Consider the following 288,358-nt stretch of genomic DNA (forward strand, 5'->3'; position numbering starts at 1 on the left):
CGCTCAAAGTCAGGGCTTTCTTGTCACAAACCACAGATTGGGGGTGAGGGGGTGGTGTCAAGAAAGAAGACAGGGAGAGAGAGGAGATTAGAAGAGAGAAGAGAAAACAAGTGATTGCCTGGGGGCTGCAGCAGAAGGAGGCCAGGGAACACACTGCAGCTCGCCCAGTAACCCACTGGCTGACCTTCAGGAGTCCTTTCTCCTCATAGTCTGGAACAGGACTAAACCCAGTAACCTCTAAGATTCCTTCAAGGACAGACCTCCAGGGATTTTATGACTTTGAAAAGGCTCATGCTGTAATGGCTTGGCTCAAACCCCTCCAATGGCCTTGTTTATTTGAGAAATCCTGACTTCTTTAGTTTGCATTCAAGGTTCCAGCCTCACCTCCTGCACATACCTTCTGCTCCAGGCACAATTCCCTCCATGTTCCCTCCCTGAACATGCCCTAACTTCAGCATGTCCTTACCCTTCCTAGTGCTTCCTCTCTAGTTGCATGCATGCATTCTCTCCTATCTAGCTGAGTCCCCCATTGGCCACGGTCCAGCCTGAGTCTTTCACAGAAAGTAATGCCTGCTGCCTTCTCCTAGTCTCTGAGCCTCTATTGGCCCATCACTGTATACCCAGCACTATGCTAAGAATTTTAATTATCTCACTTATACTTCAGCACAACCAGGTCATATAGAGTAGAATAGTGTGATTATAAGTGTGGACTCTAGTTTTAAAGCCTGCCACTTGCTAGCTATGTGACCTTAGACAAATTACTTAGCCTTTCTGTGCCTGAGCTTCTCATCTGTAAAATTGAGATAATAATGCCTTCTGTCACATGATTATTGTGAATTAAAACGACTTGCTACATGGAAAGGTCTTAGAACAGCCTGACACATAACAAATACATGATACATGTTGGCTATTATTATTAATAGATAAGAAAACACGCTCAGAGAGGTTAAGAATCTTGTCCAATGTCACACAGCAAGACAGTTGTAGAGCCATATATGTTTTTTTTTTAAATATATTTTATTGGTATTTTACAGAGAGGAAGGGAGAGGGATAGAGAGCTAGAAACATCGATGAGAGAGAAACATCGATCAGTTGCCTCCTGCACACCTCCCACTGGGGATGTGCCCGCAACCAAGGTACATGCCCTTGACCGGAATCGAACCCGGGACCCTTCAGTCCGCAGGCTGACGCTCTATCCACTGAGCCAAACCGGTTTCGGCGAGCCATATATGTTTGATTGCAGGGCCCATGCTCTTCGGCATAATACCTAAGCACGTCTAGTTCAATGTACCCTCTTGGCAGCTTAGGAAATTAAGACCCAGGGAGGATGAGTGAATTCCTCAGCATTACACAGCCAACCATGACAAAGCTAGATCCAAGTCCTCTGTCTCCCAGTTCACGGCTCCCCCGCTGTACCATTCTGTTCCATCTGCATTTTCTACGGCACCTAAATTGCTCTTTACAGTTTATAAATCACATTCACATCCACGATCCAGCACAGGTTGCACAATGAGGTGGGGCAGAGGCTGGATGTGACAGGATGCATCCTCGGCCCGTATTCCTCCCCTGTGTCATCTCGTCTCTTTTCTGCTTCACTGATCCAAGTGCCAACTGCAGGCACTGTGGAAGCTGGGAGCCTAGTGAAGGCTGGTGGTAAACACAGACTTTCCCGGAAAATAGTCTCTGGGAATTCACCAGGGTGGATGACTCTTGTCACTCATTTCACTTGGGGAACGCTCCAGGAGATAGTAAGCTTCCCATCCCTGGAGGCGATTAAACAAGCATCCCATGATCTGGTGGAGACCAGGAGGCAAATATCACGGCTGTTTCCATTACCCAAATGAAGCTCAGAAGGTGAACATCATGCCAAGCATTTCTGTCGGGAAAGGTGATCTTTTTAAAGTTCCCCCCAAGCAGGGCCTCTCGCACTGTCCCCTCCTCAGACCCAAGCTCCCTGGAGAGCTTATACCCTCCCCTGACTCAGGGAGGCCACCCTCCCTTCCCTCCTTGAGAGGTGTCACTTGAGCACCACGGCTCTGTCAGTGGTAACAGCCGTAAGATTTGTCCTTTTAATCCAGAATCAATAGCAAATTTCATTTAAAAATAAATTAAACCAGGCATTGGAAATCATTCACCGTGTGGGCCAGCACCCTATATAGTGCCGTCTAAATGGCTTCCTTTTGCTCATCTATCAATGCCAAGATGGGGGAAATACCTAAGCTGCCTGATTCATGGAGAAACTACTTAAATGTATCAGCCCCTAACAATGAGGAATGTGAGCCCAGAGTTGCACCTTTTAACACACCAATAACATGTGGAGCACGGCTTCATAGGAGCTTATCAGAGACCCCTCGGTCACTGGCTTCGAGGAAACCCATTTATAAGGGGGAACAATGGCTTCAGTATGTAGCTGCCTAATTTCCAGAATGTATTACTGAGCTCAGAGGAGCAATGGAATCCTATTAAACTCTTATCTGCCATGGGAGGGCTGAAACCGGCAGGGGAAGCCAGACTTGGTATAGACATGCCCAGAAAACACCAGGGCTGACCCTGGGAGGTGAGGGAACAAGCCCAGAGGGGGTAGGTAAGGCGGGGCCCCAGATGTGTGAAAATATGTGCATTAATAGAGCTCCAGTTTCCAGCGATTACGTTTACATCAGTGAATAAAACTTGGCAATAAAACATCGGAGCTGTGTCTCAGACAGCATTCCCTTTTACAGCCTGGTGTATTTCACTCATTATAACAGGAGGCAAGGAGCTTGAGGTGTCCCCATTTCTCCCCCTTTAATTAAATTTCCTAAATTACTGCCCAAGATTTGGATAAAGGGAGAGACTTACGGCTCTGCTAATCGCCATCGCAGCTCCCGCCCCATCACTGTGGTGGCCCTGACTGTACCAGTTCCAATATTATTAAAGTTAAATACTGTGGGCATTGTCTGCCGGGGCTCTGGTTTGTAAAAGGAGATGCAACCTCAGGGGAGAAATTGGCTCAGGTTCAGGAAAGAGGCTTGGGTTCTAAAATTGGCTTTGCCATCATCTTGCTGTGTGTCCTTGGGCAAGTTACTTTTCCTCTCTGAGCCACACAAGCTTCCCTATTCCCCCAAATATCCACCTTGAGGCTGTTGGAATTTATTTGGGGCTGGGACAGCCCTTGAATGCACACTGAAGTGACTAGGGGAGTGTTGAAAGAATATTAATGCTCAGGCCACACCCCAGAAATTCTGACACAATCTGTGTGGCTGAGGCCTAGGTTTTTAAAAATTTCCCCAAGTGATCCCAGTGCACAGCTGGGGTTGAACACCACTAGTCTAGGCTCAGAATTTTGAGATGTTAGTGGACGTTAGAAGCTCTAGGAGGCCAGTGGTGCCTGCAGAGGCCAGGCCCCACCCTGGGTTATCTTTCAGCCTGGCTGGGGGAATATCTGGGAGTCTGACGGCCCTGCATGTACCCACAGTACCCAGGTGCACCTCACGCAGGCATTCACGATGGGCCACAGTGCGGACTCCAACAGGGGGCGAGGACAGGGGCTCCTTCTCTTGTGTTCCTGGAATTGGGCCAGCCACCTACCCCCGTCTCAGGAATCTCAGGAAACCGAGGGCAGCTCAGGAATCTGACCTGTGACCTCCCACCGGGTTTGGGACACTCCTCTCCTCTCATAACTGATTTCTTTATCCACATCCCCAAGCTGGGCAGGAGCCTGAGAGGCCTCTTCAGTCAGGCCCTATCCCCATCATATGAGCCTCCAGGTTCTGGCCCTTTTGCCCATGTGGCCCCCCTTCATGCAGACCCAGGTCCTCCATCTGCATGGATTCTGAGCCTTCATCTGCCCTCTGCCTCCTCAGAACTCATGGGCCAATGAGGAAGCCTCTGTCGAGGCTGAGGGCTGCGCCTGGGCCAGAGGCCAGGGGGAGGAGGGTGTCATTTCAGTCTGGCCCCTGCCCCTGCCCCTGCCAGGCTTCATAGCCCCATCAAGACCCCTGGGGTCACTCTAAGGTTTTTCTTCTGCTTTCTAGCCTGGGTGTGTCACATAAAGTGAAGATTTTGTCTAAAACCTAGGATTTAAAGTATCTGTTTTTTAACAGAGAAGGATCATCACCACTGCCCCTGTTGTACAGAGAGAGGAAGTGAGGCCCAGAGAGGAACGATGACAAGCCTAGGATCTCACAGGGAGGAAATGGCTGAGCCAGGCTCAGGACGAGGGCTCCTGACCCCACGTGAGGTCTTCACGCGTCACTGTCTGGAGAGGGCAGACAGGATCCATTGTCACCTCTGCTGTCAAGCAGCTCTTTCAGAGACACCCCAATTCTGTGGCCTCTCAAAGGGGGCACCTCTCCAAGGTCCAAAGAATCCCTCTAGGCCTTAACTCTCAAATTTGAACGTGAGCCCGTAAATTGTGTTCTATCAAGCCTGGTGACGTGTCCACGTGGCATGTATCCGTGTTGTCCCAGCAAGGAGCCTAATGATAATTCCCATCAAAGGCAATTAATTGCATCAGAGAGACGAGGTTCCTAGGGCCCTTCACCCTGCAAACCGGGTGCTTATTAAACACGACGGGACAGCACGGTCTCTGCCAATTTCAAGGCTCTGCTTGTGAGAGTGTTTTTAAAATCCTGAAATGACTTTAATGGCGTGGTTAATGCCAGTCTAAATATTCTACGACTGTGAGTAATTAGCCAGACCAGCGCTGTCCAATAGAAATCAAATGCAAGCCGATGTGTAAGTTTAAAATTTTCTTTTTTGTTGGAGAAAAAGCAACAAGTGAAATTAATTTATTAACATATTTCATGTAACCCGATGTACCAAGAACATTGTCATTTCAATGCGAAGTCAATATAAAACGTTATTCATGAGATATTTTACATTCCTTTATGTGCCAGGTTGTCAGAATCCGGTGTGTGTTCCACACTGGTGGCACATCGCGATTCAGACTGGGCACATTTCCAGTGTTCCATAGTCACACCGCTCACGACTACCCTGTGGGCAGTGCCGAGGTGGACCCTCCCGGTGAGGCCTGGGGCTGGTATCGCCATAGGTCCCACCCAGGAAGAGGGAACGGGCATCTTCTGAACACTCACTGTGTGCTGGGCTCTGGGATTGGTCTCAATCCCCACAACAGGCCTGGGAGGGAGGGGGTATTCAACCCATCTCACAGCTGAGACAACTGAGGCTCAGAGAGGTGAAGTGACTGGGCTGAAGTCACACAGTGGCTAGAACCAGGGTCTGCTGCTGCAGGCCTCTGCTGTCGGAGCCCTCAGGTGGAGGCGCAGGCCCGAGAGGAACAAAGAGGGGGCAGCCGGGGCTGGGCCTGTCTGCAGAGACCACTCCCTCGGGAGTTATTTCCTTCCACTTCTCCCTCTAAGTCGCAACATCTTTTTGAGATTTCCTGCTGCAGAGCTCAGTTAGCACCCAGAAGGGTTTGCCCAGTCTCACCCTGAGGTATGCTGAAGGTGACACAGCAGGTGGCCACCAGGTGGCCGTCTGTAGGGCCTCAGCATTGAACCACAAGGAGGTTCCTTTGGCTCTAAAGGTGTTGTTTGGGGCCCAGACCTCAGCTGGGTGAAGGGGAGAGGGTCAGCCCAGCCAACTCCTTAGGGTTTGGTTTCCCTCCCCCCGTCAGCTGGACCTGGGAAACAGGCACACCTGGCCCTCCCCAGGCCCTCTACCTGAGTTCCAGGCCACGTCCGGCTGCCATCCCCTCCGACCGCAGCTTTTCCCATCTCTAAGTGGGAGTGTGCAACTTGACCATCACTGCAGAACCCTCCAGTTCAATGCTCTAGAAGGAAAAGAGGGACAGTGACTTGACCAAAGTACGCAGTTCCCAACAAAGAGCTTCAGAGACCCAGGCTTTGAAACCAGAGCCGGAGCATTAAACCCAAGGAATGACGTTCTAATGGTGAGATTTCAGGCATGGATGGGGGCGGGGAAAAGGCTTGGCCAAACGGACCCAGGCTGCTGGGCCCGGATCTTGGCAGAGAGGTTCTCCCAGGGGTTCCTGCTAGAGTGGCAGCATCATTGGGTGTCCGGGCCTCTCATATTAATCATGGATTGGCAGAATATGGGTGGAGGTGCCAAGTAATTATATTTAAATGGCTGAAACCTGCTCCATTCTTTCATGGCGCCCCCCCAGGGCCTGTAAATCATGCCGCAACAGCTTAGGAGGGGGTAAGTTCCCCTCTGATCCGAGACATCTCCAGAATGCAGCACAGCATCCACGGCATTCAGAGCCTCCCCACCCCTGGGGAAAGCAGCTTGTGGGAGCGAAAGTGGGTGTGGGGTGCAGGAGGCTGAGCAGAAGCCATGACCCTGGACCAGAAGCCTTCCCACCCCATGAGAAACCAGGTTAAGAGCAACAAGGCAGCTTCAGAGGGTTTGTTCCCAGGTTTGTGCACGTTTTCATTTTCCCATTTATCCACCCATCCTTCCCTCCATGCAATATTGATCATCTGTCCAATATTTGCTCTTGGTTGGTCTGGTGCAGTGGTGAGACCACACCCCCCTGTGTGACCTTGGACAAGTCTCTTCGCCTCTCTGGGCCTCCGTTTCCTCACCTGAGAGATGTGCACCTCTCCTCCGTCTAGCCCCAGGGCTGTTGCAAGAGCAGAGGAGATAGAAGCTTGGCACCCATTTAATAAAGAGACACGGTGCCTGTGGCTTTAAATCTATATCTCATTTAAACTGCCCTTGGAGAGGGGCTATGATTATCCCCATTTTATGATGGAGAAACAGAGTGGAGGGGGTGAGGAAACTTGGCTAGAGTCACACATTTGCTTATTCTTGCTAACATCTACCCACATGCCTTGTACTTTTCTTCTCATATTCTGGTCCCTGCCTTTCCCCCAAACCCCACCTGCTCGAACAGCTTGCGGGGTGTGGTTCTCCCTGAGCACACATGCGCACTGGGTGGGTGGGTGAGCTGTGTGCGGCAGGCGTACACTGGCCTCGTTTGAAGCCAGTCAGGGGTGGGTTTGAATCCAGCCTCATCCCACTCCAGCTGTGTGATCCTTGGAAAGCTACTCAGCCCTTCTGAGCCTTGGTTTCCTCATCTCTAAAGTGGAGATTATAATCCCGATCTTCCTGGGTTTTGTGAAAATCGAGACACGCAGGAAAAAGCCTTCTTCAGCACCTGGCACACAGTAGAGTCCATAAATGTTAGCCATTGATTTGTCTTCACTCTCTCTACGATCATCCATAGCTGCCAGGGACTCTTGACCCCACCTTATTGCACTACCTCATTGTACCAGTGGGGAAACTGAGGCCAAGGAAGGGACTTCTGAGGCCACGCCTCCCGTGGACAGGCAGAGACAGGCCCAGACCTCGGGCTGCACCTCCCTCCGTCACCGCCCTCCAGCCTGTGCCCTCCTGGCCGCTCTCAGCCAGAGGAACCAGAAGCCCCAGCACTGACCAGGGAGGAGGCTTGAAGGCCCATGTCCCCAAAGAGGCCACCTCTGCCCAAAGGCCAGGAGTGTTACCCATGAGCCCCAGTTCAGCCGGAGCCTCAGCACTTCCTGCATCCAATTGCTGTTTCTGCTTCCCGGGACCCTGGAGTCTGAACGCAGGAATCAGCCAGGTAGTTCCTAAGGTTGGCATTCCTTCCTCCGTGCTCCTGTCCCTTCAGCTGGTGAGGTGTGGAAGGCTCCAGTGCCCTCTGAACAGGGGCTCTCCCACACACCACCCCAACTCGAAGAGGCTGGGGCGGTCCAGCTGATTGCTCGGGAGGCAGCCCTGAGTGCATGCTGTGGTCTGGGTTTGGATCCTGACTCTGTCTCTTCCGGGCTGTGCGGCCTTGGACCCTTTCCCTCACTGAGCCTCATTTCCTCATCTGTAAAACGGGAACAAAAGCATAGCTTATCACAAAGGATTGATGTACGAGTTAAACATCCACCACTCACTAAAGCTCCTGTGAGCGGCAAGCGCGGGCCCCTCAGCAGTGGGACCAGTGAATCACTGGCCACCCGCTAGCCAAGGCCCCGCAGGGCTGCCTTCCTGTTCCACTGGTCTGGTTCTGTGGCCGTTCTCCAGGTGCTCCGCCCGGGCCTGGAGAAGCCTGAGGAGGAAGAGAAGCTGAGAGTCAGGTGAGGCCCAGAGCCCTCAGGAGGCTTCCAGCCCCACGGACCTCAATGCGGGGAGGGGTGGTCGGCTCTGCTCTGTCCAGCCTTGGTCTCCGCCTCCCCTGACACTGACTTGCTGACAGGGACGGGCATCAGGAAGGGGTTTGGAGCACGCATTTTCAGCTGGGTGAGTTTGTCAGCAGCTGGGAGCACCCCCGAGCCTGGCTCTGGCTCTCAGCAGCCGTGACCCAGGCCTCACTGCCTATAGACAGCTCCTCCTGAACTGCTCCTGCAGCCCAGCACGCCCCCAACAAAGTCCTATCTTCCCCTCAAGTCTTGCCCTCCTCCAGGCTTCCCCATCTCAGAGCAGTCCCCATGCATCCACCTACCCTGCACCCCGGGGTCTAATCCCCGTCCTAAGCCCTGCCCTGCCCTCTCCCCTTGCAGGCCTGGTCTGCAGGCCCCTCTCTCACCAGCTGCAGGATCCTCCTGTTCCCCTCTGCCCCGCCCCCGCCCCATCCCCACAAGAGCCAGAGGGTGCGCTTTTACCAATGCAAATCCGATCATCCTCTTCTGCTTAAAACTCTAAATGGTTTCTGCTGCTTAGAATAAAATCCAAACAGCTTTCTTCTGTGACCTCACCTCCTATGAGCTCCCCCTCACTTTCACTTCCAGCCACTTTGCCTTCTGGCGCTTTCTGGAATGTACCACGCTCCCTCCCACCATAGCTCCCTTTGCCTGGAGTACCCTCCCACCAGACCCGGCTCCAGCGCCACTTCTCAGAGGGGCCGGCCCTCCCGGCCACAAGGCGCTCACCCCTCACCCCTCTCCTTCGCAGCCCTCATGCCCCTGACTGGGCTGTGAGCACCTCAAGGGGGTCTGATCTCCCCCACTCTTTTGTTCTCTGAGCCCAGCACATGGGGGCCTCGTGCATGTCTTTGATGGAGGCGGGAGAGAAGTGATGGAAGAATGACAGAGTTGTACCTCAGCCTGGGGAAGGAGATGGGGGCAGAGCCTGATGGCTGTGCTGCAGCCACAGGGGATCCGGGCCCTGCAGTGACACCAGCTCCCTGTGTCTCTCTGGTGTTTCGGTCCCTCTCTGGGCCTCCATTTCCCCAGGAGAATGAGTGAGGTGGGTGAGACCTCTAAGGTCCCTCCCAGCCTGGAGGTCTCTGCTCTGGGATGTGAAAGAGGTGGGCGAGTGGCACAGCCCGGCCCTGAAGGTGGGGCTGGAGGGCGTTAGGCAAGGTCTGCACAGGACACACATCCCAGAGTCAGAGCTGTCCTGCCGCTGGGCGGGCTGCCAGGGGCAAGCGGGGAGGAGGGGTGAGCTCACCATGGCTGGAGGAATGCAAGCAGGGGTGCTGTAGGAAAGGACCCCCGCAGGACCGGGAATTCGGAAGGCACAGGCTAGAGGCCAGTCGCAGCTCCGTCTTCAGCTGTGTGACCTTGGGCCAGTTGGTTCGGCTCTCTCAGTCTCCCCAGCACCTAATCTAGAAAACAGAGGTACAGCGCCGACCTTGCAAGGTTTTGAAAAGATGCACAGGGCCTGGAGCGGTGTGTTTGATAAGCGTCAGCATCTTCCCCAGCCCAGTCTGCACACCCAGGAGAAAAATTCTGTCCAGACACAGGCCAGATTGGCTGTTTCACACCCCCACTGCCCAAGTCCAGCAAGGGCCTGGCCCCCAGCTACAGGGTCTTTTGGGGTGCTCTCCTGGGCCCTTGTTCCCGGGAACTCTGGTCTTGACCCTGGAGCCTAGGAGAAGGGGCAGGCTTGAGTGGCCCCTTCCCATGCTTTGTGCCCCCTCCAGATCCAGGGGCCTGTGGATTTTCTCTCCTGCTCCCCTCCCTCCTTCTCCTCCTTGCGGGGCGCCCCATCCTTTCCACGCCTCCCAATCACTGCAAACTACCTCATCAATCATGTTCTCTCTAATTAACTTCTAATTTACCTCTTTAGTCAAATCTGTTTACAATCAGAGACAAGAAAACACGAAGCAGCTCGAGGTGCAGATATGGAGACTGGCCCCGGGGATCGTGGGGGATCAATCAACCTTGACCTGGGCTCCCCTCCCCCAGTGAGGACTGAGGGCTCTAAAGGGCAGGGGCAGAGAGACCACTTGGCCCAGTCAGTGCTCTGGTGCCCAGCAGCCTGGCATCCAGCATCCCTTCCCCCCAAGCGCTTTCCTGCCAGGCCACCCGCCACCCGCCACCCGCCCTGGCCTCCTGCAGATTCCCTCTCTCTGGCCTTCCCTCCTCGCTGGGTGGGCAGCTCTTCACGGGCAGACATCCTGTGCTCTCTGGCTGCGTGGCCTCAGAAAATGACTGGACACCTTCTCTTCCCCTTTTGCAAAGTGAGGGGTCAAATGACGGTGCCCACCTTGCAGGTGTCAGTATGAACGGCTTCCCCAGCAGCAGCCGGCCCAGCCGTGCCGGCCTGGACTCAGCTCAGCCTCAGCTCAGCCTTGTTTGTTTGGTTTCTGTTTCTGTATTTTGGATGTTTTAAATTTTTAAATGTTGAACATACAGAAAAGTTGCAATCACAGTACATGATACGCCACTACCTCCAAATGGTTTAGTGTGCATTTTCTAAAACAAAGACACATTCTTACATAACCACATTACAGCCACCCGAATTGGAAAATTTGTGTTGAAACATCACTACTGTCTAATCCCAGCCAGGCCTGCGCTTTAATCCCACTGCACCACTCACTGGCCAGGCGGCCTTGGCCGAGGAATGCGGCCCCTCCTAGGTCTACGTCAGATCCGGAAAGGGGTGCTGCGGTAATGATCCTGTCTTGCAGGGCTGTATGTGACATCAGAGAGCCGATGCCTGGGAAGCACCGTGGTGGAGGGAGTAGGGGGCGGGGAGTACTGTCACTGTTGGTGTTAGCAGCGGAAAGCGGGCCTCAGGGGGCCCAGTAACTTGTTCCAGGTCACACGGCATAAAGGCCGGAGTCAGATCCTTGGAGGCAGAACCTCAGGTCATGGGTGGGTCCCACACTCTCCATTCAGCGACTTTTCCCTTAGGCCCCTTGCCCTGGACAAGCCAGGGGTGGGAGTGAAAAGCACGGAGGAAGGGGAGGGGTAATGATTATTAATGGCACACCAATAATACTATCAATAAGCAATGAGCAAACTCACCTTACAGAGGCCAGTTGGGGTGGCCTGGAGGAGCTGTGGGAAGGGGAGGGTGGAGGGAGGAGCCGCAGGGCCGAGGGAGGGTCCCTGGGCTCTTGGAGGGGCCTGTGAGCCAAGGGGACACGGACCCCTCAGCGGAGAGCTCCGGGCACCTGCTCGGCCCGCTGCCGGCCTGTCTTGCCCCAGCAGACCCTCCTCTGCACATTTCTCGGGGCTACTCACTCGCTTAGGCATCTTCCCTCCGTTTGCACGGCTCCCCCTGCTGGGACGTTCCTCCAGCTCCACCTTTGGCTGGTCCTGCTCGTTCAGGTCTCAGCTCAGACTTCTCCTCAGAGAGGCTTCTAGAACCACCTTATCTCAAGTAGACAGCCCCCCACTCTCCCGGCACGCACTCTACTTTGCTCTTTATCTGTCACTTGTTTATTTCCTCCATCTCACTTGTTCTGTCTGGGATGATGTCACTTGCTTCTCCTCCTTCAGCTGGGTGAGCTGGCTGGGTCTGTCTCCCCCTCAAGAGCGCTCTGTTCCCTCCTGTCTCCCCGGAGCCCAGCAGTGATGCTCAGGATGAATTTTGAATTCAACCGTTTATAGTGTCTGCCTTGGTGCCTGTCTGTGTGGGGGACACGGAAATGGAAGCAGACAGGGCCCTGCCCTCACCTGCTCACAATCCTGCCCAATATCTAATTGCACAATCTCTCGTGGGGTCAGCATGGCCCAGCCCTCTGCACCTGGCACTACCAATGAGACAAATCCTCCAGGACGACCCTCGGGTGGGGCTGCCAGAGGAGGGGTCGTCTCCAAGGCCTGGCCAGCATGGGCTCCAGGCAGCTGGAGACCTGGAATGACACCTGTTTGCCAGGCTGGAGAAGGCTCGGCCACGGCTCACTGCTCCCCTCCAGGCACTGGCGTGTCTTGGAGCTGCAGGCGGGATGTGTGTGTGAGGCTCACAGGGCTCAGCACAGCTGGCGAGTCCCTTCCCGGAGCAGGGATCCTGTTCACGGACCGGGGGATGCGTCCCGTCCTGAGGCCTCGGGGGACGTGACAGCTTCTGGCGAAGGGGAGGCTGGGCTGGGCGTCTCTGCTGTCTGCTGCACTGTTTGTTCATATTTCTATTTCCCTGCCTGTGTTGCTCATTCCAGACTGTGTAATTAGGTGTCCAGGGGTGTCTCCGATTCTGTTCCGATAGAATTTGCCTTGTTTAATGGTAACAGGATGGCTGCCTCTGACAGCTGTTTTTCCTAGAAAAAAACAACACAGAAAAGGCTGTTTGGGATGGGGTGAGCTGGAGATGCTGGGAACTGGGCTTCTGGGCTTGAATTTGCCTTCACCCCAGGGCCTGTCCCCTTCCTGGACCTTAGTTTGCCCATTTTGTAAAAACACTTTTAATAAATTGATTTGAGAGAGAGAGGGAAGGAGAGGGGGGGAGAGAGAGAGAGAGGGAGAGGGAGAGAGAGAGGGAGAGGGAGAGGGAGAGGGAGAGGGAGAGGGAGAGAGAGAGAGAGAGAGAGAGAGAGAGAGAGGGAGAGGGAGAGGGAGAGGGAGAGGGAGAGGGAGAGGGAGAGGGAGAGAGAGAGGGAGAGGGAGAGGGAGAGAGAGAGGGAGAGAGAGAGGGAGAGGGGGAGAGAGAGAGAGAGAGAAAGAGAGACTTATTTATGCACTCATTGGTTGACTCTTATATGTGCCCTGACTGGGGATTGAGCCCACAACCGTGGCATATCAGGATGATGCTCTAACCAACTGAGTTACTGGCCAGGGCTTGCCATTTTTAAAACGAGGAGAGTTGGACTTTGTGATCCCAGCTGTGACTCTGAAACACAGGGGTTGGCTGTATACCTACTGCGTGCACAGTGCCGCAGTGAGGGCTGGCCTGGACTCATGGAAAATCACTCCTTGAGGATGCTGAGAAGACTCATTTAAACCCAAGGTGGCATTTTAATCATTGTGTTCTTAATTGTAATTGCCATTTAATTATGTTAACGATAATTAATAACACTAATAATGTACTGTCCTTTGTCTCGGATGATGACATTGCATACCCACCAAGCCGATGGGGAGCTGGGCTGAGCCCCCTCCCTCTTCTCATCTCCCCGCACCCCTGTCTCCCAACTCTGTCCCCCTTACCCCATGTGCTTGGCACCCTGGGTTGTGATGGCATCTGTCACAATAACCCCATTAGACCATGACGTGTTCCAGAGAGTGAGGGACCAGTCTAGGCACCCCCATAGCCTCCCCTCACAAACAGAGAGGGGCTGGCACAAAGAGGGGACTGATCCCTGCTGGACGGGAGGGAGGAGGAGTGGGTGGGTGGATGGGTGGGTGGATGGGTAGAAGGTGACCGAGGTAATGGACCCTCTAGGACAGTGGTTGGCAAACTCATAGGTCAACAGAGCCAAATATCAACAGTGCAACGATTGAAATTTCTTTTGAGAGCCAAATTTTTAAAACTTAAACTTCTTCTAACACCACTTCTTCAAAATAGACTCGCCCAGGCCGTGGTATTTTGTGGAAGAGCCACACTCAAGGGGCCAAAGAGCCGCATGTGGCTCGCGAGCCTCAGTTTGCCGACCACTGCTCTAGGGCCTCCAACTTCTGCATTCAGACTCCCCATCATCATTTCTCTCTTCTGTTTAAATCCCTCTAATGGCTTCCCATTGCCTGTGGAAGAAAATCCAAGCTTCTTACTGTGGCTAACAAGCCTCCATGTGGGCTGGTTCCTGCCCACCTCTGTGGACTCATCCATTCATTCATATGGCACATCTGGCTGTTCCTCAAATATGTGAATCACATTCCTGCCCCAGGGCCTTTGCACTTGCTGTTTCCTCTGCCTAGAATATGTTCCCAGCTTTCCCTGGCAGTTGCTTCTCTCATCAATCCTGCTCAACTCCAACATTACCTCCTCAGAAAGGCCTTCCCTGACCATCCAGACCAGAGTAGCCACCCTTTCTTCCATCCACTCCTTTTAGATATTTTATAGCTCTTGGCACCATCTCAAGCTGCCTTTCTAGATTATCTCTTGCTTGTCTACTTCTGTCTCCCCCTGCGTGGAAGGAGCAGGGCAAGGAGCCTGCCTACCTTCTTTGCTGCTCAATCCCCACAGCCCAGCACAGGGCCTGGAAAATAGTAGGTGCTCAGAAAACATTTGCGGAAGAACTGTTGCAGAGCACCTACGGGGTGGCATGCCCCGTGCTGAGAACTGATGGAAGGCCGCCCCCTTCCCTCCCACCCTTGGGCAGCTCACAGGGCCGTGGGAGAAGCAGCCTCCCCAGAAGACTCGCTGGAGGCCTGGGGAATGCAGGGGCTGGGGCAAAAGAGGATCTGGGGGCCTCAGGGCTGAGGGCAGAGTGTGGGGGCTTCTTGGGGACCTGTGCTTATCATGCTTCAGCTGGTGGAGGTTGTATCTGCCACTGTTTACCCCAAGAGGCTGGGCACCCCCGGGGGGCGGGGGGGGGGGGGCGGGACTTCACTCCTGCTTCCCAGAGAGGGTGGGATCTGGCCCTGAGCAAGTCTAAAGCAGTGAGTAGACTCAGCAAGGGAAGGAATGGCAAGTGGGGCAGGTCAGAGAGGAGGACGGCATGGACAGAGGCACTGGGGAGGAAGCATCGGCAAGGGCTGGAAGCAGGGGCTGGACAGTTGCTCAGGCCCCCAGGGCACTGTGGTGCAATCCCAACCCTTAAAGAGCACTTACTATGCCCAGGCACACTGCCCACTCCTTGTTCCTAAAGAGCCGTGGTTTGGGTGTTTGCTGTCGGTGGACTGACGCGCATGGGTTTGTTCATTCATCCCGGGAGGCATAAGTAAAGGCGAATCAGCTCGCAGTCTAGTGGAGAAAGTGACTAAGGAAACGGCAAGGTGAGGCTCTCGGTAGCAATGATGTGACTGCTGCAGTTGGTCAAGCACTGTCTGTGCATCAGCCTGCTGCAGGTCTGGGCAGTGACTGGTACTGTATAGCACGGTCTCCCCATTTTACAGACGAGAAAACCAAGGCTCAGAGAGGTGAAAGCCTCACCCGGGGTCACTCAGCCAGGGCGTAGCAGGGCCAGATTTGAACCCAGGCAGCTTGTCTCAGGGTCCCTGTGCTCAACGTCCACATGGGCCCCTGGGGCCAGCCCGGTGAAGCTTGGCTTGTGTATCTTTTAATCTTCCCCAATTACAGAGAGGCGTTGGCACATGGCTGCTGAAAGCAGGAGCCTGTCCTCCGGCGCTGCTCCCAAGAGAGCTGGAGTGAGGTGGGAGGGAAGGCCGCTGGTCTGGCCGTGTCCTGTCGTGGCCCACTTAATGAGCTTAACTGATAACCAGGGGCTCTGGCAGGCTGCCAGCGGGGGCCTGTCCACTTGGCCGGCCTGTTTTCCCGTCCTGACACCCACTGGCTGAGGGAGGGTGGCAGTGAGGCTGAGGGAGGAGCCTGAGGATCCCCAGTTGTCTGCAGTGCGAGCAGCCAGGCCAGCAGCAGCGACACAGCTGTGTGACCTTGATCTCACTAAGCTTCCTTTTCTTACTTGTAAATGGAGGTGAGCAAGCATGGCAACCTTGCAAGATGCTACAGGGATGCAGCAAGGTGCTGGGGACAGCGGCCTTTAGTTCAGAGACTCCCTCACACATAGTAGTTCCTCACAACTTCCCATCCCAGTCTTTCAAAGGACTCATGCTGATAATTTATAGGCTCAAAAAAACAACCCCAGCCTCACCCTTCTTGCAAAGACCAGAAGAAGGCTGCTGTGACAGGCCGGAGACCTGGCTGTCACCAGCTGGTGGGGTAACTGGGATCCTAGTTCCCTCTGGGCCTCAGCGCTCTCATCTGCACGGTGGGATGGAAATAGCCTCCACGTGCCAGAAACGTGGGAGGTTTAATGAGATGGTGCCTGTCAAGTGCTTAGGACAGAGCCAGAGCCAGGCATTTAGTTGGTGCTAAATAATGTAGCCAACACTGGTAATTTCTGAGGGCTGGGTCTGCTGAACTGTCTTATCTTAGGACAGCACCTACTTTCACGAGGCCTCTGTTTCCTCATTTGTAAAACTGGGCGACTCCAAGGCGTGCTCCCCCCAGCTCTGTTGTTCCGGGATCGCAGGGTGTTGATCACTGCTTCCTCTGAAACCCATCTAATCTGCATTGGTGGGGAGGCGGTAGAAGTGGAGGCGGGAATTACTGTGCCCACTTCCCAGCTACGGAGACTGAGAGCCTGGCCAGTCACACCCACGCTGCCTCTTGTCTGTCCAACTTGTGAGGCTGGGCCAGGAAGGCCCAGACTTCCCGGGGCCCCAGGAAGGCTGCGGGAGAAGGGCCTGGGTCTGGGTCTCCAGGGAATGGAGCTGAGTCTGCCGGGAGAGGAGGCAGGGCCTGAGGGTGGGTGGGCAGATTTATTGCAGCCATTCCTCTCCCCCTGCAGCGCCTGCTTCTAATGAAATTTTACAGCAGGTGGAAATGATACGACTCCGCCAGCCCTAAAAGCACTTCTATTTATTCATTAAAGATATTTATATACTGAGCAGCTCTCTCTGCAGGTCCCACCCGACTCCTGCTGGGCCGGGGATATTGCTCCCAGCCCTTAGTGGAGCTGGGGGTCAGGGGCCCCTCCCTGCACCAGGACCCATTGGCTGCCTCAACACATCCCGAATTCCCTTGTCTGTTTGGAACCTGCTATCTGCTCCTGGTTCAAGGCATCAGTATCTCCTCCCTGGATGAGTGCACCAGCCACTTCTTGGGTCTCCCGCTTCCACACTGCCCTTCTAGTGTTGCCCTCCATCGAACCATTAAGGGGAACTTTTCAAAATCAGATCACCTTTCTTCCATGCCCCAAACTCTTCCGTGGCCCTCAAGACCCTGCAAGACCTAGCCCCTGTCCCTCTCCAGCTTTACCACCCCCCGCCCCCATTCCTGCCTCCCTCTTGGGTCCAGCCAGTGGCTCCTTTTGCCTTTTTGCAGGAGAATGATGGTGCTCTCTCTCTGCCTCAGGACCTTTGCACCTGTGCCTCTGCTTAGAACCTCTTCTCCCAGCTCTTGGGCTGCTCTGCTGCTTGACATCATTCAGAGCTCAGCTCAAAGCCACCTCATCAGAGAACTTACCAGACTGCCCAACCTCACTGTGCCCTGTCACCTCGTCTTCACCACTTTGCACATTGTTTGCTCCTTTATAACATGCAGCAATCCTTCTGTGTGTGTTTACAAACTCATTGTCTTTTAGTCTGTCCCACAGGGATCGACCCCACACAGTTATGGTGGGTGCTCAACAAATGATGGGGTGGGGCGGACCAATTACTGAGGTACCATGAGCTGGTCCCAGGTACCAGTCTGTGTGGGAGGTCCAGGCTGGCTCCTCAGAGATCCCCTCCTTCAGACCCTAATTGAAGAACAAGGATGGAGAGGGTGAGGCTGGCCGGTCCCCTCCCTTCTGCTCCTGGGTGGCCTGGCTCACTGAGGCCTGGGAGCTGGAGCCGGGCTGGAGCCTTTCACCCACCTCTGGCTGCCCTAAGACGGTGGCCATGGTCCTCGCTCAGCTATTCTCAGTCTATCTGGGGTCTGGGCACTTCCTGGATGACTCTGCAAGGCCAGATCTTGATGCAGCTTTATCATCCAGCAGTGAAAACTGTTCCCCTATGCCCTGCTCACCTCAGATGCAGTGAGGTAACTGATCAGACCCAGGTCCTCAAAGGCCCCGTGCTTTCCCAGGGCCCACCCCTCTGCCTCGAATGACTTCCCACCTCTCGTTTTTGCCATGCATCCTAAGGTACCTGTGAAAGTCACTCAAGATACAGTTAGCCCCAGCTGGTTTGGCTCAGTGGCTAGAGCATTGGACTGTGGACAGGAAGGTCCCAGGTTCGATTCTGGTCAAGGGCACATGCATGGGTTGCAGGCTCGATCCCCAGTAGGGGCCGTGCAGGAGGCAGCTGATCAATGATACTCTCTCATCATTGATGTTTCTATCTCTCTCCCTCTCCCTTCCTCTCTAAAATCTATAAAAATATATATATTTTAAAAAAAGATAGAGTTAGGGCCCTGGCTAGTGTTGCTCAGTGGTTAGAGTGCCATCCCGTGCACTGCGGGGGCGGGGGGGGGGGGCGGTCTCGAGTTTGATTCCCAGTCAAGGGCATGTACCTGGGTTGAGGGTTGGATCCCCAGTCAGGACACGTGCGGGAGGCAACTGGTCGTTGTTTCTTTCTCACATTGGTGTTTCTCTCTTTCCTTCCCTCCCTCTCTCTAGAACCAATGTAAAACATGTCCTTGGGTGAGGATTGGAAAAAGAAAGATACAGCTAGGTTGCAGGGTCCTGTCTCTCCCGATCCGCCCTGTGAGGGCCTCCTGTGTCACACGGCTTCTGCTCACTGCTCCTGTGAGGCCCCGTTTGGCTGCAGTGGGGAGTTCAAACTGCATCTCAGTCAGGGTGCATGTGCCCAGTTCCTAGCATGAGGCCCGGCACAGAACAGGTGCTCTGCCAAGGTTTCCTGGGAGGAGGCAGTGCTGTCTAACGTGAGATGAGGGGTGCAGACGGGGAGGTGCTGGGTGAGCACAGGCGGGGCGGGGGGGGGGGGGGAGGAGGGGTCGAGGGAGGAGGTAGGCAAGGACCCTCACTGCAAAGATGTGTGAAGTGGCCCCTCCTCCTTGTTGCAGAGGGAACAACAGATGTTTCTCGGACTCCCTTCTTCTCACAGGAGAGCAGCCAGGCCACAGCCACGTGACTGCCCACTCGCAGCCAGGAACCCCCAGGGTCCCACGCGGGTGCGTAGAGCCCAGTGCCCAGACGGCAGGGAGCAGGGCCCCCAGAGCCACGGTGGCTTTAGTCACGAGGCTGACAAAGGGCTGCTTCTCTGGGGCTTCCTGCACAACTCCGCTGACAGCGTCTGTGTGGACACGTTCTGTGCCCCAACCCCTGCAGCCTCCCCGAGCCCCTCTCCCAGTAGTTCAGTGACTCAGGTCAGGGTGGGCTCTGGACCTAGTCTCCTCCTCTTCCACCCCCAGCCCTGCCACTTGGTAAGCCTCTGACCCTCTCCATCTGTGTCCGTATCTGTGAAATGGGTTGATGATAAAAGGAGCTGCACCTCAGAAATGAGGGTTAAATGAGCTAATTTGAGTGACGTACTTAGCTCATAGGAAGAGCTCAGTATTAGCTCATATGGCACCCACTCAGTAAATTCATGCCTAGATGACTTCCCTCATAAGAGAAGTGCAAATTTAGATGACAAACAGGATACACGGCTCCAGATGAGAGGCAGAGAGGAAGGTGGCGAACACCCCGTGCTGGGAGGGGTGACTGGGAAGGAGGGTGAGGTGACAATATTCATGACAATGGCACACTCTCTGACTTAGCAATTCTGCTTGGGAATTTAAACTCACACATGTGTGAAATGACGTTCTATACAAGGATGCTACTGCAGCAGTGTAATAGCCGAAGACTGGAGACAACTAAATGTCCATTAATGCGATTAACTAAATTATGGCACAGCTCGGCCAACGAGCCCAGCTATTAAAGGAGCGGGGGTCCTTGTGCTTGGTAGATGTAGTGAGGGCAGCAAGGTGCAGAAGAGAACATGGTAGGCCACCATTTGTGTTAAATATATTCTCTTGAAAGCAGGTAGGACTATGTGAAAGGATGTTGTAGTCATTGCAAGGGTTGTTTCTGAAGGAGGGGCCCTGGGTGGCCAGGGGACACGACTGGCAGAGACTTCCACACTGGCCTCCCTTCTGTACCTTCCGAAGTTTCTGCCAAGGGCATGTGCTACCTAATGAAGAGAAAGGTGACTGGAGGGAAGCTCACCATTTCCAGGCACAGATAGCGAAGGCCCACCGCTGCGATACCAACCACTTCCCCTGTGTACCAAGGAGCAAGACAGATTGAAAAATGTGGCTCCGATTTTACCTCTACTGTAGGGTAAGCAAATCTACTCAAGGGGTGTTTGCCTTTAGGAAAGCGAGGTTTGTCTCCCTGTTGACACTAAATTGATGCAGTTGGTCATGGCAGAAGGTGCCACCTGGGTGCTGTGCTGCTGTGGGGGTGACTGAAGGATGCCTCCGAGCTTCCTTGACAATGCACTTTGCTCAGATAAAGAAGGATGCAGCCTGCATGCAAATCTCTCTAAATTAGACATGCCCATCTTGTCCTCGATGAATTCAGGCGTGCGGACCAGCACAAATGGGGTAGCAAGCGGCCAAGGAAGAGGAAAACGCAATCCTCATTTACCCCGGGAAGAATTCTGGATGCAATGCCCGGCACCACTCGGCTATGGACACAAGGATGGACATGAAGTGGGGAGCTTGGGAACCCCAAGAATGGCCGACACAGAAGCCAAGTTCAGAACCACAAGGTGAGGGCAGCCTTGACTGGAGGCAGACAGTGTCTTGGTGGGCCGCAAGGGGTGGGGCTACACCCTGGAGCCCGTAGGTTAGCAATGAGTATCTTTACCTTGGTCGTAAAGGCTCCTCTTTGCTGTGTGTGGGGTTATTAAAGTTAGAAAGCAGAGGTTTAAGACTTCCCTATATCCTTTCTCCTTGGTCCCCCTGGAACTGTAATCTCTTCTGAATCCTAAGGGATTATACCTTAGGTTCCCCCCAAACCCTCTTGCCACAAAACCAGTGGAAAGGGGGACCACTTCCTCATTTGCAAAGTGAGGTGTGGGTTCCAACTTGCTCTCCGCAGAGGGACTTTTAGGAGGCACCCAATATACGAAGCAGGGCAAGGTGGAGCCACTGCAGGCAGCATGGCCCAGAGCACCTGCCTCGCGTCTCGGCGGCTCTGATGCACTAGGGAGCCGGAGTGCCGGCGGACCAGCTGGACAGCTGCTGGACACAACTCTGGACGGACAATCAGGTGCCAGCAGTTGCCTCCAGGAACAGGGAGGCCTTAGGGGGTGGGGCTTGAGGGGAAACTCCTCACTGTGTAACTTTCTGTTAAGTTTTGAACTTCAGTACCAGGTAGAAGGATTACCTGGTTAAAAACAAATAAAATTTTAAAAGAAAATAAAGCTCAAGGACTGATGATTTCTAAAGTACCAACATTAGTTCAAAAAGTCCACGATTCTATAGGTTACCTCTAGCCATGCTTTATTCTGTGTGAATTCATTAGCCACTATCCACAGCGAACAGACTGAGGCTCACGGCAGCCAGTGCCCCATGACCGCCTTCCCGACAGGGCAGCTGGGGTGGGGGAGGGCTGTGGAGTCAGAGACTCGCTCGCTCTGCACGTCGACTCTGCCTTTATCAGCACAGGGCCTTGCGCAAGTCCTTACCCTCTGAGACCTCAGGAAATTGGGGATAATAGTGCCAGCAGGCTGTTATGCAGGTTAGAAAGAATAGATGGAAAGCAAGTAGCACATAGCAGGTGTTCAATACATAGTAGCTATTATAGTTACAGGAAAGTGAAATAAAAAAAAGCCAACTAAATCCCAAATGTGACTGTGTGGCAATTCTGATTCTGTAATGGGCCTGGAATGCACTCCTGTCACCTCCTGCTGGAACGCATACCTTGTGGCTCTGATGGGCGCACTGTCCATCTTCCCGCCAGGCTCAACACGGGCACCAGGAGGGCAGGGTCTGTCAGACTCACTGTTCCATGACCAGCCCCATGCTGGGCATGACACAGGTGCCACCTCATTCAGAGTGCTCTCGGGTAGCTGCCTAGGGCCCTGTCCCTGGGGTTCACTGAGAAGCAAGAGCTGTGGTATCAGCCATGGCACAGCGCAGGGTGGGTGGCGTCCCTTACAGCCTATTTGCTGACCCTGGGCCAAATATTTCATTTTAATGAAATGCAGCTTTTCTTCCACCTCCTCAGGATTAAAGCATCCTAAAGGACTGTGGACTTGTGTGAAGAAGACCAACTCCCTCATAACCCATGTCAAAAGGGTGAAATCCCAATTCTTTTGAAGCCACAGGTGTGAAAGGGAAGGAGAAAGGAATCACCATTTATAATGTACCTACTGTGTGCTCATCAATGCCTGGCATGCTTAGAGGAGGATGCCACTCTCACAAGCATCAAGTGGGTATTACTGCCCCCACTCTGCAGAGGCAGGAAGTGGACTCAGGAAGGTAACGTCACAAATGGCTGCTGTCGGTAAGTGGCACAGCTGGGGTTTGGACCCATGGCCTGTCTACTCTAAATCGTGGCTCTTATCCTGATGCAGGGAGCCACCCAGGAGCTTAACACAATACTAGCGCCTGGACCACCCTGAGATTCTGATTTCATCATTTGGGGTGGGACCCAGCACTGATGTAGTTTTTAGTCCCCCGCCTCCCAGAGTGATGCTGATGAGCGGTGGTGTTCGGGCCCAGAGGCTGTGCTGCGGGCTGTACTCTCTGTGGCTGGCCTCACATGCCACAAAAGCCTCCCCAGGGCGCTTCCGCATGAGACCTGGTCCTCATGTGACACATCCAGACTGTCTGCAGGGCAAAGCCCCAGAGAGGTCACTCGTCCATGCCTCCCTTTTCCTCCCCTTCCCAGTTACAGCCTCACCAGAGACAACCACCAGAGTAGCCACCATGATCTGAGCCTCAGTGGCCTCCCTGGCAGAGTGAGGCCAACCACCGACCTCCTCCGCCGTGTCCGTGACGGCCGCTGTGCAAGTGTGGGTGAACGTTAGAGGGTACTGCTTTGCTACAAAGAATGCCAGCCCGGGAATAAAAAAACACTAATTTAATTTGTCGGAAAGTCACATTGAGCCGAGTAAAAACTGGGAGGAAGACCCAGGGAGTGTCCCTGCCGCCCAGGGCGGGCTCTAGAAGTTGTCCAGCAGGCCCAGGATGCGCTTCTGCTCACTCTCCCGGAACTCCGGGCTCCGGCCGTCCCCGATGTTCTCCGCGTACTCTGGAGAGACAAGCACAGATGCAGGTTAGGGGTGAATTTGTGGTGTGGGGTCCATCCTGCTGGGTCACTCCACTCCTTTCCCTGAGTCCCAGCTCCCATGGAGGTGCACGCTGTTCTGATGCCTCCAACAGCCCCAAGGTGGCAGCTGTGCCAAATGCCTTGGTCTGGCATCCTCGGAGAAAAGGGCCAACCCACCTTTCCATGCTCCCATTGCTCTCCCACCACACCCTTTACTCTCAGCACACAAGCAGTGGGTGCCTGCTGTGGCAGGCACTGTTCAGGCCAGTGATTCTCAGAGGGGGACCCTGACTGGTAGCATCAGCATCACACAGGAACTTGTCAGAAATGCAATTTGGGGCCCAACCTAGACCTCCTTATTAGGAAATTCGGAGGATGGCCAGTAGTCTGTCTGAATGAGGCTTTGGGAAATGCTGGGGCAGCTCAAGTCTGAGGATGGCTGTCAGAGGCCTCGCAGAGGTGGGGAGTAGGCCCGAAGGCACTGCGTGTGGGGACATCTGGGAGCGAGTAGCTGAGGGACAGCCAGTGCAGGGGCTCTGACGGGAGCATGCTTGGTCTGTCTGATGAGGGTGAGCGAGGAGGTCAGGGGAGGGGCCGGACACAGATCCTGTGGGGACTGTGGCCACTGTAAGGGCTTCTCTACAGGCCTGCCTTCTGGGTCACCCTCTCCTGTCTTCTCTCCCACTAGGCTGGCGCTTCCCAAAGCTGGGGGCTCTGCTCCCTTTTAGCTGAATTCCCAGCAGAGCCTGGCTGAGAGCCAACGATGGGCCTGGTGTGGTGAGGAAGCGGAGCAGCTGATTAGGAGGACTGCTTTCATAGCTGCCCCTGCTCCCCCTTCCAGCAGCCTCAGCTAGAACAATAGAGCCTGCTCTTTAAGAGGCTTTTGCATAATAAAACATCTGCAGATCCCAATCAGACAAAGACCTGGGAGAGCTGAGAGAGCGTGCACCCCTCCCCCTCCCCTGGGCTGGGGAAATAATCTTGCTCCTGCCACCTCTCCATTTTCCCTCCTTCCTCTTTATTACTTTGGACATATGCTGGAAAACGGGGTTTGGGATTCAGGCATGTGCCAGCTGTGTGTCTCCCCCCGGAAATCATTCTCTTCTGTTGGGCCCATCCATCACCTCTAACAGCAAATGGTTGTGATGCCTTGTATTCGGGCCCCTTAAGGAGGGCGGGTGATGGGGAACAGGAACTGGGCTGCAGGAGAAGGCTACAGGGCTGTGTGAGTGGTATCTCTTACTCACATGTGAGTGATCTGGCTGCTGCCCCAGGAGAAAGAGAAATGACCATTACAGCATTTAATGCCCCCAGAGGCATGATCTGGAAGCAAGAGGCTTAATGGACTGAGCTAACACTTTGCTCTCCTAATGTACTCACAGACCCGGAGGGAGCAAAGCGGAGAAACAGTCTTATCCTTTGGGGCAGTGATCTTCCAAGTGAAGCAAGCTTCCCTGGAGGGGCCCAATCTCTCTCCAGGGGTGCACACAGTAGAGGCAGCCAAAGTGTGCAGCAACCCCTTGCGGAACCACCTCTGCTGAGCTTTGGGAAAGCACAAGCTGCTTTGGCACACAGAGTGCCTCCCCAAACCCCCTGGGGGTAAGTCTCCCACAGCTCCACCTGCCCTGGGAGGGAGGAAACCAGAGTCAGACCACCTGTCCTGTGGAAGTGGCTGTGGAGAGAGGCAGTGCGGTGAGGAAGGGGGGCTGTGGAGAGAGGCAGTGTGGTGAGGAAGGGGGGCTGTGGAGAGAGGCAGTGCGGTGAGGAAGGGGCTGTGGAGGGAGGCAGTGAGGTGAGGAAGGGGTCTGTGGAGGGAGGCAGTGCGGTGAGGCAGGGGGGCTGTGGAGGGAGGCAGTGCGGTGAGGCGGGGGGCTGTGGAGGGAGGCAGTGCGGTGAGGCAGGGGGGCTGTGGAGGGAGGCAGTGCGGTGAGGAAGGGGCTGTGGAGGGAGGCAGTGCAGTGAGGAAGGTGAGCTGTGGAGGGAGGCAGTGCAGTGAGGAAGGGGGCTGTGGAGGGAGGCAGTGCGGTGAGGAAGGGGGGCTGTGGAGGGAGGCAGTGAGGTGAGGAAGGGGGGCTGTGGAGGGAGGCAGTGCGGTGAGGAAGGTGAGCTGTGGAGGGAGGCAGTGCAGTGAGGCAGGGGGGCTGTGGAGGGAGGCAGTGCGGTGAGGAAGGGGGGCTGTGGAGGGAGGCAGTGAGGTGAGGAAGGGGGGCTGTGGAGGGAGGCAGTGCGGTGAGGAAGGTGAGCTGTGGAGGGAGGCAGTGCAGTGAGGAAGGGGGGCTGTGGAGGGAGGCAGTGCGGTGAGGAAGGGGGGCTGTGGAGGGAGGCAGTGCGGTGAGGAAGGGGGGCTGTGGAGGGAGGCAGTGAGGTGAGGAAGGGGGGCTGTGGAGGGAGGCAGTGCGGTGAGGAAGGGGGGCTGTGGAGGGAGGCAGTGCGGTGAGGAAGGGGGGCTGTGGAGGGAGGCAGTGAGGTGAGGAAGGGGGGCTGTGGAGGGAGGCAGTGCGGTGAGGAAGGTGAGCTGTGGAGGGAGGCAGTGCAGTGAGGAAGGGGGGCTGTGGAGGGAGGCAGTGCGGTGAGGAAGGTGCTGTGGAGGGAGGCAGTGCGGTGAGGAAGGGGTTGTGGAGGGAGGCATTGAACACTGTTCTGTGCCAGGCATTTGTAGATGCTATCTCAGTTAATCTTTGTAGTAATCCCACAAGGCAAAAATGCCATCTCTGTTTACCGATGAGGAAACTGAGACTTACTGGAGCTAAAGCAATTTGCTCACGTCTAGAATGGTAGAGGAGCTGAAATGTAAACCCTAGAACATGTGTGATAGTAAAGAGGCACGTGAAAGCCATCAGGGGTGGAGCTGGTCCCCCCACCACCCCCGCACGACTCTCAGAAATGTATGGCACACCCTCCCCCCATGTTCCTCCAATGCCCCTGGCAGCTGGCATCAACTGTGCACCTCACCAGCCCCTCACCCTCCACTCCTTACCCCTCCTCATTCTTTGTTTCCAGAGGAGAATCCTATTTGGAGCAAATTTTGGTGGTACCAGCTATCTCTGGTTATTATAGCTGCTGCAGCAGTTTATAAATATTTAACAAATTCCTCCCAGAGGTCTTACAAAAGAGTTCTCTTTGGTGTGTGTATGTGAGTGTGAGTGTGAGTGTGAGTGTTTAAAAGAGGAAGAGAGAGCGCAGGAAAAAAAGAGATAGAAGGGAGAACCACGGGGTGTGGGGGTGGGGGAAGAGTGAGAGGGGACTGGGGAGAGTAGGGAGAGGCAGGAAGAGGATGAGTCGAGGACACATCAACTTCCTCCTGTTTCCCCAGCATTTTCCAATAATAACGGCTTTGATGAAGCTGAAAAGCAGGAAGCCGTGCTGAACGCATAAATATGAGAGCAAACTTTAGACAGCGGGTTTACTATTCAGACATGGAATATAAGCTGCTCTGTTTATGTTAAGAGGGAGATGGAGGGGCGCCACGGCTGGTGGGTGGGGAAGAACTGTCTTCCAGGGCACAGACTGGGACCTGTGGTCAGGAGCCTGGTTCAGATCCCTGTCCTTAAACTGAAATGCTCACCCTTTAAAAAAATGCAGGAGGAAAGGAGGGGGGGGGGTGCCAATATTTTCACACTGACAGGCCTTGAAGACATAGAAATAATAACAAAATAGAAACTGGGGAGGGAAAGTCCTTCAGGTCCAACAGATTCCTAAGGACGATGATGAACTGGGAAAGTCTAACGCACACCACTAGCGTACTCCACGTTACAGAGCGCATCTCAGGTCTACTTATCACTGGGCTACTCGGATGCTAACCACAGGAAAGGCAACTGATGTCATCAAGCACTTCCTCTGTGCCAGCCATCACAAGCACTTCACACACAGTGAGTACCCCATCTAAATTCTCACAGCAACCTCTCGGGCAAGTACCCCCATATTATAGGCGAGGGACCGTGGCTTAGAGAGGGTAACACACAGGCCATGGCAGTCATAATCTGCACAAATCACAGGCATATCAACATATGCCACCAAAAGATAAATTCTATCAGCTTCTGCAACTTTGAGATCACAGAGAAAAAGCTCAGGTTACCAACAGCCCCAAATCAATATGGAAATACTTGTTTATGAGCTTCTAAGAGATTTCAAGCCATAAGGAACACAAGCAAATCAAAGGGCCAGCAGCCAATTTCTGAAAGCATTTTGAAGTCTTCGGTTCAGTCTTTCCGTCACCAGTGGAAGAGTCTGGAGCCAGTAATCCTCCAAGCTTTCCTCTGCACAAAAGCCCAGCACCCACACATTCTTTCCACAACTTTCACCCGTGACTAAACACATTTAAGAGGTGGTAGGTAACTCTTGGCACAAGTATTTATACTAACAAGTATGCCCAGGTCACAGGCCCTACTCCATGTCCAAGGAGATGACCACTCATTTTCCGCATCTGCTGTGAGCGGCCCCACCTGACTTAGTCCTCAGCTTCACCGAGACAGAGCGCACAGGGTGGTTGCGAATATAAGGGAGGAAGGACTAGGGAGTGAGTGTTTAACGGGCACAGATGAAAATGAGTCCTGGGGATAGGTGGCGGTGATGGCTGCAATGGTTAAAATGGTAAGTCTTGTGTATATTTTGCCACAATTTAAAAAAGAAAAGGAGAGTGCCTCCTCTGTGTAGCATGCCAGCTCCTTTTCCTCTCCTGCAGAATTAACTGCCTCCTGATTCCACTCCATACAGCAGCACTGGCTTCATTCTGCTTCGTGTTGTGATGATTTCACTCTGATGGGACTGGATCCCCCTGGGACAGGGCCTCCCAAGTCTCATTCATGTGTTAGGTGCCCAGCTGGCAGCCTGGGATGCCAACTGGGTGCTCTGTGAAGGTAAACACCCTGACTTTTTGTTCTCAAAGGCTGTAGGAGTTTACCAGCCAGTCGACAGAGCGTTCCTTCCTGCCAGATGGAATAGCGACTGCGTACAGCTCTGCGTCTGGATCCTGTTATAACGTGAAGAGTGACTTGGGTAATGTCCTGCCTTCCTTGGCCTCTGCAAGTCTCGGTTTCCTTCTCTGCACATGGAGAGTGTAACCTGCTTCTTAGGGTTGTTGTGAGAACCAGAGAATGTGCCACATGAAGAGCCGGCACAGAGGGTGTGCTCGGGAGTGACCCCTCTACCGGCTGTGGTCTGACTTCTGGAACAAGCACAAGAGCCTGGAGCACCGTGATCACGCACCCTGTAAGCATGCACTGGGTCCCTTCTCCATGCCAGCTGCAGGCCAGGCACCAGGAGACAAAAGGTACCTCCTATGGAGCCCTCAGTCTGATCCGCCTCCTCTAGCGAACACACCCTCGTCCCTACACGGGCACCACAGGTCCTCAGGCCCAGAGTGGCTACCAGTCCCAGGGAGGCCAGGCTCAGGAAGCACCGAGTAAGCAGTCGGCATAAACAGGGACTTGACTGAGCCATCAATTATTCCCGGTTCCCTTAGCGCCCCCAACAGATTAGGATGGAGGGAATCCTGAAAAAGGGGACCCAAATATATATAACAGCAAAAGGCCCTGCTGGGCTTGCCTCATCAGCGTTTTCCTGAGATCTCAAGGGATACATCAGCTGTCATCCTGCCAGCAAAACTTAGGAAATATGTAGGCCATAAAATCAAAGAAAGAAGCTTGCATCTAATTAGTATGTTAAAAAAAAAAGAAAAAAAGAAGCAACCCAAACTGAAAAACAAAATTAAAATCAAAGAGGACAGACTGATGAGCTGGTTTTCTTTATGAGGCTTTGTGCTTTTTGATGGAATGAAGGGTGGAGGAAGGAGGGGGAGGGAGTGAAAGCTTTTTAAGAGGGGGTTTGAGCGCAGCCCTGCGCCAGCCCCAGGCAGCCTCACCCCTTCTCCCACCTCCTCACTGCCCAGGGTGCTCGCTGTTCAGAGGCTGCACAGATCCACCACAAAGCACTGCAGAAGGCCTTCCCTGAGGCCGGGGTGAGCCAGGGCAGGGGCATGCCAGCAGAAGGGAGGTTGCGAACTCTTGCCTTAACCTTCCATCTGGAGAGAACTTTTTCTTTAGTGGTCACTGTCCTGGGAGGGCCTCTTTGCCTGGGTAATGGCATCCAATTCCCTGGCTTTACATATCATCTCCACACTAATGACTTCAAATTGCCCAAACTAGCATCTGTCTTGAGCCCCAATGAGAATGTGTACTGTCTGCTGCAGTCATTACCTGTACCCCCCAAATCACCATGGACCCAACAGAACTCAAGAGCCTTGCCCAGCAACACTCCCAACCCCACCTAATGCTGCAGCCCTTGCTGGTATGGCTAGAGTCCTTGAAGACCACTGATGTCCTGTCCTGCCTCGAGGAACCTTTACCTCGAGATTCATGGCCTGGCCTGTGCCTCCATTACCGCCCCTTCCCACTCACACGCCCCGCCCAACCTCCCGCCGCGCACACTGTTCCAGACTTCCACACAGCACTTATCACGTCACAATTAGAGAATCTTTCCCCACTAGACTGTGAACACCTCAAGGATAGGGTTCTTGCTCATCCTTCTTTGTATCTATAGGACTGGATATAGAGCTGGGCACCCAGCAATGATAGCTGATCAGTTGTGGGAACGTGTATGTCATTCAGCTTGAGTTACGGTTGGTCACTTCTACATCTAGGTCCCCCAGGAGACAATGAACTCCGTGAGGGCAGGTGCTGAGCGATACCTTAGTACCCAGTCTGTAGCACTGCTCGCCCTGAGAAGTCTCAGTCAACATTTGCCAATTTAAATTCACAAAAGGTAGGGTTTATTCAACGATATTTGAAATATTCGCTGGGTTCCCATTATGTGCCTGGCATTGCCCTGGGTGCTGAGGAGACGTGAACAAGCCAACGCCCTGACATCATGTAGCGACATTTTAAATGTATGACACACAAAATGAGTAAACAAAGACATAAATAAAAACAATCACAACTGTGATAAGGGCTAGGAAGGAAGCAAACTGGGTGCTATGATGGGAAATAGCATATGGAGAGAAGTGGATGGATTCAAGATTGAGTTTGGAGGCAGAACAGGCAGCGTGACGGTGGGTTGGCTGTGAAGGGTGATGGAGAGAAAACTGAGCGTCTGGACAGAGGAGGGGAAAGAGGTAACAGGAGAGAGGAACAGGAGTGGGGGGAACAAACACGGCTTCTGTACAGGCCGCTCTTCTGGTCACTTGCCCAGACCCTCTGTCAACAAATATCTATTCAGCCTCCAGTATGTGCCGGCCCTTTAAAAGGCACTGGGGGAATAAACCATGACCGGAACGAGACAAAGGCTGGCTCACAACTGAAAATTCTGGGTAACCTGAGGTATACTGTTATATGTGTTAGGATTTCAGAGAGAAAAACATCCACCCACTATGAGTCAGCACCCATTAAAGACCCATTCTTGCTCAGATCATTGTTGTGATTACAGGGATGGAGGTGTAGGGAGAAGCCTAAACGGGAGAGAGTAGAGCTGCGAGTAATAAAAAGTTCTAATTGAACATGTGGGCGTAAAAAGTAAATGGCATTTAAAGGCTGGAGTTGCAAATCACTGCAGCTACACCCCAGGGAGGAGGCGGCATGCCTCTCTGAGCAGTTAATTCATGCGAATGTGACACTGAGAATGAGAAGGGGACACCCAGACAGCCTCCATGGAAGGCAAGATACCGGGCCAGGTTCATGAAGGGGTTCCGCCTTTCCTCTTTCTCTGTGGGAGAAAACAATAGACTCCAATGCCTCATATTCTCCATCTGCAAAATGGACACAATCCATTCACCATTCCCACCTGCGTGGGATGGCTGCACAGAGCATGTGATTTCCAATCCCCATGCCTCCACTCACACTGTTCCTACCTTCCAGGACTTGCCCCAGCCTCTAGGACCCAGCTCAATGCTACTACTCTCACAAGCTTCCCATGGGGTTTTAGCCATGCCTCACTTATAATAATGATGATGATAATAGCACAATATTTCATATTACTCATTATAGCTAATGTTTACTGAGAACTTATTAAGGGTCAGACGTTTTCCATATATCATCTCACTTAATCCTCTCACCCATTTTATGAGGTCACAGAGCAACTGGGTAAGTTGCTTGAGGCAACACAGTAAATAGCAGAGCCAGCATTCTGTTCTAGGAGCCAGATCCCATGGTTCCTAACTTCTCTTCACTTTTCATCTCCCACCTGTAATGGGAATTATAAGCCACTTACAGGCAAAACCTTTGAGTACATCTAGCCTAATCCCTCATCTCAGAAATGGGCAGAACAAGGGCCAGAGAGAGAGAAAATGATTTGCCTACTATTACTCAATCCATCATGACACTCTGAACTCTTGTGTTATCAGTACTATAAAGTCCAATTCGGCCTCCACCGCCATGTGTATTAGTCTGTGCTAAGTGGCTGACGGTGGGATACATCCCAGAGCTCAGTTCAGGCGTCCTGTCTTGTGACTGAGCCAGCTAAGTCAGGTCCAGCCAAAGATGCAACAGTGTTTGAGGGCCTCCCTGGGGTAAGTGGAGAAGAAGTAAAACTCGCCCCACGGAGCCCTTTATTGTGTGCCGGGCACTAGACTGGACGCTGTCATGTAGTATCTTCTGCACCTTTGCAAAATTTATTCTGGACCACGCTCTCTGCTGGGGACGACACAGCTCAGACTGGAAGGTAGGCGTACCACCTCAAATTCTCTTCCTTCTGTCCTGTATAATTCCAAGCATTTCTTGTTACTTTCTTGTGTCATTCCCCCTGCCCCGAGAAAGCAATTTCCTTCTACTACATGCAGTTTGGAACGAAATTTTTTCTTTCTTACAAAACAAACAAGCAAATATTTCCAATCTCTAGTGCTTCTTGTTTGCTACGTGTTTTTTAACAGAGGCAGAGAGTAACTAGGTTAGTCCATGGTATTCTGACAACGCTGACCTGGACACACAGTGAACTGGACAACACACTAAGGTTGCAGGGCAGAGAATGTTGTGCACCAAATCTCAGGGATATTGACACAGACTCAGAAAGGAAGCACAAAATTCCCCGGAGCCCCAGACACAGCAATGGCCAACTCACCCTTGATGATGTGCCTGACAATTTTGATGGAGCTTCCTCTCATGTTTAAGATCTGATGAACCCTCTGCCGAATCTAATAAGGAAGGGGAAGAGTGGGAGAGAAAGAAAAAGTATTATTTGTCCTAGAAGACACCAGAATACACCATATTGAGAGTATTCACCTCACCCCCATCCCTGAAAAGAGTGAAAGCCCACACAGAGTGAAAGAATTCAAGGAGAGTGTGATCCCTTCTAGCTAGGCAGCTGCTTGAGGAAGGTGGCAGCGATGGACAGGCCCATCCAGGGGAGCCCCTCCTACCTGGGGGACGTTGGCATTGCAGATCTCCGCCATGATGTAGCAGATGTGCTGGAGGACAAAGAGCCCTGCGTCCAAGCGCCGGAGATAGAACTCATCTTCAGAGTCGTTGTCTATGATTTCCCCTCGCCGAACCATGTCCTGAAAATGAATGAACATTGGAAACTGAAGCTGGATGGTGAGCAGCGTGGGGAAGAATAGGGTTCTAGTCTACCCGTAATACACAAAAGAATAGCAACTACAACAGCAACAAAAGAAAAACACTCCACCTTGACTTACCTCCTATTATTCTAACATCTTTCTAACGCTCATTGTTAATGGACTAGAGGCCCAGGGAGAAAGGATTAAAGCCCATTTTTTTTCTATATGATGAGTCAAGGACAAAATATCATCCACATACTTAACCTAAAAAAAAAAAAAGCTGACAGGGACACAAATCTAAGCTACTTCTCTGTTTCCACTCATTCTTTACTCTTTGGTTCTGGCCTCCATTAATAACCTCTCTATTAGATATACTTAACTCTTTCTCTTCCAAATCAAGTTAAACATAGAGAAGAGAGGTCCCTCTTCTCCACAACTCTGCCTTGGGACCCTGGTGAAATCAACGGCACAGGCACCCAACTTTCGTATATGTGTTACTTTGGGCTGACATTTTGTCAGATGCAAATTCTGCCAACCTGTCCATTTCATTTCATAGTCTAACACTCGTCTAGGCCAGAGCCCCTTTCCTAAACCTTTGTTACCCCAGACCTATTAGACTTGCTGTCCCCAAATTGATTCCCCTCTAGATTAAAAAACAAAAAAACAACTTCGAGAAATAATTCATATACCATATGATTCACCCACTGAAAGTGTACCATTTAATGGCTACGAGTATATTCAGAGTTGTGCAACCATCATCACAGTCATCATCGGACATTTCATCACCCCCTCCTTCCCGTTAGAGCCCCTTATGTAGGGGAGTATGACCACCTCTGCCGAGAGAGCTCTTCTCCCCATCTCAGGGCCTTTACTGCCTTCCAGGGATTCTGGGCTCTCTCTCAAGCCAACACTGTTTTTAAACAACCTCTATCTCAAAGCCTTTCCTGATTATTTAGGGCTAACAACTCCTCCTCCCTGTAATTCCTGAGAGCACCCTCGACAAGCCACTTCACGACCTGACCTTTTCTTGTGCATCATATTCACACTGGTTTCAGCATAACCCACTCCCCGCTTCTATAACTCCCTTTAGTAAGGTAGACTGTGAGCTCTGTGAAAGGAGGGACTGAATTTTGTCTTTGTATCCCAGCTCAGTAAACACCCACGCCGTGAATGAAAGGAAAGACATCCCCGTCTGGGCTGTCAGATTTCAGAAGGAAGAGCTGGGTGAGGGACTCCTGTACGACTCGCAGACTGTCCCAAGACGACAGGTGCTTGATTCAAGCTCCTGATGACATCTCTCCATTTCTTAATTCTGTCAGGAGTTTTATGGCCATGGTTCCCTTTGTCAATTCAGGCTCCTGTCACTGACAGAAGCCCTTGGGACTCTGCTTTCCACTCTCCCAAACTCGAAGGACTTACCACGGTGATCATCAATCTCCAACAAGAATCCTTCTAGACTATTTAGACGCAGACAATGCACTTTCTTATTTGCCCAGGGGACCAGCCTGTAGCAACACAAGGCTACTTTTCATCCTGCTCCTAAAGGCCTCTATGAGGCAAAAGAGGGTGGAGGACTGGCCAGGCTCTGCACCTGCCAGGTCACCACCATGAATTCCGAGCTTCGTTTAGGAGCAAATTCCTTGGTCATCTGGTAATAGTGTTAATGTTCACGGAGTGGTCATGACTGCGTCCATGAGCTAGCACTGGACCAGTGTCCAAGGAGTTTAAAAATAGGAGAGCCTCTTTAGTTTCTCATTTACTCATAATCATAATGTCCTGTTCAAGAACTCCTACGTGGTCAGCGGCTGGGGGCACAGGAAGGAAAATTACTCCTGACTTCCACTCATGCAAAAAGCTTTTGGTGCTAACAATTTACATTTCTATAATGCTGTAGAGTTTAAGTGCTATTATATACATGGTCCTCACTACCAAATTTAAAAAGAGCAGGGAAGGGATTATTAATCCCGTTGTACAAATCAGAAGACACACAGAGGGCAAGTTGCTCGTAAGTACAAAATTAATTACCAGATACCAGAATATGAACTCCCTGGGGACAGGAATCCTGTCTGGTTCATCTCTGAGGAAGACATAGATAACATGAAGCAAGTATTCCGATCCCAGTCTTGCTTAGTGCCTGGTGGGCAAGGACACCTTTCTAAGCATTGAGATAAGGCAGAAAAAGAAGAAAAATGGAGGTAAGGAGATGTCCTGGTCTTAATCACCAAGGAGCTGAATGTCTGTCTGGGGAGGGACACAGGAAATGACCAAAAAGTAAAGGGATACATACAGTGCACCCACAAGTTACAAATAATTATAAGTGGTGGGTGCTGATCAGGGCTGGTTAAGAGGTCAAGGCATCTGGGAAGAAGTAACCTGTGGGTAAGGTTTCAAGGCTCCTGATGGGCAGAGAGCCACATGAATGCCTTAAGAATGAAGGCCTCCCCCTGAGGCCTTGTGCCAAATGCCTTTTGCTGTTCATAATTTCTGCCCACTAGTCCCCCACCCATACACACAGCACACACAGGCCTGCCCTCCGTTTTCTGGCCTCCTCGCCTTTGTCTGTAATGTTGGTGTTCTCCCCCCAATCTCTATCATAATATAAAGCCCAAAATTTGATATTCCTTATAAAACTTTTCCTGAGATCTTTGAAATATTTTCAAAGAGTTTCAACTAAATGTGATTTCCATTCCTTAAAACTCCCAAGCCTGGGATTGGTACCTCTGTTATGGCACCTCCCAGGGACTGCCTTTTGACAGCTATTCACATGTGTGCCTCTTTCCTGTGCTGGCTCCTTGGAAACACGAGTTGTGTTTCAGTCACACCTGTGCTCTAGAAAGCACCTTTCATGGCACTTTTTACACAGTGGCCTCTTGGAAATACTCTGCTAAGCAGGGCTGACAGCAGAAGCTCAGCGCTATTTAATGAGTTGTACTGCTGACTCGTGTGGATGGGGAGAAGGGGAAGCGTCAGGAAACTGTGAGGGACATGGCTTTGAGGGCTCGCTGGTGGGTGGATGAAATGCTGGCCAGAGAAGTGAGACATGATGGGAGCAGACTACACGTGTAGGAGAAATGTCATGAACAAGAACATGCAAACACCTGTATGATGGACACATGGTGTAAAGCATTGAGAGGCAGGCAGGGGCCACAACAGCAGTCTATGTGAGAAGTAGATCAGATGGGAAAAAGGAGAGGAGAAGGGAGGGGAAGTGAGAGGAGGGGAGGGGAATGAAGGGGAGAAAAAAGAAGGGGAGGCAGCAAAGATAAATAAAATAGTTCACCTAATCAAGGAGGTTATAGTCTAATGAGATTAACAAATACGAACAAATGTTTTGTGTGGTTTTTTTTTTTAAAAAGAAATAATGGCTATTACAAAGATCTTCTCAAACTGAGTGCAATGGGAACCCCCTGAGTCTGTCTGGGGAAGTCAGGAGAGTTCAAGGGAAATGTAACATGTGAGCTGCATTCTAAAGGAGTTTAAAAGGTGGAGAGAACATTCCAAGCAGAGGGAATAATAGCAGGGATAAAGGCAAAGAAAAGTCAAGTTGGCCAGGGTAGGGGAGAACAACAATGGAATATCACTATGTTTAAAAGAGAGAAAGAACAGAATAAAGTATATATATTTTGCTTATCAGGTCCTAGCTATCAACAGATCATATTATTTTCCATTGATTACTGCACACTGGGCATTGTATGAGGCAGCCTGAATAATAACCATTGCTCCCACTGCCTATCTACCAGGAGGAGCAGCTCGTGTTTACTGAGGGCTTATCAAGTGTCAGGCTAGTGCTCAGTGCTTCTCATATATTTACTCCTTTTCTTCTCACAAGTATTGGGAGGTAAGGATTATTATCCTCATTTTAGATGAGGAAACTGACTCAAGCAGAGCAACCCCTCAAGGCTAATGGGTGGTAGACCTGGGATTCCAACCTGAGTCTGTGCTCTTTTCACACTACCATGTTTATGCTGGTACAGACTTCAGAGGTGTCTAGAGAACAAAGGAAGATGCTAAATAAGAGTGGTAGAAAGGCTTAAGAATGGAGCTCAGTGAAATTAAGTTTTTCCAATTAGGTCAGAAATGCCCCTGGTGAGTTTTCCTTTTTTACACTCTTCCCCACAATCTGATCTCCTTTTAACCAGGTGGGTACATACTGTACTTTCCAGTTTCTCTAAATACCGTCACCTAGACAGGATGGGCTCAAGAGAGCAATGCCAAACCCCATTTTTCCTTTCTTCAGAACTTCAACTCTGACAACGTTCAAGTCGACATTCTACTTTTAGACACAGGGCCACATGATTTGAAAGTGAAATTTTAAAATGTAGATCTGAGATACAACTATAGCTCATCCCAAGAAAGGCATCACTGCTGTGCTGAACTCGCACAAGATGAAACAGAGATTGGTTTCTAAGACGAAGTTTCTGCCCTGACAGTTTTAGAAGCATCATAGAAACCAACAGACAGAGAAGGTGGCTGCTGTCAGGATAGCACCTTATCTATCCTGTTACAACTCCGTGCTATGGCATATTTACTGTTGGGTGCAAGTGTGCACTCTGTGTTTAAAGGGAAATAGCCAAAGAAGCAGGATTATTATGTGTCATTCTGATGGAAAATAAGAAAGTTTGGGTACAGCCTTTTTTTCTTTTTAGATTTTAACTAACTTTTAGGGAGAGAGGAAGGGAGAGGGAGAGAGAGAAACATCGATGTGAGAAACATCCATTGGCTGCCTCTTGCATGGCCCCTACCTGGGAAAGAGCCTGAAACCTGGGAACCTGCCCTGACTGGGACTCGAACCAGCAACCTTTCAGTGCGTGGGATGACACCCAGCCAACTGAGCCACACCAGTCAGGGCTCGGTACAGTTCTTTTAGGAACATCTTCTCAAGTTCTGGTTGTTTTAAAAAGGAGTGAGATGGCATGTCACCTTTATTATCCACTCCTGTCTTATTATGTGTGGATAAAGTCAACTTATAACTTGGTTAATAAATTTTTGGGCCCTTTTCTGGGTTTCTAATACACTAGATAACAAACTGATTTTGGGATAAGGGCTTGACATGGCTTGCTGGATCTCTGGGTATGAGAAAGTGGAACTAGACACCTGAAAAAACTCCTCAGGATATCTGAGACTCCAAAATGGCTGTCAGTACAGATCAAATCATGACCATCTAGCTAGGACTGTCTTTGGAGAAATAGTATTAAAGTAATATAAAAAGTTCTAGGAACTAAAAAATAAATCATCACAAACTTCTCTACACCCCATTACTTCCCTTATGAAAGGTTCCAGAAGAACTAAAGGAATCTGCTCCAGAAAACTCTGATGGTTATGCACTAGTAATGTACAAGTGGCCTTGCTTCACTGGTGGCAGGGAGGAACTCCCCCATAGTGCCGGAATTATTGGGATAAACGCTCACAAATGATTCAACCCTGTTTCTGCTCAATTGGTTGAAGCACTGACAGGCAGCCCGGACCCATTAGTTGTCTGGTTCCATGTCCACTGAATATAACATGGAAACAGTGGCAACTATCCAAGTGGAAGGCTTTGCTGGTTACAGATTACTGCAATAATGTAATTTGAACTGAATGCATAGAAAATTATCAATTTGTCCTGCAGGCTCTTCTAAACAGGAGTATTTTTTTGTGTTGAATATAGCTAGTTATGCCAGACTCTATATAGTGAAATATTTTTGATTATGAGGCTAATCACAGAGAAAACAAAAATTAGGGTTAAAAACAGGAGTTAAAGAATAATATAGAAAACCCAGGACCCTCTATCTTTCTTAATACCCACAGGTAGAACGGAGCATCAAGCAAATGGGATCAGATCCCAGCTCTAATACTAACTTACTAGTGTCCATAGTCAAGTCATTCAACTTTTCTTGGCCTCAGCTTCTTTGTTTGGAAATAAGAAGCCTGATCTGAATCAGGACAGAGAAATAGGGTTCACTCTGAAGGTCAACTCTAATCTACTGTAATGGTTGTAGAGTACTACACTGGAAAAGGGCGGGAAAGCTGAGCTGGAGTCAGTGGGGAGGAGTGATGAAATCGATTAGCAATGTCTGCACTGACCGCAGGATGGGAAGTGGTAGTTAGCTTCACCTTTGTCTTTCCTAATATGGTGCTCTTGAAAGTTCCTTTAGCTTTGATAACCTGTGACAAATCCAGGACTGAAGCACTTCCATAACCAAATGAAATGGATTTCTGCCTATATACATGTATATAGATAGACTGAAGCTGTTGATTGACAGGGCTTCCAGATCTTTGGAAGTACAGCTATGGGAAATGCCTTGAGTAGGAGACAAGAACTGTCACCTCAATAGGACATGATGGTCAGCACAATTAGCTCATCTTTTTGTCAATAAATTAAACTTCCCTGCAAGAAAGAGACAACCTCTGGATCTGCTGTTACATCACAAAGGCGATTTAAAAACAATGTGGGCATGTAAATCAGGTGTCCTTAAAATGCAAATATGATTAATGGAGAGTAAAGAGAAATTCCAAAATTCCAGTACCTCCTTAAGTATTGTAAACATGTCTTACTTTAAAATATCAGAGTGAAAATTTATATATATGCTGAATTGTATATGAAATAATACAGAAGAGTTAAGATTTAAAGGAAGTCTTCCACAAATGAATTCACTCAACTCTCACCTTTGAGAAGAGTGAAGGTGACTGTCTTTGTGAAGCAATGACAACTCAACATGCACGTACAGCACTCTCTACTTTCCAAAGCAGCGTATCTGCATTAACCTTACTTGCCGTGTATGCCCTGTGTTGGGTATGTACAGCAAATATCATTTTCAGATTTCACAGAAGGAAAAATTGAGACAGATGTTAAATGACTGTCACTGAGTTTTGGTTAGAGATTTGAGTGGAACACGATTTCTAGTCCAAGACCTTTTTTCTATTAGTCCTTTCACTCTAGCAAGAGATGGGCAGCAAAAATGGAATAATACCAATAGCAAAATTTCCTGAATCTTTACTGTGTGCCCGGCACTGTGCTAAGCACTTCCATGGACCTCTCATTTTTCCTTAAACCCTAAAAGGTAAGAACTATGACTATTTCTACTTTTCAAACAGGAAACTGAGGCTTTATTAAAGACAGGCAATTTCAGGGGAGGCAAGATGGCGACCGGCAGGAAGGTAGGGAGGAAGAGTGTGTGAGAGAGTGAGGGAGCGATAGTGGTGTGTGTGGATATGTGTGGGTGTGTGTGTGAGTGAAATAGGGTCAGACTCTGCAGTTCTTCCAGGGGGCTGCCAATCTGGTCAGTCTTAGACAGCAAAACCCTGTGGCCGCTGCAAACACTCCGGGGAGGACACCGGCAGCACAGAGACCATGCCATCTTGAAGAACAGAACTGCTTGAGACTAGGATCCTAGCCTCGCCACCACCCAGTCTGGTCTCGGAAGCAAACCAGGACCCTACAGCCGCTCTGGTAGAAGACCTGCCACCAGAGCTGCAGACCCAGGGACACCAGGATTCCAGGCACTTGGCCGCAGATTTCTGTGAGTCACAAAGCCAATCCCCCTCCCCCACCACCCCCACGGCAGCGACATAGAAACTACCAGACCCCAGCCGCACAATAAGGCTTTCTGCACACACAAAGCAGTGGCGACTCTGCCGGACTTTGAGCCTTGGTGTCAGACACGGGAAGTTTGTTTCCCACAACTCATCTCTGCGCCCAGGCAGGGAGACTGAGCGGAATTCAAGCCTAGCCGCTCACCCCGAGGGAGGTGGTCTTCTGCGACCAGATCCCGCGCCCACGCAGGGCAGGGAGACAGCGCTGAACTTGACCCCAGACTTGCGAACTTGGGGAATTTGTTTCCCGCGACTCATCTCCTCGCCCAGGCAGGAAGGCAGTCCTGAATTTGAGCATAGGTGCATGACCTTGGGGAGATTGTCTTCTGCGACCAGATCCTACGCCCACACAGGGAGACAGCACTGAATTTGAGCCTGGGGGTGCAAACCTGGGAGTTTGTTTCCCATGACCAGACCCTGCACCTTAGCAGAGAGGCTGTGGTGAATCTGAACCTGGATGTGCGGTCTCAGGGAGTCTGTTCCCCACGACCAGACCCTGTGCCCACATAGGAAGGCAGCGCTGAATTTGAGCCTGGACACATAAACACAGGGAGTTTGTTTTCCACAGTGCACACCCACGTGACCAGACCCCACACCCACACTAAGGGGCAGAGCCACCTGACTTTGATTCAGGGCAAGCGCATACAGAAGGCTGTTTACCACAGGGGAGAAGTGGACCTCCTGCCAACACAGTGCGACTGAGCAACCCGGTCTCCCGGGCAGATCGGGGATCCTGAATCTCCACACAAGAGGCAGCATTGACCACCAGTGACTAGACTCCGTTGCTCATTACATGCACCTGAGATCCCTGATTCCCAGTACATTCACACTAAGAGCCAGTGACTCCAATTTTGGCGCATGTGCACACAGGGACCTGATTCTCAGTGTGAGGTAGCACCAAGAAACAGAGACTCTGATACTCGATTCTCGGCATGGACACAGGGAGCCTCTGACTCCTGACACGCAATAGGGGACTTTAATTTTTGGCACATGCCAGTGGGTTCTCTGTTTCAACATGGCGCAGGCAGAGTCCCTGATTCTAGGTGCACACACAAGGCCACACTAAGCACCTGTGACTCTGACCCAAGGTGAGCATGGTTCCCACCAACGCATAGCAACCACACGTCTTGGTATCAGAGCTCTTCAGTGACACTTGAAGGGTGCAAAACTCCCACTGCACACAGTCCAGGCTCCCGCAACTCGACATCTGAACCTTCTGGTGATAGTCAGAATGGGGAGACAACGAAGCAATCCCCAGAGGAAAGAAAAGGAGGAATCGCCAAGTAAGGAAATAAGTGAAACGGAAGCATGCAACATGACAGAAAAAGAATTTAGAGTAATGGTCATACAGCTCATACACCAGATGGATGAGAAAATCAACAACCTATGCAAAAATCAGGAAGAAATGAAAAATGATATAGCTACAATCAAAAACACCACGGAAGGCTTCACCAGTAGACTAGAAGAAGCAGAGGACCGAATCAGCAAGTTAGAAGATCAGGTACAGAAACAAGCCCAATCTGAACAGCATCTAGAGAAAAAAAATTAAAAAGCAGGAGGAGAGCCTAAGGGAGCTTTGGGACAATGCAAAACGAAATAACATACGTATAATAGGGCTGCCAGAAGGACAAGAAGAGCAGCAAGGATTAGAAAATTTATTTGAAGAAATAATGACAGAAAACTTCCCTGATATAGGGAAGAAAAAAGTTACTCAAGTACAAAGAGTCCAAAGCAAGATGAATCCCAAAAGACCCACACCAAGACACGCCATAATTACAATGGCAAATGTTATCGACAAAGAGAGAATCTTAAAGGCTGCAAGAGAGAGACAGAGTTACCTACAAAGGATCCCCCATCAGATTATCAAATGATTTCTCAACAGAAACACATCAAGCTAGAAGGGAATGGAAGGAGATATACAAAGTGATGCAAAGCAAGGGACTCAATCCAAAAATACTCTATCCAGCAAGACTATCAATCAAAATTGAAGGGGAAATCAGGAGCTTCACAGACAAAAAAAGGCTAAGGGAGTTTATCACTACCAAACCAGTAATGCAAGAAATGCTAAAGGGCATGCTGTGAAAAGAAGAAACAAAAAGGTAAGAAGAAACACAGCCTCAAAAAATAAAAATGGCTTCAAACAAGTACCTTTCAATAACAACTTTAAACGTAAACGGACTAAATGCTCCAATCAAAAGACATTGAGTGGCTGAATGGATAAAAAAACATGACCCATATATATGCTGTCTACAAGAGACCCACCTCAGAACAAGGGACTCACACAGACTGAAAGTGAAGGGATGGAAAAATATCTTTCAGGCAAATGGAAATGAAAAAAAAAGCTGGGGTAGCAATACTTATATCTGACAAAATAGACCTCAAAGTGAAGGCCATAACAAGAGATAAGGAAGGCCACTTCATAATACTAAAGGGATCAATACAACAAGAGGATATAACCCTGGTAAACATATATGCACCAAATGCAGGATCACCCAAATACATAAAAAATCTCCTGGAAGATATCAAGAGAGAGATAGACAACAACACAATCATAGTAGGGGGCTTTAATACACCACTGACATCATTCAATAAATCCTCTAGTCAAAAAATCAGCAAAGAAACAACAATCCTAAATGAATCACTAGATCAGATGGACTTAATTGACATCTTCAAAACATTTCACCCCAAAGCTGTGGAATATATGTTCTTCTCAAGTGCACATGGGACATTTTCAAAAATAGACCACATACTGGGTCACAAGCAAAGTCTCCCCAAATTCAAGAAGACTGAAATCATACCAAGCATCTTTTCAGACCACAATGGCATAATATTAGAAATAAACTACAATAAAAACAATCCAAAACACTCAAACACCTGGAAGCTGAATAGCATGTTATTAAATATTGATTGGGTTACCAATGAGATCAAAGAAATTAAAAACATTCTGGAAACTAATGACAATAAAAACACAACAATCCAAAACCTATGGGACACAATGAAAGCAGTCCTGAGAGGGAAGTTTATAGCTCTACAGGGCTACCTAAAAAAAAAAAAAAAAAAAACAAGAAAAAATGGTAGTAAATAATCTAATGCTACAACTCAAAGAATTAGAAAGAGAGCAACAAGAAAAGCCCACAGTGAGCAGAAGGAAGGAGATAATAAAGATTAGAGCAGAAATAAATGACATAGAGACCAAAAAAACAATACAAAAAATCAATGAAACCAAGAGCTGGTTCTTTGAAAGGATAAACAAGATTGAACCTCTAGCCAGGCTCACCAAGAAGCAAAGAGAGAGGACTCAAATAAACAAAATCAGAAATGATAGAGGCAAAATAACAACAGACCCCACAGAAATAGAAAGGATTGTTAAAAAATATTATGAACAACTCTATTCCAACAAACTATACAACCTGGAGGAAATGGACATATTCCTAGAAAAATACAACCTTCCAAAACTCAATCAGGAAGATTCTAAAAATCTCAATAGGCCAATAACTATGGAAGAAATTGAAGCAGTCATTAAAAAGCTTCCAGCAAACAAAAGCCCAGGGCCAGACGGCTTCACAGGAGAGTTATACCAAACATTCAAGGAAGAATTAAAACCTATCCTCCTCAGACTATTCCAAAAAATTCAAGAGGAAGGGACACTTCCAAACTCATTCTATGAAGTCAGCATCACCCTAATACCAAAACCAGATAAAGACAACACAATGAAAGAGAATTACAGGCCAATATCCCTCATGAACATAGATGTCAAAATCCTCAACAAAATCCTAGCAAATCGGATCCAGCACTACATCAGAAAGATCATACACCATGACCAAGCAGGATTTATACCAGGGATGCAAGGATGGTACAATATCCGCAAATCAATAAACGTGACACATCACATAAACAAATTGAGGGGGAAAAAATCACATAGTCCTATCAATTGATGCAGAAAAAGCATTTGACAAAATCCAACACCCTTTCTTGATAAAAACTCTCAGCAAGGTGGGAATAGAAGGATCATACCTCAACATCATAAAAGCCATATATGATAAACCCACAGCCAGCATCACACTCAATGGCAAAAACTAAAACCATTTCCCCTAAGAACAGGTACAAGACAGGGATGCCCGCTTTTATCAGTCCTGTTTGACATAGTACTGGAAGTACTAGCCATTGCTATCAGACAAGAAGAAGGAATAAAAGGCATCCAAATTGGAAAAGAAGAAGTAAAACTGTCTTATTTGCAGACGACATGATACTGTACATAGAAAACCCGAAAGACTCCATCAAAAAATTATTAGACTTAATAAATGAATTCGGCACGGTAGCAGGATACAAAATTAATGCCAAGAAACCTATGGCATTTCTATACACCAATAGTGAACTTACAGAAAGAGAGACTAAAAAAGCAACCCCATTTACCATGGTTCCAAAAAAATTAAGATACCTAGGAATAAACTTAACTAAAGAGGTAAAAGACCTATATGCAAAAAACTACAGGACACTGAAAAAAGAGATAGAGGAAGATATAAACAGATGGAAGAACATACCGTGTTCATGGATTGGTAGAATCAACATCATCAAAATGTCCATTCTATCCAAAGCAATCTATAGATTCAATGCAATCCTCATTAAAATACCAACGGCATATTTCACAGACCTAGAACGAACTCTCCAAAAATTCATCTGGAATAAAAAAAGACCCCGAATAGCTGCAGCAATCCTGAGAAAGAAGAACAAAATAGGTGGGATCTCAATACCAGATATCAAGCTGTATTACAAAGCCACTGTTCTCAAAACAGCCTGGTACTGGCACAAGAACAGACATATAGATCTATGGAATAGAATAGAGAACCCAGAAATCGACCCAAACCAGTATGCCCAATTAATATTCGACAAAGGAGGCATGAACATAAAATGGAGTCAAGACAGTCTCTTCAATAAATGGTGTTGGGAAAATTGGACAGATACATGCAAAAAAATGAAACTAGACCACCAACTTACACCGTACACAAAAATAAACTCAAAATGGATCAAGGACTTAAACATAAGACAGGAAACCATAAAAATACTAGAGGAATCCACAGGCAGCAAAATCTCAGACATATGCCAAAGGAACTTCTTCACTGATACTGCTCCTAGGGCAATGGAAAATAAAGAGAAAATAAACAAATGGGACTACATAAAAATAAAAAGCTTTTGCACAGCAAAAGAAACCATCAACAAAACAACAAGAAAGACCACTACATGGGAGAACATATTTGCTAATGTTATCACTGATAAGGGTTTAATCTCCAACATTTACAGGGAACTCATTCAACTCAACAAAAGGAAGATAAACAATCCAATCAAGAAATGGGCAACGGAACTAAATAGAAACTTTTTGAAAGAAGACAGAAGGAAGGCCAAGAGATATATGAAAACATGCTCAAGGTCATTAATTATCCAAGAGATGCAAATCAAAACGACAATGTGGTACCATCTCACACCTGTCAGATGGCTATCATCAACAAATCAATAAATGACAAATGTTGGTGAGGATGAGGAGAAAAAGGAACCCTGGTTCACTGCTGGTGGGAATGCAGATTGGTGCAGCCACTGTGGAGAACAGTATGGAGTTTCCTCAAAAAACTAAAAATGGAACTCCCATTTGACTCAGTAATACCACTTCTAGGAATATATCCTAAGAAGCTAGAAACATCAATCAGAAAGGATATATGCACCCCTATGTTCATAGCAGCACAATTTACCAGAGCTAAGATTTGGAAACAGCCTAAGTGCCCATCAGCAGATGAGTGGATTAAAAAGCTGTGGTACATCTACACAATGGAATACTACACTGCGCTAAAAAAGAAGGAATTCCTACCATTTGCAACAACATGGATGGAACTGTAGAGCATTATGCTAAGTGAAATAAGCCAGTCAGAGAAAGATAAGTATCACATGATCTCACTCATTTGTGGAATATAATGAACAACATAAACTAATGAACAAAAACGGTTCCAGAGACAGAGAAACATCGATCAGACCATCAAACTTCGGAGGGAAGGTAGGGGAGGGTGGGGGCAAGGGGGAGAGATCAACCAAAGGACTTGTATGCATGCATATGGGCCTAACCAATGGACACAGACAACAAGGGGGTGAGGGCATGACTGGGGGGAAATGAAAGGGTCATGGGGGAAGGACACATATGTAACACCTTAATCAATAAAAAAATTAAAAAAAAAATAAATAAAAAGGAAAAAAAAATAAAGACAGGAAATTTCACAAAGCTCATGGTTTGAGTAAGTGTTGGGAGATGAGATAAAAACCCACACAACTTTGGCTCTAAGCTTGTGATCCTATCCACAGTTCAAAGAAGGAAAAAGCCTTTGTTTTATAGACCTTCTTCAGTATTATCTTACCAGCAAATGGATGGGATTTTTTTCTTTATGCCACATCTGGGGACTACTCAAATGAACAGCATTAAATGTAAGGTCATCTACCTTCTTAGCCTGTCTTTTCCTTATTAAAGCTAAGAAACTTTTTAAAAAAGGGAGGGGAGGGGGAAATCTGTAGCTACACCAGCAAATTCCACGTGCAATTTGGAAGAGTTTTTTTTTAAAAAAGAGATACTCTGAAAGGTTTTGTTTTGTTCATGCCATAAGAGAAGAGTAGAATAAAAACTTAGATGGTAATTCAGTGAATGGCACATTAAGTAGAACAGATTGCAATTCGCAGTAGCATAAGCCTGTTTGGGGGCTGCTAAAATAAACAGATTCATCTCCAAAGATACACAAGGAGGTGGTATGTGTGGCAACAAGGTGCCATTACTACAGGGTTGTGTGTGCATTCCCCTCCCCCAGCTACACCCTCACTTTAAATGTTAATCTATCTTCGGGAGCAGTATCAAATCCCCACCTTTCCACGGCTTCTCTCTCTCAGCAGGCAAGTCACAGGCCTCCGAATGAGCATGTGGATGCCATTTCTAATCTGCCCCTGTCAGGCGGCAGAGCTGCCCCTGGCTGATGGAAGGAGACAGTCATAAAAGCAGCTGCTGTGAAGCCAATAGGAATCCCTTTCACCTTAATAAGAGGGGACATGACTCAGAGCCCCAACAGGGGTCACAGTTACTGTCTGCAGTCATGAGCAGGAATTGCCCCACCATTTAGAAAAGGCCAATTTCTTTTTTTCTTCCAAAGCAAGAGGAAATTTAAACCATAGAAGAGACATGTAAGAGATGAGGGAGGCACAAATACCAGCAAAACAAAATCTCCTTCCAAGAGCTTCTAAAATAGGGCAGACAGTTAGAGAGAAAGACCCCAGAGACTGCAGGTCATTTTCCACCGGGGCAATCAAGGCTGGAGAAAGAGTAAAAGGGATTTATTTATTGACTTTTTTTGGGAGAACACCAAGCTAACTGACAGCAGCTCTCATAAGAAGCTGAGGATCTCAGGCCAGAGCTTTGTCGCTAAAGGAGAGACTGACTACATGTTAGGCTGGCCTCAACACATGACCATGCGCCGGGTTTTTACAAACACCTGCGTTAATCTTCAAAATAACCCTCTCAAATAAAGTTATCATGAAAACTAGAGCACACAGGATGATACATTTCCAGAAAGAACAGAGTTCGTGTGTGGCAGAACTGGGATTTAACCCAGGGCTCATGTCCCTTCCATGTTATCATAATGCCTCCATCACAGGTGTGTCTTCAATTTTTAAATTTACTAAAAAGCAAATGAAGAAACAACTACCCAGATTTCTCGTACATATAAACCAGCCTTGAAAGAACCAGGGCTTCCATGAGTCTGTAGGGGAGAGACTAGGAACCCCACTGAAGAGGACAGAAAGGATGCAAACAGCAAAACAGTGCTGAGACCACAGTACAAGGTAACTGGCAAAGGCGTCCCAACCTCCCAACTATAAAAAGGATGACTGTGATGGAGAAGGGGAGAAACAGGGGCAGGGAGGCAGAGGAGAGAGGGCAAATGGACCTGTGGCAGAATCTGTGGGTGTCTGGAGAGGGAAGCAGGAGAGGAAAAGCACCGTGTCACCCCTCTCCCACCGTGTCACCCCTCCCCCACCGTTCCTGGCCTCTTCTAGCTGTAAGCTGTGTTTTGGCAAATTCATGGCCTGAGAAGTCTGGGAACCACTGGTTTTAAGAACAGCTGAGAGGAACTCTTAGCAGGATTCTCTTTTTGTAAGCTTGCCCCAGAGCTTCCAGAGTGGTTAGCAGAAGAATCAATGGCAGCCTCACACTTCCATTGTCGGCATACTCACCACCTAGTGCTTCAGGATCACCTACCCCACACTTTCATTCCTGCGAGTTCCCTGTTTTTTGTACAAATCTCTGAGTTTTAAATGCTAAGGAAATAGTCAAAGTTTGTTTCAGACATTAAGTCCTGTGGATACTATTTCATTATATGGAATCCATCTTTCTCTTTCCAAGATGAAGCCTGGAATAATTTAACTGTGGCAAAATTAGCATGCAATTTGTAAGTCATTATGGTGCAAAGTATGTGGTAAGAACACTTTATTGAATAAACCTGCTGAGAATACTTTTCCCAGGAACTAAAAAAGGGAACACCCTCTCTCCAAGGCTCTGTTGCCTCTTTTAAAATGCCTGCCTATATAATTATGTCTTTCTCTTGATAACCAGAAGCCAGGCATCTCTGAACATTTAACCAACAGAAGCCAGAAGGAACCAAGGAGTTAGGATATCGTCCTTGGTATTTCCTGTTGTATGGGGATTCTGGTGAAATCTGCTGAGACAAGCATCTTAGATATTTACAGATCACAGACAACTGCTGCTCACTCATGCCTTTTAAAAGTTCAAGTCATCAATTAAAAAAAAATTCTTAAAAAAATAAAAAGCCCTGGCGAGTGTGGCTCAGGTGGTTGGGCATAATTCCATGTGCCAAAAGGTTGCCGGCTCAATTCCCAGCCAGGGCACATGCTTGGGGTTGCGGCTCGCTCCCATTAGGGGATGTGCAAGGAGGCAGGTGATGTTTCTCTCTCACATCAATGATTCTCCCTCTCTCTCCATCTCCCTTCCTCCCTCTAAAAATGAATTTAAAAAAATCTTTAAAAGTTCAGGTCAAATATTGTTAACCAGGAACCCCAAGAGTATGTCTGTTAGGGGCAGAAAAATAATATTGGGGACTAGCTATTAATTATAAGAAATGTTAATCATACTCTGATAACGGTGATTGTTTTGTTCGGATTAAAGAAAGCACATTTAAACCTGGCTGGAAGTTGTAAGCCCAGGACCTGGGGACAGGGGTGCTACTTTCTTGTGGAGTCATGGAAAACTTCTCTGAGGAGGTGACAGTTAGGTTGAGAATTGATGGCTGGAGGAAGCACCAGCAGGAGCAGAGCCAGGGTTAGAAGGGAGAGCAAATTCAAAGGCTATAAGGCAGGAATGCAGTGCACGGTGGCAGGAGAAGGAAGTAGGGAGAGTTCAGATCAAGCAAAATCTCGCAGTACTCGGGAAGAAAATGTGTGTGTATGTGGAGGGGTGGTGGTGCAAATAGTCCTTATCGAGAAAATGAAAGGTTCTCTGGCCACCCCTCCATGCCAGGCCCTTTCACGTGTGTTATATCTATGCCACTAATCCCTACATATGTAATTCCTTAAAGCACACAGGTTGGGACATATGCCTTAAAATCAAAACACAAGTACAGAAGAAAAGAAGGCTGGGGCAGTTAGGCTATTTGTCCACAGCCGGAGAACCAGACTGAGCCTGGCTCTAAAGGCTAGCCAGATTCCCCTTTGACACCTTCTGTTTCTGGAATTTAACTTAGCTCTTGCCCCCAAACTTAACTTGCCTTCCCAGTGCCCCTCCTTTGCTCCTGTTTTCTCTAGATTGGAAATGCCCTAATGTCTCTACCTTTTAAGGTTCAGCTCAAATCTTGCCTCCTCCACAAACTGCTAAGGGTGACTCGATGTGCAGGCGACTTCTCCCTGCTCCCTGGGTACCTCTAGCCCTCAGCACCACTCCTGGGGTCCATTTTTTTATTGGCACTTTCATCTTCCTCCCCCCGCCGCCAGTGCCAAGCCCAGGGCCTTGCACAAAGCAGTTGCTTAAGAAACATCTGCCAAATGACTGGATTCTCTCCAGTGAATCCTGGCCAACAGCAAACCATGAACACTTGCCCTGTACCCATGGAAGTCTGAAGTTTACATGGAACAGGATGGCTCTGAGACACTAAAAATGTCCATACCTGATTCCCATTATCTAAGATTGGTTGTTGTTGTTGACTTGTCAAAGTATGTGAGATATTTATTACTGATCTGTCAATATCATCAAGTGCCTGAGAAATAAGCATTCAATATAAGTCAACAAATATTTGCCCAGTTCCCAATAGGTGTAAGACACCCAAGTTTAATGAAGGTGGGATGGAGTGAGGCGATCCATTGTTTATGATTTAAGAGAGAAGAGTGCATGAAGGAGAGGTGAAAATGAGGTCATTTTGTTCTAAGTCACTTTACACTGTGAGGCGGCTTCATCTGCCAGGATGGAGCCCGAGTGCTGGCAGAAAGCAGTGCTCTCAAATGCATCCCTCGCCCCCACCCGCCCGTCTCTCTGAGCAACACGGAGGTTGCTGAGTGCTAATGGCCTTGGAATGTTTGCCTTGCCCAGCAAAACGGCCTTGGCATCCAGGAGACAGATGTTTGTCAGGGAATGGCAGGGGCCTGGTGCCTGTGGCACACACAAGCTCCGTGAGTGCTGGGGAGAGTGGCTGCAGAGATTACTCTCCGTCAGTGCGCATCAATTTCACACCCTCTTCAATGCTGATAATAGATAATCTTGTGGGAAGCAGGCCAAGTTTTCTAACAGCTACAGGCAAGTTGCAACCTGACGGTCAAAAGCTTACCTGGTCCCCTCAAAAAAAAAAAAAAAAAAAAAAAAAAAAGCAAAAGCCTATTTCAGTTTCTTTTCAAACAAAGCATCTGATGTTACCAACACTCTGGTCTGCTAGAGCGACTCCTCTGGGAACCTGGCAAGGAGGATGCTCTTAGGAAAGGACTGCCTGGCTTACTTAAAGTGACACAAGAATTCTAAAGGAAGCTGGGAAAATCTAGCAACAGCAGCAGCTCTCAGTTACTGAGCAAGGTACTTTATATACCATACTTAGTCTTCATAACAATACTAAAAGGGAGATGTTATTTCCATTTTACAGATGAGAAAACCAAAGCTCAGAGAGGTCAACACATTTGTCCAGGGTCTGAGCTAGGAAGTGGCAGAGCAGAAATTCACATCTACTCGGCTGCTGCTCCTCTCCGTAGAAGGCTGCTTAAGTCACCAATCAACCTCCCATAGTGCTCTTTATCCATTCCATTTTTAAAAAATAGCAGTTACCAAAGGATGTTCACCTGAACCTGAGGGAAAACATTAAGCTGGAGGGATCTTAGAAATTGCCTTTGCTCATACCGTGTTATGGCTAAGAAACCGGGGCTACATGAGGCTCAGTAACAAGGCATGGCTAGGCAGTGGTTTAGAGGTGTGGTGCCTGCACTAAATGTCTAGGTCTCCTGGATCCCAGGTGCTCCTCTGCCACCCCTGAAAAATCTCCGTCAGCAGATAACATGGGGGAGTCCTCCAGTCCTGTTGTTCCAGTTATTTCCTAACAAAAGTATAGGGAAATTTCAATTCGTTTCTAATTATCATTCAGACAAAGAGAAAGAATGTATTACTCCATCACTTTAATGATCACTAAGTGTCCATCATGTACAAGTTACTGCAAAGGGAATAAATGATGGAAAAGGAGAACTTAATCAAAGAACAAAGAGGGGGTGGGCGTGTGGAATGAAAGGACTGTGTGTGGGACATGCTAGAGCCTGAAGTCCAGCCTCAGAATTTAGAGCCTTTGCCTTTTCTCTTATAGTAGCATCACTGCATAAAAGAATAAAGTCCCAGCTAATCAATCCAAACGTCTGAGGACTCACTAGGCCTAGGGAGCATGGGGAAATCACAAGAACGATACACAGTTGCCTGTCTACTGGTATTCATACATGAAGGTGTTTTTCGTGAAAGGGGAGGCAAAGAGAAAAAGGCACAGACAATATTTGCCATCCCTGGTCTCTCACCCTGGCCCGCAGCACAGCTGAACTGCCCAGCATAGACTAAAGGCGGGCGCTGAAACGGCTCCTCCACCAGGGAGGTTCAAACGCCAAGTGGATCTTTAAGGCAAGAAGTAAAAAGAGAATGGAGCGATATAGCAAATCAAGAGCACAAGGAAGATGAGGTCTACTTCAGACTTTGAAAAAAAGCAAGAAAAGGATCATCATGCAATGTGACCAAAGACTAAGGAATGTCTTATAGGAGAGAAAATATGAATTGAACATTAAAACAGATATGAAAACCTGCCCTCATTAAGGAGCCAGATGAGAAAACTACAGAGGCCAGAGGTAGCAGAGAACAAAATGGAAGCAGGTAAGTAACACAGGAGGTAGGATAACACCATAGTAAGCAAAGCCCCACAGGGAAAAAGACTAGCAGGTTTCATTTCCCTCAGCAACCATCAGCGTAAGAAAATTAGGGTCAGTTGTGTAGAACCTGTGTGGGTTTTGCTGAAACACACCTGAGCTTCCCTTTTCTAGTCTCCAGCTTTTCATCTCTGGACCCAACAACCTTGCAGTCTCCTTTCAGCGCTTACATTACACCCTGTGATCAGCCTTCCTTCAATGCTTCCCTATGACTACAGACACCAGAAAGTGTGTGCATCAGCACACGCTGCCAATGTGGTGCAAGTCCCAGCAGTGTACTTGGGTTGACTTTCTAAGAGAAGCTCTTGTCAAGGGTATTAGAACGATCCCCCAGACTCGGGCCAGACCTGGCTCAATCCCACACAGCCTTCCTCCTGAAGGACTTTCACTCCTTTCAGAGGAGCTCCACTCTTGCAAGATGTTAGATGACATATGAAGGCAGACAGCACCTTAGCCCTTCCTGTCCTGCGGGTAAATATAAGGTGCGCAGGGAACCCAAAGGGAGTGCAAGCCAGCAGCTGGCGAAAGACAGGCAGGGATACGTACATGCTTTTCCCCTTCAATCTTCTTGTCGGCCACCTGCATTGCATCCAGATATTTAAAATGCAACTCCATCAGTCTGTCAACCTGAAAGAGAGATATTCCACAGGCATGAGTGATAAGGAAAGAGAATGCCAAAACACAAGGAAGGAGGAGCTCTGATTCATCTCTGTCACTCCTTATAAAGGGAGATCCCCTCTACCACTCCTACATGGGAGATCAGCTTTGCTTATGGACACATCAGGAATGGATTAAAGAGCTGCAACGAACAAAGCAACACAGTTCCATTCCCCAAAGAACTTGATGCATCCCCAGCCTTTCAAGGACTCCAATGAATTAAGTTGTTAAAAACAAATAAATAAATAAAACTTCAAACCCCTTCGTGCAAAGGGAAGGAGCTTGAAGTTACATACTTGATATTCACTTAGAACTTTACAGAAAAATTTTTTCCCCGAACTGAAACCTTTCATGTTCAGATTCTGCCCCAGAGCTGATCTTTTTTTAAAAAGGTCTGAGTAAAATTTCTTTAGTTGCTTTTGAGTCAGAAGAGAGTGCAAGAAAAACCTCCTTCAGCAACTTAAAAAGAGCCTGACTTTTGCTCAGCAACAATTCAAAAATCAGTTTTAAACTTAACAAAAGTCATGCTTCAAACATGCCCTGAGGAACACTCAGTAGGTCTGAAAAAGTTTCCTTTTTCCCTAAGACTTCTGAAAGATTGAAGGAATACCATGAAGCCAGCCTAGATTTCTAACCCATCTTTTACTAGGTTGGCAACCCTGGTGTTTACCCAGGAGCTGTTAATGGTTAATAGCCGAAGTTGCTTCAACATGGCATCAGAGAGTCCAGGAAGACTGTGCCCAAACCCTCTCTGGAAAACAATGATGGATCTAAGATCTTACATATATTTTTATGTCTATTATTTCCTTAGGCCTTACAAAAACCTGACAAGGTAGGCAGAGAAGATAGATTACAACCCTAATTTCAAAGGTGAGGAAACTGAAGCACAGACATTAAATGTTAGCAAGGTGACATGATTGCTAAGATGTTCTGTGTCCTGACCTGATGGCCTTTTCACCATGCTACACTGCTAGTGAGAGAAGAAAAAATGGTTAGAGGTAGGCTCAAAGAGACAGTCTTAAAATCTCTCCAAAGTGGGGGGAAAATGTATTACCTTGGACATAGGAAAGAAAATTATTGTAAGTTAAAAAGGGGTCTTTGCCCAGCTGGTGTGGCTCAGAGTTTGAGCATCGACCCAGGAACCAGGAGAGCACAGTTCGATTCCCCATCAGGGCACATGTCTGGGTTGCAGGTTCGATCCTAGTAGGGGGTGTGCAGGAGGCAGTCAATCAATGATTCTCATCATTGATGTTTCTATCTTTCTCGGCCTCTCCCTTGCTCTCTCTGAAATCCATTAAAAAAAAAACAAACATTAAAAAAGAAAAAAAGGGGAGGCTTTGGTCCTTAATTTTTACTCATCTGGAATTACCTACTTATGTCTAGTATGATATAAGAGAGGCAGCCTGAAATCAAATCTCAGTTCTGCTTTTTAAGTGGGTGATCTTGGGTAAGTCACGGAATGTCTCTAAGTGTCAACTTCCTTATCTGCAAATGTGAATAACAATGTATTATCCAATCCTAGTAGTCACCCACTAAATGATAGTTCTTATTACTCTTAAAACACGTATGGTTTGACATGCTAGATAACTATAAAATATTTATCTAATCTCATTTACACGGTCAGTCCCCTATTCCATAGCCCATCTAGAATAGGCTCTACCATTTCTTTTAGCATCATCTTCATTTTCATTACACCACCTACTAAGACTTCATTTGATCTTCATCTCATTGACTCTTCAAGATGGGTATCAATGTTTTCATTTTAAAGCCAAGGAAAATGAGGCTCAGAGTAGCACATGTCTCAAAAGTGGCAAAACCAGGCTCAAATCCATACATCTGAATCCAAAGTGCATGCTCTCAGTCACTCTGCTGTGATGTCTCTCCCCACCCTCCCCACCCCCAATCCTATTGTAATCTACTCTCGTGGGGTCTAAAAACCCCCTTAAAGTGCTGATACTACCCTATGGTGTTACTATTCCCAGGGGAATGCATTTGGAGATGAAAGGCAGAATAATCAGACAAACCTTTCTCATCCAAAGCAATGGGGCCCAGATGCTGGAGAAGATATTTTAGGGCAGGAACAATCAACCCAGCACCCTTCAGACCGCATCAGGTAAGAGCCCTTCTGTCACCAGTGGTCTGGGCCCATTCTTGCAGTCTAATAAGCACCCACCTTCTCACTGTCATTTTCAGTGAATTTATTCAGCAGCCGGGTTCGCTGTTGCCCTCTCAGGTTCCGTAGGAGGGAAGCCAGTATCGAACAGACATGCTCTGGGTTGGGAAGGAGAAAAGAAAACATACTGTGATCAGAGCAGTAATTATTACCTCTTCAAGCTTGGTCTGGTTCTATTGAAGGGAATAAGTAGGCCTTCCCTGACTGTTGCTATTGATTAATAAAACAAGAACCTAAATTGTGTCATTGGAAACTGAATTGATCTTCACGTACTGCACAGAAATGTATTCAAAAGGGATGATACCTTCAAGGCCAACTTGAACAAATGAATCAAAACTAAGTTAGAATCTCTATTCGGCCTGGAATTAGTTGATTTTTATTGTCCACAACAGAACTTCAAACTAATCCCCCCTTTACAGAAATAACCTGTAGACAGAGTATGAATATTGGCCATGAGATGAGCATATAATGAATAAATAAGACATGTTTATCATATTCTCAAATTACTTATCACTTTCTCAAGTAAATAAATATCCCAGAATTAAATAAGAAATATGATAGGGCCCCAGTGCAACCACTTACATTCTGGTGCAGCTAAAACCCCCACTTTAGGTTTAAAGCAGCTGGACAGCAAGTACTTCAAAAACAGTAATAACGCTTTTTGAGTTCACATAACCCATGGGCTTTATTATGAGACTAGGGGCCCGGTGCATGAAATTTGTGCACGGGGGAGGGGTCCCTCAGCCCAGCCTATCCCCTCTCACATACTGGGAGCCCTCAGGGGATGTCCTACTGATGTCTTAGGTCCGCTCCCTGTTGGAGCAGTATGTCCTCCCTTTGCGGGAGGCGACCGGGCTGATCAGGGGAAGGCGCCAGCCCCATCACCCCGCTACTGCAGCCACTGCCAATCACCAAGATATTTTCATCAACATGGACTCCAGTCCCTTCACCATGAAAAAATGACAACTTTCTTTAGGCATTTTCAAGATGTGCCTTTCATAAGATATGACATTTCTTTCTTTATTTTTCTTTTTATCCTCACCTGAGGATATGTTTCCATTGATTTTTTTTCCCCTTCCCTCCGATTCCAGGGCCTCCGGCCCAGGCTATATAGGCTTGGGAAGCGGGCACCCCCGCCCCTCCGATCTGCGGCTTGGCCCGCTTCCAAGGCTACAGCCTCCGCCCAGGCTATAGGCTTGGGAAGCGGGCACCCTCCGCCCCTCCGATCACAGGCTGGGCCCCTTCCCAAGCCTACAGCCTCCGCCCCAGGCTGTAAGCTTGGGAAGCGGGCATGCCCTGCCACTCCGATGGCAGGCTCGGCCCCTTCCCAAGCCTTCAGCCTCCGCCCCAGGCTGTAGGCTTGGGAAGTGGGCACCCTCCGCCCCTCCGATGGCAGGCTCCGCCCCAGGCTGTAGGCTTGGGAAGCAGGTAACCCTGTCCCCCAAGCTTAAAGCCTCCTTGGGATGGCGGCTGAGAGTGACCCAGGTATGTATGCAAATTAACCGCCATCTTTATTGGGTTATTTTGCATACTCACTCTGATTGGCTGTGGGCGTAGTGGAGGTATGGTCAATTTACATGTTTCTCTATTATTAGGAAAGATACTATTCTTCTACCCCTGGGAAGAAGAGGGTAATTGAAGGGTATACTAAGGCTTCAGCTGTAAAGAGATTCTTTTCTTTAAAAAGAATTTTTAAAAATCAAGAATAATGACCTTGGAAAGGAAGTGGCAAAAGTCTACTCATGGAAAAATGGCCAAGTTTATTTTGAAATAAAATGCACATGGTGTGGACAATACTATAAATATTCTATTTGATAAGTGACTGAAGGGCATCCTCAAATGCCTAAGTTACCTTGAGTTTTCTCAAAAATCACTTGACTATTAACTAAAGTCACAAGTAAGCATTCTTACTGTAGCATAGATAACATTTTGTATTTGTTTTATTTCCTCATTTGTATCAGAAGCGTTCCCCACCTCTTCATTTCCCTATTGTCTTAATGCTGGAGTTATTTAGTCCTTAGACTATTTTCTACCCATATTCACTTCCATGGGGATCTCATTTAGTTCCATGGCTCTAAAAACCATTTACATGCTGACAACTCCCAAATTTGTTTCTATAATTAGTCCTATTCTCTGGATGCAGACTCATACATTCAACTGCCTGCCTGCTCTATCTATTTGGTTGTCCAAGAACCTTTAAACTTAACATGTCCCAAACCAAGCTTTCGATCTTCCTCCTCAAACTTGTTCCCGTGGTCTTTTTCATCTAGTTAATGGCAGCCAGGTTCTCCAGTTTCTCAAGCCAGAAACAGTAAAGATACTCTTAATTCTCTTTTGAATTAAGTAACCATAGGAAACTTTGTCAGCTTTACCTTCAAATTATATCCAGAATCCCATCTCTTCTTACTAAGGCCCCACAGTCACTACTCTGGTCCACTCCACCATCATCTCTTGCTTGGAATATTCAATAGCCTATTTGTGGGTCTCTCTCTGTTTCCACTCTTGCCCCCTTTGGCCTAATCTCCATAGAGGAGTCAGAATGATCCTTGTTTAACCTAAAGTTGAATCCCATCATTCTTCTGCTTAAATACCTTCCAACGGCTCCTCCACTCGCTCAGCCTAAATGCTGTTTCTAATGCCAGGCATGATCCCCGAGCCTCTGCACTTGCTATTTCCTCTGCCTGAAATGCTCCTCACCAGATTATCTGCATGGCCTAATCTTTAAGTCTATTTTTACTCAACTGTCATCTCCTCAACGAGGCTTTCCTTTGACTACCCTATTTAAAAATGCAATGCCCAACATAATCTACTCCCAAGTCTTCTCTCTTCTCTTTTTCTTTAGCATGCATTATCCTCTAAAATACTATATTTACTTATTTATTTTGTTCACTGCCTCCCTTCAATTAGAATATAAGCTCCACAAAGGCAGGGATTTTAGTCTGTTTCGGTTATTGCTATATCCAAGGTCCTAAAACAATGCCTGGCACATAGTAGGTACTTTGAAAAATACTTGCTGCGTGAATGGGAAGAAAGAAGGCTCTTGATACAAGTTTTTGGTGGTGGTAGTAGAGGGTGGGGGCGGAACGGAACAAACCAACCAACCATTCTTGAATTCTGGATACCTGTCAAATGCCTTCAAAGAGTTTTCACCCTTTTGTATATTTTTTGCATTTGAGATTAGTGGAGCTACCATTTTCAATAAAACGAGAGGCCCGGTGCAAGAAATTCGTGCATGGGTGCGGTCCCTAGGCCTGGCTGGCAATCAAAGCACAAGCATCTGGTATGGAAGGGCAGGTCCCAGCTGACCTCTGGGCCCTGGGCAGCACCTGGGCCCCTGGATGCCCCCCTCCACCTGAGTCACGGTGCCTGAGTCCCTAAACGGAGATGCAGTGAACGCGGCCAGATGCCCCAGGCCGGGGCACAGCATGGGCCTCTGAGCCACCCAACGGTGCTGCACGGAAGCTGGGCGGGCAGCAAGCTCTCCTGTAGTCTCGGAGGCTGCAGCCTGGCTCACCTGGAAGACACTGTGTGGGTGCGGGGTGGGCTCTTTGCGGGCACCTGAGGGCGGGGGGGGGGGGGGGCTTCCCTGGCACGTGAGTCCTGGTGTCCTGAGGAAGGGTAGCAGGGGGAGAGCGAGCTTGGTGGACACCCCACATTCTCACCACACCTCCATCCCCATCATCCCCAGGTAGCCGGCGAGAGGTCGCAGCACGTCACCAATGCCCGCCATGTTCTGTGCCACCCCTTGGTGATCAGCGCACGTCATAGCCAGTGGTCGAATGACCACCCGAGGGGACAATTTGCATATTAGGCTTTTATTGGATAGCTCTAATCCAGTGGTTGGCAAACTGTGGCTCGCGAGCCACATGCGGCTCTTTGGCCCCGTGAGTGTGGCTCTTCCACAAAATACCACGGCCTGGGCAAGTCTATTTTGAAGAAGTAGCGTTAGAAGAAGTTTAAGTTTAAAAAATTTGGTTCTCAAAAGAAAATTCAATCGTTGTACTGTTGATATTTGGCTCTGTTGACTAACGAGTTTGCCGACCACTGCTCTAATCAGTACATTCAATTTTTTAAGTATAAAGTTTTTCTTAAAATATATCTCCGTGCCCTAACTGGTTTGGCTCAGTGGATAGAGCGTCGGTCTGCGGACTGAAGGGTCCCAGGTTCCATTCCAGTCAGGGGCATGTACCTTGGTTGCGGGCACATCCCCAGTAGGAGGTGTGCAAGAGGCAGCTGATCGATGTTTCTCTCCCATCGATGTTTCTAGCTCTCTATCCTTCTTCCTTCCTCTCTGTAACAAATCAATAAAATATATTTAAAAAAAAATATCTTCGTAAGACCCAATATCTTTCAACTTTTGTGTAAAGCTGGGATTGAGGTGGTGTAATCTCCATCTTGAACAGAAGGAAGGGAGCAGGGAATAGGCAGTAGGGTGGGGTGAGGGTAGAAGGTGGAGTGAACAGAATAGGCCCTGTTTTCACAGGAAGGTAAACAACATCATGAACCCAGGGTAAGATCAGTGAACCAAGACAGCTCAGCACAGGGTGAGAAAGTAAGATAAGAAAGGGAGGCCTTTGAGGTACATGTCAGGGAAAGTCCTCTGACCTCTGTATGCCAAGGAGAGAAGACTAGAGGAAGAAGGAGTGGGGGATACATCAGTTCTGCAATTTGGGGCCAAGCCAAGTTAGATATGGCTCTGATCTCTTGAGCTGGTGAACAGATGCAGGACAGGCCATAATAAATGCAGTGAATTCTAACAAGCTCACTTCTGAAACTTTGAAATTAGCATGACAACTGGTAACAATTTCCATGAATATACAGCACAATCTGACAAACATAGAGGAAACAAGTTCTCATGGATTATCTGGGCCAAGTCTCTCATTGTATAGGTAAAAATATTGAGGCCCACAGAGAAGTGACTTGTCTGTACAGCTAACTGGTGAAAGAGGTAGAACTAAAACTTCAGATTACTCAGTCAATCATTTACTAACCACTTTTTTTCTGTGCCAGGCAAGCACTCAGTGCTCAGGGCCCCGGAACAAACAACACAGTATCCTTAACCTTAAGGTACTCTTCTTTATTTAGTGGGGTAAACAAAATAATACCTGGTAATTACAGTGCAGTGTGACAAGTTCCTTCCGTGAGGCTTGAGGAGCACAGAATAGGGATACCTGACCTAGATGGATTCCCACTGGAGGTGCCAAACAAGCAAAACCCAGCCATGGCCAACAGGCAAAGAGGAGAGAGCATTCCAGGCAGAAGGAACAATACATGCAAAGGCCAGTGTGGATGGAGTGTCACATACAAGGGGTTGAGTGGGGAGGAGAGGGAAGGGCAGTAAGATGGGCAAAGGCCAAATCATGAAGAAAAGTGACAAGAATCCACCGACAAATTTTAAGCTGTAGAGAGACAAGATTCTGAGTTTACACAAATCCTGGCAACTATACTAGTATTCCTTTTAGAGATCAGGATCAGGAAAATGTTTTCTTCCTGATGATTTTTTGTGTGCTTCTTGTCAGGGTTCCCTTTTTGCCTTGGCTATTAGAAAACTCAACCACAGGAAGCAATTTCTTATTGATGTCCTCTATCCTCTACCAATACATTTTAAAATAAAAGCAATGGTAAAATCAAACTATACAAAAAGGTATAAAATAGACTCAACAAATACTTACTGAGCATCTACTAATATATTGCTTTTCCCATACTCCTCTCACTACCTCATTCCTCTCTCCTAAGAAAAATAACCTACAAAAGTATACTGTGCACATTTTCAGAGAAGAAAGTTATAATATATATATTTTCCATATATTCTGTACTATATCTTTTCAAATCAGTACATGCTTTTTTTTTTTTAAGCTATCTTTATCCACTGAATCTTGTCATAATTTAACTTAAGTCTCAATCTTGGGCATTTTAGGTGGTTTCCAGTTTTTGGTTGTATTGTTTTTGCTATTAGAAACAATGCTGCAATAAATATTCAAGTACACAATTTTGGCAGATTTTGCATGTATATTCTTAGGGTAAATCCCTAGCAGTGGAATTGGTGAGTCAAAAGGTACTGATATACAGAATGTTAAAAGACACTAATACTTCCACTCTCTCTGTCTTCACAAAAGGCTGTACCAATGATGTTTCCACTCCACACAAGAATAGAAGTATGGAAGTGTGTTCGTATGTGTGTGTGTATCTGTTTTCCCATATCATCACTCAGATTGAACATTATTCAACTTAGAAATTAAGACAACCTGATGGGTAAAAAACAGGATCTTCTTTTGATTAGCATGTTTTTGTTCTTGTTATGAATAAGGTTAAGCACCTTTTCTGATGTTTACTGACCATTTGTATTGCTTTCTGTGTGAATTGCCTGGCCTTATCTTTTGCCAATTTATATTTCTATGAGCCCCTTATAAATTAAGAATATTACCCTTTTGTCCTATATATTGCAAATATTTTCTCGTTAGACATTTGTCTTTTGACAAATTCTTATTCAAAGCTAAGATTTAGTACCACCATATTGTTTTGCTGTAAGCTGCTTCAAATTCTTATTTGAAAGTAAGTAGGGCACAGTAATAACTGTCACCATTTTTATTGTGTATCTATGACAGTAGGCTTATTTGAGTCTGTATACATTTTTCCCATTGTTTCCCAATCCTCACTACTAAGCTATGAGAAAGGTACTATTCTCATCTCTATTCTATAAATGTAGAATCCAAAGCTGAGAGAAGATTTTAAGTTATATAAGTCATGTCCTTGAGTAAGTGGTATGAGCCTAGACTTGAAACCAAGTTGTCTGACTCTGAACTGTAAGCTTTTCATACTACATTACATGCTTCATACATATAAAAGGTAATCATCAAAGCTTTTAAAGGAAAAGAGACCAGAAACTAAACCATGCGAAGTCTGAAAACCTGCTTCATGCGGGGCTCACTGTGTCCAAAAGATAGGCACTATGTAAATTTTAAAAATATTAAACAGTTTAATGAGAGGAAAATGAAGCAAAAGGCCATATGGAGTAGGATGTCAATAACAACCTCCCTCTCTCTTTTACTGAATTACTCTTTCCAGAAGCAATGTCTACCAGAGTCCAAATAAAGAAGAGACTTTGGGTTTTAGGCAGTTCCACAAATACTGAACTTCTCAATCATTTTCTCTTTTAATCTTGCTGATTAAGAAGGATGAAAAAGAGCTGGAAAGAGAATGTTTTTTATATACCTCAACAAGTCAGGGGGTGGGGCACAGAGCGGGGATCGGAGCTGTAATTCTCAAAAGGAAAATGTAATATACAGAAGAATCCGTTTTAGATCATATTAGCATGTATTTCCATAACTTATCCCAGCCTGGAGCAGGAGATACCTTAATCAATTGCAGTGGTATTCTAAGAGCAAAGGTCATTTACCTATTTGTTTGGGATTTTAAGTAAAGTACAGCTTGTCAATTTCAGGAGCCCTGAAGCTGCCTATGTTCCTTCCATCTGTCTCTCTGGGTGTTAGGGGTGGCCATCCATCACCAGTGCCTGCCAGATAAAAAAACACTTCAGCCACCCAAGTTTTACACACACACACACACACACACACACACACACACACACACACTTTCATTAGCCACTAATAAATGTAGCTTCCCTAGGAACAGATTTCAGCCCAAGGTGGTGTCAATTTTTCAAGCACCAAAAAGATGGGGAGAGCTGCTGGCATAGAGAGCAGGAGAGATAACAGGTTTATCTGCTGGCCAACACTGCTCAGCTACTCTGTCATTTCGACAGGATAAAATGGAGGTGAAGGATAGCTAGGGAGTAGTCAACACAGACCAGGTAAACGTAGTGGCTCCACTGCAGAGAACAACCTCTCTGGCAGGGCCCAGGAAGAGCAGAACACGAACACACATCACCACCACCACCACCACCACCACCACTCCACACCCCCTTCAGAGAGGGAAGGCCAAGAAAATCTACATTTTCAAGTCACTAGGTAGGGAGGTAGAGGCCTTGGTAGAGTATTAGAGAGGAAGTCCTGAAATTGTGCCAGTGTGAACCCCTGCCTGCTGGGTGCCCTGCTCAGTAGTCAAACAACTAGCTGCCTCAGACACTAATTAGTGAAACTGCCTAAGTGGGTGGCTCTGGTCCACTTCCCCCAACTCAAATCTCTTCAGGGCCTCTTAAGGGTAATTAGCAATGGGTTAGACCCCTGGTTATATGCTAAAAGGTTGATTCTCTAGGGTCAGTTAAGAGTTCTGTAATTTCAGAGCAGGGAGGAGAACTAGAAATCTTAGAATTCAACTCCGCTGGCGTTCTGAGTATAGAAACAATAGCCCTGATAAAGGATGTCATTTTCTCTGGGTCAAAAGTAACTTTGTGGGCCACTAGAATCTAGATCTACTGACAGACACTTTTGAGAATCTGCTGGACCCTTACGCGTGCTATCTCTTCCAAAATATATATGCTAATGTAACATTTCCATGAAGTTTCAAAGTGTTCCATCTGGGGGGAGGCTCCTTGGTTAAGAACCCATGACCTGTATACCCAGATCGGAGGTCTTTCCAGAGTAGCACAACTAGATTGGCAGTCACTCCAACGAGTCTCTGTGTACCTTTTTTGTCAAGAATAGGATGGGTTAGAATTTCCCACCCCATTCTTTAAAAAAGTATGGTCCAACCCATATATTTGCAGTCTATAAGAGACCCACCTCAGAACAAAGGACTCACACAAACTGATAGTGAAGGGATGGGAAAAAAATTTTCAGGCAAATGGAAATGAAAAACAAAACAAAACACCAAAAAAACCCCAACAAGATAGCAATACTGACAATAAAGACCTGAAAGTGAAGGCCATAATAAGCGATAAGGAGGGCTACTTCCAAATACTAAAGGGAGCAATTCAACAAGAGGATATAACTCTGTTAAACATCTATGCAACCAATACAGAAGCACCCAAACACATAAAAAAACTTCTGGAAGATATCAAGGGAGAGATTGAGAGCAACACAATCATAGTAGGGGACTTTAATACCCCATTGACACCACTGGACATATCCTCTAAACAAAAAATCAGCTAAAAGAAACAGCAATCCTAAATGACTCACTAGATCAGATGGAATTAATTGACATCTTCAGAACATTTCACCCCAAAGCTAAAGAATATACATTCTTCTCAGGTGCACAGGGACATTTTCAAAGATAGACCACATATTGGGACACAGGCAAAGACTCTTCAAATTCAAGAAGATAGAAATCATATCAAGCATCTTCTCAGATCACAATGGCATACAATTAGAAATCAACTACAATAAAAACAATGAAAAAAAATTAAACACTTGGAGGCTAAATAGCATGTTATTAAACAACTAGAGGCCCAGTGCACGAAATTCGTGCACTGGGGAGGGGTCCCTCAGCCCAGCCTGCCCCCTCTCACATACTGGGAGCCCTCAGGGGATTTCTACTGATGGCTTAGGCCTGCTCCCTGTTGGGAGCGGACCTAAGCCGCAGTCTGGCCTCTCTTTGTGGGAGGCGACCGGGCTGATCAGGGGAAGGCGCCAGCCCCATCACCCCGCTGCTGCAGCCTCCAAGGTGTTTTCAACAACACGGACTCCAGTCCCTTCACCATGAAAAAATGACAACTTTCTTTAGGCATTTTCAAGATGTGTCTTTCATAGGATATGACATTTCTTTCTTTATTTTTCTTTTCATCCTCACCTGAGGATATGTTTCCATTGATTTTTTCCCCTTCCCTCCGATCCCAGGCTCGGCCCCTGCCCACGCCTAAAGCCTCCGCCCCAGGCTTTAGGCTTGGGAAGGGCCCCCCTGCCCCTCCGATGGCCGGCTTGGAGTGACCTGGGTACTGAGGAGGTTCCCGGGACCCAGGTATGTATGCAAATTAACTTCCATCTTTGTTGGGTTAATTTGCATACTCGCTCTGATTGGCTGTGGGCATAGCGGAGATATGGTCAATTTACATGTTCCTCTATTATTAGGTAAGATGATTGGATTACCAAAAAAATCAAAGAAGAATTAAAAAGCATCCTGGAAACAAATAACAATGAAAACACAACAATCCAAAATCTATGGGACACAGTGAAAGCAGTCCTGAGAGGGAAGTTCATAGCTCTACAGGCCTACCTAAAATAACAAAACATAACAAAAAAAAAAACACAACAAAAAATGGTAATAAATTATCTAACCCTAAAACTTAAAGAATTAGAAAGAGAGCAACAGGAAAAGCCCAGAGGAAGCAGAAGGAAGAAAATAATAAAGATCAGAGCGGAAATAAATGACAGAGACCAAAATAATGATACAAAAGATCAATAAAACCAAGATCTGGTTCTTTGAAAGGATAAACCAGGCTCACCAAGAAACAAAGAGAGAGGACCCAAATAAACAAAATCAGAAATGAAAGAGGTGAAGTTACAACTGACGCCACAGACATACAAAGGATTGTAAAAAAATACTACAAACAACTCTACTCCAACAAACCAGACAACCTAGAATGGACATATTCATAGAAAAATACAAGCTTCCAAAACTCAATCAGGAAGAATAAAAAAACCTGAATAGACCAATCACTACCGATGAAGTTGAAGTAGTAATAAAAAAACTTTCAGCAAACAAAAGCCCTGGTCTGGATGGCTTCACAGGGGAGTCTTACCAAACATTCAAATAAGAATTAAAACCTATCCTCCTCAGACTATTCCAAAAAATTCAAGAGGAAGGAACACTTCCAAGCTCTTTCTATGAAGCCAGCATCACCCTAATACCAAAACCAGATAAAGATATGACAAAGAAAGATAATTACAGGCCAATATCCCTGATGAATATAGATGCTAAAATCCTCAACAAAATTCTAGCAAATCGGATCCAGCATTACATTAGAAAGATCATACATCATGACCAAGTGGGATTTATACCGGGGATGCAAGGCTGGTATAATATCCGAAAATCAGTAAATGTGATATATCACATAAACAAACTGAGAGACAAAAATCACATAATCTATCAATTGATGCAGAAAAAGCATTTGACGAAATCCAACACCCTTTCTTGATAAAAACTCTCAGCAAGTGGGAATAAAGGGATCATACCTCAACATAATAAAAGCCTTATATGACAAACCTACAGCCAACATCATACTCAACGGGCCAAAACTAAAACCATTTCCCCTAAGAACAAGAACAAGACAGGGATGTCCACTCTCACCACTCCTGTTCAACATAGTACTGGAAGTGCTAGCCATAGCACTCAGACAAGAAGAAGAAATAAAAGGCATCCAAATTAGAAAAGAAGAAGTAAAACTGTCATTATTTGCAGATGACATGATATTGTACATAGAAAACCTTAAAGACTCCATCAAGAAACTACTAGACTTAGTAAATGACTTTGGCAATGTAGCAGGATACAAAATTAACACTCAAAAATCTATGGCTTTTTTATACACCAACTAGAGGCCCAGTGCACAAATTTGTGCATGGGTGGGGTCTGGTGGGGGGGCGGTGGGAAAAGGGGGAAGGGACATGGGAGGTTGGCCGGCTGGCCCCCGCCCCTGATCGGGGTGGGGGTTGGAGGCCAGTCAGGGTTGGGGCTGGCCGGGTGGCGGAGTTGCGGGCAGTTGGCCGGCCAACCCTGCTCCTGGCTGTCCCCACCCCTGATGCAGGGGAGGGAGGAAGCCGGCTGCGGGGAGGGGCCATGGGCGGTTGACTGGCTGGCCCTGCCCCCTGGTCAAACCCTTGGTTGAGGGCACAATTTGCATATTAGCCTTTTATTATATAGGATAATGAACTCACAGAGAGAGAAACTGAAAAAACAATTCCACTGACCACTGCAACAAAAAAACCCACTAAGATACCTAGGAATAAATTTACCTAAGGAGGTAAAAGACCTGTACTTGGAAAACTACAGGACATTGAAAAAAGAGATAGAGGAAGACATAAACAAATGGAAGAATATACCATGTTCGTGGATTGATAGAATCAACATCATTAAAATGTCCATACTACCCAAAGCAATCTATAGAGTCAATGCAATCTTCATTAAAATACCAACAGCATATTTCACAGACTTAGAACAAATTTTCCAAAAATTCATATGGAATGAAAAAAGACCCTGAATAGCTGCAGCAATCCTGAGAAAAAGGAACAAAGCTGGAGGGATCACAATACTAAATACTAAGCTATATTACAAAGCCACTATTCTCAAAACTGCCTGGTACTGGCACAAAAACAGACATATAGACCAATGGAACAGAACAGAGAACCCAGAAATTGATGCTCAGTTAATATTTGAGAGGGAAGTTCATAGCTCTACAGGCCTACCTAAAAAGAACAAAATAAAACAGTCAAGACAGTCTCTTCAATAAATGGTGTTGGAAAAATTGGATACATACAAAAAAATGAAACTAGACTACCAACTTACACCATACACAAAAAATAAACTCAAAATGGATAAAGGACTTAAACCTAAGACGGGAAACCATAAAAATCTTAGAAGAATCCATAGGCAGAAAAATATCAGACATATGTTGTAGCAATATCTTTACCAATACAGCTCCTAAGACAGTGGAAACTAAGGACAAAATAAACAAATGGAACTACATCAAAATAAAAAGTGTCTGCACAGCAAAAGAAACCATCAACAAAATAAGAAAGCCCACTGCATAGGAGAACATATTTGCCAATGTTATATCCAACAAGCGTTTAATTTCCAAAATTTATAGGGAACTCATACAACTTAACTAAAGGAAGATAAACAATCCAGTCAAAAAATGGGCAAAGGACCTAAATAGACACTTTTCGAAAGAGGACATACAGAAGGCCAAGAGACATATGAAAACATGCTCAAAGTCACTAATCATCTGAGAAATGCAAATCAAAACGACAATGAGGTACCACCTCACACCTGTCAGGATGGCTATCATCAACAAATCAACAAATGACAAGTGCTGGCGAGGATGTGGAGAAAAAAGAACCCTCATGCATTGCTGGTGGGAATGCAGACTGGTGCAGCCACTGTGGAAAACAGTAGGGAGTTTCCAAAAAAAATTAAAAATGAAACTCATTTGACCCAGTAATCCCACTTCTAGGAATATATCCCAAGAAATCAGAAACACCAATCAAAAAGGATATATGCACCTCTATGTTCATGGCAGTACAATTTACAATAGCTAAGATTTGGAAACAGCCTAAGTGCCCATCAGCAAATGAGTGGATTAAAAAACAAGGAACTGCTGTTAAAAAGAAGGAACTCTTATCATTTGCAACAGGACGGATGGACCTAGAGAGCATTATGCTAAGCGAAATAAGCCAGTTGGAGAAAGATAAATATCACATGATCTCACTCATTTGTGGAATCTAATGAACAACATAAACTGATGATCCAGAGACATAGAAGCATCGAACAGACCGTCCAACCTCAGAGGGCAAGCAGGGGAGGAAGGGAGTTGGGTGGGGGGGTAAAAGAGCAACCAAAGGACTTGTATGCATGCACATAAGCATAACCCACGGACACAGACAGTAGGGGAGTGAGGGCAAGTGCTGGGGGGTGGGAGTGGTCAAATGGGGGGAAAAGGAGATATATGTATTATTTTAAACAATAAAGAATTAAAAAAAGAAAAATATGGTCCAAGTTCCAATAGGTTAATACTGCCTCTCTCTGTGAGGAGAGCTATTTATGCATAAACAGGCTTGTTTACAACTCAGCCTGTCAGTGTTCCATTGCTGAGAAAGACCTGGGGATACACTGAGAGGATTAACTCCTGAATCACCTACTAGTGAATTAATTAACCTTATGCAGAGCTTTAGAATCAGACAGACTTGGAGTCAAATCTTGCTTCTGGCACTTAGTAGCTGATTAGACTAACCATGATTAATCTCTGAGTCTCAGTTTTCTTATTTATAAAAGGGGCTATCTGTTCCATCTGGTCCACTATATCATATGAGATATGTGCACAGTAGACACTCAACAGATATAAGTTTGAGATCTGCTATGCTAAAAGAGTATCGAAAGAGTCTCTCACCTATGTACCTATCATAGATCACCACCTAACTCCTTCCATATTGCACTCTGATCACATGTCCACCAATGAACATGTTCAGTCTGCCTGGGTCATCTTAACTAGCTCCTACTGAGAAACATAGGAATTTAGCCCTGGCAAGTAGCTCAGTTGGTTAGAGCATCGTCCCTATATGCTAAGGTTGCAGGTTTGATCCCTGGTCAAGGCACATAGAAGAATCAACCAATAAATGTATCAATAAGTGGAAAAACAAATCGATGCTTCTCTCTCTCCCTCTTCCTCTCTCATATAAAAAAATTTAATTAAAAAAAGAAATATAGGAATTTAGATTGCTTTACTTTCTTAGCTGATAAAGCTATTTTCTATAATCCTAAAATGGGACAAGACCAACTTCCCTCAGACTTCTTCCTCTCACAGTAAATTAAAATAATGTGCTTATGTGTGGTTGCTTATAAAACCAAATAATACAAGATTCTGGAAGACCTGCAGATAGCACTGAGGTGGGTAGTGGCTATTTACTAGTAGGCTAAAGGACACAGCACAGCTAAGCAAAGATGATCTTACCTTTTATTACAAATAAATGTACTTGGCCATGGTAATCATTTGCCTTTTGATCTTGCTGCAAGAACTAAAAACATAGCACATGTTCTGTAAAGGAATTGAAAAATACCTTCTCCTTTATGAGTTTTATAACCACAGGACAATTAATTACAGAGTATGAGATGGTACATATAGCAACCACTCCTTTACTTAACTTCTGAGTACCTCTTATGTACAAAGTACCAAGGACTGCAGAAATGAGAGAAGACAGTCCACTTTAGAGAAGCTTGTTGTCTTATGAGTAGGGCTAAGAAATACACAGCTACAATAAAGTACATAATTAACTGGCATATGGAATATGCATAGCACATATGTGAAGGGCCTCTAATTGGCTGGGGATTGAGTAGGAAAAAGGAGGGGATGGCTAGGGGTGGCTATACAGATTAAAAATTAGAAAGTCAAAGCTGGATTTGTTACATGGACAGGTGAGTGGCCGTGAGCTCTCAGCTCTAAGTTTTTGGTAGTAAAGTTGGTAGACATATAGAAGCCAGGATGTTGGGTTCTCTGGGCACATTTAATTCTGAAGCATAGACCTGGATCATATATTCCTGAAGTCTGGGATAAATGGAATACTACTACATTAACAAGTCTCCCAAGGTGGGTAGTGGGATAGGAGGTGAGGAACAGAGGAACAAGGGTGACAAGGTGCACAGTAATAATCCCTAAATGTGACGTCCTCATCCTTCTGTGCCAAGTGAAGTGGCTCCAGATTCCAGAGACAGCCTGCTTGCATCTCTGTAGAAGTGCTGGTCCCATAAGATAGGGGAAGATTACATTTACCACAAAGCAAGAGGAGGCCCTAGCAAGCTGAGCTGGACTACAGGATAAAGCCTCTAGGGATCTTTGGCAGAGGAACTGACACTGAATCATCCATCTATACTAATAATAGCCTAGGGCTGTCACGACCGGATGGACGACCGAACACCTGGGTCCCGGTGGTGGCGGTGGCAGAAGTCAGGCCTGGGTCCCAGTGGTGGCGGCGGCGGAAGTCAGGCCTGGGTCCATCACGCCTGGGTCCATCACCAGTTAGAAGGCATCTCAGGGTGAGGACCATCACCTCAGCCAGAACTCAAGATGGTCACCTGGCCTGGCCTGGCCCCTTCTCAGAGGCAGCCCCTTTCCTCCATGTATACTGCAGAGGACAGACAGGGATGCCTAAGAGGCTGGGGCCATGGTCCCCATCCCTACCCTACTCTCCTGGCCTCCTTCACCTGTGGCCCCCATAGAAGGTATGAGAGCCCTTCCCCTGCTACCTCTCACCACTGTCTCCGGCCATCCCTCAGCCCACAGGCATATCGGCTTTCAAACTTGCCCTACTCACTTCCTCTCACCCCCTTCAAGGGCCTCTGCTCTGGATGGGGTCTTTGGAATCTAGGGCTCTGGGGTTTTACAACAGAGCTGGGGTGGGAAAGGATAAACAGCACCAAAGGTGGCTGATATGGCCACCCACCTCTGCCTCAGCTTGACCAATTAGTCAAGCAACTACTTCCCCAGCAATGGCTCTAGGGCCTCGGCCCCAGTACCAACCTCCTCTCCCCCTTGGCCCTTCCCACAGCTGGTGCTTGCTGCAGCTCCGTGTACCTTACTTCCTTCCCTGTTCCTACAAAGGAGGCTGCATCTTTGTATGTTATATTCATATAAACTTTGTAACCTTTTTTGTTGTTGTTGTTTAATTTCTTTATTGATTAAGGTATCACATATTTGTCCTCATCCCCCCATTCCCATCCCAAACCCCTCCCCACGCATGCCCCCACCCCCCTGTTGTCCGTGACCACTGGTTAGGCTTATATGCATGCATACAAGTCCTTTGGTTGATCTCTCCCCCTTTCCCCTACCCTCCCCTACCTTCCCTTTGAGGTTTGACAGTCTGATCGATGCTTCCCTGTCTCCGGGTCTGTTTTTGTTCATCAGTTTATGTTGTTCATTATTTCCCCTAGATGAGTGAGATCATGTGATACTAGAAATACACTTATAAGAACCGAAAATGAGACTAGCAATAATGGTTATGCTGAGAGGTGAATGAATCAGTCTGTAGTGAGTTTCTTTCTGGGCTAATAGTTCTTTTGAGTCTCAATTTCAATGTCAAACAGTTCCTTATGTGTATATATGAGCAATGATATTTCAGTTCTGGATGGTGGACAAATGGTGGTAATGCAGGTCAGACCCTCTCTGGTTTGGTCCTGGGCAACCTGCAGCGACGCACAGCTGCTGACTGAAAACTTTGTAACATTTTGGGGAAAAAAAACAACTAAAAACTAAACGATGACCAAGAGAATGCCTCAGTCAACTTCCAGAGTCCAGCTCAGGAGAATGGAATTCCATAAGTTGGCCAATGTGAAGATATTTCTGAGTGACTGCCTGGTGTGTGATAGTTGTGTGACTGCAGAGGAAGGAGTTCAAGTTTCTCAGCAGAACACCAAGGACTTCTTCAGTGTTCTGAACCTTTGCTTTGGTTTTCAGAATTCCCTGCTCCCCATCTGTTGACTCCCTCCCTCTGAGGGGCACTGTCATCGTCACATGGGTGCAACTGGAATATTGTATCCCGAGATGACTGCCCCAATGTACGTATCCTTTTATCCGACAATGAAAAAATCCCAAAGAATAAGAATGGAAACAGACTACTGTCCTTTAGGCTTAAAAAAACCCCAGAAGTGTCCTGCGAAGAGCTGAGACTTGGTTCTGTCCAAGCACCTCAGAGAGATTGGATGAGGAAATGGCCCAGTTTAGCCCTGACTTTACCCACTTATGTTACTCTTGAAGATATCTTTGCCACAATGTGAATAAACTGCCACTTTTTGGAATAGGGGCTCATACGAAAGTCTGCATTCCCAACTTTTCTTGAAACAGATCTATGTTCTGCAGCGGTGGCCACCATCCTGAGACCAGGTCCTGTCGCTGGGAATCAGGGGGCACTGGAGTGGAGCCCACCCTCCTTCCCCATGCCCTTTTACATTCAGGGATTGAGCTGAACTCACTTTGGGGGAGGCCTGGCAAGGGTGACAGGTGTCACAGATAGAAGGATGGAGAATGGAGAGGCAGACAACCTGCTCAGTCCCTCCCTGGGTGGGATCAGGCAGATGAAGGCCGGCCAGCCCACCCCACAATTGGGTGTGATAGCATCCTCTGTGTCCACCTCTCACCCCGTGGGCCCGACCACTCCCATCAGTTCAGGGCAGCCCTCTGTGTTCCATGACAGCATGCTCTGCCCTTACATACTGCTCGCCCTAAATGAGAAGGAAAAGAGCAGTTGGCCCACAGACAACTACACAGAAAGATAGGGCTCACAGCTGGTGAGCGCAGTGGCAGTGGTGGGAGCCTTTCCTGCCTCCGTGGCAGCACTAAGGAGCAGCGAGCCGAGTGGTAAGGAGCAGTGAGCAGGCGGGCTGTAAGGAGCAAGGGGTCCTGGACTGTGAGAGAGATTTCCAACAGGCGGACATCCCCTGAGGGGTCCCGGACTACGAGAGGGTGCAGGGCAGACTGAGGGACACCCCCCCAGTGCACAAATTTCGTGCACCAGTCCTCTAGTTTATTCATAAGACAGAATCCTACAAGGTATAAGATAACAGTGTTTGGGGACAGAAACAATCAGACACTGATCCTGCCCCCCTCAGGTGCTTGAGGTCTATTCCATCTAAAATTAAGTGACAGAAGGGGATAGTGAAAGGGAAAGGCAGACACTACTGATAGAGAAATACTCTCCCAGGCAGAGGGTCTGGGAAGTCTGGTAGGCAGGGTGGTACTTGAATTGACCCTTGAAGAAGATAAAAGGCATGAGGAGAGCCTTGAAGAGAGAAAGGGCCATGGAAATAGGGATATTCCAAGTAAATGGACAAACTTGAAGCAAAGGCATTAACCTGGAATACATAAGGAATGAACCAAGAAATGAAAAAGGGAAGTGTGAAGGGAGGGAAGGGAGGATAAAGGTAATGAAACTGGAAAGGTGGAGGAAGGGTACAGATATAATATAAATGCTGGACTATGGGAAGTGGACCCTAACCAAATCCTGATGGCCTGGCATTTAGACACTGGCCCAGCCTGGCTGGTTGGGAAATGAATTCAGGGCGGTTCTGCCCACCCAACTTCAGAGACCTCCAGCAGCCCAAATGGTGTGTGTGTGTGTGTGTATAGAACTCAGCCTGAGTTCTATTCTTAGTAAAGAAATGGTCCCTGCACTTCAGGCCCATATCTTGGCAAGATTTTGCAGGGCTACTTGAATTCAAGGTCACGCTGCAGAGCTACTTTTGTTTCCACGGAACATCTAAGGCTATCAGCTCTTTTGTTTTAAGGAAATCACACAGCAGTGTTCTCTCATTTCTAAAATTAAACTATCTCTTTTATTGCTGCCTACCCCGCCCTTCCCCACCTCCACCCCTGCCCTGAGCACCCTAGATAGACAGACATCCTGCTTTCTGGTAAGACTCTAGATGTGAACAGGATGTTTAAAATACCCTAATTATATCGATCTTGACTTCAGCAGTGGTGTGTTAGAATTCAGAATAATGTGTTCCATGCCTGGCACTGGCAACTGAAGGAGCAGGAGGTCCTGTCAAATCAAGCCTTAACATCACACTCCTCTGCCTTTATTATTATTTTTCCCTTTTTACATTTCATTATAATGGACATCTGCCTGGCAGGAAATGTGGTAACCCAAAAAGAGTCACGCGTGTGTGCTCAGCCACTCCAGCTGAATATTGATGCAAGTCAAATCAAATGCTCTTCTCAAGACAGATGGATCTGTGTATCTATAAATAGCCCCTTTAACACATACACAAAATACATATATTCCTATTCTTACCAACATTTACCGAATCCTGAGCATGCAGCAAGCCCTGGGGACTTAAAGAGGCTGGGGACTTAAATAGGCAACAGTTACTGTAAACCTACTATGTGCCTATGTATGCTTTACACATGTTGCATAATTTAATTCTCACAACAATCCTATGAACATGTTCTATTATTCTCCTTATTTTACAGATAAAAAACTAGGGATTTAGCTGAGAGAATAAATTTGCCTCCCAGGTTTCACAGTTAAAAAGCGACTATTAGTTGTACTAAAACTTGATTATTTTCCTCAAGTGTTAAAAACACCCAAAAAGCATATGAAAAAAAAAAAGCATTCAACCTCACTAGTACTGCAAATAAAATCATGAAATAGTTTCATTTGATGAGGTTTTCAAAATAACGAATGCCTGAGGACTGTGGGGCGGTAAGCTCTCCCATGCTGCTGCACACAAAGGCACATAGTAAGTTTGCAGTCCTGAAACCACTCTGCTACATGGCTCTCCCCAGCAGACGGTAAGCTCCTCAAAGGCAGGGCCCACATCTTATTCATCTCTACATCTTCAATATCTCATTCTGTGCCAGGAGTTCAACCACTACTAAATCTGACATCCTAAAAACACTGTGGTAAGAGTTAGCTGTGGGAGGTTTGTATGAACCCCGAGAGAGGGCCTGGAAGAGTCAAATTCTGAATAATGAGAAGGAATTTATCGGAAAGTCAAAGTGGGAATGGCATTCCAGACAAAAAACAAGTGGTTTAAAGGTTTGGAGACATGAAGAAGCACAACATAGGAAAGGCTGCAGGGTTTGCGAGGGAATGGAAGAGGTGGGATGGAAATAAGAACCTTGCTCATTCAACTGAAGAGTCTGGACTTTATATGTACAGGAATGTGTACTGAAGAAGCAGAGTCAGATCTAGATGGTAACAGAAGCATATGCACATACACAATATACTGCATCTGGGTATATGTAACAGTGAATTAATTCTCCCTAAGCAAAAACTGAAACAGTTAATGATCTTTCAGAAAGAAGCTAGTTTCCTTGCCCCCTTCTCAAGGGAAAAAGGGAAGTATGACATAAAGAACATTAGAGTAGAGTTAAACTTTGAGAAAAATCTTTTATGTGACTCTGAATTGGTCTCTTCTCCACCCACTCTCTGGGCCTCAAAATCCTTGTTTCTGAAAAAAGAGAAGTGGCCTGGATGATTTATAAGATCCTCTCTGAATTCAATGATAAGATTCTAGTTATCAAAAAAAAGATGTGAACAATTATGTAATGACCTAGCAATTCCACTCCTAGGTATTTACTTTAGAGATAATGAAAACATATGACTACAACTTGTACAACAATGTACATTGCAGCTCTGTTCATATGGCCAAAAACTTAAAAATATTTGGTCAATAGGAAAAATATATCCACTCAATGGACTACTACTTGGCAAGGAAAAAGAATAAACTACTGATGCATACAACACAGATGAATCTCAAAAACAGAAAGCTTTTCCCCAAAAGAATAAACACCGTATGAGTCCACTCGTGAGGTTCTAGACGAGGTTAACCTAATCTATGGTGAAAGACTCAGAAGAATGGCTACCTTTGTGAGGTGGAGGATGAACTGACTTGGGAAGGGCATGAGGAAAACTTCTGGGTGGGATAGTGTTCTATACCCTGGGTGGGATAGAGCATGTATTTGTCCAAACTCATCAAATAGTGCACTCAAGATCTGCACATTTCACTCAATGCAATTTTATTTTAAGAACTGAACTCTAGGTTAATGATATTCATGTTTAAGGGTGAAGTGTTCTGATGTCTGCAACTTCACGCATTAAAAAATAAAATGGACGGATGAGAGAGTGACAAAGCAAATATGATAAAATGTTAACTGCAGAATCTAGGTGGTGGATACATAAGCATTTGTTATATAGTTCTTTCAACTTTTCTGTTTGTTTGAAAATTTTCGTAAAAAAATGTTGGAAGGAAGAAGGCTAAAAAGAAAAAAAAAAAGAATGAGAGATGTGAGCTTGGAATACAAATGATGAGATTCCTGAAGGCTATTTTTTCAAAGGTAGTTTTTAATATGTCTGTTGTTTAAAATTTTGAATGTATTTTCCACTGAAATAGGCACACTGAAACTTATTTAACCTAAAATATAGCCAAAATTAATTCAGTATTCTCAATTTTCAGTTGCAATGAGATCCACAAACACTGTTTAAACACCTACTGGATGTAAAGCAATATGATAGGTGTTGCTTTTGGTTGAGTTATTTCACAGTTTCCATGGGATTTCCCCCCTCCTTTCAGAGTTCCGGCAGCACTATGGATTTAAGAAAGTGTTTACATGCTATCTTAACAAACTCACAGCCCTGTATGGTGGGAAAACGTGCCCTGCAGCAAGAAAGGGATATATATGCTCAAGAAAAACTTCTTTCTGCTACAAAGTTATTCTCCAAGGGTGCAGAGAGAAAAGAACAGAATGATTGATGTGGCATCTAACATTCCTTCTCAGGGCTTGAGCTAAAAGCATGAAGTTCCTTAGGTCAAGTGTTCATATATCAAGGAAAGCCCATATCTCAGAAGGGTTGAAAGAGAGATCCATGAAGCTTTAAGTACCTGCCATGTGCGTAAACAACCATCTCCAGTAGAAAGTGATTCCGATCTAGTTTTTTCTGGCTCCTACAATGTGAACCAACTCTATCACTCCAGTGTGAACTGGGAACGGTGCTGGTTCTGGGGAGCGCCATGAAGAATGAGCTAGCACCAGGGACTTCAGGAACTTTGAGAAGGCCTGGCCAAACTCTGCCTAAGACAGATGTATACCAAGTGGCAGCATTCTGACTAGATGAGACTGCCAGCTTCCTATCCAATTTCTCCTCTTATTTATTACTAATAGAATTCATATTTATTTGGTAATATGTCCAGCTTAAAAAGAAAAGGAAAAACAAAACTGTAAGCTTCCCTTATCATATGACCTATATGTAGGTATGACTGTGTGACCAACCCCGGGTCAGAGATTTAACATGAACTGGTATTTGGTACTTATAGGAGGGGACATGTCCCCTTCTGCCCTACCCCTTCCTCTTTTTGTTTTCCTGTTGTTGGAATATAGACATAATAACTGGGACTCTAGTAGCCATCTGAAATCATGAGGCAATCTTGAAAACTGAAGCTAGTTACTTTAGTAGGTGCTTGGAGTACATGAGATGCAAACATCCCTGACCCTGTGATAAGGGGCGTAGAATAGAATGACAGAAGGAACCCAGGCTCCTGATGACAAGGTGAAGCTGCCAGTCTAGTCCTGCTGACCTCTGGGCTTATTTTACATGCAAGAGAAATAAACCTCTATGCGCTCTATTTTGTTTAAGACACGATTGTTTCCAGTCTCTATTACAAGCAGTCAAATGAAATTCCTAACTGATACACTCATCCAGTAAATTCTTTTCTAGGAAATCCAAAGAGAAACTCTGCATCCTGAGAGTTCAGGTATTTACCCCAAGAATGCTGTGTACAATCTCACTTGTCTTTGGACCAGCCACACATCCCAGGAGAAAGTCTTAGAAACAGGAATAATTGCTGGTGAAAGGCACATTCCTTTCTTTTTACCCAACTGTGTCAAAGGGCTTCCTTCCAACACTTTTCCATTATATTCTGGAGAACCTGACTGGAATGACAGCATTTTTTATTAACCCCCACCCCGTTGTGATGGCGGAAATAACTGCCTGGAGTTTCAGCACCTGTTTTACCTCTGCATCCCCACCAATACTCACATTCCCAGCACCCACACCCTGAGAAACTGCTCTGAGAAACTGGTATGAGACAACTCGGGGTTTCTGGCCACCTGACTGAGTCCTTTAGTGAGTCCCTTTGATGAAGTCAGCTGTACATCAGGTGGGGCTGGTCAGTTTACTTTCCTATAGCATATCACTTTTAGGAGTATTTCATTTAAGCTGATTTAAAAAGACTCTGTGGCCTAGAAGCTCTTTCTCAGAGATTGAAAGCGTATTATATACTCTCCTCTCACCACCCATGCCCAACAACAACAACAAAACATAAAAAAGTATTTAGATCCTAAAATGAGACAATAACCCTGAATATTTATACTGTGATTTTATTTTTTCAAAGCATTCTTTTCAATTAGCTTACTGTATTCTCAAATAGTCCTAAAATGTTTCAAAAGCAATGACACAGTACTACCTAGATTTGGATACACTTTAGGTTAATGACAAATGCCAGAATTCTTGCACACTCTCAGTGATTTCGCTGCTATTCCAATTTCCCACTTTCCAAGTATCAACCTGTCTTGATGCAGGAGAGCTGATCATTACAGACCCAAAGCAAGGGAGGTGTTTTCACACTCCTCTGAAAGCCATCCCTGGATGTCTGTTTTAGATTAGAAATTCAGTTCAGAAAAGAAAGAAAGAAAGAAAGAAAGAAAGAAAAGCCTATTTCCAGGATGTTCGGGGAATGATCTAAACCTATCTGTTCACTACTTTCATCTTACCCACCAGTCCTGCCTTTGCACTCTTCAAACAGCCACGGTGTCCTCCTCCTCCTATTCTTCCTACATTTAGCAGCAAAGCCTCCTTTAAAGTGCCACAGCCTCACCAACTGTTGAGTTCCACACACTTCCTCCAGACTCCAGGGTTTCAGCTGATTTCTACATAAACCAGCAAAACCTTCTTGAAGACCCAAAGGAGCCTTATGTTCATTTTCTTGAAGCCTGACTTCTTACCCCTTCTTCCCTCAGCGACACAGTGAAAGGACAAAAGGAATTTCCATATTGCACTAACATAGCTCTTTCATTTCTCGTTTCAGACTAATGAATTAAGTAAGCCATTATATAATCTTGTGCACACAAAAACTACTAGAAACACATGCAGTCAGCCCCGTGAAAATGCTTCAGGATCATATTCTAACAGGATCAGACTCGTAATCAGGAGAGAAAAGAATCTGGTTAATCCTAAAAAACACACTGCATTTGTGAAGAACGTTTCCATGTTCTGTTTTACTAACAGGATATAATTACCAATTAGCAAATATGTGAAGTACTTTGCCATCATCCTTGTCTCACAAGCTAACCTTTCCAATACACCCAGCACAACCATTTTACAGCTGTACAAATAAAGAACTAAGAGCCTGAGAAATCTACCTGCCTTTACCAATGGAACTTTATTAAGAGGGAAAAAAACATCTATTGGTGTTACATGTCAGATTACTGTGCTTCACATACAAATTCTCAATATTCATGACCACCTTTGGAGTAGATTATACAGTTTACAGATGAGAAAAGATAAGGCCCAGAAGGTTATGTGTTTTACCCAAGTTCTCAGAGCTAGTAAGAGCCAGAGACTGATCCAACTCCCAGGCCAGCTTCCTTTCCACGGCCCAAGCCGGCCTTTCTAGTGGTGAACTCAATTTACTAGCACCCAAGTTTCCAGGGTTGTGAGAAATAAGCATAGAGCCATTTTGAGAAAAGCTATAAACTGAAACGCCTAAGTCCCTTCGCTTTATACAAAACAGATGGTTTCTAGCAAAAACTGACTTCAAAGTAGTTTCTGTGAAACAAATCCTACTTGTCTACCATTATGGAATTCAAAATGCATTCCCAAAGAAAGAATTCCCCTGCCTGCTTTATCATAAATATTTCGTAAAGGGGAATGGCGAGCAGCCTTGGCAGATGCTGGGCGTGGCTCAAGTCAGCAGCAGCATGTTCTTGCTGGGGGTGGTGATCCAGAAATCCCCTCAGCCTGGCCACAGGCTCCTCCCTTCTCAGAGAGAGACCCCCACCAGGACCACAGGAATTCCTCCTGTGCCTGGGAGGCCCTGGGAGGCCTCTAACACCACGTGGTAGCTCCTAGATTCTATGTGTAGTAGAGTGGGATGCACATAGGCACAGGGATCAAAAAATAGAGATTTTATTCTCCAGAATGATACTAATAAGCACAGCAATAATCAGAAAGGTAGTCTTCTTTTCTTGGACTCAGTTTTCCTAACTGTCTATCAAAGAGTCCTCTCAGCTCTCAACATCTATAAAACGCTTCCATTTATGTCAGTGGTTGTCAATGTGGGGGAGGGAGAGGAAGACTCCTTTCTTGTTCACTTGGAATAGTCTTACTCACTTTCAATTTTCTAGTCTTCCTAATCTCCTCAGGGAAGATTTCCAAGGCTCTCCCAAGTAGATTGGAAGCCTACTTATTCCTTCATGACTCCCAATTGCAACTTGTACCTACCTCCTTTATCACCTTTGTATTGTAATCATTATTTGCATGCTGTCTCCCCACTTTAGGGTGGGACCTGAGGTGGCCCATGGGTACCTCCCCGATCTAACACCTTGCTTGGCATCATTAGGTGTTTAATAAATACTGGCTGAAGACTGAAGAGTGGATGGACTCATGGCAGAGGTCAGCTGAGCTTTCCTTCAGGCCACCTTACAGACAAGAGTTTCACAAAGACTTTCTAACGACAACTAGTTCTGGGTAAACTCTTCAAGATGAGCCTCTTATGTCATCAGGATGTGTTCAGATATGGGCACCTCTCATTGTAAAGCTTAATCCTGAGCTCATTACTTGTGAAATGCCTTCTGTAGCCTAGGACTTTGACAGAGATAAGACATGCTGGGAATACAAGAGCTACCTCTTAAATAAAGTCCATCCTCCCCCAAGTGTGTTAGAAAGAGAGGGGAAGAGGGCTAACAGTTGTTACGCAAGTACTATATGCTACAATAAATCAGAGAGGCAGACATCAATATCCTATTTTATAAATCCCTTCTACTCAAAGTGTGGTCAGAGGACCAGCAGTGGCAGTCTGGTCCTATACCTCATAACCTGGGAGCATGTTAGAAATGCACAATTTCAGCCCCCACCCCAGACTTAGTGAAGCAGAATCTGCATTGTAATCGATCCCCAGTTGATTTGTCTGCAATATAAACACGGAGAAACACTGTTATAGATGAGGGATCTGGGGTCCATGATCTAATGAAGCTAATGAAGGGGCCTAATTTAGGTTACCCAGCAAAGGTATAAATGAGGATTTGAACTCAAGGCATGTTCTGAAAGGCTGTGCTTGTCCCACTACACTGCTTTTTAAGAACCATGACAACCTTAAAGCTTAGAAAAATACATCTACCTTATTATAAAATATACAGTTGACCCTTGAACAACACAGGGATTAGGGACTTGACCCCCTCCCGCAGTCTAAAATCCATGTATAACTGTTGACTCTCCCCAAATTTAACTAATAGCCTACTGCTGATTGAAGCCTTACTGATAATATAAACAGTTGATTAACACATATTTACAGATACTATATACTGTATCTTACAATAAAATAAGCCAGAGAAAAAATGTTAAGAAAATCGTAAGAGAAAATATATTTACAGTATTTATTGAAAAAAAAATCCATGTATAAGTGGCCCTTCACAATTCAAACCTGTGTTATTCAAGGGTTAACTGTACAGAAAATTATTCTAATTAAGTTCAGTATTTCAAAAAGTTAGATTGAAGTCATATATTTAAAAAAAATTCTCACATGCCACATTAAGAAATACCTAAAAACTTGGTTTTGAGCTTTCCTGTCCTGCCATGCTAGTATTATAAATTTTCCTATTTTATTTCAAGAAAAAAACTAACATTACCAGATTATTGCTTTGGTGATTAAAAGCTATTTAACTTTTTGGTTTTCAGATGTCTCCTTGAGAGACTGAAGCACAGTATCAAGAACTTGGGCTTAGGTTCTAGCAGACATTAAACTGTGTGCACAATTTGAAAAAGTACTTAACTTCTTTGGGGCTGTTTCCTTAGTAATAAAACAGGCTAATAATACCCCACACTAGGCTGATGTTTTAAATAATGACATCATGTATATAATGGAACACAGCAAATCTTCTATATTAATAAAAGCGTAATATGCTAATTAGACCAGAAGTCCTTCCAAATGAAGCCGGGGCTGCAAGGGAAGCCTGGGTCCGGGTGCCTGCTGGTGGCCAGAGGGAAGCCCAGGTCTCCGGGGCCGGAGGGAAGCCAGTGCTGGCAGCCGGGGGAAGGAAGGCCTACTCTTGCATGAATTTCGTGCATTGGGCCTCTAGTACTAAATAAATATGAGACACCATCACTGCCATCAACATCAACAGAAACCTTGACTGGCTGACACAACATCAGGAAAATTAGCCTGGCAACGAGGCTAGCAAACATTGTTATTCTACAAGTTTGCCAGCCAGCAGGGATACTTAACAGAAACATGATTATTAGTAATCAATAACATTTAAGAAAGTTGTAGGCATATTTTTCAGTGATTATCAAAATGATACGCTTAATTTATTTTATGGTAACCCTGCAGCAAAGAGGGAATAAATTAACAATAATTTTCTTTCTACTTTGGAGCCAGGGCATGGAAGAAAAATATTATAAGGAAAAAAATGCAAGAAATGTATACGAGACGGGAAAAATCAAAATGTGATACATACCACCACCATATTTGTACACGTGCATAATTTTATAGTATACAAAGCACTTTCCCCATACATTACCTTATCCAATTCTCATACACTGTGAAATATTATTGTCTCTGTCTTAAAGGTGGGGAAACTGAGTTTCAGAGAGAGTAAATGACTTGTTCAGTCACAGACTTTGAGCATAAATTATGGCAGAAACACAGACCCAAATCTTCTGAAAGAATACACTAGACTGCTTGTGGAACTGGGTTTCCTTTCCACTAGACTGCTTGTGGAACTTAGTTACTGTACTATCTCGCAACAAAGGTGCTCAGCTGCAGAAAACCACACCCATGACAGTTCACAACAAGGTCCTGCAGCCCCATCCCCAGTGGTGACTGTCCCTGCCCAACACACACATCTTTTAATGGGCTGGCATCTAAAAGAGAAAAGAGCTACTTCTCTTGAACCTGCTACCTGAGAATAATTTCTGTTTGGGGACCCGTTGTTTGGCTACCAGAAAAGAATGTTTAACATCTTTCCAGCCTCCTTCTTATGCTAATTACAGCTCATCGGCATCTGGACACCCACAAGCAAAATCAATCTGACTATAGAAGCAAGCCAAAGACATTTTCTTGCCATAAAAAACAAACAAACAAGTATGACTGCGACATGATTAAATACACAGAACATTTCCCCAGCAACCTGCAGGCTGCTGCATATAAAAATCACAGCCAATATCACAAGAGTCCAGGAAGGTAGACTAACAATCTCACACATGTAATTGTATTCTTTATGAGCAGTGAAATGTATACAAGTTTATACCCTTCCACATTATATCTACTGTTAGACGCCAACATTCAAGTGCTCACTTAAAAGAAATACCATCGAAAGGCATCTTCTCTTCCCCTTTACTACAACCAAATGAACTTAGCTTTCAGTTCATACCTCATTTCCTTGTCATCCTCAAGTTCTAGCACATTCACAATACTTTGAAGAGCCAACATCACTATCCAAGCACAGCTCACCTTTTCAAACTATCACCTCTGCAACCTGATCATTTAACCTGAAATCTATACTGCCTTCTAACAACAGAGTCTAACTTCTTAACTGTATTAAAAGACTCACCACCGCTGACAAATGTGTCCAAGACAGTGTGAGTAAAAACAGGCTACAAAATAGTGTATTCCAGTTATAAAAAATTACATGCACACATGTACAACTCCCACCCCTAACACAGACGTTTGAATGGATGGTGTCCACGATGTTTTCTGTAATTAATTCTGGGAGGTGAGACTGGGGGTGACTTTTACTGTCCCACCATCCTTGTCCACATGCTTAAATTTTCTACATTAGTTTATTATAAAAAGCAATAATGCTATTTTTAACAAGCCTCCCCCAAAGAGCCACCATGTCAAGATCTTCCCTTGGCTCAGAGAGAAAGTAATAAGGATGCCTACCAAGATTTGTGCTCTGAACATTCTGACCAGTGGCCTCAACACTAGCTGAGCAACAGGATCTGGAGCTTTTTAAAAATATAAATGCTCGGAGTCCCCAGGCCTCAGAATTTCTGGAGGTGGGGCCTAGGTATTTGTATTTTGTCAAAGCTCTTCAAGTGATATTTATCAGTAAGGGTTGAAAACTACAGATTTATGCCTCATTCTCAAGAGAGGACTAACAGAAGGAGAAAATAGGCGAGTGCTGAGTGAAGTGTTTAACTAAAGGCAAGCAACTGCACCCTAGCCGGGTAGCTCAGTTGGTTAGAGCGTCGTCCTGATACATCAAGGTTTCGGGTTTGATTCCCCATCAGGGCACAGATAAGAAGCAACCAATGAATGTGTGGAACAGCGAATCTCTCCCTCTCTCTCAAATCAATAAATAAAAATAAAGGCAGACAATTGCAAGGTAACCAGATGGAAACAGAAACTGAGGCTGAAGCAGTGCTGAGCTTCAAGTGTAAGACACCACGAGGAGAGAGAAGGCTATCAGTGGACAGACACACCCTAAAGGTGGAACCCAAGAAGAAATAAAGTGTGGCAGGGCAAAACGTTTCAGACTAAGAGATAGAAGTTATTTATGAAGTACTAGGGGGCAGGATTTATTGATAACCTGAAGAAACTGAATAGGAAAAAGACACCAAGCAGTTTAAATTAGGCCTACTACTGGTGGGCAGCCTTGAATTTATGAAAAAAAGGAGGAGGAAGGGAGAGGAGGAGGAGGAGGAGGAGGAGGAGGAGGAGGAGGAGGAGGAGGAGGAGGGGGAGGAGGGAGAACAGTTTGTGGAAAAATCCTGGGTTAAAATCCTAGTAAGACCATATACTAGCTCTGTGATCTTCGGAAAATGACAATTTCTCTATGCCTCAATGTTCTCACCTGTAAAATGTGGGTAATAATATGCAGCTCACAGGATTATTGTAAGGATTAGATGAAATGAGATAATGAATGTAAAAGCCCATCAGAGTGCTCAGAACTGAAAAAGCTCCCAAATAGAAACACTAGGAAGCATATTCCAGTAAAGTTTATGTGTTGCACTTTAATAAACCAGGGCCCAGTTAATTACTGCCTGGTCCCTAAGTTATTTCCTCATTTTGGCACCACCTAAAAATGCTGGAGAAATAACCTAGAAAAGTTTGGCTTTTTCTCTACTGTTGCTTCTACATTCCTGGTATTTGTTTTACTTCTATAAAGAAGATACATTGCATACTAAACTATTTCTATAAAATTTAATCAAGATTATAAATGAAAACTAACAGTCATATTGACAAAATAATAAATGTACCAGTGGAAAATTCTATATCCAAAATAAGAATTCAGCTAATGCTGTCACTAAAGAACTAAGTTTCTACCTGGCAAAATGAAAACCAAAGAAGAAAGAAAAGAAGTGATAAATGTTTCTCCTTCACCCTCTCTACATAGGCCCTCAAAATCAAAAGTGAATTTGTTCCAAATTAGCTGAAATAGTCAAAATAACTAAAATTAGTACTATATGCGTGACCTGTAAAACTTTGGGAGAGTCCTTTTTTGAATACATAATAAAACAAAACTAAAAACAGCAAAAACTACCAATATTAATGAATGCTTACTATGTTCCTAAGCATCATACATATATAACTCAGTCAATTCTCACAACAGCTCTTCAGGGTCTCAAAGGTACTACTCCATGAGAGTTTAATAAAACACAGATCCAAAATTATGCAGACTGGTGGAATTGGACACTCTGAGCACACGTCCCAGATAACTATATTTTAAACAAGGTCCCAGATGATTCTGATGGGCAGCTAGGTTTAAGGCAGTCTGTCTCTCCCAACTTTTATTTTACACATGCTGGTTTTCGTTTTCACTTGACAATCTTACACCTGGGTAACTCAGACCTAAGGTTGGGCTCAAAAGCCACATTTCTAAGTAGAGCTGTTTCTAGTCTCCAACTGTTCTATCACCACGCAGACTAGATTAGGAGCCCTTCCTTTGTGCTCCCACAGTGTTTCACACTTTCTTCTACCTTTTCATCTTGTAATATAAATGCAGGTTTCTATGTCTGTCTCCGTAGCTGGACTGTGAGCTTGTTTACCTTTCATCTATAGCACCAAGCCTGCCCCAAAGGAAGGGTTAGTAATTTGCTTAATTAAAAAGAAAAAGAAAAAAGAATGAAGCTTTACTGACCCACCTTTAAGACTCTATCCATAGAAATAAACTCTGCAAGAGTGAGAACTAGAAGAGTCTGGTACCTCATTCAAGAAGTGATGGATTTTAACAGGGCTAGCATTACCAGGGTTACAACTAAGGGTTCAGGTTATAGGCCATCATGATAACTAGTAGCTGTCCCATCTCCCTGGTAGCTTATGACCCAGCCTGTCTGCATATGGAGCCCCGGTCCACAACTGGGCTTCACACCCACAGAAGTCAATGAGTTTGATCCTACATATAAACATGAGAACTGGGAGAGGCAGGGATGCCTCCTGTTGAAAGGAAGCTGCTAGGCAGTAACTATATTACTACTTACTGAATGTCCACATTATAAAGACTATATGTAGGATGCTGATGGTCATTATTCTTCACACAACTCTTTAAGAAAGGTTTTTTTTTATCAGGCTTGTTAATTAAAGAGGAATTCAAGGTTCAGAAAGAATAACTCACCCAAGGCCACCAGCTAGTTTGGGGCAGGTCCGTCTGTCTACAAAGACAATCCTCCTTCCACAACTCTGTGCTTCCTCCGGATACCAACCAGGAGATCACTGGAGCCACTATGGCGTTAGAAAAAGCTTTAGAAGCTTAAATTCTGCTTCGGTCATTCATTGGCTAAAAGGTCTTTATTAATGAAAAAGTCCCTGAGATTTATCTGTAAAATGATAGAAATGTCTAATTCACACAGTAGGTGCATTTGTAAAGCCCTGAGCGTATTAGTAGATGCCCAATAGACGTGAGTTGGCCATTATTGGCCTCACTCCTCCTTGCAAAAGAGATTATCAGTTTCTCCCAGAATGGCAAATACACCCTCAGTTTCACTGTCTTCCTCGTTGACAAACAACTAAGCTGTGTTCTACTTGGGAAAGAAAAGCCTGAGGGTAAATTCTTAATATGATGGAACCAGTTAGCAAACCAGATGTGCAACACTCAAAATCACTCCCTCAAGCCTGATGAGGAACCCCCAAATCTAAATACATTGTTATTTCAGCATCCCTACATTTTGTCATCTAAGGTCAGGAATGAGACAAGCAACTAGAGGGAGAGAAAGGGAATTGATCCTGAATCTGTTCAATTATAAGGTTTTCAAATAGTAACAAAAAGAACAGCAAGACATTTCCACCCTTGTTTTAACATAAGGTGCCTGTTAGTACATGACTTAATATCATTCTTAAAATTAAATACCGTTCACTCTTCACTTGCTCATTGTTCTGACCACTATAACCAACCCTTTATGATTTTTAAGCTTGGAGAATACAAAAAGAGGGGGCAGATTTTTGAATTCTCTGTTTACAGGTGATATGGAGGAGAAGTGGGGACCAGGGCTCCCTGGTGTGTCCTCTCTGGGGAAGCTTTTTGTCTTACACACCACAAAGGACTGGCAGGCGTGTTTACAGTCCACCTCTTATGAATGGCAGATTCAGGGAAGGAAAGCATTTCTTCAGGCGAATACTTCTAAAATTACCAACAGAATACAAAGAAGAGGAACACAAATGGAAAACACATCCTCATTGCAGCCACTAATATTAGTGAAGCAGGCACCGTGCTAAGCACTTTATCTGTATTATTTCAATTAATCCCCATGTAGCACCCTTATGAGATAGATTCAGTATTATCCCAATTTTACAATTGAGAAAATATAGGCTCCGAGAGGTTAAGCAACTTTCCCAAAACCACAAAGCTAGTAAATGCAGAACCAAGACACCAACCCAAGTCTTATCTTCATTCAAAACCCATGTTCTTAATTATCCATCTATCTCTCTATATAAAAGCTTAATATGCTAATTGTCCCTCTGACTGTTCAACCAGTCACTATAATGCACACTGACCACCAGGGGGCAGACGCTTCAACTGGTAGGTTAGCTTGCTGCTGTGGTTTGGCCGATCGGGACTGGGTGAGATGGATTGGACATGCCCTGGAGCCCTCCCGCGGCCCCTCCCTGACCCTAATCGTGCACCGGTGGGGTGCCTTGGCCTGGCTTGTGCCCTCTCACAATCTGGGACCCCTCAGGGGATATTAGAGAGCTGGTTTTGGCCCAATCCCCGCAGGCCAGGCCGAGGGACCCCACCGGTGCATGAATCAGTGCACCGGGCCTCTAGTATTACATATTCATTATACATGCCTTAGCTCTGCCCCCTCTGCCACTCCCATGATTAGTATAAGAATGAAATACTATTTATTTTTCAAGAAACACTCTTTTCTTAAGCCTTCCCAGAATCCCTAGAAGCCTGGGCTTCCACAACCTCTAGTATAGCATTTAGTATAGTATGATGTCTGGGGTCAGTATTAAAAGAATGATTGATAATAAACTAACATTTATCAATCCCCATACTATGTTAGACTTACACAATAATAATAATTCTCAATAATCCAAAAAGGGTGGTATTAATCCTATTCTTATAGGTGAATAAACAAACATGTATTAAATATTACTATGGAACAGATGCTATGGTCTTATGGGAGAACCATAAACTTGTTAACATGGTGAGAGTTCTTTGAATTTCACAATGCTCTTAACTATAGGCATGTGTCTCAATCTTGGTTGTAGATGGTACAGAGGTGTTAAATAAACACATTCAACCAATGCTTACTGAGCACCTACCATGCACTAAGCACTGTGAAAGACACTAGAAATGCCTAACAATAATTTCACTAAGTTATTTGCCATATAATTTGTGCAATTTGAAAGAATAGAGTCCCTACTACCATGATGACCTGCCCTGGGTCAAAGCACTAAGGTTAGAACCAGGGTGTTCTAATCAAGAACTTTTGACTTCATCAACAATCCAGAGAAGAGATCAAGCTAGTTTGGCTGGACTCAAAAGAGCAAATACTATAGCATGACTTTGTAAAACGAGTGTGAGATTTATGATCAGAAGCTTAGCGTCTAAGTCTTAGTTTAGCTACTTACCCACTGTATGACTTGAAGTCATGATCTCCTTGAGTCTTATAATTTCCTCATCTTCAGAATGAGAAATAACATCAACCTTATGGGAATGTTGTAAGGCTCAAATATGATCAGTTGTGTGAAGACAACTGATCATATCAAATGCACTGGTAGGTTGAAATTCCAGTGTCCTTTGGTTTAACCTATGTCATCATTTCCCTTCTAACCAGAAGTATCTTTTTCTCCAAGCATTCCTGTTCTCTCGTATCCTTTAATAATGAAGTACTCTTTTCTGGTAAGTCTTTGTAGTTGCTAATATGATTTTTTGGTAACTATCTGCAAACTTGCTTCCTTCCCTTCCTTAAATTATAAATTTATTGAGGGCTGGAAGTGCCTCTCTAATTTGAGTGGTGACATACAGGATGGACAAGAGAATTGGGAGACTAAAGTGAGAGAGACTTATTAAAGTTACAGTAATAGTTCACGAGAGGTGATGAGTACAGTCAGTGGCAACAGAGAGGACTGATTCAAGAGTTTTTTATAAGGTAAAATTCATAGGACTTAAGATCAATTACATGTGGGGAATATTAGAGTTAAGATGGTGCATTGATTTTTGCCATGGGTGGTGAAGTGGAGAGTAGTGACATTTACCAGGATAAGGAAACAGAGGAGACTTGGGCAATGAAGGAATGAGTATGGCTTTGAAAGAGTTGAGTTTGAATATCTGATGGAGTTGTCTGCTGGTTCGTTAGCTGTGCCAACTAGAGCTTAGGAAAGATACAAGGTTGAAGATTTGGGAATCAATGGCAAAGAGATAGAAGTTAAAGCTTCAGGTAGTAGGTGAGATCACCTAAGAAGAGAGAGAGAGAGGGAAAAAAAAAAAAAAAAAAAAAGAACAGGCAGAGAAAAAGGATCTGGAGATGGAACACTAGGAAAGAGCTTTCCCCCAGAACAGGGATTCTATTTTGTTCCCCTTCTCCTTGGGACCTGTCACATACTAGGACTTTGTTGAATTTTGGACATAGCAGGAGCCCCCAATAAAAGCTGCCCCAAACAATGACTTACCTATGCTGGTTAAGCTCCCTTCTTTACTAACTGCAGGAAAGGTTTTGCCATTTCCCTTTGTAGGTGGTGGGAGTTTTGGTCTGCACTTCCTCACTGTTAGGAGTCCAAGAAGCACCGGCAACTAGTACATGTTATCTGACATGTGGAATCCACCAGAATCACAATTCTTTGCAGATGACAGAATGGTATTCTTTAAAGCACTAACCTGTCATCAACTGCTGTCCTTGTTCATAAGGTAAAATATGTGCACATGCTCAGCATGCACACCATACACCTACACACTGCTTGGTAGCTCACCTCCTTAAAGCTTGTAACAGCCTCCAGGGGAACCATGTTAAAACAGCGCAATTAACTAGAACTGCTACAAACTCAATAACTCACCTACCTAATGAAGCAATATAAGAAAAATTGTACCTGTTTTAATAAGAATTTTAAAAAGAGACAAGAAGTAAAGGTCAAATGCCAATTCTGGATCCCAGCTCTTTTCTTCTCTCTCCTATTCTGAAGCAGTTAATACCAAGGAGACAATATATACTGTGCTATTCTTTATAAAACCAAAGAGGCAGCCAATCATGCTATTGCACACAAGGGCAAATTATTTCTTTCCAACCCATCCCCCAAGCTAAATGCCTTCCCTGATCTATTTCTGAAGGTTTTATTATGCAAACCTGAATGGATTTCAATTACAATAATTCTTTTCCTTCCCTACCCCAACTCACAAAAGAGGAATTAAATTACCAGCAATTCTGGGTTATAAGGACAGTTTTTGCTTCTTCCTTCCTCTCTAGTCACCTTAATCAAAAAGTTCTCCTCTCTCAACCTCTTCGTTGGCTTTAGAAACACAGTTGCTTCTGTGCCACCCCACTATTTTGCTTCTAAACAAACCGGGTAAAAGACCACTCACCAGGCGTATGACAGACAACCATCAATCTGAACTGAAGTCCACTGCATTGATGTTAACCTTGCAGGGTTCTAAGGAGAGTTCCAAACCCATGTCTGTCCTCACTGAGCAGTCTTTTAGGAAAGTGGTGTTCATTCATGCTGTCAATGAACATTTACTGTGCATCCACCACATGCCAAGCACCAGGCTGGGCCCTTGGACTTAGAGGTGGAAAGGCCATTTGTTCCAAAATCTTAAAGGCTATGAAGGCAAAGTCTGAAGACCAAAAGTACACTTAATAGGAGGCTCTATTCTAGTCCAGGGTCTTATGATATGCCTTCCTGAGAAAGTGACAGCAAAACCAAGGACCTGAAGGATGACTAAAAGGCAGCCAGAAAAAACTGTTACAGATTGAGGAAAGAGCATGGTGGAAGCCTGGGGGCCAGCAATGAGCTGGGCTGTCTATAAATACTCCTGATAGCTGAGGCTATTGTGCTCTAGCTTAGCATACAAAGCTGACCAGCACACAGAGAGTAAGCCAAAGGACAAGACAGAACAAAGAAATATTGCACAATGTGCCCTGCCCCGCTCTGCCTTTGTTCTCTACCTTCATGGCATGAGTGAGGACCAGTCTGCCAGGAGAAGGAGCAGATAGCTGGGACCTCCAGCAAGAGGTTCACTTCTCCTCTCTGGGTGCTGGTGTATTCAGGATGCAGAACTCATCCTTACCAGTCATTATGGTCCAAACATGCCTTCCAGGAGCTGTCTTACCAAGCCATTGCCCTCACTAATATAATGTTATCAATTCCTAATGCGGTACTCTAGAGCAAATGTACTGCTACCAGCATTCAACCAGGCACATTTTTTCAGAAGGGAAACAGCTGCTCAATGAATCAGTCACTTCTCTTCTCAGTACCATGCACACAGAGCAAGAAGCCAGCTAAGGGCCGTTTTCTTTCTTTTCCTTCAAGCATGCCCAAGATGCGGCGCCCGGTCTCTCACTAGAACCCAGCAGGTCAGCCATAGCACAGTCTTTGAGGAGCTTCCTGGATTATAGGACAAGACTGTGATAATAGGCAACAGGGCCCGTGCCTGAAAGTCTTAAGGTGCAGATATCAGAGTTTCTAGTTAACTAATCTAGTTTCCTCATTTTATGGACCAAGAAGGAAAATACAGTATGGCAAAGTTAAATAAAGGGTCACACAGTTAGTTAGAACTACAGCCTGATTCATTTCTCAACTGACTTCCTAAAAACGAACAAACACAAAAAATCATCTATTTGATAGGTTGTTATGCCTAAATAAGAGAGCCCAGAGCACAGCAATACTAGGACTGTGGCAGGTTTTCATGGAATGATGACTGTCTCCAAAATTTTCTGCTAGATCTCCAAGACCATCTATTCCCTCTCCCATGGCCTCATTTTGCTGAATTTTGATAGAAAAAAAGGCCAGCAATAGAGCTGTTTATGGCTGATAAACATGTTTAGGGCCGGTGATTAGTCAAAACCAATCTGAGGTGAACTGAACTCTGCCTGTTCTAGATCTCTAGTTCACAGTGTTTTGCACCGCCAGTCCTCCCCATTGCCAGACTTCCTGTTGTCTCTGGAGAGTTGATCTAATCAGAGAAGTTATCATTGGAAGCTACTACTAAAGACAGTCACATCACTTTCCCTTAAGCCACTGCAGGTGGAAAACACTAGGCCACGTAAATTTGAGAAAGAAAACTTTTATCTAGGAGAATGAGCAATGCAAAAGGTCCTTCAGATACCAAAGCCAATTCTATTAATCACTATGAAAAAAAAAATCACCCAAACCATGGAACAAACGTTAACTTTGACAAGACAACCAAATTAGTCAGCCAATCAGCTCCTCACACCCCTCCTTAACTCTCCCCACACTTTAAAATAACCATCGAACCATGTGAATTCCCTAGTACAAGCGTCTGTTAGCCTCCAGCCAAACTGTCAATGTTCATAAATCCCCAGCCTTCCAGATTGTACTGCGGCTATTTATTGGGGGGAGGGATGCAGCAGGCGCTAGACAATAGCAGGAAGAGATTGGCCTAGCGGTAACTACTCTGGTTACAGCATCGCAATTCATGGCAGCATTTTGCTGGGAGTATGCACCATCAGGGAGGAGAAACATAAAAAGGGGAATCTGGGCTGTAAATAGTTTATTTCGGCAATTCCTGATGTTAGCTGAATCATACTTTAATACTGAAATACATGAAAGCACCACTCCGGAGGTGACATGTGTTGCCATCTCATTACTCTTTTCAAAAGTGTCTTCCATCAGAGAGACACCTTGCTACAAATTATAGTGAAGAAAACAAAACCTGCATGCAGAGACTTATTAACAGGCCAGGAGGAAATGGAACCACCAGGATTCGATCAAGTAGAGAACCAGTGAACAAAGGCCATCAGAGATCTGGGGTCTCTGGGTTGCTTTTCCATGCACGGAAAATATAAAAAAATAGAAAAGAAGAAGGTAGTACTCTTCAGCTAAGAGTCTACTCCTCAAATGCACATCAGAGTTTTAAAAGTAGCTCTTATTTTCACCATTTCTCCTAATGCACCTAAATTAGTCTGAGTTTTCCAGTGAATCCTACCTTCATGTTCCTTCTCAGTGGTTCCCACTTTCTTAATCTTCTTGGGAGATTTCATAAAGAGGGGAAAGATGGTTCGTAAGCCAAGAATGTCAACAAACTTATGGCAATTGTCTGTGCCCTCGGGCCCAATCATGGCATGGTCCAGCACTTTCAGGGCACTGCTCCTCGAAATCTTCTTTTCTCTGGGAACAAAAGAGGTTTCATATAAAGCATTTCATAAGAATGTTCTAGTCTTAAAAAAAAAAAGTATATTTACTACAGTATTCTATCATGGGGAAAAGATAAAAAAAAACAACAATTTAAATGTACACCAATAAGAAAATTATTACATTATGGTACGTCTACATGGAATACTACACACTTGTTAATAATTAGAAGAATCTGTAATATCATGAACAACTTTATAAGGTCCGAATGATAAGTATAAAAGGTAATACATTAAAAATTCTATATGAAGCCCTTACCTCAATTATGTGGAAAAATATGCATTAAAAAACTGGCAAAAATAGATCAAAATGCTAACAGAAATTATTTCAAGGTAGTAGAATTATGGATCACTATTATTCCTTTTTCTTTCTTTTTAATGGCTGTATCAATATATAATTCACATACCATACAATTCAACCACTTAAAATGTACAATCAAATGGATTTTAGTATACTAACTGCTATGTTCAACCATCACCACAGTCAATTATAGAACATTTTCATTACCCTGACAGGAAATCCCCTACCCTTTAACTGTCACTCCCTCCCCCACTTCCCCCCCAATCTCATCCCAGCCCTAAGCAACCACTAATCTATTTTCTGTCTCTATGGATTTACTTATTCTGGACATTTTAAGTAGATGGTATCATAAAATATGTGAACTTTTGTGACTGGCTTCATTCACCTAGCATAATGTTCTCAAGGTTCATCCAGGTGGTAGCATCTATCAGTGCTTCATTCTTTTCTATGGCTGAATAACAGTTCATCGTATGGATATGCCACAATTTGTCTAACCATTCATCCATTAATGGACCTTTGGGGTGCTTCTAGCTTTTCGCTATTATGAGTAATGCTATCAACATTTGTGTGTAAGTTTTTGTATGGACATATGTTTTCATTTCTCTTGGGTGTATGTATACCTAGGAGTGGAATTGCTAGAGTATATGGTTAATTCTATGTTTAACCTTCTGAGGAACTGTCAAACAGTTTTCCAAAGTGGCTGAACTATTTTACATTTCTACCAGTAATGTACAATGTTTTGATTTCTTTACATCCATACCAATACATATCAACTGACTTTTTGGTTCTAGCCATCCCTGTGTGTGTGAAGTGGTATCTCATTGTGGTTTTGATTTGCAGTTCCCTCATAACTAATGATGTCAAGCATCTTTTTCTGTGCTGATTGGCCATTTGTATATCTTTTTGGAGAAATGTCTATTCAGATCCTCTGCCTACTTTTTAATCAGTTTAATTATCTTTATTACTGAGTTGTAAGAGTTCTTTATTCTGGATACAAGACCCTTAAGTTATTTACAAATATATTTCTTTTCACTCTAGGAACTGTCCTTTCACTTTCTTGATAATGTCTTCGAAGCACAAAAGTTTTTTAATTTTGATGAACTTCAAGATACCTATTTTTTCTTTTGTTGCCAACGCTTTTCACATGACAAATCCAATGTCATGAAAATTTACATGTTTTCTCCAAAGAGTTTAATAGTTTTAATTCTTTACATTTAGTCTGTGATTCATTTTGAGTTAATTTTTGTTTGTGGTGAGAGGTAAGGGTCCAACTTCATTCATTTACATGTGGCTATCCAATTGTCTGCTCCAGCACTACTGTTGAAGAGAATATTCTTTCCCCATTCAATGGACTTGGTATTCTTGTTGAAGTCAGCTGGCCATAGACAAATAGCTTTATTTTTGAATTCTCAATTATATTCTATTAATTTATGCCAGTAACACAATGTCTTAATTACCACTACTTTGTAGTTTTTAAAATTGGGTGCTCTTCTTTTTCAGTATGGTTTGGCAATTTCTGGTCCCCTGCAATTCAAAACTAATTGTAAGATCAGTTTGTTAATTTCTACAATGAAGTCAATTGTGATTCTTATAGGGATTATGCTTAATTTTTTTATTACTTTGGGGAGTACTGTCAATTTAACAATATTAAATCTTCTGGTCCATGAATATGAAATGCTTTTCTTCTTATTAGATCTTCTTTAATTTCTTTCAACAATGTTTTATAGTTTTCAGAGCATAAATTTTATACTTCTTTTGTTAAATTTACTCCTTTGTATTTTATTCTTGATGATATTATAAATGGAATTGTTTTCTTAGTTTTACTTGTGGGTTGTTCATTGCAAGTGTATAGAGATACAATTGATTTTTGTATATTAACCTTATATCCTGCAACCTTGCTAAACTTGTTTATTAGTTTCAGTAAGTTTTTAGTGGTTTCCTTAGGATTTTCGATATATAAGATCATGTCACTCGCAAACAGAGGTAGTTCTACTTCTTCCAAAAAAGCTACCTTCTATTCCTAGTTTAAGTCTTTTTATCATGAAAGGTGTTGGATTTTTGTCAAATGTTTTTCAGCATCTTATTATTCCCTTTTTCTTGTTTTTAGTATCTTTCATTTTTCCATAATGAACATTCAGTACTTTTTAGAATTAGAAAAGATAAACTATTTGTAAGAAAAAAACAAAGGTAATTCCCCCACCCACCCACCCCTGAATCCATAGGTCACAGAATAATCCTGCCACTGGCTACTATTCTTGGAGATACTTCTCAAAGGATTATCATTTTCCATAACCTTACACTGTTTTCTTTAACACTCTATGAGGTAGAGTGGAGTAAGTCAGTTATTTCATATTTTAGTATAGCTGGTAAATCAACCAACCAAGCCAATATTCAATGTTTACTGAGCCCCTACTCAGTATTGTGGTGAGCACAAGAGAAAAACAAAAATTAAGACATGGCTTCTGCTTTCGAAAACATTTAATCTACAAATATTGAATGGATACCTCTTTTGGGAATAGGACATATCAAGTCCCAGTTCTCATGAGCTTAATTCTTACTGCAAGAGACAAATGGAAAATCAAGATATTGATAGTGGTTAAGTGTCATGGAAATAAAGCAATGTGAAAGAATGACTGGAGAGGATTTTTAATTTAGGTAATTAAAGAAGGCCTCTTAAGGGGTAACATTTGTATTGAGATCTGAGTGATGTAATGAGATGAATCTGTCATACATATTTTAGGGGCAAAACATTAAAAGCAGAAGGAACAGCCAATACAAACGTCCTAAGGCAGAAATAAGCTGGCATGGCAAAAAAAAACAAAAAACAAAAAAACACACAAAAACAACAACACACAAAAGAATGCTTGAAGAATACCAAGGAGCAGTGTTCTGCTTAGATCAGAGACAGAAACATGGGCCATGCCTTGTAGTCTTGTAGGACACAAGACAGCCTCCAACGAAAGAAGTGATTCTAGGAGCTAAAAGACACTTCTACATGTTTTTTCTGAGACTATTATGTGTTGGGGGGGGGGGTTGGGGGGGGAGAAAGAGAGAGAGAGAGAGGGAGGGAGGGAGGAATGAGAATGCGTATTTGGGGGAATATGGGAAAAGATAGATACATATGCAAATATTTGAAAAGAGGTGAGAAAGTAAGAGGAGTAAGAGGCTACTCATTAGTAAAGATAAGAAAATCCATCAGCTTGAGAGAAAAGCCAGGGTAAAATTTTAAAAAATTATTATTTTAAATAATATTGTTAATGTAGACAGTCAGCTGGAGTGCTGGGGAGTCTCCCCCATTGGCCAAGATGGCACAGGGGGAGGTTCTTACACCAAGTGTGCAAAAGGATGAATGGGTAGAACCCAAGTGCACCAAAAGCTAGAAAGATGGATAGGGCCCCAGCATGCCAATATGGATAATTTAATCATATTTTTATGGGGTCAAAAAGCCAATGGTAATGAAGAGACTAAAGATAAAAAAAGGGGAGAACTAACTGATAGAACTAGGCAACTGGTCTGTCAGGCAATGGAAGGCAAGCCTGGTAAAAATGTGGTAGTAACATAACCCAAAGCCCTTCATCTAATTACTTACATGAAAGCCAAAGGAATCGAAAATAATATCCCTTTGAATAGTCTTTAGTAGAAGAAGCACTATGAAAATGCTGCACTATTAAAGTGTTAACAGTGCAAACCTGGGTCAGACAAGCCAGTCAGGACTGAGTCCCAATGAGTGAAGGAAAGGAGAGTAGGTAAAAAGCTTGCCAACGGTACCTGTTGGTGGCAAGACCATCCTTGTTTACCTGAGACTGAGACTGTTCCATTTTTAGCACTCAAAAGTACCACATCCCAGGAAATCCCTCAGTTCTGGGCAAACTGAGTCAATCTGTCATCCCACTTGGTGCCAATCTCAAATACCAAGGATGTATTGTGACTATTCCTACCCTTATTCCCCTTGCTGTGGGATCAATAAAAGCAATCCATAGATACTCACTTATGACATTCAATCCAACTACTGAGTTTAAAAGAAAAAAGAGGCTACTGCTAAGCACCTGCCTTTGTGCAACAGGCACTACACTAGCTGTTAAGAATTATAAGCTCCCTGTCTTTAAGCAATTAAAGGACAGATAAATAAAAATAATTTCAAAAGCTTGAAGCAGTGAAAATTAAGTCCAAGGAGGTGGGAGGTGGAGATAGTTAACTTTATCAGGGAGAAGTCAATGAATGTGTCAAATGGAAGGTGATATCTGAACTGAGTCTGAAGAATGAGTACTTGCCAAGCAGAGAAGAGAGAGCAATGATATTGGTGGCAGTGGTGGGTAAACAGCATCTGCAAAAGGTACAGAAGGCCTGTAAGAGCATGCCACCTGAGGGAACAGAACTCGTTTTGAATGACCGGTGGTGGAAGATGACTGAGGCGGTGGGCAGGAACTAGATGTGCTACCAGGAACCTGGGCTCCATGCCACAGATGTTGAGAAGCCATGAAATGTTTAGGAAAAGGAGGGCATTAGATGGATACATTTCAGATAGCTTAATCTGGCAGCAGTGTGATAAAGGGATGTAGAGCTTTGGGTAGGGAGGACAGTAACAACAGGGTAAATGAAAAACGACAAAGGGCCCAGCCAGTATGGCTCAGTGGTTGAGCATCGACACATGAAAAAAGAAGTCACTGGTTCGATTCCCAGTCAGGGCACATGCCCTGGTTTCGGGCTTGATCCCCACACAGTAAGGGGCATGCAGGAGGAAGCTGACCAATGATTTTTCTCTCTCATGGATGTTTCTATTTCTTTCTCTCTCTCACTTCACCTCTCTCTAAAGATCAATGAAAACATATTTAAAACAATGACAAAGGGTTCTGACAATGGTTGGGGTATAAAAAAGGCATATTTGTGAAATAAAGTCTTAAGTATCAGGAACAGAGTAAACAAGGCTCCAAATTCAGCAGGGTTGGTTTTTCACATCAAGATGAAATTCTAAGAGGAAACTAGACAAAAAATTTTATTTGCTTTTACTGTAGCTGGACTTTAGCAATCTACTTTATAAACTTGAATAACAAAGGTTATGACTAGGACAGATAATCATGTGAGCAGAAATTAGGAAACTAAGGTACAATATCCTTATTGTTTACACACTCAGGAAAAGGCCTTTTGAAATGAATGATGGTCATGTAACAGGGCAACTTCAGTTACCGTTAAGCATACATTCAAACCATTTCAAAAATAACATGCAATTGTTTGAAATCCTGAAGGCAAAGAACTCTGGTTTAGTCAAGTCTTTTTTTCTTGCCTAAGCAAATTCAACAAACAAAAGATTTTAAAAGTAAAACCCTTCTTCATATAGGCAGTTTAAGACACGTTTAAAAGGGGGCAGTAATTGCATATTGATCACCATTTAGGCAAGCTGCATGGAGGTGAACTTTGGAATATTCATTGGGCTTAAATTCAGGCTTTTAGCAATCAATAGTTGTTTGGCCTGACTTTCTTGGGTTGACTTTATTTGAAATATTTATTCTGCTGGAGGACAAGTAGTTTATCTTAGTCTTGTCTGGGTTCATCAGGTTGTCGATCATGCCAGGACCAATGTGAATGCAAAAGCCTCCATAAATGTGGATGGCTGTGGGAAATAACTGGGAGTCATCTACTGCTCCCTATTCTGCCAAAGTGAACCTTCTGATGAGGAGGAGGGGTGGGGAGAGAGAAGTCAGCTTATTCTTCTATATTATACGAAAAACACTTTTGCAATGAACATGCATTCTGAGTATAATTTTTTGTTCATTTGTTCTTTCATCAAATATTTACAAGGTACTTAACATGTGCCAGATATTAAGTTGAGGATGTAGAGACAGCCACAGCTCACACTTCTGAGGAGCTCAGTTCACAGGGGAGACAGATATGCAGACAATAAATATGCTGAGAGTAGCCAAGTATTACAGTGAGATGTATAAAAAGTAGAATGTGAACACCAGAAGGGGGGCTGACTATCTCTGAGTCGAGGAGGCCTCACAAGGAGATGATGCCTGAACCATGCTTCACTGAGTGTCTTTCCTGTACAAGCAAAAAGGAAAAAGGTATTTCAAGCACAAGGAAACAACTGCACATGCAAAGACACGAATAAACATGGAACATTCAGGGAAGTGGTGCATGGTACTACTTGAATAGAAAGAGCAAGGGGGCAGCAGCAAAGCATGGAACCTGCTGATCTTGTGTATTAGAAAGATTACACTTGCCACAGTGAGTTGAGTTGGACAATATTGGGGTGGGGAGGGATCCCAGGAAAGCAGAAGAAAGGGAGAACATACATAGTAGACTAGGAGTGAAAAGGACTGAGTTCAGATCGAACCTGAGGTGCCTATGAGACATGACAACAATGTCCAACTTTTTCTTATGAGTCTGAAGTCTAGGAATGAGATTAAAAATAGGGGGAAATTTGGAAGAATCATTAAATTTATGGGGAGTAACTGAATCAATGGTATGAATAAGACCACTCTAAAAGAGTACAGAAAATATGTACAAAAGAGGGATGGAACCCTGGAGGAAACTTATTTGGAGGACAAAAGACACAGTGAAGCATAAAGTAATCCCGGCAAGAAACTTGGATAATGCCATGAGATCATTTTAGCTTGATTTCCAATGTACATGATAAAGTTTACTGCCTTTTAGCTTCCAAAATATAAGATTACTTTCTAGGATCCAGGATTTCTATGAATTAAGATAGCTTCAAATTACAGTGCCTAAAGAACACAGGTGCTCTGGGAGATGCTAAGGGATATTCCACCAATAAAATAGAATAATGGTGGTCTTCTATGTTGCTGGACACAATTTTTCCATTTTTAATTTCTATTCCCACCCATTTTTAAAAAACTGATGGTACCAATTACTACTTTACTTATCTACACCAGGAAACAAAACAAGTATGTATAAAACAAAGGTTCAATTTTTTGTTTCTAGTACTAGGGTGGGCTAGATATGCAGAAAAACCACTCATAGCATGGCTAAGTCGACAGTAAAGACAAACAATCAATGACCAAAAATAAAGAACCCTAGAGAGCACGGGCTGGCAAACTTTATGTAAAAGGCCAAAGTATTTTAGATTTCACAGGCCATACAGTCTCTGTGGCACCTTTCTCTCTGTGTGTGTAAGTTTTTATACAAGGGTGGACAAAAGTAGGTTTACATTTGTATTCTTGTATTATTGCTAACTAGAGGCCTGGTGCAAAAATTTGTGCACGGAGGCAGGGGGGTGTCCCCTCAGCCCAGCCTGCACCCTCTCCAATCTGGGACCCCTCGGGGGATGTTTGTCTTAGGCCTGTGGGATCTGCCTAAATAAATGAACAAACAGAAGGACAAAAGATACAAAACAATCATTTTCAGATGCCTAACATCAGGCAGCACAGTACAGTGATTCAGAGAGAGAGGAAACACATGAAATGGACTCAGTTGCTTGAAGAGAGTTTCTAGGCTCAGGACAGGGAGAGCCTAGGGAGACCAATGTGGCCATATGCACAGGACAGAGTACCAGAACCAAGAGCTGCACAGAGGGTCCCCTTCAAGTGGTCAGTTGAATACTGATTAGAATAGCCGTGGGCAAACTACGGCCCGCGGGCCGGATCCAGCCCGTTCGGCTGTTCTATCCGGCCCGCGGAGCCGAAAGAGCGGAGGGTTCTCTTGCTCTCCCCTCTGCTCCTTTACTTTGAATTTATATTAGTTCACACAAACACTCCATCCATGCTTTTGTTCCGGCCCTCCGGTCCAGTTTAAGAACCCATTGTGGCCCTCGAGTCAAAAAGTTTGCCACCCCTGGATTAGAACATGCACGTGAGGAAATTAAGGCTGGAAGAAGGAGAAACAATCCCTAGAGCTCACTGAGGGCTAAGAGTATTTTGTGTTCCAGGAACTGCAGTGGGAAAACCTGTGAACTCTGTTCGTCAGAGAGAGTACTCAGAAGGGTATTGCTTCAGTCATGGGGCAAAATTGGCCATAGAGTCAATTTTGAACTATAAACTAGTTCAAACTAGCTTAACTACATCTTGGAATAAATCTCAATAATATTTATAAGGATACAAAAAAATCCAGCATTCAAGATAAAATTAATAATATCTGAATTTCAGTAAAAAATTACCAGGCATTCAATGGGGGAGGAAAATATTACCCATAAAGAAGGAAACAAATCATTAGTAAAAATAACATGGATGACAGAAGAAAAGAACATTAAAACAGTTATAACCACAGTTGATATGTTCAAGAAGGTAAAGAAAAGCTTCAGCATGTTAACTGGAAACAGGGAATATATAAAAAGACCCAAGTTGAACATCTCGAGAAGACAAATATAATGTTCTGATGAAAAATACAGTGAGTGAGATTAACTGCAGATTACACATTGCAAAAGAAAAGAGTGAGTTTGAATACACAACAATAGAAACAGAAAGAAAAAAGGCTGAAGAAAATGAATAGATCACCAGTGAGCTATGGTTGGACAATTTCAAACAGCCTCATACACATTTAATTGAAATTCCTGAAAGGAGGATGGGGGCAGAAAATACAGTTGAAAATTTTCCACATGTGATGAAAACTATAAACCTACAGATCCAAGAAGCTCAATAACAAACCCCAAACATAATAGACATGAAGATAACTATATCAGGTATCACATCATAAAACTATTCAAAATCAATAATAAAGAGAAAATTCCAAAAACATCTGGGAAAAAAGGGGACATATTACATACAGGAGAACAAATATAAAAGTAACAGCAGACTTCTCATTGTAAACTAAGCAATCCAGATGACTGGAGTAACACTCAAAGAATACTGAAAGGGGAAAAAACCCCTATTAACCTAGTAGGTAAAAATATTGTTCAAAGATGAAGGCAAATGCTTTTCAGACACAGACAAGCTGACAGAAGTCATCACCAAATTCATACAAGAAATGTTGAAGGGAATAATTTGGGAAGAAGAAAACTGATACCAGATGGAAATCTGAATCTACACAAAGGCATGAAGAGCACTGGCAATGGCAAATATCTAGATCTGCAAAAAAAACCCCTTTTTCTTACTGAAAAGAAATCTTTAAAAGTTAACTGACCACTTAAACAAAAAGAACAATAGATAAAGAGATTTTTAACATCCATAAAAGTAAAATGTATGACAACTGCAACACAAAGACTAGCAGGGAGGAATGGAAATTTATTGTTGTGAGGTTCTTACACTATAGATGAAATGGTATAATAACTACTACATGAAGACAGACTGTTATAAGTTAAAGATGCATACTATAAGCCTTAAAACAACTACTAAAAAGGTGAAGACAAAGAGCTAAATAAGTCCCCTAAGAAATAAACATGGAATAAAAAATATTGTCCCTGACCGGTTTGGCTCAGTGGATAGAGCGTTGGCCTGCGGACTGAAGGGTCCCGGGTTCGATTCCGGTCAAGGGCATGTACCTGGGTTGCAGGCACATCCCCAGTGGGAGGTGTGCAGGAAGCAGCTGATCGATGTTTCTCTCTCATCGATGTTTCTAATTATCTATCCTCTCCCTTTCCTCTCTGTAAGAAACCAATAAAATATATTTAAAAAAAAAAAGAATAAAAAATATTGTGAAACTCATCAAATTGTATACTTTAGCACTGGAATGATGACTAGCAATGAAGAAAGGACGGAAGGACTCAGACAGGTCCAACACCATATCCTGCCAGGTTACGTTGCTTCAGCATAATCTGCCTTCTCAGCCATAGTACTTCCTCATTTACAAAGAAGTAACACCAGCCTAGAGAGCTGTTGAAAGGATTATTTTGTGTTTTTGGAGCATTTTTCTGGTTCTTAGAGAACAGGTGCAAACTACTATTACTCATCTAAGAGAGAATGCTAATATTCAGTAAGTGGGGAAAGGGAATGCTTGTTGGACAAACAACAAGCAAGATCTACGCGTGCAGCTTAGAGCACAGACTGTATAGAGCCCCATAAGGAAGCACAGCTGACTTCTAAAAGATCTGTGTTATTATTCTGCTTTTGCAGTGGAATCCTGGAAACTGAACGTCAGAATAAAAGGCTCTAGCTCTTAAAAAACAATAACAACAACAAAACCCTGTAAAGGACCACAAGAATAAAAATGCAATAGAGTTTGTACCTTCATATGTTCATTATGAACAAAACCACTACAGAAAAAGGTAAAATCCAAGGGAATGAAATGTCAAGGTTAAAAAGAATTCCCCAGCTCTAGCCGGTTTGGCTCAGTGGATGGAGCGTCAGCCTGTGGACCAAAGGAGGCCAGGTTCGATTCCGGTTAAGGGCATGTACCTTGTTTGCAGGCTCCTCCCCAGCCCGGACCCTGGATGGGGCTCCTGTGGGAGGCAACCAATCGATGTGTTTCTCTCACATTGATGTTTCTGTCTTTCTCTCTCTCTTCCACTCTCCCTAAAAATCAATGGAAAAATATCCTCAGGTGAGGATTAAAAAAAAAAAAATCCACAGTGTGCACTACCTACCTATATATGTTGTGGTACAAGCTCATAGCCCAGAATTGGGCCTGCAAACTTACTTTGCAGATGGTATCCCATACTATTTTATTTGTTTCCTTTGTCAGAGACACTTTTCTTTAGCTCAAAGAAAATCTTACTGAAAACCCTCAGAGGAAAAAAAAAATTGGTGGTTCCTGAAATTAATGTGTCTATGTACCCCTCTCTCCCTCTCTCTTTTGCCTATTCAGTTAATAACCAAGATAGGTTCACTGTATTTCTGCTATACAATCCCAAGCTGCATTTGTACATATCCCTTGGGACCAAGGTGGTCTCTTCTCTTTCTAACTGGAACAGGGTTTTACAACAGAAGTAATAAGTTTCATGTCAACATTTCAAGGAAACTGACAATGTAATTCTTGTGTCTCCCACTGGCTTTGTTTCTTAAAGAACAATGAACCATTTGATACAAGGACATACAGTTAAAAAGTGCTTTGTGGTGGCAAGAAGTAAATTATTTGGAGAACAGGCTATAATGAAACCTGATATACTGGAATCTTGTATTTACAGCAGCCATGTTACCAGAGAGACATCTGTTACCAGGAACATGGAAATGGCAAACTAGTCTCAATCCAGGGGACAATAAGGGCATTTTGGTAGCTCAGCCCTCATTTCCTGCTAAATGCTAAAATGGCCATTCTCCTATAACATCAATTTTCACCCTTTTTCATCTCAGGGCACACATAAATTACTAAAATTCTGTGGCACACCAAAAATGATTTTTTGCCAATCTGACAAAAATAAGATATCTCAGCTTCATTCACACCAGACAGCTATTGTTGTGTTGGCTGTTGTCGTTTTTTTATTTGACCATCTAAGGCAGTGGTTCTCAACCTTTCTAATGCCGCGACCCTTTAATACAGTTCCTCATGTTGTGGTGACCCCCAACGATAAAATTATTTTCGTTGCTACTTCGTAACTGTAATTTTGCTACTGTTAATGAATCGTAATGTGTTTTCTGATGGTCTCAGGCGACCCTGCTAGCGACCCACAGGTTGAGAACCGCTGCTGTAGAGCCTAAGACCATGGAAAAACACAGATATTTACATTACGATTCATTAACAGTAGCAAAATTACAGTTATGAAGTAGCAACGAAAGTAATTTTATGGTTGGGGGTCACCACAACATGAGGAACTGTATTAAAGGGTCGCGGCATTAGAAAGGTTGAGAACCACTGATCTAAGGGAAAAGAGGTCAGTGTCCCTGACTAATCAGGTATTACATGTTTTAAAAGTTCTTGCAGCACGCTAGTTGAAAGTTGCTAACCTGTAGGCATAATTTAGTCTTACTTCCATGAATTGTACTCTCTGAAGCTAATCACTGTTAAACTGCACAGTAAATTGTGACTTTCTTAAATTTTATTTTTCTCTTAGCTAACCCTGACTACAAAACCATCACTTGATTTATATTCATATCTTAACTGTTCTGCTGCTAGCCAAGGGCCATCCAAACATACTCTCTGTACCCTAAGTCTTGGCTCTCAAATCAAAAGAATGAGGTCAACCTCCCTGACACATAAGGAGCAGTACTTTCTCCATCAGAAACTCTGGTTCTCTCTTCCTTTCAGCATATAGCCCTACACTGACCAAGAGATTCTGCACCTCATTTTTTCTCTTTCTTTGATGAAACACGATGGTTAAATAAATAATTCCCTTTTTGGAGGTTCCTATACTCTAGGATGGGTACCTACTGCTTTTTTCATAGCTTGAGTTCCATTTCTAAATTGCACCTCAATAATCTTTTCTTTTTTTCCAAAATGTCTTCATCTGTCCTTTGGCAGAGAGAGAAAAACAAAACAAAACAATAGCTTTTCCCCCTTTATTGATTCTGTCAAGCACTGTGAAATCCAGACACTCTTAACACAGGAATGAAAAAAGTCACCTGACAACTAAACTAACACCTAGGCGGCAGGGTAAATAGAGGGGAAAGGCTGTGAAGTAAGGGTACAGAGGTACTAGACCCCCAAACAAGCCCCAGAAACAAAAGCTGAGGGACTACAAATCCATGAAGGACTTCTTTGAACCTTGAGTGCAAAGGTTACACACAAGACATTAAAACCTAAACCACAGTCCTGAAATACCTAGGAGGATCATGGAGGCAGAGAGCGAAGAGGTTCACGTGTCCCAAAGGGAGATAAACCGAAGTGTGGCCACTTGGTTGGCTTCTGTTCCACAGCCTAGCGTGGGCACACACCAAATAGGGCAGTGAGCCCAGGACTAGAGCCGATGCCTGGCTTCCCCTGAGCCTTGAAGATCACAGTCAGCCTATGACCTGTTTTGTGTTCTTCATGCATTAAAAAGTTTGACAGGAAAAAACAGGACTAAATATCTTCAGACAAGAGATTGAGTTCTCAGTTTTATGGCTTTTAATAAGTCACTCCTCATTCTTTAAGTCTATCTATAAGATTTGCCAGAAATTCTATGACTCAATGATTCTAAACAGCAAAAATGTTTCTTAGATTTTCCTCAGAAAGTATGTACTGGGTACCTAATGTGTATATGTTGCTAGGTACAGAGATACAAGAGGAAGAAAACCTGATCTCTGTTCTCAAGAGTCTTACAGTACAGTCTGAGACAAACAGATGTTTACCACAGAAATAAGCAAAAGATGCTAGAACCTAATCCTCAAAATTTAGGAGTGGTGGTGAAATAAGGATAGGACTAGGAGAAGTGACATACGGGCAGAGGCTTCTTAAAGAAGTTTAGCCTAAACATTAAGGGTGAGTCACACAGAGGAAATAATAAAATGTGTTCAGGAATCTAAACTAGTTTGGTTTCAAGAGTAGAATGTGAACATGTGGAAAAGGGAGATGAGAAGACCATAAGGAGAACTAGGCAGAGCTCAGATGCTGAAGGGACATGATACCACATCACATGTTCATAGACAAAGAAGTAAAGTCACTTTTAAAAAAAGTCAATTTCACTAACAGAAAAGAAATAGAAAGAATAATTTCCATAGTTCCACAGAAAAAGGAAAATGAGGAAAGAACTAAAATACAAGGCAAACAAAGTAAAACCATCAAGGAAACCATTAGAACAAAATAAACTGACAAGAAAAGGGCCAAACATAAGAAACAAATTATATTCAAATGTCCATGGAATAATTACAAAAAATAACCATCTATAAGACCACAAAGTCTCAAATTCAGAAAAGTAGGTATTTTTCAGCCTATATTTTCTGTTACTGTAACAAAAAAAACAAAACTTTACCACTTGGAAATACGTGATGAAGCTGAGCAATTGTGTAAGAGAACATTTTTAACCTTAAATATCTTTATTTTTAAATAAGAGAATTATTTTGAAAAGCATTAGCTGTTCAACTCAGAGCTTTTTTACAAAAGGAAACACAATAAGTGGAAAGTAGAAAGAAAGGAAAAAATGGAGAAAAGGCAAAAAAAGAAAAAAGCCTGGGAAAGCAAAGAGTACACAAATACAACACCAAAACAAAGGCTAAAGCAATCCCAATCACTTGTAACAAATGTGATTGAGAAAAAAAGCAGAGAAATTTAAACACATAACACTGGGAGTTATAAAAGGGACACAAAGTAAGAAAACAAAAAAGAGGAAATGAAATAAAAGAAATGGAAAAGAATTATAATACAAGGACAATTTATATTAATAAACTTTAAAGTCTGTATGAAACTAAAACATTTCTAGAAAACTATAAAATATCAAATGGTCTTAAGAAAAACTAGAACACGAATAAAAGAAATAAAAAAACCTAAATAAATGAAGAAATATATCATGTTCATGGATTGGAAAACCTTATTATTACAAAGATGTCCATTCTTCCCAAAATAATCTATAGATTCAATACAATTCCAATAAAAATCCCAGCAGTGTTTTTCTAGAAATTCACCAGCTGGATAGAAAAAGTAACTAAGGAATTAGAATAGTTAAACCAATCTTTAAAAAATATTTTAAGATGATCCATGCCACATGATTTCAAGACTTACCTATAAAGCTATAATATCATAACAGTATGGCGATGGCAAAAAGACACATTAATAAATCGAGTAGAGCAAAAAGAACAGAAATAGACCCACAAAGATCTAAGATAAATTGATAGCTGACAAAGGTATAAAAGCATTTAATGGAACATGGATAATCTTTGCAATAAATAATGCCAGAACTGGATACCTATAAGCAAAAAAGAATAAATAAAGTATAGATGGTAGTTAGATAGGTACAGGCAGAGTAGGAATGATAGCCTGAAGGTCACCAGGATGGAAAGCTCTGGGCACCTAGCAATGAGCAAAATTGGGCTGGGACCTCACCCCCAAGGGTGACCTTTCCATCCCTAGCATATTTCTGGTCATACAGTTTGGACCCCCTGACATATCATATCGCTAGTCATGTGGTAGACCCCCTTAGAGGAGGAACAATGCTGAAGACAAGCCTCATATGTCTCATACAAGGACAAAAGATGACCAATAAGTCAGCCTAAAGAACAAGTAATTAGCCCCTCCCACCTAGCCCCCCTGCTAGAGGAGGAACTCTTGCCAACATCCCAGGACAGTACTTTCAGCTGCTTGCTGGATTCTTTTATTTCTCGTGTACTTCCTTTTTGCTTGCTGAATAAACTTTCTCCTTCGATTTGAGTTCCTTAAGCTCTGAATTCTTCTCTTAGCCAAACTCAAGTACTAAGGTCTAACATCTGCCACTAACAAAATCAAGAACCTCAACTCATACCTCACAGCATATACAAAAATTAACTTAAAATGGATCATAGACAAAGAAATGTAAAACCTAAAACTGAGACATTGTAGAATAAAACATAGAAGAAATGCTTTGACACCTTGGGTTAGGCAAACAGAGTTTATATATAATACCAGAGGCACAATTCATAAAACAAAAAAAATTATAAATTAGACTTCCTCGAAGTCAAACTTTTGCTCTTTAAAAGACACTAAAAATAAAAAGGCAAGCCACAGACTAGGATAAAAATATTTCCAAAATATGTACCTGACAAAGATTTGTGTCTATAAACCACACTTAAAACTCAATAAGACAACCCAAATAAAAAAACAGACAAAAGATTTGAACGTAAGTTTGATTTTAGTAAAAAGATGTAAGAAAGGTCAATTTATATATGAAAAGATGCTCAACATCACTAGTTATCAGGTATATGCAAATTAAAACTACAATACACACTCATTCAAATGGCTAAAATTAAAGTCTGACAATGCCAAGTGTTGAAGAGGATATGGAGCAATTAGAATTCTCATTACTTGCTAGTAGAAATACAAAATAATACAATCACTTTGGAACACAGCTTGGTAGTTTCTAACAGTAAACTTACATTGGAAACAATCCAAATGTCCTTGAACAGGTTAATAAACAAATTGATATAATGGAATGCAGAAATATAATAGAATACTATCAAGCACAAAAAAGAAACAAACTACTGATATATGCAAAATGAGTGAATCTCAAAAACAATTTAGGTGAAATAAGTTAAAAAACACACACACGTACTGTATGTATGATTCTATCTATATGAAATTCTAGAATGACAGTGGTTGCCTGGGGCCAGACATGAACTGGTAGGAACTAACTGCAAAAGGAATTAAGTGAATTTTGGGGGGCGAGAGGGTGATAAAAACTATCTATATATGCATGTTTAATATGGTAGCCACTAGCCACATGTAGTTATTGAGCATATAAATGAGGCTAAGGAAACTAAGGAGCTAAAATTTAAATTTAATTTAAATAAATTTAAGTTTAAATTTAAAAATTGATACTTGATTCAGTTATTGGGACACACTGAAGAAATTTAGGTATAGAAATCTACTTTTTCAATTGTAAATTTTATGGAATATAACTATAAATATAAATCAAGTACTTTAATGGAAATTCAGCATTTGGATTGAAATGTAAATGTACAATACACACTGGGTTTCAAAGACAGTATAAAAAATAAATGTAAAATGGCTCAACAATATCTTTATTGACTGTATGTTAAAATGATTATTTTTAATATAGTGGGTTAAATAAAATAATTATTAAAATTAGTTGTGTTTAACCTTCTTATCGTGGCTCCTACAAAAAATAAGACTACATATCTCACTCATATCAGATTTATCCGAGAATGCTGTTCTATATCTTCATTGTGGTGAGAACAAAGGTATATAAACCTGTCAAAATTAAAACTGTACACTTAAAATGGGTGTGTTTTACTGTATATAAATTATGCTTCAATAAAATTGATAAAAACATTAAGTTGGGTAGTATATGTGTGTGTGATAATGTGTGTACATAAATAACTATCTTGTTGATAATCTTTCTTTATCAAAAATCAGAAGTGTTAAAAAAATTCATAGGATAGAGACATGCAAAATTAACTGTTCCTTTTAATAGTTAAGAAATTAAATTATATTACAGTGGCCTCCCTCATTAGATATTGGCCTCCCTCACTAGATACTGAATTTCTTGAAGGTAGGAATCCTGTCTTGTTCATCATCTCTGTATAAGCCTAGCACTTAACAAAAGTTAATATAGTACTTTATCAATGTTTTAATAACTGCAGAAATGTTCTAGACACTTTATATATAGTCTAAGTCCCACAGAATCCATGCAAATATGGCATTGTTCCTCCCATTTTTTCAGATGAAAAAACTAAGGGTCAGAAGTCAGAAACGCTATAGTAATCTTACCAAATATCCAGAACAAGTAAGTGAAAGAGCTATGTTCCAAACCTGTATTCACCTCAACTCCAAAGCCCCTTCTTCTGAGATAGGGTATGTGATGAAACTATAACCGGTAAGGGCTACAGGGACTGTCAAAGAGATAGTAAGACCAACCCCCGAAGGACTTATGGCTTAGAACCTACAGACACCAGCTTGATCCAACATGGCAACTAATATAATCTTATGATGACCTCAAGCCTCATTATATACTCATTGTAATACATTCACATACTAAATGACACCCCTTGTGCCATGATAAACGGAAAGCCCATAGAAGGAACCAAAATGGCCTACAGGGCTTTCTGAGAAGTTTCCACCTCTTTCCCGGGAAAGATCCTGAATATTCCTCCCCCTTATTGAATGTCCTACCCCTCAATTAAAAAAAAAAAAAAATCCCACGAGGAAGAGGCTGCTCTGTCTGTGGAATAGCTCACTCTGTGTATCGTTGCTTCAGTAATAAACTCTCTTTCATTTTAAATTCTATGCTGGCTTGCATTTGGATTCTTTCCTGTGCAAAGCCAAGAACCCACAGTGGGTTGTGAACCCTTGGGTCCCCAGACCCCCAATATGCCTGTATCACTTCCATGCTATACTATGCTGCCACCTTTCCAGGTACGCATTTCATAACTGATGAATGCCTGAATCAAAGTAAATATCAGCAGTAGGGGCAATGGAGCCATAGAAATTTTCCTGAACTTTTAGTGTTACAGCTTCCCTAGTCTTCAATAGGCTCTCTCTAACAAAGAACAATTTGACAGGTCTTGCTAGATCAGAAGGACAAATCTAGTAGAAAAAAACAATTCCCTCCCAATTAAACTTTCCACTTGAGAGTCAGAAGAAAAATAACATAGAATGAAGAGCATAGGAAAGAGAAAAAAGGAAATGCTGAATCTGCTAATATAGCTAATTAATGCAGAAGAATTAATCTAACAGTAACTTCAGCATTCAAAAATGAAAGTTAGGAGATCCCAGAGAGTTAGTTTCTAAGTCTTTGGAGCTTCTTTTTAATTAGGCTCCCAGAATCTCAGCATTCCTGTTTGAAAAATCCATATTTCTAGTTATTTATTCAGCTCCCCACTGCTGCACATTACCAAGCCATATGCTACAGGAATACATCACTTCATATTTACACTCAACCATCCAAAGACACTGGCATTTCAGACCTTTAAGAAGCTTAGGGAAAAGTCCCTGCAGAGTGTAGTTTTAAGGTTAGAAAGCCCAGGAAGCCAAATGCATCTTCTTTACTTGCTATTTGCTTGAGAGAAGGTTGGTCATTTCAACAAAAGAACAGGCAATTAGAAGGGTAAAGGAGATAAGCAAACAGAAGACTCAAGAGAGGAAAGCTAGCAGAAATCACCTGAACACTAAAGGCCTCTGAATAATTTCAATGCCCCTCTCTGCACTTTAAAATAAAAATTTTAAAGCAATTCAAGAAAGGAAGATTTTCAAACATTCTAAGGTCTGAAACACACTGGACAAATGAAGAGGTCTACTGTGCCCCCAGCCTTTAAAGCAAAAGTATTTTAGAAATACGTATCTTGATAATATTAAATACAAAAGCAATTTTAAGCACAAAATGTTCACTGTAGAATTTTTTATAACAGCAAAACATTAAAAGTAACTTATATCAACAATAAAATACTAAGTAAGCTACATTCCCTGAGAGTCCATTATGCAGTTATTGAAAACTCTCATGAAGATTATGTCACAGCATGGAAAACAGCATGTCAAGTTTAAAAAGAAACAGTATAGAAAATTACATGTGTGGCAGGCCTAAAAAGCTGTTAAAAACAAGAAACCAGTTACATTAAAAAAAAAAAAAAAGAATAGGGTATACAACCAAAGTTGGGTTGTATTTGGGTGATAAGAGTTTTTTGTTTGTTTTTTTCCTTGAAGGTAAGAATGCTGTCATACTCAAAATAGTATCATACCAGTGTTTAAAAGCAGTTTTACATGTCTATATTCTAAATTGTATTTATTGATATATATTCGATTTATAAAAATATTTTGTCAAATAAATAATTTAAGAGAGTTTTTGGTATATGAGAGTAGAATTTTCAAGACAATAGACTATGTCTCAATTTCATAAAGAATAATTCAATAATGACTAGAGTCTCCCAACCATACAAACATGATCTAGTATCCCTCAATTTAGGAAACTGTCCCTTGACTCTCCACCACGCTCTAGTTATTACCCGCCTCCCTATCTCTCTCCTCCTTTTCACAAGAGTTATGGATATAAGATACTTCCCATTTACTTCCAACTTTAGGATTCTGTGAACTATGCTAACATGATACCCACTTTAAATATTTTAAGAAATCAGAACATAAATAATAAAGAAAAGTTCTAAAACTGTCTTGCACATTTTCTTATCTCTGATGCTAGCCACATAGCACATGCACAATTCATCAATGAAAATAATGTATATTGAAAAATATAAGTATGAATGATAGTCTACTGTTATTAATAAAATACAGACAAATGTATGGCATAGATAGGTCTATATGGGATATTAAAAAATTGGACTCAGTTTAGAAATTAATATATGTTTAGAAGTTTTAGATTTCCCAAAAACCAACACATTACGAGAAGGAAAAAAAAGACATTTCCCTTCAATGCAGTGGTCATATTACTAACGGACAAAATAGAGCAAAAAGACTAAGATACTTTTATTTACTTTTTTTACTTAGTCTTTACTAAGACTAAGATACTTTTTATTTTTAGGAAGCTCAAGGGAATAAAAAAACATAACTATATGTTCCTTTAATTTAGGCTAAAAGACAGGATTTGGGCAAAAAGTATGACAGCTAGGAGGTAAGAAACATACCTGAGCATGAGATTCATCAGCTGAAGACCCTCGCCCTTCAGGAAACGCTCACGATTGGAACTGAGCATTAGGCAGGAACAGAGTGAATCAAACAGATTCTCCATCATCTCCTGCTCCTCCGCAGTGCTAGGATTGTGTCTTTTAAACACCTGCCAAGCAAAGACATCAGAAAGCACAGAGCCTAAGAGAATGTCTTTTCATCAGCCAGCATTCAACAATTTCCAAAGCCTGCCTGTCATAATAACCCCACAGCAGTGGAACAAAAGCTTATCAAACAAAATTCTCATTAGTGTCTATTTCAGAAAAACTGGGCTTTCTGATTCACAGGTATTAAATGGTTGTCAGTTCACACAAAAATACAAAAAAAATCAACTGACCATTGGGTCTATGAGTGGTTGATAGTTTCAAGGAGGCAGAGTTTGTAAAAAATTATTTTACTGTGAAATATAATACAAATATAGAAAACTCTAAAATAGTTAAATGAATAAGGTGAGCACCCCTGAAACCACCATCCAACTCAAGAAACTTTTCCAGTTATCCCCAAAGCTCTCCACTGGCCCAACCCAACCACAACTCCTTCCTTTCCCTTCTAAAAAACAACTACAATCCAGAAGGGCAAATATTGGTTCAATATAAGGAAGAGTTTTCTAACCATCAGGGCTAATGAACTGCCTCGCACAGCAGCTATGGCTCTAAGTCATGGGAACAGCTTAAAGCAAAAGTTTTGTCTTTGCCAGAGAGATATGTGGCATATTAAGGGGAAAGCCTCTTAACAGTATCTGCATACCCATACAGTGTATTCCAAAATGATCAATAATCTTGCAGGAACAAGACTAAGCACCTTCCCTGAATTGAAAACAGATTCACATTTCAAAACTCTATTTTTGGAGGTGGAGGCCAAGCCACTCAGGCTGCTGGCACCAAGAGGGAAGCTGTATGCAAACTGACATCTCAGACACTCCCAACACTCTCAAGATTTTATCCAAATGATCTATTTTCAGTCCTGTTTTTGGAATAGCACAGATGAGATTTGTTAGAAGAAATCTTAACAGTGTTTTCAGAATGCCAGCAGAACAACATCTCAAGTGGATTTACATTTCTTACAACGAACAAATGGCAATTTCCAATTTCTCATTCTAGCCTCCAGTACTACATCCTTCCCTTCTCTGTGACCTCTACCCCACTGCCCTGGAACCTGTACTCCTTGAACTTATTTGGAAAATGAACAGACTCTATTTTAGTGGCAGACTAAAAGGAAAGGAAGTGAATAATCTTGGGAATGGGTCAACTAAAAATAACTTGGTATTCATAGCCCCCAAACATACACTTATGCAGGAAGCACCTTTTTTGAATTGATAAATATCAAAAGAGACCAAGAAAATCTATACGCAATACACAGTGATAGCTGATCATAAAAAGCAAATGACTAAGAAAAGGAGGCAAATCATGTACCTCCACTGTAACCTCAAACCTAACAACAGATTCCACATGCCTTGCATCACATGGCTTATTCCTTCCCACAATTTCCAGCTCCACCTCCCATTTAAAGCAGGCCATGTATCTTCATGGCAGACAGGAAGCATAAGAATTACTCACGGATAACTGCTGAAGAAGCACATCGATCCCATCCAGCTCCCCAAGCAATTCCCTGTTTTCTAAAAGGGGAAAAAATAGAGGAAGAAAAAAAATGAAGCTAACTGTCAGATTTTACAGCCGTCTAACACTGATACATCAGCAAACAAAATCAATACAGCTTGACAGAGTACAAAAGCTGCACAGAGAGCGAGAGGGAGAGCAAGGGGATGCCAAAGGCAAGAGAGCTTGCTGTCATGATCTGAAACAAGCCTACCTCCTATCCTAACAGAATATCAATACTGAGAGGGAGCCTCACCATCATTGTCCTGGAGCAATATGGCCAGCACTTCACTACAATACAGTTTGTTGGCATCGAAAGGCATCTTTGCCTGTAAGGAAATAGGAGAAATGAAAAAACAACAACAACCAAACCAACATTATGCGGCCCTGTTTCCCTCCCCAGCATGAATTTTTCACAAGTACTAGAACCTGAGTTAGAGAAAAATAGAAGTTAGAAAGGGAAAAGGCAGGTTAAGAGTAAAAAAAAAAAAAAAAAAGTCTGCCTCTGCTCTCAAGAACTACATAGTAAGACCATAAATGACAGACGAACACAATATCTCTCACATTCCTAATGCCCAGGTATGAATGTCACCACCTCTGGGAAGCCTTCCCAGATCCCACATTTTGAGTCCAGAGACTACTGTCTAGCACATACTACGTACTCAAAATGTGAACTAGATGAGTAATTGAAACTTTTGAACTTTAAGACTAAACCCTTATCATAAAGCTTTGTTCACGAGTTACAATGATAAAATTAGGCTGTAAATTAGCTGACACATTAGAGAAGTTGAAAAGAAAGCAAATTCATATTTAGATTAGTTGAGTGTATTTATAACAAAGTAGTGCCTTTGGATTTTTTAATGTTTAAAATTTAATTTGAAATCATAAACCTATCTGCTTGTGTGCCATAATCTGCCTACTATTTAAAAAGGAAACCACATTAAATATGCAGAAATGTGTTAATATTTTAACACCCAAATTGCTACCCACAATTCTTTGCCTGCTGCATGCTCTGCTACTTGGAGTTCCAGGGGGCACACATCTAATGCAGAGACTCTTTTTCATGGCCGTCCACATTGCTGCTTCAGTAGCGAGACTCAAATCTCTCATCATTAACAATACCCTTCGGATAAAGGTGCAGAGAGGACCAAGCCTCATCAATGTCTTTTTATTTACTGTACCCTTGATCCTTAAAATGCAGGAACATAGACAACAACTGTTAATCAGCAGCAGCCTTGCTACCTCTCCAGGTTTTTTGAAATGACAAATAATTCCTGTATCTGGAAAGGACAGGGGAAGTGTTTATCTTGAAGCTAACACTTCTATCACCTTAGCGCTATTCACAGTTCTGTTTGGACATTGATTTTGTACTTAAGAAGGAAGCGTGGCCCCTAATGAAGCAATGCCAGCATCTTTTCAGTTTTCTGTGCACGTCTCCCTCGTCAAACCTAAGTGCACCCCACAGAGTTTCAGGAGGCTGACCAGGTATGACCCATCTTAGATTAAAAGATCTGTAAATGCAAGGACTTACGTGTGCTGACTGCAAGGTATGCTCCCTGGGCAAGCTTAAGTCCTTGTTTCAAGAAATTCAGTATAAGAGCCAGGGTTTAAATGAAATTTGTGGCACGTTTCACTTTAAGGAAAACAGTTTTATAAAAATCAAACCACAAAAGTGAAAAGCCAAGGGGTGAACATGGCCATCAGAATCAAGAATCTGCCAATAGAATTACTTACTCAAATTATTTAAGTTACAAGTATTGCCATTTTAAAAGATTTAAGCCATACCAACTTATATGCTTTTGAAGGGTCAGGGTTCTTGTTTAAAACAAGATACACTTAACTGAAAGAAGCCCTAAGAATCAGGCCACTAGAACAATAGCCTTTCCATGATTCCAATGCCTCTCTTATCCTTTATTTGATTTTATAAACTCCTGTCTCCAAGGCAGTGGATAGATTTTCTCTTTTTTTCCCAACAAATATTTATTGGGCATCTGCTATATGCAAGACAAAGAATTGAACATGACAGCAAACAGAGGTGAATTTGACATAAACATGAACGTTGTCTGTTGTTAAGGCATTAAATTATGGTACTGAATTAATATTAATTTTATCAAGTAATACAGTAACATTAAGAAAAGGACATGACTCTGGGATCAGACATACCTAGGTTTGACTAATGAGCATGCACTACCTATGTGCACAAAGTCTGCAGTTCCCAAACTGCATGCCGAGGTACCTGGTGTTATACTGAACTCACAGGGGCACCACAGGATATTTTCAATTTCCAAGGAAAGCACAGTGACATTTAACATCTGCTCAACACTACATTAACTACTAGCTCCAGGTGCATTTCTTTTCATGACATCCGATAGTTCTGAATTCGGGTTTTGGTGGTTGCCATGATAAAAGAACTGTGTGAAACAGGAAAGAGGGTTGTGGTATTCAATCTGATTCCAAGGTTTCAGAAGTTGTACAGAACTGAAAAGGCACACACATCTATCAGTAAGTAACTGTGGTATTTAAGAATTAAATAAAAATATATTGTCTTTTAATTCATGTGTATTATTTTTTCAAATGGCACTAAAATGTTAAGACATAAATATGTATTATCAAACTGTCTGCACCTAACTACTTAATACATGGGACAGTTATATCCTTTCTGGCACAGGGATGCTATAAAAACAAAATTCTGAGACACTAATGGCATCACGAACTGAGAATGGGCATCTATGACCCAAAGTAACATTTCTTGGTCCCAAGTTTCCTTATTTGTAAAATGGAAATAATAAAATAACATCTCTTAGGGGAGTTACTATGAGAATTAAACAAGATATGGAAGTATCTAACAATAGGTACTAAAAGTTTTTCTGATGACTGGAATCAGAAATATTCACATTAGAATCTCAGCTCTAACAATTACCTGCCATTTGATCTTGGCCAAATTACTCTGCCTCTCTAACTAACTTTCTCTCATGTTAAGTAAAAACAAATCATAATTTTGTCTTGAGGTGATTAAATAAACTAGTATATACTGAATAGGCACCCAACAGCTGAGTTCCCCTCTATTGAGAATTCCTGATTCTCCACAGAAAATCTGCAGCTTTTGCTGTGTATCACTTCAAGGAGTTTCCAATTTGCCCAAAGTAAACAAAAATTTTAAAATATCAAAATCTATCTTCATCACTTTTTTCTTTTTCTTTTTTTTTTTTTAAATATATTTTATTGATATTTTACAGAGAGGAAGGGAGAGGGATAGAGAGTTAGAAACATCGATGAGAGAGAAACATCGATCGGCTGCCTCCTGCACACCTCCTACTGGGGATGTGCCCGCAACCAAAGTACATGCCCTTGACCGGAATCGAACCTGGGACCTTTCAGTCTGCAGGCTGACGCTCTATCCACTGAGCCAAACCGGTTTCGGCTTCATCACTTTTTTCTTAAAATATAGGTCCTTTGATTGAAAAACTGGCATGATGGAGTGAGTAATCTAATGAGAAAGTCAAACTGATTAGGCCCTTCAACTCCCAACGCTGAGCCCTGCAATGCTTCAGACCCTGAAAGAGATGCTTTTGGAAAACAGCCTGGCAAGAGGAGGAGGCTTTAAAGCTAGCAAGGCCCGGCTGTCACAGGCTCTCCCACATACCTCGCGTGGGGTTTGGATAAGGTATCTCCTCCTCTCTGGGATTCTTCCCTCATCTGTAAACTGGGGATAGCAGCACTTACTTGGAGAGTTGTTTATGAGGATCAGAAATAAACTAGTACATATTGTACAGTACAAACAGTATCGAGAATAACCCTTTGTACACGATAAATTGCCAATGTACAACACTCACATGGGACAGGGAAAACTTAGTGATGTAAGTGATGATGATGAAGGTGACAGCTAAATATTTTAAACTGATAGAAAAGAAATAAACGATGGGCTAGGTGGGGAAAAGGGAGAATAATCTTTAATGTCTAGCCAAAGACAAAAGTCACCAGCCAGAGATGACAGCCTCCAAGCTTGCAAATACTGAACTGTCAAATTACAAGGGCATTTAGTCAAAATTAGAAGGAAGGAGAATTCATTTAGCAGCCGCAGTCCCTTGGATTTGGCAAAGTAAACCAATGGGACTTGGAACTTCTGGGGCTCTCTTCTATCCAGGAGCTTGGTGATCCTAAACCTTTCAGCTGTCAGAGTAATTACAAAGTCAAGCACAAGTTTGTACTCAGCATGCACTAGCCTTGAATAAAATTAAACTTCACCTTTCTGGGAGCTGCTGCTTTTTGGAAAGTACAAAACAATTATGCTACCACCCGCAGCCAGAAGCTTCAGGTTATTTCTGCAGCTCACCTCCGGTGCTTGGAACACATGGGGCAGGTTCAGACACATCTACAGCCCTGTACAACTGTCAAAGCAGACTGTCGCCTGTAAACTGGCAACTCTTGGTCATGGAGGCTAAGGACCTAGCATTAACTAGTTGTACATGTTGTATAATAAAGCCAATACTCAGTTCATTAGCTCATTTCCTGAATGTTGCAATGTTTTTAAAGCATTGATTTAATTGAGAAACAAAAGGGGAATCTTAATTTTGTTTCTTTAGGAAAAATAAATAAAATTTGGGGGTTTTGGTGTCATTTTCAATAGTACATGATATCCTAAGGAATTTGTATTCCCCATGGAAAAATAAGCTGTGCTGCAGTGTCTCTCACACTACTGTTATTTGCTTACCTGCTAAACCATTTAATGCAATCATCTGCAATGGATTTCATCCTCATTAGTACAAATTAGTGATTTCATTTGGTGGATGAAGAAATCCAAGCATATCTCTATATATTACTAGGTGACCAATACAAAATGGAGACTCATCAATGTGCTACACACTTAACATTATTCAAGGATTACTGAATAAATATACATGATCAGTAAAATAGCATGGCTTTACCAAGTAATGTAAACAAATAATCTAGGATGCTGGTTCTTAGATGTCAGCATGTATCAGAATCACTTGGATGTTAAGATAGGTTGCTGGCTCCACCCCAAGCTGGACAGATTCAGGGGGTCTAGTGGGATGGGTTCAAGAATGTGTATTCCTTTTTTTGAAGGGAAAGTTATTCTTTTTTAAAAAAAAATTTATTTATTTTCTTCATTGATTAAGGTATTACATATGTGTCCTTATCCCCTTACTGCCCCCCACCCCACCCCGGCTCATGCCCTCACTCCCCTAGTGTCTGTGTCCATTGGTTATGCTTATATGCATGCATACAAGTCCTTTGATTGATCTCTCCCCCTTCCCCCCACCCTAATAATGTGTATTTCTGCCCAGCCACCATGGCTCAGTGGTTGAGTGCTGACTTATGAACTGAGAAGTCATGGTTCAATTTCTGGTCAAGGCACATGCCCTAGTTATAGGCTCAATCCCCAGTGTGGAGCGTGCAGGAGGCAGCCGATTAATTATTCTCTCTCATAATTGATGTTTCTCTCTCCCTTCTACCTTCCTCTATGAAATCAATAAAAATATATTTTAAAAAAATTTAAAAAAAAGAATACTCATTTCTAAGAAGCTGCCAAGCGATTCGGATGTTCCTGGTCAGGATGCACACCCTGAAAACAATTGGGAGAAGATGCAAATATGACAGAAACTCAGTCCTTGCTCTTAAGGAGCTTAAGGGTATTTGGAGTAAGACAATGAGCACAATAATAAAATCCAAGTCTGCCAAGTGATGAAGAAAAGATGCTCCATGAAGGTAAGTGTCACACAGTTATGGGTATATAACTGGGAGAACCCAGATCTGCTAACCCCCACTGGAGAACCAGTAGGGAGAAAGTAAAATGGCTGCTATTCATGAAAGAAAGATGGCAGTATGGGCTTGGGGCGGGGGTGGGGGGGTGAGGCTAGGGAAACGGTGCATAAAGGAGTATGGATGCTTGGATTTTAATTCTAGCTCTATGAATTTGGGCAAGTTGATACTCTATAAGTATCAACTCTTAAATTTTTTATCTACAATAGAACTTAATACACTTGCTTCCAAATCTAAAAATGATGGGAGAATACATGAAAGAGTAGGGATTTAAGCTGGTTAATGAACAGTGTATATAATCTAAAAATATATGAAAAAGATAGGAGTCATTCCTGGTGGAAGGAGCAGCATGAGCAAAGACAAATACAGAAGTCGAAATAATGTTGACCTTTGCAGAGCAGGGCATAGGTAAAAGAGATGTCTGAAAGATAATAAGGCCAATGTTTCAAAACTGAGAAATGGAAGGGTCAGACATGCCAGGTTAAGGGGCTTTAAAAAATACTATGTATTTCTATTTGTGAAACACACACACACACACACACACACACACACACACACACACACACACACTTCTATATGTGCACAACAAATTTCTGGAAGGATAGATAAAATACTGTTTGCTAAGAGTGACTGCCTCTGGGAGGTGGAACTAGAAGCAATCAGCAGAGAGGAACTTTTCCTTCAGTTTTATACCCTCTGAACAACATGCATTTGTTTGTATTTCTACAACAAGTTTGTAATATTTTCAGAGGTATTAAAGTCTATTTTTTTTTAATATATTTTATTGATTTTTACAGAGAGGAAGGGAGAGGGATAGAGAGTTAGAAACATCAATGAGAGAGAATCATTGATCAGCTGCCTCCTGCACACCCCCCACTGGGGATGTGCCCGCAACCCAGGTACATGCCCTTGACTGGAATCGAACCTGGGACCCTTGAGTCCGCAGGCCGACGCTCTATCCACTGAGCCAAACCGGTCAGGGCTTAAAGTCTATTTTTAAACTGTTTTCTTTTAAAACAAACAAAAGAGGACAAATAAAGAGTTCATAAGTCGGCTCTCAAAAAATTCACAAGTTACATCATACAAGCCTGGGGATAACAATCAATGCCAAAGACCCAGCATGTGCCAGGCTCACAGCAGAGAAGTTTGACCTGCCTTCCCACAAAGCCAAACTTACCTTCAGCCTCTTCAACAGCCACTGCAGAAGACCCTGCTGGGCAGCCTCTGTACACATCTCCGGCCGGAACTCAGCCATGTTTTCCACAATAGCTGAAGGGAGACAAACACCAGTCATTTGGGAAGACAACTTTGTTCCATCTGCAACAAGCCTGCTTCCCACGGCAGGCATTTTATTCCTCTTCCTACTTCTCTGTATTCCTCCCAGCCAGATGATGTCCTGTCATTTTTAGATTAACCAGGGATATGTTATGGTTTTTTTTTCTTCAAGTTATAAGTAAAAGTTATAACTAAAAATGATGGAGTTCACAAAAGGAGTAAGTGATAGACTTTCTGTGCTAATAGGGAACAACACTAGAGCAGAACATACAGAAGGGTGGATCTTTACCTACAAAGACCCTCTTAGTCCTCATTGCACTAGAATCGGAGAGACTATGACTAGAGAGACAGAGCCTTCATAAAGACCTTAGGAAAAAAATCAGGAGATGGTGAACTCAGAGTCTCTTCCTTTCCTGTTTCATCCACTTTCAGTTCTCTTTGCCTGGACTGCAAAGGAACCAAGCATAATCTTAATTGGAAAAAAAAAAAATGTGCATAGAGATGAAAGGCCATGCTGGCAGAGGTAACTGTCTGGTACTCAGAAACAAACATAATTGGTCCCATTCTCTCCAAAAACAGCCAAATTGCTGCTTAATAAAGAAATTAAAAATTAGGAGGCCAAAAAGGTTATTGCATAACTATAATACTAAAAAGGGGGACATTTAAAAAAATCACCTATAGTCCCCTTCTAACACATCCAATGCTTTCATTTCATTTCCTTTAGGACCTCTTCCACCCTATATCCCAGAGTATCCTATCTAATAAAAGAGTAATATGCAAATTGACCATCACTCCAACACACAAGATGGCTGCCCCCATGTGGTCAAAGATGGATGCCCCCATGTGGACACAAGATGGCCACCACAAGATGGCCAGCAGGGGAGGGCAGTTGGGAGGGACCAGGCCTGCAAGGAAGGGCAGTTGTGGATGATCAGGCCAGCAGGGGAGGATAGTTGGGGGGGACCAGGCCTGCAAGGGAGGGCAGTTGGGGGTGATCAAGCCTGCAGGCGAGGGCAGTTAGGGGTGACCAGGCCAGCAGAGGAGGGAAGTTGGGGGCAACCGGGCCTGCAAGGAAGGGCAGTTGGGGGGGGACCCAGGCCTGCAGGGGAGAGCAGTTGTGGGGGGGGCAGGCATGCAGGGGAGGGCAGTTAGGGGTGACCAGGCCTTCAAGGGAGGGCAGTTAGGGGCAAGCAGGCTGGCAGGGGAGTGGTTAGGGGGTGATCAGGCTGGCAGGCAGAAGCGGTTAGGGGCAATCAGGAAGGCAGGCAGGCCAGCAGTTGGGAACCAGCAGTCCTGGATTATGAGAGGGATGTCCGACTGCCCGTTTAGGCCTGATCCCAGTAGGAGCAGGCCTAAACGGGCAGTCAGACATCCCTCGAGGGGTCCCAGATTGGAGAGGGTGCAGGCTGGGCTGAGGGACACACTCCCCCGTGCACGAATTTCGTGCACCAGACCTCTAGTGTTATTATAAAGCAGATAGAATTCTGTGTTCTCCAAGCACAATACTTGTAGGAGAAAGGGTTGAAGAAATCAACACACCCCTTATCTTCTTCCTCACTCCTTTGTCCATGTCAATCTTCAAGTTAAAGTACTAGTATAATAGGGCAGCCTTGGCTGGTGTGGTTCAGTGGGTAGAGCTTTGGGCATGTACCTGGGCTTGCAGGTTCAATCCCTGGCCCTGGTCAGGGCTCATACAGGAGGCAGCCAATCGATATGTCTCTCTCCCATCAATGTTCTCTCTCCCCCTCCTTTCTTCTCTTCCACTCTCTCTAAAAATCAATGGAAAAAACATCCTAGGGTGAAGATTAACAGAAACAAAAAGAATAACTGGGCAGCCCCCTCAGGGAGTGGGACACAAAGCCTTGGGAGCAGAGTAGCAACCAGACCCCTGAGAGATGATCATTATAATACCTTAAATTACTTCTCACATTTTCTAAGAAAATCAACTCATTCATATTAATCAACTCATTCTTATTCCTCTGCTTATATTTTAGATGGTTTCCTATTGCCCATTAGAATAAAATCCATAGTTTACAAGGTCTTCCATAATCTGGACAAATTTACGCCCCTGGTCCCATCTCCCACCACTCCTACTCCCACTGCTACAGTGCATTTCTGTTCTTTCCCCAAAACTCAGGCCCATTCACACAGCTTTGCAAATGCTACTCCCCTGCCCAAGGATCCGTCTCACATTTCTGTCAAAATGTACCGGTCTTCATATTCAGCCCCAGTGCTACTTGCTCCTATACAGCAATTTGGAGACCCTTCCTCTTCACTTCCATAGTGCTCTCCACTAACTCCTATTAAATCATCTGTCATCCTCTATTACCTTTCCCTTTCTGTTCCAGACCATCCCATCAGTCGGCCTAATTCCTTTTTAATCTGCCCCAGTGCCTAGCACAGTGCCTGACAAACGTCAGGTGCTCAATAAGGGAGGGAGGGATGACTTTGCTGAGCTATTGGTAGGTGACCAAGCTGAAAGTAGACAGATTTCTACAGATTGCCAGGCTGGTACTTTTTCCATTACATCAGGCCCTTTTAATTAACAGTCAGTTAAGACTTTGATAAGCTTTCCATTCAGCAAAATTCAGCATTAGGCTAACAGATGGCAATGCTAAATTCTAGCTGTAGACTAGGGCAAGCCCCCAAATTACTGATTATTGTGTTCTCTCTCCTCTTACTCCCTAGGTACTCCCTTCTTCCTCCTTCTTTATGATAATCTTCACGAAAGAGAGTATAAAACTACAAGAGAAATCTGTGCCAGACACAAAAGAGCTGAGAAAATCTAATCTCATCAAACTTTCTGCTTCTGCTGGGCCTCGTTCATTTCTCAAGCTCTACTTACAGATATGTCACTTATGGCTTTATTCGACAGCGACTAGTGATAAAGAGGACTACCCAAAAGCATGATTTTAAATAGGCTATTGGTTTGGCAACTTTACAGGGTGGAAGACTGGGGAGGTGTAGGAGGGAAATCCTGCAGAGGAATTTACTTCAATGGACACATAATGAAGGGGCAGCCAAGTTAATGGCAATATTGCAACCCGCAGTTTACATGGCAAACTGCACATAAGAAAAGGAAGAAACACTAACTCTTTCTCAAATAAAATGTCCTATAAAGATACACAGCTGTTCAAAAGTTTGTAGTTCCAGTGAAGGGAAGAAAAACGAACATAAAAAGACTAAAAAATTGTTTAAAAAATATATATATTTTTTCATAGACTTCATCTTAACTTTTGGAGGCAAACACCTGCTAAAAAGAAGCCAGCAGTTTGCAGGAAGGTGCATTTCTGCTTTTATTACCTGCAAGCCAAACCAAAGCTGCAGTTATATGAAATTTACACAAGGGTCTTTATTTCTGAAAAGGCAGTTTGGGAGCAGACGGAAAGAAAACACTACTGCTGTTGACTCTATTATGAAGGAGGAAGGGAAATGAGCACCAAGCCCCAAAACAAACAGAAAGAAACTCGGAGAATGCTGGTTGCCCTTGCCCTTACCCAGAGTGTTGTGCACGCCGTCCGCCTCCTCTTTCACAGACTCATCCAGGCGCTCCAGATTCTGCACGAGCAGTGCTACCACTTGTCCGTCCACCTTCAGCCATGGGGAAGCAAAAGGAAGAGGGATACATGTCACAAAATAGTACTCACTTCTCTACTGAAGGAACAAAGTAAATAACTAGCTGCCTATGGTTTAGTGCGTGCTCTCCCATCCCATTATCTTCTTCCTCCGTGAAGTGACTCTGAGGCAGGCATCATTCTTCCTAACTTAAGACTGAAGCTTAAGGAGACCAAGTAAAATTCAAGGTTACAAAGTGATGAGTGACAGTACTAGTACACTTGAACCCTGGCCTGCTGAAATCAAGGTCAGAGTTCTTTCTACCTTCCTGTAATTAAAGCACCTTCCAAAAATGCCATCTGAAGTCAGGTCAACAGTTCACTTAAGTCAGTGGTCGGCAAACTCATTAGTCAACAGAGCCAAATATCAACAGTACAATGATTGAAATTTCTTTTGAGAGCCAAATTTTTTAAGCATAAACTTCTTCTAATGCCACTTCTTCAAAATAGACTCGCCCAGGCCATGGTATTTTGTGGAAGAGCCACACTCAAGGGGCCAAAGAGCCGCATGTGGCTTGCGAGCTGCAGTTTGCCGACCACGGACTTAAGTCAAAGCATGCTTCTAGGCCATAGGACCAAGAGAGGTTTAGTTGATAGGTTACTAGCCATACTTTATAGTGGCCTCGAAATTTAGGGTTAAACTCAAAACATTCCTAACTTCCCATGCTAAGCTTTTATGAAACTATTACTTCTGATGAATTTCTAATTCCTTTTTGAAAAGAGTATTAATGTAATAAAATGCCATGTATTGATATTACATAAGTAAGCAATTATATTTCTCTCATAATTTGAAACATACAACTCTTAGAAGAACCTTTCAGTAGCCACATCATACAGCTGATATTCAAGAGATGAATGACTTAGCCAAGCCCACACAGCTACTGAGCAATGAAACCAAAAGCAAAACCAAGCTCCCTTCTTAGGTGAAATAATGCTTATACTACTTCACACTACCTTCTGGCACAATTTTAGGTTTGGGGGAGACTGCCCTCCAGGTAACCCTGAGGCAAAATAAGAAGGGGTAACTAAGAAAATACCTAATCTTCAACAAGTGATTACATATCTGGTAATACATTTCTAAGTAGTAGCCAAGAAGTAAACCTATACAGGAAGATAAGATCTCTCTCATTGCCTCAGTTTCCTCACTAGGACATGAAAATAAGTTGTAAAGATTAAGTGAATATATGTGGCATGCCTTACCCTGGGTCTGGGTCAAAAATTAAGGTGAGAGTTAGAATTTAGCCCTTTATCCATTCTTATACCTGAGTATTCACTGCTCATCTCCCATGGGCTAAGAAAAACTCAAGTTCTTGGAAGGCAGGCACCTTGTCCTCATTCATTTTGGTATACTCTTCAAAGCCTAGTGCAATGCTATACCTAGCAGACGCTGAGTAAGTTTTGCTAAATTTAAATAAATTGATAAAACACTTCTCCATTTACTCTCATGTAACCATCACAACTTTTATAGGTGAGAAAACAAAGATCCAGAAAGGTTAATTAGCCTGGCCAAAGTCATAAAGCTTGTGGCAGAAGTGACCAGCTCAGGGACCCTACTTTTCCCCTTCATACGCTATAACTTTGGTGAGGGAAAAAGAAAGGAGAGAGAAGGAAATGGTCTCATTCAACTGACCCTTCCTGAGCACTGTGTATAAGGCATACTACAGACACAGTGCAAACTGAGCCTGAGGATAAAACAATGGCAACAGAGGTGGATCTTGAAATAAGACCTCTACTCTTTCTCGACTGTGGAGATGGGGGCTGAACTTACTAATTTGCAATACCTGAATCACAAATGAAGATTTTTTTCTAGGATCTCCTTTATGCCCTGGTATGAGGAACAATGTAAAACACTAGCTGCATATTTGAGGGGATACTGATGCCAAAATTGAGAGCACCCATAAATACAAGGAAGAGCTGTTTCCACCTTTTGTATGAAGGATATACACAAGCTTGCTCTCAAATAGCACAGCTAGCAAAAGCTTCATCAAAGAAATTCACTGCAATGTTTTCCTTAATTAATTGGACAATTTCGGTATGTAAAAGAAAACAGAAAAACATCTGGGGGAAAAAGATGAACCATGTCACAATTTGTTTTTCCCTAAATCACCCTGATTGGCTTATAATCTCCCTGAATCCTAAAGCAGCAGACACTGCAACTCCACTGGGTATCACACTGCTTGTCAGTTCTGCAAACTGCTTCACCAGGTTCAGTCACTTACTGCTGCTTTATCTGCACTATTGCCCTTCCTTTCCTTGGTTCTTAGTTATGTTTCCCATCTCTGCTGTCTAGAAAGTGGTGGGGACAGTGGTAGTAAGCAACACATTCAAATCCCGGGACTGAATGGTTATGGAAAATGGGTGTCTGGCCAGAGGAACATTTTTTTGCTTGCCACACAAATCTAACTTCTAACAGAGGGCCTTTTTAAGCTTGCAAAGTGTGAAACTTTATGTTTAGCTGGGTTAAATGCAAGTTTATCTGATTGCAGGAGGGTCAAAGCCATCAAAACACATTTAGCTCATAAACCCTTGGAAAAATATTTATATTATGCATAGCTCTGGATATCACCTAGTAAGAAACATAAATTAGCATTCTGTTTTACTCCCTCCCAGGGGTCCTCAAACTTTTTAAACAGGGGGCCAGTTCACTGTCCCTCAGACTGTTGGAGGGCCGGACTATAGTTTAAAAAAAAAAACTATGAACAAATTCCTATGCGCACTGAGGGCCCGGGATGAGTCGGCTGCTAAGCAGGACAGGCAGCGGCACCCGGCGGGCCGGATAAATGTCCTCGGCGGGCCACATGTGGCCTGCGGGCCGTAGTTTGAGGACCCCGGCTAACCCCTTGGTTCTACCACCTTCATGCCAATTTTTTGGAACTGTGACTAAGTCTGAAACTAAAAACAAATCCTGCTTAGGGATTGAAACATTAAAGGTTGTTCAGCCAGAGTAACCCTAGCCTTGGAAATCATAACTGTTTAAGCCTGATGTTTTCTGATAAGTTCCTGGTTATTTCTGCTTATTACCAGGTCTCCCCAACAATATTGCAGCAGGCCCTACTGAGATAAATTTCAAGAGCATGATCAGACACTCTTTTCCACTTGACCAGAAAGAATGGATACAAGAGAAAAGGAGGAAATAAAAAAGGGACAAACAGGGTTGGAGGGAATAATTTCATATCTTGTACAATCTGCCAATAGGCTTTCTCAAGAGGTTAAGTGGAGTTTTTCTACTGAGTAAGAGTTCTGGAAATTTCATATTTTAAAAACAATACCCCCCCCCCCACACACACCCACACACACCCACACTGAATCTTGATTAAGCAATAAGTTTTAAGTAAAAATATAATAATGTTGTCATAATGCAAAATTTATCCTGTTGCAACCTATCTAATAATATTTTAGTTTCCACTCTTGCTCCTCCAATCCATTATCCACACAATTGTCAAGAGTGGTCTTTTTATTTATTTACTAGAGGCCCGGTGCACAAAATTCGTGCACGGAAGGGGGTGTTCCTCAGCCCAGCCTGCACCCTCTCCAATCTGGGACCCCTAGGGCAGTGGTCGCCAAACTGAGGCTCGCGAGCCACATGCGGCTCTTTGGCCCCTTGAGTGTGGCTCTTCCACAAAATACCACAGTGAGTCTATTTTGAAGAAGTGGCATTAGAATAAGTTTAAGTTTAAAAAATTTGGCTCTCAAAAGAAATTTCAATTGTTGTATTGTTGATATTTGGCTCTGTTGACTAATGAGTTTGCCGACCACTGCCCTAGGGGGATGTCCGACTGCCGGTTTAGGCCTGATCCCTGTAGGCCTAAACCGGCAGTTGGACATCCCTCTCACAATCTGGGACTGCTGGCTCCTAACCACTCACCTGCCTGCCTGCCTGACTGCCCCTAACCACTCTGCCTGCCAGCCTGGTAGCCCCCTAACTGCTCCCCTACCAGCCTGATTGATGCCTAACTGCTCCCCTGCTAGCATGATCGTCTCCAACTGCCCTCCCCTGCTGGCCTGATTGCCTCCAACTGCCCTCCCCTGCTGGCCCAATTGCCCCCAACTGCCTTCCTCTGTGGAGCTGAGGGGACTGGGGGACTCCGGCTAGATGAGGTGCGTGGCACCTGCCGCCCCCCGGCGGAGCTGAGGGGACTGGGTGCCACCATCTTGTAGCTGTGGGTGCCGCCATCTTGTGAGGGTGTGGCAGTCAATTAGCATATTTTCTCTTTATTGGCCATGAGTGCCACCATCTTTGTGAGGGCATGATGGTCAATTAGCATATTCCCTCTTTATTAGATAGGATTTGTTTGTTTACTTTATTAATCCTCACCCAAGGGTATTTTTTTCCATTGATTTTTAGACAGAGTGGAAACGAGGGAGGGAGAGGAAAGGAGAGAGAGAAATATCAATGTGAGAGAGACACATCGATTGCTTGCCTCCTGCACGTGCCTTGACAGGGGCCAGAGATCCCCTTGACCGGGAGTCAAACCAGAGACCCTTGCATGTCTCTGGTGCATGGGCTGACATTCTAACCACTAGCCATGGCAATACTAGTCTTTTAAAAATGTTAGGTCTGACTATGTTACTACTCCCTGCTTATGATCCTCCAATTACTCCCCTTCACACTGGCAATTCCACCCAAACTTACTACCAAGGCCTACAAACCCCAGAGTGGCCTGGCCCTGACTGTGCTCTCTCTCCTCATCCCAGCTGTGTGCTAACAGTACATGCCTTTTTTCTGTTCCTCAACTACATCAAGCTCATTCCTGCCTTAGGGCCTTTACACTTGTCCCATCTTGCCTTGGTCATTCTGATGGCTGTTTTCTTCCTGTCGCTCAGAACTCAGGCCTTTCCCGACTACCTAATCCAATGTGATTTCCCAGTCACGCTACATCACATCACTCTATTTTAATTCTCTATGTAACAGAGAATCACTATCTGTTTCTTGTTTACTTACCGTTTCTCCCTGCACTAGAATATGAGCTCCACAAAGGTACACTTTGTCAGTCTTGTTCACTGCTATATACCCAATTCATAGAATTGAGAATATACCAAGCACTCAATAAACATTTAGTGAATGAATGAACAAATGAATTTTGCTTGGGAGCAAATACAGATGAAGGTGAGGCTGTTAACATAAATGGAAAGGGACAAACATGACAGAATCCAGAAATTTATATAAGTGCCCTTAGGGCAGTGGTTCTCAACCTTTTTTTTTTGGCCATACCCCACCTAAGCATCTCTAAAATCCTGGTTGCCCGCCCCCCCCGCCAGGACATATAATTATTATTATTCAAAAAGCGAACTCCTATTCATGTGGAGGAAGCCTAAAAGGCCATTAACTTTGTCTAAACAAGCTTCCAAAGAACATGGCATCCATGAGAGACAAAAATAAAGGACAGTTGCAGTACTGAGGAAGAAATTACTAAGAAACTGTTAAATAATAATATGAAGTGATATGAAAAAGTAGCAAATAAAGTTCCAAAACATATAATAGAGAACTGAAATACATAAATATGTCACAATATATATTTCTATACTGTATATGAGGCCCCTAGGACCATAAGAAATGCAAGAATTCACTGTTAATAACTTATTCTCGAATTGCCTCCCTTAAAAACAAAATTGCCCCTCTGTGGGGCATGTGCCCCACTTTGGGAAACACTGTCTTAAAGAAACCCAAAACCTGCCAACCTGAACAGCAACCTGCATCGACAACCAGCAAACGCCAAACCAACACAGGCCTTCAAATGAAGTTGGGTTAATTGAGAGCAAAATTGGGTACAGCGAGCAGTGCCCTGGCTCTCTACATCAAGGCCACTTCGATTAAACTCATTTTTGTTTGTTTATTTCTTTGTTTTTGTTAATCCTCAACTGAGGACTAATTTTTCCAACGATTTTCTTAGAGAGAGTGGAAGGGAAGGAGGGAGCGGGAGAGAGAAACATCAATGTGAGAGAGACACATCAATCGGTTGCCTCCCACATCCACCCTGGCCCGGGGTGGAGATCCTGCAATCTAGGTACATGCCCTTGACCAGGAACTGAACCCAAGACCTCTTGGACCAGTCAGGGTTTATTAAACTCTTTATAGCAAATGGTGGCTCCCAGCCACCCTGACCAGCTTCCTGGGCCAGCCACATTTCCACCACCTCTGGCTGTGACCCCTCCAACCACCCCGACATTAAAGCCACCCCACAGAGGCCAATACCTGCAGCACTGCTGTCCCTCTTGACTCCTCCCCAGCAGAAGTGATTGCTCCTTCCTCATTTCCACAGAGGCTTGAATCTCTCACAACCATTCTTAATATACTGCCTTGTTATCACTTATTTCAACCTTTTGTAAAAAACTAAACCTCTTTCCTACCATGTCTTATCTAGGCCGACACCCTTCAAATGGTTTTCCTTTTGTGTTTTGTGTTTGGTTTTTTTTTAAAAAGTATTTGTTCTAAATGTTTTTTGAATATCTGCTGAAATGAAAAAAATGTTTGTGGTAGACATTGACATTTACTAAGTATTTCATATGTGACTTTATGAAGATAATGCTCAACATTTATTGGGTGTTTATACTGTGCCAGGGTCTGTTCTAAACTATATCAAATATCTCATTTATTCCTCACTTCAGCCCTGTGCAATAGGCACTACTACTGTTATCCCCATTTTACGGAAGAAACTGAGTACAAAATGTTAGGTAACTTTCCCAAGGACACACAGCTGGTAAGTGACAGAGCTGCCACTCCCGTGACAGGGATCACAATTCAGGGGAGACAAGCTTATAAACAGATGTCTATAAGCCAAGGTGACAAGTGCCAAGATGTACAAAGTGCTAGGGGAACACAAATTCTGCTGAGGTGATGAGTCTGGAAAAAAAAAAAAAACAAACAACAAAAAAAAAACAACTCAGAAGAGAAGAGATAAGGTTTAAGTTAGGCTTAGTTTAAAGGATGAGCAGGTGTATTGCTGGTAGCCCAGGAAAAGCAATGCTTACCAAGCTGAGACAGATGTGAGCAAAGGCCTGGGACTGCCAAGCATAAGCAAAATTTAGGACTAGCAAGTAGAAAAATGACTGTAATTTAATCACAACTCTCAACAAGTCCAAAGTCTTTTTCAGAGGTATGCCAGAGAATTGCCATCAAAGCAAATATACTTGCATTTACTACTCTTCAGAAAAGAGTCTATTTCCCAGGCTACCAAGTCAACTTGTTATAAAGCACAAATATTCACCTTTTGCATAAGTCATAGCAATGGGTGTGTACCAAATTTTAAACTCCAAAGAGGCCCAAGAATGCCAGGACAGCACTCTTTGCCCACACAAATGTGCTCTTCTATTGCTTAGGACTTCCAACTGGGAAAAAGACCAAGGCAATAACTGCAAACTGCACACCACAATAAATTCTGCTACATGCCCTCTAGCCTCCGCTCATGCAATTCCAGGCCTCTGATATTGGCCCCAAATTAAAACTGCAAAGACAACTCAACCCTTATAATATGAGAATACTTATCAAACATATTCCTGAATGCAGCACAAGGGCAGAAAAAAAAATGGAAGACCACCCACTGATTCTGCTTTCTAATATTTACTGATGGCTTCTGACTGGCTGCAAACAAATAATATATGGGAGTCTAGGAATGTTCCATTGTTTGTGATTCACACCAGCCTGACCATTATAAAGCTATAAAAGTCAAAATCTTAATATAATAAATAAAAAAAGAAACAAAACAAAGAGAACACCCTGTGTAGCAGCTATGGAATGGCTCCCCAGACTGAGAATGAACTGTTTCTTCCCAACAAACAATAAAATCTTCAAGGTCCAGCGTTTGTTGGCGGGCTTGGCAACACAGAAAACACAAAGAGAGCTTTCGTGTGAACTGCTGTTTCTGAGTATGTTTTACAGGCAGCAGGCAGGCTAGCCGTTCCTCTCTCCTCTCCTCTATTCACACAGGCAAAGGAAGGTAATTAAAGTCAGCCCAGGGACCAAGCAGGAAGGCTCGTTCAGGGCCACTGTAATTAACCTCTAGAAGGTAAGACTGCACAAATGACACTGTGGAGACACAGTGAAGGAGCAAGTACCACAGCCTTCCTTCTGATGCGCCTCAAAACAAAAGGACACCCCACATCATGCTCTTCTTTCTGAAGAAAAATAAAGTTCCTGAATTCCACAAAAGTGGAAGTTCGCTCTAAGAAGAAAGAAAATGGCAATAGAAATTTTCATCACACTAAGTCACAAATGGCCCTGCTGGACTCCAGCCTTGCTCTTTATAAGAGAGTTCTTCATATCCAGTGGGTTCACAACCCCCTCATTCACACCAAATGCCAGCAATGAGCACGGTGCGGGAAATTTCTAGTGTCAAGAACCTTGAGGGAGAAAGGGTGAGAAAGGAGTGGGCAGCGTAACAATGAGATCTCAGAATCCCTGGGACCCCAATCCCAAGCATTCTGATTCAGTCGGTCTTAGACTGGGCCAGAAGGTGGTCTAACAAGCATGCCAAATGAATCTAGTACAAGTGGCTGCAGAGACCTATGATAAGCTCTGCAATCTCTATCAAAACCAGTACTGACTTCCTACCTGACAGAAAAGATGAGACAACGGAAAGGAAGGAAATCAGCTGAGCCCTGAGGAGGGTGACAGCACGGTGGGTGGACAGAAATCCCCGGGAAGTATCAGGGTAAGAGGCTGGATTAGACTCACTTCTGCCACGGCCAGCTGTGGTGCCTTTTCAGCCTCTGAGCCCTCTCTGATGACAGGCAAGAGAAAGAAACTGTTGTGGTGGGAAAGGACTGTGATGGGATCAGAAGATGCTGGCTCTAATCTCAGCTGTTGCAGGGACTAGCTGTGTAGCCCAGTGAAAGCCTTCGTCTTTCTATCTGGGGTTCCTCAGGTGTAAATGAGGCGATGGGTCTATTGGTTCACCTCACATATAAACTCCCTTTGATTGGCTGCTGCCTGGGACAATAGCTGAGGCAGATTCTGAGGCCTTGCCAAGGCTCCCCCCAAAAGAATGCCTAAATCAACTGGCCCTGTCTTCTACAGGCAGGGCTGCAACTCTGGCCTGGGTAAGCCAGAAGGTTTGTCCTTATTTTTAACATTCTCCAAATCCCTGTCTATGAAATAAGTAATAATGATACCTGTTCTATCCTTGTTTGGAATTATGAAGGCCAGAGGAAAAAAGAAACATCCACAAAAACTTTTTGTGAAAAGTTCAGTAGCAACACAGTTGAGTGTAGAGGAACAGGAACATGGAGTCAAAGAGAACAGAGGTTCAAATCCCAGCTGAGTGACTATAGGCAAGTTGTTTTGTCTCTCTATGCCTCAATTTCATAGCTGTAAAGGAGAATAACAGAATAATACCCAACTGAGAGGATTTGGTGAGGACTACATAGTGATATTTCATAAATGTTAGGCCTCTATAACCCCTTCCCTAACATAGTTTCAAAGAACAAAGTATCCCATAGACTGCGTTTCTACTTTTTTACTCTCCTCACCTAGTCCAGCCTTGCCTCAGAGCTCTACCTGATACCCAGATGATGCCACTCACAGAGACAGTGGTGTTGATGATGTCAACACCTCACACAAGCCTGCAAAACCCCAGAGGGATGTGAAACTTACCAGAGCATCGATGAGTACTTCTGCTCCCTCTTCACTCTCATGGAGGGTGTCTATATCTGTTAATTCCTGAAGCAAATCAACCACAGCTATGGACACATGTGAAAAATGTTAAGGGTATCAATGAAACCCTACTGGCATTTTACTAAAACATTTGGTTCCTTCCCGTTTCCTTCTCAACGGCTTCATCACTGTTTACCTTTAACACACTCTGGTTTTATTAACATCTCTTCAACAAGGTTCTGCTCACAGAGGGTGTTCAATAAATGTTGTTAACTGACAGTCTCTTTCCTATGTTGCCTTCCTGGCAACTTATTCCATAGGTTCACTGTATTTTTAAAAATTTCAAATATGATCACTTGGAGGTTGCCTTTCCAGTGAGAAACACCCTTAGCCTTATCTCATAATTTAAATTCTTGGAACTCAGTATAATCTTAACTACCTTATACAGTTCACCTTCAAAGGCAGTAATGATTTCTAAGATGACATGGCTGGTATCTTCAGAGACCAAGGCATGATCAAATAGATTCAATATGTAAAGGGAAGGATTTACACTGGGCCGTGCTAGTGTAGACTCCACCATCCTCCCTTTTCCTCAGATACCATCCTGCTTTAGACATAAAACAAATGTAAACAATGAAAATTGAACACGAGGCAAAAATGGAGAAAAAGAGGGACATAAAAGTGAATGAAAACATGAAGCAGAGAAAAAAGAAGTTATGTTTGGAAACTGGAAGCCAGAACTAAACTAAGTTTCTCTTCCCTCACCTTGGAGACACACACACACACACAAACACACACACACACACACACAAACACGCACACACACCTTGCTCCATCAACCTGCATTTACTGAATGCCTATGATGAATAATGCACTGTGACTATGACAAAGGCAAATTTATTCTTCATTCTGGGCCTCAGTTTCCTCACCATAAAATGAAAACATTAGATAATCAGAAACATTTAAAAAATTATACACCACAGGGAATTACTAACATGTAACAAATGAAGAATACAGAAACATTAACTGCAGATGTCTTGAAAAAGCAGCAATCAACTTGAACTGGGAAATCAAGAATTGATATTTAAAACAGAATAGTCAGAAAACTGGCAACTAAAAAGAAGAGGGCAGGAAAACAGGAATAAAAGCAGAGAGATTAGAATGTACGAGATTAGAATGTACAAAAGTATATAAAGAGGAGAATAAATGGAATAGGAGGGAGAAATAAAAGCTTAATGATAACTATATAAAATAACAGTATTTTGAAAGGCTAACCTAACAGCTGTGTGCAGAAGGCACGAAAGCATTATGAATGCTGGGGGTGGGCAAATGGGAGGCAGTTGGGGAGTATGGGCGAGGGGTGGGAAGAGCAACACCTGAAGGAAGAACAGCTGTTCCAAAGCTACAACAACAAAAGAGTCCGGAAATGAGACAACAGGGTCAGAATCAAGGCAGTTTCACTAGAACTGAAAAGAAATAAATAAAAGATACAGGGCATCCTATCTAATAAAGAGAGAATATATGCTAATTGATCCTCACACCGTCGCAAAGATGGCAGCACCCACAGCCAATAAGGAGGGAATATGCTAATTGACTGCCCTGCCCTCAAAGATGGTGGTGCCCACAGCCACAAGATGGCAGCACCCAGTCCCCTCAGCCCTGCCAGGGCGGCAGGCGCGCAGCAAGGCCGGGCCCACCCCTAGGCGTACCTGCCTCCGGAGTCCCCCAGTCCCCTCAGCCCCTCAGTGGCTCAGGACCAGCCTGAGGCGCAGGTAAGCCTCGGATGGTGGCTGCCCAACCGCCCAGGGCCGCCCAAGGCTCAGGTAACCAGGGCCGGCCGAGGCTTGCACTGCCAGCAGTGGCAGCAGCAGAGGTGTGATGGGGCGTCGCCTTCCCCTGATCACTAGGTCGCCTCCCACCCCTGAGGGCTCCCAGATTTGTGAGAGGGGGCAGGCCGGGCTGAGGGACTCCCCCCTCCAGTGCATGAATTTTCATGCACCGGGCCTCTAGTATTAACAATAATGACAGAACTTGCTAACTGCCAATGGACATTCTTGGTATTTCATGAACATCTTTTGCTGGGGGAAAAATTATTTGAAGGTTCATTTTAGTTATCAATAACTGACCAGCTGACGATCATGAATAAGTAATTAAGGTTCCTGTGTCTTATTCTTTCACTCTTTCAAGTCATATTTGCCCCAAACATAGGAGTGCTATAAAACTTAGTGTGGCCCAGCCAGCAAGGCTCAGTAGTTGAGCGTCGACTCATGAACCAGGAGGTCCCAGTTTGATTCCCCGTCAGGGCTCATGTCTGGGTTGTGAGCTCAATCCCCAGTAGAGGTGTGTAGGAGGCATCCAATTAATGATTCTCTGTCATCATTTATGTTTCTACCTCTCTCTCCCTCTCCCTTCCTCTCTGAAACCAATAAAAATGTTTTCAAAAGAAAAAAAATTGACAACGGCTGTGGTTTTATATAGAAATATGATAAATGTCTAACTTTTAACAAGCAAAGTTTTTTCTCATAATATTCCAGTGTACAGGGGTGGGCAAAAGTAGGTTTATAGTTGTTCATATGGAAAATAATTAATAAGTAATAATACAAGAATAAACTGTGTTTCATATACAACTGTAACTCACAAACCTGCTTTTGCTCATCTCTATATCTCCTTATCTACTCTCCTGCCTCAGTTGAAAAGTCAAATAATAAATGAGTTAACATCTACCAGATCTGGTAAACATCTCATCAATCCTACCATTAACTGATTTGACATAAATTCCCAACTTTCACCAAATAGCATTTCAACAAGACAGTAATTAGTCCTTAAGTGTAATCTGTAATCATCAACTCCTGGGTAATATAGTAATACATTTGAAGGTCATTTAAAGACCAGAAAGAGAAGTAAGAATGGAAACTACAGATAGACAGATGAATCCTCAATGTTGAGAAAATTCAGCATGGCCTGCCGCCCATCCAGCATTTCTTCACAAGGAGACTCTGGGCATGGGTGATAGGTTTTTCCCCTGTAGTTACAATTTCATTTCACGAGGTAAAAGGCTCTCTGGTCCAAGTATAATAGGAAAACAGAGAGCTTGTCTCTCTGTGAATTACTAAAACACAGTTTTTGATAGCCTATTTTGTCATGTCAGTAGAAAGACCACCCAACTTACTCCCTTTGTACCTGTCCACTACTGGGGCAATAAGCTAGTATAATAAGAAGTGAAGTCGAAAAAACGCAGGGCACAAATGGTCCATAACACAATGGCTCCTGGAAAAAAGAGGATTGTCTACTTCCATTTTTTGGCTCTAGATATTTATTTTCAGGCCTGTTCCCAAATAGAGTCCTGGTATAAAACTGAACATTAACCTTATTAGTCTCCAATGAGATGTGTTCATAAGGAATTTGTTTTGTGTGTGTGCTTAAGATAAAGAGGAACAAGACATAGTAAGCAGGTAGCTTTTTTAAAGTCATTTCAAAAAGGCTTCCTTAAGAAAAATGAACCAGGATAGATTCAGAATATATAATTGATTTAATAGAACAAATAAGGGGCTTTCTAAAAAAAAAAATTCTTTCTTTTATTCCTAGACTACAATAGTGATTAGATATAACTCAATTAATCCAGGTGAATTTCAAAATACAGACAAAATGTTTGTGTGGTTTTTTTTCTCCTTTTGAAACAGCTGGCAGAGCTAGCTAAAATGAAGCTGGACTCTTAATTCCATCCCAATCCTAGATCAAGATCAAACTAATATGAGGGAGAAAATGCACTCATTCAATATTTGTTAAGTACCAATATTTGTTAACACTGTCATGCTACAGGGAAAATGTCCAAAGTAAGCTACAAGCCCCCTGCTTTGGGACACAGAATTAATCTAAAACTCATAAACAAAATTAAAAATTACATTAACAGGTCCTTTTCCTAGATTTCCATTTTGGCACTTTTTACCTAATCTGACTTTCTTCAGAGCACATTTACATGGCTCAACACACACACACACACACACACACACACACACACACACACAAATGGGTGGCTTATCAGTACAAATTATCAGGGAAGTTAGACTAACTATAAGAAAAAGAAGTAAATTCTTTTCAATGTATGTAACTTAGATTCTGAAAATATTGAGATGAGACTAGCTCCTAGCAAAAACAACAGCCCGAGATACACAAGTCTTGTTAGACAGCCCTTACAGGAAAGCACTGGAGCAACAGCCAGCTTCCTTCCCAGTCCAATTAGAAGAAAGCCCTTAGGAGGCTCAAACCTTTCCCAGCCTTACTCCTGCTCATTAACACTGGGACCCCTGACTACTGTACACACCCTCTGAGATAATATGGTGTGTCCCAGTCAGGTTGTAACACTTTAGCATTCTCAGACCCAAATGCGCAAGTTCAACTGATCCCTGATCATCGAAAAAAAGTCTTTCTGCTCCTTGTTTTCCAAATCCCATAGTAATTCTTCACAAAACCACCAGGACAACTTTGTAAGTCCTCTGGGCTTTCTAGAATTTGAGAAAACTAAGCAGTGATTTAGAAAAGGATTCCAGACAAAAGGGAACTTTCCCATCAGCACCAATGATCTACTTGTGCTAACAAATTTCTCCCTTCTGCCTGTTAGTGAACAGTCCACTGTACTGAAGCCTTAGTTAACATTACAACAAGACCTCTGAATAACAAGTGGATGGAAAGAAAGCAGACTTTGAATAAAATGGGTTTAGATTACTGCATTCTTTTTTTTTTTTTTTTTTTAATTAAAAACTAGAGGCCCAGTGCATGAAATTCATGCACTGGTGTGGTGTCCCTCAGTCCAACCTGCACCCTCTCCAATCTGGGACGTCCCTCTCACAATCCGGGACTGCTGGCTCCTAACCACTTGCCTGCCTGGCTGCCTGATTGCCCCTAACCACTCTGCCTGCCAGCCTGATCACCCCCTAACCGCTCCCCTGCCTGCCTGATTGACAGCTAACTGCTCCCCTGATGGCCTGGTCACCCCCAACTGCCCTCCCCTGCTGGCCATCTTGTGATGATGTGGGGGTGGCCATCTTGTGATGCGAGGGCATGAGGGTCAATTTGCATATTACCTCTTATATTATATAGCAGTGGTTCTCAACCTTCCTAATGCCACGACCCTTTAATACAATTCCTTATGTTATGGTGACCCCCAACCATAAAATTATTTTCGTTGCTACTTCATAACTGTAATTTTGCTACTGTTATGAATCGTAATGTAAATATCTGTGTTTTCCGATGGTCTTAGGTGACCCTGCTAGCAGTTGAGCTAGCTGCTGTAGAGCCTAAGACCATCAGAAAACACAGATATTTACATTACGATTCATTAACAGTAGCAAAATTACAGTTATGAAGTAGCAACGAAAATAATTTTATGGTTGGGGGTCACCACAACATAAGGAACTGTACTAAAGGGTCACGGCATTAGGAAGGTTGAGAACCACTGTTATATAGGATAGGGCACTTAGCTAGGAATCAATAGTCATAATTTTTTTTAAATGGACATGATATCCAATGTGTAGTGACTACATGAGCAGCTAGAAAGAGCATGTCAGCTTCCAGTAAGTGAAGAATGGCAATTTCCATTGCCAAGGTAGAGAACATGAAAATAAACTTGAAAAGTACTCAATCTCCACATCTATCAAAAGCTTGCCAATCTCCAATTCCAATTCCCTAATCACCCCTACGCCAAAGATGACCCACACCTTTCAGAATACCAATGGCATTTCCTGAGCATAACACTCCAAGGGCACTTACCACCACACATAGCTACCGACTGAAGCTACTATTTCTTATTTCCCTAATAGAACACAACAGAGCTTATCATACTAAGGAAGAACCCAGTAAATGCCATGTTCTACTACAGGACTTTAGGAAGGATTCCACTGACTTGTCACTTAAATTGAGAACAAAGCAGATGCCAAACAAAAATAGGATACTTATTGGTAACTTAGAGTTTTGTTTTGTTTTTTAATTTTGTTTGTTTTTTGGTGGTGGTAGCAGAAGGGGTACTCAGCCACCATCTGGGGTTTTATCTTCTCCTTGTTTTATTCCTCCTTGTTCCTTCAGGCAAATTGAGTAAATTTGGCTTAAACTAGGCCATAAAAACTTTGTTTACCAATACCTTAAGAAAATATTTTTAAATGTAGCTTTGGTTTTATTTTTCTGCAGAAACACTCCAAAAGGTTCACAAAAAGGGGGCTCTGAACATGTTTAAATGATTTATTTTAAAGGAAAAACTGTTGTAAAAAGCATTATCTCTAAAAGGCAGCAGCTGTTGGACCCCACCTAATACATTTGGAGTGACTCTTCAACACTGTGTGTGGGGTGTGCCCTCTCTCCCTCCCCTCACCCCCAGAGGTGCTCTTCACAGAGCAGAATTCCACTCTGCAGCCAAATGATGGCTGGGCTCCTACCTCTCCAGGGGGGAGATGTGCTCAGAAGCGCTGACAGGCCCTCACCAGTGGCAGTGATGCAGAGCGCCAGAATAAACTCTGAAGCTGCTTCTCACGGTTGAAAGGACAATGTGCAAGCTGTTTTCTCACATCCTCTGTCTCTTAAGGTTACAATAAACCAGCCTCTGATCCAATTAAAATCCCTATAGTTTATGTTTTCTCGAGAAGGACAAAGCAAAGATGACCTGTGCTTGCTGGAAAGATAACCAGCCATGTATGGTCTTGGTTGATAAATGAAGAGTTAAAAAGATTAAAAATTTAAGTCATGACTGCCATGAAATTGTTTATTCATGGTAAGGTGTTTCGGGCAGTTACGGCTGTATAACAGTAAACTGTTAACAAACGTTTCCTAAAGAAAAATTTCCTTTAGAGATCACAGATAAGGCAAGAAACAGAGCGTAACGCTGCTGAGAGATCAACATTCCAACTGATAGAGGATTCGTTAGATGCAAGTCAAGAGGGTCTACCCTTTCCTGAAACCTCTTTTAAGAGAAGTTGTACTTTGAGGAGGATGACATTTATCCTAATTGCTGCATCTAATTAAAATTAGGTAATTTAAAAATTTCCAAATGAATTTAAATTTGATGTATGGCATAATTAAAAATCAGATTTTAGAAAAATATCACTAGGGCAGTGGGGTGAAGGTTGTACACAAGAGGGGGAAAAGTACAGTTTAGTTCTCAGAGAGCAGGAGGGAATGGCAGCTGTCAAAGTTATTACAGGGGGACTTGTTCTTTTCCTTTTTAAAGACCAGAACATTACAACTTGCAACAGCTGTGCCCTTGCCTTTCCCAAGTATGCTGATGAGCAGCACTTCTTGTGTGTCTTCTCCTCAGCAGGAATCAGGCTGGTGAATCAGCAAAGCATTAGTATCTTTGAAAGCTGCTACTATTATTTTGAGTTAGCATGCATATTCAAAAAGAATGAGAGCTATGTTTCCAGAGACAACTCAGGTGATTTCTGTATTAATATGCAAGGTAATGAATGAATCACTGCAACTCTGTCAGGGATGTAATAAATCCTAGACGGAAGAGACTCAGTGCACTAGAAAGAACAATGGACTGGAAATCAGGGGCCTGGAGTGCCAGCCTCAACCTCAACAATTAGCTATCCAACATCGGGACCTCAGACTTGTCACTAAATAAAGAAGCACTAAACTAAGTCATCTCTAAGGTCTGCTCAGATTCTGAAAATCTACCATTCTGTGTAGGTGAACTGAAATGTAAAGTCATAACTAGAATTCTTAGTTACTAACTCTGTAAGGAGCAGTTAGCACCTCGAACAGAGCTAATCATATGTAGATAATCAATATATGCCTACTGACTGATGCTATTGGAGTATCCAGTATAGCCTATGGTTCCTCGAGGTCTAGCACAGTGCCTGGTACATAATAAGCACTCAAAGCATGTCTACATGCTATTGAATTCATAAGACCCTATACTGAGCTCGCCTAGAAACAAGCTAATTGACTAGGGTTCTTATACAATGCAGAACTCTGCAATGAACCCTGGGGAACACTCATCAATCTTGGGACTGACACAGCGATTCTTAATACTGTCTAACATTACATGAAATATCAGAAATGGCTTAAGATCACCCTTCAAGAAGCCTGCATTAAAATTATTCACTGATTTATTTCTATGAGAATTATCAAGCAGGAAAGAACCTAGTCAGACATGCTCTCAGGAGAGAGATTACCAGAAAGATGAAAATAACATGAAGCAGTAGCAGATTCCCCATGAATATCACTCAAGCAGACTAACTACATTTGTCTCTCACCTTCGAAAATCTGGATTCTAACAGAACAACTATTAGAAGGGAATTTCCTTTAATGAACATAACTCCAACTACAGGCATGTGAAAAACCTTTTGCACTAAAGCAGTTGCACATCAGATAGCAAAGACAAAGTATAAAATGGTTTTCAAAGTCATGATTCAGATTCAGTTAAAAGTAACATTTCTTAAGTGCCTACTATATATCAGAAACTACTTAGCACTTATATGATCTCCTTTAATCCTCTAAATAACACTGAAAGGCAAAAGTTATTAACTCTATTTTTTTGCAGTTGAGAATACTAAAAGCTAGAGGGGCACCAAATTTCACACAAAAAATGAAACTAAAAGTTAAACCTAGATTGTCTATTTAGGTCTAAAGCTGATTCTATAAATACTAAATGTTTTTGTGCACCTGGCCTTTAAGAAATTGGAAATATATCAGTGGACAAAACATAAAATCCCTATCTTCCCCGACATTCCAATGTGCTTTCCATCAGAGTTTACTGCATCCTCTAGTCTCAACTCCACTGGGGCATCTGCTAACAGACTGATGTCTAGACCAAAAATTCAAATGCTGTCTGGTCTTGCCTCTCTAATGGGCCTCCAAATCAAGATCCTGGAAAATTAATGCTGTTAATGTATGAACAGATACATCACGATGAATTCTAGTACTATTAAGAGAAAATAGAACATTTAAGGATTGCCCAAGATTTATTTTCATAAACCAGATTTTCAAGTGAGTAAAGAGCAGCATGTGTTTCAAGATGGGAGATAATTGGACTGGAAATAGAATATCAGACGTGACAGCAGAGACAGACAGGACAAGAGAGTAAGCAGCACTCCCCTGCCATGTCAGCCTTCCTAGTGAAGACAGATCTGAAAGGATATCTGTGTTATCGTGTCCGAGCAACCCGAGAAGAGACTGGACAGCATTCAGTTCCACTAGGAGGTGGTACAGGTCTGGCATGGTGGCTACCACGTGCATCTCCTGGATGATGTCATTTAGGTCCAGCTCGGATTCCATAAACCTAGGAGGGAAAAACAAGACAGCATCATTGAAAGGAAAGAAGTACTATCAGCACTGACGAGCAAACAGCCACACTATCCAGACAATCTGTCAAAGTGTCTACAACAGACCAACCAAGAAGGACACTCATCCAAACATCATACTGTCACATAATTTCCTTGGGAAATCGATTTCCTCATTACAAAAATCAATCTTGAATTCAGATCTCATTACAGGATTCCCTTACTCTTGCAGTCACAAGCTGCCTTTTAGAGGCCCCTAAAGCATTTTGCAGCTTTAAATGATCTTCCCACCAGTCCTATGGATTAGCTAACATTACCCCTTGGTGTGGCAATTCTGTTGCCCTGAACATAGTTATCTTACTTATCTAAAAAGGGTTTTCTTACTTGCCACTTCAGATCAAGGGCCAATTACTTCCCTCACCCAAAGGAAGACACTGAGATTCTGCTGCCATTCAAAAATGGCAAGTAAGAGAAACTCCCCAACCCTCACATCCCTTCCAGTGAGCTGATTAAGAAATAGATTCCAAAGTAAAGCAGATATAGGCTCTGGCATCCTATAATCACCACCATACTTTATGTAGCACTAGTGGCCCGGTGCACAAAATTCATACACAGGGGAGGGGGGGTCCCTCAGCCCGGCCTGCACCCTCTCCAATCTGGAACCCCTCGAAGGATGTCCTACTGCCGGTTTACAGGAATCGGGCCTCAACTGGCAGTCGGACATCCCTCTCACAATCTGGGACTGCTGGTTCCTAACTGCTCACTTACCTGCCTGCCTGCCTGCCTGACTGCCCCTAACCACTCTGCCTGCCGGCCTGCTCGCCCCCAAATGCCCCCTCCGCCAGCCTGATCACCCCCAACTGCCCCCCGTGCCAGTGTACTCACCCCCAACTGCCCCCGCCCTGCTGGCCTGCTTGCCCTCACCTTCCCTCCCCACTGGCCTGCTCACCCCAAACTGCCCCCCCATCCTGATCACCTCCAACTGACCCTCACTGACATCCTGCTCACCACCAACTGGCCCCCCTGCTGGCCTGCTTACCCCCAATGGCCCCACCCCCCACCAGCCTGATCACTCACAACTGCTGTCCCATCCTGGCCTGATCACCCAACAACTGCCCTCCCCTCTTGGCCTCTGACTCGACCCCACCACCATGGCTTTGTGCAGGAGAACATCTGGAAGGTCTCCCAGTCTAATTAGCATATTACCCTTTTATTAATATAGATAGAGGCCTGGTGCATGGGTGGGGGCCAGCTGGTTTGCCCTGAAGGGTGTCCCGGATCAGGGTGGGGGTTCCCTTGGGGCATGGGGTGGCCTGGGTGAGGAGCTGAGGGCCATTTTCAGGCTGGTCAAGCCCCCTGGTGGGGACCCTCACCCCATGGGGGTGTGGCCAGCCTAGATGAGGGGCTGAGGGCTGTTTTCAAGCTGGCCACACCCACTTCAGGGTGGGGGTCCCCACTGGGGTGCCTGGCCAGCCTGGGTGAGGGACTGATGGCCGTTTGCAGGCTGGCCAAGCCTGCAGCAGGGACCCTCACCCCATGGGAGTGTGGCCAGCCTGGGTGAGGAGCTGTGGGCTGTTTTCAGGCTGGCCATGCCTCCCGGTGATCCAGGTTCCCAGCCCCTCCTTATTTTCTTTTCTTTTCTTTTTTTTTTCAGCGCCTCCTTGAGCACAGGCCAGGGCCGGCCAGAAGCAGGTATCTGGAATTTATTTATCTTCTATAATTGAAACTTTGTAGCCTTGAGCAGAGGCCAGGGCCGGCCAGGGTGGGTGGGAAGCTTGGCTTCCTCCATCGCTGGGGGCAACCCAAGCCTCCTGCTCGCTCCAGCTCCTTGGCTGTCGCCATCTTTGTTGCGTTAATTTGCATACTCACTCCTGATTGGCTGGTGGGCGTGGCTGGTGGGCGTAAGAGAGGTACGTCAATTTGCATGTTTCTCTTTTATTAGTGTAGATGATATTTTACTCACATGTCCACACCCGAACCTTTCAACAGACCTATACCCAGGCACTTAGAACAAAACTGCTCTGTATTTGCCTCCGCATGCTCCCCGCCCCTCCATGTTTGACACATAAGGAATGCCCACTAAGTCTTTGATGAATAAGACAGGAAGTTTTATTGTGAAAAGGAAATGAGCTAATCCATGCAAAGCAACTGAATAATGCCCGACTGACAGTGATTGAGAGGAATGGGTGGTCAACAGACCCTGAAACCAGACTGCCTGGGTTTAAACCTGACATAGGCACTTAGCCTCTCCATTTCTTCATCTATCAATGGCATAATAAATTAGCCTATCTCATAGGGATACTATAAAAAGTAAATGAATAAGTAGATATAAAGCACTTAAACTTGCATATGTCTGCTCTCATTTCTCTTCCTCCTCCACCTCTTACTACTATTACCATTATTATGTTGATCTTCCCTGCTAGAGTGTAAGCTTCTTAAATATAGGAAGTATATATTTTGTCTCTATATATTCACAGGTGCCTGCTTAATTGAATGAGGCCACAAAGGAACACAAGCAGGGACTCTTGAAGTCATAAAGTACTCATCAACTTCCAGAAGCTAAAGGGCTAAGCAAATACCACCCCTCCAGAAACCTGGATTCTGTAAGGAACAAAATCTGGAGCCTATAACTCTTTAAAACATGCCCATATTTTAGACAATAATCCCCATTACTATTTTTAATCATAACAGAAATCCTACATTTTATTATTAACCAGAAATAATCATTGGTAATATTCTGATATATTTAATTCATGAGTTTTTTACTCAACCCATACCCTTCCCTCAACACTAAAGTAGCCTACATAGTATACACTGAGTGACCAGATTATTATGATCTCTGAACGCATAATAATCTGGCCACTCAGTGTACTTCTCTTGAGTACCTCATTTATTTGATATCAAAGATACTATAAATCATGCACCTGATCAGTTTTCCCCTTTGCACTAGCTGATACAAAGCTCAGGGCAAATAGATAGTTGATCTCCAGCAAAAGTCTAGAATACTTTTGGTACACATTTGAGATACAAATACACTGAGTAGCCAGATTATTATGTGTTCAGAGATCATAATAATCTGGCCACTCAGTGTGTGTGTGTGTGTGTGTGTGTGTGTGTGTGTATGTATACATATATACACATATATATATATATATATATTAGAGGCCCAGTGTATGAATTCGTGCATGGGTGGGGTCCGGCCAGCCTGGCCAGGGGGAGGGGACATGGGTGGTTGGCCGGCCTGCCTGCTGGTCCAACTCCTGGTCAAGAGGACAATTTGCATATATTAGCCTTTTATTATATAGGATATACACTGAGTGGCCAGATTATTATGCGTTCAGAGATCATAATAATCTGGCCACTCAGTGTATATTGTATATTCAATTTTTGCTATTGTTAACACAGGCTGAATAATTCCCCTTATCATTAAACACTGTTTTACAGCAGGAAAAGCCAGTATCCGACACTGCTGTCAGTCTTTCTCCTTCTCCCATGGCACCACCCCTCACTGAGCACAGTACTCTTCCCTTTTGAGCCCAGACATGACTTCTCAACATAGCATTCCAAAAAGAGACTACCAATCAATCACAGAGGGAGTGTAGGAGATTAAGCCTATCTGAAACTCCTGTCCTAAATAAAACATTTTTAAAAGCTGCATGGTATTCCCTTGTGGAGATGTACCATAATTTATCTTACCCTTTGCCAGACATTCAGGTGGTCTCCAATTTTCGCCCTAAACCAAATGACACTATGATGCATGTATTCACAATTATTGTGTTGAGATAAATTCCCAGGAAGGAAAGTATAAAGTCAAAGATTATGCATACCTTAGCAGATTTTGATATATTCTTCCAGAAAGGTACTAATAGTGTATAAAATGCCTGTTTCCTTCACCCTCTTAAAAAAGTATTTAAAATCTCCTCCAATTTGAAATAGGAAATTAAAATTTTCTTTTTAATTGTTGATACTATTACAGATGTCTCCCATTCTCCCCTTCTTTGCCCACCTCCATCCATCTCCCACAACCCCTCCCCTGACCTTCACCACTCTGTTGTCTGTATGCATGGGTTATGCACAGATGTTCTTTGGCTACACTCTTTACCTTCTTTTATCCAGTTGCCCCCACCCTCTTCCCTCCAATCTCTATCAGTCTGTTCCATGTATCCATGCCTCTGGTTCTATTTTGGTTGTCAATTTATTTTGTTCATTAGATTCCAAATGAGATCATGTGATAACTTTCTCTGACTGGCTTATTTCACTTAGCATAATATAATTTCCAAGTCCATCCATGCTGTCACAAAGGATGAGTCCCTTCTTTTTCACTGCTGCGTAGTACTCCATTGTGCAAATGTACCACAGGAGATAGAAAATTTTAACTTATTTTTTATTTACATTTCTGATACTATTTAAGATGGCTCAAATTTTTTAATGTCTATTAGCTATTTGTATTTCTTCTTTGCCCATTTTATTTTTTTAAATAATTCTTTGTTGAAAGTATTACATATGTTCCCTTTTCCCCTTTATAACCCCCTCCAGCCTCCTCCACGCCCCCCATCTTCTTTACCCATTTTATATCAGGGTATTCATCTTATTTATTCATTTATAAGCACGCTATATATTAAGAAAATTAATTTACCTCATACACTGGGGGGGGGGGGAACAAGAGAAAAATATTCGCCCTTTAATTAGTACATTGTGCCTTATCACATAAAGGTTTTTAAAAGTTTAGTCAAATCTTTGCCTTTATAAACTCTATTTTACATGTATCCTGAGCAAGGTTTTTTTTCTATGTTAAGATCAGATATATTTTATGGTCTACTTTTATGTTTTGTTATGTTTATACATATTTAAATGTTTAGGAGTAAATAAATCTGAAATTTATTTTAGCATATGATATAGGGCAAAGATATAACTTTATTTTCTGCAAATGTTTGTCCTATTGCCCCAATACCATAATCTATGCTTTTTCCACAGATTTGAAGAAATGCCACCTCCATCATACACTAAATTTTATTCAAATTTCTTTCATTGACCCTTGCTTCCCTCCCCTCGCCCCTCCCAAGCCTTTGCCACACTATTGTCTGTGTCCATGGGCTATGCATATAAGTTCCCCAGTTTAAGCTCTCTCCCCCCATGCCTCTCACCCCCAACCCCACCTTCCCTCTGAAATTCATGTCTATTCATGGTTCTATGTCTCTAGATCTATATTGTTTATCAGTTTATTTTGTTCATTAGATTCCACATATCAGTGAGATCATGAGATACTTACCTTTCTCTGACTGGCTTATTTTGCTTAGCGTAATACTCTCCAGGTCCATCCGTGCTGTTGCAAATGGTGAGAGTTCCTCTTTTTCATTGCTGCATAGTATTCCATTGTGGTAAACGTACCACAGCCTTTTTATCCACATATCTGCTGATGGGCACTTGGGCTGTTTCCAAATCTTAGCTATTGTAAATTGCACTGCTATGAATATAGAGGTGCATACATTCTTTCTGGTGTTTGGGGTTTCTTAGGATATATTCCTAGAAGTGGGATTACTGGGTCAAATGGCAGTTCCATTTTAAACTTTTTGAGGAAACTCCATACTGTTTTCCATAATGGCTGCACCAGTCTGCATTCCCACCAGCAGTGTACTGGTGTTCTCTTTTCTCTACATCCTCGCTAACACTTGTCATTTGTTGATCTGTTGATGATAGTCATTCTGACAGGTGTGAGGTGATACTTCATTGTTGTTTTAATTTGTATCTCTTGGATAATTAGTGACTTCGAGCATTTTTTTCATGTTTCTTGGCCTTCTGAATGTCCACTTTGGAGAAGTCTCTATTTAGGTCCTTTGCCCATTTATTAATTGGATTGTTTGTCTTCCTTTTGTTAAGTTGTATGAGTTCTTTATATATTTGGAAATTAACCCCTTATCAGATATATTATTGGTAAATATGTTCCCCCATGCAGTAGGCTCTTTTCACTTTGTTGATGGTTTCTTTTGCTGTGTAGAAGCTTTTTTATTTTGATGTAGTCCCATTTATTTATTTTCTCCTTAGTTTCCTTTGTCCTAGGAGATCTATCAGTAAACATATTGCTATGAGAGATGTCTGAGATATTACTGCAAAGATTTTTATGGTTTCACAACTTATGTTTAGGTCTTTTATCCATTTTGAGTTTATTCTTGTTTATGGTGTGAGTTGGTGGTCTAGTTTCATATTTTTGCATATACTTGTCCAGTTTTCCAAACACCATTTATTGAAGAGACTTTCTTTACTCCATTGTATGCTCTTGCCTCCTTTGTCAAATATTATTTGAGCATAATGGCTTGGATCCAACTTCTGGGTTCTGTTCCATTGATCTATATGCCTATTCTTGTGCCAGTACCAGGCTGTTTTGAGTACAGTGGCTTTGTAGTATAACTTCATATCTGGTATTGTGATTCCTCCAACTATGTTCTTCTTTCTCAAGATTGCTATTCAGGGTCATTTTTGGTTCCATATGAATTTTTGGAGTGTTTTTTTAAAACTGTGAAATATGCCGTTGGTGTTTTAACAGGGATTGCAATAAATCTATAGATTGCTTTGGGTAGTATTAGACATTTTAATGACGTTGAGTCTACCAAGCCATGAACATGGTATTTTCTTCCACTTGTTTATATCTTCCTCTATCTCTTTTTTTCAATATCCTGTAGTTGTCTGAGTACAGGTCTTTTACCTCCTTGGTTAAGTTTATTCCTAAGTATCTTAATTTTTTGTTGCAATGGTAAATGGGTGGGGTTTTTTTAGTTTTTCTTTTTGAGAGTTCATTATTGGTGTATAAAAATGCCATCAGCCCTAACCAGTTTTGCTCAGTGGATAGAGCGTCAGCCTGCAGACTGAAGGGTCCTAGGTTCGATTCTGGTTAAGGGCATGTACCTTGGTTGCGGGCACATCCCCAGTAGGATGATTGATGTTCCTCTCCCATCGATGTTTCTAACTCTCTATCCCTCTCCCTTCCTCTCTGTAAAAAAATCAATAAAATATATATATTTTTAAAATTAAAATGCCATCAATTTCTGGGTGTTAATTTTGTATCCTGTTATGTTGCCAAATTCATTTATTAAACCTAGTAGTTTTTTGGTGGAATCTTAGGGTTTTCTATGTATAATGTCATGTCATCTGTCAATAATGACAGTTTTACTTCATCCTTTTTAATTTGGATGCCTTGTATTTCTTCTTCTTGTCTGAGGGCTGAGGTTCCTATATTGAATAATAGCGGTGAAAGCAGACATCCCTGTATTGTTCCTGTTCTTAGGGGAAATGGTTTTCATTTTTGCCCATTGAACATGATGTTGGCTGTAGGTTTGTCATATATGGCCTTTATTATGTTGAGGTATGATCCCTCTATTCCTACTTTGCTGAGAGTTTTTATCAAAAAAGGGTGTTGGATTTTGTCAAATGCTTTTTCTGCACCAATTTATATGATCATGTGATTTTTGTCTTCCAATTAGCTTATGTGATATGTCACATCTATTGATTTGCGAGTATTGTACCAGCCTTGCATCCCCGGGATAAATCCCACTTGGTCATAGCATCCTACACTGAATTTTAATGTGTACTCTAATCTGTTTATGGGCTTTGTGCTGCATTTCATTGCTTTGTCTGCAAATTCTTGAGCCAGGATCACACTTCCATATTGTTACAGTATATTTTATGTCTGTTATTGCAAAACACTTTCTTGCTAGTCTTCTTTTTCAATGCTTCCTTGTTTATTCTCACCTGCTTATTATTCCAAGTACATTCAAAATTATTTTTGTAAAGATTCTCCCTCTATCCATACCTCTTTTTTTAAGGCTTCTTTCACTGTGCTTACAAATATACCGCCATTTTACATTATTTCTGTCTCCTAAAGTGTGGAAGTCAAATCAGGAGAGTCATTCAGATATTCCATGGGGTAGTAGATCTATATAATTTTTGAACCAAATGGGCTCAACAAACCTCTAAGGATTATTTGCCTTAAATGGGTAGTTCTTTTTTAAAAATCTGATTTCTGAACAGTAACTGGACATAAAGATTTTTACAGCTCACCAGGAAGAACTGACAAGGGAGATTGAGCACTAAATAGTAATAAGCAAAATGATGTTGAGTACAAGAAACGATTTTGGGACTTGGGTGGTAATGAATGAATGTCAGCCCAGAGAGAAGCCTCTGGTGGTATCCTACAGGGCTTGATCCTTAGGCCTGTTTATATCAACTATATTATTTTCTAATCAATAACTTGAATGAAGGTATATAAATAGCAACTTAACAAATGTCAAATAACACAAAGTTTACAGAGAAAATGAATACAGCGCTGAAAGAATCAATTCAAAAGTTCCTGATAGGCAATGATAATGGGCCAAATCTAACAGGAGAAAATTATCTAGGATCCACACAGAGAGCTGCACTGAACCAAAAAGTCAGATTACAAATGCATGGGGTGGGAACGACATAATTTAATAAGAGCACTTGTGTAGAACTTGATGGTTTTAGTCAACTGTAACAGCAATACAAATCAGACCATGAGACAGCTGTGCCAGGACAGAGACTACTCATTCAATTCTGGACACCCAACACTGGACACACTCCCAGGTCCACAGTTCAGCAGATGCCTTCCAAATGAAGGAGCAGAGGAAAGTAGCTGCCACAAAGGCTTCTGTGGTTTCAGGCTGCTTAAAAGAAGGCAATATAGAGTTAACATGTTGATTATATGACCCTGAAGTTCTGTGACATCTCTTATGGAAGCCATACTTTAGGAGGGATGTAGACACTAATTTGGAAAAACAACCAAGTTGTCTAGATATCCTCTCACCTAAGAACTCGTTGAAATTCTTTTTCACTCTGAGTTTAAATCTTAAAGAATCACTAGTGCCAAATGATGAAATGATTTGTTTGAAAAGTTAGATACTTGTCACTGGGGGTAGTTAATAAAGGGTAATATAATAAAAAATTAATAATTAGAAGGCAGAATGGACTTTACCTTCCAACTTTGACATTCTTCTAAATCTGCAATCAGCCCAATGTTTTTAAGTTTAGAAAGTTATCAAAACAAAAAACAAGCAGAAACTCAAATGACAGCAGAGAAACACCAGAAATATACCACTGGGGTCCAGTGTTATATGAGCTGGTCCAGTGTTATATGAGCAACAAGATATAGTGGAAAATGCCTGGATTTGAGAATGATATAGACTTGGGTCACACTCCCAGCCACACAAGTTACTGGCTGTGTAACCATGAACAGTATGTCAACAATTAGGTACCAGTCACTGCTAGGTACCGAGGATATAACAGATAATAAAATAATCCTAGTTGCTGTCCTCATGGAGTCCCTAGCCTAGTACAAATTTAATAATCTATTACATACAACTAATTGTAAGGATCTGGTGTTGTCCAAGAAATGACATTAGAACACAGATCAAGGGACCCCCACTTGGTCAAGGGAGACAGAGAATAGCAACTAACCTATCTCTAAACCTCAGCTTCCTTAATTTTCCTAGCTGAATTACAGTGAGGATTCAATGAGATAAAAAATATAATGTGCCTAATGATAGTTGGCACATAATAGGTGCGCAACAAATCTAGGTACCCTCAAGTTTGCTATGCTATAACAAAGAATATTTTCTTCTCTTTTTGTCAACAAAGTATAAGCCTACTCATTTAAAGCACATACTACAACATTTGTAGAGACTGTCTAGGAAGTAAGCATACAGTCAGTAATGGATGACTCACAGCTGGCGGAATGGATCAAGTTAGAGGCATTGGGAAAGCAACACAGCAATCTACTAAAACAGTAACCCAGGCTGAGATGGGGTCATTGATTCCATCTGGGATGGCGGAGAATATTCTGCTAGCCTGCCACGGGCATTTGTTTCAGACCAGTAGGATGTTCTCTTTCAACTGTAATAGCGAAGATTAGCAAATGACCAGCAAAGTTCAAAACCACAGAAATTGGTGAGTCCTCCTGCAAACACAAGACCAGCAGTCAATGCATACAGGACATGATGCTTCTTCCACCCAACTAAATCAGCAGTTCTCAAAGTGTGATCCTGGATGGGGGTAGGAGGTGGCTGGAGATCCTTTTAGGGGGTCTACAAAATCAAAACTATTTTCACAATAATTCCAAAGTATTAAAAGTATGTCTTGTTTTATTGAGTTTTGCTTTATTGAGCTTAACAGATACTGCATTTTTTAACAAAGTAGAGATTTGTGGTAACCCTCCATAAAGCAAGTCCATTGGCACCATTTTTTCCAACAGCATTTGCTCACTTTGTGTCTCTGTACCACATTTTGTTAATTCTTGCAATATTTCAAACTTTTTCATTATTATTATATATGACATGGTGATCTTTGATCAGTGATTTTTGCTATTACTAGAGCAAGACCCTCCACCAGCAAAAAGATTATAATTCGCTAAAGACTCAGATGATGGATAGCATTTTTTAGCAATAAAGTACTTTTAAATTAAGGTATGTATATTGTTGTTTTAGACATAATGCTGCTACATACTTAACAAACTACTATAGGACAGTATAAATATAACTTTTATGTGTGCTAGGAAACCAAAATATTCTTGTGACTCGCTTTATTGCAATATTCACTTTACTACAAACCCGCGATCTCTGAGGTTTGCCTATTTTGCCTTTTTCACTTTCATTCTCTCAGGAGTGAACACTGGCGTTTTCAACAGGGCTACACAAGACGTGATTATATCTTTGCCCTGATGCCTAATAAAATGTGTGCTTGTGTATTCTAGAATTTTCTAAGATAAGCACTTTAGGGTGTACTCATAATTGAAGAGTGCAAAGGGGCCCTGAGATTAAAAACTTTGAGAACCACTATACTAAATAATTCTGCCCATGCAACAATGAAAAGGAGAACACTAATGGGCTTACTAGGGAAATAGCATACTCCACTCAATGCGATATTTGGCAGAAAGATTACAGTGCAAGGTAGAGGTTGCATAAAGAGAACTGTCAATTGAATATGAAATGCAGCCAAATGAAGAGAAGCATTTTTGGGTTATGCAATCAAAATGACAATTGCATATATGGGAAAATATATTTTAATGTTCCTGATCTCAACCGGAAAGTTTCATTCAAATATGTTCAAGCTATTTTCATCTTAATTGCACCTTGCTGGTTTAGAGAATTATAAAATACACTGCACCAGTAAGAATTCAAAAATTCAAGGTTAAAACACAATGTAGTTTCCTAACCAATTTTAAAATGTTCAGATTTAAAAACTAAAATAGTATATGAATTTTGTCTGAATAGAAAACACTGTTAAGTCTTTAAAATAAAATTTTAAAACCAATTTATGAAATGTAACACTAGAGCCATCTGTGGCACCTAAGATGTGGTACACAACCTGCAGAAACTCACTGCTCTAAATTGACAGAAGTATACCTACCAAGTAGGCAAAGGCAATGCTAGCACTCCAAGAAGTAAATTGGATTGCTTAAATTTCCAGAGTTATCAACCCAGGGTACAGCTTCCTCATAACGTATCCTTAGATTCCAGGCAATGAGAATATAATAAAGATTACATCAACCATCTAATATTTCATGTTTATTGAGCACCTATAGTATGGCAGGTACTGTGTTAGGAATTAGAAACAGAAACAAACAAGACACAGTCTGCCTTCTCAAAGGACACAGAATCTAATACAGGAAGACCAGTGAATAAAGAAATAATAAAACAAATGGCAAAGATGGTAAAGACTGGTCACATTCATTATGGGCAAGAAAACAGGGAAAGAGACCTGCTGGTGGGAGAATAAAAGAATACAGTGGGGAATTCGGCAGTAGTTATCCAAGTTTAAAATGTACATGCCCTTCAACCTGGGAATTCAACATTTATCCTATAGAAATACATTTTATACTAAGGCACATGTACACAAAGGTTCGCTACAGCACTGTTCATAAAAGCCAATATTTAAAATAACCAAATGTCTGTAACAGATAAATAATAAGTAAATCATGGTATCTATAAACCATGAAATACTACAACCAGTCACAAAAAATAAGTATGCATATATGAACATGAAAAGATCTCCTGTTACATAATTAAAAAAAAATCCAGGTGCAGAATATGTACAGTACAATTTAGGTAAGAAAAAATATTTGCACCCTAGCTGGTTTGGCTCACTGGATAGAGCAGGGGTGGGCAAACTTTTTGACTCGAGGGCCACAATGGGTTCTTGAACTGGACCGGAGGGCTGGAACAAAAGCATGGATGGAGTGTTTGTGTGAACTAATATAAATTCAAAGTAAAGGAGCGGAGGGGAGAGCAAGAGAACCCTCCGCTCTTTCAGCTCCGCGGGCCGGATAGAACAGCCGAACGGGCCGGATCTGGCCCGCGGGCCGTAGTTTGGCCACGGCTGGGATAGAGCGTCAGCCTGGGGACTGAAGGTTTGATTCCAGTCAAGGGCATGTACCTTGGTTTACAGGCACATCCCCAGTAGGGGGTGAGGAGGCAGCTGATCGATGCTTCTCTCTCATCAATGTTTCTAACTCTCTATCCCTCTCCCTTCCTCTCTGTAAAAAATGAATAAAATATATTTAAAAAAAAAAAGAAAAAACATTTGCATATTTACATATATATGTAAATAAGTATATGAAAAATAATCTGAAAGGATATTCACAGAAGTGTTCACAGGGCTATCTCTAGGTACGGGAATGGAAGAGGGGGTCAGTGCAGTGAAGGAGGACGTGCATTTTTTACGCTACTTATGCACTGTTGGTATTTTTTACAATGACAATCAATTCATGTGTTACTTGTGTAATCAGACACACACACACAGTGCAGAATGACAAGTGCTACTGTATGGTGAAGGTCAGCACAAAACCCGACAGGACTCTTGTGCTGGGAAAGCTGAGCTGCAATCTTACTGCAAAGAGGGCTATGGTCCTAGGTCCAGTAACCAGGTTCTTCCCTCTCTACCCTCCTTACCTAAAGCACATTAGTCTTTGCAGGTTGCCATGAGGACTTGATGACCTCTGACATCTCTGTGCCTTTGTTCACACTAGTCACACTGCTTGGTATGCCTTTCCTGCCTATTAAAATCAAAATCATTCTACAAAGCCAACTCAAATACCACCTTTTCTGTGAGCCCTTAAGAGCCCCCAACTTGGTATTCACTGTTTCTTCCTCTATGCTCCCACAACACTTTGTTTGTATCTCCTCTAAGGTATTCTTTTAAGGTGTGTTTCCTTCTACTATGCATTTATAGCGAGTGTGCCTAATAACCTATAAACTTGAGTGCAAAGACTATACCATCCAACTCTTAGTTCCCTACAGGCCTTGCACATCCTAAGATCCATTAAAAGTATACGTCCCAGGAGGGAAACAGGGAGGGAGGGAGAGAGAACATTAAAATCTGTGTAAATATAAAAATCCCTTTAATTAGGACTCAAGACTGACTGAGAGATACCAGACTCCTCATTACAGTACTTCACAGTGCACTGAGGAGCCAATATAGTAACTATCATTTCATAAGTATGTACTAAATACCAGGTACTGATTCAAACACTTCCAATTATTTTTACTTAATCTTCACAATTCTGTAAAGGGGGCATTATTTCTTTATACAGATGAGACACCTGAGGCTAAAAAAGGAAAAGTGACTTATTCAAGGTCATGTGGGAGTCACATCCATATTTGCCTGACCCCAAAGCCTTTGACATTTTCTCAACAGTAAAGCTATCACTAATAGCAGCCAAGGTCAGTTTTCTTTGGGCCTTGAGAAGGATACTGAAGAAAAGAGTTAACATAACAGGCCTGATCTTTAGAAGGGCCTAGTTCCAGGCTGGCATCTGGGGCTTTGGTTTTTGAAAAGTTCCCTATGTGATAAGGTTGTTTTTCCCACCTTTCCTTCCGAGAGTCTGGAATTCTGGTAGTTGTTGCTGGCAGAGAATGGCTACATGACTTGTCCTCATTAAATACTCTAGACCCAGAATCTCACTCGGGCTTGTCTGGACAGAGACACTGCATGTTTTCACTGCTGGAGAAAGGATCATGTCCACCTGACCCCACTCAGTGGGAGGGAGAAAGCTTAAGAAATCTATACATGAGTTTCTCCAGACTCTGCCTGATGTATCTTTTCCCCTTGCTGATCTGGTTATATACCCTCAGTACCACTGACTCTGAGTCCTGTGAGTCCTTCTAGTGATTTTCCAAACATGTGGGTCGTCCTGAGACTCCTAACCCAAATCACAAAACCAAAGCAGACAAAACAAGCAAAAAAAAAAACACCTCAGAGGAGCCTTACTTCTCTGGATTGTCTGGAAACTTGATCCGCAACTCTTGGTTTTTGTATGATCTTTTTTCAAATGTAAGGATCATTTTCTTCACTGAGCTTTCATCCAATGGTTCCTCCTGGTATAAAGGGACAAATGCAACAATTCTCATTCACTAATCATTACTACTTTCATTGGTTCTTACATGCTATTCTGCCACTCACCTCTCTGGGTTAAATGTACAGAAAATACTTTATCTTCCCCGCTAGAATGAGGATTTAGGGTCTACATCACATGCTACTTTGTATCACTCTGTGTGTCTCACATCTAGCACAGGAACTTTAGTTTAAGATTTAGTCAACAAATATTTCTTGAGCATATTCTATGACTTGGAGTAAGCAACCATATTAGTCAATATTTATCTTGTCCTCCTTTGTTGTACAGGTAAGATAACACTCAGTGATTTAAAAGAACTTGTTCAGTGACAGCGGCCCTCAATCTTTTCCCTATACAAGGAAGGGGTCAGCAATATAGTCCACCAGCCAAATCCAACTCTCCGCCTATTTTTGTATAGACCTTAAGTAGGGCTGTTAATTAGCAATAGTCACGGTTTTTCTTTCACATTACTATATCTGCTCCTTACTGGCTGCGGAGATGGGAATCAGACAGGTTCTTGGAATCCAGATATAACATCAAAAATTAGAGAAGCTCAGAAGAAACATTTAAAAACTAGTAGACTACACAGTGTTTTTCTTACTTCATACACTAGAGAGGTTTGAAGGTTTTCTTACCTTTATATCTACAAAGGTATATACATTTTTTAAAAATGGAATCATTTCCCCCAAGAAATCTACACTAAAATTTCAGAAACATAGACTCCTCAGTTTATTTTCCAATTTAATGTAATGTGCTGCAATACACTCTGCCCAACACTCTCCCAACTCTCAGCTTCATAGCTTTGTAGTCATTGACCATAACTCACACCTAAAGGTAAAGAAACTGCTATTAAGAGACCCTGAAATAGATCCTTTTGAAAAGCCCTGAATCATCCCATAATTTTGTAAGTACACTAAAAAATGCTAGCTATTATTTTGTTAAATTTGATATGCATATATTAGGTTTTAAGTGGAAGATACCTCTAATTTCATTTTGGGCATGACACATTTCCTAGATTTTTATCAATAACTCTTGGACCCTCACCTCAGGTAGTCTATTGGACTCCAGCCCCTCGCCAGTGTCTACGGCTTAAAGAGAAGTTCCCCGACATGGTAAAAACTGAAGTTAGTGCCGTGGCTCAGCTGGCACTCAGAGCCTAGCTTCACTATTTACTAGCCACAATGCAATGTTACTTTGCTGCCTATAATCCTTAAACGCTCACCAAGTCTACCTCTTAAGTCTTTCCTGAATTCATTCACTTGGCATCCTATCTATAATAATAAAAGCGTAACATGCTAATTAGACCGAACAGCTGAACGACCTTCTGGACGTCATTCCAGACGTCCTTCCGGACGAAGCTGCCGCAGCAGGGGCCAAGGAGACAGTTAGGGGCGATGAGACAGTCAGGCGAGAAGTTAGGGGTGATCAGGCAGGCAGGCAGAGTGGTTAGGGGAGATCAGGCAGGCAGGCGAGCAGTTAGGGGTGATCAGGCAGGCAGGCAGGCGAGCGGTTAGGAGCCAGCAGTCCCGGATTGCGAGAGGGTGCAGGCCAAGCTGAGGGACACACTCCCCCCACCCCGTGCATAAATTTTGTGCACTGGGCCTCTAGTCCTATATAATAAAAGCCTAATATGCTAAGTGTCTGGATGGCCATTCAACCAATCAAAGCATAATATGCTAATGATATGCTAAGGCCACTCAACCACTCACTATGATGTGCACTGATCACCAGGCGACAGTCGACCAGTCGCTATGATGTGCACTGACCACCAGGAGGTAGACAGTCAACTGCTCGCTATGATGTGCACTAACCACCAGGGGGCAGACGCTCCAACTGGTAGGTTAGCTTGCTGCTGGGGTCCAGCCGATCAGACTGAGAGAGACGGGCCAGACACGCCCTGGAGCCCTCCCGCGGTCCCTCCCTGGCTGGCCAACCTCCCGGGTTCCTCCCCAGACCCAATTATGAACTGGTGGGGTCCCTTGGCCTGGCCTGCGCCCTCTCATAATCTGGGACCCCTCGGGGGATGTCGGAGAGCCAGCTTCGGCCAAATCCCGCAGGCTAGGCCGAGGGACCCCACTGGTGCACAAATTCGTGAACTGGGCCTCTAGTTTAGAATAAAATTGCAATCTTTCACATGACATACAGGATGGGGCAAAAGTAGGTGTACAGTTGTGAGTATGCAAAACATTTTATTCTTGTATTATTTATTAATTATTTTCCATACGAACAACTGTAAGCCTACTTTTGCCTCACCCTATATGTAAGGAAGGTCTGGCATGATCTCGCCCAGATAATCTGTTTTAGCCCTGTTGGGGGACCATGTCTACTTGTTGATTGCAAACTCTCTAGTTCCCCTCACAGTGCCTGGCACACAGCAGGCATCCAGTGAAGATCTGTTGAAGGAAGAAAGAAGAGAGATGTATCTTCCAAGGTCAGAGAAATGTTCTAAAGAAATGAGGTACATAAAATGGTTTTATAAACTATATGACACTATCTTAATGTAAGCTGGTTTTTTCTATTAGTAAAAAGCACGATGTACCTAACATACCACTAGGATTTAACTAAAATAATCCAAATTTCTAGGAAAGAGTTAAATCAAGCAAACTCAACATCTACTACTCTTTTTTCCCTTGGCTAACATCTTGCCTGCCCTGTAGGAAAAAAAACCTATTAGTGTTAATACGGCTCTCATAGGATTCCCGGCCTTAGCCTCTCCAAGGTTTGGCCTTCCCTCCTTTAATTTCTCTCCAACACTAGAGGAAACTGAATTATCAGTCTTAGTCATCAGCTACAGCAGTACCTCCAATAGCTCAACGTCAGGAACCAGAGGGAGACTTCAGAAAGATGAATGCTGGTGATGTAGCACAAAAAGGACAATAATATTTTACAAGTTCACGTGACTTAACGGGGCAAACATCACTTGCTTTTCATCAAATGGGACTTTGGTGGCAGTGAGAAAATAACTCTTGAACTTGTAGCCTTCCATGTGTCATTTTTACAAAGCAATCTTTTTCCCTGTCCCTTAACAGAAGGGCTGGTCTCACATTACATTTCTGTCTCTCAGGCTAGAAACCACTTACCCATGACAGCTACTATCCTAATCCTCTAGTACAAGCCTTGCCCTGCACAGGAATTACACCTGCCAATTAACTGCTGCTGCAGCACTTACAGATTGAGCAGAAGCTAGTAAGAAAGGAGGGAGAGAGGGAAGTGATGGAGGAATGGAAGAAAGAAGAGAAGGAGGGATGGAGGGAGAGAGGGAGGCTGTGCTATACACACTGACTATCTAAAAGCCTGGTAGGGCTGCTGCCCTCAGAGAGGAAATTTGGGACTGTTTCCCCACCACAGATTTCCAAAGTGTCACCATCTTTTAGTGGCAGACCCCTGAATTAGCTCTGATATAAATGCTAATGAGAGTTTATTGTCATAACACAGTAAAGACCTTGGTGAAATATGAATCAATTTTTTCCCTCTTAGATTCACACTCCAGCTTCATTTTTTGAATCCAAACTTAGCATCATGTCTTTGAGGGAACCAAAAACCAGCTGGCTCTTAAGAATCTATTTCCATAATTCATATTGAACAAAATGCCAGAATGAAATAACATACAAGTTAACACTTAAGGATTTAAAAAGACACAAAGGCATGGTCATTTCATTTTTAATCGCTGATATTTTACCTCTACCCTTTTCAGCTTCGTTCATTTATTCATTCAATAAATATTTATTAAGGGTCTACCAAGAGCTAGGCATTGCTCTTGAGTGCTCTGAGCTGTGAACAAAACAGAGCCAGTCCCTGGTTTCACAGGAGGCCAGGAGGGACAGAAAATGAGTAAACAAACAGAAATTTCAGATCATGATAAATGCTGTGAAGAGAACGCACAGAATAAAGTGATAACAGAATGAGAGAATGACTTGCAGGGCCACCTCAGAGACAGGAAAGACTTCTCCAAGGAGGAAACACCAGAACTAAGACCTGAATGAGAGGAAACCAACCATGCAAAGAGTGGTTCTTCATTAGGGCAAGAAGAGCATTCCAACAGAGGGCACAGAAAAAGATCCAGAGGCAGGAATGAGTGCAAAGGAATCTTGAGGCAGAGCAATTGAATGGCATCTCTTTCCCTAAACTGTATTTCTTCAGTAACAACTAAATACCTTAGCTCCCCCTGAACTTCTCCACTTTTTACTACTTTGCTAATGCTATTTCAACTTCCTGCAAAGCCCATCTTCCACTTGTTCGATAAAGTTCTACTCTTCTTTTGAAGACTATTAACTACATTAAATAATGGAAGCACCTACTATGTGTCCTTAGTATGATCTAGAAAGCCTCCCTGACCCCTGTGTGTCCTCAGTATGGTCCAGAACAGCGGTCGCCAACCGGTGGTCCGTGGACTACTGGTGGTCCATGAGGTCTGAAAGGTTGGCGACCGCTGGTTTAAGGAAACCTTTGGAGCAATGGTCGCCAACCAGTGGTCCATGAGGTCCTAAAGATTGGCGACTGCTGGTCTAGAAAGCCTCCTTGGCTTTCTAGTGCTTGGGCCTTAATTATAACACATAATCCAGAATAATGTTAAAACTCTATCTGTGCTCTAGCTGGTTTGGCTCAGTGGATAGAGCGTTGGCCTGCAGACTAGAGGGTCCCGGGTTCGATACCAATCAAGGGCATATGCCTGGGTTGCGGGCTTGATCCCCAGTGAGGGGTGTGCAGGAGGCAGCCGATCAATGATTCTCTTTCATCACTGATGTTTCAATCTCTCTCTCCCTCTATCTTCCTTTCTGAAATCATTAAAACACACACACACACACACACACACACACACACACACACACACACACACACCTCTATCTATAATGTTCGTTACACTTTTCAAATGCTTCTCCAACTCCATTATCCCACTTAACCATCATGTTAACAGTGTGAAATAAGTATTCTTAATCCCATTTTATAGATTAAGTTAGGGAGGTCAGAAAAGTTATATATTTGGCCCAAAATTACACTCTACAGAGACTATGTCAGGGCCAGCCATCTGAGCAACCAGCCCACTTCTGCCACCTTACCTCTTCCTCTTCCTCCTCACCCTCTCTGTCAATAATCTGAAGCAGCCTTTTTTTGTCATCATCTGCTTCTTCTACCACAGTCATGTCCTCTTCCCGAAAGCGGCCACGTTCTCGAGTACCAGCTTGTTTCCGACGCATTTTCAGCTCTTCTTCTTCATCATCCCGGGGACGTTTTGTGCCCCTGTTGGGCTAAGAAAGAGGAAAAAATAAACACAGGATTTTAGAGTTGGAAAAGATTAGGAAAGGCATACATAGCAAATATTCTAACGCTTTCGAGAATTCCCCAACTGAAAAGCACCACACCATACAATTTCTGCCACAAAATACCTCTAAGAGGTATTATTCAAATACTTAACGGTTCTATAAATATATGATTAAAGTCACTTATAAAGTAGCTGGCTTTTTTTTTTTTTTTACAGAATTTATTCAATATGCAAAGTTTCACCACTTCACAAAGGTTCCTATGCATACAGAAATCAGAGGGAATAGAGCCACTTTGAGATGGGGACACTGGGTTAGGCTCAACTACTTTGTAGTGACTTTAATACATATAATCACCAATCCCTTAGCACATGGTTTTAATTCATGTCTAAAAAAAGATTACAGTCACTCACAAGTAGTTCAGAGAATATTACATGTGTAACTTCCAAGGGTCTACTGCACTCCAAATTCCTACTTTACACAAGAGGAGAGTAAGGCCCAGAGGTCAAGTTTTATCCAAGGTCATAAAACCAGCAGTAGCACTGAAAACAGAATTGGCACTTCCTGACCTCTAGTCCTGGGCTTTTCCTTGTACTGGTAAGACCCCATTTGCCTTTAACACTGCAATTCATGGAGTTCTTATAGCTGCTTTCCACTAAGTTGGAATAAAACAGGGCACTAATGAAATGGGCTTCCCAGTTGAGGAGAAACAACACTGCAATAGACATTAAGCAGCCTGATGACTCCATTCAGCTCAAGTTACTAGTACAATTTTGGGCATCTCATTTACCCTCTCTAAGCCTTAGTTTCCTCATCTGCAAATGGAGATTATAACCCGTTTCCCTATGAACTTCAAAAAGATACTTTTGTGTGTGTGTGTTTACCATTTATTTTATAATAGATGCCCAAGTTACTAGTACAATTTTGGGCATCTCATTTACCCTCTCTAAGCCTTAGTTTCCTCATCTGCAAATGGAGATTATAACCCATTTCCCTATGAACTTCAAAAAGATACTTTTGTGTGTGTGTGTGTGTGTTTACCATTTATTTTATAGTAGACGCCCGGTGCACGAAATTCGTGCACGGAGGTTGGGGGGGTGTCCCTCAGCCGAGCTTGCACCCTCTCCAATCTGGGACCCCTCAAAGGATGTCCTACTGCCGGTTTACAGGGATCAGGCCTAAACCAGCAGTCGGACATCCCTCTCCAAATCCGGGACTGCTGACTCCTAACCGCTCACCTGCCTGCCTGTCTGCCTGATTGCCCCTAACCACTCTGCCTGCCAGCCTGCTCGCCCCCAACTGCCCCCCACCACTTGCCTGCTCGCCCCCAAATGCCCCTCCACCAGCCTGATCACCCCCAACTGCCCACCCGTGCCAGTGTGCTCACCCCCAACTGCCTCCCCACTGGCCTGCTCACTCCAAACTGCCCCCTTGCTGGCCTGCTCACTCCAAACTGCACCCCCCCCCCCCCGCTATCCTGATCACCTCCAACTGACACCCACTGACAGCCTGCTCACCCCCAACTGGCCCCCCTGCTGGTCTGCTTACCCCCCAATGGCTCCACCCCCCACCAGCCTGATCACCCACAATTGCCATCCCATCCTGGCCTGATCACCCAAAACTGCCCTTCCCTCTTGGCTGGTCTCTAACCGCCTCTACCTCGGCCCCACCACCATGGCTTTGTCCAGAAGAACATCCGGAAGGTTTCCTGGAAGGTCTCCCAGTCTAATTAGCATATTACTCTTTTATTAGTATAGATTTTTCTAGCTTTACTGAGATATAATTGACTATAGTATTGTATAAGTTTAAGGTGTACAACAGGATGATGACTCACGTACATATACAAAATGACTGCCACAATAAGGTTAGTTAACACCTTCATCACCTCATATAATTACCGGTTGTTTTTTTTGGGGGGAGGGGGTGACATTTAAGTACTCTCTTAGCAACTTTCAAATATACAATACAGAATTGTTAACTATAGTCATGCTGCTATACATTAGATTCCCAAAACATATTCGTGAAGTTTGTACCAAAAGGTGGAAGAACTCTAAACTATAATAGTACTACACAAATGTAAAAATTTTTACTATGAGGTAATCCACATGATCCTGTCTTCCCCAACATAAAACATTTGCATTAGGCTCCTCAAATAAGCTTTTCTTTATCTGTTATAATAACCAACTTACGGTAGGTGTGTATAGTATGCTGTTTCTTTTTTTTATTATTTTATTGTTGAAAATATTACATATACCCCCCTTTTTCCCCCATTCACCCCTTCTAGCGCACACCCGCCCCCTGCCCCAGGCCTTCACCACCCTATGGTACGCTATTTCCAAAGAAAATAGAAGGTCACGTTCATTGCCAGCTTGCTAAGTTGTTTGGTAATGATAGACAAATTTCTATTATACATGCTACATATCTCACTGTGACTTATAACCCACACTGTTACTGAAATCTACTATTCCAGTGATGCAAAGTCATCCCCTGCTATATTCATGTACCCTGCTGGTTCCACATACCAGGTGCTTCAATAAGTTTAAGCATATGACATTACTTAGAAAACTCACATTAGACAATTTGGTTTGCGGGGTACCACCTGCTATTTTTCACTCTGTTCCTACTCTCCTTGAGATAGATTATCATTTCATATGATCACATCCTATTTCCATAAATATAAAAATTGATTATCATCATTATTTTAAAAAAGAAAAAAGAAATCAACATGCCAGTAAACATGGACTACAAGAAAAATAAGGTGGTGGTTTTCATGTGAGAAGGGGAAAGAAAGGTAGCTTGATCCTAAGAGAGCAGGCTCCAAACTAGAAATCTGTAGTTCCCCAGCAGGTAAGGAACTTCAGCCCCAGGGAGCACTAATTCTTTCAGGCTCATAAAACAAGCCCTGCTGTGATTCTGATTAGCATGAGCCTGCTGCAGCAGCCAAGTCAAAGCATGAGTTCTACAGTTCTCCCCAGAAAGGAGATTTCTGTATTGTTTATTGCTGAGGGCAGAGAGAATAGGTAGTGGACCACAGTTAAAAGGAGAAAGCCAAATAATGCCACAGTTAAGAGATGCAAAATAGGAAGAAACTGGCAATGTCTCTTTTGAACACATCTGCCAATCCACTTCTTTAAAACAAACATTTCAGAGATTGGGAGGAGTTTCATTTTTACCTCTAATAATTTCCACTGAAATAGCATTTTCCTTCTGCAGAACTTAAAGCACCTACTTTAATCTTCACTATGTCTCTGGGGAAGAGAAGTAGTTACCAGTTCTATTTTATAAGCAGGGAGACAGAATACCAGAGACCCTTCAATAAACTCTTGCAAAGACAACCTGGTGCCTTCTGAAAGTTGAACCTGATCTCTGGGTTCTTGCTAATCTACCCTGATTCCCTGAGACAGATCTGAGGAACTTTCAGGCAAGAACATATACCCATAAATATAATTATACAAGAACTTGGCTGAGTTAACGTAATATTTGTTAAACCATTCATTCAACAAATAATTTATTAAAGAATTTCAAGGCTTGAAGGGTCCTCAAGTAATCCACTGGCCCAGTAGCAGTCCCAGGCTTCCTAGGGTAATGTCTAACTGGGGACACAAGGACAGACAGGGCCAGTATGGATTCTTGAGACAAGAACAGCTTTGTTGATCTTTATGAATAGTCTAAGCACACATCTCTAACAGGGCAACCTTTAGGTTCTCCAACTGTTTTTCCTACTCCCTCCCCTCTCACACAGGGTATTTATTCAGCTTTCGCTCTTCTCAGGACAACTCTGTGGCAGAGGAGAGCGAACCCATTAGGATGCTGGGTTATGGCTCCTTCACCAACATATCACTTTCCTCTTCAACAGATGGGTAAGCCGTTCAAAGGCACTGATACATTTTATTTCACCACTTTTCTCTCCCAAGGCAAAATTTTAAGAACTTCTGTTCTTTACTTTTCAACCCTCAACTGTCTCTTTTCTAGATACTAACACTCCAAATAGAGAAGTTCCTACTTATTTCTGAAATTTGACCACTCTAAATAATAAAGATTAAGATTCATTTCTTTAACAAGTATTTATTAAGTGTCAACTACGTATAAGTCGGGGCACTGCAGACATAAGTGTAAATAAGACAAACACTGCTTTGCAGTCTAGGTCTGTCCAATCAAAATATAATGCAGACTATAGAGGTAATTTTAAATTTTTTAGTAGCCACACTGAAAAAAAAAAAAAGAAACAGGTGAAATTAATTTTAATAATATATTTTATTTAATGCAGTATGTCCAAAATATTATCATTTCAACATGTATAAAAAACTACTAATGAGATATTTTACATTCTTTTTATTTATATTATGTCTTTAGAATTTGGTAGACATATTTTATATTTATGGTGGGTGTATCGCCACACAGATGGAGCCCCATTTCATGAGCCCAGCAGCCATATGTAGCTAGTGGCTACCATACTGGATGGCACAGGTCCAGGGGATTTTCATCTGAGGGGCTCCTGTCCCAAAATGGAACTGTCTTTCCAGCAACACTGAATGAAATCGGGATTCATATAAAGCCAAAGTCCTGTTTGTGAAAGGCCTCCACTAAAAACTGTGAAGCTAACAATACCTTGACCCAGAAATAAACTTCAAGATTACATTTACCAATATTCACCACTGAGTGATCAGTTAGCAAGAATATGTAAGCAGGAAAGAACCTCAGAGCTGTCAAACTGATTTCATACAGAAGAGCCAAAGGGCCTGGAATCTAGAAAGGGAATATAACACTCACAGTCTGACAGAGAGGTCAACAGCTCAGGCCCAAGCTCTCCTGTGTCTTACACAACCAATCCCAAAAGGATTAAGCCATTCTTACCAGTCACCTTTGGAGTTTAATTTGTTTTGGTATCTGAAAGGTATATGGAATCCCTCAAGATGAAGGAATGACAAAAGAAACTGTGCTTAATAAAGTCATTTCTCTGCTTCTGCTGCCTATAGGACTAGAGAAAAAAAAAGATTAACTCTTAACTTCTGATGTACCAGAACACCAGCCTTTAAGAACTATTACAATCTTCTACATTCCCTGCCTTACTCCCAATAGATGGTGAGCGGTATAAGTGCTCACTAAGCATTGCCACCATCCAACCACACAGCTGGTAGCCTTTCTAGGATACATAAAGGATTCCCACTTGCTCAAAGCTTATAGTAAGCTTCAAGATTATATATATGATGCCCTTACTTTCCAAACTCTTGAAGCCTATTGTGTGAGAGAGTGTGATGGATGGTTATACACACACACACACACACACACACACACACACACACACACAGGAGTGAGCAAAAGTAGGTTTACAGTTGTAACACAAATAAATGCAATAATTAAAAAAAATAACAATACAAGAATAAACTCTGTGTTTTGCACACTCACAACTGTAAACCTACTTTTGGCATCCCCTGTATATATATATCGTCCATTCCCTGAAAACAGAAATCAGAACAACTCCATGAAATCTTTGAAAGAGTTAACAAATTAAATAAGCAATCTGCCTAGGATACTCCCTGTGTACCTAGACAATATCCAACCTAAGCTTTAGGTTTCATTTTTCCCTCTCTCCCTATTTTTTTTTTAATTAAAAAGCAGTGAGAAGCTGTAGCTATAATGAGGGGCTGTGGGAACATGCAGTTATATTGGGCTTAAAGTAATGTTCCATAGGAAGAGGCTACATCAACAGAATGAATCCTAAATTAAAACTCCACTATGAAACCAACTCTATTTCCTCTAAGCATGCAACTATATTATCACATTTATAGTCTGTCTCGACCTCAATTAGACTTGAGGGTGGAGGGGAGGGAAGGGACTTCTATAATGGTATCATTATGATAAATTATGAAAACACACAGTGCAATTATTAATGTAAAGAGCACATTTGTACCAGGATATAACAGTGTAGATGTGTACTGTGGGGGGAGCATCTAAATATAGCTCAATATTCCAAGTTACCTGGCTAAGAAAGGGGGTAATTTTCATAAAATGTACTTTCACATTAATAGAAGAAAAATGTGTTCAATTCTATTAAGGAAATAGAAAAAAGTCAAAGTAAATCTTCTATATCCTTATAATAAACTATAAATTCTTTACCCTGGACCAAAAACCTCAGACAACTTCAGAAGAGCCTTCCAAGTGGGGGCATGAAGAGCTATTTCCTAAATATCAATCAATGATAAAGATTTTCAACTAAAAAAGATAATATAGTTTATCCCTCTTTGTATAGGCATAGGGAAATCTGAGCCCAGTGAGTTTAAGCAACGGTGGGGTGCCCAAAGGTACAAGACTTCAAATTCCCAATACAGTGCTTTCCCTTATCCACCATACTAACTAGACATTCCTAACCTGTTTGCAATGGTGATATCATGCATGAACAATGAGTTTGGAGTCAGATTTTCAAATCTGATTCCTCTAATTTAGCAGCCCTGGAAAGTAACTTACTTTCTTTTGAGTTTTCTCAATCTATAAACTAGAAACAATAGCCACTTTCACACAGACATTTATGTATATACTAGAGGCCCGGTGCATGAATTCATGCACGGGTGGGGTCTCTAGGGGGTTGAGGGTGGGGGGCCGAGATACAATTGGCCCTCTGGGTGGGCGGTGGGATGCCCTTGCTGGTCTGGGATCCGAATCCGTCCTGCTGACGTTCGCACAGGTTGTCGGGAGCCACCTGGCAGCCGCTTTTATATCCTTTCTTCCTTGTGGAGCGTTTAGGGAGGGGAAGGGCCCGCAGTGCCCGAGGCCGACTTCCAGGAAGCCAGCGGTGCTGGTCCATCAGTGCCTGGCCCATTCTCCAGAGATTGGACCTGCAGGACTACTGAAGGAGTAGCTGCTGCTGGGCCAGTGGGCCGCCGGGACAGGTCAGTCAGCAGAGCAGCACTCCCGCTGTGGGAGCGCACTGACCACCGGGGGCAGCTCCTGTGTTGAATGTCTGCCCCCTGGTGGTCAGTGCATGTCATAGCGACTGGTTGACCAGACGTTCTGGTCGTTCAGTCGTAATGGGTCAATGGTCACTTAGGCTTTTATATAGATAGATATATGTATGCACACAAAGAGTAATGTTTCTAAAGTGCGAGTAGTGTGGCCCAAAACAATACATGTAGTTTTCTACCTCTTTGGAACACACAATTCAAAATCAAAGAGCCTCAAGGTCCAAAGGGTGTTTACCATTCATAGGTTTTAAAATGAGGGTCCGGTTTGGCCTGCAGACTAAAGGGTCCTGGGTTCAATTCCAGTCACGGGCACATATCTCAGTTGCAGGCCCCTCCCCAGCCCAGGCCCTGGTCAGGGCTTGTGCAGGAGGCAACCAATCGATGTGCTTCTCTCACATCAATGTTTCTCTCTGTCTTTCCCTCTCTCTTCCACTCTCCCTAAAAAAAAAAAATCAAAGGAAAAATATCCTCGGGTGAGGATTAACAAAAAAAACAAAACAAACAAATAAAACGAGGGTCCTTTTTTTACTGTCAAAATATTTGACAGACCTCACTTCCTGCTGCACTTTTTAGAAAGCAATATTGAGAAAAGACACAATGACAACAAACAAATGCAGTACTATCTATTTGGTAATACTTTTCATTGAATTTGTGTTTGTAACACCCACATTTATAAGAGGGGGAGGGAGATACTGATTTTGAGAGAGATGTTGGCAATTTACTACCTTTGAGATTGAGATTCATTCTACAGAAAATTCTTTTGTACATCTGGATTCACACCATCTTACAGTAATTCAGAGGCACTTGAGACATTTCAGACTTTAGGAACCCTTGATCTGACCCCATCACCTATCTGAGGTGTGAATCCCCTTTAAAACAACTCTTCTACACACAGACTGGGGCTTTCCAAACATTTCCAGAGACCAGAAACTTAGTTTCCTCCCTAAATTATGTCCCCTCTATCTTTGGGTCACTCAGTTCATTAAATTGAGGAGAAAACTTTCAACTTACAATTTCTTCCCTGGTCCCTAATCTTTCTCCTTAAAGTGAATTAAGACAGGTTAGTCTCACCCTTACATTATTTCTTTCTTCTTCTCTTACTGCCTTTTCTTTTTCAGAATAAACATTTTCAATATGGGAGAGGGCATGCAATAGAGGAGGGAGTTTATACATAAATTCCTTCCTACCATTATTTGGGGATTTCATAATTTTAAAGCTTTCTAATGCTTCTTAAGATAATCAGACCTATGGAATGTCACAAGCCCAAGCCTATAGAATTGATCTAACCAATTTGAAATGCTCAGAATCATCTGCTGTTAACCTTGCCTGATTATATTTTGTCAGAATAAAAGGGAGTTTTCAAACATTAATTTTTACCAAATGGTAGTGAGTGGCCTGACCCAGAAGTTACAGATGAGCTGCAGTAATGAGTTTTCCCTTGCCTTTGCTGGCTGCACATTCACTGGTGACATTTTACAACTAAGACTTCTAGCTCAATCAATATTTGCAGGCATGAAACCTGCCAAAGTTAACATCAGGGATCCCTTGCAAATTTGCTTAAGGCACCAGAACTGAAAAAAAAGCTCACAATCTCTAATACTATAACTACCATCAGCCAAAGTTCATAACTAGGGATCAAAGTCATCAGACACAGAATATTCTAACCCACTTCAAAGGATTGATATGATGATAAAGGGGCCCTGTGTAAACTATAAAGTGCTATACCAATGTAAGGAATTATAATCATTCTTTTAAGAAATATCCTAGTGAAAATTTCAGATATCATATATAATTACGTATTATGCCTTTACAACCTTTACAACACTTAAAACATTAAAAAAAAAAAAAATCAATGAATCATGGCAATATAGTACCTTTTTTTCTGGAAGAAAAACCACATGCCCCAAATTCCTCAAAACCTCAAAGCCTCATTTACTTAATTACCAATAAAAAAAAAAGTATAAGTACTGAGAACACAATAATTACTGAAATATGTGGGTTTTATCAATATCCACAATGGGGAGGAGAGGTGGAATCAATGTATAAAAAATTAAAATCACCAACAGTTTCACTTATGATTCACAATCTAACTGGCTGATAAATAAAATAAATATGATTTATGATTTAAATGACTAGTCATGAAGACTCTACTTAATCAATTTTTCCTACCAAAAAAATTCTTACTCCTTGTTAAAGCATGAATATATATTCATATCACCTCCAAAGGGTGTGTAGGTTTCTTTTTTAGAAGTATAAGCTATACTTTAGCATCCATGATTTACTTTGACATCTTCTCTGATTAATTCTGAAGCTGTATCAGAAAGCTGAATATTGATTTGGTTTCTTTATTTATCAAGGCTAACAAAGGCACTGGTAAAATTTTAGAAATAAACTACCTCCATTTTAGGAGACTTATGTTTTGCCAGCTACATCAGAACCATTATCTTTCATTCACTCACTCAGGAAGTGTTTACTGACCTAACAGAACTTGAACATCACTCTATTATGTGCTGGAGGGAATATGAGACATGAGCCCAAAAACAGGAACAAAATTACACTGATCTAAAACAATAACAGAATTACACTGATCTAAAAGAAGCAACATAGCCGAAACCGGTTTGGCTCAGTGGATAGAGCGTCGGCCTGCGGACTGAAGGGTCCCGGGTTCGATTCCGGTCAAGGGCATGTACCTTGGTTGCGGGCACATCCCCAGTGGGAGGTGTGCAGGAGGCAGCTGATCGATGTTTCTCTCTCATCGATGTTTCTAGCTTTCTATCCCTCTCCTTTCCTCTCTGTAAAATATCAATAAAATATATTTTTAAAAAAAAATAATAAAAAAAAATAAAAGAAGCAACATAGTACAATGCAAAGAACAGCAGACCAATAATCAGAAAAATCAGAGTTCTGGTGAATCACTTAAGAGTCACATGATGTTAGCTAAGTCATTTAAAAAATTACTTGCCCTGTCTGGTGTTGCTCAGTGGTTAAAGTGTCAGTCCACATGCTGAAGGGTTGCGGGTTTGACTTCCAGTCAAAGCAATGGAAAAAATATCCTCAGGTGAGGATTAACAAAAAATACTTTTTTTGATGACTTGCACTTTGAAAAGAAAACAGAGCCTAAGATTCAATTTCTCTTAATGATTGCCAAATGCAAAGTCCTATATATATACAATAGACTTTTAGAACTACTTAAAATCAACTTTTGACAAGGAATATAATCACAATTATAATAAAAAAGAAAAAATACTGAGTCATCCATAAGCATACTAAAAGAGACCCAATCTAACTAGAAATCAGGGAAATGCACATGAAAACTCCAAATAACCAAAACAATATTGAGGAAAAAAAATAAAGCTGAAGGATTAAAACATATGGTATTGGCATAAAAAACAGACATATAGATCAACAGAACAGAGTAGAGAGCCCAGAAATAAACCCACACATATAAGGTCAAATAATTTACAACAAAGGAGACAAGAATATACAATAAAGAACAGTATCCTCAATAAATGGTGATAGCAAAATTGGATAACTACATGCAAAAGAATGAAACTAGACCACTATCTTACACCATACACTAAAATCTACTCAAAAAGGATTAAAGAGAATGTAAGATTTGAAGTCATAAAACTCCTAGAAGAAAACATGTGGTAAGCTTCTTGACAAAGGTCCTAGTGATGATTTTTTTTATTTAACACCAAAAGCAAAAGCAAAAATAAATAAGTGAAACTACATCAAACTAAAAAGCTTCTGCACAACAAAGGACACTATCAAAAAAATGAAAAGTCAACCTACTGATTGGAAGAAAATATTTGCAAATCATGTATCTGAAAAGGGACTAATATCTAAAATATGTAAAGAACTCATGCAACTCAATAGCAAACAAATAATCTAATTTTTTAAATGGCCAGAAGATCTAAATAGACATTTTTCCAAAGAAGACAGTCACATGGCCAAGAGGTATGTGAAAAGATACTGTACATCATTAATCATCAGGGAAATGCAAGTCGAAACATTGTAAGATTATCACTTCACACCGGTTAGAATGGCTATTACCAAAAAGACTAGAAATAACAAGTTTTGGTGGGGATGTGGAGAAAAGAGAACACTTGTGCACTGTTGGTGGGAATGTAATTTAGTGTAGCCACTATGGAAAATAGTATGGAGGTTCTTCAAGCAATTAAAAATAGAATTACATGATCCAGCAATTCCACTTCTGGGTATTTATCCAAAGAAAATGAAAACATGAAAGATGCATGTACTCCCATGTTTATTGCAGCATTATCTCCAATAGCCAAGATATGGAAAAAACTTAAGTGCCCATCGATGGTTGAATGAAGAAAGAAATTGTCACACACACACACACACACACACACACACACACTAGGATATTACTCAGCCATAAAAGAGTGAAATCTTCCCATTTGCAAAACATGGATGGACCTCGAGGGCCATTATACTAAATGAAATAAGTCAGACAGAGAAAGATAAATACTATATGACCTCTCTTATATGTGAAATCTTATATATATGTATCTATGTCTATATCTAATTTATATAGAGAGAGAAATATACTTATATCCATAAATATATAAAAAAAAAAAACAAGCTCATAGATACAGACAACAGATTCATGGTTGCCAGAGGTGGATAACTGTCTTTAATTTAAGTAAATTAAATCTTCAAAAAGTAATTAGGGAAATGCACACAAAAACCATTATATATAATCAGGTTGAGAAAAATAAGAAAAATTAAAATCTGACAATACCATATGTTGTTGAGGATATGGAGAAATAGGAACTGTTAAAACTCTCTGACTGGAAGGAGTAGAAATGGGTACTGAAAGGAAGAAGTGAAAATGAGTACAGAACTAATTTGTGATACCTAATAACACTTAAGAAACATATAGTCTATGACTATCCCAACAATTCTACCCCTAGGTATAATTATTAGAGTAATTCTCAGACATATATACAAGGAGATACTTAACAAATGTTCACTGGAGCATATTTGTAATGAGAAAAAAGAAAAGAAATTTTCAAATATCAATGGATGCATACTAAGTGGTAACAGCAAAAAATATATGGCAATAATAATCACCAAGTTCAAGATAATAACTACTTCTAAGAAGGATAACAAAGAAATTGGATTAGGGAGGAATATATAATAAAAAGGGATTAGGGAAGGGTATCAGGAGACTTCAACTCTATTTATAATATTTTATTTCTTTAAAAAGATCTAACTTAAATTTGGCAAAAATGATATGCTTATGCACCTACCTTGGGGGGGGGGGGGGAAGAGGAGAACAGTAGAAGCCAGCAGTTATCATACAGAACAAGTCATGCCCAGTTGTTTGTAATCCTTTGTTATTGTTACTGCTGATTTAAGGTTAGGGGTTTACAATACATGTTATGTACCATTATCTCATCAAGACATTTCACAAAGTTACTCAAGCAGGGACAAGGAGAAATGTGGATGAATGGTAGTACAAATAGGTATATCCGTAACTGGTTGAACCAAAGAGTATGAGCAATTAGAAACCTTTGTTTAAACTCAAAATAATAAATATATAAAGTCCCTGTTGGGGGAAAATAAGTTAAAAACAATTCATTCAGAAAGAGCTGTTGGTTTTAGTAAGTCTCAAATTCAATAACAACAGGATGTCCAACTTCAATTTGTTAAAAGCTAATTCATATCAAGGGTGTACTATTAGAACCATAACATCCAATTCGGCTCGACTCAAAAAACTGGGTTAGTCACCACACTTTAAAAGAGACATTACCAAAAACAAACAAACAAAAGATTAAAAAATAAAAGACATTACAATCTAGATAATGCATGAACAGGATAGTAAAGGGTCTGAAAACCTTGCTATGGGGAAAATCAATAAGGGAGTCAGAGAAGATTGGAAAAGGGACCCAGGAGTTAGTTAAACGATTCCCTGGAATTGGGTAAATACATATAGTGCTACCATGAATAGCAGCTCACTTACCTTTCCCCCTTCATTCCAGCTAGAGAAATCCTACTCAAGCCTTAAGCCCCAGCTCAAAGGTCATCTTCTCTAAGAGTCTTCCAAATACTCCACTAAGACCTCTGAACTTCCTCCGCAGTATATATCATACCATACCTCTATCAGCACACAATACAAGTAGGAACCCTGGGATCTGACCTTTGTTTCTAACACCTTAGTACAGGGGTGGGCAAACTTTTTGACTCGAGGGCCACAATGGGTTCTTAAATTGGACCGGAGGGCCGGAACAAAAGCATGGATGGAGTGTTTGTGTGAACTAATATAAATTCAAAGTAAAGGAGCGGAGGGGAGAGCAAGAGAACCCTCCACTTTTTCGGCTCCACGAGCCGGATAGAACAGCCGAATGGGCTGGATCCGGCCCGCGGGCCGTAGTTTGCCCATGGCTGCCTTAGTACCTAACAGTGCCCAGCTCACAGCAGGCACTTACCCTATGTTGCTAAATCACCGAGAAACAACAGAGAACAGCTACACCAATGAACTACCCAGGAGTCATAATTCTGTTAGAAAATGTATATAATCTTAATATATATAAAGAGCTAGGTGGCGTCACGACCAAACAGGCGACTGGTCACCATGAAGTGCATGGAGCACCTCTCAGTCCCCCGTCTCCCTCAGGGGGGGCTGGCGGCGGGACTAGGGACTGTTGAGCAGCGGTGACGGGCTGCTTCGTGGGGTGGCCGTGACCTTAGCGGAGCAGTCACCCAGGCGGCAGCGAATTTCGCAAAGCAGTGGCGGGGCGGGGGGAGTTTCGCAGAGCGTCCAGCGACAAGCTTCGCAGGGTGGCAGCAAGCTTCGTGGAGCAGTTGAGGGGCGGGGGAGCCTCGCAGAGCAGTCGAGGGGCCACGAGCATCACGGAGTGTCCCGGGGCGGGGAGCTTCACGTAGCATCACAGGGCGGCAGAGGCCATGCGACGGAGGCCAGGCTAGGCCTAGGGACCCTAACCGTGCACAAATTCATGCGCACTGGGCCCCTAGTGTATACATATTCTGAGTTCCTTGGGTCACTAGGGTGACTGTAGCCATACAGAATTCATCTGTTCTATAACTATATATTTAATGACTGTATGCCATCCTGGGCTACATTCTATACAGTGGTGGGCAACAGTAGGTTTACCGTTGTATGTGAAATAAAGTTTATTCTTATATTATTATTTATTAACTAGTAGCCCTGCGCATGAATCCGTGCACCAGTAGCTCGCCAGTAGGTCACTGCCGCCCTCCAGTAGCTCTCCGCCCGCTGCCCCGCCCTCCTGTAGCTCCCTCCTGCCCTCCCCATAGCTTGCTGCCCTGCCCCCTCCTGTAGCTCTCCGCTGCCCACTTGTAGCTTGCTGCCCCACCCTCCTGCTGATCCATGATCCAGTTATTACACAGTCGGTCGTTACACTTCATGGTGTAACGACCATTTGCATATTGCATCTTTATTATATAGGATTACTAGAGGACCAGTGCATGACATTCATGCACTGGGGGTGGGGGGATTCCCTCAGCCCAGCCTGAGCCCTCTCGCAGTCCAGGAGCCCTCGGGGGGATGTTCGACTGACAGCTTGGAAGCAGGCCTAAGCTGTCAGTCTGACATCCTTAGTGCTGCCTCGGAGGCGGGAGAGGCTTCTGCCACCACCGATACACTCACCAGCTGTAAGCCTGGCTTCTGGCTGAGCAGCGCTCCCCCGGTGGGAGTGCACTGACCACTAGGGAACAGCTCCTGCATTGAGTGTCTGCCCCCTGGTGATCAGTGTGCGTCATAGTGACCTGTATTTCCACCATCGGGCCGAAACCAGCTCTCTGACATCCCCCGAGGGGTGCCGGATTACAAGAGGGCACAGGCCAGGCTGAGGGTGCACCATTGGGGCTGGGGAGGGACCTAGGAGGTTGGCCAGCTGAGGAGGGGCCACAGGAGGGCTCCAGGGCGTGTCCAGCTCATCTCACTCAGTCCCGATCATCCGGACCCCAGCAGCAAGCTAACCTACCAGTGGGAGCGTCTGCCCTCTGGTGGTCAGTGCATGTCATAATGACTGGTCGACCGGTCAACTGTCTGCCCCCTGGTGGTCAGTGCACGTCATAGCGAGCGGTTGAGCGGCCTTAGCATATCATTAGCACATTCTTAGCATATCATTAGCACATTATGCTTTGATTGGTTGAGTGGCCAATCGGACAACCAGACACTGAGCATATTAGCCTTTTATTATATAGGGTTGTGTTACTTTCCATATGGACAACTTTTGCCACCCTGTATATAGCTTAGTAAATTTTCTAATGATGGCACCAAGTGATATTCAGAGAGTAAGAACAGTAAAATTCAGATTCAGACAAAGAATATCAGTATAAACTCATAATTTACAGATGAATAAACTAAGATTCAAGGAAGTGGCTAGACTTGAGCCTGAAGCCATAGAACTGGGTCTGAAATCTAACTCTCACTTTTGCAAGGAGCAGTATATACAACCTCCAGATCCCTTTCCTTAGTTACAACTTCAAAAACTATCATTTCAAAGGCATAATTTGCATAATCTCTCCCTGCTGCCATCATCTTTCAGCCAACATTAAAAAACCTACTACTTTTCTGCCCATGCCTTTAGCCAGGAAAACTCCTTTCTATAGTTGCTCCTTGCTCACTTGGAAGTTCCCTGCCCAGAAGAGCTTAGTGTCATCTGTCTATATGGAGATTTCAGTAAGAACTCCCTCCTCCAGATCATTTGGTGAACCTGCCATTAACACCAGCCCATGTTTAATCTTTAAACATCAAATAACAGATTAATGTGGCAAAGCTCTTTTAAATTATTTGTTGTTTTAAACCAAGTCTCAGATACAAGAAATTCTCTTTTTATTCAGGGTGACACAAAGGTTAGATACATTTTAAGTGTATGTCACAGAGGTTGGGAGGGGTGAGGGGTAGTGTATTCTCAGCAACCAGCAGACCCACACAGTGGTTTTGCAAATTATATGTCATACCTGTTACATATAATTATGCAGACAGAGAAGTCTCCAGACAGCAGAATATTGCTTCTAGCAATGGATGATTTCATTAAGACTAAAGTGGGGCTAGGAAATCTTTAATTACTTTTTCTATAAGTTGCCTCTGAGGTCATCACCAAGATTCAAAACTGCATTCCTCTTTCAGAGGAGTGGATGGGGTAAAGGGTGCATACTAGCAGGAAGACAGATAGGAAATTAAAGAGAAAAGTGAAGATGCTTTGAAAAAATGAGAAGAGAGAATGAATGATCTGGGGCTGAATAAGTGAGAGCCAGATCATAAATGATACATTAACCATTTTATTCATTTACAAAATTTAGGTCTTTCACAATTACTCATTAACTCTTTAATGGTAAAGACATGGTTTTGATCTCAGGAGCCTAGGAGGACATTAAGTATTACCCTTATTTCTTTTAAAACTTAAAATTTATTCTCATAAGTCTGTCACAAAATAGCTGCCACATTTATTTCAAGGAAGACAACTCACATGAAACTTTTCCTTGAGTATCTTGTTAAAAAGAATATTTTTCAACATTATGGATAACACTCTAGAGTCTGAAAACAGAGCATGACATTATGAGATACTTTCCTGCACTTGAGTCCTGATTTACCTATCTCTCAGCTTGACTAAAGTATCTGGTGTTATGGCCTCAATACATGCCTGTTGATGAGTCCATCAAAAACAATGAAAAGAGATGGTTTCATGTTTGCTTTTGTCTAAGATGTACTTTATTACCCTCAACTCAAAGGTTTTACTATTTCTGGAAGCTTTATAAACCCTAAAATTAGCAAAATATCTCCATTCCCAATAAAGACAAGGATGATGAATGAATTATTCTTAGAGTCAGAAATATTTCCTCCACATAGCAAACAGAACTGGGACCACTGACCACATGGAGTATGATCAAAAGGAATTCTCTGATAGCCTAGGTCAGTGGTCGGCAAACTGCGGCTCACGAGCCACATGCAGCTCTTTGGCCCCTTGAGTGTGGCTCTTCCACAAAATACCACGGCCTGGGCGAGTCTATTTTGAAGAAGTGGCGTTAGAAGAAGTTTAAGTTTAAAAAATTTGGCTCTCAAAAGAAATTTCAATTGTTGTACTGTTGATATTTGGCTCTGTTGACTAATGAGTTTGCCGACCGCTGGCCTAGGTAAATGCCTCTTACCCACCTACAAATTCCCCCTACAAGCTCTATCCCCACTACTACAATGTTCTGTCAGGGATGCTATAAAATTGACTTAAAAGTGATTTTGAACTAATAGCTGTTCACTTTAAGAACATTTAAGGATACTCAATTTCCTAGCAACAGCATCTAGTAGACCAGATAAGGCAAAACATTTATCTTGCTGGACAGCAAGAAACTCTACCAAAGGTTAAGATTATTAAACAAGCGTCTTAAATAAATAAATAAATAAATAAATAAATAAATAAATAAATTAAATAAAATATTGTCTTGAACCATCTTCTCCCCCCCTTTTTAAAGATTTCTTGGAAGCTTGGCGGGATTGTGTGATAAAAAAAAAAAATCTTAAGAATTGGCTGCCTTAAACAAAAGCATCTTAAAACAGTGCAATGGCAACTGTTTTTTTACATGATGCAAAAACATTATTACATGTTATGATAGCTTTACTTTCTAATAAAGGAAAGGAAATTTTCATAAGCAGGCTTCCTCTGTGAGTGAATCTCCAGTTACCAACTCAGAGAGAGCCATCAAGGCAGACTAACCATTAGCTGTCAATTTAGAATGACTCCAGAAAGCTTGCCCCAGAGCTCCACTGATATCTTTTCAACAACCTCTTAATCTTGTTTTATAACACCTGTGTTAAAGCAGCCTGACATCAATCCTACTCACTTGTCTCAGACTGAAATTACTCAGAAACTTCAGAATCCTGGTAAACATACCAAAAAACAAAGAGATGCACTGGCTGAAAAACCCTGTACATGAGGGAATTCTGCCAGCCACCTCTTTCTAAACCATGCTGCATAAGCAAGCCAGGATGGGCCTCAATAGGCAACATCAGATATAAATCTCACAAAGAGCTTCTTGGGAGACACTGAGGTCAGAGAATCACAGGGTTTAAAGAAAACATAAAGAATTCCTCATACAGCTTCCTTACCAAGTGGTTATCCAAGCTACATGGTAACAATTATCATTAACTGTGTGCTTACTATGTGCCAGCAATTTAAATTTCATTATCTTTTTAATCTGCTTATTCCATTCCCTTTTTCTTCAAGTGAGGAAATCAAGGCTCAGGTGGCTTGCTTAGCAAATTGCCAAAGGTCAAAGAGCTAGAACAGTGGTCGGCAAACCACGGCTCGCGAGCCACATGTGGCTCTCTGGCCCCCTGAGTGTGGCTCTTCCACAAAATACCACATGCGGGCACACACGTACAGTGCGATTGAAACTTCGTGGCCCATGAGCACAAGTCGGTTTTCAGCCTGGGCGAGTCTATTTTGAAGAAGTGGCGTTAGAACACTCAAGGGGCTAAAGAGCCGCATGTGGCTCGGGAGCCGTGGTTTGCCGACCACTGAGCTAGAAAATAGTGGAGGTGGAAACACTGCCAGTCAGTCTAAGCCTTAAGCTCTGGCTCTTTCCCCTACATCAGTAGTCGGCAAACTGCTGCTCTCGAGCCACATGTGGCTCTTTGGCCCCTTGAGTGTGGCTCTTTCACAAAATACCACGTGCAGGTGCGCACATACAGTGCGATTGAAACTTCGTGGCCCACGCGCAGAAGTCGGTTTTCGGCTCACAAAAGAAATTTCAATCGTTGTACTGTTGATATTTGGCTGTTGACTGTGTTTGCCGACCAATGCCATACATCATACTACAACCATGTGACTGGGAAATCATCCTGCCTTGACTGGTTTCTGTCCTTACTACAGATCTGTTTCCCAAAGCTACTTAAGAAAACATTTAGCAGCTCTATTACTTCCCTTTTTAGGAACCCATGTGTGTCCCAGTCTATACAAAACATAAAGCACATAAGAAAATGATGCTAGCCCAGCCAGTGTGGCTCAGTGGTTGAGTGTCAACCTGTGAATCAGGAGGTTGCAGTTTGATTCCCCATCAGGGCACATGCAGGCTCAGGAGGCAGCTGACCTGATGATTCTCTCTCATCATCTATGTTTCTGCCTCTCTCAAATCAATAAAAAAATATTTTTAAAATAATAAAAGAAAATGATGCTAAGCCAGTCCCATCAACAGGGGAGCATGGTACAGTGAGAAGAAAATGGACTTTTGTACTCAGACACCTAAGTCTGTTACTAATGCATTGTGTAACCTTGAGCAAACCATTGTCTCATGGTTTGGAAAAGCCCTCTTGGTGAAGTGCCTAATCCAGAAAAAGTACTTAATAAATGTTAAATAATAAAAAAAATCTTCACTAATAAAAGAGAAACATGCAAATTAACCATCACTCCGCTAGGCCCACAAGCCAATCAGGAGGGAATATGCAAATTAGAAGGCCAAAGATGGCAGTCGCCCAGCTGCTCCAGGTGTGGAGTGGCTGGGCAGGGCAGGACGCCTGCTATGAGAGGGAGGGCGAGGGGAGGGGGAGTGGCGAAGGGATCTACAGGAGCGGCACTCTGGCCACAGCGAAGACTAAGACTGCAGACTTGGAAGTCTGCAGCGAAGACGAAGACTCCGGCCTGAGTCTGCAGCGAAGATGAAGACGGCAGACTCTGGTCGGAGCCTGCAGCAAAGACGAAGAAGGCAGACTCTGGCCGGATTGAAGGCCTGGGTCCCGGGTGCTAGAGGAAAACCGGAGCTGGAAGCCAAGGGAAGGAAGGCCTATTGCACGAATCTCTTTGTGCAATGGGCCTCTAGTATCCAACAGAAATGGACATGCCAGATACAAACAACACAAAATAAAAACTAATCTTGTTATTTGTATTAGCTTATTTTTTGCCTATAAGGCTGGGTAAAGAGAACATAGCAATTAGGGCCCACAGTAGACTTGCAGTAAATCTTTGGCAAATAAATGAATCAATCTATCTTTTGCTTTAGAGTCAGAGACAACCAACTCAGTCTTTAAAAAAAAAAAAAAAGCCAATCAATGCTCAGGTTACTACAGTGTTGGAACTAAGCTTTTATGAGGATCATTTTCTGGTATGTAAGACAAGTTTCACCCAACCCAGTGTTTCCTATGACTAGGGCCACTATCATTTACAAACCCAGCTTAATCTACTCTGGGTGAAGAAAGAAGAGGTAAGAAAGAGAAGGCAACTGCAGAGGTGCTAAGTCTCAACATGATAAGATACCTAGAAGAGAACTAATTCAGCACCTGATCACTGATTCACTGCTTTATTCTTTCATCCCTCATTCTTGCCTTTCTTTGGTCAAGAGACATTTATTGAGCATTTACTGTACAGCAGGCACTGATCTGGTCACTGCCCTTGAGGACCATAAAGTCCACTGGGAAGAAAGGTATTTAATCAAGTAATTCCAATAAAGAATTGTTGGGAAAGGCAGTATCATGGCATGCAGTATTTCAAAGGCCCACTCAACCACATAAGATGATCCTGGGGCCTGGAATACTTCCTTACCAAGAGATAAGGAGTTTATACAGGCTGTGCCAGGCTTATCACCTTGTTTGGGAATATCTTTCCCTGTTTCAGGTTCAGGGAGTGTTTCTGTTTCTTTGTTCTGCTTAAGCATGTATGTCAATGACCCTCAGGCATACCACTACCTTTGAGGTCCAGGTCCTTCTGCTGCAAGAGAGGGGGGTATATGCAGGCCAAATGGCTGCAGGGAGTTGGAACGGGTGTTAGCCACAAGGGACCACTGCACAACACTGAAGCTAATTTTGCTATATCTCTTCTCTATGTGAGTCAAGTACTATTCCATCCAGTGCTTCACCATGTTGTGTTTTCCTTGGCAATTCCAATACCAAGATGCAATGGGCAGAAGTGTTGAGTCCTCCCCTGGGATTGGTAACTAATACCCAGTATTCTGCTCCCATGGGTTTGATAACCAGTGCATGGCGTTCTGCTGGACAAGAATGATATACGTGATAGACTGAGGCAAGTTCAAGGTAGGGTGATGGTAGCCTTCTGCTGCATTCTACTCTAGGTTATTTCTTTTAGCTACCTCCAGCCACCGGAGTCCTCAATTAGGAAAAAGATTCTACCATCTGCTTTTTAGAATCTCTGGGCAAGTTACTAAACCTCTGTGAACTTCCTTTCCTCATCTATAAAATGGGATTAAGAACACTGACTTCCCAGGGTTACCTTTAGGATGAGATAGAATAACATGAAAATCAAAAAGCACAATACCAGGCTTTCAGGAGGCTTTAATACCTGGTAGTTCCCAGCCATTTGTTTTGTTCTTTTTGGCTGGGTGACATAGGGAGGAGCACACATATTATTTTATTTCATTTTAAAATATGACAATTTCTATAAGCTACTCTATGAGCTGCCTTTCATTCATTTCAAATCAGGAATATACCATCCTTATAAGTAACCCCCTACTCCCACAAACAAAGACAATCTGTCCATTAAAGGCAAATCTGCATTTAATGCACAAGCAATCTTTCAAGCCCAGATGCACACCTAACTCCCAATATTATCCTGTTGGGCTCAGTGTCACGGTACTGAAAAAAGCTATATTCACTGCACTCAGCAATCAACAATTCACATGGTCAGAAGTGCCTCTGCTTCACACAATGTGAACCATGGCTAAAAATTGCTTTTTTAATTAAAATGAGACTTCACCTCTTACTGACAATCACAACTAGAACATAAAGTTGAATATCAGACCAGTTAACCAGTTTCCATCCTGCTCTAATGGTGGTTTTAAGCACACAGAGAGGGTGAAGGGAAATTATTAATTTAAACAAAATGTTTAATCTTCTAATTATAGGATATTGCAATCTTCATTATGGAATCCCCATGCGATCACTGGCACAAGTCATGTCAGCCAGAAGGCAGAAACCATCTCTTTTTTCATTCTCCCCATTGAGCCTTCTGTGTCCTTTTAAGTTCTGTGGGGGTGAAAAAAGAAATCTTTGGCAAAAAAAAAAAAAAGGTAAAAGATTCAGAATTTCTGTTTCCCCAAGTTCATTATGCTGAGTGAGGTGTAAGGATCCCCAGTAGAAGCCAGAGACAATATTCAGTGACTTTACATTGGCAGGCTGAGCAGTCTGAGGGCTTCTGGAACTCTAAAGTCTTGTAAAAACTGCCCAACTCAGGTGTTGCTTAAACAATTCTTTTTACTTGTTGAAAAGTCCTGTCATCAGTGGTAAGAGATGCATCGAGAATTAGGGTGGTGCCCACCAATGGCACCTCTGGTGAGAAGGAAATCTGTTCCTCTGCAGATATGCTTGTACCATTGCTAATTTGTGTTATCTCTGCCAGCTCAGATCTCTATGCGCTAGCTCAGAAGAGAAAGTCTCTGCCAACCAAGTCTGACAAGTCTGATGGTAGAACTCCCACTGGAGAATCAGCAAAGACAGCAAAGGCAGGCAGGCAATTATTCCCTTTCATTAGGGAAAGTTCTTTTTAAGTCTGTTTTTTTAATTTTGAAAACAAAAAGTAGCCAGTCACAGCCACTGCTCACTGCTGTCACTTATACAATTGGCAAAAACTGAAATTACTCCCTAAGCCAAGTGAAAAAGATATCCTGGAAGTAACCAGAAATGGCTGTGCCCCTTTAATTACCCACTGTAATGTAAAACCAGGCATGAAGAGGATGGCCACAGCAGATCTGGACAAAACAGCAGTGATATTTAATCATCAGTCCAGACCATCTGCAACTGTTTTGCAGAAGCACATAAAATTTATGGATTCCAAAGCTTCCTACAAGTTACCAGGTGCTGAGGGTCAGTTGCATTGTCCTCAGGTCCACGGAGGGCTGCCTGCTTCATTCTCTCCAGGCCAGGGTGCTCAACAAAAGGCACGAAGCCCACATTTTCTGTGCCAAGCCTGGCGCTCGGATAGTGTTGCTTCTTGATTAAGCCAGAACACAGATTAAATGTTTAGAACTGGGAGGTTCTGAAAACAACCCAGGCAGGAAAGCAATTATCCTAGGGAGAGCACAAGCGTCAGCTGCAGCCTCTGAAGCACAAAGGTGAATTCTATGCTGCCTTGAACAACTAAGCTGACCAGATTGCTCCCCTCCAATCTCTTCTCTGTTCCACAGATGCAGTGATCTTTTAAAACAAACCAAATGTATCACTCCACAGCCTAAAACCCCTAATGGCTTCCTGCTGTACTGAAAATAAAAATTTTAGGGTTTCCTCTCCTCCCCACAGCTGACCTTTCTGTCCTTATCTCAACTGCCCCCTCCTCTCTCAACATACTCGAGTCCCACCTGCCTCAAACATCACAAGCTTCATCTCACCTTTTGTACTGTGTTTTCCCATAGCATACATTGCTATTCCCTCAGCACTTCATATGGCTGGATCTTTCTTATTCAATTCTCACTCAAATGTTACCTCCTAAGAGGCCTTCTAGAACATTCTGATGTTCCCCCAAACTTCTATTACATCAGCCCCCCCATCATATCCCTATTTGAATATCTTGTTTTTGTTTATCTAGTATTTGTTTGCTTGTTTCAGTGTTCTTATTAATTTGTATTTGTTTTCCTTGTTTACTGTCTGTCTTGCCTCTCTGGATGTAAGTTCCATAACACAAGGAACTGTGACTGTCCTGTGCACCACTCTATTCCCAATGTCTAATATAACATCTTGCATTTAGTAGGCATTTAATAAACATTTGTTGAATAATTAAAGAATGGAAGGTTCAATACAGATCACTAATCCAAATAAAATTTACTAACCTTTAAAAATCTGGATGGACACACAGCCTGACTGTGACCATATGTCATAAGGCCCTATAAACATTGGTTGGCTGTTTGTCAACCCCCGTAGAATGACTAGGAAATAATAGTAAAGGGAGACAAGACAAAAATGGAGACCTCTTGTAGACTCCCAACACTAGAACTGAAAACTCTGCAAGCCTCTTGGGTAGAGTCTTGCCCAAACTGTTCTTTCACAGGAAGATCAGATGGGCCGGCAATGGTGATTACCCATGGGCTGAGACAAAAGATTGGGTCTCGAAGATCCAATTAAGGCAGAGATACATCAAATGAGGCACACTATATGAGGTAGGTCCAGTCCCAGCCAGCAGAGTCCTTTTGGATGAGGCTGTGTAGTTGGGAACCAGAGAGTCGATACATACTAAGTCTAAAAGAAATTGGTGGGGGGTTGGGGGGTGTGTGTGTGTGTGTGTGTGTGTGTGTGTGTGTATGCGCACATGCTTACATGCTTTGGGAGGAGAGTGGGGAAGGAGAAATAGGAAATATAGGAAATGAGGGAGCCAACAGCCAAGCACAAGACAGGAATTGGGCAGAAGCATGAGCAAGTCAGAAATAAGCACACAGGGTCTTGGGTGATTGCTATAACCCAGATTTCATGGGCTAGTGGGCGTGTGAATTTATTTATAAGACTAGCTTAAAGATATAGGGTCAAGCAATCAGACAGGTAAATGGCTCCTCTCCAGAAAAATAAGCAGCCATACAAAGAGTCCCTCCATAGAAAACTAGGTTGAGCCCCTATTTGTGCTAGTTTCTCCTGAAAGACTCATTAGTGGGCAACAGTAATTATTCAGATATTCTTCAGTCCCCAAGAGCTAGTAGTAGGCAAAAAGATGCTAGAAGAAATGCTAGATGAGAAATGAAGACAAGTTACACTAGCATGATTTCTAGTATTTACAGGCTTCAGTATCTAATAAAAGAGCCCTAAAGTTTTACAGTTCATCTAAAGATATCCAAGAATACTAATTCCTCATTTATTCAACAATCTTAGCTTTTCATGGCACCACTAAAAGAAAGCAAAAAATGCCTCAAAGGTTACATAAAATCCTATAAAACAAACAACACTAAGGAGTGACAGCTGGCATCAAAGAGAAGAGGAAAAAAAACACTATAAAAATTGGCACAAAAACACAAAATCTTTCTAACACTCCAAGTGGTTTTAATGCGGGATTAAAAGCTTTCCATACATCAAAAGGTCATGCGAGAATCTGAGCACAATTAACACGTGCTCATAATAATGATCCTGAGACAACAGTGTCATCTATTGAGAAAGGCAAGAATGTCTTATGTTTTAGAAAGAACTCCACACAAGATGAAAAATTCAAGTTTTGAATATGTAAAGGGGGAGGCAGCATGGCATGTTCATTAAATAAAAAAAAGAAAAGAAAAGAAACATTGCTCTGAATCCCATTTTATTGCCAAGTAGTTGGGATCCCAAGGTAAGTCACTTTCTTCTCTGTGCTCAGCCTTCCCCATCTGTAAAAAAAGGCTGGGATAAATAATTTCTAGGTCCTTCTTGTGCTAGCACTCCTGGCCCACTGGTAAGCTTCAGTTATCTGGAAAATCTGTTTATGAGGAACACCACATTTTCCAAAGACACTGAGATAAAAGAGGAGTTAGTACAATTCAAGACAACCTATATCACCCTTTTAAAAAAAACAACCTCATTATTGGTTTCTTTCAGCTATAACCCCCAATTCATCAATGGTAATGTCTTTTTCTTGTCCTCTTTTATTGCTGAGTTGCAGCATTCTGTTGATTCTTTGGCATCTCTACTTTCCCCTGTCCAACAGTTATTCCTGGCTAGAGCCCCTACTCCATGTTTCAGCTTCTTTGTCAACAATTATGTAACCTGGAAATGCTCCAGTTTCTCTTATCATGAATATGAGAAGCTATTAGCTAGTCCTATGGAAGCATTAATGTTCAAAGAAGCTGGAAAAAGCTAACAGGACAAACTATAGCTACAATTCTTTTCTTTTTATCCAAAGCTGCAAAGAAAATAGCATTCCAACACTGCTGGGGGCTAATTCCAGGTCATAAATGCAAGAAGTTCATCAAAAGGTTGATGAACATTGAGGCTTCAGCAGGGCTGAAGGTACATGTTATTGCCTACTGCCAGACAACTGAGGGCATTTCCCCAAACCTGAAAATCTACATGTTATTACCTGCTGCTGGACAAACAGCTGAACAGCTGAAGGCAGTTCCCCCAACCTGATAATCTTACTGTTTACCAAACTTTACCTTTGATATATATATCTGCTTTGCTATAGGCCAAAATGTGTGAATAAAAAGCCCAGGGTCCAGAGATTCAGAGAGAACTTAGTTACTAAAGCTAAGCTCCATCTGACTCCCCCATGTATTCCAAATTTATATTTCATGTCTAGTCTCTTTATTAATTTACTCACAGCCCTTCTCCAGATTCCTGAACCCTTCTAGATGCTGAGAAACACCCCGGCACAACACGATACACCAAGAGAGGATGGATATCCTGTTAATGTTTAAGTCTATTAAAGGTCCCAAAAGTAACCTTAAACTCAGTTCCTCTTAACTGGAGAGAGGGGAGTCAAGTAAAAAATGTAATCAATCCTCAATTTTTTGTATTAACAGAACGAGCACATGAATAATGCCAAACAAACTGTTCAATAATCAACCATACCTGCCTTTGGAATATAGTTAGCCACATGCAGAGAGATGTATCATAATATTCTGTGCTTGATTTTAAATCCTTCTAGGTTCAGTCAATGACTTTGGACATCGATGGGTAGTTGAAGGGAAGTCTAAAGAGCCAAAGTAGATAATCTGCTTACAGGCAACTGATAATCTAAAATGAGCTAAGAGATGAAAATGTATTGCAATTGTTTCACTAGATCTTTTGATGAACTTGGGATGAAGATAATCTAGTTTCTATTTATCAACCCACAAAGGAGCTGAGGTCGTAAATTTAGGTCAACACTTTCAGATCAGTCACTCCTTGAATTCCATGAAAAGGAAAATGGTTTTGAACTATTCAGCTGAAATACTAGAATCAAATAGCTGACCTTGGAGAAGGTAAGAATTCCTGCTATACCTTTTCCTAAGTCCAATCTCTCTATAGCTACACAAGACTCAGACCAAAACCAACCACTTCCTTCAGGAACTTTAGGGGAGGAGGAGGAAGAAAAAGAAAGGAGTAATTTGTAAATGAGATTCCTAATTCTAGAAAAGAGGAAAACGGAGATATCTTAAGTGATATTAAAGAGACCTTTTCTCTTTAATTGATGTTTCTCTCTTTCCCTCCCTCACCCCCGCCCCCCCGCTCTCAAATCCAATTTAAAAAAACCATAAGAGACCAGGAGAAAGGGATTACTGCATTGATGACATAATTCTTGATATCAATGACTGCTAACTGTAGTGGAAGAGGGTGCGCTTTAATCGATTAAAAACAGTTCTATACTATGGCATATGTGGGTGACAAACTGTTCTCATTTCCTTTTACAGAATTCTAAACCTTAACCTCCAAGGGAACCAATGACCTTGGGAATACTAAGGCAGCTTGGTAGAATTCAAGAAAAACATTTTTTTTTGAATATGCACTGTTTGTAATTATCCTATATAATAAAAGGCTAATATGCAAATTGTCCCCTTGACCAGGAGTTTGACCAGGGAGCAGGGCCGGCCAACTGCCCGCAGCCCCTACCCCCGACTGGTGCGGGCTGGCCAGACCCCACCTATGCATGAATTCATGCACCAGACCTCTAGTATCAATAATAAAAATCAACAGATAACATTTACTGGGCACTTACTATGTGTTAGGCACTATACTACTGAGCATTACCCATACTGTCTCACTTAATCTTGTATTTTAAAAAGATGGTAAGATAAACCCAGCTGGTACAGCTCGGTGGTTGAGCATTAACCTATGGATCAGGAGGCCAAGGTTTGATTCCTGGTCAGGGCACATGCCCAGGTTGCAGCTTGATCCCTAGTAGGGGGTGTACAGGAGGTAGATAATCAATTATTCTCTCTTATCATTAATGTTTCTCTCTCTCTCTCTCTCTCTCTCTCTCTCTCTCGCCCCCCCCCCCCCCGCCTCCTCTCTGAAATCAATAAGACTATATATTATAAAAGACGGTGAGATGAGATAACACTATTATATAATCACCATTCTAAAGTTGAAGACCTGAGGCTTAAAGAGATTAATTAACTGAACCAAGATCACATAACTTGCAACCAACAGAGGAAGATTTCAAACACAGGCAGTTGGCCCAGAGTTTGTGTTCATACACTACAGTAAACATTAAATGAAGATGCCTAATGGGCACGTTCAGAACGTCATGTGCTTGGAATTATTTTCTCCAACAATGCTGAAAAAATTATTTTCTTCAAGTTATTTTGAACCATCCACATTCTCCAATGTAGTCATTTTTATACATGAAAACTACTCTATTGGGGTAAGCCTTATAAATCCAATCCCCAATTTAAACATAACCACCTAGTGAGAGACTGAGGAAAGGTAAGGCTGTCTTTCTTCCTCAAGTTCACTTCCAAAATTAGGCATCTAAATAAGACCTATCTCCAAAAAAAATAAAAAATAAGACCTATCTCCAAGAAAGCTGAAATAGGTAGGACTGAAGAGTGTCCCATCAAAGAAGAGTGTTCTGTTGGTCTATGAAGAAGATAAACCCACATTCACTATGCCAATATGAAATCCACAAAGGTAAAAAGTAAGACCAACTAGAAAGCTACTTATTTGACCAAGTCCCACGAGTCTAAAGTAAGATGATGGCACTTCAAAGAGAAAGGAAGGGACAGAAGACTACTGAAGAAACAACTCCTCTGCAAAGCCTTTCCAACTTCCCAGTGGCAGAGCTGCTCCTGCCTCTGTGCCACCACATCTTGTTCACACCTCTGTAAACAGCACTGACACTGCATGCTGGCTTATCAGTTTTGAAATCTGTGGGATGCTCCCACTAGTCTATAAGCCTCACAAGAGCAAGAACTGTGACTTAATCATTTTCAACTCCTGACAACTTGATTCCTGAGAGAGGAACTAGACCTCTGCTTATGAGATTGCATGATCCATGAGGAAAATAACCTTGCCTTTCAATCGTTGAGCCCTTTCATCTTTGAGAAATAGCTCCAAGGCTTCTTCAAGTCTACTGAAGAGAAACAGCCCTGACTAAAATGCAAAATTGTGGGTAGGTGGTGGGGTAGGTGGAGAGATGCAGAGAATTATGTGATACCAGAACATCTGGCCAGAATGTTCAGTAAACACATGAAAGTCAAATCAGAGCCAGTGAACTAAGAGTTGTCTACATAAAGGTGCTGAAAGACAGAAGACAAAAGAATGTATGAGTCAAGAAAATCTTTGGCCTTAAAGAGGGCATTGACAACCATCAAGAACGAAAGTGTTAGACATTCTACAAAATAAATGACTAGTCAAAAAATGTCAAGGTCATATAAGACAAAGAAAATGACAATTAAATGCAACTGAGATCCTGGATAGGATCCCAGAACAGAAAAAGAACATTAGCGGAAAAACTGGTGACATTTGAGTTAAGTCTGTAGTTTAGTACGTTACTGGTATATAAATGTTAATTTCCTGGTTTTGATCATTGTACTATGGTTATAAAATATGTTACTTTATGGGATGCTGAGTGAGGAGTATATGAAAACCGTTTCCTAGAAGTTTAAAATTAGTTCAAAAATAATAAAAAATTTTTAATGTAGGTTTTATAGCAAGAGTAGCAAGACATAATGAGGAAGAGGAGTACAATTCAGAAACTGAAGTAAAAGATTTGAATCAAACTTCCTTGATGTCTACCATGAAAGCAAAGATACAAGTCAGCAAGCAAATAAGCTTTCCAAAAGGGGCAAATAACCAGAGCATATTTGAAGGCATGTACTACTTATTCACTCAATCGATTATTAAACACCCATTATTAGGCATCAATTATGGGGAAGACACTGTTTGGTCTCTGCCTCTAAGTTCACTGTCTAGTGTACAAGGAAACTATACATACGTGTTTTGTGAGTATAAAAGAATACACTAGGGATAAGAGAGAGGATAAAAAGGTTAAAGGGAGGAAATGAACCTAAGAAGAAAATCACTCAGGAGATAAAACAGAAAACACCCTGAAGTGGGAATAGCTTTTTTATCTGTTATTGATAGTCTCACAACTAACAAAAAGTAACTTCAAAAAGCACTAAACTGTCATGCAAAAAGCCTATTTCATGATGCTATAAAATAATATCAGCTTTATAAGTAAAATAAGGCGACCAATGAATGAAAAATATATCTGAGCACAAAGTGTTCAGCCCTCCAATGTTTCTTAAACGCACACCATCAAAAAAAAAAAAAGAGAGAGAGAGAAAAGCTCAATTACAAACTACACTACTTTAAGAGAAAGAGGCAGATAATAACAAATGCAACTGCTAAACAAGAAAAAATGCTTATTAAAGCAAATTTGAACTAACTTTATATACCTAATAGATTAATGGGGAAAATTAAATTATGACCACCAGTAATATCAAGTGCAGTAAAACCAGAACACACACTGCTCTTAGCACTATAAACTGATAAAGGATTAATTCCATATGAGCACTATGTATTGCTTAACATAATTACATCTAAAGTGACCCCATCATCTCCTGCCACTCCCCTCATTTACTCAATGCTCTGAACATTTCACTCCCATGCTTTTGCTCTCACTAATCCAAGTCAAGAATGATTCTCCTCAACCCCTTTATTACCCCACAGAATTCCTATTCATTCAAAACTGAGATTCCAATGTCATCTCCCTTTTCTTCAATGAACAAATCAAATCCATTCTCACCAATACATCCCCTCTCCAGGCATATCCAATCATTCCTTCTATTGTGCTTTATTCACACAGCTAGATGTTAAAATGTCTGTCTTGCTCCTTAAATTATGAATTCTGTAAGGTCCAGACAATGTCTTAATAATTTTAGTAAATGTAATACTTAGCACAGAATATGGCACACAGTAATTACTAAGGACAGATAGGAGGGGAAAATGCCACATGACTAAAGAAATTCACTGCAATATTATCTCCAAGGCTAAAAAACTGAAAACCACCTACATACTCAATTTAGGGGAAAATGGTCAGTCTCTCACCAAAAAAAACACAAACATCCTATCTAATAAAAGAGTAATATGTAAATTGACCATCACTCCAACACACAAGATGGCCGCCACAAGATGGCCAGCAGGGGAGGGCAGTTGGGAGGGACCAGGCCTGCAAGGGAGGGCAGGTGGGGGCAATCAAGCCTGCAGGGGAGGGCAGTTAGGGGTGGCCAGGCCGGCAGAGGAGGAAAGTTGGGGGCGACCGGGCCTGCAGGAAAGGGCAGTTGTGGGGGACCCAGGCCTGCAGGGGAGAGCAGTTGGGGGGGACCAGGCCTGCAGGGGAGGGCAGTTAGGGGTGACCAGGCCTGCAGGGGAGGGCATTTAGGGGCAATCAGGCTGGCAGGGGAGCAGTTAGGCATCAATCAGGCTGGCAGTGGAGTGGTTAGGGGGTGATCAGGCTGGCAGGCAGAAGTGGTTAGGGGCAATCAGGAAGGCAGGCAGGCGAGCAGTTTGGAGCCAGCAGTCCTGGATTGTGAGAGGGATTGGGCCTAAACGGGCAGTCGGACATCCCTCGAGGGGTCCCAGATTGGAGAGGGTGCAGGCTGGGCTGAGGGACCCCCCCCCCATGCACGAATTTCGTGCACTGGGCCTCTAGTACATATATAAAAAGCCAGGGACCAGAACGCCGTAACGACTGGAAAGACAGAACGACAGGTTGCTATGATGCAGACTGTGGCCTGCGAACTGGCCGATCAGGGGTGTGGCCTGCTGGCCAACCTCCTGCAGCCTCACCCTCGGCTGGCCCCACCCCTGATGGACCCCTACCACCCCACTGGCCCATGGCCCCTCCCCCTGGCTGGCCCCACGCCCGATTGGCCCCCTGACCCTGATCAGGGGCCTCCCACGGCCCCTCCCCCCAGCTGGCCCTGCCCCCGATTGGACTCCCCTACCCCGATTAAGGGTGGAGCAGCCAGCCAACCCCTTGTGGCTCCACCCCCTGGCCAGCCCCAACCCTGACCACCCCCCACCCAATAGGGGGCAGGGCCGGACAGCCAACCTTCTGCAGCCCCTCCCCCTGGCAGGCCCAGCCCTGATCCGCCCCGATTGGGGCTGGGCGGGCCGGACCCCACCTGGGCACGAATTCGTGCACTGGGCCTCTAGTCTATATATATAAAAGCCCAAGTGACCGTTAAACTGGTAGCCATGATGTGCGTGACCACCAGGGGGCAGTCGCTCAACCCACAGGCATGGAAACATGGCACAGACTGATGAATCTCAGAGGGAAGGAGGCAAGGGGGAGGGTGGGAAGAGATTCCAAAGATCTTATATGCATACTAGAGGCCCAGTGCACAGATTCGTGCACCTGTGGGGTCCCTCGGCCTGGCCTGCACCCTCTTGCAATCTGGGACCCCTCGGGGGATGTAAAACTGCCAGTTTTGGCCCGATCCCTGAAGGCCAGGTCAAGGGACCCCACCAATGCACGAATCCATGCACTGGGCCTCTAGTTAATAATAACATAAAGACTATGTAGAGTCCTGGCCAGTGTGGTTCAGTTGGTTGGGCATAGTTCTGTGCACCAAAAGGTTACCCACTCCATTCCCAGTCAGGGCACATGCCCAGATTGCAGGCTTGATCCCTGGTAGGGGATGTGCAGGAGGCAGCCAATCAATGTTTAACTCTCACATTGATGGTTCTCTCTCTCTCTCTCTCTGTCTCTCTCTCTCTCTCTCTTAAAATCAATTAAAATATTTTTTAACAAAGACTATATGTATAAACACAGGAAATATTTCTGACAATGTTAAATTGAAAATATAACACAGGAGCATTTGAGATCTTGGTTCCCCAGCATATGTCATCAGTTTGGCCCAAATAAAAGTATAAAAATAAAATAAAATATAACACAAAATAGTGTATACACAATAGTTATAGCCATGCAAAATACCTAAGGACTGTGGGAATATAAAAATATTTATTAGATTAGGGTATTAGGTTTCCTTTTCTCAAATACTTCATTTTAATACTGGTGTTGTTTGTGTATTGTTATTAAGAATTTTTATTACAAAAAGGAGAAATAATAAGGGGAAAGGAGCATGATTATAGATTCCTATAAGCACCTGCAATCCAAGGAAATGCTATGATATCACTGATAGGTGACAAGAGTAGTGGGTATCTGCAATATTGTCAAAACCATGGGTCTCTGACCCCAATCTGCCTCAGACAGAATATTTCTTGTGTCACAAAGGAAGTCATTCCCACTGAGCCAACCTGTACTAAATGGGAAGTCCTTATTGCAAAACTTTGGATGTAAGAACTTTTTCCAGACATCTGTGAAATTAGTATTAATGAGAACACCCTGGAGTTTATATGTGCAGCAGAAACTTCTCAGCCAAGGAACTGCTGGGCACACTTCTTGATGAGACGTCTAAGCCTGAAGGCATCAAAAAAGTACATTTCCATATTGGGAACATAGCTGGTTTCCTCTTTAAGACTTTTTCCAACACCTCCTGTCCACATTATAATTCTCCGGTCTTCTCAAATGAATAGTTAACATATGTCAAGGAAGTAAGACATATACAGAGAGGCCCTTACTGCCTAACTCGATTACTAGAAGAACCAATCTCTGCAGAAAATAGGAATCTTCCCACTAAGTTGCCTGGAAAATTAAATTTAGTGAGCACACTAAAAATGTTAAATACTTTTAATAAACATTTTTTGACATTACATATTTTCTTTGCTTACCTGTGCCTCTAAATTTTAGGAAAGAGCCAGAAGTTATATAGCTGATTCCCCTGGTTTTATAGGTGATTTTATAAGAGATTTTGAAAAATTATGTACAGAGATGGGAAGTGACTTGTCCTGAATCACTCAGATAAGTAATGATAAAGGTAGGATTAAAACTTAAATCTTCCAGATTTTCAGCCCTGTTTCAGTCTACTACATCAAGCTTTTTTATACCTTGAAATCTCTAAAGCTCTTGGTCTAAATAATTAGTATCACAGAATTTTAAAGCTAGAAGGGACCTCAGAGAGACTTACTTAATCCCCTCATTAGGCATGTGAGGAAACTGAGGCCCAGGAAGATTAAGTGATTGCTCTCAATATCTTGGATGGCAGGGAAAAAGTATAATTTAAGCTCAAAAAACAAAACAAAACAAAACAAAAAAAACCTGCAAACTAATGGCCATGAAAAGGGAGGAGAATGTCTCAGCTGGAGAAATATTTTTTTTAATGTAGATCGTTCTAGACCAGGGGATCTCAAATGTGGTCCCTGGATCAATAGGTTCACATCACCCGGGATCTTGTTAGAAATGCAAATTTTAAGGTCCCATGGGAGACTTACTGAATCAAACTCTGGTAGTGGGGATATTCAAATCAGACATCTTGTTCCCACATGTCCCTGAGAAATTAACTTTAGTGGTAATGTTGATAACTATAATCAGTGACACTTAAAATTTACGCATTCTTCTATATGTGTGGCCATACTCTCGAGTTTTCTTAAGTTTTTAAAGCTAAAAACAAAATAGAAAACTAGATTTGGGTATTCAGTAGGTTTTAGTTTCACCTCTACTCCTTACTGGCTCTTAACCTTGCTCAGGTAAGTTGACCTCTCTAGCTTGAGTTTCCTTTTCTATTAAAACAAAAGGTATGCCAAAAGGCATGTTGAGAATTAAATGTAAGAATTTATCGGAAAGCACTTTAGCTCAGCATCTGGCACAGAATAGACAAACAGTACAGCAAAGTGTTTAGGAACTTCAGCAATAAGATAGGTTACTTTTCGTACCTCATCTATGCAACAGGGATTAAAAATAGCACCTTCCTCATATGGGTTGTTAAAAGAATTTAGAGAGATGATATAGGTAAATAGGCATCTTTCATATCTACAAAATGCTACTGTTTTCAAAGAGTTTCTGTATCCATTAACTCGTAGATGATCTTCATGACTTCCACAAAAGGATGGTGCATTTGAATGGTTACAGATTAAATTCTACAGTACTATCCTTTAGCAACAGGAGTGAACACTGATCTTTCAGAAAGGAAAATGCATGAATAGTGTAGGTTGGGAATGAACAGAGGTAGAAATAAGGAGATCAGGATTCTGCTTTCAACTCAGCCACTATCTTGGCCCATAACCTCAGGGAAGTCCCTTTACCAAAATGTGTTCACTTTTCATCTGCAAACAAGTTGCTTGAATGAGATTATCTATAACATCTCTCAAAATGAAATTCAAACTCCTTATCATGGCCCACAGAAAGGCCTACATTTTCCACCACCTCCTATCATCTGCCTACAACTCCAGCCTCATTACCTGCCATTCTCCTGCTCACTCTCAATCGAAGCTCTTTTTGATCCTCTAACTGGCTGCACCAGCTTCTACCTCAAAGCCTACGTAGTTGCTGTTCCCTCTGCCATGATCATTCTGCCCTTTCCACAAGATTGGCTCCTTCTTAGCCTTCAGTCCTTTAATGTCCATTTCGCAGAAAGTCCTTTCTGGACCATATTATCTATATATATAAAACCCTAATATGCAAATAGGCCGAACGGCAGAACAACCGAACAACCAAACAACCAGTCGCTATGACATGCACTGACCACCAGGGGGAGCGCGCGGGTCATGGCAGGCGTTGCCTGCAGCGGGATGGTGGAGCAGGTGAGCAGGGGTGCCAGACCAAGGCAGGGCACCGGTTGCTGTCATCAGGGCGAGCTTCTGGTGGTTACTGAAAATATTTTGCTCCCGCGCACCACGATCCCGCTGGGCGCTCGCACTGGCTGCTGGCGCCAGCAGCGGGTGGGAGTGGGGCCGGCTCTAGAGCCACCACTCGCACCTGCTGCCGGTGCCCAGAGCCAGCTCTGATGGCTCTGTACCATCAGCGGGTGCAAACAGCGGCTGCGGGCCCTGATCGCCCCTGAGGGCTTCTCCACCTCCCCCTGCTCCTGAGGGGCAATCGGGGCAGCAGCAGCTGCTCGCATCCGCTGCTGGCGCTGGCCCCAATCACTCCGCAATGTCAGCAGGTGCGAGCAGGGCCAGTGCTGTCAGGCGGCGGAAGCGGGGCTGCCGGCAGACAGGGGACTGGAACCGCGGCAGGGGGGCCAGGTGGGGACATGGAGAATGGGCGGAGAACCACCCCTGTGTCCACCACAGCCTTGTGGCCCATGGTTCCTTTCAAGGTGCATGAATTTGTGCAATGGGCCCCTAGTATAAAATAATAGGTCCTGTCTCCCACTCCCAGAGGTTACTTTCTTTAGCAGCACTGTCCAATAAAAATATTCTGAAATCCACAAAAAGCCAAATATATAACTTTAAATTTTCTAATGTCACATTAAGTTTTTAAAGTGACATTAATTTTAATAATATATTTTCTTTAAGCCAATATATACTAAGTATTATCATTCCAACATGTAATCAATATAAAAATTATTTTTAATTCATTTTTTTCATACTAAATCTTGGCAATACAGTGTGTATTTACACATATATCATATCTCAATTTGAACTATCCACATTTCAACGGTTGACAGTCACATGTGCCCAGTGGCTACCATACTAAACAGCACAGTTCTTTAGTATTATCTGCATACTCTTCAAAGCACTTATCACAATCTGAATTCTTATTTGCTCACTTATTTTGTTACTTTCCCACCAGACTATAAGCTCCACAAAAGCAAGAACCTTGTCTGTTTGGTTCAATAATTATTTGTTGGGCAAATGAATGAACCTCTTCTAGCTTTAATATTCCATGAGTCAATGTCTAGCCATTCTACCACCCAAACAGACATATTCATTCAACAGCACTCCTATTTCCTTCCTTCTTTCAATTACTGTCTTAAAAAGAGAAATCTTTTGGCTTTACCTCTCCCTATTTTATAAGTCCTGTCTAGTTTCTAAGGTCAGTTCTTTGTATAGTGGCTGAGGTAGTGGCACGAATATAATTGCTAACATTTATTGAATGTTTCCCATTTGACAAGCATTGGTTTAAGCTTCACAAGAGACCTATGTGGTAGATATCAACATTGCTTCCCCCCATTTACAGATGAGGAAACCAAAGCATAGACAGGTTAAGCATTTTGTTCAAGGTTTACCTTGAACAAAATAGTTGGAATCTGTTATGAGCAAAACAGATTCCAGGCAACATGGGGCTCGAGACTCATATGACTCTCAATTACCTATTCTTTATACTGCACAGCTGGTCCAGTACAAATATGAGGCTAGCTATATGTGTTATTTTAGTAGCCAAATTAAAAGGTGAGTAGCTACATTAAAAAGTGAACTGAGCCAGGCTGGTGTGGCTCAGTGATTGTGCCTCAACCTGTGAACTAGGAGGTCTCAGTTTGGTTCCGGTCAGGGCTGTGGGCTCAGTCCCCAGTGTGAGGCATGCAGGGGGGCAGGGGAGGGGGCAGTCAGTGGTCTTTCTCATCACTGATGTTTCTATCTCTATACCTCTCCCTCTCTGAAGTCAATAAAAGTATACTTAAAAAAATAAAAGTAAACAGAGCCCGGCTAGTGGGACTCAGTGGTTGAGCGTCAATCCATGAACCAGGAGGTCAGGGTTCCATTCCCGGGGAGGGCACATGTCTTGGTTGTGCACTCAATCCCCAGTAGGGGGCATGCAGGGGGGAGCCGATCCCATGATTCTCTCTCATCATTGATGTGTCTCTCTCTCCCTCTCCCTTCCTCTCTCTGAAATCAATAATTTTTTTAAAGTAAACACAAACAGGTAAAATTTATTTTAAATATATTGTATTTCATCCATTATCCATAATGATCTCTTAATCAGCATGATCTATAATCAATGTCATTAATAAGATTAATGTGATGATGTAGTCAATACAAAACTTTTACTCCTTTCATACTGAATCTCCAAAACCCGGTGTGATTTTACACTTACAGTACTTCTCAATTCACACTGATCCCATTTCAAGTATTCAAGAGCCATATGTGGCTCGTGGCTACAATACTGAACAGAACAGCTCTACTGCCTCTCACAAGGAGCCTCTTTAGAAAGCCAAAAGACGGAGGAAAATGTTAAGCTGGGAGCCAGGAGATCTCAGCTCTAATCCCAGGTCTTACTTGTTGAGTGACTCTGGATAAGTCCTTTCCGTCCTCTCTCTGGGCCACCGGTTCCCCACAAGTACCCTGAGCCAGGGGGACAGGAAAATTCTAGGGGTCCAGCCCATGCTAGAATTCCAAACATTTCCCAACATCTGCAGTTAATATGGATACAGCTTTCTACACCTTAAAATCAACTTTCACACCCATTAGTTGACATAGTGCTCAAACAAGTTATTACTCTCTCCATTTTATACATACAAACCCTGAGGCTCAAAGAGGATGAAAGAACTTGTCCAAAAGCCCCGTAGCCAGCCAGTGGAGAAGCTGGGTCTCAAATGCAAGGACCACCACAAACACAGTGACTGGGGAAGAAGAGAGTGAAGGGGGTGGTTTTGAAGAAGAGTTGAAGGGGACCGGGCCCAAGGGTAGGGTGAGGAGGAGCCCAGACGAGTTGAAAAGGGGCTCGAACCTTGGAAAGGAATAAATGGAAAGAGCACAGGAGGGTCTCGAGAGGGAGTGAAGTGAAATAAGAGGCTCGGACCTCGGTGGCATGAAAAGTGAGGGGACCCGGGCCCGGGACTTGGGGTGAGGAAAGGTGAGATGAAGGGACTCTGGTCCTGCGACCTGCCACACACATTCGGATAAGGGTACGGCGCCCCAGCTCTCCCGTCCCTCCTACCTGGTAGCTGAGAAGTTCGCCCACGTCCATGCTCCCAGGCGCAGCTAACACCGGTAACTCTGGCTCCTTGCCTCCACTCACAACCTAGCCGTGGACCCCTTCAGCTGCTCTGCAGCCACACTGCCGAAAAGCGCCGTGAGCGGGGACGCAGAGCCAATGAGGTAAAGGGTGCGCGACGCACGAGCCAGCCACACTGCGGTTAAAGGCGGCGCTGCCGTAAAGCACGCTGCATTTGTGTCAGCGCTGCTTCCGCCCTGAGCCTGAAGGGGGCGGGGAAAGGGGCGGAGACTTGAAGGAGGGCGGTGCCGTGAGAGACAAGACCTTAGGAAATAAGATTTATTGCGCACTTCCTAAGGGCAGGGCGGGATGCAGGGGTTTCCCAGGAACAGATCTCTCTTGTTCCTTCCAGTGACCTAGGCAATTTTATCCTCATTTCACAGACAAGGAAGCTAAACTATAGAACTGCACTGTCCAGTACTATACCTACCAACCACACGTGGCTAATGAGAACTTGACGGTTTGCTCAGTGGATAGAGCGTCAGCCTGGGTACTGAAGGGTCTCGGGTTTGATTCCCGGTCAAGGGCACATGCCCGGTTTGCGGGCTCAATCCCCAGTATGGGACATGCAGGAGGCAAGCAGATCAATGGTTTTCTCTCATCATTAATGTTTCTATCTCTTCCTCTCTGAAATCAATAAAAATATATTTAGGAAAAAAAATTTTTTTAGAAGAGAACTTGAAATATGGCTAGATTGAATTGAAATGTGCCATAAGGTAAATAAAATGCACACTGGATTTTTAAGACTTCTATTGATTACATATTGAAGTGATATGTTGAGTCAAATAAAATTATAAACTTAATGTCACATGTTTCCTTATCCTTTTAAATGTGTTTGGTAGAAAATGTAAACTACATAGGTGGCTCTTTTTGTGGCTTGCTCCCATTGTTTTTGTTGAATAGTGCTGGCTCAGAAAGTATATTGCCCAAGGCCATGCAACTATTACTGGCTGAAAAACTGTTGGTGATCAGATTTCCCTCTTTGGGCTTCTGTTTATTCATTTATGCAAGATCTGGTGGAAACTGGATGATCTTGTTTAAACCCAAGAAACATGAAAAGGTTTTCTATAGAAGAAAGTTGCCCATCATTGGGAAAGAATAACTCAAAGAGAGCATCTGAGCTCCTGTGACTTGAATTAGTCTCTATTTTCAAGGGGTGTTAAGCCTATCCCTTACTCCCCTTAGCCACTAGCCATCTGTCCTTCCCGTTTATATTTGTCTTAGTCTTTCAGGCTATTGGGGGCGGTGGGGGGGGGGGGGGTGGCGGGGATCATACACTGAGTGGCTTATAAACAACAAATTTATTTCTCACAGTTTTGGAGGATAGGAAGTTCAAGATCAAGGCGCTGGCAGATTCGTTGTCGAATGATTTGTAGTTCCCAAATGTACCTTGGAACTGTGTCCTCCCATGGCAGAAGGAGGTAAGGGAGCTTTCGCCTGCCTCTTATAAAAGCCCTAATCCTATTCATAAGGGCTCCACCTTATGACCTAATCACCTCCCAAGGCCCCACTTCCTAATACCATCACCTTGAAAACTAGAAATTCAACTTATGAATTTTGAGAGGACACAAATATTCAGACCATAGAAATATTTATAACCATCCTCCCCAGCCAATCTTTACTGTCTCCAATTACACAAAAATTATTTTTATTCCTCAAAGTGCCAAATCCTCTCCTTTTCTGTCAGGCCACTAGCCCCACTCCTCATCCAATTCTTTCTCATTCTTCAGGTCTCAAATGTCACTTTCTTAGAGTAGCTCAACTCACCTTCAGTCTGAGTAAGCAACCCCTCCTCATTATTTTCTTTCTTAGCACCTCCTCTACTGCACATGTCTGCTTTTGTAATTTGTACTTAATGGTTGATTATTTGTTAATTGACAGCCTCATTTACTGGACTCAGAGTCCATGAGAGCAGGAGTTATATATGTCACGTTCACCATTAAACCCTATTACAAAAAGCCTCATACAGTGCCTGACAGAGTAGGGAGTTTTCTCAATGAGCCTTGTGGGTCATGATAAGGAAACTGAATTTCATGCTGAGAACATTGGGATGATACTAAAACGTTTTAAACAGAGGAGTTTTGTGATTAGGTTAAGAATCACCTATGCACTCTGCTTTGAACTGAGTTATTTCAGTGTCTTTTCTCCTCCTACTTGCAAAACAGGCTTGCAAGAGCCTATAGTTAAATTTTCAGGAAATTTGCAAGTAGATTTACATCAGTGTAGTTGCTTGAAATCAGCCATAGTGGAAATGCTACAAATCAGATTTTTTTTTTTCCAGTGGTTCTAGTCAAAGTCCCAACACATCTACCTGAGTGCCCTTGGGAAAGTTACTTTCTCTCTAAATTGCAGTTTCTTCATCTGTGAGGTATTCAACAATTATTTACCAATTGCCTACTCAATGCCAGACACAATTCTAGGCTCTGATGATTTATTTTTTGAAATATATTTTTATTGATTTCAGAGAGGGAGAGGGAGAGATAGAAACATCAATGATGAGAGAAAATCATTCATTGATTGGCTGCCTCCTGCACACCCCCACTGGAGATCGAGCCTCCAACCTGGGCATGTGCCCCCACCCCAATGGGGAATCGAACCCTGACCTCCTGGTTCATAGTTTGATGCTCAACCACTGGCTGGGCTGTGCTATTCCAATTTTAAAGATGAGGAAGTAGAAGTTTAGAAGAGCTATGTATATGCTAAGTGAAATAAGTCAGACAGAAAAAGATAAATGCCGTATGATCTCACTTACATGTGGAATCTAAACAAAATAAACTAACAATAAAAAAACAGGCTCATGCATATAGAGAACAGATTGGTGGTTGCCTGAGACAGGAATGGGAGGTGGGCAAAATGGATGAAGGAGGTAAAAAAGGTACAAATTTTAGTTATAAAATGAATAAATCATGGGGATATAACGTATAACATGGTGACTATAGTTAGTAACATTGCATTGACTATTTGAAAGCAGCTAAGAGAGTGTATCTTGAAAATTCTCATCACAAGAAAAAATATTTTTAACTATGTATGGTGATGAATATTAACTCAACTTATTGTGGTGATCATTTTGCAATATATACAAATATAAAACATCATGTTGTCTACCTGAAGCTAATATAATGTTATGTCAATTATACCTCAAAATAAAAAACTAACAAGTGGGAGGGGTAGACTGAGAAGAGCTATGTGCTATGCACCAAGCAGTCCAAAATCCTGTGATGATGATGCTAATTTTAGAATGGCATCCAGGAGAGAGATGGGAGAAGGGCACCACCCAAGAGATCAGCCGCTGAGCTGTAACCTTTTAAAAAAAATGTAGTGTGGAAGAATTATCCCTTCCAGAATGTTTTTAAATAGCTGTGAGCTGCCTAGGTTCCTTAAACTTCAAGATTTTGGTGCTTCAAGATGTAATCAGAGTCTCTTCCTCCATCTTTCAATGCCCCAGTAAATTACTTATTGGAACAGTCTTTTAAAAAATACACACAAAAAACACTCATAAAGTATATTTATCACCAATATTGAGCTCCTACCCTACAATCATGAGCTGATTGGAAACATATGACAGTGCTGAAGACTTCTCGACTCCCATATTTAGGCTCTGAATGAATGGGGAAGGGTGACAGGGTGGGCAGTGGAAAGAAATATGTTTTCTGGGGAGCAGAATGCAATTTCTGGGGTTCAGGAGAAGTCCCTATTCCCTCTGCCTCACATTTCCAAAATCCAGGTTCCTGGATCCTCTCTAATCTAATATTTTTAAATAGTTTTGAAAACTGAAATGTAGAGAGTTTAGTTACTGCCCACAGTCATGGAGTTAGTAACTGAAAAATACTCTAATCCAAGCCCATCTGACTATGCATTTCACAGGAGGGATTTGGGCTCAGTTAACCTTTCAAACAGTACTAACACTTATGATCCAGGCACAGATGATTATTGAATGCTAAAGAGTAATTATTTCTCCCAGCAGGCACTAGTCTTAATGAAGTATGAGGAGAATTTATGTTTTTAAATGCACTGTAAGGCAAATAAGAACTCAACAGTTGTAGATATGCAATGAAAATGAATTATTTAGGGGGGGTTGAGAGGGAGTGATAATATAATTGGATTAGGTTTTTTTAAGTCCTAATCTTTAAAAGATACATACGGAAATCTATGTAGGAAATAATAGGATGATTGGAATTTGCTTCAAAATAACCCAAGGTGGGGACAGGTGTGGGTATGGGTAGCAATTGTTGAAGCTGGATGATGGAGACATTGGAGCTCATGTTATTATTCTCCTGCAACAAGATGGTAGCCACCGTTCCAGGCACAACATCAAGAAGAGTAAGAGGCATCATCTTACCCTGAGGCTTTCTCTTAGGAGGAAGGGAGAAGGAAAAGAGGATCCGGGTAGGGACCAACTGTGTCCATTGCACAATGAAAGGATTCTGTGATCAAATGTGTGGAGCTAGAAAAGTCATGAAAACTGGCTCACAATGGCTCATTCATAAGAATGTAATGATTTTCATAAACCCCTAATTCTGAGGAGCTCCCCTAATCAATGCCCCACACCAATGATCTTCATGAGTCGGACCATCCAAAGATGCTTTCATAGTAAGGACTGGAGAGAACTATTTATGCAACCACTAATTGGGGGTCAGTGAAAAGACAATGGTCAAGACCACTTTCAGCTTGGGAAGTCAACAGTGAGCTGAAGTAGCTTAGCACTAAGGATGTGTATTAGTAATTTGTTATTGCTCTGTAACAAGTTACTCCAAGACATAGCAGCTTAAAATAACAATGAACATTTATTATCTCATATAGTTTCTGTGGACTGAGAATTTGGAAACTGCTTAGCAGGATAATTCTGGGTCAGGGTCTCTCTTGATTGTAATAAGATGTCAATCACTTCCAAGGTAGCTCATTAACATGCCTGCAGGTCGAAATTATTTCAGGGGTTTGGGGGAGGGGTGTGTGTGATACTATCATTGGATTAGGTTATATGCTGCCTCTTTGCCAGAGACCACAATTCCTGGCCATGCAGATCTCTCTATCTGGCTGCCTGAGTGTTCTCATAATATGGTAGCTGGCTTCCCCTAGAGCAGATGATCTAAGAGAGATCCGAGTAGAAGCCACAAGTGTTTTGTGGCCTAGTCTCAGAGGTCACTGTCCCATCATTTTTGCAAGATGCTACAGGTTGAACAGAACAAACCTATTCATTAACATTGGGAAGCGAGATTCACTGGATCTATCTTGGGAGTGGAGCCTCCAATCCCAGGCAAGCTTTCAGATGACTGCAACCCCAGCTTATAACTTGACTGCAACCTCATGAGACACGAGGAGCCAGAATCACCCATCCAACTTCCGAATCCATAGAAACGGTGAGATAAGAAATGCTTTGGTATTTTAACCTTCTATGTTTTTAGGTAATTTGTTATGCAGAAATAGAAATACAAATTTGAAGCAGGTTAGGTACCAAAGAGTGACATTCCCATCCTTAGTAGCTACTGTGACCTATTGATAAATTGAGCATTTAATTAATACCCATTAGACTCCCTGAACCATTCCCGGCAGATATCAGTGAAGACAGAGAATGGTCCCACACCCAAAATCTGCTGCAGGAGCAGCTGCTAAATTTACACTTTCTCATAGAGGATCACAGTGCACATCAGTATATTAAACGCTGTAAGCAGTCCTGTAGGGGGAAACCTGTTTAATTTTGTTTTTCTCAATGTTTTCCAAGTCCATTTGACCACAGAAGCCATTTTTCATGTAATGCCTAGTAATATCCCATGGAAGCAGAGTATGAGAAACACACTCTAAGAAAGCCTGGTCTATATCAACCTCTTTAGAAGTTTCAGAAAATTCTCTACTCCAAGTGCAATCTCAAATTTTTGCTTAAAAAAAATCTATAAGTGTCTATGTATATATTTAAAAGACCTAAATTTTTCCAAGCCTGACATCAGAGCAATAAGTGATGTCACAATGACATTAATAATCTCTGACTCAGAGCTTCCACCTGCACCGGTGTAAGCCCCAGCTCTCAAACAACTGAGTGCTTTCTGGGTGTGCATATGACCATGGGTGCATATACCTGGCTGGTCCTCTCAAGGGATCCTCTGTTCTGGTCTCTTCCTTGGGACCTACTGCCCCCAAGTCACCTGAAGGGGAGCCTCACCCTCACCACTGCCGCCATGGCCCAGGCATTGCAATCGGGCACTCCAGAAGCTGAAAGGACCCTGGAGGTCCCATGGCCTCCTGCTTGGGTCCTCACAGCATTAGAGCCAGACTGTGTCTTGCAGAGTCATGGGATATAGGCATCTCTCCTCAGTGCTGAGTGGCACTATCACCTGGACCCCAAAGTGGTTCTGCTTATACCCTGCATTCACCTCTCACATCCACAGCGTTGCTCCCTAGAGTCAGACTTTATTCCTGAGTCAGACCAGGGATGATCAGAGAGCCACTGATCTGAGGGAGTTGGAGGCTCAAAGATAGACCCCATGAATCTCCCTTGCTGGTATTCACACCCTATGTAGATCAGACTGTAGACACTGTCATGTCCTCCCAATTCCCCACCTATCCTCAGGTGGCCACATACAAAAATTCTGCCCCCACCATTGCTCACTTCCTCTTCTCCTTTCCTTCTTCCTCTTCCTTTCCTTCCTCCTCCTCATCACCCCCATCACCCCACCCATCAGATTCTAAACTGGGGCCCCCTCTCTGAATCTTACATGAAGAAGATGCAGAGGTTCTGAAACTGTATGTTAGTGATGGTGGTCTCTGAGCAGTGGGCCTTGAGTGGCTTTAATTTTCTTCTTTCTGTTTATTTGTATTTCCTCAACTTCCATCCTGAAAAAAGCTGTATAAATATCTATAGAGCTAATAAAATAAAACTAATTTTTATCTCCATGCTGTTTACTAAAGTTATTTATAATGCCACACCTTGGGCTTTGTAAAATTACATAGATCTGTCCCCTTTGGATGCACACTGCCCCCCTCCCCAACACATCTCTAATCATCCTATTTCTCTCCATGATAAACAACCACTGTTGGTATTTTAGAAATAGGTTTTACAGAGCTTGTTACAGTTTATATTTATGTTGTATGTTTTTATTTATACCTCCACATTATTCCAGAAAGGATTTGAGGTGGCTTACATCATACATAAAACATAGCAAGGTAGCATAAATTAAAAGAAGGTGTAAGGAAAAGAAAAACGCGGAGAAGGGAATAAAACAGAGATAGGAATGAAGCTAATACAAAAATGCCTGCACAGTCCTGGTGGCTTGCTCTGAGGAGGCCACTAGTTGGTTTTAAGCCACTAACTGGCAAATATAAAAACAGGAACTTGTCCATTAATTATTGGTCCCTTCTGCTCCAACTACCTCATCTACTGGTTTCAAATTGTGATCCTGTGGAACTCTTTCGTGAACTGGGCCCAGCTGTTCTAAAATCCAGTTGTAGGGGCCTGGTAGTTGTGGGCCAATTCATGGAGGGAAGGGTTCATAGAACCCTTGGGAAGCGAGATTCACTGGATCTATCTTGGGAGTGGAGCCCCAAGTGCAATTACTTACCTTCATTTGTAATTATTTTCCAGTTATTTTCCCCAACTTTAGCACCTGCTTTCACTTTTTAGCGGAGCCTACTACAAGATGGTATTTGCTTTTAGCACAAAATTATATATTTACCCATTTGAAAATTAATTTGTCACTGTTTTACTGCAAGAAAGACAGTGATTTCAAACTATTTCTCCGCCATCTGAAAAAGTTGGGGAACACCCAGTTTGTGCTGTCTGTCACGATTCAATTGAACAACCATGTTTGAGCCCCTATAACATACCAAGCACTGTACTTGATGCTGTAAAAGATTTTAAAATGAGTACAGTAAAGCGTATGTCTTCCAGAAACTTACAATATAGTGGAGGAGACTCATGCATTTTGATTTTATTTTTTTGTCACCCTGTGATTTATTTTTGAACCACTTTTTCCCTAGGTTCTTAACATAAAGGCTACGGAATCAAGACTACTCACTGTACTCATTCAACAAATATTTATTAAAGACCTACTAAGTGGAAAGCAGCATCAGTTACATTTTGTATATGTTCTGAAGTCAGAATCCCGGCTCTGCCACATCTGGCTGTGCAACCCTGGGCAAGTCACTTCAACTCTCTCTGAGCCTCTTTTCTGTTACTTGTAAAATGTGTGTGAAAATAGTATATTAATCAAAATAATCTAACTGCTGTAAAAAACACACACACACACACAACAAAATGGATGTTTCTTTCTTGCTTGTAAAATAGTCCAATGTGGATGGTTTGGCATGTGGCCTTCCTCCCACACACTGACTCAGGCATCTGGGTTCCTTTCTCTCTGTGGCTTCACTATCCCCCAGGGCTTTGAAAACCCAGCCTGGGGGATGGTGTTGGGCTGCCTAGAGATCTGAAGGATGTATAGGAATTGTGTAGGTGACATGGAAGAACCAGGCAGCAGGGTCAGCACATACAAAGGTCCTGTAGTGAGAGAAAGCCCATCAGAGGAACAGAGAGAAGGCCGAGATGGCTGGTCCCCAGGAAGTGAGGGAGCAAGTGGGCTAAGGTGAGGCAGTGAGGGTGGGCAGCCCACTGAGACCTTATAGAATGAAGAACAGAATTCGGGTCCTTACTCCAAAGAGCAAAGGGAAGCCATCAGGGGGCTTTAAGTCAAGAAATGCAATGTGCTACCACTGCTTCCCACCCATATGGCCTTGCCCTGACATTTTAGTGTACAGTGGGCAGTTGCAAATGCTAGCAACTGTTTCTTTACCCGAGGACTTTCTCAGACCACAGAAACAGGCTTTGCTTGCCTGTGGAGCAGGCAGAGGCACCAGAGGTTTAACAACCTTTCCTCGCCTTCCATCCCCCCCGCTCCAGAACAGCCCTCAGCCTTATAGAACTTAGTAGATAAACACCCAGCGCCCTCACTGCTCAGGTGAGGTAACTCTGACCCACGTGTTGTTCACTGGCTCCCAGAGGTCCCCAGTGGGATCAAGTCCCAGGTGCCCACAGTGCAAACAGTCTGAAACCCCTTGACTGACTCCCTTCCCTTCCCTGACTTTCTTTCCCACTCCCCTGCCTGTGTTTCCTGGGATCACTCTCCGAATAAACTCTGTACTTCTGAATCCTCACCTCAGGCTTTTAGGAGATCCCAAATAAGATAGTATATCATAAGGATAATGGATTTGCAGGCAGCAGGGGAAGGGAGGGGAGACCAGTTGTCGAGGCAGAAGATGCTGGGGCTTGAACTGAAGGATGCTGGGCTCGGAGAAAGTGGAGGTAAAAATCATCAGAGCCAAGCTGTACAGCGGATGTGGAGGAAAAGGAGGAGGGCGATGTGCAGGCTGCCTCCTGGGCTTTGTCCTCCCTGGAACGGAGGGCAAGGGGAAAGGTCAAGATTACATATGTTAATGTTTTTGTGCATGTCACAGAACAGCTTGTAACCACCAGATTTTCTAAAACTCTCTGCTGTCTTCTTGCCCTGCCTTGACTCATCAGATTCTAGAACAACATAGCTGCCTTCATCCAGGGAAGCTTGCGTTTTCTCCTGCAGGGCAGGATCCAATAACAGTATTCTCATCCAATAAAGGAGGCTGGAGCACAGGGACAAAATATTGAATTAAAAACAATACCAGAAGTGCTGAGCTCGCTCCAACCCCTGACCTGCCTGCACGTGCCTTTGCTCTGCAAACTAGTAACAGGAGCCTCAGGGAAATACTCTCCAGGAGAGCAGAGAGAACGGGAGAGAGGATGAAGGAAGCAAACTCTTTGCCACAGTTGGCTGAGCCAGTGCTGGAGAGCAAGGATTCAGCTTCCAGAAATCCAGTCCTGAGCTATCAGCCCTGGCCTTGGTCCTATCTCCATGAAGCTACCTTGGATGAAGAACTCTGAGATCAGGCATTCTTGGGTTTGCAGCCTGCCTCTACCATCCTGGTTGACTCCATGACCTTGAGTAAGTCCCTACATACTCTGAACTTCAGCTTCCTTTGTTCACTGGCTCCCAGAGGTCCCCAGTGGGACAAGCCCCCGGCGACCACAGTGCATTCTACTTGATAACCCCTCGACTGGCTGTCTTCCCTTCCCATCTTGCCATCATTGCTTCTGCGTTCCTTATTCTCTCACATTACATCCTGACTCCATGCACATAGTGGGAAGCATGACTACCTGTAGCGTCCAGATTTAAATCCCACAACTTGTACCTTGGAAAGATGTGTGGTTCCAAGGCCCAGCACATGCCAGCACTGTACTTAGTGCTTATTTAATCCTAACAACTACTCTGTTCCCATCTTACAGATAATGAAACCAAGGCTCAAAGAAGTTAGGTAACTTGCCCAGGGTCACACAGTCATGTGTAGCCAGATTTCAGGTAAAATGGTGTAAGCCTTTTACGTTCCCTATTAACTATTGCATGCTACACTCCTTTATATAAGAAATCCCCCATTTTCAAAGTGTTGGGGATCCCTGTGCCAGCAGGGGAGGGGTGCCACTCTCCCTTTGGTCTTTCCTTATTACAGCATCCAATCTCCTACCTTACTATGTTCTCTCTCTTCTTCCACATGTTCACCCTCCCCCACCCCCGAACTCTTCACTTCTTTCCTCTAAACCAGGGGTGGGGAACATCCAGCTCACGGGCCATATGAGGCCCACGAAATCATTTGGTCTGGTCCTGCCAAGGCATTAGGGGTGAGTTAATTAAGTGTCTGACCAAATATAGCAGGCTAATTTTTAAGTCAATAATTTTGTATGGCCTGGGAATGATGTTATAAATACCCAAGTGGCTCCTGGCAGAAAAAAGGTTCCCCACCCCTGCTAACCTTCACCAGTCCAAATCACAAATTCCTGTCCTTGGCCCTGGGCCAGCAGCTTCCCCTACCACATCATCACCTTCCAGCCACCACAATTGACATTGTAGTGCTTGCTGACATCCATGCTCTCACCTGCCCCCAAGAAGGCTTAACAAGGTATTCTCCAACCCAAACAGTGGTTTTCAGGAAGAATAATGACACCCCCTATTAAGGTGATCAACATGTCTCCACCATGTTTCAAAAGCCTAAAGCTCAGATGTGGCCCAGAATGGAGCTAGGAGTTCGGCAGTTTTAAGTATTGGGGTTGTTGAGGCCGAGCCACGGAAATGAATGAGGTCACCCAGGGAGAGCGAGTGGGGTGAGAAGGGCAGAAGCCATGCCAGGGCCTCTGGGATAGGTTCAGACTCCTGGCTGAGGATGAAAATTGGAAAAAAGGAGGTGATTACACAAATCCATTGTCAGGGTAGAGACCTTGAAGAGGGAGGGTTGGCCTGGGCCCTGGGCAGCCGAGGAACCTGGGAGGGTGCTGTTCAGGGTTCTTGTCATTAGAACAGAAATCCAACTTGACCTAGTTAAGTCAAGAAGGAGATTGTATTGGCTCCTGGTATATCAGATAGACAGACTACTCAAGGCTGAAGCCAGGCAGTGGTGCCCTTAGGCCTCAGAGGAAATCGGGCACCATGGGCTCAGGGGAACCATGGGCTCAGGGGGACCATGGACTCAGAGGCTGGCAGGACCATCTCACCATTGACTTCTGCTTTCCTCATTCTCTCACATTACATGCTGACTGCATTCACCTAGTGGGAAGCATGACTACCTTTAGCCTCCAGATTTAAATCCCACAACTTGTACCTCGGAAAGAGATTGGCTCTGCCCCTAGATGAAATTCTAATAAAATGTTTCTGATTGGTTTATCTTTGGTTGGGTGTCCACCTCTGGCCCAATTAACTATGGCCAGAGCTCTGGAGCCAAGTAAAAACATGCCCGCTCCTTTAGAGGGTAGAGGAAGGAGACATGGTTCCCACAAGGTGGGCTCAGAGGAAGACAGGGGGCAAGGGGCGAGTATGGCAGGATGAAAGTTGGCCCCATACAAATATGGACGTCCTTGACACCAGCAAATACTGACTTCAGCATTAAGTCCGAGGAATGCCTCTCAGAAATGAAGGCCGCAATGTTAGAGAGCCAAACAGAGTCAGAGCAAGGAGGGAGAGCAAAGACTCGAGCCAAGACCAAGAGCCCAAACAGCGTGGCAGCCCAGGACTTAGTTCATTGCCTGCTGGCTACCCTGTGCATAGGCGCAGGTCAGGGTGGCCACGCTGCTCTTCTTCCTGGTATATCCTTCAGTGTCACCTGCTTCTCACTACTATGAAGGACTTTGAGATGCAGAATGACTGCTTGAGATGTGAAAGGTCCAAGCAGCCGTGGCCAAGGGGAAAGTCCCCTATGTAGGTCCATCTATGGTTGACCTATGGCTGCAGAACCTGAACCCAATCCATGATAACTCCTGCCAGAGGATGTCATGCTCTGGCTCCAGCACTTCCCTTCTCCTCCTCCAGATTCAGGAATGCACTTCCAAGGCCAGGACACCTACATAACCACCAGCGCTATGGAAACTGGATTTGGGTGAGTGGGGATCAGATGAGTCTAATCGTAAGGGGAGAATGGGGTGAGGGTAGAGGTTTCCACAGCGGCCAAAAATTCAAAAATGGTAGCAATAGCCACCACTGGTATGATGTATTGAGTACTTGCTATGCAGCCTGCACTGTGCTAAGCAGCCCTTTCTGTGCATTTTTTATCATCAAAGCCCTATGATGTATTATTTTCATTCCCAAGAATTGAATCTCACAGACATTAAATGACTTGCCCAAGGTCACATGAGGCCCTGTCACCATCCATCACCTGGCGGACAGGAGCTCACCTCCCACAAATAAAGTTATGACAAACATCCCCAACCCATTCTTTCAGCCCTCGCCTCCCTAGGAGGCAGCTAAGCTGGGACTTGAACCCACTCTGTCTCTCAGCTTTATCTCTTTCCCAAGCCTGAGCGTGAAAACAATCATTCGCTTTGGCATCCTTTTCACCTCTTGTATCAGTCCGAATGCTTTGAGCTGGAAAAAGAAAAATCATCAACTTAGCTGATTAACAATGAGAAAAATGTATCAACTCAAAGATTAGGTTCCAAGGTATGATTGCTGCAGGGTCATTAATTCAGCAGCTCCATGGTGTCACTTCCATCTTCTCTCTGTGTCATCATTAGTGTGTTAGTTCGCCCACCTGTCACAAGACGGCTGTCACTCCTCTAGGCATCAGGTACAGAGGAGACCACATCCTGCAAAAAAGAGGGACTTTCTCTTTCTCAGAACAAAAAAACCCTTTCCCAGAATCCTGTGAGTAAACATTCCTTACACTGTATCTCATTGGTCAGAATTGTTCCCACTCCTGTTTCCAAACCAGTCACTCACCAGGACAGTGGAAACATCATGAATGGCTTGATAAAGCCCGTGGCCATTTGATAAAGCCAAGCCCATGGCCCAATCAGCGAGAAAGAGGGAAGTGACTGGCTTGGGGTAAGCAAACAAAAATGTATGATACCGCTCCCTTCCCTTTCCAGTCCCTAATATCTTCTTTCTCTACCAGTTAACGTTTTATTCACCCTTCAAGAATCAGCTCAAATATCATCGCTTCTGGGCAGTCTTCCCTGATCTTTCCCCCATTAGATTAATGGCACTCTTCGCTGTGCTTCCTAGGAACTTCCACATGCTACTTATGTGGTGGTCTTCATTACATTGTTATAGAGAGAGGTCAGGCTATACAGTAAGTGGACCCAGGTTCAAGTCCCAGGCCGGTTACTTCCTCAGCTTCCTCATCTGTAAAAGTATACATTTCTTTTTAGGCGTTTTTGAGGATTAAGGCAGCTGGCAATGTGTCCTGAAAGGAAGGGAGGGAGGTAAAAAAGAAACTATCAGGCTGGACTAGGCAAAACTCAACTCTCAGCAAGAAAAGCAAAAGTCATTCCAAGGTGCCAACCACCCAGCCCTCTTTCCCTGAAGCTCCCCTCTCCCTGGTTTTCCCAAGAAAGTCATTTTTCATCCCCAAAGTCATTTGGCTGAGAGAGAAGGGGGAGATGCAGTGGCAGGGTCTGTACTGTGCCTGCCCTGTCGCCATCCATCACCCGGCGGACAGGAGCTCACCTCCCACAAATAAAGTTATGACAAGCGTCCCCAACCCATTCTTTCAGCCATAGCCTCCCTGTTTCCATCATCTCTGACATTATAAGCCATCAGCCAAGCTGTTTGTCACGCCTCTGACAGGGTCTTTGCATCTCTGGCAGGAGGGCTGTGCTAAGGTATGGCTGGACTCGAGGGGGGATGTCCCACCCCCACCTGTCATTAGTGACCTCAAGCTATTTCACATGTGTGCTCAGAAAGGGTTTCTGCCTTAAGGCACGGGGATCCAGAGGTGGAGCAGAACTGAAGGGGAACTGAACATTAGTGAATATCCCTACTGTGCCGGAACCAGCCACAAAGAACCAGGCACAGTCCTTGCCCTTGAGAAGGGCCCAGCAGGGGAGTGGGAAACAAGCCATGTCAACAGACCCAGTGCCAGCACAACTGTGGCAGAGGTAGTCTAGGGGACTGTGGGAGCACAGAGAAGGGTAGGAACACAGGGAAGGCTTCCTGGAGGAGGTGTCGTTTGAGCTAAGACCTGCAGGACAAAGAGGAATAAGATGAAAGGGGGCAGTTTGAGTGATTCCTTGAAAGGTCCCCTCTTTTCTCTGCAGGTTTGTCTACTTGTAAGCCTCAAATGTCAGAGTGGAGTGGAGGTTTGGGGAAGGGAAGAGAATCATATGCCAGGCAAATGGGATAGCATATGCAAAGGTCGTGTATTAGTTTCCCAGGGTTGTCATAACAAATTACCACATCGAGTTGGTGACTCAAAACGACAGAAATGTATTCTCTCACAGTTCTGGAGGCTGGAAGTCCAAGATCAAGGATCAGCAGAGCTGGTGCTTTCTGGAGGCTCTGAGAGAACCCGTTCCATGCCTTTTCCCTAGCTTGCAGAGGCTATGGGCAAGCCTTGCTGGTCCTTGGCTTAGATTCATCATTCCAATCTCTGCCACTGCTCTCTGTTTTTACCTGGCCTTCCCCTCTGTGTCTCTATCTCAGATCTCTTCCTTTCTCCTATAAGGACATCCGTGATTGGATTTAGAGCCTACACGAAATCCAGGATGATCCCACCTCAAGATCTTTAATTACATTTACAGAAACTCTATTTTTATTTTTATTTTTAAGACCCTATTTTTAAATAAAGGATTAGGACTTGGATATATATATATTTTTAGGGGGGGACATTATGCATCCCAGTGCAGACCCAGTACAGGGGCCAGTGAGTATGGCATATGCAGGGGACAGAGAGAGGCAAAATGTGGCTAAAACATTGAAGAATTGAACATTGAAGTTCAGATCTCATCTCTGCCACCAATCAGCCAGATGACCTAGACCAAGTCCCTTAACCTCTCTGAGTCTCAATCTGCTCATATGCAATGTGAATTGCCCTCTGGACCTCTGAGGACTCTGATGAAGGTGAAATGTAGTCATTCTATTAAAGGGCCAGCTCCTCAATGGGAGTATATCCATCAGAAATCTTTTGGTTGCAAGAGACAGAAACCAAACCACACTGGCCTAAGCAAAAAGAGGATGTATTAGCTAAAGAGCCCAGGAATAGAACCACTTCAGGCTCTGCTGGGTTCAGGGGCCCAGGGGATGCATTCAGGATCCAGTTTCTTTTCACCTAGCCTCTCTGTCTTGTGCTGCCTTGTTTCATTTTCAGCCTTCCTGAGGATGGGCCTTGGTGCTGGTTATCTTCCTTGGGCCCTGCAGATCTGCTGCCTACCCTTGTCCACTCTGCTTTGTGGCATGGAGGTTGACCGAATGAATGGCATCAGCAAGATCCCCTTGCTCTCTGGCTTCCAGTGGGGCCCAGCCAATGGGAAGTAATGACAGGCAATCAAGGAAGGGAGAAGATGGAAGTTGATTATTTCTCCCTCCAGGGTTTCTCCTGTCAGATCCCTCTACTGCAGGCCCTAGCTCCTCTTAAAGCTACCCTTCTTGGATTCTAGCAACCACATCCTGCTATTGTCCTTTAGGCCTAGGGGTACTAAAGTCCCCACTGTAATTAGGCCAAAGGAACAGCACCATCCTTTGTGGGATTCCCTAAACACTATTGACACCTTTGTAAATAGTCCCTTTATTATACTCTCCTGAAATTACTACTTGAGTGCATCTGTTTCCTTTAAGGATCTTGCCTGATACATACACCCCAGCAGCTACCTGACCCTCCTCTCCAGGTGGTAAGTAAGCCAGCAATGATAGACTGTCACAGTGGTGGCCCCCAGTAAACCATGCCTCCCAGGGTCCACACCCGCATGAGTCCCCTCCTCCATTGAATGTGACTGGCTTTGGACAATAGAATGTTAACATCTGTGATGCAAAAGAGGCTTCATAAGCACTTGTCCATTTGTGCCTGATGTCTTACAATGCTCCCCCTTAGGATCCTGCTGTCATGCTATAACAAAGTATAGGGGATCGTGCTGAAGGGGGATTGTGTGGAGAGCTCTGGGAAAATTACAGGTCACGTGGGGGAAAAAGAGACCACACAGAGGAGAACTGAGGTACTCCAGCTAACAGTCACCAAGCTTCCAGAACCTGAGAGAAGCCTTTGTAATAAGGGGGATGGCAGTCTGCCCCAGTGGGGTGGCTTTAAAATTGCCAGCGTCCAGATTAAAAGCAGATTGACTTTTAGTCAGTGTTATTATCATCTTTAAGCTTTCTGCAAAATATGCTTCTCCTTATTGCCTGTACCCTAGCTGGACCAACCCTCCTCTCCCCACCCCCATTATTGCTTTTCGGCCCTTCCAGTCCAGTCACAGCTGAATGCAGCCGCATGAGTGACCCCAGCCAACACCATGTGGAACAGAAGCTCCACTGTCAACCTACATAATCCTGAGAAATAATAAATCATTGTTGCCCTAAGCCACTAAGTTTTGGGGTCATTTGTTACACAGCAAGGAATAATTGAAACATACCAGTAGCTCCAGCAGTGCTATATTGTTACAGGTTCAAGTGCAGCTAGAAAGAGCCAGACTTTTCTGGCAGCTCCTGCAACAGTCCTTGAATTCACTCTGATTGGTTCCCCTCCAGTCATGTGCCAGCTAGAAACCATTTGCCAGACCAGGGGAAAGTGATGTTGCGCTGGTTGGATTAGCGTGGGTCACAGGCTTTGTCCCTGGAGCAGGAGGTGGAGCCCCACCTGAAGCACAGGGACTGAGAGTGGGAGAGAGGGAGGGTCCTAAAGGAAAATGGGAGGAAAGGGGGCTGGATGCTAAGGACACGTTATGGAGTTGAAGCTCGGGAAAATCATCCTTGGTGCTCCCTATCCAGCCACCATTTGCAAATGGATAAAAGTGGATCCCACTACAAAGGACCCCTATGGTATGGTTAGGAGACCATAAAACTTTGGTTATGGACAGACCTGGCTTCCAACTTCCTTTTTGGAAGCTGCTCTGGGTTCAACCTCTGTGAACTCATCTGTAAAAGAGGTTAGCTAATTCCTGCACAGATGGGTGGGTGGTGGTGGGGGGCGGGTTTTCAATCAAATCGTGGCTGTTGTAGACAGAGAGGGGCTCCCGGGCATCCCTTCAAGGAAGGGCTCGCTGCCCAGCATGGGAGTGCGGTCAGCAGGCAGTTGCCAGCTGTCATCTTTCAGGTCTCCTCAGCTGAGGCCTGAGGTCACACCCTTCCCAGGGCAGCCTGCATCCAGTGACTGAGCGAGGGGTTTAGAGGCCTGGCCAGGCAGCGCTCAGTCCCGAGCTCCCTGCCTGGTGGCTGAGGCTTTGAGAACCGGCATCAGTTGGCTTCTCTGCCTGACCAAGTCTGCTTTCTCCCTTTCCTTCTATAGGTATTGGTCCCTAATCAACATCTTGCACCACAAACTCTGCTTATGGAGATCCTCACCTGTGAGAGATGTCAAATGCGTAACCCAGCACTTGGCACTTAGTAGACAGTTGGTAAAGGTTTGCTGAGTGAAACTGGCTCCTTGCTCAGGAGAATGAAAAAAGGGGAACAGGAGGGCGGATGAGGGAGGCTGGTGTGGGGACTGCCAGGCATTAAGCAGCTGTTGTCATGAAGGGGCCTGCAGGCTGGCAGAGGCCGCTCCTTCCTCAGAAGGGAGAGGAGGGTCCCTCCAGAAGCACCCTCCCTACCCCATGCCTCTGCAGCCTCCTGCCCGCCAAGCAACTGCAGCAGTTATGAACGAGGCCTCCCTCGTCAGAGCCTGAAGACAGGGACAAGTTGGGCCTTCCCTCCAGGCTCGTCCTGGCCACAGCTGGCCTGTGTGGGATCCTGAGCTGTGGTGGTCCTGGAAGATGGCAGTGGCCACTCAGATCCTGAAGCCCAAGCCTCCTCCTCTGTCTGTGGAATCTCATAGGTCTAGAATCTCGGAAGAGGAGAATCAGCATCCCAGGGCGATCTTCACAAAACTGCAAACAACTCTTGGAACAGGGACTCTCTGATTTGAAGGATCCCAGTATTTTCAGGCTGGAAGGGGCCAGCCAGGCTTTTCATCTGAGAATTTCTCCCTCCACGGACTCTGAGTGCAGACCCTAACTGCGTGGCCTGGAGGCACTGACCACCTTCCCCTAGGCAAGGCGGACAAACGGTCGGGTGCTGGGTGTGGAGTCAAGGGCACACAGGAGGAAACCAGACCCTACAGGAGGGAGGAGTACAGGGAGGAAGAAATGGAGAGGGCAGATGTCACCGCTGGAAAGGGCAGCGCGTAGGGATGGCATGAACAGCAGTGGTTGTGTGGGAGGCACTTTTTAAGCAAGTAAGGGCTTCAAATGAAATAACATGCCTAAAGCGCCCCACTGGCAGATGGCAGATCCTCAGTAAACATTACTTCTCTTCCCTTTCTCTTCTGCTCACAATTCTCTGTTCCCTCTATTTCCGTGTTATCCACATTCACTGAGGAGTTTTAGGAAAATGCAAGGTTATCTGGAAGAGGGGCACTGGACTGACTCCCCCACCAGAAAGAGTCAGCCTTCGCAGTGTATGGGGATATGTGCTCAGTATAGACACTGCAATGGCAGCCGGAGGAAGGATGACTGATTTCAGAGAGAAGTCCAGGAGAGGGATATTTGAACTGGGTTTTGAGAGTAGAAGAGGAGTTCACCAGGCAGAGAAGATGGGAGTGAAGAGGGAAATTCCACACACTTTCTGTGCCTATTAAATGAATTGCTAAGGTCTTCTCTGGCTTTCTAGTCTATATTTTAGAGATGAATTGAAGCAGTTACCCACGCGGACTGTACAAATGGAAAAACTGATGGACAGAGGCGTATCCATGCACTCCTTACATTTATTTTCTGTTACCAAAATCCTCAAGCCAGGAATACAAATGGAGCAATGTGTCCTGATCCCAAGCTAGGCCTTGAGATGGAGAGAAGTTTTAAGAATCAGGGGCCAAAATGAGGAAAATAAAGGAGTTTTGACAAAGCTAATTTATTTCACTTAATGAACTCTCTTTATTCTGAGATCATGTTCTTTTTAAATAGGGGATGGGGGTGGGATGGGAGGGTGTTTAAAATGTCCTCTCACGGTGATAGCAAATGCTCATTTTTGGTCAGATTTTTAAAATGTTTTAAAAACAAACATTTTAACAAAAACAAAAAGCAACTCTACATTGGTTCTCAAAAAAAAACACAAAAAACGTTTATACTGTATGAGTCCCTGAAACCTCCAGTTTTCAGAACGCTGAGTCAGAAGGCATGGGTGGTAGGAGGTGTGTATGCCCATTTCTTCTCATCATTCGGGCTCTGGTCCCTGGCACCTACCTCCCCAGAGTGACCCTCCTGACAGCCCTGCCTAAATAGCTTCTCTCCCCTCCCCATGTTTTCTTTCTACTCCATCTCCCCGTTTCTTCCTTAGCATGAGATTAGTTTGTCTTATTCACACATAGTTGTGGTGCATAGTGAGTGCTGGGGAAGCACTTGTTGTAAGAGGGAAGGGAGGCAGGGAGGGAGGGAGGGAGGGAGGGAGGAAGGGAGGGAGGGAGGGAGGGAGGAAGGGAGGAAGGAAGGGAGGGAGGGAGGAGAAATGGAAGGAGGAAGGAGGAGGGTGGTGGAGCTTGGGCACTCAGGCTGAAGAACATCAGGGACAGCAGAGGGTGCAAGATGCTGTGGGTGCCCTGTGCCACAGCCCTTCAGCTGCAGTGGTGGTGCACAGTGCCCGTGCACCCTGGCCGCGTCCTCCCTCAAGTGCCCACGCAGTCTCTTAGTTTTTCTATCTCAAGACTTCCTTGGAAGGCCTGGTCCCTTTTTCAGCCCACCCATAGGCACAGCCCAGAGGTGCAAGAATATTAATGCCCCTGAGCAACACTCAGCCCCTGGGGGAATGGGAGCTGGGTGGGTAAGTGCTCTCGCCTCCTGTCCTTGGGGTGAACAGCTCTACATAGTACTCAGAGGTCCTCCGGTGGCCCACCAGGGACCAGCTCCTCCCCTGCCTCCCGACTCCCTCACTCCTGCTTCCTGTGATCACCTCTCCCCAAAATCACTTGTACCCGAGTCCTTGTCTCAGGCTCTTCTTTTTGGGAACACAATTAAGGCAGGCAAATCTGAAATTCCCTTTCACTCATTCTTCTCTGTGATTCCCACCTTCCATCTGCCTGCTGTTCCCAACAGACTTCGACAAATGCCCCTCCTGCAGCCTTCTTCCCGGGGGGGCAGACAAGCTGGCAGGTCCTGACCATCTTTCAACCCAGCCCTGGTTCTGAGAAATTTTAATGAAGGGACTTGGCTGGGCACCTGGTGGGGCAGGTGCATTGGAGGCAGAAAGAGAGGGAAGTGACTTCTCTAAATGAGTCTGTGATGATTAAATCATTTGCTGTTCCCTGGGCTCCTCCTGCCTTTGGTTCTTTGGCTGAGATGTTGCCTCCAATTCGTTATCTTCCCTTTCTCTCAGCCTCCCAGCCCACAGCCACCTCGGCAGGAACACTGAGCTGGGCTGAAAAAGTAGGACAGCCCAATGTGGTTAGAGAACCTTACAGTTTTCAAAGAACTTTACAGGCTGAGAGCTATTTATAAAGCCTTCTCCCTTTTACTTTATTATTATTGTTGTTGTTATTACTGGTCATTTTAATACAAATATTATTCACCTCAGGGAGAAATTCTTTCCCTTTATGCCTCTTCTCTTGCTAAGCAAGAGTAGAGCCTGGCTAGGAAAGTTATGCAATAAAAATTCATTCATTCACTCATTCATTCATTCACTTTTTGGTAGCTTCTCTGTATCCAGACCCTGAGGATACAAGATGGAGCCCTTTTCACTTGGAGCTTGGAGCCTGGTAGGAAAGTATATTGGTCAGAGTCCAACCAGGAGACACTTGAATATTTACAAAAGAGGAACTTTAATTTAGCGACTGGACGGTGATGGAAGAGCTAAGCCACTGGCAACAGTGAAGCAGCCCCAAGACGAATAACACCAGGAGCCTGCCACCAACCCTAGACCTAAGGGACAGTGACAGAGGTAGTGTTGCCAGCCCAGGAGTAGGGTCATTTGATGGAATATGAAACAATGGAGCTATGGGCGATCTGGAGAAGTGGAAGAGACACAGCCACTGCTGCAGATGCAGCTGAAGGCTGAGAGGGAGAAATACCCTGGCCTCTTCATCCTGCCTTCCAATCTCTCACCAGTGCCTTCCATGGACCAAACCCAGCTGGAAGCCAATTATCCCAGAAGCCTGGGAAATGTAGCCTGTGGGGCTCAACTCCCCTGCAATACATAGTAGAATGGGGACTGGAGATATTGGTAAGCAAGAGATACTATGGGAGAAGTCTCAGGATGAGGTGTGAATTCAGTGCTGGAGAACACAAAGAAAGGGTTGTGGCTCACCAGAGGAAATCCGAAAATGGGAGGTCCTTTGGAGTGGGGCTTTGAAGGATGAGCAGGAGTTTGTTGAGTAGGAAGGTAGAGAGCTTGCAGTGTAAGTAGTGGTATATAGACAAAAGTGTATCAGTTGAGGATGTTTCGGCTGCAAGTAACAGAAAATTCCTATGCCAGGCATTTACTCTTGCTTGTCTTTCTACTTGTCTCCTCACTCTGGTCCAAATTCTTCTTGCTTTCAATGCCACCCCTTCAGTCACCTTTCCCTAACCCCCAGAGCTGACAGTTACCTTTCCAACACCCCTTCATGGCCTTGGCATTTGCTGATGTGCCAGTAACTGGCCTTCCTGTTTCATCCTTCCTATCAGCCAAGAGCTCCTGGTGGGAAGGAGAGGTACTGCCTTCCCTCTTAGAACATGGCCTGGGCCAGGCACCTAGCAGGGACCAATGACTACGTGTTAAATTAATGAATGAGCTAATAGATAAATACATTCATGCCATTCCCCCTGCTTTGACTACCACCCACCACATCTGCAAAAACAATATACCTTTTTACTGAGTTTCTCTATCTACTTCCATGCTAGATCGCCGAAGGGACGGCACTGAGTCTCCCTAGCAATTCAATAGATGATGCCATTATAATCTCCATTTGACAGAGGAGGAAACTGAGCTCATAAAAGTTAAGCAGCTCTAACCGGTTTGGCTCAGTGGATAGAGCTTTGGCCTGTGGACTGAAAGGTCCCAGGTTCGATTCCGGTCAAGGGCATGTACCTTGGTTGAGGGCACATCCCAGTAGGAGGTGTGCAGGAGGCGGCTGATCGATGTTTCTCTCTCATTGATGTTTCTAACTCTATCCCTCTCCCTTCCTCTCTGTAAAAAAAAAAATCAGTAAAATATATTTAAAAAAAATAAGTTAAGCAACTTGTCAAAGTCATCCAGCTCTTAAGAGGCAAAGCCAAGACTGAGGTTTGACCTTGCTAGCTGTGTGAACTTGGGGACGTCATTTCAAGACTCGAAGCAGGCTCCTTGGGTCTTCTCAGGCCAACCAAATAATGACAACAATAATAGCATCTCACGTTAACTGAGCATTTATCATGTGTCAGGTACTGGGCTCAACTCTGCGCTCTTTACACTGAAATCCTAAAAATCTCTTTACCCTGAAGTCACTGAATCCTGCAAGATGGATATTCTTTTCTTCACTTTGCTGATAAGGCCACGGAGCCTCACGAATCAGTTAGTCAGTCAACAAATCAGCATATATTTGTCAAGCACCTCCTCTATACTGACTGTTGCTAGATGCTGGAAACACAGAGATAACCAGGACAGCCATGGGAGCTGCCCCCATGGAGCTGGAAGTCTGCTGGGAGAAACAGACCCTGAACAACTAACTAGAAATGACTTGTGTGAACACCCTCATCCTGGTTGTAATAGAAGTGTGTCCTTGAGAACCTAATCTAGTCTAGCGAGCCAGGGAAGGCTTCCTGGAGGAGGTGCCAGTTAAGCTGAGGGTGACTGATAAACAGGCATTATTTAGATCTCACCTCTACAAGGGACTGTGATCAAGTGGTTGGCCACCTTACATGTCCAGTTTGGGCCAATCCCCCAGAATTTCCCCATAGGTCCCACTTGTGGGCACACTCGTAGCTGAGTCGGTGGCTTGGCCCACCCTTGGGACTGGTGATAACCTCGTAGGCCACTGTTGATGAGAGATTCCTGCCAGGGCCAGAGATCTGGACTGCATTCAACCCCAGCACAAGCCAGTGCCTTTAGGAACAGCCCTACTGGCACTAAGGCTTGTCCTCCAGGCCCTGCTGGCTGCCTGGAGCCTTGGCAGACAGTCAGGAGGAGGCGGTTAGGAGGGGAAGACAAAGAGAATTCGATTTCCATTTTGCTCCTGGTTCTCTGTTTCCAGTCCAGATGCCTCCAGATCTAATTCTGAATAAATAATTATACTGAGTAACCGCGTCCCTTGGTGATTAAGTAAACAGGCCGAGGCGGTGGAAATTGAATTAGTGCCTTGTGCTCAGCCATTATTACCCACCCCTTCTCATGAATATTAATGAGGGGTTATTAAGAAATGTAAATGCTGCCTTAGGGGGTAGGAAAATAGGGGTGGGGGTCAGGGTGATAAGGACAGACCGTTCAGAAGGCAGCATGATTGAAGGCATTTAAAAAATTATGTCAGATCTTTCTCTTCCAAGCCGTAGCAATGTTTCTGGACACTTCATTTTTATTAAAACGAGGGTAAGGGAACAAATTTTAATTCGAGGATAAAATTAGCATTTCCCAAGCAGCCTTGGCAGCAGCAAGGACATATTTTACCAGAAAATGGACATTCGGGACTGGGCGATGCAGGGTTGGGGGAGCCGTGGCTGATGGACGATTAGTTCTCTCAGTTCATCTCCAGGCAAGGGAGTAAACAAATTAATCTCTGAACGAGGAGAAGCCTGGAAGAAGATGAAAGCCTGGAAGATCCAGCAGTGTCTGCTGGGAAACCAGGAGGGGTCATTGATGCCTGGGTTCTCCTTTACTGCTGGCTCAGAGAGGTTAGGGCACTTGTTTGAGGTCACACAACAAGGTCGGGAACACTGTCTGGGTTCTGTGGACAAGGTGGAAGCTGGGACTGGAGCTGCGTCTCCTACACAAGTTTTGGGCAGAGGTGCAGCCTTTCCTCCCCACCCTTACCCTTGACCCCCAGGACCCTCAAGTTGTCTCACCTCTGTGGCTCTAGCGTCTGCGCTCACCATTCCTTCTCATCTAGGCTGCCAGGTTCATCTCCCACTTCCACTGCATCCGGTTTCTGTAACCTTCAATGGCTCACCACTGCCCTTTGTTCAAACTCCTTCTCCTGATATTTAATCCCTCTGGGATCTGAGCACAGTCCACTTTCCTAGTTTAAGCGCCCACTATTCCTTGCAGTTGTGATCAGATGCATAAAGGAAGGTGAGAAAGTGAGAAGAAAGGAAGGTGGGAAGACAGGAAAGAAGGGAGGAAGGGAGGAAAAGAGGAAGGAAGCAAAAACTGATGTTGGGCATTAAAATATTCCAGATTTGCTAAATAGTTTACATAAAAACTAGAGGCAAGAGTAGGCCTTCCTTCCCCCAGCTGCCGGCAACGGCTTCCCTCTGGTACCCGGGACCTGGGCTTCCCTCCCAGCCCCGGCTTCGGATGTCTGGTCTAATTAGCATATTACGCTTTTATTATTATAGATAATAGTGATGACAATGATGATCTTAGTAATTGCTATTGTCTACTAAGTGCTCATCCTATGTCAGCCACTGGCTTAACAGCACTTAACACTCCCTTTGTCCCTGTGAGGCAGGTATTGTTATCTCCACTTCACAGAGGAGGAAACAGATGTCACACACATCGTAAATGACAGAACCAGCCTATTGGACATCAAAATCTGGATTCTTACCGATTGCACCTCCCACCTCACATGGCAGTCATTACTCTTTCCATTTTACAGGTGAAGACAAGGAGACTCAGTGAGGTTAAGTGATATTTCCTACCCACAAGAAACAAACAAGCAGAAACGAGAGAAATCAAAATTCTCTAGTCAGCCTTGTTTCATCTTCATAAGCACCACTCCTGGAGAATAAGATAAAATGCACTGAGCAGCCAGATCCCTGCATCCTGCAGTCGATGGTGTCAGGCACCCCAGAGGGAACTCACAGCCTCCCAGAGACCCAGCAAGGCCATGCTCTCAACGTGTCCACCAGATGAAGCCTGCAGGCTGATCCTGGTGGTTCTGAGAGGCAGCCTCACCCAGGGCCACGAACCCCAGGTCTGTGCAATGAAGCCCTGATGCAGAGCCCAAGCATCATTTCCCTACATTCTGGACAGGAAAGAGTGAATATTATCAAACTCATGCATTTTAACGACTTTTTCAGGACACCTCGCTCCACGCGCTCGCTGGAATAAAGGCTGACAGGTGCAGCTGAGTTCATCAGAGTGGATAATAGAGGGAGAGACAGGAATCACTGGCCAAATTGCAGCAGGAAAAAATGGGGCAAAAGCATGAGTTGCCAGTCAAAAGTGTCCAATTAAAGTGTGATAAGGTTTAAAGGGCAAGAACCATCTTCAGTCCCTTAGAAGTCCTAATGCAGCACTTACCGTGGGGCTGCATGGACCAGTGACACACGAGATAATTCCTAGTAGCACACAGGTAAACATTTCTCTTATTTGAATAGTTATGTGTATTAATGTGTATTAGAAAACATAACTAGAATATAAAACCTGTGAGTTGATATTTATTGGGACCTAAAATGAGTCTAAATTTCACCCAAAGAAGTCACTTAATTGCTAATCAATTAAAAAATATTTTCAAATTGTATAGATAAAAGAAGAATGCAGCAAAAATATGAAGTTAGCACTATGTGACCAAAGTTTGGGAGACAATATTCCAGCTCCTTATTACTGAAAGAGGGGTCCGTGGATTAGTAGCAGCAGCAGCGTCTGAGAGAAATGCAGACCTACTAACACAGCATCTGGACCAACTGAAACAGCACCTGCATTTTAAAAAGATTGCCTGGTGATTCACAAACATGTTTATATATACTTTGCTTTAAAAGCACTGACCTACCTTATTTATTAGTGGGGACAGCAAAGATCTTTTCAGACTTGGTCCCACAGGAGGAGCCCTGGACTGGGAGGCCATTCCAGCCATGAGATCCTATGACACTGAAACGTTTACAATCTTGTAATGACAGAAGAGGAGACTGAGGTCCGGAGAGACCAAATTCAAGATTGCAATGTGTGATTGTGTTAACCTTGGGACCAGACCAGGTCTCCAAACATCTGGTAGAAGGGAATTGCTCACAATGCTGTCAACAGTATGATGTAGCTTAAAAAAAAAAAAAAAAAGATTGTTAAAGACATCACAAGGAAACAAAACTATAGACTAATATTCTTTGTGAATACTGATGTAAAAATCCTCAATAAAAATACTAGCATAGCAAATCTAGCAACCTATAAAAGGTATTATACACTATGACTAAGTGGGATTTACCCCAGGAGTGCAAAGTTGGGTTATACATGAAATAAATTAATATAATACACCATATCAATAGAATAAAGGACAAAAAAAAAAAAAAAACAAAAACCCAACATGGGATCATCTCAATAGATGCAGGAAAAGCATTCGACAAAACCTAATTCTCTTTTGTGACAAAAACACTCAACAAACTAGGAATAGAAAGGAACTTCCTCAATCTGATAAAGGTCATCTACAAAAAACCCACACCTAATATGCTTAAGTGTCCAAATGCATTTTCCCCCTAAAATCAGGAATAAACAAGAATGTGCTCTCACCATTTTTATTCAAGATTATCCTGGAGGGTCTAGCCATGGCAATGAGGCAAGAAAAAGAAAGAAAATGCATTCAGGCTGGAAAGAGAAAGGTAAAAATATCTCTATTTGCGGATGACATGATCTTGTAGATAGGAAATCCTAAGGAAGCCATATTTTTTAAAAAGCTGTTAGAGCTAATAAATTAATTCAGCAAGGTCACAGGATACAAGATCAATTTTCTATATACCAACAATGAACAATCCAAAAGTAAAATTAAGAAAACAATTTACAAAAAGCAAAATGAATAAAATCCTTAGGAATAACTTTAACAAAAGATAGTTCAAAACTGGTCATCTGAAAACTACAAAGTATTTGTTGAAAGAAATTAAAGACCTAAATAAATGAAAAGACATCTCATATTCATGGATCAGCAAACTTCATAGTTTTAAGATGGCAATACTCCCCAAATTAAAACATGGATTAAATGCAATTCCTATCAGAATTTCAGCTGGGGTCTTATATTATTTTCTGTGTTGTTTTTTTTTAAATTTCAGTGAGTTTTGTTTTTTTTTCTGCAGAAAATGACAGCTGTTTCTAACAGCCATATGGAATGGCAAGGGACTTCAAATAGCCAAAACATTTTTGAAAAAGAATAACAAAGTTAGAGGAGTCACACTTCCTGATTTCAAAAACTTACTGCAAAGTTACAGTAAGCAAGACAGTGTGGTACTGTATAGATGTACAGATCAGTGGAACAGAATTGAGAGTCCAGAAATAAACCCTTACATTTACAGTGAATTGATTTTCAACAAAGGTATCAATGGGAAAGAATCATTTTTCAACATGTGGTATTGGAACAACTGCATATCCACATCCGAAAGAATGAAGTTGAACCTGTACCTCACACCATATGCAAAAGTTAACTCAAAATGGATTATAGCCCTAAGTGTAAGAGCTAAAACTATAAAACATTTAGAATAAGTCATAGGAGCAAATCTTCATCATCTCAGGTTAGTCTCTTAGATACAACACGAAAAGCACAAGTGATGAAAGAAAAAAAAAATAAATTTAACTTCGTCAAAACTAAAAACATTTGTGCTATAAATGATATCATCAAGAAAGTAAAAAGACAACCTACAGAATAGGAGAAAATATTTGCAAACCACATATCTGATAAGGGACTTGGATCCAGAATATATGAAGGACTCTTACAACTCAATAATAAAATGATAACTCAAATTTTTTCATGGGCAAAGGATCTGAATAGGCATGTCTTCAAAGAAGATATACAAATGGCTAAAAACACATGTAAAAGGGCTCAATATCATCAATCATTAGGGAAATGCAAAAAAACACTGATATCACTTCATACCTATTAGGCTAGTTATAATAAAAATACAGATAATAACAAGTGTTGGTGAGGATGTGAAGAAACTGGAGCCTTCACGCACTGCCGGTGGGAATGTAAAATGGTGCAGCTGCTGTGGAAAACAGTCTGGTTGTTCCTCAAAATGTTAAACATAGAGTTGCCATATGACCCATTAATTCTACGTATATACCTAAGAGAAATTAAAACATAATTGTTCACGCAAAAACTTGTTCATGAATGTTTATAGCATCATTATTCATAATAGTTGAAAAGGGGAAACAACCCATATGTCCATCAACTAGTAAATGGATAAATAAAAAAATGGTATATGCATATATTGGAATATTATTTGGCAATAAAAAGGAATAAAATACTTATATATGCTACAATATTATACTAAGTGAAAGAAGCTAGTCACAAAGGACTGCATATTGTACAATTCCACCTATACAAAATGTTTAGAATAGGCAAATCTATGAAGATAGAAAGTAGACAAATGGTTGCCTAGGGCAGAGGTGGGAGTTGTGTGGAGTTGTGCTAATAGGTACAGTGTTTCTTTGGATGTTGATGAAACTGTTCTAAAATTGAATGTGGTGATGGTGTCCAACAACTCTGAATATACGAAAACCATTGAGTTGTACACTTTAAATTGTGAATTATATGATGTGGTAACCAGAATAATGACCTCTCAAAGATATCTATATCCTAATCCCTGGAATGTGTGAATATGTTAGGTTACAGGAAAAAGAAGAATTAAGATTGAAGATGAAATTAAGGTTGTTGATCAGCTGATTGTAAAATAGGGAGGTTATCCTGGATTATCTGATGGTTCCAATACAATTGCAAGGGACCTTCAAAATTAGAAGAGGGAATCAGAGAGATGCCATCTGAGAAGGGCTTGTTCCCACATTGCTGGATTTGAAGATGGAAGGAGGGAGCCATGAGGAAAAGAATGCAGGCAGGCTCCAGAAACTAGAAAAGATAAGGAAACGGATTCCCATAGAGCCTTCAGAGCCCTGCTGACACCTTCATCCTAGCCTGGTGAGATTTGTGCCGGACTTCTGAACTACAGAAGTATAAGGTAATACATTTGTGTTATTGTAAGGCACTAAATTTGTGCTAATTTGTTGCAGCAGCAGTAGAAAACTAATACATATGGTATGTGAGTTATATCTCAATAAAGCTCTTTTAAAATGATTATTATATTAGGCTGCATAAATAGAAGTATGATGTGTAAAAGGAGGGAGGTGATAGTCTCCTTGCAATCTAAGTGAGACAGATCCCATCTGGAGTTCAGCTCTCAATGCCACACTATAACAGGAATGTGGGAATACCAGGTTGAGTACAAAGGAAGGTCACTGTGAGGTGAAAAAACACGAGATGATGGAGGGTGGGGACTCATCAAGGAACTTGGGGCAGGTTAGCCTGGAGAAAAGAAGGCCTGAAGATCTCCATCCCTGTCCCTGATGGCTATTGTGGGGCACTGAGATGGGGGTGAGTTTTGTGGGACATAAGAAAATAGATCTAGGGACAGTGGATGTGTTACCTACAGACAGGGTTCAGCTTGGGATGAAAATAATTTTTTTTTCTTCGTTTAAAATTTTTTTCCACCCACAATACATGTTTATTTGGAAAAATTAGAAAATACAGATAAGCAAGAAGAAGGCGGGAAAAACAATCACGTAACATTTTGTTGCACTTTATTAATGCTTCTAGCTACCCTGCTCAGGGAAGGTAATACCATGTCTATCTTTTATTGTGATACTAGAGGCCCGATGCACGAAATTCATGCAAGGGCCTTAGCCCTGGGCCGTAGCCGCGGCCAAGGGCCTCTGCCGCCTCTGCCATGGCCCCCACCTGCTGCGGTTTTGTCTGGAAGGAAGGATGTCCAGAAGGACATCCACTCTAATTAGCATATTATGCTTTTATTATTATAGATTCCCAGTGTGTGGCTCAAGGTAGCTAACCATAAAATATTTGTTGAATGAATACATGATGCACACACACATTTTTATTTTACAAAAGTGGGATCCCACTGTACATATTTCTTTATAACCTTCTTTCCTCTTTTACCAATATGAGCTTCTTTCCAGTTCATTAAATACATATTTACATTAGGGATGTAATAGATATTGCCAGACTGCAAATAGAATTCAGTGGGTCCATGAATTTGAATGTGAAAAAATTACATCCTTATTTTTCCTAATTTCTAACTAAAATTTCTCATTTCCTTCCACTTGAATGCATGCAACAAGCCACAGTAGCATCAGCAGTATCTGTCACTTCACCACCGATAGTAATCACAGATATTTTCATATCAAAAGCTCATTGTTTCAGGTATCTTCAAATACTGTTAATGCTCATCACTGCTTTGAAATTACAATGCTGTTTTTACACCTGCTGCTAGATCTTGTTAGTGAATATGGTAATAAAGCATGGTATATTACTGTATCAGAAATTTCCAAATATTTTGGTAACTATACTTCAATATAATTGGTCTTCTTGGAAAGCGTAAGCATCTTTTACATGTTTAAAACCATTATTCTGAGAAAGGGTCCATGGGTCTCCCCCAAAAGGTCCCTGGCACAGCAAAGGTTAAGAAGCTCTGATCTAAACGATCATTTGTTTGTTTTTTAAATTTTTTTGTTTTGAAATAATTTTAAATTTACAGAAAAGTTGCAAAAAATAGTACTCCCCACACAGCTTCCCCTAATGTCAACATGTTACATAATCAAAGAATAATTATTGAAGAAAGGAAATTAACATTGGTACAATGTTATTAAATAATCTTCAGATAAAATCTGAATTTTGCCTGTTTTTTCTCCTCACGTCCTTTCTTTGTTCCAGGATCTAATCCAGGATCCTACATGGTGTCTAGTTGTCATGTCTCCTTGGTCTCCTCCAACCTGTCATAATTTCTCAGTCTCTCCTTGCTTTTCATGACCTGGACACTTTGAAAGTACTGGTCAGTTAATTTGCAGGCTGTCCATCAATTTGGATTTGTCTGATATCATCTCAGGATTAGATTGAGGGTGCGCATTATTGGTAAGAATAACACAGGAGTGATGTTGTGCCCATCTCAGAGCCCCCCCCCCTCTTTTTCCCCCCCTTCTTTAACAATCATGAGGCTGCGGGCTAGGAAGTAGGGAAGATCAGCCAGGTTGGGCGGAAGGCATGAAAGAAGAGGCTGGCAGAGCTGAGGTTGGGAGGCCTGACATGTCTGCATTATATTCATGCTGCAGCGTATCCATTATATATTTAATTGGATGTAACATAATTTACCTAACCAGTCCCCTTCCAATAGTCTTTTAGCTTATTTTCAGTTTAGGGCTGTTGCAAATAGCATTGCAATAAATCAGGAAGTACTATGTGATGAGCAGAGCTGCCTGAAGAAGCAAGCAGCAGCCAGGCGTAGTGATGAGAATCCTGTCCCTGGAGGCATACAACAGCAGAGAGGCACCAGATGCCTCACCCATTTCCCCACCAAAGAGCATCTGGTGACCCAGAACATTAACAAAATGTACGCGGACAGTAATAAAGGATGTTCCCTTCCCCTGGATCTCCACCCAGGCACCCCATCTGCAAGGCCTCAGCCCCATTGGAGGACAAAATATGCTCCCCAGAATAGGCCAGGTCTGGTTAGTATTCCGAGCTGCCTGCTTCACTGATGGCTAATTGCCCCTAAGAGCTGAAATCATTGGAGGGGAAAATGCAAGGCAGTCTAACCTTTGCTGGGCTCAGCCAGCCAGCCAGGCTCCCAGCAGAAAGGCCCGCACTGACACTCAGCTCGACCCCCTCTCCCTGCTGTGATTGCTAATGGAGCTGGTGGCTCAGGATTCAGTCTCAGGAAGGCTGGGGCTGCAGGGGAGTCAGTGCCAAACCTTCCAGCTTCTGGGTTCCTAAAACGTGCAAAATACAATCATTTTGTGAAACTGTTAGACAATACCTAAGAAAGCTAACCACATGCCTAAGCAACCCAGCTATTCCAGTCCTAGGTATATACCCAACAAAAAATAAATACTTATACCTACCAAAGAAATATTCATGGAAGCTTTATTCATAGCCCAAAACCTGGAAACCTCTCAAATGCCCAGCAACAGAATGGGTAAACAAACTATTATATATTCATACAATGGAGTACTTTATGGCAATAGAAAACAATAAGCTACTGCTACATGCAAGATCATGAGTAAATCTCCAAATATTGTGTTTAATGAGAGAAATCAGACACAAGAGGTCATACTGAATGAGTCCATTTATATAAAGTTCAAAAACAGGCAAATGATAATGATAGAAATGAGAATAATGGCTACCCTTTGGAGGAGGTGGCATTGACTGGAAAGGGGCCCATTATACGGGGGCTTCTAAGATGCTGCTCTACAGCTCAGTTGGGGTGGCGGTTCTGTAAATATTAAGTAAAATTTTATTTTTTTTATTTTTTTTAAAATATATTTTATTGATATTTCACAGAGAGGAAGGGAGAGGGATAGAGAGCTAGAAACATCGATGAGAGAGAAACATCGATCAGCTGCCTCCTGCACACCTCCCACTGAGGATGTGCCCGCAACCAAGGTACATGCCCTTGACCGGAATCGAACCCGGGACCCTTCAGTCCCCAGGCTGATGCTCTATCCACTGAGCCAAACCGGTTTCAGCAATATTAAGTAAAATTTTATCAAACTGGACACGTTTTTATTCAACAACAATAGCAACAAGATGGGTAGGAGTCAAGGGCAGACTCGCTGGCCTAGGGAGGTGGGAAAGGGGCAAGGAGGTGGTGACAGGCTCCTGCTCTGTCAGGACTTGCTCTGTTACCTGGGCAACCAGATTAACTTCTCCAAGCTCTTCAGGTGGTGAGGGGCTGATGACGCCCGCTGCCCCTGCCAAGTTATTGTGAGGAATACATGAGAGTGTGTGACAAACCGACTTCTAAATTGGAAACTAATGTCTGGGTACTGACTCAGCCAACATGTATTAAGCAGATACATGTGCCACGTGCAGGACTGGCCACCTAGCGCACACAGATTAGCCCCAGTCCCTGCCCTGGCAGAAAGTCTCAGACTTGGCTCTTTCCAGGCTGTCATCTGTGCGAGATAAAGATCAAACCCCAAACAAACAATTACAAACCAGGATGAGGGTTATACAGAGGCCAACAGGCTCGGAGATGGTAAACAAAGGGTGCAGCGGGTGCATGGGGATGGCCTCTCAAAAGAGAGGATTTAAAGAGAGGATTTAGACTTGAAGGATGTAAGGCGTCAGGCCTGCAGGACATTCTAGGCAGAGGTATCCAAGAGGGCAGAGACCCTCCGCTGCAAAGAGCCGCTGGAAAGAGCCACAGAAATGAAGGGAGGCTGGTTTGGCTAGTGAGGGCAAGCCAGGGAGTGGGATTCATGGTGGTGGGACCGTGCACAGCCTGGTAGGCAGGGTAAGCGTTTGGGATTTTAGTTGACGTTTATTGGAAAGACAATGGAAGGCTTTGAATCAAGAGATAAGGTGATTTGATCTGTGTTTTTTTAAAAGATGACTTCAATAACTAGTTATGAGCCAAACATAAAAGATTATATATGCAAAAATTCCATCTGTGTGAAATCCAAATATCTCACAAAACTAACCGGTAGTGATGGAAGCCGAAATAGTGGTTAACTTTGAGGGTCGTGATCTTGGAGCTGCAGGACCCCCATCTTGATCTGGATGAGATGTGCAAAAATGTAAAAACTCACCGGGATGAGATTGGTGCCCTTTACGGTATACTATACTATTTGTGTGCCATACCTTAATAAAAGAAAATAATAAATTTTAAATTAGCTAACATTCTTATTGGCTAAAATTACTTTTAAAGTAAGGTTTATTGAGATAAAATTCCCATCCAATAAAATTCCTCTTTTAAAGTGTACAGTTGAATGAGTTTTGAGAGATATAGAACATTTCCATCGTCTCCCAAAATTGCTTTGTGCCCCTTTGCAGTTGACTCCCCTTCCCCCGCCCCCCCCAGCCACCCCAGCCCATGGCAACCATGGGGCCTGTGTCTTGGCCTTTTCCAGGCTGTCATTTATTGGAATCATTTAGCATTTAGCCTTTTCAATCTGTTTCTTTTATGTAGCAGAACATTTAGAGATTTATCCATGTTGTTCTTTTTCTTGCCAAGTAGTATTTCAATGTATGGATGTACCACAGTTAATTTATGTGCAAAATACAATCATTTTGTAAAAGTGATTTATCCCATTCATCAGTTGATGGACCTTTGGGTTGTTTCCAGTTTGGGGCAATTATGAATAGAGCTGTTATAAACATTTGCATATGGGTCTTTAGTGGACATAGGCTTTCATTTCTTTTAAATACATGTTAATATTTGGATCATTGGAATATATGATAAGTTCAGGTTTAATGTTATAAGAAACTGCCACAGTGTTTTTCAAAGTGGTTGTCAGGCACTAAATACATGATCTCATTTTATTCTCAAACTAGTGACCCAGTGCATGGACTCCTACACATTGAAAGGAAATTAATTACAAGGTGGCCGGCGGGGCAGGACTGGGCGAGATGGGCTGAACATGGCTTGGAGCCAACCTTCCACAGTCCCTTCCCAGAGTCTTCGGAGTGAGCGGGGTCCCTCCAGCAGGTGGGGTCCCTTGGCCTGGCCTGCGGGGATCAGGCCGAAACCGGCTCTCCCACGTACTCCAAGGGGTCCCAGAGTGGGAGAGGGCACTCTGCAAAGATGCACGGTGTGGAATGTAAATGCAAGTGTACAGTAAACCAGATTTGGGGCCAACAGTGCCCCAGCAACAACATAACCCACGGCTGGTGGAATCTCCAGGCCCTACGAGGAAGGGGGCTCCCTCCTCTCTGGTTTCAGGGTGCATCACCTGAGAACTGCCGCTGCCAAGTCACTGCAGTTCGGCAGCTCCTGTGTTAAGTGTCTGCCCCCTGTGGTCAGTGTGCGTCATAGAGACCGGTCAGACACTTAGCATATTAGCCTTATATATATATATAGACTAGTGGCCCAGTGCACAAAATTCATGCACATTAAAAGGGAATTAATTAGAAGAAATATTTTAATATTGCTATTTGCCCTTTCTCTATAATAGAAGTGTCAGAGATGAAAGAAAATTAGTAAAATGTATATGAAAATCTTTCTCCTGTCAGAGTCTGGGGCTTGCTGTAGGACCCAGAATCAAGTCCCCGTCCACCCCAGTGTGCCTCAAAATCGTGTGAGACCCAGACTTGGCCAGCCCCACCCCCATTGGGTGAGATCCAGACCTGGCCAGCCCCAACCCCGTCAAGCCCCACTGGGTGGAGGGCGCAGCCTCAGGTCCCCTGGCCCGGCGCTAGGCAGGAAGCGCAGCCTCAGGTTCCCCGTCAAGCCCCACCAGGTGGGGGGCACAGCCACAGGTCCCCCGGCACACCCTCAGGTCCCCTGGCCTGGTGCCGGGGCGGGGTTGCGGCCTCAGGTCCCCTGGCCCGGGGTGAAGGGCGAGGCCTGAGGTCCCCCATCAAGCCCCGTTGGGTGGGGGGGTGCAGCCTCAGGTCCCCTGTCCCGGCTCAGCTTCATGCAGCCTTAGGTCCCTGCTGATCGCTCATTATGGGAACCCCACCTCTGCTGTTGGTGCAGCCATCTTGTGATGGTGTGATGGTTAATTTGCATATTACCTCTTTATTATATAGGACTAGAGGCCCAATGCATGAAATCCACGCATTGAGGGGGGCGGTCCCTCAGCTTGGCCTGCACCCTCTCGCAATCCAGGACCCCTCAGGGGATGTCTAACTGCCAGTTTAGGCCCAATCTCAAAATCCAGGACCACTGGCTCCTAACTGCTTGCCTTCCTTCCTGCCTGCCTGATCACCCCTAACCACTATGCCTGCCTGCCTGATCACCCCTAATTACCTCTGCCTTGGCCCCCGCTGCCATGGCTTCATCCAGAAGGACATCCGGAATGATGTTCGGAAGGTCATTCGGCTATTTGGTGTAATTAGCATATGATGCTTTTCTTATTCTAGATAGGTGAGGAAAGTGAGGCTCAGAGACTAAGCATCTTGCCCAAAGCCCCACAGTAAGTAGGTGACAGTGCCACACAGGTAGATGCTGCTCTCAAGCTCCTCCAGAGTGGCCACTCCCATGAGGAGGGCCAGGGTGAGCACTGGTCTTCCCAGAGCCAGGCTCAGGCAAGTCCCAGACTAAAAATTAAGACCATGACAAAAGAGATAGTGATGACTCCAAGTAAGATGATAGAAGAAGAGGAGGAGGAGGAGAAGGAGAGGGGGAAGGAGGGAGGATAAAGGAGAAGGGAAAAAAAGATTAGGTGACATGAAAGCAGAGAAAATTGCCAGCCACAAGCCAAGTATTAATTTGTTTGAAGTCAGCCATTTCCCTCTGCTCCCGATGTCCCTCAGTCCCCTGGCAAGCTTTCAAATTACAGTGTTGAAGACACCCCCTCTCTTTTCTGATCCACCAGGTGGCAAGGGCTGGCAGGGTTGGGGGCTGTGACCAGAATATTGCCTGGAACCAGCAAACCAGAATCCCCCACCCACCCCCAGCCCAGACAGACCCGGACCCCGGCTTGCTGGGAGGTGGCTTTTTTAAAACAGGCCTGACCCCAGCTGGACCACTGGGGAAACAGAGGTTAATGAGATTCTGATGGACCTGCAGTTTCCATTTTTTGAAGGAGAAGGCTCAGAGCCTCACTAATTAATGGGAACTGACCTGTAAAATGAGTCTGGGGATAGATGGTGGGGCAGGGAGGCCAGCTGAGGGAAGAAGGGAGGAGAGCAGAAGGCACCCAGCAGCCTTGTTGATGCATTCTAGTCTGATCAGGGAGAGTAGGCCCAGAGATGGAAAAGGATGGGCCCAAGTACACACAGCAACTCAATCTAGACCTGGATCTTGAAAGGGGTAGAGGGAATGAAGCGGGGTTGGGGGGGGGGGGGCGGGAAATCTGAGAAACAGAGAGATGGACAAATAGGTTGAAAGAGCACAGAGGGAATCCTGTTGATTGCATATTCAATAACAATAATATCTAACAGTCACTGAAGATGTACTCCATGCCAGACACTTAAGCTAAGCTCCTGTCATCCGTTATCCAATTGAATCTTCACAGCTCCAGAAGGCAGGTATTATTACCCTCACATGAGGAAACTGAGGTTCAGGGAACTTAAGTAACTTGCCTAAGGGCACGTAGCCAGTCAGGTCTACTAGGCCAGTGGTCGGCAAACTCATTAGTCAACAGAGCCAAATATCAACAGTACAACGATTGAAATTTCTTTTGAGAGCCAAATTTTTTTTTAAATATATTTTATTGATTTTTTACAGAGAGGAAGGAAGAGGGATAGATAGTCAGAAACATCGATGAGAGAGAAACATCGATCAGCTGCCTCTTGCACACCTCCTACTGGGGATGTGCCCGCAACCAAGTTACATGCCCTTGACCGGAATCGAACCTGGGACCTTTCAGTCCGTAGGCTGACGCTCTATCCACTGAGCCAAACCGGTTTTGGCGAGAGCCAAATTTTTTAAACTTAAACTTCTTCTAATGCCCCTTCTTCAAAATAGACTCGCCCAGGCCATGGTATTTTGTGGAAGAGCCACATTCAAGGGGCCAAAGAGCCGCATGTGGCTCGAGAGCCGCAGTTTGCCGACCACGGTACTAGGCTCCATGCTCTTTTTTTAAAAAATATTTTTATTGATTTCAGAGAGGAAGGGAGAGGGAGAGAGAGATAGAAACATCAATGATCCCACACCCCACACTGGGGATCAAGCCCACAATCTGGGCATATGCCCTGACCAGGAATCGAACCGTAACCTCCTGGTTCATAGGTCAATGCTCACCACTGAGCCACGCCAGCCGGGCAGGCTCCATGCTCTCATTCACCTTCCCCTATGCTTGGGGTAGCCATGGGTTCCTGTTTACACATGCTGACCCAGTGTAAATATCAATAGTGCTCCTTTCACTGTCCTAAGTGATTCGGTTTAGGCAAAATATTATATGACTACCCTCCTTAGACTGCATCTTATAAATTGCTTCCTGTGGGACATGCCTAGTGCAGGATCCAACACACAAATAGTAAACCTAGACACAGATTCTAGTCAGTCATGTCTCAGAAATGAGGCAGCGGAGCACAGGGAGAAGGAACTTGATCTCTGGAGTTAGCCAAACCTGGGCTTCCACCCAACTACATGACTTTGGATTAGTCACCTGACTTCTCTGGGCCTCAGTCTGCCCACCTGTAAAGAGGGAATAATCATGGCTACTTCTCCAGGTTGTGAGAGTGACCTGGAGAGAGGGGTATAAAGTGCCAGCATATGTTCGCTGTGATTATGTGGCAGACATAGGATTTTAGCGCGTGCCTTTCCCGCTGCATCCTGTGGATTTCCGCCGTGTGTACCTGGTTTGTGTTTACCCGGGAGAAAGCGTGTTTATAGATCTTTCTCCCATGGCTCACTTTGCAGCTCCCTGCCATAGGGCCTTTGCACATGCTGTGGCTTTTTGTTTGCTTGTTTAGTGAAAAATTGTATGCTAGGCACCATTCTAAGCATATTACATATGTGAACTTACCCAATCCCCCCAATTACCCTATGTTTAAAAATGAGGAAACTGAGGTACAGATAGGTTAGTCAACTTGTCCAAGATCACACAGCTATTTAGTGGCAGAGCTGGGAGCTGAACCCAACCAGCCTAGTTTAAGGTTCTATCCCATAACTACTTCCCTCTGTCCAGAAGGTGCTAACCTACTCCGCTCTCCTCACTGACCTCTCCACCTGCCTTTGTCTGGATAACTCCTACCCGCCCTTCCTGCCTTTGCTGAAATATCACTACTCAGTGCTCTCAATATTTGTTGACTGACTGAATCAGCAGCCTGGCAGGTCCACCTGCTTGAGCCCTGAGGCCAGGGGCGGCCAGGTGGGGCAGGGCTGATGCCAGGCTTGGGGCAGGGAGGGACTCAGCACTCTGTAGTCACCAGCCTTTCCTGTCTGTCTACACACAAGCTCCCCACCACCACCCAATCCCTCCCTTCTCCCTTCCTCTCTTCCTTTCTGAGATGAAGCAACAAAATGATTTTTCTACTTGAGCAGTTTTCAATTTAGATTAAGAAAAATGTGGCCCGCAGTCACTCGGCAAGAGGGCCTGGCAGCCTCATTCCTCCAGGGGCTGGGGGTTTCTCAGCCGTTGACAGAGCAGAGCTGGTTCTGGAATGGAGAGAATTTAGGGGGGACTTTCCACCCCCTCTACCTACCTCCATGCCCATCCCTGTGACTCGGCCTCCTTCTGCCTTCCTGGGTAAGGAACCAGGATCAGGAATCAGGCCCACTGTGTGGGTACAGGCTCTAACGCCTGCAAACTTTGTGATCTTTAGGCAGGTTCCATACCTCTCTGAGCCTTCTTGTTTCACTTATAAAGGAGTCAAAGGTAAACCCTCTGATTTGGTCCTTGCCTCCCACCCAGATCAAATGGCTCCTTCCCAGCCTTCCTGACTGTAGAATAAATAGCAAGGACAACATGAGGACTTTTAGTTGGGCTATGACAAGGTGGGCAGAGTCTCAAGAACCCAGGGTAAGGGCAGAAAGCAGAAGAGAGGCTCAGGGTAAGGAAGGCTTGATCAGCATAAGTATAGATGGAAAGTTCCAAGGAGGCCCTTAAGGGGCCAGAGGTCAACTAAGGCCAAGGCCAAGGGCGTCCATGTGTGTCATGGGGCAGAAGAAGAAAGAAGTAGAACTTGGGGCTACAACTCTTTTCTAATCCTGAAATCTTTATTTCTGGGGTAGATTTTGTGCTATTTGTTAATGTTGCCTTTCAAAACAGATGTCACTTTTGTTTGTGTGGGTAAATATATGACATGTGTTACCTGTAGTTAGCGGCACCAGTGCTAGGGTTGAGCATATGTGGGTCTCACTTCCTGCTCCTCCCCCTCAGTAGCTGTGTGACCTTGGGCAACTTAATCAGCCCTCTCTGAGCCTCTTCAAAATAAATGTGTCATTTTCATACTGCCCTGCTTTTTTTAGTTTATTGGTTTGGTTTTTATTTTTTTGTAAATCAACTTTATTGAGGTACAACTTGCAAATGATAAGATGTACCCATTTTAAATGCACATTTCAATGAGTGTTGACAAATTTAGACACCCATATAACCATCACCTTGAGCAGGAAATGAACGTCTTTATTAGCCTAAAAAGTTCTCTTGTGTGCCTTCCCAGTCCTTCTGTTGTTCCTAATATAAAAATAATAGGTTCTCCAGTCCCCATGACAACAAATCTTGGCATCAAATAAGCATTACAGGAAGGTGTGCGGTGCTTACACTGTGACTCTGCCCATGTACTCCCCCCACCCCCATACTCACACACATACTGTCATATGGACCTAAGGATACGTGTTCCTTGTTAGAAAACCCAGTACTGCAAGATTCGAGGTTCTTTCTGACGCCGACTGGCCATGGTGAGCCACTAGGTAGCCAGTCGCTCCCTGGGCAGACAACTCTAGCTGACAGCTGGACTCCCTGGCCCTTGCATGTGTCTTTCTATGAAACCTTCATGAGTTTGTGAACTCCAGGGAGGGCCTGTGGCTGCCACGGGTCATCCACTGCTGTATACTTTGTGCCTTGCAGGGGCCTGGCACACAGTAGGTGCTCAATAACTAGGTGTAGGATGAATGAATGAGAAGGGGGCTGCCAGTGAGAAGAACCCCTGATGAAGTGTGAGAAGCGCCAGACACTTCATCCAAGGGTTTCCCAAACGTCCATCCTTCAAGTCCTACTTTCACAAATGTTGTATCCAGGTACTATTATTGCATTTACTTTATTTATTTATTTATTTTATATGTGGGGGAGGGGGGGAGATTACTTGCTTGAAAATTTTCAGTACTTCAGACAGCGACCAAATCATTGCTTACCTGGGTAAGGATGCTTCAAAGTCACCAGGTGGGAATTTATATCATCTTCAGTGTTCCCCCCATTCTATTCATGCCTTTGACAGAATCTCAGGGATCTATTCAGCCATATTTCAAAGACTTTTTATCCCAGTGATAAAAACATTTCCTAAATTAATCTCAGAAAATGATGTATATTTGTTGATTGATGAATGGATGAATGGATGGATAAATTATGCACTTTTTAAAAACTGGCATGCTCTATAGATCATTCTTTTCTCAAACTGGTCTACAGAATCTTCATAGGTGCATACTAAAGTATACTGTAGCACCCTATAGTGTAGGTAGCCTCAAGGCTGACCCCAATAATCCCTGTCACATTCTTGTGCAGTTCCCTCACACATTCTGTTAGAATTGGTTTCTATGACCTTATATTTTTTTTATTGATTTCAAAGGGAGGAAGGGAGAAGGGAAGAGAGATAGAAACATCCATGATGAGAGAGAATCATTGATCACTGCCTCCTGTAGGCCCCCTACTGGGGATTGAGCCCCAAACCCAGGCATGTGCCCTGACCAGAAATCGAACTTGACCTTGTTCCGGGGTCTATGCTCAACCGCTGAGCCACACTAACCAAACTCATTTACTTTAAATTAGCTCAGTTAGTTTTTATCCTCTCTGTCTCACCTTAAGTAACCATGGTATCATGGTTTGATCTGATATATATATGTAAGTTCCATATATTATTTATATATATATATATATATATATATATATATATATATATATATATATATCATAGAACTTAATTTTTATGTGTGAATCCTCACCCAAAGACAATTTGTCTATTGATTTTTAGAGAGTGGAAGGAAGGGAGGGAGGGAGGAAGGGAGAGAGAGAAAGAGAGAGAGAGAAAGAGAGAGAGAGAGAGAGAGAGAGAGAGAGAGAGAGAGATCCTTGTGAGAGAGACACACTGTTTGGTTGTCACCTCCATATGACCTGACCAGGGCCAGGGATAGAACCTATAACCCAGGTAATGTGTCCTTGACCAGGAATTGAACCTGTAGCCCTTTGGTGTGCAGGCCAATGCTCTAACCACTGTGAAACACCAGCCAGAGCTGGAACTTATTATTTTAATATGGTTTCAAACTATTCAGAAAAGTTGCAAAGAACAACTATACACCCTTTTACCCAGATTCACCAGTTTTATACATTTTGCCCCATTTGCTTTATCAATCTCTATATATCCTATACAATAAAAGCCTAATATGCTAAGTGTCCAACAGTTCGTTCAACCGTTCGACCAGTCACTATGACGTGCACTGACCACCAGGGGACAGACACTCCCATCGGTAGGTTAGCTTGCTGCTGGGGTCTGACTGACTGGGTGAGACAGGCCGGACACACCCTGGAGCCCTCCTGCGGTCCCTCCCCAGCCCCGATCGTGCACCTGTGGGGTCCCTCAGCCTGACCTGCACCCTCTTGCAATCCAGGACACCTCGGGAAATGTCTGCAGGCCAGGCCGAGGGACTCCACTGGTGCACGAATCTGTGCACCAGGCCTCTAGTGTAGTATATATGCATAGCTGTGTATTTGGGAATACACCTTAAAATAATTACTGTACTAGGTTGTATTACTATTCAAAAATACTCCCTGCACCTCTTACCAGATGCCTTCCTGTAAATGATTATACTTCCTGCCTCACTGCCTACAAATTTGGCCATGTGACTTGATTTGGCCAATGAAATGTGAGCAGAACTGTTGTGTGCCACCTCTGAATGGAAGCTTTAAGAGCCATCATGTGGTTCTACCATTGTTCTTTTCCTGGTACCATGTAACCAGGAGCATTCTAGGCAGTGGCTGCCCCTTTAGCTTGGTTCTCAGAATGATGAAACAAAGCAGACCCAGACTGACATGCAGCATGAACAAAAAAGAAAACCTTATTGTTGAAAGCCATAGATATGTGGGGGAGGGTCATTTGTTACAGCATAACTTTCTTTATGCTGACTGATACAAATCCATCACTATTAAAATGAAAAATGTTTATGTACCACCTACAAATACACTGCAAATTTAAAAAGCCTGGTATTAGGCATGGAGACCCCCAAAGGTATGGTTGAATGGCCCATTTAATAGAAGAGGAAACTGAGGCTCCCAATGGGTAAGTAGTTTGTCCAAAGCCTCTCAGAAAGGGAAGGAGGCAGAAATGGCTCAGGGCACTGCTATCTGGGGGACAGTTTAAGGGAGAGGCTATGGAATTGTCATGTGGCAAAACAACTGTGTCATGGGTGTCCCTCCTAGACATTCTTCTCTCCTTGCAGAGCCCCCAACTTCTCCCCCTGGGGCCCCAAGACCACCAGGAGCCTCCCCTCCTCTTTCCGGCCCATTCCTGAAGCTTCTTATAGCTGAATGTTGGGTGATTCCTGTGAAGGAGTTAGCTGCTAACTAGAGGTGTTAACTGTTATGAAAGTGCCAGCACTAGCTAAGGTATTAGCTAATAAGGATTAACACCTCTGAAGGTGTTGGCAGTTTAATAAGGGACCTTAGGAAGACCCAAACAATGTCAAGAGCCTGAGGCACAGAACACAAATGGTGGCAGAATAATTTGGTTCTGCAATTCTTTCTGCCCCTGTTGTGAGCTGGGCCCTGAGCTAAGACATGCAGTTAACATGTTGCATATACACTGGGCTTTACAGCATACACAGCACTTGACAGTTTACAGATTACTTCCTCACCCATCATCAGCCCAGTGAGCTAAGCTTCGCTGTCACCAGTTTGCCAATGAGAGAGCTAAAGTGCAGAGAGGGGGTGTGAGTTACTCAAGGTCATGCGAGTGAGGGGGCTGGGCTTGCTTCCAGGGTTATCTGACTCCCAGCTCCTTGCTTCTTGCGTGGACTACAACCTCCTAACACAATAGGGGAGTGACCACTGGGGGCCAGAGCATCTGCCTTCCTCCTGGGCCTACGGTGAGCTCTCACCCCAAGGAGTCAGGGCCAAGGCTGGTTCTTAGAAAATCCATGCCCTTCCTGCTAACTTCCCACCTTTTCAGATTCAACTCAGGTCTCACCTCCTCCTGGAAACCTTCTCAGATGGTCATAGGCAGCCTCTCTTTGGGCTCCCAATATATAGGGCATGTCTTGGTCCTACACACTGCATCAAAATGATCTCTTTACCAGCTGTAGGAATGTCGGTGCCTCCAGTGCTGGACATGTAGCACAAAATGAAGAAAAGTGCCGTAAGTGCTTGCAGGAGGAAGGAAGGAAGGAAGGAAGGAAGGAAGGAAGGAAGGAAGGAAGGAAGGAAGGAAGGAAGGAAGGAAGGAAGGAAGGAGGAAGGAAGGGAGCGAGGGAGGGAGTGAGGGAGGGAGGAAGGAAGAAAGGACTTCCCTGGTTTGTAGAGAGTACTCACCAAAGTAAACTCCATTGTCCACCCTCCTGGAGTTAAGATTTATACAAAACGTGGTCATTTTAAAGTGAAACAAGAGATAAGCTATTCTCATTTCCTAAAAACCCTATTAATATTTCACTCTCCAGCAGTAGTTGATATTTGTCTTTTGGGGTGCCTCTGTGTGTGTACAGATTATATCTACCAATATAGCATTTCCAAGGTATCTTCTATGAACTAGTGAGGGCCACAGCTCATGAACAGTATGCTTTGGAAAAAGGAGCCTCAGACTGGAGAGAGGAAGTAATGTTATGAGAGCCCAGGAGCTGGGGCTGCCTGGAGGGAGGTGAAACCACAGAGGGAGGAGCTATCCTTTCAGGACCAGGAACCATAGAAGAGATACAGCTACTGGAGATGCTGGGAAAAGTAGAGAACAGAAAAACTGCCTGGCTACTCTCTCCCTCCTGCCCTCCAATCTCTAGGTGCTACCATCTGGGGAGAAAATCAAAGATGGGCCTGCTCTGAAAGCTTGCAGGGCACAAGGCATCTTGTTCCTCGAGATACTGTCCTGCAAGATACTTCTTGAAAAAAGGTTCTGAGTCAAATCAAGTTTGGAAATGCTGGTAAGCGCCTGGAGCACAGGGAAGTTCTGGAGGCCTTCCTTGTAGTCGTGCAGTGAGCTTTTCAGCCCGGGAAGTGTGCAGGCAGGGACTGCAGCAATACTTCACATGCTATTTGAAGGGAACCCCCTAGCATTGGTCATCCATTTGGACTAAATGGTGTTTAAGACCCTTCAAAGCTCTCCTCCCCCGAGTCTATTAATGGCTCTACCCTCCAGTACCTTAAAACATGAAGCTACCTATGATATCATCAAGATAGTGTCCTTGAAGATCCTGATCAAACACTACCTCCCTTATGAAGTCATCCCAGAAGCCCAGCAGAAAGGAGAGTTCTCTTTTTGACGCTCTGCATGGCTTTTTATCCCTAATGAATATGGCCAATTTTTTGTTGGCTGGCTTCTGTTTGTGCCTTATCTGGTCTGCTGGACTGAAAGCTCAGAGAAAGTGTAAACTGAGACCCATTCATATGCCCCTTTATAACCCTACCCAGTGCCTTGTTTGTAATAGATGTTCAATAAGTGTTAGATGAATAAATGGATAGATGAGAAAATGAAGGAAGGAAGGAAGGAAGGAAGGAAGGAAGGAAGGAAGGAAGGAAGGAAAGAAGGAAGGAAGGAAAGAAGGGAGAAGATATGAATAGATAGATGAGAGGGAGCAAGGATGGGTGGATAGAGGGGTGACGAGTATGGATAAATGTCTGGATGAGAAGATGGATAGATAGAAGGATGGATGGAAGGATGGATGGATGGATGGATGGATGGATGGATGGATGGAAGAGTGGATGGGTAAATGGATGAGGGGCTGGATGGATTGATTATGAATGGATTATGGGTGGATAGATAAACAAATAAATAGAGACTGTGAAATGCTATGCAGTGGATGCTCAAGAATTTCTATGTGTGTGCAACAAACTGGTTGGAATGGGGGCTTGACACTATTTGCAGAACACTTTACATAAGACTCAGAAACTATCAATTGTCCACATGAAAAAAAGAAGAAAGAGGTTGATGGAAATAATGAGAGTTAAAGTCCCTTTAAGCCACCTCTCAACACTCCCACTATAGGTGTGACTATAGTAATAATATAAAATAGCAAGATCCTGAAAAATCAATGCACTTAAAAAGATTCAAAGGTTTTAAGGTTCTGTGTTTCTAAGACTCAGAATTTAAGACTCTGTGTCTTTAAGAACTCTACTAACTTGAGCAATGTACTATGTTCTAAGCACTTTACAAAGTGTAGCTCCTTTAATCCCCACAACCACCCATGTTATAGACACTCTTATTATCTTCTTAATGAGGCCCAGGGATGTTAAGTAATTTGCCTTAGGTCACACAGCTAATAAATGGTAGGAATGGGATTTGAACCCAAGGCTAGTCAGGGTCCAGAGTCCATGTATTTAACCACTGCACAATCCCGCCTAAAGGAATTGAGGATACTGTACATCTCACTGTACATCTAAGTTTCAAAGATTCAGTGCCAAGGATTAAAAAGGCTGCAGTTCTGGGGCTCTGAGTATCTCCACACCCAGGAGGCTGGGCCTTTCTCCTGGGAAAGGCTGGAAGAAGCCCTCCGAGGCTAAGGAAGGAAGGGAGGGAAGCCTGGCTGGCTCCTGCGAGCACCAGCCCAGCTGATGTCAGGAGCCTGGCCGTCAGTCTTCCTGTTAACCTTGGGGAAAAAACACATTTGTGGCAGATAACAGGCGCAAGGGTATGCCAGCCCTCCGCCTGCTCCCCAGACTGATGGATGGGTTACATGGGCCCCCCTTGACCTGTGTGTGTACCTTTATCTGCTCGGCCAAGGGAGGCTGTTCATCATGCCGACAGCTTGGCAAGGCACACCTGCTGGGCCTGTGTTAGCCAGAGCCACCAGCATCTCAGGAGGAGAGAGAAGAGGTAATGGGAGGGGTGGGGCAGGAGAGACACAGAGAGGAGGTCCAAGAACCCCCTGACAGAGCAACCCAGGCCCAGAATTGGCTCAGAGGATGGCATTAAATTCTGGGCATGATGGGTTGCTTCTGTTTCTGGTGATACCATGGATGCACTGTGTGACGTGGGATAGTTACTGAACCTCTCTGGGCTGTAAAATGAGATTAAGCTTTGCCGGAAACCTAAAGGTCATCCCATTTCTCCTCCTCTTGCTCCATGCCTAGTCACTAGGTTTGATCAGTTCTGTCTCCCAATCCGTTGTGATCCTGTCTGTTTCCACTGTGACCATCCTGGTTCAGGCCACCATCACCTATTGCCTGGATTGCCTGCTTCCTTTTCTGGCCCATATGCTTCTTTCTACACATGCCAGCCAGAGGGATCTTTGTTACAAAATCAGATCATATCCATGCCTTGCTTAACACCCACCAGTGGATACCCGACACACTTAGAAATAAATCCAAACTCCTGAGCTCTGCAAATCCTGGCCTCTCCTTCCCTGTTCATCACCATGTCACACCTGCTCACCACCTTACCCAGTTCCAACCACTCTGCCAAGTCCTTTCCCACCTCTTGGTCTTTGCACATGCTGTTCTCTCTGATGAGTAAGCTCTTTCCGCTGTTTTTTGCATAATTGGCCAACTCCTTGTCATCCACAGATCTCAGCTCAGTTTTCACCTCCTCTGAGAGGTCTTCCAAGCCTGAAATAATACCTCAGACTACAATCTCACGCTATCATAGCACCCAATATATGCCATTCCCAACACTTTACAAACCAAAATCATGTTGTTAATTTATTTGTGCATTTAGATATTGTCTGTTGTCTCCACTGGAATGTAACCTTCAAAAGGTCATGGGTTTCTGTCTTATTCACCACTGTGTCCCAAATGCTTCCTCAATACTAAGTCATAAATTCACCCCAGGGTCTTTGTACTAGCTGTCCCTCTGCTTAGAACCCTCTTCCCCTACTTAACTCTTATTCACCCTTTAAATCTATGACCGATTGTATTTTCCAAAGATTATCACCACAAAATCTTTCATCCTACATGTTCTTAATAAAATATGATCCTGCTACTCCTTCCCTTGATTTGGGGGTGGGCCTATGACTTGCTTATAATGAATAGGATGCAGTGGAAGTGATACTGAGATACATCTGAGTTGAGGTCAAGGACACTGGCTCCAAAGCCCTGAGCAACCAGGTAAGCAGCATGACTGTCCAGAGGACACCATGCTCTGAGGAAGCCCAAGCTAGCCTATGCAGGAAACCACACGGAGAAGACCCAAGATTACATGCAGAGAGGGAAAGAGATGCCCACAGCCCCCCAGCTGCTCCGGCCCCAGCCCCCATCTGACTGAAGCCTCGTGAGGGGCCCTGAACCAGAACTGTTCAGCAGGGCCCTTCCAGAACTCCTGATCCACAGAAACCATGAGCAACGACAGAATCATTGCTGTTGATTTAGACACTGGGTTCATTTGTTATGTAGTATAGATAAGCAGCACAAGATCTCAGCTCATGCGTCGCCTCCTCTGGGAAGCCCTCCCTAACCAGGAGCTCTAGGTCAGGTCCCCCTAGTTCTTTTTTCTTTGTCTTTATAACATGTATCACAATGGGTAATTATACAGTTATTTGCAAGATGGTTGATTTTTGTCTCTGTCTCTTCCACTAACATGTGAGCTCTGTGAGGGGGGTGGGATTACTGTCTTGCTCACCAGCATCTTGAACAGTGCCTGACTCATAACAGGTGCTCAGTAAATACCTCTGAATTAATGATTTCTTTAAAGAATCACACCAGCCTTGCAAAGTGGACTCTGTAGTCTCCATTTTACAGGAAAAGAAACTGAGACTCAGAGAAGTTTAGTCCTGGTTCAAGGTCACACACCGCGACAGGATTCTAGCCTGATTCTCTCTGATCCCAAAGCCGGAGCCCATCTCCTGACAGGTGGGGAGGGATCAGGTGCTAGGATCCCGGAAGTGGGAGCTGAAAGGGACCAGCATGTCCTTTGGATTTATACTTGGAGAAAGACAGGCCCAGAGAGGAGAAGGGACATTCCCAAGTTCACATAGCTCACCAATGTTCTGGCTGGGGCAAGACCCAGAGTCCACTTTCCTGGCCTAGAGCTCCTCTACCTACACCCTCACAGCTACCCCGAAGACCTGCTATGCAAAAAGGGCAAGGCCAGACTCCAGGAGGGACAGAGACAGAAAATACACTGTCCCTGTGGGGAGAAGAGAACCCAAATTTCTCTGCACAGAGCAAAGGAGAGAGGAAAAAGAAATTATTTATGGAAATCTAAAAGATATCTACAAGCCTAAAAGACCTCTCTCTTAACAAGCCTATATTATTATTTCCACCTTCCACAAGAGGAAACTGAGGCTCAGAGAAGGTAGAGGACTTACCTGAGGTGACCAGGATTGTAAGTGGCAGGGTCAAGATTTAAAACCAGATTTACCTGTCACCAGGGCTTCTCCCAGCATGCCAGGTTGCCTCGCCAGGAGCCAAGGGAGCCCTGAGGTCACATAAGAACAAAGAATCAAGAAGGGCTGCATGGAGGAGGGAGCACCGGAGTTAAGCCTTCAAAGAAGTAGCATGATTTCTAAAGACTGAGCTGGGGAGAGCATTCCGAGGGAAGAAGAGGAGTGTGGACAGGAGGGCAGGCAGATTTGGTGATCCTGAGGGAGGTGTGCAGGCTGAGGCTGAGATGGATGGCCTGTGCTGGGCCTCAGCAGCCAGGGCCAGGACTGGACCCTGCTGCTCCTGTCCTCCGTCACCTCTGCAGCCCCAGTCACCTTCCCTGGCACCCACCCCCCACCACCTCACCTCAGCCAGAGCAAGGACTGAAAAATAGATGAGTCTGTTTATGAAGCCCATAATGTTGCCAACAAAACAAGGCACTCAGCAGAGCAGCTCGGCACTTCTAATGGGATATTATTTATGTCATTTTCCTCCCGGCGCTGGAGCCATTACCGCCCGGGATGGCGCTCCGTCACCCTCCACTCCTCCAGTGATGCTCCAATGTCACACTGAAGGATGTGCACTGCAGCCATCATGGCTGGGCCTGGGAGCAGGGAGCTGGGCCTGATGGTAGGGCAGTCCTGCACTCTTCCCATCAGAGGTCCCTGGGCCCACTTCTGCCAATGGGATCTAGCTTGTCCTGAGTTGCTCTTGGTGCTGGCCATCCTGCCAGGCATTAAGAGTCTCCCATAACTCCCCATTGCCCCACAGATCAAGTCCCCTGTCTTCAGTCAGTCAATGAGGCCTCTAGGCTTTGGCTCCTGCCCACCTATCTAACCTCAGCTCTGGCCACTTTGCTTAAATTCCCAACTCAGACAGATCTGGTACACCAAATCCAATTCATGCATCTTCCCAGATTGACTCAGTCCTACCTGATCCCTCTCACCAGTAACAAGCCTGGCCTTCTGCCTTTGCCTCATCTTCTAAGCCAGCTGCCTCAGTCTCCCCCAGGTGCAGGTCAATCTTTCTCATGACCTCCATCAAGCCAAGCTGCAGCAGCTGACACTTGGGTCTAATCCACCGAGAGAGGCTCTGGATCCTTCTGCCACTTTCACATTCAGATAAACCTCCATGCACGGGACGTGGGACCCAGCTTCCCCAGGGCTTCCAGAGGCACCAAGTAATAGCACCTCAAGGAGCAAATTGGGACTCCTGGCTTACATCTCACCTCTCATGGATCCCCTCCTGCAGGCCATCCCCAAGCTGCTCCCACCTTTTTCAGGTTCCTGGCCCACGTAGAGATGAAGCTGGAAGCCTGCCCCGTGTAGCTGGCGGACACCTGAACAGCTCCACCACCTCAGCAGCTCTCATGGGAGCTGAGGGTTAGAGTTCACCTCCAGTAAGAGATCTTCCGGGGCCACCTCCTAATTTTACAGGTGGAGGAACAGTAGCTGGAGCTACTTCACTGTGCACCTATGTGCCTGGCACTTTTACACTTATTCTTATTGTTTTGCAATATTGCACCACTTATGGGTGAAGAACTGAGGCTCAGAGAGGGAGAGTGACTTACCCGGGACCACAGAACTAATAAGCCATGAAGCTGAGACGAAAACAAGGTTGGCAAAACTCCACAGGCCTGAGGTTTCCATTACACTTAGTTTTAAGATAGGAATCAGGAGCATTTCAGCCCCTGGAACCAGACTGCCTGCTTCTACCACTTCATTTCTCTTTTCTGAGTCTCAGTGTCCCAATCTGTAAAATGGGGATAAGACTACCTGAGCACAGATTAGCCCATATAACAGCTGAGTAAGAAATGAGACCTCAGAGTGGTAAAGTGGCTTCTCCAAAGGCCCTCGAAAGGAGGTGATGAGGGTGGACTTGAACCAGTCTGCCTGAATCAGGTGCTGGGTACTTTCTACCCCACCTCCCTGTCCCCTTGGCCCTGGGAGGAGTCAGTGGGGCCAAGTGCTCAGCGCTGGGAGTTTTGGGTCGGGACTGAAAGAGCACTGGCTTGGTGGCTGCTGGATGGGGCTTGGCTCCTGATGGGACTTTGTCCCCAAGCCTCACTCCTGGTTCCTGGGAAGGGCCACAAAGTGCAACAGCCCTGTTGGCTGCCCAGAGGGCCCTCCTGTGCCTAGAGGAGTCAAAGGAAGGCTGGTGAGGAAGCTTGTTGAGGAGGGACTCCAGGAACAGAGGGTTGAAGCCAACTGGGCCATGATCCAAGGGCACTGGGCTGGGCCAGGGCCTAATCCCAGCCAGAGACCTGACCCAGACAAAGCCTGTGTAGCTTGTCCCTGCCCTGCCTTTCCTCCCCGATGACTGTGGCACCCCTGCCAGCTGGACCACCAGCCTCCCATCATGAGAGAACTTGGCCCATGGATTCAGACAGCTGTAGGCTTGAATCTCAGCTCTGTCCCTCTGGAGCTGGCATGTCTCTGAGCCTTGGTTTCTGCATCTGTAAATTGGAGAGAATAAGTCCCCACTCATGGAATCCATCATAGAGATTAGAGAGAAAAGACATAAGGAAAGGGCACATAGTAGGTATCAAGGAATCCCTGGTGGCATCTTCTCTCGGTTCACACACACACTTGGGAGGAGATACTGTGGAGAATCAACTCATCAAAGATGGTCCTGCCTTCAGGAAACACACATGCTGGGGAGGTGGAAAGGCTGAAGGGGAAACACTTTGGGTTTGGACCAGATCATCCTGGGTTTGAATCCTGTGTGACCTCAGGAGAGTAACTTAACTTCTCTGGACTTGCTTCCTCATCCATACAAGGGAGCTCATAATTCCTCTAATCGGGAGCATCCAGTGACAGAATGGGATTGAAGGTGCTATGTGAACTGCAAAGTCCTGTCCAGGTGATAGTACTCTCATCGGCCAGATATTCCAGAGCACAGAGTGCTAAGCAGCTCTACTCGAGTGCTAAGAAAAGGAGGGAGGGGGAAGAAAGGGAGGGTGCTGACTGAGCCCCCGGGGTGTACCGGGCTCCTTCTGAAGGCTTCACATGGAATTCTCATACTGCCCAGGAGAGGACCATTTTCCCCCAGCAAGTGTAGGGAATCACGGGATATTCTCTTCTCAGCTGTTCCCACTTTTTCAGATAAAGGAGCATACCCAGAAGGACTAAGTGACCTGCCCCAGGTCACACCTCTGGTAGGTGAAGGAGCTGGATTTCCACCACCAGGCTGGGTGGATGACCGGGGTATCTGAGGGTCAGAGACATTAAAGGAGGAGGCAGGGGACAAAGGCTCCAGGTTTTCTCTCCCCTTCCTGCTATCCTCTTGGGGTCAGAAGTGGGCACCAGGATAGGTATGGAGGTGGCCTATGCTCATCAGCGAGGAGTCTGTTTCTGGGTGCCATTGCCAGCCCCCAGCTGCCTCCTACATTCTGTCTAAGCTTAAGAATCTCCTGCCTGGAATATCAAGCCCCTTTTAGTAGCCCTCTCTGCCTTCTGTCCCCTCAACCCTATCCAGGCTACCTCGGACATTTTAAATCCCAGAATTGGTCATGCCCCACCTTGCTCAAACCCCTTCAGTGGCTCTTACCACCTTGGAACAGAGTGCAAACCTTCCCCTTAGCATTGAAAGATCCCTTGATCTTACCGCCTCTCCCTTCACACACACACACACACACACACACACACACACACACACACACACACACACACACCAGCCCGCAGCTCCTCCCATACCTCTGCCTTTGCTCCTGCTCCTTCCTCCACCAGGGACACTGGGCTCCTGGAGGCTCTGCTCACATGCTGCCTCCTCTGAGACTTTGCCCTTGAACTTTCATGTCAGGATTACTTGTTCCTTCCCAGCAGACCCTCATCATGTGGTTTCCTCCTCCATTAGAGCACACATACTAATAATCGCAGATCTATGGCCCTCATTCACAGAGCACTCCTAGTTCTCTTTTTGACTCCTTACAACACCTTTGACCATCCCCACTTTACAGATGAAGAAATTGAGGCTCAGAGGTATAAGAAATTCTCCTAAAGTCAGACTCCAAGCAAGCCCAGGCATTCTGACTCCAGAGATAGTAATCGTAAACTCCTCTATTGTATCACTTTGCTGTGAGTCCCCCCCCCCCCGCCCACTTTAAGGGGATGGGGGTCCTGTGTGGTTCATTTAGATTCCACCAGCACTTAACCCTGTGCTTAGAACTGGTAGGATCATTTATTACATCCATTTGTTTTGAATGAAGTGTGAGATAACAGAGTGGCTGAGTCATAAACACACTCTGTACTTTATTGAGCACCTACTATGTGCTGGGCATTAATCTAGGTGTTAGGAATACAGCAGTGAGTAAAACGCAAAAATCTGCATCAGGGAGTCTGGTGAGAGGAGACAATCTGCTGGGGAGAAACAGGCAACATAAAATAAGTAAATAAAGGATCGATGATGAAAAAGGCTATTGAGAGAAATTAAGTGGGGGATGACAGCATGGTCATGTGGGTGTCCACAGTAGAGGCCCCTCTTTCGGGGTCCACTGGGAGAAGTTGATCCAAGAGGCGACAGCTCTCCATGTGGGGGGTAAAGGGCAGCATGGAGGGGTAGCGTGGGAGAGCAGCTGCGGCAGCGGGCAGGTGGGCCCAGGGTGAGGTTCCGCTCCCTTCTCCCCCACTTGCCTTGCCCTCACTTCCTTCACCTTCCTGTCTCCTGATCATCTAACAGGCTCAGAAAAAAACAACAGCCCATGGAAGGAGCCATCCAAACCCCCCTGCGTGCCCCTCCCTCCTCCCAACTCCCCCCAACCTCAGCTGTGACATGGAGGCACTAAAGGTAGCAGCGTGATGGGAAATGGCGGCTGAATTACTGCTTCCTTTTTGGCCTTATTTATGGTCCTCACTGTCTTCGCTCCTGCCCTCCGGCCCAGGGCTGGAGGGAGGGGGAGGAAGGCTATTCTCTGCCTGCCTAGCACATGATGACCTTGACACATGATGTCCTTGAGGGTCCCTAGAGGAGGGGTGGCTTTTGGAACGTGGGTCCCTGCTTTTCATCTGGCAGCCCCAGGCATCCCAGTTTTATTCAAGGTGGGGTAGGAGAGGGGACTGACCCTTAGAAGACCTCTGTGCCAGGCATTCCATGCACATAATTTCCTTCATGCCTCACAAACATCCTATTGCTCGTGTAAGAAATGAGCAAACTAAGGCTCAGAGAGATTAGTTAATGAGCCCAAGGTCACACAGCAAGGAAAAGGCAGATCAGGATTTGAACTCAGGTTGGTCTGATTCAAAGGCCTTCACTTTGCCATCTAGAACTCCGGGCTTCAAAGTCACTCTTTCTGTCTCTTGAAGCTCCTAGCAAAATCCAATGCAAATCATCAGTGAGCCACAGACAGAATATAGTAGGGTCTCAAAGCAGCTTGGGCTATAGACCAGACAAGCCTTAAGTTCTAGTCTCAACTACACCACATCATAACTGGGACCACAGGCAAGTCTCTTTCCCTCTCTGGGCCTCAATTTCCCCATCTGTAAAATGGACAGAATGATACCCTTACTCCTAACCTGTTTTGAAGGGTGGACGAGATAGATACCAGACAAGAAAGTCTTTGAAGAAGGCACTGTTAGGAGACAGTGCAGTCATGGTGTGATCAAAATCCAGGAGAGGGTTAAGGAAAAAGGAGCTTTTATTGTTCCAGCAGCAGCAGCAGCAGCATCTTTGCAGAAAACTTCACCTGTTTACAGTCCATTAGAAGCCATTATTGCTGTGTCTGGGGCAGATGCACACCCCTGACCTTGACGCGTGTCTGACAGCCGCAGGAAGCAATCTGGGGAGCAGGAGTCATTCTGGCAGCATTTAAAGGGCCACAAGGGGCTGAAGGCCTCTTCCAGTGTCCTTCTCCCTCCCAACTCCTAGTCCACAACCTCTGCCATCCAGAGGATGGAGGAAGGGGCCCAACTCACATTCCAGGTGCCCAGCCCTCTTGGGGGTTCTCCAGATCACCACCTTTAAATTTCTACCGTAGAAGAGCAATAAGTGAGTTAGGAAGAAACAAATAGACAGCTAGGCCTGCAGGGACCTCGGAGTTTAGTGCAACCCCCTCCTAGTGTCCAAGAAAGGAAGGGACATGCCCAAGGTCAGAAGAGAGCCAGAAAGAGAACTGAGCTGCCTAGGCTCTGAGATGATAATGGTGGGGTTTTCAGGAGTGACCACTAGCGTGTTGGCAGTAGGCAGGGCAGAGAGGAGGGTTTTATATCATACTAGAGATCCGGTACACGAAATTCGTGCACTCGGGGGGGGTGGGGGGGCCGTGTCACTCAGCCGAGCCTGCACCCTCTCCAATCTGGGACCCCTTGGGGGATGTCCAACTGCCGGTTTAGGCCCGATCCTGCAGGATCGGGCCTAAACCGGCAGTTGGACATCCCTCTCACAATCCGGGACTGCTGGCTCCTAACAACTCGCCTGCCTGGCTGCCTGATTGCTCCTAACCGCTTCTGCCTGCCAGCCTGATCACCCCCTAACCACTTCCCTGCCGGCCTGATTGATGCCTAACTGCTCTCCTGCCAGCCCGATCACCCCCAACTGCCCTCCCCTTCAGGCCTGGTCACCCCCAACTGCCCTCCCCTGCTGGCCATCTTGTGACAAAGTGGGGGTGGCCATCTTGTGATGATGTGGGGCGGCCATCTTGTGATGACATGGGGGCAGCCATCTTGTGATGACATAAGGCGGCCATCTTGTGATGACATGGGAGGGCCATCTTGTGATGACATGGGCAGCCATCTTGTGACGCAAGGGCGTGATGGTCAATTTGCATATTATCTCTTTATTAAATAGGATTGCATAGGCAATTGTCACCTCTGGCTTCAAGAAAGGCAGACCCTGGGTGCAGGTGGCTCCAATCCAAGCTTCTTCTCACCAGCTTCAAAGGCCTGGGAGAGCAAGGGAGGTGGGGCAGGAGATGCTGCTGCCCATGGAAAATCAGCAGTCTCAAAGCCCTTGCTTTCCTTTTCTGCCCAACTCCCCTTTTCTGCCTTTTCATAATGTTCCCCAAAGTGTTCAGTGCTCCCAGATCTTACCTTTATTCCCCTTCAACACTTTTTTTTCAAGAAAAAAAATTCAAAATCTCATTCATACTCAAGTGTAAATGACTGACAACTCTAAGGCAGTGGCACTCCCTCATATTTTAGCAGGACTTTAAGAAAGAAATTGGAAGAGAACCTCACATCTCCCCTTTTCCACCTAATCACAACACCGTCTTTCACTAGTAAGTTCTTATCTTTCAGGCTAGCACTCAAAACTTTCTCCTTCTGGCCCTAGCTGGTTTGGCTCAATGGATAAAGCATCAGCCTATGGACTGAAGGGTCCCAGGTTCGATTCCAGTCAAGGGCACATGCCTGGGTTGCAGGCTCGATCCCCCGTAGGGGGTGTGCAGGAGGCAGCCAATCAATGATTCTCTCTCATCATTGATGTTACAATTTCTCTCTTCTCCCCTCCTCTCTCTGAAATCAATAAAAAAATATTTTTTTTAAAAAAGTTTCTCCTTCTGGAAGCTTCTTCAACCCCCCAGCTGACCTGCATCTCTCTTATACACCCTCCCAGAACTGAGTTCCTTCTCTTTAGAGACCTTCATCGTTTGGTGTGATTACTTCTTGCACAGCTGTCCCCTACAATAGACTTTTTTGGTCTCTAGTGTATATCCAGCAACTAGGAAAGTACCTAGTACATAGGAGATGCTCAATAAATACCTTTTGAACAAATAAATGAAGTTTTGAGTGAATGAAGCCTGAGAGCTATAGAGTTTGGACTCTGCCTTCATTCCATAAAAACAGCCCCCTGAAAGTAGTGACACTCTCTTATGACACAGTAGTGCAGGGGTGGGGAATGTCCAGCCCATGGGCCACATAAGACCAGTGAAATCATTTGGTTTGGCCCTGAGAAATGATTAGGGGTGACTTAATTAAATGCTTGACCAAATATAGCAGGCTAATTTTTTAATATATATTTTTATTGATTTCAGAGAGGAAGGGAGAGGGAGAGAGGGAGAGGGCGAGAGAGAGAGAGAGAGAGAGAGAGAGAGAGAGAGAGAGAGAGAGAGAGAGAGGGAGGATGACGACGACGACGACGACAACGACAACGACGATGACGAGAGAATCATTGATTGGCTATCTCCTGCATGCCCCACACTGGGCCCACAACCTGAGCATGTGCCCTGACCAGGAATTGAACCTTGACCTCCTGGTTCATAGGTCAATGCTCAATCACTGAGCCATGCCAGCAAGCGAGTAGGCTAATTTTTAAGTTGATAATTTTGTATGACCCATGAATGATAGCATAACTATCCAAATGGCCCTTAGCAGAAAAATGGTTCCCCATCCCTGCTGTAGTGGATCCCATTAGTGCCCAATCCAGACCCCCTTTCCCAGGCAGGCACACCCATCCCCCTGCTGCTGTAGGGTTGAATGCCTGCTCAACAGCTGCTCCCTTCTCTGCACAATTGCCCTTAGCTGATCGAGGCCACCTCTTCTGGGAGGTTACAACTCCCTTTCTCAGCCCATGATGGCTGGCAATGGGGTACAAAAGATTGCCTTCCTCATCTCAGGTCAGGGACCACCCTGTGGTGCCATTTATGCTCCAGAGCCCTTCGTGAGTCAAGCCAAGGGTAGACTTTACCTGAGATAACATCCTTGCTTGTCCTCTTCCCTCTCCTTCTCCTGGTCCCCTCCCTCCTTAGTGGTCTTTCTAAAGAGCACTTCGTCAATAAACCCCATGCACTGATTCCCTATCTGCTCTGCTTCTGGGACCCCCAACCTGGAACACCACTTCCCTAGTTTGTCGTGGGCTCTAGGTTAATGACCTTTCCCTATTGAAGAATTAATGTTTATTAAGCACTCACTATGTGCCAGAGTCCATGCTGGATGCTCTATATTTATCATGTATATCTATCTCAACCACCTGATGAGATAGGTCCTATTACTAACCTCATGCTGTAGAGGAAGACTGAGGGTCAGAGAGAGTTCATGACTTGCTCAAGGTCATACAGTTGATAAATAGTGAAAAAGGGATTTGAACCCAGGTCTAACCAGTGAGGTGATGATGGCTACCTCTCATGGTAAAACAGGATGACTATAGTTGTAATAACACAGGCAAAAGGAGGAAAATCAAAAGTTGGGGAGGATGGTAAAGAAGACTTCTCAAAGGAGGAAACATTTGAATCTTGAAGAATGATTAGGAGCTTTTCAAGTAGATGACGGGAGGAATGGTATGCAAGAAAGAGGGAACAGCATGTGTAAAGGCAAAGAGGCAGAAATAAGCATGTGTTTCATACGGTTTCAACAAAAAGTGTGATGTACATTGAAAGATATGCTTCAGATATAGGCTGGGACCGGACCCTAAAAGGCTTTGGGAGTTAAGAAAACTGGACTTTGTCCTATAGGAAGCTAGATGCCACTGTTGGGTTTTAAGCAGAAGAGTAACATGGGGTAATAATAATAATATAATGTCCAGAATGGAAGATAGATTGGAGAAAAAGACTAGACTCCAGGAAGCTAGTTAGGGGAAAGAGGGTGAGGTCTTTTAAAGCTATGAGGATAAAGAAAGGTGGGTAAATTCAAGAGAGAGTGATTTGGGTGATAAAAACAGCAAGTTTGGGAGGATGGATATGGGAAATGAGGGAGAAGGAGCCTTAATAATGTCCAGGTATCTATCTGTCTAGGATAGTGCTACTTTCTGAAGTGAGAAAAAAGGGCAGGTTTGGGCAGGAGGGGGAAGAGCTCAGCGTTGGACACGCAAATTGAAGATTTCTCCAGGGAACACTGCTCAGGGGGCAGTAGGTAAATGGCATATCCCTGCTGCAGCTCAGGAGAGGTGGGAGTTGTTCTGTATCAAAAACTCTGATTGGCTCTTTGTGACATCATAGAATTTGGAGGGTAGTAGTAAATGAAGCCCTTGACCATAAAAATATTGACTGGTCTAGCTGTCTTTTTTGTGTTGAACTCATGGTGAATTTGCCAGAATTGAATTATTTCAAACTAAGCTCTTTGGACTTTTTCAAAATTTTTTAGGATCATGAGCTTCCTGCTGCCAGGTGCCTTCTCCCCACCCCCCTGCACTCCGACCAAATCCTTTACCCACCTCTCCCCCACATTGCCTTTCCAAAAAAAGAAAGGGGAAAAAACGGTGGAATGGATGATTTGGGAGCTGAAAACCTCCAAATGGGGAGGTTATATCCTCGAGACAGCAGCATCAATCACCACATTTTCATTATTAAGTAACATCGCGGTATGCTGGGCTGATTCTGCACCTTATCTGAACCTAGCAGCTGTGCCCTAAATTCCAGCCGTGGCGCCTGTCTGCAGGAATTCAGTTGCCTGTGTTTAAAATGAGTGTTAGCATCTATCATTTCCCCACACCAAATGGTTTTGTGTCGGTGGTTGGCAGCGCTAATCTGTCACTGGGGTACTCCACTGCCCGGCTCAATACCCTCTTCGTCACTGCTGGGAGAGAAGAACGGGAGGCCCCCAGGATGGGGGAAATGTCACTGTGAGGACAACTGCAACATTTGGGACTCTCTCTCTCTCTCTCTCTCTCTCTCTCTCTCTCTCTCTCTCACACACACACACACACACACACACACACACACACACACACCACAGACGCAAATGGGGGTAAGAGAAATGCCATCTGTGTGTATTACAGGCTCTGACTTCCTATGTCACTGATTCTGGGCAGCCTGAATCATCTATCCTTTGGGTCAGTGTGGAAGTTGGTGGGACTTTGCCACAGACCTCAGGGCATGACTCTGTGGTGTTGAATGGCTTTGGTGCTGTCCATGGTTTTCGGCTCTCATGGGTACAGAATCAAGAGTATGTGCTGAAGAGGATAATACACCATCTGGTATAGTATGTCTCAACCACTTTTTTTAAATCTAATAAATCTTTATTGTTCAGATTACTATAATTGTTCCTCTTTCCCCCCCCCCCCCCATAGCTCCCCTCCACCCGGTTCCCATCCCACCCTCTGCCCTTACCTCCCCGCTCCACTGTCCTCATCCATAGGTGTATGACCTTTGTCCAGTCTCTTCCTACACCCCCCACACCCCTTTCCCCCCGAGAATTGTCAGTCCATTCCCTTTCTATGCCCCTGATTCTATTATATTCACCAGTTTATTCTGTTCATCAGATTTTTTATTCACTTGATTTTTAGATTCACTTGTTGATAGATATGTATTTGTTGTTCATAATTTTTATCTTTACCTTTTTCTTCTTCTTCCTCTTCTTAAAGAGTACCTTTCAGCATTTCATATAATACTGGTTTGGTGGTGATGAACTCCTTTAGCTTTTTCTTATCTGTGAAGCTCTTTATCTGACCTTCAATTCTGAATGATAGCTTTGCTGGGTAGAGTAATCTTGGTTGTAGGTTCTTGCTATTCATCACTTTGAATATTTCTTGCCACTCCCTTCTGGCCTGCATAGTTTCTGTTGAGAAATCAGCTGACCATCGTATGGGTGCTCCCTTGTAGGTAATTAACTGTTTTTCTCTTGCTGCTTTTAATATTCTCTCTTTGTCTTTTGCTTTTGGCATTTTAATTATGATGTGTCTTGGTGTGGTCCTCTTTGGATTCCTTTTGTTTGGGGTTCTGTGTGCTTCCTGGACTTGTAAGTCTCTTTCTTTCACCAGGTGGGGGAAGTTTTCGGTCATTATTTCTTCAAATAGGTTTTCAGTATCTTGCTCTCTCTCTTCTTCTGGCACCCCCATAATTCTGATGTTGGTATGCTTGAAGTTGTCCCAAAGACTCCTTACACTATATTCAAATTTTTGGATTCTTTTTTCTTTTTGCTTTTCCAGTTGAGTGTTTTTTGCTTCTTTGTATTTCAAATCTTTGACTTGATTCTTGCATTCCTCTAGTCTGCTGTTAGGTCTCTCTATAATATTTTTTATTTCAGACAGTGTATGTTTAATTTCTAGTTGGTCCTTTTTCCATATCCTCGAGGGTCTCGCTAAATTTATCCGCCTTTTCTAGGAAATTCTTGAAAAACCTTATAACCGTGGTTTTGAACTCTATATCCAGTCATTTGCTTTCCTCTATTTCTTTCATTTGTGATCTGTTTCTTTGTCTCTGCATTTTGGCTGCTTCCCTGAGTCGGTAGAGTAGCTTTGTGTGGTAGGTGTCCTATAGGGCCCAGTGGCTCAGCCTCCCTAGTTACCTGAGGTGGACACTCTTGGTGCACCCCTTTGTGGACTGTGTGTACAGCCTTGTTGTAGTTAAGTCTTGATTGTTGTTGGTATCACTGGGAGGAATTGACCTCCAGGCCAATTGGCTGTGAGGATCAGCTGTGTCTATGCCGGAAGAACTTCTGTGCTGGAGACAGCCTTATGAGACAAGACTTGCAAAATTGCAAAAGCCTCTGAGCTCAGCTTGGATGGGGTGGAGTCTCTGGGCTGAGCAGACAGCCTTGGCTTCCCATCAGCCCTGCCCTATGAGGCCCCTGTGTCTCAGTGTCCCATGGTAATCGCTGCAAGCACCTCTGAGAGAAAGCTGCCCTCGAGTTTCACCTGCTGCCAGACAGTCCAGTTTCTCCCCCAATGAATCTGGATCCCCAGATTCTCACCTGGAACTGGAGTTCAGGGCAGTCGGGAGCTTCTGTCTTCCTCCCGCTAGAGAAAGCCAGCGGCACACTCAGCAGTCAGTCCTCCCTGCACGCACTTGCACGCGCGCCTCCAGACCTCTGCCTTTTGCGTGGCTCCCCTGAGTTTCTGTGCGCTCCTCTCTTTTCCCGACAGTCCAGACTCCCCCCATATGAGTCTGGGACACCAGGGTCTCGCCCGGAACTGGGGTTCAGTGCAGTCAGAACTGGGGTTCAGTGCAGTCGGGAGCTTCTGTCTCTCTCCCGCTAGAGAAAGCTAGCCAGGCACTCAGCTGCCCGTCCTCTCCGCGCGCATCTCCATACCTCAGCCCTTTGCAGCTCCTCTGAGTCTCCGTGTGCCCCTCTCTTTCCATCTAGTTGTAGAATTTCCACTCAGCCAGCTTTCCTGTGGTTTTGGATGATGTCCATTCTGTCTTTTAGCTGTAGTTTTGAAATTGTTGTGCGAAGCAGCAGTTTAGGTGTTCACTTATGCCGCCATCTTGGTTTCTCCTCAACCTCTTTTGAGACTCAAAAACCTTTTAGGACCCTCTACTCAGATAAATATGCAAAACCCAAATTTTGCTCATCCACACCAGATATAGTTTAACTTCCTTGTTTACAGAGGGAGTAGCTGAGCCTCATGTAGAGGAGGCTATTTGTCAAAGTATTCCGTGTGAGCAGGAAGAATTTTGGGCAGGGTGAATGAATCTAAGGAGTGAGATATAGTTGGAAAATAAGGGTTTAAGAGCTCTAAAGAACTGGGTTTGAGTTAGCTAGTTGTTACTAGTTTTGTGGCTTGTGGCAAGGTGATGCACTCTCCAAAATTCAGTTTTCTCATCTGTGAAACTGGATGATAACATCTCATTTGTAGGATTTCGATAAGGATTAGTGTTAGTGAGCATAACATGCTGTGGTGGCTGCTGCGAAGCACACCCAGATCCCCCTTCAGAACTGAAGGATTTATTCCACCAGTGAGGGTGCCATTGGCAGAAAGCCACCAGCAATCAGTCCCTTCCAGGATCTGCCTCAGTTGAAGAGAGCTGGTAACACCTCTTCCTGGGGCAGCCTGCATCCAATAACTGATATGGCAGTGTAAAGGCCCACCCCAACTCTGGGCAACTCTGAAATATCATCCCAGCATCAGAAACATCCATAGGGTTGGCTGAGGCCTCACAGCCCTACTTTCCCTCTGCCCAGGCCCACTTCCTTTCCTTCCATCCACAGGTGTTGACCCCAAGAACACTCCCTCACAAGCACCCTGCATGCTGATCTCCACCTTCAAGTCTGCCTCCCAGAGAACCCAATCTGTAATGCAAGGCTAGGGCCGGTCCTATTGGTTAAAAGGCTCTTGGGTGTTTTCCTGGTTGAAAAGCTATTAGTTCTGGTCTTTCCATTGTCCCAGTCCTCTTCTCTCAGTCCACTGATTTGATGCCTCTTGGAAGAAGAAGACATTTGGACTACTGTGATTCTTTCAGTCCAACCCTCGGCCTCTAGGCATCAGAATGTCTCAAACTGACCAGGCAGAGATGCCTAGGCTACCTGACAAAGTGTCACTCAGGCATCCCCCTTCCTGCTGTGCGGGAACCCCTTTCACGTCCCGCGTGGTTCAGGGTTCAGGTTCAGGGTTCGGGTTCTGGAGTAGGCTGCACACAAATGAGACTGGAAAAGTATTAATTTGGGAATATTGGGGGCCAGGCAGGAGCCCACCCCTAGGGGGAGGACTACGCCCCGCTCCGGCCTTGCTACCCCTTTTATTAAGGTTTGGGATCCACCCATAAAGGCAGACAATTCCAGTAATAGCCAATCAGCAAGGATTTACATAAGATCGACAGGTGGAAGTTGCTTCAGCTACCACTGTCTCAACTAGATAGCGAGTGGGTGGCTCTGACCTTTCAGAGCTTCCAAGGTTAACCAGCCTTCCGGGTTCCACACCTCTCTGCTAGTGGGGGCAATGGTCGGTTTCAGACACTGCTCCACCCTGGAGATGCTCACCTCCCCCCTCATATTCATTTGGTCCTCAAAGCATGCCTGGGCAGTAGCAGCATTATCTGCGGCCAGAAAACTCACATATTCAATATACAGCCAATGGTTGATGGGCACATGCTGTGTGTAAGGCTCTTACCTTACAGGGCTCCAGGAATAGAGATGTTCATTCACTCAGTTGGCCATTCCACTGATACTTATGGAGCCAAGACTTCTGTTGTGCCCTGGAGAGACAATGGTGAACAAGAAAGATGAGATCACTGCCCTAAAAAGGCCACAGCTTAGCATCTCACATTCCAATAGGTTTTCCTTGGAGTTTTGTTCCTTCTTAGTTATTAGGGAGCTCTTCCTTCTGCTAATCAAAATCCCTTTAACTTCAAACTTGTCACATACTTATTTTCCATCCCGTGTGCCTCTTATCTCACCTTTGAAGAGCTTCCTACCCACCAGTCCTTGCATATCTCTCACCTTCTCCCTTTTAAAGCCAGAATCATCTTTTTCAGATAACTCTAAGCTTAATCAGACTGACAGTAAAGAGGCCAAGGTCAGAAGACCATTCACCCACATTGGTTCATTGGCACCACTTGGTGACCAGATGGTGCCTACTCCAAATCTTTGCCCACCCTCCAGGCCTGAACCCAGAGGGTGGGCGAGACTGCCCATCACTGGCTGAAAGCAGCATTTTCCTTGATGAAGGACTGTCTTGCTGTCCTTAGTGTCCCTCTGCAAGGAATAATCATACTTCCTATTATGAAGATTGGAAAACTGAATCACAGAGCTAAGAAACTACTTGGGCAAGGTCACACTACTCTACTGAGGTTGAAGTTCTGCCACTGAACTGAAAGTGAGAGATTGACACATGCAGACATATAGACAGGAAGAACAAGCAACAGGTAAGAAGAGAGGTGAAGACAGGGAAGAGAGAAATGTAACTAGGGTCAGAATGAGACGGGGGCAGAGGAGATGAGAGAGAGAACTCGGCCCAAATGATGGCCTCTTTGCTTTCCAGAGGCATTTATCTTTCATTTGACCTTATGAGAGTCTATTTGTGTTGAGATTTTAAATTGAGAATTTTTTCTTTTTAAAAAACATCCCTTTGCATTTAGCACGGTTCTATATTAATTTTTATTCATGCCAGTGGGTTCGGTATTTATTCTCCTTCAAAATCACTGAGTTGGAAGGGACAGAGGGAAAGTCATTTGGCTTTGTGTTTGTCTGGACTCAGAGCCTGAGGCCCAAGGGGTGGGGATGAAGCGGGGTGGGGATCAGGCTGAAAAGTGGAAGGGGGGTGCCCCACAGTGTTGTCAGCCACCTGATTTCTGTTCAAACCACACAGCATGTTGTGCTGTCAGCTCAGAAACTCCTGTGTAAGGGAGCTGGTGAAAGAGCCAGAACCATGAATCCCCTCGATCCAGCCATTCAGCATCCCGGAGGTGGTGTCTGAACTGGATCTTGAAGCTGCTGGAAAACCAAAAGTCAGTGTGGCCTAGAGGCTAAGTTTGGGCCTGGGAATCTGACTGCCTGGGTGTGTCCCAACTTCACCACTTGCTGTGTGCATGGCCTGCACTTCACCTCTCTGGGCCTCTGTTGCCCTCATCGGCTAAATGAGAGCAGTAAGAATGATGACCTCCCAGGGCTGGTGTGAGGATTAAGGAAGTGACTGCTCATGAAGACCTTGGCCCAGTGCCTTGGATCAACAGGTGCTGAATAAATATTTGTGCGTTGAATGAATATAGTTTGTGCGCTCGCACAGGAATTCTGTGCAAGAGGAGGCAAGGAACATGACTAAGTACATAGGTTCTAGAAACAGATAGACCTGGGTTCAAACTGTTGTATATTTCTCTGTTGGCTGGGAGTCAAACTGCCTGGATTGTGTCCTGGCTTCACCACCACCACTGTGTAACCTCAGAGCAGTCCATTACTTCTCTAAGCCTCTGTTTATTCATAATTAAAACGGAGATGGTGATAATACCTATCTCACAGTGTGGCTTGGAACTGAATTGGAACACACATATAAAGGGCTTAGCATGGTGCCTGGCATACAGTAAGAGCTCAATTTTAAAACAAAACACACCCACACATAGGAACGCACAAAGCAGAGAAATGCAGGGGCAGGGTTTGAAAACAGATGGTACAAATTCCTTCTTTTTTATAGCAGCATAGTATTCCATCGTGTAGATGTACCATAGTATTCTGATCCAGTCATCTGCTGACAGGCACTTAGGCTGTTTCCAAATCTTAGCTATGGTAAATTGTGCCGCTATGAACATAGGGATGTATATATCATTTCTGATTGGTATTTCTAGTTTCTTAGGATATATTCCTAGAAGTGGGATTACTGGGTCAAATGGGAGTTCCACTTTTAGTTTTTTGAGGAAACTCCATACTGTTCTCCACAGTGGCTGCACCAGTCTGCATTCCCACCAGCAGTGCACGAGGGTTCCTTTTTCTCAATGGACGCAAGACACTGGGGGGTGAGGGCATGTATGGAAGTGGGGTGGGGGGGCAATGGGAAAATATATACACATGTAAAACCTTAATCAATTTAAAAAAAATATAAAAAAAAGAAAACAGATGGTACAGCAGGAGCAAAGGCCCGGAGGCATAAACCGGGAGACTGGAAACAATAAGGCAAAACTGGGGCCGAGTGAGTAGCTTTTGGTCATGCTGTTCCCTCTCCCCATATCCTCGAAGGCTAATGCCTTCAGATCTCCTCTAAGATCCCGCCCCTGATCCCCCTATCTGAGAGTCTGGATAGTCTCTCACTGAAGCTTGTTGATTTTCTTCATAGCTCTTATCATTGTTTGCCTCTGTGTATTAATTTATTGGTTTGATTCACAGCTGTCTCAAGACTGCAAGCACCATGAGGGGCCTTATCTCCAGTACCTTGTATAGGACTTTCCACACAGCAGACATTCAATAAATATTTGTTAAGAGGAAGGAAACAAAGAAAAGAGAGAGGGAGGGAGGGAGGGAGGAAGGGAGGGAGGGAGGGAGGGAGGGAGGCACCATGAGATAAGATTTTTTTATGCCCATTTTACAGATCTAAAGAGGCTCAAATAATGAAGTCCCTGCCCATAGGCCCATAGCCACTAGGAAGCTGTGATGTAAACTCAGGCCTAACAGACCGCCAAGTCTACTCTTCCCTCTAGACCAGCGGTCGCCAACCGGTGGTCCACGGACCACTGGTGGTCCATGAGGTCCGAAAGGTTGGTGACCGCTGCTCTAGATCACTGATCGTCAGAGATGATCTTTCTTTTAAATTGTTGACACTATTACAGATGTCTCCATTTCCCCCCTCTTTGCCCACCTACACCCAGCCCTGCCCCCTCCCTCTGGCCTTCACCACACTGTTGTCTGTGTCCATGGGCTATGCATATATGTTCTTTGGCTAACTTCTTCACCTTCTTTAATCCAGTCCCTCTCCACCCCTGACATCTGTCAGTCTGTTCCATGTATCCATTCCTCTGGTTCTATTTTGTTGGTCATTTTATTTTGATCATTAGATTCCACATATAAGTGAGATCATATGTTATTTGTCTTTCTCTGACTGTTTTATTTCACTTAGCATCATAATCTCCAGGTCCATCTATACTGTCTCAAAAGATAAGAGTTCCTTCTTTGAGATGATCTTGACAGTACAAAATATATAGTCAATTATGTAGCAAATGCCCATGGACCCAGCACATGGTTTAAAGACCAGAACATTATGGAGACCTTTGAGGTCCCCTGAGTTTTCCTCCTAGACCCCATCCCTCCTTTCCTGCTCCCAGGATGTAACCACCATTCCGACTGGCTGTTTAGCATTTTCATGCATGCTTTGATACGTTTTACTCTGGTGTGTATGTTCAAACAGTATTGCTTTATATGTTTTTAGACTTTGTATAAACAGCATCATCCTCTGTGTATCTTTCTGCAACCTACGTTTTTTAACTCAATATTATGTTGTGAGCTTCTTTCCCACAACTCAATTTCATTTCTTTTCACTGCAGTATATCAGTCCCCTGGATGTATAATTCATGGTTTATTTACCTATTCTCCCCATTGATGGACATATAGGTTATTCCCAGCTTTATGCGACATGTAAACCTTTCTTGAAAAGAAATTGTTGGTGGAAGCTTGATATGAAAAGCAGATAAAAGTGTAACTGCTGCCGAAACCAGTTTGGCTCAGTGGATAGAGCGTCGGCCTGTGGACTGAAGGGTCCCAGGTTCGATTCCGGTCAAGGGCATGTACCTTGGTTGCGGGCATGTCCCCAGTAGGGGGTGTGCAGGAGGCAGCTGATCGATGTTTCTCTCTCATAGATGTTTCTAACTCTCTATCCCCTCTCCCTTCCTCTCTGTAAAAAATCAATAAAATATATATATTTTTTAAAAAGTGTAACTGCTTTGTTTGCGTTAAAGAAGGGGCTGTCCCAAGGGCCTATGATGGGGTTCTGCTAGCAGGTTTGCAGATATTTCTGGGGCCTGCCTTTGCATCAGTCTTTGAAAGTACGCAACAGGGGAGGCAAAAGGAGACAGGACCACGAGAAAGAGCTTGACTTTGCATCAGATTTGAGTCTGCAGATTCAAAGATTCCAAACATTCCTTGTTGAGTCTTTTCTGGCTCAATCCAACCTTATCTTCAGATATACACACATGCACACACACACACGCACACACTTTCTGTGATCCCGGCATGCATCATGCTTGGTCTCACTTCTGTTTCTTACTCCTCCTGCCTGGTGTGCCCTTCTTACTTTCTTCAAGTCCTACCTATCATTCAAGGCCCAGGCCCCATCTCACCTCCTCCATAAAACCTTCCCTGACCATCCCAGCCTGAGGCCATGTCTCTAGATAGCTCATCTCCATCTGTGAGTTGGGTCAAGTAAAAATTAGGCTTGTTTGGATGCTTGTCCCAGGTCAGTTGAGGCAGATGAACTCCAACCTGCTTACTAGACTGTTCCCTTATAGTGGCCTCCAGGACCCTACAGGATCTGGCCCCGTCACTTAACTTCCTGTCTTTCTATTTCCCTCCTTTCTCACCTTGCTGCAGCCACACTGGCCTCCTTACCAAACCTGACACATGCCAACCTTACTCCCACCTCAAGATCTTTGCCCAGCATGCCCTTCCTCTGGATATTCACAAGGCTTGCTCCTCACTTGTTTCACATCTCTGCTCCAGCGCCCCTCAGTAAGGCCTTTTCTGACTACTCAATGTATTTGCTCCCCTAGATCTTCTATCCCTTTTCCTGATTTATTTTCCTCCATAGCCCTTGTCATAATCTAATATATAATACATTTCACTTATTTTTCTTATTTATTAACTATCCCCTTGATTAGAATGTCAGCTCCATGAGGGCAGGAATTTTTGCCTGTCTTGCTCACTGCTGCATATGCAGAGCCTAGAACAGTGTGCCTGGCCTATAGGAGGAGCTCAATACACATTTAATGAATCAATGTCTTTCAGTTTCTTCATCTGTAAGATGGAAATCCCTCCCTAAATCATGACATGAGGATCACATGAGTTAACAAAAGTAAAATGGTGTTTAAGAAATGCCACCCCTGCCCCCAAGAAGGTCTATAAAGAGTTCTGTCAACTGTGAGTTGACTACCCTTGGAGTTGCTGCTGTCCTTCTAGTGGCAATTGCTGGAATTATAGGCCTAGTGCATGGGGAAATACAAACCTATTGTTAGGGACCAAGCTTAGTGAATCCCCTTTCAAGGCTAGCAAACATGCCCAGAACTCCTGAACAAGGCTCCCAGGAACAGAGCAGCCACCAAATGTTTCAAAGACTTCCCCAAGCCCAGGTCTGCCTCTGCTCCCTTCCTGGGTCTGGTTTTTAATTCTGTTGCACTGTCTGTCTTTGCCTTCATTGTCCTCTGCCTGTCGTGGAGGGGTTAAAGTGGGGTCATGTGGGGAGCAATGTCATTTACAGCCTCCTGTTGCTAAGCAACAAACCCAGGTGAGCCTTTGAACTTCTTTCTTAACCACTGAAATATATTTGGTGGAGTGATAGGGGCCCTGGCTGAACTATTTCATTACTTGGGACAAGCTGCAAGCCTGGTTGTTCTGTCCCTCTTGGGGCCTGGACAGGATTGGGGTCCGGTCCCTCTGGGTCCCACTCTCCTTAGTCTCCCCTAATTAACCAGCACTGCTCAGGGCCTCCTGGGTGTCCAGACTCAGGGTGCACACACCCAGAGAGATGAATCAGACCTGCCCCTGCCTCCAAAGACCTCCTGTCTCAGTGCAGAGAGAGATTCCCAAACAGGCCAGGGATGCTCCAGAGAAGGTGACTCTTTGAGTCTCGAGGAAGTTTCCAGGTGAGGGCACAGGCTCATGCCCAGAGTGGCAGGGCCGTGGTAGAGCCTGGACTCTGGGCTCCAGCCCTTGCTCAGTTGCTGACTTTCCATGTGACTTCAGCTCTGTCCTTGCTCCTCTCTGGGCCTTGGTTTACAATAGCACATGGTCAGGGAGGAGACTGGATGGGCTCAGAGTTTAACAAAGCACTGTATGCACACGGCATGCATGCTGCTGGGGGTATGTACCAGGTTTTGCGCATTTGGGGATAAAACCTTTATATCTGTTTTGAATTTACTCTAAAGAGCATTAGAAAAAGATATAACTAGTAAATCAAGCAAGTGATGTGTGTGACATTCTTTTAAAATGCTTTTAGTTACGTGTTTTACAAGCAAGTTATTTTAAAGATAATACTAAGTAACTCAAAGTGCAAAAGAGAGAAACAGAGAGGTGCCGGGACTGACCAGCAGACTCTGAGCGACAGATGAATAGATTACTCTGACACACGTTTCTGTGAAAGAGAGGCTAAGGGGCTGGTTGGCAGAAGGCACCAAAACAGCCTTGAATGCCTGCCTCATTAGGCTTATTGTAACAACAGCTTGAACCAAAATTAACCTCTAGATACAATCAGCAGGGTAAGTATCCTTAAGAAAGCACATGCTTCTACAAGGTCGGGTTTAAAGACTAAACAAAGAGATTCCAGTAAAACACCCAAGGGCTCAGACTTGTTTGGAAAAATCAAGACAGGGGCTGCCGCCTTTGGCAAGGTCCCCCAAAGAGGCCCCCAGCCTTTTGGAGAATCCTCCTTACAGACTTTCCAACCAAGTCCCATGCTTCCTCACAGAGAGGTGGGGGGAGAGAGAGAGAGAGAGAAAGAGAAAACAAGAGTTAGCAGCTGGTCTTACTTAGTTTCTGAATCTATCCATGCCTGAGGTCCACTTTGGCATCCTAGTGATTAAGCCAGTAAATTCCTTCTATTACTTAAGCCAGCTTGAGGTGCGTTTCTCTCCACTTACAACCCAAAGAGTCCTAAGTAATTTATACCAGTTCCTATATCCTTCCATTTAGGGATCTGGGGATATGTGCATTAAGTAATCAATTCATTCATCCATTCAACAAACATTTATTAGCACCCACTATGTAATTGGCACTGTGCAAGTGGCACAGTGATGATATAGTGATAAACAAGATACATGGAGGGCCTCAAAGGATTCACAGTCCAGTTGGGAGGTAGATAGGAAAATAAATTAGTACAATGAAGTGTGATGGAAGTCTGCAGAGAGCGATACTGTCTGCCAGAGAGGGAAAGGGTGAGGCCCTGTGAGGCAGACCTGGGGGTGCCCAAACAGACAGGCAAAGAGGTGTGATCAATGGTCTGCCCCTTGGAGCTGATGTGAAATGGTTTGGGGTGCAAAGGGGTGAGAGAGGCAGAGGAAGAAGAGGCACCTGTGTGTTGAGCGCACTCAGTTTAAACACAGATCACTGCCTGCTCTGTTACTTAGTCCTGGGCAGACCTGGGGGCGTGGTTCCAAGATGAGTAAGACAATCCCCCCCCCAGAAGTCCACAAACAAGGGTACTGGGATATTATAGAGGCTGGGGGTGAAGTTCATTTGTTGAAATACTGAGGGCAGTGGCCAGTTCTAACTAGGGAAGGGCGTCTCACAAAATGTTCTTATACAAATCTACTAAGCTGGATATTTTATTTTTAAAATATATTTTTATTGATTTCAGAGAGGAAGGGAAAGAGAGAGATAGAAACATCAATGATGAGAGAGAATAACTGATTCGCTGCCTCTTGCATGCCCCACACTGGGGATCGAGCTGCAACCTGGGCATGTGCCCTGTCTGGGAAATGAACCCTGACCTCCTGGTTCATAAGTCAACACTCAACCACTGAGCCACACTGGCCGGGCTATGCTGGGTATTTTAAATGAAGGTTAGGTGAGCAGGGATGAAGTGTGTATTCCAGGTAGGATTCTAGGGGCAGGATGGGCAAGGGCTCAGAGCTGTGGGACAGCCAGCCCTGTTTGGGCAGCAGAGTAGCCTCAGGCAGGCAGAGCGAGTGCAAATCCCCTCTGCTGCGGCTTCGGTGGGTTTCCCTCAAAGCAGATCCTGAGAGGAGGATGTGGGTGCAGGTGGTGTATCAGAGAGGTGATCCCAGTACATGAGGGTGCAGGGATGTGAGAACAGATAGGGAAGGAAGCTAATATAGGTGTGTACAGGAGCAGGCAGCTGCTGTGGGCAACTGGAGAGATAGAAACAGTCTGGCTGCGGATCCTCAAGAGTGTGTGAAACAGGTGGCAGACTTGTCCCCTGAGGGGTGAAGATGCTGGAACCCTGCCCTCACTTATTGAGGGCTGCCCTGAGGTTTTACCTCTCTGCCCTGTAGGCTCACACACTCTAGCAGGCCAGGGAATGCCCTCAGCATGTCCAGGATCAGTCTACAGATGACCAGTGGGGAAGTTCGAAGCTGGACAGGACACCAAGGCCATTTGCCCCTGCCACTCACCAGCTGTGCGAACTTAGCCTCTCCTTGCCTTGGCCTTCTTGTCTGTAAAATGGGGCTGATAATGGTACTTCCTGCACAGGAATCATGAGAATGTAACATGCTTAGCGCAGAGCCTTGGAAATGGCTCAGAAAATGGTAACTATTATCACTTTTTAGGGAATTGTGAGTAGCTCTGCGTGGCTGGAATGGAGGGTGGAGGCAGTGGGGACAGCAAGAAATGAGTGGGAAGAGGGGAGCATAGGAGAATAGAAAGGGCTGAAACTGTCAGTACAGGTGGTGAGTTTGAACTAGAATCCAGGAGGAAAATGAGCAGGAATTGGGGACGGACAGAGGGGAGGGAGTGCAGATGTCTCCCTGAACAGCACTGGGCCAGGTGTTCACTCCTGCAGGTCTCCATGGCTTGGTACCAAGAGCTCTCCTAGGAGGTGGATCCTGGCCTGTAAAGGGCTCTTAGTGGGGGCAGGGCAGTGATACTTGAGCAGAAATCATGATAAGTTGAGTAAAAGCCTTCAGAGCAGTCATCAGAAAGAGAAACGGAGCTGAGGGAGCCGGGGGGCAGGAAGCGTCACTTCTGGGAGGAGAGGTCTGGCGATGCTTTGTTGAGGGTGGGGGTATTTAAGATCTGGGCCTTATCGGAAGGACAGAGATGTGGGCAGGTGAAGTGAGGGCAAGGCCTGGCCTCAGTGAGGGCAGGAAGGTGGGGATTGATAGGGAATGCTGAGGGAGAGGCACGTGGGCATTTGAAATGCACACCTCACTGGGTGACTCTCTTTGGAATCAGACTTATCCTGGTATGTCCAATTCCAGGCTATATTTGAGTTGAAAAGTTTGATAGCACAGTTACTGGTGAAGCCTCTTACCCCTCCAAATGCTGGCAGTGTGTACTGCACAAACCCTGTTGGGGTGGGTTCCCAGAAGCAGACAAGAATCCCTATGCATGTGATTTATTAAGGGGGTACTCCCCGGGAAGACTGCAGTGAGAGTTGTGGAAGCAGGACAGGGAAGGGGAAGAAGCCAAGGTATGTGTATGGGTTACTCATTGCTGAATAACAGATTTCCCCAAACTTAGAATCTGGACCCATCAACAGTTCTTCTCTCAGTATGTATTGTGTGGGTCTGGAATCCAGGAGTGGCTTAGCAGGATGGTCTGCCTCAGGGTCTCTTAAGTGGATGTAGTCATGTGCTGGTCAGAGCTACAGTCACCTCCAGGCTTGACTGAGGGAGGATCTGCTTCTAACCCCACTTTGGAGTGTGGACAGACCACAGGTGCTCATTGGCAGCTAGACAGACATCAGATCCTGCCACACCGACCACTGTGTGGGGCTACTCATAACGTGGTAGCTTGCCTCCCCTAGAACAAGGGAGCTGAGAGAGGAAGCCTCCAAAACAGAAGCCATGGTCTTTTTCCAATCTAACCTTGGGAGTGACGTCACATCACAACCTGCATTCAAAGGGTGGAGATTACACAAGGCTATGACTACCGGGAGGCAAGAATCGTGTGGCCATCTTAGAGGCTGCTGACCACAGTGGGATTTTAGGCCAAGTCCCACAGGGGGCTTTGGAGTATAAAGTACACCTCAGAGTTTGTCCAGCCTCAAGGCACGGAAACTGGGCTTTCCTACCCCTGGACCAGTCGGTCTTTGACTAGTTCCCGCAGGTGAAACGTAACTTGTTTTAAGTCCCCCCAGGTATTTCGCTTGTTTCATAGGCAAGGCAGCTCCAGGAGCCGGAGTACAGGCCACTGAAGAAGGTCGTAGGTGTGAACTATTATAAGAAAGCACACAAATTTGGGGGACACACAGCAAACCAGTAAGAGAGATCCAAGGAGATCACGGTGGAGCACCAATCGTGTCCCCTACAAGGGATAATTTGGAAACATTTACCAACATAGAGAATGTCTATATCCTTTAACCATCAATCTCACTTCCAGAAATTTCTCCTACAGACACACTGAAGAAACAGCCTAAATATTCATCAGTAGGATCTGGTTAAGTAACGTATGGTCCATTCACACACTGGATTATAACACAGCTGTTAAAAGAACTAATATGAAAACATCTCCCAGACACACCATTAAGTGAAAAAAAAAGCAGGGCATATCGACCGTGTTGGAGAGAAAGGAATGATTTGTGTATATCTGTACTTGCAAAGGGATGGAAATGTTCAGGTAAGATAAGCAATAAATTATAATCAGTGAGAAGGAGATTGGGAGCCTGGGTGGGAGGGAGAATTTTTTATTCTATGTCTTTGGTAATAATTGAATATTTAACTGTGTGTGTATATTACTTTTGTCATAATTTTTAAACTTGTTTTCAAACAAAAGAGACTGAATCTGGAAACCCAAGTGCCTGGAAGCCATACATATGTCTGTGACACTTCCAGTCACCTGACCCTGACGCTCTGAGGACCCAACAGAAGTGGTTTCTCACCCAGCCCAGAGTTGTCACTGGGAACATTTTTGGTTTGGTTCAATGAGATTGTATCGTCTGTCTAATTTGTTTCTGCTTTGTGTTTTATAATTTACTCTGAAGATTAGATTTTATGTTATATTTCACTCTAAAATTTTATAATAGCCGTTGGCTAAAAGCATTAAAGATCTGATTTTGACAGCTGTGTAAATTACCAGCCTGCAGCAGCCTGTTCCTGTCTCGCCCCATCTAGGTCATCTTCCTCACAGTCACCTCCAGAGCACTAAGCAGCAAACCTAGTCCCATCTCCCCAAGACTCCCCATGCCCTCAGCAGAAGTAGTAACAGTAAAAGCACCCACTGATTGAACGCCGACTATGGGTCAGGCCCTGAGCATCGTGCTTTACATGGATTGTCTGAGTTTTCACAAAAACCCTGGGAGATAGAGATATCTAAACCCTTTTAAAGATGAGGAAACTGAGTCACAGAGCCATGAAGCCGTTTTCCAAGTTCACACAGCCAGGATCTTGCTGAGCCCAAATTCAAAATCCTATTTGGCTTAAACAGCTGGATCTGGATGGAGAAAGTACAGACAGGGCTGGAGAGGTCAGGAGGACCAGACGACGAGGTGCTGTGAATACTAAGGCCTGCAGCAGCCTGCCCCCGAGGATCATGGGAACCAAGGAAGGCTCTATCCTGCATCCTCTAGTCCCTGTTCAGAATGACCTTCGGTGTCCCCTTAGGACTTTCATGGTCACTTCCCTCCAACAGTTACCTGGTTTTCTAGCCCATAGATGTTCATGCATTCAACAAATTCATAGCCAGAAACTTAAGTCCAGGGTCACAGACCTGCATCAGATATGATCCTGCCCTCCAGGAGCTCTCAGTGTCAATCAGCAGTGATAACTCAGAGATCCATGTTTGGAGCAGAAGGAAGCTCAGGGGGTGTAGGAGCACGAAGGAAATTGCTACGCAGTCAGGGGGAGGGAGGTCAGGGCCAAGGAAGACTTCCTGAGGAAGTGATGCCTCGGCAGAGCTCTGAAGGTAGCAGACAATGAGGTGAAATGAGGGAGAATGGTGCAAAACTAGAGAGAAAGCTTTCAAAGCAAAGGGCACAGCATGTGCAACGGCCTGGAGGAGATTGTGAATTGTTTATGACCCATGCTAGAACAGCATCAAACACGTAGTAGGTACTGAATAAATACCAATTGAGTAAATAGAGTATGGCACATACAGAGAACTGCAGCTGGATCATACCTGCGAGGTAAGGAGAAGTCAAGCAGAGGCTGGATCAGATTAGGAAAGGTATTGAATGTCAAGTTAAAAATTGTGAGCATCAGAGAGCCATTGAGGGGTTTCGGTTTGGGGAGGAGGCAGTTTGTATGGTTGAACTGGTTTCTGAAAGAGCCTCTGGTGCATCATGTGAAAAATGTACTGGAGGGGACAAGGCTGGAGGAGGTAGGCAGACCAGTGAGGAGGCTGGTGCTGTCATTCAGATAAGGAAAGATGACTTATGCCCTGGCCTGTGTGGCTCAGTTGGTTAAGCATCATCCCACATACCGAGAGATCACTGGTTCCATTCCCATTCCAGGGCACATGCCGAGGTTGTAGGCTTGATCCCTGGTAGGGGACATGCAGGAGGTAGCGATCGATGTTCCTCTCTCTCTCTCTCTCTCTCTCTCTCTATTTCTGTCTCTCAAGTCCAGGGTCTCTGTCTGTCTCTCTCTTCCTCTCCCATCTTCTCGCTTTAAAAGCGATAAAAACTTATTTAAAAAAAAAAAAGAAAAGATGACTTAGAATCTTACCACCTAACCAGCTACCACCCTGTCCCCCTGCCCACTGAAGACTGTTGAGAGCCCCATAAGCTTATCCAGCTCAGTTCCATCCCCCAGGTTGACTAACCAGCACAGAGGAGATCCAGATATCACCCTCTTAGGTCCAGGTTCCATACTCCTCGTGATGCAGCCAAAGACACCGCTCATGTCCAGGTGAGCATGAGGTCCTTTTCATACCTTTCTAATGGACTGAGTCATATGGGTATATCAGTCATTGTTGTCAGAAAAAACAGAAACAACTCTTTTCAGCAGAGAGGAAGTGAATGCATGAACTGTATAACAAAGGTGTTGGGGGTGGGGTCAGAGCAGGGAAGATGATACTCCATTATGCAGAAGCAACTACCGCTATAGGGGCTTGGCCCACAGGCCAGCTCTCAGGCTGAGTGGCTGCAGGTGCTGCCCCTGCCATCGGGCAGGAGCCTCTCCTGTGGTCACTGCTGAACCCCTGACACTGCTGGAGCCCACGTTTGTTAGTGGTCAGTGGAAGCCAGCTGTTGTCATCACGGCTGTGTTTAATCTCCGCTAGGATCTCTCACTGACAGAATCTACTGGCCCCAGCGGATGAGATCACCTGGGAAATGTAGTTTGCAGGCTTCTAACCCAGCAATAACAAGCGAGTAGAGAAGGGTGAGATGGAACTGAGAGCCAGCAGCAAATAATTGGCCCACAGGACCCCCTCAGTCATCAGAGCAAATGACAGAAGAACGCCTCTGACATCACCACACTGACGTAGATGGATTTCTGTTGGTTATAGCACCAAGGTGGGAGACACACAAATCTTTGGGATGGATGAGCCCTATGGGGCAGTTGCATGTGTCCCAGAGAGCAGCTCTAGTTGAGGCCGGGGAGAAGACACATCCAGCCCCTCTCTGCAACTGGCCCCTCCTCGCATAGCCCTCCTGATAGTCCCTAAAGGGACTGCACACAACCACCCTACTCTGAGGAACTGACTGTGCCCAGGTCTTAATTTATAAAGAATACTGAGTGACAACACGAAGAAGTTAATGCCATTGTAAGAAGAATTTATCACATTTCCTAAGAGAGGGGAGCATGCCAGGGGGCCACATGAGGAAGCACCGGTTTGGTCAGGAGGCAGGAGCAGGAGCTAGGGGAAGGCACGGCCACAGACTTCGCTGGGGTTTCCACCAGAAAGGCAAGGCAGGCCGGGTAGCCAGTTTAGGGCTGGTTAGTTTGAATGACTCCAGTGGACTCTGGGGCATAGAGGCTATCCTAGGTGAGTTAGGACTGGGGAAATAATAGCTAGGTGTGTGTTAGATAATGGAGTATGGGGAAGCTCATAGGGAAGATATAAACAACTGTAGCCATTAGTTTGGGCCTCTAACGGAAGCCAAGTAGACAAATACAGAATCTAAGAAAACCGAGTTAAAGAACCAAGAGCAAAACCCACTGACCTTGTCTGGTTCTTACACATACACCCATTTTACAGATGGGAAAAGGGAAAGGACCACCCCAAACTTTACCCTGAGTTTGAGTTGAGATGAGAACTCAGTCCACCTCTTACCACTCAGCCATGCCTCTTTCCCTGACTCCTTTAGGCCTGTTGGGGCGTGTTTGCAGGTGCAGGGCTAAATAAACCTTTCCCTGTACATTTTTTCCCTATCCTCCCCATGCCTTCTGCTGCACTGAGCCTCCAGCCCTGTCAGCTTTGTTGGCCCTCCCCAAACTAGCCTGCAGATGAGGACATCACCTCTCCAGTGGTGGGTTCAGTGTCAACAGGGCTCCATCTCAAGAGTCTATGAATCAAACCAGCAAGAGCAGAATGACATATTCAGACCTTTTCTGCCCACCCCTTAGAGAAAAGGTCTCCCCTCCTCTTCACACACAAGCACATATAGGTGCACACACTGCCCACTTCCGGTGTGTTCTCATTCCTCAGGCTTCAGTATAATGTCCCTCCCTCCCATGGAGAGCCCTTCCTTGACCAGCTTCGTGAATTCTTCCCCACAGATACTGACTTTCCCAGCACCTCTGGCTTTAATAGTATATATTGGTTGGTTTATCTTCCCACTGGCTGTTACTCCCTGAGGATGGGACTATGTCTGTCTGATTTCAACTTCATCTCCAGTGCCTGAAATATCTAACGCAGACATAAATGAATGTTGAATGAGTGAATAAATGAGAATGGAACTCAAAGAGGAGAAATTATTTGGCAACACCCCCCCCCCCGCCCCCCCGCCGCTATACGGAGCAAGGATCCATTCTGGGCTCTTTCTCCAGGCCCTCCCTCCCAGGAGCTCAGGCACCAGGGAGTGGCTTCAATCCTCCTGCAATGGGAAGGCCCAGGAGTCCTCCCCATGACACCTCCCCTGCAGAGTAGCCTCCACACCTTTGGCCGCTGGCACACCCTGCCCGCCCCCACACAGGCCCTGGAAGCGGAGGGGGAGCGCGCAGCCCCGAGCCCACCCCTTCTGCCTCCGCGAGGGTGCTGCAATCAGCAGCCCGACCTCAATTAGCCTGGTGCCTACGCGCGCCAATTACCGCGTCAATCACTGCGCCAGAGGCAGTGGAAGAGAGAAAGGGAAGGGACAGCGGAGGGGGAAGGCCAGAACTGGAGCAGCCCTGCTGGCCCCAGACTGGCTGAAACCAGTCCAGGCTTCCCTCTCCTCCTAGCCCACGCCTAGGGCTCAGACGACCCATCTCAGCACGATTTTCGACGCCTCCCAGATGAAGGGTTGGGGGGGGGGCCTCCTCCACCCACCCACCCCCACCTCTCCATGCTCCACTCTGCTCACCCTCTGTGCCTCAGTTTCCCCACCCACCAAATTCTAAGCTCCTTGAAAGAAAGCCCATATTTTGCCTATCTTGCACACCCTAGACCAGCCATGGGCAAACTACTGCCCGCTGGCCGGATCCGGCCCTTTCGGCTGTTCTATCCGGCCCGCAGAGCGGAAAGACTGTACCCTTTTATGTAATGATGTTTACTTTGAATTTATATTAGTTCACATAAACACTCCATCCATGCTTTTGTTCCGGCCCTCCGGTCCAGTTTAAGAACCCATTGTGGCCCTCGAGTCAAAAAGTTTGCCCACCCCGCCGAAACCGGTTTGGCTCAGTGGATAGAGCATCGGCCTGCGGACTGAAAGGTCCCAGGTTCGATTCCGGTCAAGGGCACGTACCTTGGTTGTGGGCACGTCCCCAGTAGGAGGTGTGCAGGAGGCAGCTGATCGATGTTTCTCTCTCATCGATGTTTCTAGCTCTCTATCCCTCTCCTCTCTCTTCCTCTCTGTAAAAAATTAATAAAATATATTAAAAAAAAAAAAAGTTTGCCCACCCCTGCCCTAGACACTCAATAGTGAATAAGTGGTGACATAAATACAGAGCAAATCTGTTACACGGGGAACAAAATACCACATAAGACAATTGTGTCGATAAAGCGAGATGTCTAGAGAATTACAGAGAATTGGCACACAGTGAGTGCTCCAAGAAATGCTGTTACTATCTCCACCCATCAGATGACAGCTGATGGCACTGTCTTTGTGTCAGGCTCTGGACTGGATGCTGGGGACCCAGCCAGGAGGCTGGTCTGGTATACACAGGAGCTCAGAGTCTGCTAGTTTTGACTAGATAGTTAAAGTTTGTATTCTCCGCATAATGCCTCATTTTTCAAGCCCCAAAGCTTATTTGACCGTGAAAACTACCAGGTGGAGGCACAAAGCAGAGACAAAGAATGGGACAGCTGGGTAAGAGAGCACCAAGGAGATGAAGCAATCTGAGATCCTATCCTTGAAGAATTTCCCACCCCACACAGCATACGAACAAACATAAGATCTCCAGCACTCTTTTTCAGCCTCCCTTCTTCTGGTACCTTTGGGGAGCTCCTTCTCTCCCCAACTTTCTGCCATGGAGGGACTGTAGTGATAAGGAAAAAAAAACCCCAATCAATTATTTAAGAACAGAAGTCAGGGCTGTAGTCATGATGCTGCTCCAGCCCTGACTTCTGGTTGGCCAATCAGAGTCCCCCATCAGCCTAGACACAGTGATTGGTCCAAGGCAGGCATGTGGCCCCAGCAAAGCCAATCAGAGTTTGCCCTGGGATTGCTAGAGAGACCTAAGGAGAAAGACTCTCAACTAGGACTGCTAAAATGACTTAAAGCTGGGTTGCTAGTGGTCATTTTATCTGCCATAATGAGAACTTTTTTGCATAAATAAAGCCGCACCTGAAAAAGATGTAGAGAAAGACAGAGAGAGATTGTTTGAGTGCCCAGGTCTATCAGTTACATAAGCCAACAACTGAATCTTGGGTTTCTGTCCATTGTAACCAAGGGTCTTTCCTTTCCACAAATGGGCCTGTCTAATCCTCCTATATAATAAAAGGGTAATATGCAAATGGGCCAAACAGCGGAATGACCAGAAAGCCTGCGGCCCCTCGCCCCAACCAGCCCCTCGCCCTGGCAGGCCCCACCCCCTGAGCAGGCATCCCCACCCCGATCAGTAAACCGCAGCCCCTCGCCCCAACCGGCCCGCCCCCTATGGTCCCCATCAGGGCAGGCCGGCTGGACCCCACTAGTGCACGAATTCATGCACCGGGCCTCTAGTTATCATAATAAAAAAAATAGAGAGAACCTTTAGAAGTACTCAGGTACAAAAGTGATGCCCATTGTTTTCATTTCTGTCCATTTGTGCTTTGTATTATTTCTACAATGACAATTATTACTCTAGTGATAAGGAAAAAAAAAACCAATCAATTATTTAAGAACAGATAATTCACCTTTTATATCAAAACATAATGAGTAAAAGGAGCCAGGCCCAGAAGTTCATACTGTATGATTCCATTCCTAAGAAGCTCAAGAACAAACAGTGTCTACAGTACCAGAGGTCAGAAGAATAGTTACCCCTGAGGGGATGTGGACTGGGAGGGACACAAGGGAGCGTTCTGGAGTGATGGATACATTCTCTGTCTTCATCTGGTATTGGTTAAATAAAAAATCATTGAGCTATATCTTTAAACATTTGTGTACTTTACTGGGTATATGTTAGACTTCAATAAAATTTTTTAAATAGAAAAATAGCATGAATTCATATCTCTGGGCACTCTAATTTTACATGGAAAATGAGAAGTCTTTTCTTCATTGGGATTCTGAAATACAATAACTTAATCAAACAATTTAAGTTTAAAGACAAGATCATAGGGGGCCCCTACCTTCTATCACCACCTCTGGAAAGTCTTTCTCCCCTGCTGAATTTCTCACCCCCCCCCCAAAAAAAAACACACACACACAATAAAAACAGGTACTATCTCAGCGTAAGATGGGAATCAGAGCTGGTAGATTCAACAGAACTACTAGTACATCCTCTTAGAACAAAAAACAGCCTGGCATTTGGAACAGAAAAGCCTTGCTTTCCCAGCAACTTCTCAGAAGTGATTTCTAGTGTTAATGGGCAGAACCTTCTGCTGGATTGATCCCCCATTTCACAGGACTAATTATAGATTTATTAATATTTATGGGGCTCTCGTCACAGCCGATAGCTCTTGTTTGAGGACATTAAGCCTTATCTCACTACCTCCAGGAAGGGGCATTTGAAGCCAGCTCTAATTGGGTGACCTGCAATCAAGATAGAAGGGAAAAAAATGACAATAGCTTGTCTGTTGCCATATATTAAAATACGGTCCACCCAGCTTAATGATTATCTTTAGAATTAATAATCTTGCTAGCCCAGGTTTGGGCCCTAATAGCGGAAAATCGTATTAAATACTTTGCTAAGAGCAATCAGCATTTTGATAAGGCTAATGGCCCTGGCCCTGGCTGTTTCTCATCTCTGAGCTCTCTGTTTTCCCTCCCCAGCAGAAGGCCACTTTGTTCCTATCGCTTGTCATCTAAAGTCAGCATCACCTGGTGCTGTCTCCTGATGGGGCTCCTGCTGCCTCTCAACCCCATGCAATCCATCTTGGGTGCTGCAGTGAGATTTATCTTTGCATGATGCAGCTCTGGCCCTGTTATGCCCCTTCTCTCCAATCTTTAGTGGTTCCCCATTGCCTACTGTATGAATGGCATGAACAAGCATCTAGCCCTCCACAATCCAGCCCCAACTGCTTAATGCTTTGTTCCCTCCAAGGACCCAAATCTTTAGCCGCATTGGACAATTACTTCTCTGTTCCCAGGACACAACTTTGGTGTTAGAGAAATAATATGGGTTTGGGAATTGGACTGCCTGCAGGAGTGGGCAAACTTTTTGACTCGAGGGCCACAATGGGTTCTTAAACTGGACCGGAGGGCCGGAACAAAAGCATGGATGGAGTGTTTGTGTGAACTAATTTAAATTCAAAGTAAAGGAGCGGAGGGGAGAGCAAGAGAACCGGATAGAACAGCCGGATCTGGCCCGCGGGCCGTAGTTTGCCCACGGCTGGTAGAGTCAGACTCCAATGCCACCACTTTCTAGTTGTTTGATCTTGTGCAAAATGCTCAACTGTTTTAAGCCTCAGTTGCCTCATCTGCAAAATGGAGATAAAATACTATCTACCTCATGTGGCTTGTTCTAAGGTTTGCATGTGATCAAGTAGGCAAAATGCCTTGCCCAGGGCCTGACATACCTGCAGAACAGGTGTGCAGTTAATGCTTGTACCCATCCTCTTTCTAATTCTGCAACTTTACATTCCTCTACCTGGAGTGAAGAGCAGTGTGGGGCTTCAGAGCTCAAGTAATTGAGAATTCAAATTCAGGCCCTGGTGATCTTGGCAGATGTCTTAATCTCTCTAAGCCTCAGTTTCTTCATCTATAAAATGGATATAGTAGTCTCTACTACCTACTGCTATTATGAGCTTTAAATAAGACATTGCAAGCAACACATTTACAGTGCCTGGCACATAGTAAGTGTTCAATAAACATTAATTACACTGTTGTTGCATTCCCAGTCATCAAAGTACCAATCAAAGGCTTTCTTTTCCAGGAAGCCTTCCCGCAGCTCAGCTT

At 44.1% G+C, this 288,358-nt stretch overlaps 1 protein-coding gene across 1 annotated transcript; it reads right to left on the reverse strand.

The window, feature by feature from the left end:
• Window positions 1-22,786: 22,786 nt before the first annotated feature.
• Window positions 22,787-204,365, reverse strand: CTNNBL1 (catenin beta like 1). The gene is made up of 16 exons (XM_080683808.1): window positions 204,159-204,365; window positions 165,392-165,580; window positions 160,211-160,317; window positions 145,797-145,938; window positions 136,671-136,766; window positions 126,965-127,058; window positions 123,370-123,461; window positions 116,668-116,740; window positions 116,373-116,431; window positions 114,777-114,925; window positions 94,250-94,431; window positions 55,333-55,430; window positions 53,049-53,129; window positions 32,334-32,471; window positions 32,036-32,108; window positions 22,787-22,972 (listed from the first exon to the last, which is right to left on the reverse strand). Exons 1-16 carry the CDS (start codon window positions 204,186-204,188, stop codon window positions 22,884-22,886), a joined length of 1,692 nt encoding a protein of 563 aa, XP_080539934.1. The 5' UTR covers window positions 204,189-204,365; the 3' UTR covers window positions 22,787-22,883.
• Window positions 204,366-288,358: the final 83,993 nt, after the last annotated feature.

This window comes from Plecotus auritus (assembly GCF_963455305.1).
Source record: "Plecotus auritus genome assembly, chromosome: 8".
Lineage (NCBI taxonomy): Eukaryota > Metazoa > Chordata > Mammalia > Chiroptera > Vespertilionidae > Plecotus > Plecotus auritus.

Excerpts from the sequence above, each read along its gene's own strand:
- CTNNBL1 (XM_080683808.1), bottom strand. The coding sequence starts at position 204,188 with ATGGACGTGGGCGAACTTCTCAGCTACCAG. Across the intron at positions 123,462-126,964 it reads CGGCGTGCACAACACTCTGG|CTATTGTGGAAAACATGGCT; the intron begins GTAAGGGCAAGG and ends GTCTCCCTTCAG. Across the intron at positions 114,926-116,372 it reads TGCTTCTTCAGCAGTTATCC|GTGTTTAAAAGACACAATCC; the intron begins GTGAGTAATTCT and ends TTTGCTTGGCAG.